Here is a 288,358-nt window from a genome sequence, read left to right as displayed (position 1 = left end):
CGATGTCTCAGTCCTCCTCTCTGCTGTCCACTGTTCCCTGCCTTCATGGGCTGGGGACTGAGTCTCCCTCTGCTAGTCCTTCAATGCCCCGTGATTGTATTATTTGGTCTTCACTGCGTCGCTCTGAATTCTTACTCATGCATTTACACTCTTATGCTATTTCCACAGGTCTGTCACCCAGGGTTCCTTCCTAAAGCTCAGACTTCCTTGCGAGCTTTCTGGAATTCTACTGCTTTAGAGCTCACTCTGGCAGACTCCCGTCACGGGAGGCTTTCTTACTGCAATGACTCACGGACAAGAAAGTCTGGCTCCCTGGAATCCTGGGTTCCCAAGAAGTAGAACAAATGCTGGAGCTGAGGAACTTGCAGCTCTCTTTCCTAAAGTGTTCTTGCAGCCCTACTTAAAAGGTTGTCTGGACAATGTCCACTTTAAGATTTAGTTTGGTAACAACCATGTGTGGTTTATATCTGAATACTCCAAGGGAAAACACGTTTTACATCAGTTAATTAATATCTTAGGCAAAAGTTGTTTTGGTTCACATCATCCTTAGCAATGACATTAATTCTCTTTTGAATGGGATATTTAATAAAGCTACTTCTGTAAAGCAAGTATGTTATCTTTTTAAATAAAACAAGAAAATAAAGCAGGTTATATAAACACCAGCTCAAGTACCGAGGATATGTTATAAGTTCCAAAGTGGTCTTTGCGGTTATGGGTTTGCTCTTTCATACAGATTACATGAGTAATGAAAATGTTTTCTACAGACCTGAATGTGGAAGAATAATTGACGTTCTCATTAGTGCTTGTCCAAGAAGTGCAAAGTGCTCACATGCAGTGCTGATTGGCAAATGTAGACTTTGGTTAGAGTTTCTGATTCAGACGTGCCGCACTGGCTCTCCAGAAACAGCTTGTGGAGAGCCTGCTAACCAGTTCCTTGAAAGCCTACAAAAGAATAATTGTTGTTCCTCTTTCTCGTGGTCTGTCAAATCTGATGGTGAAATTTCTTCATTGCTTCCTGAGAGATAGAACTGATTGAAAACCAGCATGGGAGGATATAGAAGCTAATTCATCCTGCATGTGTGTGTGTTTGCACTTGTGTACGTGCACGCGTGTGTGTGCACATGCATGCAGGCACGCACGTGTGTCTGCACATGTGGAGACTGTCACAGGCAGGGCCTTACCTCCACAGAGCATTCGGGGAACAGGAGAGAGAGCGGGGCGGCACGGCCTCAGCCCTGGTGCTGCCTCCCCAGCTCCTCTCTTGGCCTCTCGGGCTGCGGCACTGGCTACGTCTGTCGATTTTCTACTTTTTAATTCAGATGATTTCTTCCATTTTTGATTTTTGATTCCGGAAGCAGCTCAAGATCAGTCACACTCTTGGTTTTGTTTTGATCCCAGCCTGGGTTGGGTCCTGGAGACTCTGACTAGAGGAATTCCCAGAAACATTCTCGCAGGGGAGAAGACAAGGAATCCTGTTGGCCGTGCATGCTCCCACACAGAAGAGGAAATGACTGCAGAGGTCATTTAGCCCTGCGCTTTTGATACGGTGAAATTAATAAATACATTAAGGAGACATTGGAGCAGGACAGTGCCCTGGACAACACAGTCTTGATCCCAAGTATCACTTGGGCGTCCCAAGTGCCTCTCACAGTAGCAGTCACCGCAGCAGCATGAGGACTGCATTGGTCACCTATTGCTGCATAACAAATTACCCCAAGACTTAGCTGCTTACAAAAACAATAAACATTTATTATCTCACATAGTTCCAGAGGGCCAGAACTCAGGAGTGGCCGGCCTGTGTGGTTCTGGTTCGGGCTCTCTCAGGAGGTTGCTGAGGCTGTGCTCACATGGCGGCTTGGTTGGGGAGGGAAGAGCAGCTCAAAGGCAGCTCACTCAGGTCCCAGGCAGGTCCCTGCTGGCAGGAGGCCTCAGCACTCCGCCACATACGTGGGCTCCGCGTAGGGCTGCTTCAGTGTCCTCACGGTGTGGCAGCTTCCTCCAGAGCAAGCGCTCCAGGAGAGGACGAGGCAAGACCCACAGTGTTTTTATGACCCGGTCTCAGAAGTCATGCACCCTCATTTCTGCAGTGCCCTCTCGGGGTCACAGGTCAGCTCTATTCACCGTGGGGAGCCAGTATATGGGCATCTTAGTCCCTTTGGGCTGCTATAACAGAATATCATGGACTAGGTGGCTTATAACAATAGAAATTAATCTTTCACTGTTCTGGAAGCTGGGAATTCCAAGATCAAGTCTTCAGCAGACTCACTGTCTGCTAAGCACCTGTTTTCTCATAGACAACACCTTGTCACTGTGTCCTCATGTGGTGGAGGGGGTAGGTGAGCTCACCGAGGCCTCTTTAATAAGGGCACTAATCTCATTCATGAGGATTCCACCTCCATGACCTACGTACCCTCCAAAGGCCCCACCTCCTAATACCACCGTCCCGGGGGTGAGGATTTCAACTTATGAATTTGGGAGGGACACAAACATTTAGTCCATAGCAACAGACCCCAGCAGGAGCAGGTGAGCATGATGGCGGCATCTTGGAGACCGGCTGCCACGATACCATTTCCTGGGATGTGCTTTCTGCCTTGTCCTCATATCCAGCTCTTTATCTTCATTTACCATAGGCAGCTCTCACAATGACTCCGTCTGCTAGTTTTACCCCCATTTTACAGATGAAGTGTCTCAGAAGGTAATCAACCTGCCCAAATGGCTGAGGTAGGATTCCAACCCAGGTCCAACTGTCCCCAAAGCATGAGGCGTTCACCACTGCTACAGACTGAATTGTATGTTGTATTTGTATGCTGAGGCCCTACCCCCAATGTGGTGGTATTTGGAGATAGGGTCTTTGGGAGGTGATCAGGTTTAGAGGAGATCATGAGGACAGGGTCCTTCATGTTAGGATTCATGCCTTTATAGGAAGAGATACCAGAGAGCTTCCTTCCTCTCTCTCTCTCCCTGCCATGTGAGAAGGCGGCCGTCTGCAAGCCAGGAAGAGAGCGTCACTGGGAACTGAATCAGACAGCACCCTGACCTGGGACTTCCCAGCCTCCAAAACTGTGAGAGGATATTACTTAAGCTACCCAGTCTATGGTATTTTATTATAGCAGCCCAAGCTGACAAAGATAATCACTATGCTCTACTTTTAATTCTTACATTTATAAAGACAACACAAGATCTTTGTTACAGTGTAGCAACTGTACTTACATTATAGATTGAAGAACTGAAATCTAAATATAGATCAGATTTAATAAGAGAGAGCGTATGTGGTCTGGTGTCAATTTCAGGAATTAAATGTCCTCATTTTGGCCTTGTCTAGGTTTCCTTCTCTCTTTTCCTGGCTCTACAACCCAGTTATCTCTGTCTTCCCTGACCCACATCACACTGCATCAGATAAAGACTATTAGGCCACTACAGATAATTCTCAATCTTGGTCTACAGTTTCTCACAGTTTAGATAAAACTTCATCACATATATTTCTGTATGTCTTTAGTGATTTTTTGTATTAGTTACTGCACAGATCTGGGAAAACTGTGGAACTTTAGGAGCCCATCTTCCAATTCCCTAGAACTGTTTGTGATATGTCGTTTGTCTCTGAGCTTTGTTACTCCGAAAGGAGATCTGAAATCGTCTTTAATTACCTTTAAAAAGAGAAAGATAAAATAGGAGAATAAGAAAACCACCCCAAACCCCCTCCTTTATTGTGCAGCGACAGTCCTCTCGACTGACAGCCACAGGGAGTTTTGCTGTTCATGTCAGTCGCTTACGTTTGGGCTACATGGATCCAGCTTAGAGTTGGGATGCCGTTATGTAAAGAAATGATTTTTGTTCACATTCTTTAAAAGTCTGTATATCTTATTCAGTTTCAACATTATAATCGGGTTCCTTATGAAACCTCACATCATGAAACTCACATTGTAAAAATTATTTCATTTTTCAAAAAAATGGCCTTAGAAAAACTTGAATAATGTTAGTTTTCCTTCAAAGTTTTTCATAATATGTAGTCTGTTTTTCTAGCTATCAATTCCATTTGTTACAACCAACTACAAATTATACATTAGTTGACCAAAACTCTAAAACAGAAAACCACAAGCCCCAGCATCACGGGGACATCCAGAATAGCACATAAATCCAGACCTGAGCATGGACCACGACCCTAGAGGCTATGCCTGAAAGTGCTCACCCATCACCTTCTCCTCTTACCCACAGTGGTCTAATACTCCCTAATTAATGGATAAGTTGTTTCTAATTTACAACAGGGAAATGCATGTGCGCAAAATTGCTTATACATTTATGAAAATTACACAATTGGTGTATGGGCAACTCTTGGCACGTGTGGCTTATTCGTACATGATGTATTCAGGAACAAAGGAATTCCTAAGCACATGACGCTTACTTCATTGCGATTTAGAATCATTACAGCCGGGCGCGGTGGCTCACGCCTGTAATCCTAGCACTCTGGGAGGCCGAGGTGGGCGGATCGTTTGAGCTCAGGAGTTCGAGACCAGCCTGAGCAAGAGCGAGACCCCATCTCTACTAAAAAAAAAAAAATAGAAAGAAATTATATGGACAGCTAAAAATATATATAGAAAAAATTAGCCGGGCATGGTGGTGCATGCCTGTAATCCCAACTACTCGGGAGGCTGAGACAGGAGGATCCCTTGAGCCCAGGAGTTTGAGGTTGCTGTGAGCTAGGCTGACGCCACGGCACTCACTCTAGCCTGGGCAACAAAGTGAGACTCTGTCTCAAAAAAAAAAAAAAAAAAAAAAAAAAAAAATAGAATCATTACAAAACACATATCAGATGTGCCCCGTTCATTCTGTCGTGGTTCTAAACTCGTAGCCTGCATCAGAGTCTCCTAGGGAGTTTGTTCCAACGCAGATTACTGGGCCCTGGCCCCAGAGTTTCTGACTCAGTGGGTCTGAGATAGGGCCCGAGAATCTGCATTTTCAACAAGTCCCTGGTGGTGCTGGGGCAGCTGGGTCAGGGACCACACTTGGAGAACCACACGTGACTCTGTTTCTCGAGGGGAGGTATCACATCACAGCCCTGCCATCTCCGGCCCCTGACACAGTGCCCACACATCATTACCTCTCCATAACTATTAATAGCAACAACAGCAAGAACTAACTTTTATTTGGTACTTAGCCTGTGTTAAGAACTTTACAAGGGCTACCTCATCTAATCCATACAACTCTATCAGGTAGATACTAACTTATTTTCCCATTTTACAGAGGGAAAAACGGAGCCTTGGAGAGGTTAAGCAACTCGCCCAAAGCCTCATGGCCAGTTTGCAGTGGGGCAAGGAGAGATGTTTTGGGGGTTGAATTGAAAACATAAAAGAGATCCCTGGGCAATGTTCCTGTTTTGGTGACTGTTTTCCAGTTCTTATCAAATCTTTGCCAAGGATAAACTCAGGAATATTTTAAAAGAAGAAAACTCTACGTAGACTCAACAGAAAAGTTTTCAAATTGACATTGAGGGACAAAAAGTATTGACCAAACTTGCCTTTGCAAATAAATCCTATTTTTTCCCAGCAGACATTTTCCTATGACCCGGATGTGTAGGGTACCACCTTCATGGGGCATTTTTTAGAGCCTCTTCTAAAGAATCCCTTTGCTCCAACAGAGGTGAGTGTCTGTGATAACTTTGCATGGTGTCAGCCGCTGTCGCGAAAGGGCCCTGGAAAAGCCGCCTGTGACTCACTCAGCAACGCGGAGCCCCTTTTCAAGTTTTGCCTATAATCTGTTTCTTCTAATTTAGCAAAGAAGCTGCGCGTGTTTCTGCAGGGTGTCTTATTCTTATCTGCTGGCCTCACTGTAAACAGTTCTGCGGAGAGCTGAAGCGTCTGCCTACCACCAACTGGTAAAAAGCCGGGGACAACCGGAGCCCCTTGCAGGGCAGACAGAGCTAATTCTCTCCAGTCGGTCTGCGTGTGCTGGGAGAATGCTTGGAGGGAACGTGCTGAGGGTAAATGCCACGGTGTTTGGACAGAATTCCCATGAAGCTTTCCATTAGGGATCAAATGCTGACGCTGTCTTCAAATAGCTTGTAGTCTCTTAGCTACCCCACCCTCACCCCAACACAGCTAGGAGAAACAATTACCAAATGGCTGCTGTCCAGCTGATCTGTTTATTTCGGCTGTCTTTGGTGGGAAAATTGATCAGATCCCCCTGCTGTGACCGGGTCTGGCACTAAGGCAATTCTCCACCCCAGTCTCCCTCTGTTCCTCCCGCCTGCCCCAATAAAATCCGGGAATTCTGTTTCCTCCCCTTTAAAAAAAACCAGGATGCTACCACTACTGCTTAATTTCCTAGTTAATGGTTATGAAGAAATTGGAGTGTGACTACAAGGCAACTGCAGAATGTGAAAGACTCTGGCCTTTGCAAAGGAGACACCCTGGGAGGGTGGCCTAGGTTACCCTCTTTGCTCCTGCTGTTTTGCTTTGGAGAAGATTTATGACTTCAGTTGTCTTTCCCTTGCCTTTGTCCCTGACATGCACAGCAGCAGTAGCAGCCACAAGCCAAGTCAGTTAGGCTTCTCCACGTTTCCTGCATGACGAGCATGGTGTTTGGGGTCAGCTTGCCTGGATTCAAACTCTGGTTCTGCCCCTCGCTAGCCGTATGGCCTTGGGCAAATTACTATGCTGCTCTGTGCCTCAGTTTTCTCACCTGTAATATGGGGACAATAGTAGTACCCAGTTCCTGGGTTCCATGAGGAATAAATGTTCATACTTACAAAGCACGTAGAGAGATTTTGGCACAAAGTAAATAATCCATAAGTGCTTGTCGCTATTACAAGTGGGTCGGGGGAAGATAATGCAAGATGCCAAATGATGAAGGAGCAGTTGTCCTGTGTTGCTTGCTTTTTTTAATTAAAAAAAAAATTACAAAAGCAATAAATGTCCCTTGGGGAATAGACAGGAATGTTTAAAGCAGAAAATAAGTCATTTAAAGCTCCTCCACCCAGAGATAACCATTGTTGATTCCCTAACAAATTTCCTGTTTCAGGCTTTTGAGATAACCTGGGCAAACTCCGGCCCTGGGAAAGGAAGGCTCAGAGCCCCCGTGAGACGCTGGTGCCGCCTGCTGTGACCCTGGGTTGGGGTGGATGGGCCCGTGGCTCTGGGCAAACACGAAGTGACTAATACCAGCCTCCTTCAACCCTTGGCCACGCCCAGCCTCTTTGGGGCTGAGTCTCCTAAGCACCAAATAACATGTAATTTCACCAAAGAAAGCAGTTATCTGAGCTCACACAGAGAATGCAGCTGATGATTTTTGGGTTTTAGAGATTTGTTTAGAGTATTAAAATGTGTTTTGTTTGCTTTTGGTATTTTATCTACACGGCCTTAGAATCTCTCTCATTCCTCATCTATGAGATTGGGAGGGAAATGGCCACCCTTCTTTCTGTTAAGTTCCTGACTCCCAGGGAACAGGACACAGTCTAGGTCCACAGCTCCTGGGTGGTCTGAAATCACAGAAAGACAAGATGGACAGAAAACGCCAGCTGTGTCTTTCCAGGGCAGCCACAGAATAGCAGATCTTCTCCGAGGATGCTGGGTCCCCTGGTGGAACGCTGTGCTCTCTTCCAGATTTCGGTGACAATGGCAGTCCTAGAGGTGGTGTGTTCACAGGCCATCAGACTAGTCTAACTGGACCTGGGCACTCAACCTCGGCAAAAGCTCAATAATGCATCTGATGGAAGTTTTCAAGTTTCCTTTAGCTGTTTTGCATTGTACAGATCTTGTTTTGTCCACTGTAATGAACAAGAAGGGATAATTACTCCAACTTTTGTCTTTCTAAAAAATGTATAGCGTTTTTACATAATCAGTGCTTGGCCCATTTTGTTAGTTTCTTATATTCCACACAGACTGGTCCAAGTGTTTGCAGTGAGATCAGAAGTTACTAGAATATTGTCAGTTTTTTGTTCTGTTTTTCCATCACAGCCTGCCCACCTAGACTTGTGGGACCAAGTCTCGCATTTGGTAAAGGATCATGTGCTTGAAAAGAGACTGAGACGTCCTCGCAGGTAGAGGAGGGAAGAAGAGAACGGGAAACCTTGGAGTGTGGAACGACAGGGCAGGGGTCTCCCTGTACGGCTCCCCGCTTAGCCATTCGTCCCCTTTCTCCTCCCTCTGGACCCACGCCCTCTGCTCCCCACAACTCAAACTCGAGTGCAGAGGTGGTGATGGCGGCACTGGCCCCGGAATCCTTGTTCCCTGGCTCTGAGTATCTCTTCTGGATACTTTAGCAGAGGAGCCTGCAGGCCCCACATTGGGCATGTGCGTCCTCTAACAGTGGCAGAGAGAAGACCCCCGACTCAGAGTCAGGAAGCTTCCTCTCATTCCTAATGACAGTCACCTCCCTGCCTTGGGAGGAGACACTGGGATCGGACAGTCAGAGCCCCGTGTGTAGGGAGAGCAGAGGGCAGCCAGGCGTGAGAGGAAGCTCGCTGGCCTCTTCACAGAAGTGAGTGAGTGGTCAAGTGACGGGGGGGTGGCAGGAGTGTGTATGGCCAGTTTCTCCTTTTCCATGTCTCCTTCAGCAAAGACAAAGAATCCAAATGGTCCTAAAACTTCCTCCCACACTTTCTAAAACCAGGGAGACGTCTGGTTGGCTTGAGGAGTTAAGAGAGGGCGAAGTAGAGTTGTCAGTCCACCTAGTGTGAATTAATAAACAGGGAATTTCTTCCTCATGCTTAGCCAACAACATCGAGATTCAAGGGATGGAGGTTTTTCTTGCCTGGAAGCAGAGTTCATTTGGAGGTGAGGAACGAGGCCGAGGGCAGACATGCTTTGGGCAATGCCAGGGTTGAACAGAAGGCCAGAGGGCCTGCGGCACAAGCCTGCTGTAATTCCGCTCCCTCCTCTGTCCGCACACGCTGCAGGGCTGCCCCTCCGGGATGAGCTGCTTGGGGGCAGGAGCCATCGGGAGCCTTTGCCTCTGTGACCCATGGCCAAGTCTGGGGTGGGGATGCCTGAAGGTGGGGTGCAGCCTGGGGAATGTGGAGGAGTTTTGCACAGCATGAAATTAGTGAGACACGGAGGGACTCAAAGTCAGAGCTTGTCTCATTACCGCCACGCTCGAACCAGCGGCTGGCAGACTGCTCCTCAGTAAATGGCGAACTCCGAGACCAGTTTCACAGTCTGTAGAATGAAGTTTACAATACTGACCTCATCAAATCAGTGAGGATTTAATTAGAACATACCAGAGTTGAGGTAGAAATGCCAGTCAATCCTGGCAGAAAAGGGGGGTAACTGGAAGAATGTTTAATAAAGGAATTATTTACAAAGGTGTGGCCAGGGTGTGGGGACGGTGCTTACCCTGGGCTGGTGACAGCAGGGTTACCATCTCCTCGGAGGGGAGGGGAGCGGGGCATTGCCAGAACCCGCCTTGCCTTGCAGGTACCCTGGGATCTTTAGTCAAGGGACAAAGCCAGCCCAGAGTGACGCCAGGGGGGAGGGGTCAACAGCAGACATCACCCCGCCCTCCCTCCGTCCTTCCAGCTCCCTGCCTGGGCTCCACTGCTCCAATCCAGCCAGGAGCCAGAGGGCACCTGGGGCGGTCTGCACAGGGCAGCCTCTGGGACACAGTGCGGTGGAAAACAGTGAACTGTATGGTGAACCAAGGAGACAGAAGATAACGGGCACAGCAAGTACCCAAGAAATGAGATCAGTTGTGATAAGTGGCTTCAAGTTCAGTTGAGAGCCTTTCCAGCCCATGACTTGCAGGTTTCTTGAGAACAGGAATCTTTGTTTCCCACAAAGCATTAGCAAATCCCTGACAGACAGCATGTGCCAATCGGTGGTTGCTGGACGGTAATCAGGTTCTGAAAAGGGTATAAGATGTGACTTGGGAGCAAGCTTAACATTTGAATCTAATATAATGTTCAGAGATGATGGTGTTAGGAATTTAAATCATACATCAGGGAGATAAAATAGGAAAGGCACCAAGGCAACACGTCTGTTAGTGCTGTATCCATTTCTTACTTTTCCTCTCGAATTGAGTTTGCATGCAAGTACTTCTCACTCTCCCGTTGGCAAAATGGCAGTGTAATGGACTAACAGCATTTACAAATAAGTGACTGTAAATTGCTTTGTAATCCAAGGGCTAACCTGTGTGCCACACAACTGTCTCTTGGTGTGTGCAATTTTCTTTGAAGAGGACAGGGAAGCTTTTTGCTTGCAGGGGAAGGCCCTGGATGGACAGAACTTCTAATGTATCGTCATAAATCCCAGGTCCTAGGGCTTCAGTTGGAGGAATAAAGCGCCTTTCACAGGCAGCACTATAGTGGTCTGTTCCAGAACCAGGACCCTTGCCCTTAGAATTGGATTCCACAGTGGCTGATCAGACTTTTTCCCTGTGCTCCAAGGGGAGACCTACATGTGGGAGAAGAAAGGACATCGTGGCTGCCGTCCCCAGAAATGCTCCCCTGTGTCTGTCCCTTGGGAACTTGCCTAACCTGCCCTGTAAAGGTTTCAGAATGTTCTAATGCATTAACTTTAATTTATTCAAACTCCAGTGCATGATCAGATATCTCTTGCTTTGGTTGGCTGGTTGGAAAGAAGGGTAGTGCTGAAAGGTAGTTAGATGGTGAGGCAGCGTGATCAGGAAAGTCCATTGGAATGAGTCACGCTGCTCGGGGGTCAGGTACCTAACCGAGCCTGTCCTTCAGTGTCCCAAACTAAGGCTTCCAAAACCACGCTGCACCCGGGACCCAGGAATCTGCATTCTAAAGCTCCCCATTGATGTGGGCAAGGCTTGTTTTAGAAACAGGATTCCTAGGAACAAGGGAACCAAAAAATATATTTAAGGAGGATTTGAGCATAAAAATTTTCTACCTTATAAGAAGCTACCTACTTGCCATGAAAAATATGATCTCAAGTTTAACCACTTGCATTTAACTTATTTCTAGAATAATTGCATTGTGCTTACATTTGTTAACATGTAAGATTGTATTACCAATTGATCTTTAAAACCTGGAAAGAAAACAAATGAACTAAAAACTTTTTTTACTCTTTCTACCATCCCAAATCAAGTAATGGTTGGTTCTACTAGAGTCTTAGACCAACCAATCTAATCTGACTGCTGCAAACTCAGTGGCAAATGCATCACCCAGGAAAATGACCCTTCTCTTTTGTTGTGAGTCAGTGAGCACCTCTGATGTATGGGCTTCTAATGAGCATGTATTTTAAAGAGGTGGCGTCTGCAATGCAGGCTTTATATCCAAAGTCCCATGGGGCTCACTGAAAAGAGGAACTCTCTGGACTTTGGTGCCAAGGTCCAGTCTGCTTTCCGCAGCCCACGCTAAAATGCTGGGGGTCAGAGGAACAGCCAGTAATCAACGATTAGTGAGAAATCTGTCTGTGGCAGTGGGAGGGAACTGGAATCCCAGATCCGGCTTTAATGCTTACATTCCCGTGGTCGAGCGATGGGAGCCATCTATAGACCTGCAGATGTACAGCTCTGACGTTCGCTGGAGGCCTCGCCCTGCCTGATATTTGCCTGAAGTGACAGGCGATGGGAGCCGCCCCCGCCCTCTGGCCCGTGTGTGCAATAGGAGGAAGAGTTGGTGGCTTCTGATCCCTGGCCAAGATTTCTGCCTGTTTGTGCTTTAGGTACTTAGTATGTCCAAAGGCTGTGTGATGGACACATATTGATCATTCAGGACTTAGGCAAACACACTGTTTGGTGCAGGAGTCCCCAGCTGCAGACTTCTCCCAGGAATGAAGCCCAGCCCTGCGTGAGCCAGGCCTGCCCCAGTCCCTGTGTGGTAAGTGGCACTATGGCTATTGTCCTTGTATCCTGGACTGAAGACCTGCACAGGTCCTCTGGAGTGGGGTGGTGGATTAAAAACCTCAAGACTCTGGCCCCAAAGGTCAGGACCCTGGTGGACCCTGGAGTCCCAACCCGTGGTTGCCTGTGCTGCTTCCTGATGCAGAAGGTCACCTGGGACTCCCTCCAAATCCTCGGCGGTTTAGGGAAGTGCAAAGAGGTGGGCAGGTGGCCTGGAGGCTGCCCCACCCCACCCCTTCCTTCCGGATGTTTTCCTTCTACCCAGAGCTGGCAGGGAACCGGCAGGCTGACCTCACTCCCCTGCTTAGGGACTGTCCTTGCTGGAGGTGTGTTTGCACCGTGCTGGTGTGTGTCCAGCACCTTGTGTGAAGGGACTCATGCCAGGGAAACCACAAGTCCCCGAACCCAGGAGCTCACACTGGAAACCACTGGCTGACACCAGGGCTTCACATAAACAGGCTAATGGTGCCGTGACTCGGTGATTCTAGTTTGAGCCAACGTGGGTGCCTGCCTGTAACTGGGGAGAGGAGACTGCTGAGCAAATATGAATCAAACCACAGTCCAGCCGGCTGGAGAGAAAGCATGAATAAGAGAAGAGAAAAATAAGAAGAGGTCAGAGATAAAGGCAAAAACAGAGTTGATGAGAATCTTAGAAGTATGTGGGAGGAATACTCAGTGTTCTGATTTACTGATCACACTTCAACTCATTATTTAGTGTCGTGAGAACAAGGTGTTTATCAGGCAAGACCAGAAGTCCACAGGATTAATCATTCCATGTCCATGTTCCCTAAGCAGAGAAGTGAGTAGCTGATAGCACGGTAAAAGTTTAATTGGTTTTTTAGAACAAAACACAGACCACATGTGGAGAAGTAACCACTTATCCTGTGACTAAGAAAGCAGAAATCAACGGAATCTGTGCACATGCCATCGTCTGGACCTAAATAAATGCCTGTCCCAGTGTGGACTGCTTTTGGAAATCTTTGCTGTTTTCTCTATAGGCTTTACATATATGTAGTCTCAGGAGTTGGGAATCTCTGTAGGTGAAATTGCTTGGAAGTTGTCTAAGAGGCATCTACTGAAAAAAGAACAAAAAGAAAAGAAAAACAAAAAAATGTAAAAATAACAAAATAAAAAAGAAAAGGAACTGGTTAAAAGCAAGCTCCGGCGAGCCGTGGAGGAAGGAGAGGGGTTCTTTGCAGGGGCTCTCCTGCACCCCGGTTCACTTACGGCCCCCGTGTGAGCCCCTTCATTTTCAGAGCTGAAACCCACCCTAAAGAACCAGGGGTTTTTGGTGAGGAAATTCAGAAGATTTTCACATAAGCTTGAAAGTGATCCAGAAAAGGAACTGTGAAAATGCTCTGGACGAAGGCTGCATTATTACAGTCCACTTACTGGATGGCTGCTTTGAAGAGACCAATGTTTATTTGGGTTTTTAAGTTCTTGTGCATTTGTTTATAGTAAAAAAGAAGCAGAAGAAGAAGCGTTCCCATCCCACATGGGCGCATCTTGTCCGGGTCAATCGCCCTCTTCCCTGCAGTGCATTCTGCTTGGGCTTACGCAGAGCAGGGGCCCTCCTCACTCCACAGCCAGGACCAACCCACTTCTCAGGGAACCGACTCACGAAACCTTCTGCCCACATCTCCACTTACCTGACCAGGGCACTGGATCGCTTGTCTTGTTCACCTCAGTATCCCCAGGGTCTGGACATAGCTCAAAATCAAGACAGATGTGATAAACTTTACCTACTTCCAGAAGGTAAAGCTTGGATGCTGAAATATTGGAAATTGCATAATGTCCAAATGGCTTTTGAGAACAACAGGACCATGTATTTGAAGTGGGAAATAGAAAACCCAGATGAACACAGATTTCATATAGTTGTACAAATTACTAGATCATTGTTCTTTCACTTATCTGAGGAAATAGAAGTTTTGCTGAGGAACAGAGGCAACCATTGTGGAGCCTGGCTCTTTCCAGAAACTGCAACACTTTTGGGGTGGGGAACTCGGGAGAGAGAGGGTGAGGAAGTGACAGGGCAGGTGTGCTAGATGGCAACATAAAACAGGGAAGGCAGATGGGAGAGGTAGGCAACTGTGGCAGACACAGCCAACCCTGTATTCTCCCCCATTTCCTTCATAATGTTCAGATTTCCTTCAGGGCAGAAATGTGCCCAGCTTAAAACACCCAGCTTCCCTGACTCCCTTGCAGCTAGGGTTGGCTGCGTGCTGCAGTTCAGCCAATGAGATTCAAGTGGAGTCCCTGGGTGGGGCTTCCAGAAAAGCTGCTTAAAGGAGAGGGAGCTGACATGCACCACTTTGATTTTTGCCCTTTGCCCTTCTCCCTTCTCCCTGGACACAGAGAAGGTACGTAGTAGTGGAAACCATCTTGCCAACACAAGGATGAAAGCCACCTGCTAGGTGTTAACGGAAGAGAAATAGAAAGAGCCTGGAACCTGATGGCATTGTGGAACTGCTGTGTCAGCCTTGGGTGGCTTACCTCCAAATCTCCTGCTGTGGGAGAACAATCCACCTTACCTAGTTAAGCCGCACACTCAGTCTTCAGTTCCCCAGGGCTGCTGAATGCAACCTTGACATATGCTGCCCTCTGACAGAGCAGACTCTGGACAGAGAGCAAGAGTCCTGAGTTCCAGTCCTGACTCGGGTCCTTATTTATTACTGTGTGACCTGAGGCAAATCGCCCAGGACCCCAGACCTCAAATTAGGGGTAAAGAAATTATCTAAAATAACATCTCTTTGATCTAGCAATCCCATTACTGGGCATCTACCCAAAGGAAAAAAAAGACATTCTACAAAAAAGACATCTGCACTCGAATGTTTATAGCAGCACAATTGCAAAGATGTGGAAACAACCCAAGCGCCCATCAATACATGAGTGGATTAATAAAATATGTTATATGTATACCATGGAGTTCTACTCAGCCACAAAAAACAATAGTAATCTAGCACCTCCTATATTATCCTGGATGGAGCTGGAGCCCATTCTACTAAATGAAGTATCACAAGAATGGAAAAACAAGCCACGTGTACTCACCATCAAATTGGTATTAACTGATCAACACTTAAGTGCACGTATAGTGGTAACATTCACCAGGTGTCGGACAGGTGGGAGTGGGGAGGAGAGGATGGGTGTATACACAGCTAATGGGTGTAGTGCACATTGTCTGGGGGATGGACACGCTTGAAGCTTGACTCGGGTGGGGCAGAGACAATATATGTAACCTAAACATTGTAGCCCCGGAATATGCTGAAATAAAAAAATAAAATTAAAATTAAATAACATCTCACAGTCTGTGCTGAAGATTAGAAATTATTTGAGCTGGGCACGGTGACATGCGCCTGTAGTCCCAGCTTTGCAGGAGGCTGAGGCAGAAGATCCCTTGAGCCCAGGAATTTGAATCCAGCCTGAGCAATATAGCAAGACCCCACTTCTAAAAAAAAAAAAAAAAAAAAAAAAACAAACAAAAAAGATTATCTGAAAGCATTAACATTATTAACAAAGTACAGAAAAGGGTGAATTCAGTTAAGGCCAGGCTTAAGCAAAGACATTAAGACAATGTGGCATTTGGAATTTGAAGTATAGGAGAGGAAACCTCATACACAGCGTACATGGCTATCACAGTTGAGGCTAGGGAGGGAGCCCATGTCGGCAATGGCTTCCCACACGCTCTCAGTGGTCAGATGGTCCAGTGGCTGATGGAACCAAGAGACGCTGGTACCTAAAGACCCTATTGGACCAGACAATAGTGGGAGACCAACCCACTACCCCGAAACTTTCTCTCTGCCCAGCTGCTGCACAGGGTGAAGGGAAAGAGGAACTTGAAAAACTATTTGCCCCAATAAGATTGAGTTAACCTGGTAGAGACTGTTTAAACCCACAATAACTATGCTGCCTCCAGGTGGAAATAGCGGCTCCTGGGACATTTGAGATTAATTATAGAAAATAAAATTATATTTCTCTATGTTCTGCTGTGTATGTAAAGTTTAACACCTGTGCCCACAGCTACAGAAGGGTTAATGTCCGTGGGCACAGAGAAGACACACAGAGTCAGATCTGGAACCAGATACGCCTACTGAGCTGGCACAGGTGCTGGAGATACCCGAAGGTGAGGGAAGAAAAGCAGGTCATGCAGGTAAAAGACAATAGCCAGAGAGAGACAAGCAGCAGGTGGTAGGCAGGCCAAAAGGTGTACGAAGGTTGGTCCCACAACAGGTGGGTGGGTGGAGCACAACAGCGGCAGCCCCAGCGGAGAGCTCCAGAGATGTCAGCAGATGGTCGGGGCGGGAAGACTGGCCCCACCCACAGAACTAGGGCACAGGGGACAAGTGGCAGACAGTAGTGCCAGGGCCACATAGAGGCACAAGGCGAGAGAATGCAGAGTTATGGTCCAAAGGGGTTAAAGGATCAAGTCAGGGACACGGGTGCTAGAACTCATCTCTGGGATGTGGCCTCCAGAAGCAGTTGCAGCCCCGTGTGGAAGCAGACAGCGTATTAAATGTGTGTTTCACTAGTTTCCTGGCCTAGGAGAGGGCTGGTTCCACATACTTCCCGGGGGAGATGCGCTAGGTGGCATGGCTGGCGGGGGGGAGTGGGCAGAGAGAGGTATCAGATGGTCCAAACTGAGGAGTGAGGTAGAATGGTTCCTGGGTAGGACACTGCCAGGCAAAATAAGTCAAGAGAACTTCAAAAGCTGTGTCATTGGCTGTGGGTTCAGGCCCAGTGGATTTCCCTCCCCACTGTGAGACCTCATTGCCTTTAGGCAGGGAGTGAACAGTGACAGAAGCTATCAGCCCCCTTCCCAGTGAGTGGTTCTGCTGTGAGAGAATCCAGTGCGCTGGGCAGGGGCTGGACAAGCCCCAGGCTGACTCCTTGCTGCTATTTATCCCAGAGGCAGACTGGGCAGTTGGGAGGCACTTGCTACATCGAGGTTGAACCGACGCCTGGAGCGGCATGTCTCTCTTTGTCAGTGTAGGCCTGGATCAGCAAAGGGGCCCTGCGGGGAAAGGCTTTCAGGAGAGAGGAATGGAAAGGGGTTTTTTTTTTTGGTCGGGGGCAAGGGAACATCAGTACAGACCCTGGATATGCCATCTTGATAGACAGTGTGATTCTTACTAGTTAAAGGACCACTGACTTCTAAGAGAAACCGAAGAAGCACCAGTAAAAAGCACACACCTTCACACATCGTGTGCGTGAGTTTCAGAGGGACAGGAACACTCCGGAAGGATCTTTGCTAGACCGAGAGACAGCATTCTTCAGCGAGACAGTGAGTCCAAACTCGTCAGCCTCAGGTTCCCGCTGCAGATGTAACAAGAGGGGCCAGGAGAGTCGCTCAGATTTTCACCCAACATGGATGAGAAGTTAGATGGGACGTTGCATCTTGAGCTGGAAGCAGCCTTTGCAATCCGTAGGAAACCCTGGGTGCAGAGTCAGCCATAGGAGGCTGTGAGTCACAGCCTCCACCCTGGCACTTCGTCACTTGAAGATCTTGGCAGGTCATTTGACTGCTCTGGTTCTCAGTTTTCCTGTCCACAAAAAGGGGGCCTACTCTCTCCTTTTCTAGGTCCTTGTTCACTGAGATGACACAGAGGAAAGTACACTGTTGGTAAAATGTGATGGGCTGTTCAAAATGTAAATTAGGCCGGGCGTGGTGGCTCACGCCTGTAATCCTAGCACTCTGGGAGGCCGAGGTGGGTGGATCATTTGAGCTCAGGAGTTCGAGACCAGCCTGAGCAAGAGTGAGACCCCATCTCTACTAAAAATAGAAAGAAATTATATGGACAGCTAAAAATATATATAGAAAAAATTAGCCGGGCATGGTGGTGCATGCCTGTAGTCCCAGCTACTCGGGAGGCTGAGACAGGAGGATCCCTTGAGCTCAGGAGTTTGAGGTTGCTGTGAGCTAGGCTGACGCCACGGCACTCACTCTAGCCTGGGCAACAGAGTGAGACTCTGTCTCAAAAAAAAAAAAAAAATGTAAATTATACCCTCCAGGTCCCCTGCTAGCTGCTGGCCAGTAAGGACAAGACTTGGTCTTTCTGAGCAGGGAGAAAACTCCATGCTGCGTACTCGTAACCTGCTCTTCCAGCCGCTGGAAGTGCCAATGTTGCTCCCTGAGCCTATAAGACATGAAGGCTTTGCTCAGTGGTCTTGTGGCCTCAGCATAGCTTTACTCATTGCTATGGGCTGAATGTGTCCACCACCCCCCCCACGAGAACGTCACGAGTTGAAGTCCTAATCCCCGAACCTCGGGATGTGACCATAGTTGGAAAGAGTCATTGGAAATACAATTAGTTTAAGATGAAGTCGTTAGGGTAGACCCTAATCCAATATGACTGGTGTCCTTATAAAAAGGGGACTTTGGACACAGAGACATGCAGAGAGGGAAGATGATGGAAAGAGACACCGGGAAAGACGGCCCCCTACCAGCCAAGGAAACGGACGACGGGAACGGATTCTCCCTCACAGCCCTCAGAAGAACCAACCCTGCCAATGCCGTGATCTAGGACTTCCAGCCTCCAGAACTGTAAGAAAATAAATGTCTGTAGTTTAAGCCACACAGTTTGTGATGCTCTGTTGAGGCAGTCCTAACAAACTAACACACTCATCAACTGGAGGGGAAAAAAGCTACTTTTCCTTCTCGCCCATATTTATTTCCCTCTAATTTGCAATTGGGTAGAATGACAGTACAGCAATTTTAAATGTGTAGAGATACATATTTTAATGAAAATTTAAAGACTGTGTGTCCTATAAAATCATATTTGTTCAAGGCAAGATTGGAAATTACATAATGTGCTTTGCTTTCACACTTTAGGAGTATCTTTCGCTAGCGTTCATTTTTCCCGACGACGAACTTTTTGCTAATCGTTAGAGTTACTGCTGGGTGGAGGGAACTACACTGAAATGCTCGCGGGATTTACTGAGCGTGAATACGCGGATCCCGGAATCCTCTGGAGCGATCCCTTTGCCTGAACTCGGGCGGGCATGAGTCTCACAAAAGTTTGCGAATCTAGCTCGATGTGAAAGAAAACGGGGGTGGGGGATACTTCTTTTTAGATGAATCTTTTGATCTCAAAACAAAGCGTTCACTTTCCTGAGCCGAATTAAGAAGTTCTGGTTGCCTTGAAACGGCAGTCAGCCTGAGAAGTTGCTCAGAGAACATTAAGCTCCCTTGGGCTGGTGTGTGGGAGAGAAGTTTTTCTAAGCAGATTATTAACAGGAAATTATTCATCTGAGTTTCTGAATGGTCTTTCATTGCCAGGCCACAAAAATTCCTTAGTTTTAAACAAACAATAATGGACAGAAATAACTAGGAAACACTCAGAAAAATTTGCAGATAAGTTCTGATTCTAGACTGCCCAAAGCTAAGTTGATGGGCTCGGTTTTAGGGGTCCTGTGTCCACCAATGTGTGGACTCTCTGGGTCCACGGGGCTTGGACAGATAAATCCTGGCATGAGGCTGGCACATATAGGCCCACAGGAGAGATTGTTCAAGGGACGCTGAATGGATGAAAGGATTTGGACACAACAAATCTGGGTAGTGGATGGAAATTTGATTAAGTATGTTCATTATTTTTATGAGGAACGAAGTCATGGGGCTCAGAGACAGGTTTGGACGTCTGGTAATTGCTATGTCAACTTGGCAAAATCATTTCATCTCTTTGGGGTTTAGATCCTCATCCATAAGTTGACTTCTGCCTCCGCCAACATTGAAAAGGCTGATGCAAAGACCTTCCTAGGATCAAGGTGGGGAAAGGCCTCTGAACGGAAATGAACAGACGTGGGCTGCACCCTGGCTTTGCACACCGTGAGCTCAGGGGCCTGCCGTTAACACAAGCTGCTTCCCGCTTCTGAGCCTCAGTTCCTCTCCTGTAAAATTAGAAAAATAGAACTTGCTTTAGGGATTTCTACTAGGAATTTACTATATAACAGAGAAAGTATCTTTTATTATAAAGAGTTGTAGAATGTGGTATGTGTTATCATCTTCAATTACTGGGATAGGATTTTGGAAGACCTTTGTTTTGTATTCCTTTATGCGATGGTCAGTCAGGTGTGGCCACAAGAGGAGACACAGGAGAGGCTCAGGAGGACAGGGTTTGTCACACTCACAGCTCCTAGAGACAAGCACGCTGCTACGCAGGGGCGCGTGGGGAAGCGTCAGGGTGGAGCGGGCAGAGGACAGGAGAGAGGGGAAGGTTTAGGCCGGGACCTTTACTGAGGTTTCCTGGGAACGGCAAGGTAGGGCCAGGTGAACGGTTTAGGACTGGCTACTTTGAATAATTTTGGCAGGTCTGGGGCTATAGGGTGGGTGGTCCCTAGTTGCCTGGTACCTGCCCTGGGATGCCTAAGGCGGAGTAATATTGTCATCTGGGTGGAAAGGCCAGATAGGGGAGGTGTGGCCCCATTGGTTAGTTTGCATATCAAAGACGGGCTCCTGGCTGGGCCCTTTGCTATATCCAGGGAGAGGCAGTCTCTCCCCAGCCAAAAAGGATTTTTATGATGTCAAAACATCGCAACATACCCAAAAACTTAAAATATTTACAATACAGCCTCTTTAAATACATCTTAAGGATTATCAAGAAGTAACATTAAGTATTATCAAGAAGTACTAGGCTCTCGGTCTGTTTTATGTGCCCCATTGGGGTGAGGGCTCCAGGTCAAGGCAAGGCAGAGGGCTGGGTAACTAAACAGCTCGATTTTGCAAAGTCTGCCCCTGGGGACGGGTCTGACTACTGGTTGTTACTGTGCGTTCTTGAAATATCACTCTGTACCTTTTCAATCTGATCAGTTGCCCAGAGATTATTTTTAAAGTATTACTGAATAAATATTACCAAAATGTTTCTGAGGAGGCTTGTGCCAATTTTATACTTCCTCCGGCAAGGTTTTAGTTGTCAGTTTTCCTACCACTGGATCTCCACTATTGACAAGATGTTGAATTTTTGTTGCTTTAGTAAAAGAACTACTGCATCGGTGCTTTAATGTACATTTCTTTAATAATTAGCAAGGTTGAATATATTTGTCCTGTGGTGGTTTAATAATTGTAACTTTTTTGGTTGTAAAATACCTTTTTATATCATTTATCTATTGGGGTATTATTGGATTTTAGCATCTTATTTAATAACACACTTGTGTTACTTCTTAGGGCTGCTGTAACACAACATCACAAACTGGGTGGCTTAAAGCAACATAAGTTTATTCTGGCGCTGTTTTGGGGACTAGACGTCAGAAATCAAGGCAGAGCCAGGTTCTCAAGGCCAGGGGAGCCTCCTTCCCTGCCTCTTCCAGCTTTTGCTGGTTGCCGGAATCCGTGGTGTCCCTTGGCTTCCAGATGCTGTGTTCCAGGCTCTGCCTCTGTCCCCACGTGGCTTTCTCCCGGTGCCTCTGCACCCAAACCTCCCTCTTCCTATGAGGACACCCGCCAGAGTGGGTCCCCCCTACTCCAGCACGACCTCATCGTAACCTGACCACATCTGCGAAGACCCATTTCCAAATAAGGTCCCATCACAGGGGTCAGGACCCCAACCCACCTTTTCGGGGCCACCATTCAGCCCACAACAGGACTTAAAAAGAAAATATGAGCAGGAAGTTCTTCTGACAGAAAAGGAACAAAACACTGGCAGGTGAGTGATACGATCTCAGAGGGAAATCTGTGTAGGTTTATGACCCTCTGTTCTATAAGGCGACTGCAGAAAGCCATGTTCATGACATTTTAAACTATTTGGATTTTAAAAACGTATAAATTCGTTGTAAGGATTTCAGGAGACTAGTTATGAACTACTGGAGCTATAATTTCTGGCAGTCTGGCAAGGTAGAAACATCCTACATCAAGTCGGGTGCTCTGGGTTTTTTCCTGGTTCCGGCACTGCTTAGCTGCCTGATATAGAACGGGATTTTCTTAATTGTCATATCTGTTCTTGTTTCAAAATTTGTAACATGCAGAGTAAAGCAGCCACCTGTAAGACTCCTTTCGGTTCTGATAACCTACGACTGCAATGTCATAATAAGTTAACTCCATTTGCTCCGGTTTTCACCTGTATGTTTATAGGGGTAAACTGTTCTCCAATTTTGTGGTTAGTAAACACAAGCCTAGTAGTTTAGGTTAAAGTGAATTTATATTCAAACCATTATTATCCTTGAATACCACGGTGGATTCTGGGAAGGTCAGGAGCTCCGACACACTGAGATGCTCAGATAATCAATCCTCAGTTTGCTCTCCCTACAGGAAGAGAGGATATTTTCAAAATATAAAAGGCTCATTGATGTTGGAAGTGGAACTAGGGATTCAACTATAGAGTTTTCATCTTCAAAGCCCTTTCTTTATAAACAAGAAATTGGTGGGACCTGGGGTAAGAGATTCCGGAACCCGAAACAAAAGAGTCCGATGTAGAGAGAAACAGAGCTCCTTGGATCAAAAGCCAGCTTGTCCCTACTGAGGTCAAATGTCCTTGTTCAAAACTTTGGTTTTATGTGTACTTCTGCCTTGTGTATGTCCTTCCGAAACAAGCCTCTGGGGTTTATTAAATATGCAGGACTAAAATTGGGGTAGGTATTTTTTTTTGTGGAACTTTGCAGTTTTAAGTGAAAAAGCCAAGAATGATGGTATAATGAGGTGAGCCCACGGATTCTAGCTTAATTTTCTAACTTCATTAGTGATGAACACCACAATTCACATCTTTGAGGATTGTCTACCACATTTTTTAACATTAAAACCAATAAAGCTTACCTGTTTCCAATAACATTGAAGGAGAATGGTAAGAATCAATATTTTAAAAATTAATGTATTAAGTGCTCTGACGAATTCTAGCAAAGGTCACTGTTTGCTGTTGGGCGCTGGTGGTGCTTTCGAATCTTGTGCCTTTTCCTGCTTCCCTGTACCTTGTAGCCACACTTGACTTCTTGAACATGTTGCGAAATTTCACAAGTCTAGTCTGCCCTCCCTTCTGTGCCTGACAGACTCCTACCTGTTCCTCAAAGCCTTACTTGACTTCTCCAACTGAGCTAATCCTTCTCTCTGCCGTGTTCCAAAAACACTTCGCATGTTCCTTTATGGTCGAGCTTATCAGCATAGCATGATCACTAGGGCAGTCCCTGTTGGATGCGAATACTCCCTGAGGGATGGTCTGAGTCTAGTCTATCCTTGCAGCGCTAGTGCCTGGCATGCAGGAGGTATTTCATGGATGTTAAGTAAGTAAGAAACGGGGCAACCCGTAAAAGTTGTGCTTTTTATATGAATAGCTGTGAAGCCTCAGATGGTTGAGAAAAAGAGATCCAGAGATATCATTAAGTGAACATTGTTATTTTTTTCTAATTCACGCATCACTTCAAGGGCAATAATGTGCTGTTTCAGAGCGGACTAACCATCGGTTTGGGCAAGTCTGGTATTCTCCTTTTCTTCAGAACTGCCATTTAACCTGGGCCAGCAAATGGGGTGTTAGGTCTTCACGTAGCTATTTACCCACCTGGCTAGGGCATCTCAGATGAACTGGGTGGAATCGCCTCAGAAACAGTGTTTCCAAGAATGAGCTAAACAGGGCTTAGAAATACGACTGTGAATGTTCCGGCTTGTGTGGTTACAAAAAGTAGACCAGGCAGCGTCTTTTCCCTTTTGTCCACTTTTTACCAGAAATAGTCCAGCAAGCTTTTCCCTGGTGCGATTTATAGTCTTGGGTAGTGCTAATCATTTATAGGGAAAGCTTTTTCTTTTAGCTTTTATTTGAGAATAATTTTGGACTTAAAAAATGTTGTAAAAATAGAACAGAGGGTTACTGTATATCCTTCTCCCTGCTCCCCCAAGGTCAACGTCTGATGTACCCACAGTGCAATGACCGAAACCCAGGATATTAACAGTGACACAAATACCATTTTCTACAGCCTCTTTCAGAAGTTGTCAATTTCCCCACCAATGTCCTTTTTCTGGTTCAGGATCCAAACCAGGACTGCACATCCATTCAGTTGTCAAGCTGAACTGTTCTCTCCAAACTGTTGCAGTTCACCAGGTTTTCTTTGTCTTTCATGACCTTGACACCTTCGAAGAGTGCCGCCATTGACTCCCTCGATTCCAGGTGTCTGATGTTTCCTCGTGTTAGATTAAGGCTGTGTATTTGGGGCAGAAATACCACAGAGGAGATATTGCGCCCTTCTCAGTGCATGAGAAAATGTTTACCTTGACTTTTTGTGTGAGCGCGGGAACTTGCCCTTTAAGAAGTAATGGCTGCTGCTGTTGTTGTTGTTCTTCTTCTTGGCATTTTATATTCTTTTTATTTCTCGGAAGTTTGGTAGATCACTCAAAAGACTTAGTGTTTGGAATCAACGATTCATGGACAGAGGTACCCTTGGGAGAATGTTCCTTTCCCCGCCTCTGGGGAATCTGAGAAAGACTGGGCTGGTCGTCCTGGTCGTCACCCAGACGCCTTGCAGAAGCAGCTCTGTGTCCAGTCTCTGGCCTTCACTGCGTACAAAGCGCTTCCCAGGTTGGGTTTGCACAGACGCTCACCCTGAGATCATGGCTTTCGTCTGCTCCTATATCTGGGAGGTGAGCCCAGGAGCACCTGTGGGAGGGCAGGCAGGCGCAGGAAGGGAGGGACTACTGAGGCGTCTCACCTGCAGCCCCGCCTGTGGTCAGGTGAGGGCCCTGCCAGCACATTCCTCTTCTGCCACTGGCCCCTTCTGAACTAGACGATGCCTCCAGGCGGAGAGTGGAAAGTCTGGAAAGTCCTGAGTGTTTAAGGCAGCCGCACGTGCCTGGAGGTGAGGGAGGGGCACCGACATTGCCTTTCCTTTCCTCCCTTCTTATTTTTCTCCTCCAATTTTACCCAATATCAGAAGAAAAGAATCCTAAGTGGTAGATGGAGTGGGATTTCGAGGGGAGGGCATCAGAACAGAAATTTTGTTTTGGTACGAAATAAAAATCCTCAGATACCGGCAGCACTCTACTTCATATGCTTGTCTATATTTTGGATCAATTGATGATTAGTCCTATTTTTATTAATACAATGAGTGCCCCAAAGCAGAAAAGAAAAATGTGTTTTCCAAACTTAAAAAGTTGTTGTTCTCCAAGTTGTGGGCTTTCTTCCCAGGCTTTCCAACTGCGCTGTCAGCTATAAAGAGAGATGAGTGACCTGTGCTTGGGGACATCGTGATACCACCCACACCTAACTCGAAACACCCTACAAAGGGAAGCGGAGAACACCCAACCCTGGGGGGTTAACACTTTCCAGAAACTGGTGACTTGATGCCACATCTTGCAGTAACACTGTCCCACAGGTCTGAGATGGGCCCCAAAAACCAGGAGAAAAGGCTTACGTTGGGGGCCAGAAACATGCAGCTTTAACACTTTGCTCTCTGGCCAGGTGGCCTTAGGCAAGTTGTTCATCCAATTTCCTCATCTGTAAAATGGGGATAACGACACCTGCCTCATGTGGTTGTGAGCAAGATAACGTCACATCAGTGAGCAGCGCCCCTGCCAGGGTCAGCCAGGAAAGCCCTGAGCACATGGAGGGACGGGGTGGTTGGGGGGGAGGCAGCTTCCCACTGTGTCTCACACCTCATGATACCCATGGCCTCACGTGCTCTGTCCCAGTGGGTCCCCATAAAAGCCCGTGAGGTCTTTATTACAGTACCCCCGCATTGCAGAGTAGAAGCTCAGTTCGCAGAGGCTAAGCCCCTGCCTCTGGGCATGTAACTGTAAGTGGTCAAGCCAGGATTTGCACCCGGTCTGTCAGATGCTGTGACCCACTCTCCACATGCCTCCGTACACCACGAACGCCACACCAAAGTGAGAGGACAGGTACTCACCGCCCCCTGCCCCGTCCCCCCACATCAAGATGGACAAACAACGAGTGCTTTTTAGCTCTATAGCCCATGCCCAGAAGGCAAGAGGAAAGAAAGGGAACTAACATCACTCAGCACCTTCCATGTTCCAAGCAGCGTGCCAGGTGCTACCCAAAAAATCTTATTTAAGAGGAGTTGGAGCATAGCGGAACCTAGCTCTCCCAGCTCTGCCTTCTGGGGACCGCACCACACACAGTGAGCCCGCGCCGCCCGGGAGAGGCCTTGGTCAGGCACAGCCGAGCGGCTCTCAGGGTGTTCTTGGTCCCTGCAAGCTGCTGCCGTCATGCCCCTCACTCAGCCCCGTCCTGGCTGCGGTGCACCAGCGGCTGCAGCAGCCACCGAGAGACGGATCCCACCTCCCCAGGCTCTGGCCAGCGTGGCCTAGTTGGGGTTCCCTTGACTGCCATGAGAAGCCACAGAGGCTGGGGTGTAGGTTCCAGGGGGAGCAGGGGGTGTTCCTGCACCTGCCTGGCTGTCGACCCCCTTGCCTTCGTCTTCCGGGTCCTGCTCAGAGCTCTCCCCTTGGACTTGAGGTGCTGACTCCTCTCCGAGAAATCCTTCATTCCTTCCAAATTTGGATGAACGTTTTCGTAGACTTATGACCACATGGAGGATGAGGAAACAGAGGTCCTTCGGGTAGGAATGAGGTGGTAGGAAGAGGAGAGAAAAGGGGCATTGAGTGTATAGTTAGGATGGAAGGTTAGAGCATAGGTCAGGCACGGAGGCTCATGTCTGCAATCCTAGCAGTTTGGGAGGCCGACGCGGGAGGATCACTTGAGCCTGGGAGTTGGAGGTTGCAGTGAGCAGTAATGATGCCACTGCATTCCAGCATGGGAGACAGAGCAAGACCCTGTTTCCAAAAAAATAAAAGAAGAAGAAAGGTTAGAGCAATTAACCAAAGTGATCCCCATTTCTGAAGCAGGCAAGTCAAAAGAAACCTGTTCCAACACCTTTCTTCTCAAGTGTCTGGCGATACTGGCGTCACTGTATGATTTGGGCGTTGGGAATGTTAGGAAGAGAGAACACTTGATTAAAATGGGTAAATCCTACAGCTCTGGAAGAGTCTGGTTTTTTACGATGACCACAAAATACCAACTAACTGGATAAAGGTGATGATCTAACTTCTTTTCCTCTATTAAAGGTATTAATGAGGGCTGTTGCTAACAGCTGTGGCATTGTGAAAGGCTGGAGGATTCCAGCCAAACACGACTTTGCGGGGTCTTTGAACAAGGTTTAAAGTGTGTCCCTTCAGGGAAAAAGAAGTCTGTCCAAAGAAACTGTAGCATCCCTCCTACTGCATTCCTCTGCTGGTTCTCAGTTCCCTGGAGTTCACAGGGGACATAAATTGAGTCAGCTGCTAACAGATGTAACAAAAATAATCCCAGACCTCAGTGAGAAGAGTCAGAGGAGTGGAGTCTGGTACCTGAACAACAGCACTTGTGTAGCTAGATTGGACTGAGGAACAGAGCAGGGACTGGTGAGTTCTCCTCGTAATTCTCAGTTTACAGTTCGGGGAATGAGTATTAATAGCTGGGTGAGATCTGTCAGCCTCCGGCAGGAGCAGGCTGATGGAAGCGAAAGCCGGTGCGCCCTGTGTGCCGAAACGCCAACTCCAGGAGGGCAGCTGTAGTGACTTAATCCCTGCTTCCCACGGCTCTGACCAACACAGGAAGGCTGGGGAGGGGCAAGCACAATCCAGGTGGAGAGAACTGTGCATGGTCGAAAAATAGGGAACTGCTGAATGCCATGCTGGTGGTGCTGCTGGGAAGGCGTTAAGACCAGGAAGGGGAATAATCCTTGTGGATGGTGTTGGCCAGGACGTCACAGCTGGGGCCTGGGGGAGAGAAGGCTTCATATTGGTGCAGGGAAGGAAGAGGGTTCCAGATGGGAGGGAGAAAGTGGACAAGCCCTCCTGAACAAACTGCACATGTAAAATGCGAGGCCTAGTCTGTCTGCAGCTGAGCGTCCGGGGAGTGGGCTAATTCCACTGAACGGTTAGCATGAGGTGACTTTACGGAGTGCTTTGAAAGCTGGCCAGAGGAATGTGGACTTGGGAATCTTTGCTGATTACACAGAAGGGTGGCAGACAGGGAAACGGTATTTTAGGCAGCACCTATCCACATTCTATTAAGGACAGAGGGAGTCTCGGTCAACAGACTCTGGGTATCTTGATCCCATTGGCAAAGCCAGCTCTAATTCGAAGGTGACTGCTGGGGATTAAAGCTGGTTAAACCTGGGGACTCCAGCCCCGTTGGCAAGGCTGGCGTTCCCACTGTGGAGTGGAACGTCGGCACTCTGCAAGCCTGACACAATTAAGCATCTGCTTCCAACTCCCTCAATGTGACGCTCCCTGAGTGTCCTTGTGATTGTCAGTTGCTTCATGTAGGCAGGTCTACAAGCAGTCGGCTGGTTTTCATTTAAAGACAGGAACTGATAACTGAGATTGCTAAGGAGATGAACAAATGAGTAGTCTATAGTGTTATCTATACACTGTAATAATATAAGAAATAACATATAAACTGGTATAATTAACATAGAGGAGTGTAGGCTAAAAATAGCCTCTAAAATGTTTTTTAGATGATATTTAGGAAGTGCACAGAAATTTAAAAAATTTTTTTAAATTACCAATAATTTTCTTACTTGTCATAGGTATTTTTTGAATGTCATGATTATGTTATACATTTAATTAGTAGATACCTTCGTATCTAAAGCATTTCCCATTATGGTTGGCTATGTTCAGAGTACACACTGTGGAATACCCCATTCCCCAGATGGGCTGAGATTTGTTTAATCCCTCCTCTAATTTTGAACATCTGTGCAAGTCCCAGTTTTTAAAAGACTTTATTCAGACAAGAATTTTTTTTCTTAGAAAAACCACATGTTTCACATGGAAATAAAGGGGGAAGGAAACATTTGGGGGATTCTTGATATATATCAATAAATTCTTTTCCCAGTAGGCTTCAAGATGAATTTATTATTAATATTTGCCACAGTCTGTAACTCCAAGCACGCATTGGGTGAAAGACGATACCTGAGTTAAGATAATTTTTTTTTTTACCACTAAGAGTAGAATGTTTTTTCCACTTATAGCAAAAATTGTTTCAAGAAGACCACTCTGATTAATTGGCATGGTGGGGTGACGCATTTCTAGAAACTGAGGCAAAACATGATGCAGTGAGAGTAGACAGAAGACAGAACAATGACTCTAGTCAGTAACTTCATCTTGACAGCAGCGTTAGCCCTTTTTGTAATTGTGGTAAAATATACATAACATAAAAGTTACCATCTTAACCATTTTTAAGTATATAAGTACATTTACTTTGTTCTGCAACCAACACCATCATCCATCTCCAGATTTCGAACAGAAACTCTGCACCCATTAAATACCAGCTCCCGACTCCCTCCCCAGCCCCGCCTCCAGCCCCTGCAACCAACTTTCCACTTCTGTCTCTATGAGTTTGCCTGATCTGGGGACCTCACATCAGTGGAATCAAAAGTATTTGTCCTTTGGTGTCTGGCTTATTTCACTCAGCATAATGCCCTCAAGCTTCATCTATGTTGAAGCACATGTCAGAATTTCCTTCCTTTTTAAGGCTGAGTAATATTCCATTATATGTATGTACCACATTTTCTTTATCCATTCATCCATCAATAGACATATGGGTTGCTTCCATCTTTCGGCTTTTGAGTATCCAGATATCTAGTCAAGATCCTGCTTTCAATTCTTTTTGTATATACCCAGAAATGGAATTGCTGAATTATATGGTTTCCTACCTTTTTTGTTTTTGTTTTTTTGAGACAGAGTAACGAACAGGATGAGGCTACAATTAGCAAACACCACGCGGATCCGCAGCGTGGAAATGACACTGCGTGGTGACAATAGACAGGGACAGACAGGACACCGTCCCCTCTGTTCCTTGGCTTCTTCCCGCTCCCGTCTTGCCCACTCTCTTCTTCAGTCTCCAATAGTTTTACCATAACACCCAAGTCCTCATTCTCCCTCTCTGTTTGTGGATGGAGTTTACATTCCACCAAGGCCAGTCACCACCCCTGAATCACAAAGTCCTCCTCTCATGGGGCACGCAGGGCAGAGCCTTTCCTGCTAGCAACGCTCATGGAAACCGTGAATAGCACACACGCAGCTCCCCCCAAATTAACAGCAGCTCCTGTGTCCTCTCCCCCCGCCCCTCTCTGCCTTGCTCACACTCTCCCAGTCTCTCTGCACACACACTCATTGCTAGGACAGAATGCCCCTATTTATGTTTTTTGCCTGTACAATTTGTTTGGTCCCTTAAGCCTTGTGGATGTTGTCAACAGTTGTGGGCACAAGAAAAATATTGAGTCAATTGCTTGCAAAGATTCTCAACTCTCCAACCAAGCTTGCTCTCTTCATTTAGCCTTTGCTCAGTCATATCAGACACCGTAACGTATGATAACTTTGGTTATGTGCACACTAAGTGTTTGTGTTGGTGCCTCAAGTCAGTCTCCTGAAGGGAACCCGGAAGACAGTGTTACTGAGCAGAAAACTGATGTGAGTTAATGTTTCTGAGGTTGCCAAAGCAACTAGGCTGCACAGCACTGAGTTAGACCCCAGCCTGCTTTCTTTCAACTCTATGGGTATTTCTGACGTGATGCATACATTTTTTTTAAAACAAAAACAAAAACAAAAACCCTTGTGTTCCTGTAATCCTGGCACTTTGGGAAACTGAGACGGGAGGATCGATTGAGACCAGGCATTTGAGCTTACAGTGAGCTATGATGATGTCACTGCACTCCAGAATTGTAATTAATGATTTCACTTTTATTATTTATCTTCTAATAACTTTTTGCCTATTTCCATGTACATTTCTACTTATTCTTAAGTGAGCACTACACTTTTGTGTTTCTGGCAGTCTACTGAACATCTAATTTCCTTTGACTATTTTTTTCATACTTAGCCTTTGATTCTGTGTTTTTTGTTCTGCTTAACTCTAGAAGGCAATGCCGATCACTGAGGGCAGGGTCTGGAGCTGAACTGTTGGAGTTCAAATATCAACTATGCATAAGTCGCCAACCTTCCTGGAGAGGCCTCAGCTTCCTCATCTATAAAATGGGAACATTAGCAGTTCCTACCACATAGCGTTGTTTTGAGGATTCAGTGAGTAAAAACGTGTAAAATGCTTAGAATAGAACCTGGTATATATTAGGTATTTAGTAGACTTCAGAATGTTTGCTCTCTGTGTCATCCTTAACAGTACTAAGCATTATGTATGCTCAATTAATTCAAATGTGAATTGATATTGTACATGGCCCAGGACGAGGGCAGCAAAGGGGAGGGAGGGGTGTATTGCTGGAAAGACGCCATTCAGTTCTCGGGGAATGTACAATTTTATAAAGGTGGTGAGGGTTTTTAGAAGTAGCAAACACAGGCAAAGTGTGATACGTGCTGTCTTAGCCCATTCCAGCTGCTATAACAAAATACCTTAGACTGGGTAATTTTTAGACAACAGAAATTTATTTGCTCGCAGTTCTGGAGGGAACTGCTGGGAAGTACCAGCTCAAGGTGCCAGCAGATCTGGCATCTGGTGAAGGCCCTTTCGGCATAGATGGTGCCTGCGGTGTCCTCACATGGTGGAAGGGGCAAACAGGATCCCTGAAGCCCTTTTATAAGGGGCTAATCCCGTTCACGAGGGTGGGCACATTCAGACCCTGGTATACATGCCATCAGAAGGCACAGGCAAGGCGCCGAGGGACTCAGGTGAGTCCTGGTGAGGGACGCGGCCGCTCTCCTCTGTGCCTCCCCATGCCCACAGCTCCCTCTGATGTCACCCCTGTCACACTGTGTGCAGTGACCTCCTCCTCCTCTGCCTCCCGCAGACCGTGCACTCCACAAGGGAGGTCCTGGCCACTGACGTCCTGCCCAGTGTACGCTCTGTGCCAGTAACGGAATAAAACATGACGGTGCCCCAGCCGCCCAGGCTCCAGTCCCACAGCGTCCCACACCCTCCTCTGTGTGACCAGTGTCTCTGCTCACAGAGAGATGACGCCCAGGGCCTTTTCAAAATCATGCTGTGGATGATGTCTCTTTGTCACTCACCATTACCCTTTCTTCAAATACAAGCTGCCCATTCATCAGGCTCGAATTAGCCGGTCACTCTGACCAAGGTGCCGGAGCTGAAACGCTGAGTAATTCAAAGTCCCCGTCATGGAGGAATTTACACATCTTCAAACAGTCTTGTCTCTCTCTCCCTCCCTCCCTCTCTCTCTCTCTCTCTCACCAAATGTTCACGGCCCAAATGATGATTATGTCTTTTCTTTCTCACTTCTATGTTTTAAATTGAAACTGCTTTTTTCATCTCTGTGAACCCTTTATGTATACACAATACACAACGTAGTCGAATGTGATAAAGGCAAATGTGTGAAACAGAAGCAATTCTGTGCGTGTATGTGAAAAAAATTCTATATTACATCTGTGCTCATGTCTAATTATGATCTCTGAGTTGGGACTCAGGCTTCCTCTCCAGATGGTGTCCCTTCAATCGGATTTGATTTCATTTACACGCCCCATAAACATTAAATCAATATTACAACATTCCAGGGCATCGCAAACACGTTAGCTGCTTGGCAAAGGAGATGACGCTAGACTGGCCCGCGAGCCTTTGGGATTTCCAACAGGCCCTGTGGTCCTGGCACCTCTGCGTGGGAGCCTTGGGCTGCGTGGCCCAGGTGGCCAGACCCCACTGCATGCATTTCCTCCTTGCTGCCACCAACGCACTCTCCTCACGGTCCAGTTCACGGGCTTTCTTTGTGCAAGGGAACCCGTTCCCGTCAGGTAGACAAGGAATAAATAATAGAGCAGTGGTTCTGTTAATATCTGACAGAAAAGTGAGGAAGTCGACGATTTAGGGCTCATCATGAATAAAACACACTCTTTAGATGAAGAAATCAGCAAAGGCCGCCAAGGCCACTTTCAGCAGAAGACATGTGGTAGAGAGAATGATCCAGAGTAAATTGCAATGAAGAGTGTACACGTTTTATGTTAAAAAAAAAAAAATCACAAATACCCTCCACATGTTGTGTTGCAATTCTGGTTACCTTTGAATTGTGTAGGAACAGCATTTACTTTATGTGGATCCACCCAGGAGAACAGAGTCTAAAAGAAGACATCATTTTGAAATATTTGTAGAGCTTGATGGCCATTGAAAATGAGTAGGGTTGTAGAGAGGTGGCTCATGCCTGTAATCCTAGCACTCTGGGAGGCCGAGGTGGGAGGATAGAGTGAGCTGAGGAGTTCAAGACCAGCCTGAGCAAGAGGGAGACCCTGTCTCTACTAAAAATAGAAAAATTAGCCAGGCGTGGTGGTTGTGCACCTGTAGTCCCAGCTACTCAGGAGGCTGAGGCAGGAGGATCCCTTGAGCCCAGGAGTCTGAGGCTGCCGTGAGCTATGATGACGCCACTGCACTCCAGCCAGGATGACAGAGCGAGATCCTGTCTCAAAAAAAAAAAAAAAAAAAAAGGGAAGAAGAAGATTGGGAAGTGGCCTGGTGCGGTGTGATTAAGAGAGTATGGAGTTTGCAATTCATCCCTTGGGGTGCAAATCCCAGCCCAGTCACTTTTGTGTGGCCAGGCTAGCAAAATGATAATAAATTCCCACTATTAATCAAACAAGTATTATTTTATGAAGACATGTATGTATGTTCTCACCTGACATTCATGACAACTCTGGGTGGTGGGTACTATTGCTAGCCCTGTTTTCTGTGGCTGTGTGAGTCAGAGCCCCAGCTTTTCGATGGCTACTGGGTGAAGACTGACCCCAGGTCCCAGGGGCTGCCACAGTTCTGGCCGCATGGGCTTCTCCAGCAGTGACGATCTCTACCTCCAGTCTGCTAAGACGAGGCCTTACAGGACACAACATAATCACCGGAGTGGGAGTGACACTCTGTGGCCTTTGCTATACTCTGTAGTTATGTGCACATCACAGATTCCGTCTGCATTCAGGACGAAGGGAGGACATGAATGCAAGATGTAGGGAACGCCCAAGGCATTCTCTCTCAGGGAGTGCAGCCATCGTGAGGACGAGCCATTTCAGTTTTGTTACTTGTGAACATTATCAGTTTCATTCTGAAACATGTTCAGGGAGCAGTGTGCATATCTCAAACATGCAATGAATCCGAGAAGGTGCCAGAACCCCAGTGTTTCTAGATTTTCTGTCTAGAGACTACTCTAATTGAATTTGGTCAGGTGTATACTTGAACCACTGTTTTCTTAAACTCTCAAGAATATGGTTTTATTTTCATAGTTCATTTTCCTAGCACATCCATTTATTCATCCTCCCTTGCTACCCGGGTCCAGAGGTTTACCGGGAACATTCCTGAGTGAATGTTCTGATGTGTCACGTTACCGCACTATCACCTTCTCGCTGACCTGTTCATCCTTGTTCGCAGGCGACGTACGAGTGAACAGTGGATCGTCTTGTTCACGCTCATCTGCTCTCCTGCACTTCTGGAGTCAGTGGGGAAAAAAAGAATTAACTGGGGTTTTAAAATGGGAGAGTTTGGTCAGAGCTGAAATTTAAAACTGGTCACATGATTCACCTCAAAATATAGTCATGGAATATGGTGGTTATCAAGAGTTTGCTTAGGATTTTGGAGTTGAAAAGAATTATTGTTTTAACAAGAAACATAAAAATCGGGCAGAAAGAACGGGCAGCCTGCCTAGACTGCTAGAATCCTGATTTCGGGAACTTCTTTCTATTTTATAATTTTATATTTTATTTGTTACATTTTTACATTTTAACATTTTTACATTATTGCATTTTACTACAACAGAGGTGTGTTTGAGGTCTCAGGGCACCACCAAGTATGAAGTAGTTAACGCTACCGTGGGAAGTCAGGGAAGGCTTCCAAGAAGTGAACTTGCGTGAGTCTTGGCAAAACCCTGGAGTCCACAAGGTGGACACGGGCTGTATGTACGTACCCTCCGCAGCCATTTTTATTACACGCTCTTTCAGGCAAGGCTAAATTCTTTACATAGATTATCTCATGTAATCCCCACCACAACGCAGGGCAGCCATTACTGTTTCCATATCACAGATGAAGAGACTAAAGTTCCAAGCAACTTGTCCACAGCCACCCAGCTGATGAAAGGAGAAAGGAGGATTCTGTCCGAGGCCTGCCTGCCTCTGCTGCTGCCCCATCCCAGAGGACAGAGATCTGTCCTTGAAGAGCATTAGGGCCCACCATGTAATGACGACAGAGTCCAAGGGAGAAAACAAAAATTGATAGATAAGGATATCAATCATGAAAATTTAATAAAGAAGACAGGATTTTAGGAGTTACTTAATTAAGGCAAAGAGGAAGGCTGCTCGTGGAGAACTGCTCTGGAAGGCCCTCCTCTCCAGCGCTAGTCCACGTACACTATCGGATCCTAGATTCATTGTTTAAAGAGGGGCCAGGGAAGGGGGCAGCTTAGAGGGCTTTCAGAACCATGCTGGGATCAGTCAGTTGCAGAGACAGCTACTTTCCCCAAATCCCAATGGCTTTGTGCAACTTCTGGCCTGCAGATTAGAAAAACTGGGGACATTTTTTAAAAATTATGGTAAAATACACATAAGATTTACCATCTTAACTTTTTTTTTTGAGACAGAGTTCCCCAGGCTAGAGTCCCGTGGCATCAGCCTAGCTCACAGCAACCTCAAACTCCTGGGCTCAAGCGATCCTCCTGCCTCAGCCTCCCAGGTAGCTGGGACTACAGGTGTGTGCCACAATATCTAGCTAATTTCTCTATTTTTAGTAGAGACGGGGTCTCCCTCTTGCTCAGGCTGGTCTCGAACTCCTGAGCTCAAGTGCTCCTCCCGCCTCGGCCTCCCAGAGTGCTGGTATCACAGGCGTGAGCCACTGTGCCAGGCCACCATCTTAACCATGTTTAAGTGTTCATTTCAGTGGCATTAAGTCTAGTCATATTGTTGTGCAACTATCAGCACCATCTATCCACTGAACTCTTCATTTTGCAAAACTGAATTTCTGTACCCATTAAGCAGTAACTCCTCACTCCCCTACCCACAACCCCTGGTAACCACCATTCTACTTTCTGTCTCTATGGAGCTGATTACTCTAGGGATCTCATATAAGTGGAATCACATAGCATTTGTCCTTTTGTGACTGTCTTTCTTCACTTAGCATAATGTCCTCAAGGTTCACCCATGTTGAATATTCCATTGTAGGAACAAACCACATTTTATTTCTCCAATTCATCCCTTGATGGACGCTTAGGTTGCTCTCACCCTGTAGCTATTGTGAATAACGCTGCTGTGAACATGAGTGTGCAGATATCTGTTTGAGTCGCTGCTTTCAATTCTTTTGGGTGTATCCCCAGAACTGGTATCGCTGCATCATAAGGTAATTCCATTTTTAATTTCTTGAGGAATCACCATACCTGTTTCCTGCGGTGACTGTGGGTTCCCTGCCCATCCATATTCCCTCCAAACCCAGCTGTGACAGCGCCCCTGTTTCCGAGCTGCAGGGAGGCACTGCAGACGGTGCGCTGGACTCTGCACTCTCTGGTCCCACTGGGCTCAATGCCCCATTTCTGGGCAAAAGGCAGGGGAAAATGCTTTCCTCTCTCTGCCTCAATTAATTAGACCCTCCCCTCCCCCAGATAGATACTTATATGCTAAAATAATCTGATAAATGTCAAACATTATTCTATCATCCTAGGAAGCTTCCAATTAGAAGTCTGCTCTAATAAACTGTAGACTAAAAGATGGCAAACCCGTCTTATCCATTCTAATCAAAAGTGACAGCCACCATTTATTGAGCATTTGACCACATGCCAGGCACTGAGCTAGGACTTCACATACATTATCACACTCAATCTTTACCACAATATACTGCAGATAAGTAGCCAGTATAGTGAGGTTAAGTAATTTTCCGGAAACCACAGGGCTGGAGAGGCTGGAGAGTGGAAGAGGCTCTGGCTCTCCTGCTCTCTTGGGTCTTGTCTTATGCTCCAGGGGCAGTTGTGGGCCCCCTTTCTTCCCCTCCCACCTTCACAACCAAGTACAACACTGGGGACAGAGGGATGAAGATAAAAATGTCAGTGATAATACTGTCAGTTGGAGAATGTGTGCACAATTCCTGCTAATAATACCTGGGTCCCCCGGCCAAGTCTGGACCTTTAGTTACTCCTCAGGTGAAAGTCTTGTCTGTGGCGTCCAGACACTGACCCCAGATTGCTCCTTGCAGTAGTCCTGGTGGAAAGGTTAAAAAAGACAGGGAATCCTCTGTGCTGTTAATAAATTACTTTAATAAATTAGGTTCGTCCACCAAGGAATCCTGCCAGTGGATTTCTCCAACCTGTCAAGTAACTCTTTCTTCTTCTGCAGTAGAGAGTGGGGCACAAGCCAGAAAGGTTACTTTGTAGAAGAAGCTCCTCAAAGAAAAAGCTTAAAATGAGGAAAAAGGAGTTCCCTTTCCTCTTGTCCCTTCTGAGAAACTCCTGGTGAATGGGACTTTCAGCAGATGGAACACAACAATGCTTCTTTGGAACCCTGGGGAAACCCACAGCACTGTTTATTTCAGAGTGTTTAAAAAGCAGGAGCGTAAGATTAAATCCTGGCTCCACTGATTGCTAGCCCTTAGACCTGAGATAATTCTTTCTACTTCTCTGAACTTCGTTTTCCCCACCTATGAGAAAGATCACAGTCCTGCAAAGATTGTTCTGAGGCTTTAAGGAGATAGTGAATGTAAAGGATGTGGCATATGAAGTACTCAATAAATACTAAGGGAAAGACACATTCTAATTTCATAGATGTTATGTGGAAAAACAAACAAACAAACAAAAGCACCTCACACTTGTTAAATGGTGGTTGTTTCTATCCCCGGACACTGTCCTGCAGAAAGTGGCAGTATGGTTACAATGAATCTCAGGTGAAAGTTTTGAATTGGCTACTAGCGGTTTCAGCTGCCGGTCAGTGTTGAGTACCAGTCGATCATTATGCAGGGAAGAAAAAAGGTCAGAGACCCTTGGAGGGTCCCATTTGTGGGGAACAGCAGAATGCAGATGTCAGCTTTGTTTGCAAGGCTGTGAGTGATGGCGGGCAATGTGGGCAGAGAGAGCCGCTACAGGGGACTTAGGCTTTTAAACTTAGAAGTCACATTGTGGTTCCTGGTAGAATGATAGAAATGCAAGGATATTTAGGTATTTTTGGCCTTGATCTCTCATTTAACAAATTAGAAAAGTGAGGATTAGAGTCGGTAGGTGATTTACCCATATGACACATAGCTGAGGATGGAGCCGGTGTCAGAGTGCCTAGTCACTCCGTGTCAGATCAATGAATTTCCTCTCAACCCATCCTGCCTGCCTCTAACAAGTTTATAATCTGAACCCAGAAATATCTTTTATCCCAGGAGCTCAAGGTTTCCACTGAAAAATGTAGTTTTTAAAGGACAGGAACTAACAATTACCAAGCACTTGCATGTGCTAGGATGATACCAAAAACCTATATGGACTAAAGTTTTAATTCTCCAATGGATGCAGACTTAGGGTACCACTGTCATCTGCTCACTGAAGAGGAAGCAGAAACTCAGCAAGGTACAGGCTTGCCCAGGGTCACACAAGGTTTCAAGGAAGCAGGATGCCTTTAGGCCAAGTCTTTAGGATTCTACAGAAATCCATTTATCTGAGGGCCAGGCTTATTTTCCCAAGGACATGGTTTCAAGGACAGTGTTTTCTTCACTAGAAAAAGCATTGTATGTAAATATTAACAGTGGCTTTCAAGCAAGCAACAATATTCTTTTGAAACACAGATTTTTGTTAAAAAAAATCAAAATGTGCTCCTCAGATTTGTGCTAATTCTAAAGAGATAATAAAAACTCATTTTAGTCCTTGATATTCTTTTTTAAACAATACTAAAATAGATTTCATTGTAACATTTATGAGTGCTTCATGCAGATTTTGTTAAAGTTATATAAAGTAGAAATAAAATGGAATATTCAATGATATTAGCCTTTCATGCTGTTTCTAAAATTTTCCATGGTTGAGTTTTTATAATATTTTTTCTGTTCCAAAAATATATGCTCATTGTCAAAAATTTGGGAAATTTCAATAAAATTTAAAAGAAAATAAAATTTGCCCATATTTCTACCATCCGGAGGTAATTACGATTAATATTTTGGTGTGTATATTACAGACTTTATTTTTTAGAGCAGTTGTAGGTGTATAGAAAAACGAATGGAAAGAACACAGTGTTCTGATAACTCCCTCATGCCCCCTCCCTCCACACAGTTTTTCATATTATTTACCCCTTTTATTAGTGTCATCCATTTGTTACAACTAATGAGCCAATATTGATACATGGTGATAAACTGAAGTCCATAACTTAGGGGGTTCACTCTCTGTGTTGTACGTTCTATGGATTTTGACAAATGCATAATGACAGGTATCCACCATTATAGCATCATACAGAGTAGTTTTTTCAATATCTAAAAAGCGTATATAAAATTAATGTTGAATTTTCATTGTGTAATGTAATTTTATACATTCTTTAGTTTCAAAATAGTGGGCATTGTTCTTCTTTGGTTATAATACGTGCTTATAATAGTATGGTGGCATAGAATAATCACCAAAAGGAATCATCTAAAAAACTACCATTTTTTAAAGAATACATTTGTTTTAATAGTTCCATTAGTTGCATGTCAGGAAGCAACAGGAACACTGGGGCGCAGATCCCAGCGCAGAAGGGTTTGCTTCCCCTCCGTGGTTTTCACGTGAATTAATGATCACGCCTTGAGCTTCATCAGAAAGGTGACAGTCCTTTCAGTGGGGTCGTTGAAACAGTCCACAGAAAACTTGCCCTAGGCCCTGGGAAACGGGCAGGTTTAAAAATCGTCACCTTACGTTTTCCTTAGCTCCGCAGCGCAGCCTCAGGGCCTTGGCCTGGCGAACTCCCAGCCCCGGGGCGGGTGGGAGAGGAGTGCGCAGCTGGGGGCGGTTGCCCAGGCGATGCGGGGGCTCCTCCCGCCCCGGGCGGGGTGGGGGGAAGAGGCCGGTTTGCCAGAGGTGTAGCGGGGACCCCGGCGGAGGTCGGTGGTGCGGGGGCGTGGCTGGGGGGGTGGCTGGTGGGAATCGGGCTGGGGGTGGTGTAGCTGAGGGGAATAGGAACCCAATTGGGGGTTGTGGGGGCAGGGCCAGGGGCGAGGCGGATGGGGGTAACTTGGTGGGGCGGTGGGGGTGGGGGTGGGGGAGCGGCTGGGGGGATGGTAGGTGTGAGTTGGGCCGGGGGCGTGGCCTGGGGGGGGGAAGTGGGCACGGGGCGTGGCCTGGGTGGGGGTAGCCCACACGGGGCGTGGCCTGGGGTATAAGTGGGGGAACCGGGCCGGGGGCGTGGCCTGGCGGGGCCCGCGGCGGCGTGGGCGGGGAGCCTGTTCCCCGCTTTCTCCGGTGGCTGCCCGGGCTGCACCCAGCTCCGAGGCCGCGCTCCGGAGCCCGCGGAGCCCAGCTCCTCTGGGAGCGCGGAGAGCTCGGGGCGCCGCCGGCGGCGCAGCTGGCTCTGGGGCGCAGGGACGTCCTGGATGCCCTGACCTTGGAGGCTCCGCCGAGGGGAGCCGCGCGAGGTGAGGCTGCGCCGGGGGCGCGGGGCGCGGGCTGTGCCATACAAACCGGGGAAGAACTGAGTCCGATCGCCAGCTTCGTGGCTGTAGGACGTCCTGTTCCCAACTCCTCCTCCTCCTCCGGGTTCTTGGAACGCGCGGGGCCGCTCACCTGTTGGGTCTCCGTGTGAGCTCCCTGCCCCGCGGTGTTGCTGGCGCCTCCGGCAGCCTTGCCTCGGGAGAGGCGTGCCCGCGGGGTGCTTTCGGAACGCCGTTTCCAGCCGAGTCGTCCCGGGAGATTACACTGAAACTTTACCCCGCGCTCCCGACTGGCCGGGCCTGGCTCGTGTGGTTGCGCGGGGCGGGCGAACAAAGGTCGGGGAGCCCGGGGGCAGCCGGAGCCCCTGTAACGCTCGGCTGTGTCCCGCCGCGTGACGCCGCATCCGGAGGACCCAGACGGATGCGGTTGGAGAACTTGGCTTAGAAAGCAAGTTTCTCCCCTGGTCCAAGGTGCGTCTCATTCCAGCAGAAAGGTGTTGGGACCCGGCGTCTCCTGCCTGGAGGGAGTGAGTTGGCAGAGCTGGCTCCGTCCCATTTCTGTTCGGGAGGTGGGGAAGTCAGTATGCCAGCCCCGGGAAGAGAGAAGCCAGCGGTGCTGCTGGTGTCAGGGGGAGCTCAGGTGACCTGCGCTGGCGGGCCACCCATCTGACTGTGCAGAGTCACAGAGCTTGAGCAAATTGTCCCTCCCTCCATGTGCAAAAAACCAAAGCAAAGCAAGCAAACAAAATCTTCTTGGTCAGTTGCTTCCCAGCATTGGATAATGATGTTGATAAATAGGATAATAATTTGAATTTATTCAGCACTTGTTACCAAGGCTTCCCAAAGTCTTATATTATCCACCTCCCACAAGGTTTTCTGGGCACCTCACCTCATTTTCTGTTGCCTAGTGTTTTGCTCCCTATTAACCCCTCCAGATCGCCCAGTTCTTTGCTCTCCTTTATTCCACTTGTTAGCAGCAGAAATTTTCACCCCATTTCCCCCTCCCCCCACCTTTCCCAGCAAATTCTCCTTTTCTGTTTAAGCCCTTCTTCTCCGTCTTCCAAACTTCCTCACTGCATTGTTCTCCCGGTGCCTGTTAATTATGCACCCCTCAATGTGCTGCTAGCCCTTGTCCCCGGTGCCCCACCCCCATTCTTTAGAGTTTTATGTGGTGGTTTCCTATTATCCAATATTCTAATTTTCATCTACCTGCTTTGGCCCCAGACTTGCCATCTGCCTCCCCCCCAGGTCTGTGCCATCCTTCTTTATTTGTGCTCCTGTGCATGTGCAGGCTTCTTCCTTGTTCTCCGTGTTTTTCCCACAAGGTGCTTTCTCCCCTTGGCCCTACTTCTCCCTGACAGATGCTTTCCCCAGCCACAGCCTGTGGCCGCCTGCACAGCACACCTGGTCTCTTGGTGGTTTTTCATACTCCAACAGCATCTCTGGGTTCCTTGTCCTGTTTCCAGTCAGCCCTCCATTGCCTTGTAGACATCCCCAGCCCACCCTGGCAGAATGTCTGGGAGTGGGGAGGAGAGGAGGTGCTTGGCTGCATTTCTGCAGGAGTGCTCTGGATTCGGGACCTTTGCATCTGCCACTGCTTCTGCTTGTTTGTTTTCTTACTGAAGTAGTATGGAAGTAGCCCCTTATACATAGTTCTTGAAAATTGTTAACGTTGATAGCAGGTAGCATTTATCAAACTGAGTGTGTGCCATGCGCTGTTCCCAGGGCTTCATTTGCAGCACTACTCATTTAAAATCCTCCTCACATCCCTATAATGTAGGGCCTACTACTCTCCCCATTTGACAGATGAGAAAAGGGAGGCTCAGAGAAGGTAGTAACAGGTGGTTTTCTCACAGCTACGTCGAGGTGGAGGCCCTCTTCTCACCAGGTGGTGGAGTTTCCTTGGCTTGCTACCTCTTGAACTCAGACATGCCTGGAGTTCAGCTTTGGAAATGAGGTCATTATTTGACATGTTTTATTTAGTCTGCAATGTACACCAGTTGAGGGCACACACTCTATACCTGTAAGGTAGTGCATGGAGAAAACCTAATGCCTGATGCGCCTCAGAAAGCCCGAACAGTGCCGGGGGTGTCACCTCAGCCACGTGCTCAGCCTGCTGTCCCTCAGCCCCACGAAGCCCTGAAGAAAGTGGCATAAAAAGACCATTTCCCACTGTCTCCGCGTGTGCATGGACAGTTCCATTTCACTTTAGCTGGACAGAACTTTGGGGTCCCTGACAGCCATGTGGTTTTATGAGTCTTGTTAATATCCATTTCATTATGTAATCTTAAAACCTGGCTCAAACATTTCTTTGTTAGTCTTCGCCTTCCTAGGAGTTGGAGGCAGTTATTTCTACTTTTACAGCAGAAAAGTAGAAGTAGAACATACACTTTTTGATAGCTGGAAGGGACCTTACATCCCACAGATGAGGAAACTGGGACCCAGAGAAATAAAATCATGTATCCAAGGGAAAGCATCAGGACGGTAATGCTGGCCCTGGGACCCTGGTCTTTGGACCTCTGGTCCCAGACGCAATGCCTGGCCTCATAGTTTGGTGGGTTGATCTCTCTGCTTGCTGATGAAAGCAACCAAGCTTCTTCCCCCTTCCTTTCCCCTGAGCTAAGAGGCATATGAAGGATTCACTTAGAATGGAGCTCATCAGTGCTTTTCTTTTTTCCTTTTTGTTTGAAAGCTAAACATATTAAAAATGTTTGCTTATGAGGCATGTAATGACATAAATGGCATCATAACATCGCAGGAGCATAAATTCAAATGTTTTAGAAAGAACAGCTATTGTTTCCAAAACAGCAGGAAGGAACACCAAAGGTACATGGCTTTCTAGGGGGAAACCATATAATATATGGCAATTTGAAAATCAGTAACTGGAATGTTTAATTGTATTTTGCATGTGCAGAGAGGAATGCATTAGTACAAAGTGCTTATGTGATTTTCTTCATCTCTGCATGGCAAATAAAACAGGAGTGGAGGGGAGTGGGGAATAGTTGCTGTTTCTGTGTTGGCTCTGCTCTGCCCAGGCCCTTGCCTGGACTCCCACTGGGTCCTCCTGGCTGCTGCCTCTCCTCCCTTCCTGGTTAATCCCTTTCCTGGCCCCTCAGGGAGCCTGGAGCGTATTATTCACTCATGATGCTCAGCTCTTTCCATGTGGGCCCATCTTGAGAGAATTAAACCCTGGTTCCCCTGGTATGCAATGGCTTCACTTCTCTCTTACCTCTCTAGAAGGAGATGGGTGATCATGTCCCATCCTCAGGAGAAGGGAGGCAGCATTTGCATAAGTCGTTGTCTGTGCTCTGTGATGCAGATGAGGGTTGTTGGAACTGAATAGCAAATTAAGATTCACCGCTCTCTAAAGGAAAGGGAGGTTCAGGGAAGCCGTTGTGGCCAAAGCCCCATGGTAAGTGGCAAGACTGAGACTGGAACCCAGGACTGCCAGGCTCAGGCGGTCCATGTGCATCCTTTTACAGATCTGTCTTCTCTGTAGCTGGTAACTCCCTTGGACAGATCCTTTCACAAAGTAGATAGTTCCTGCTTGCTGAGCTGAAGGTAAAGCCAGAGAGGAGGGGCCAGGGGACCAGGGGACCAGAGGACGAGAGCCTGAGGGCTCAGAGGAGTTCCAGGTCCAGTCCTGGCTCTTCCTTCAGGGGTGTGTATGGTGCTCTCTGTGCCTGCAGGAGCCCCGGGGAGCTGCGGCAACACCGCACAATGCAAAGGGGATGGTGTATGTTTTCTTCTACGTAGATACGTGGTTGTGGCAATTGGCTGTGGTCAGGTTGTCAACTTTTGTTGACACAGGTCATGACCCATCTTGTGTCATCATGTGCTAATGTCCTCAACATAGGACCATTACCTCTAACCAAGACCTTAGAGGACCTGCTTCCCTGGTCAGAAATCACCTCTGTTCATTTCCTTAAAGCAGGACCACTCTGGCTCTGTGGAACACATGAGAGCTCATGCACTGTAATTTAAGGGACCGTGTGCCTCCTCACATGTGGACTGAGAACCTCGCCAGCATTCTCACCCTCCGGATCCAGCCACAAGATTGGGGAACTTTATGTGTCTAATCCAGGATAGGGGAAGGGCCAGACTGTCCCCCCTGCCCCCGTTAACACCATGGCAGAGTTTGTTTCTGAAGACTGGCAAGCTGTCCCTGGAGAAAAGTAGAACACAGGTCTGAAATGGCCAGACTGGAGAGTTCCCGTGGAGGGCGGCAACCTGAAAGATCTCAAGCCCTCAGGTGCCTTCCGTAGTCCCTGGCCACCAGGCCACCCTGCCCTCCTGCCCTCTCAGCCCCTCCCAGAGGCCCTACTTGAACTGCAGGAAAGGGGAAGTCTTTGCTCACCGTCTTGGGCAGGTGCAAGGGGAGGGTGAGGCCGGGCTTTTTTTTATTCTTACAGCAGCAGAGGCAGGAGGCCGGCGAAGGGATGTGTTCCTGGTATTGCAGGTCGGAACTTTGATCACAGTCTTTCAGAGAACATAGGAGCAGTGAGCAGTCTGTTGTACTTCAGTGTCAAAATTACAATTCAGGCTCATTAAACAAGTTTCTGAGGTCAGGCCCTAGTACACGGTCCCCATGGATGATAGAGACAGAGGCAGATAAGTGTGCTGTGAGTCCTAAACAGCTTACACATAGACTTTTAAACATATCTGATTTGTATGTTGGGACTTTCTACGGCTGAAAGAAAAATGGTTGTGCTTCAGAAATGTGCTCCATTTCTGCCTTTCCTGAGGGGTGGAGTGCTCTTATGTGATGTGTAAGCTGCTTGCTAATTCATCATGAGTCACCTATTTGGGGATTTATGTGGATTCATAGATACTGCTATCACAAGTGTAAGTGGTAATACCTTTGTGCTGGTTTGGAGGGACAAATGTATACCTAACACTTATTGTGCATCTTTTGTGTGCTAGATGCTGAAGATAGAATTATTAATCAGAAACAGCCCCTGTTTCCATGAAGAGGGTCACATTCTTGTGTAGAGGGAGCGGTGAATATGCAAAAGCAATGTAGTGAACAGTGCCATGGGTGTGGTGGTCGGTTTATGGAGAGGGTGCTGGGGAACACTTGAGAGTTCTGAGATCCAGAAGGGCTTCCTGGAGGAGGAGCTAAGTGAAGCCTGGGCTGAATCCTAATGGAGAAGTGAGCAGGCTGGCAGAGGGGCTGACAGAGGGAGGCATTCTGGCCTCTGGGGACAGCATAAGCAGAGGTGGGGAGATGGACTTCAGCTTGGTGACTCCAGGGCCCCTTGAACAGTTCCATGTTGCCCCACTCTTAAGCTTGTCAGTCGACTGATTCTTTGTGCCTAGAGCGTGTTTCTAACATTAGCAATATTTAGGGATTTGTTAGAAAAGCAAATTCTAGGGCTCTTCCCCAGACCTACTGAACTAGAAAAATCTGTGGTTGGGGCCCAGGAATGTGTATTTTAAGAAGCCTTGCATGTGATTCTCATGCACGCTCACTTTTGACAGCCACCGTTTCAGAGCATATGCTTTCCAGAGGTCTGAACAGCCACTCTCTGTGGCTGCCTCACCATAGTTCAGAGGACAGTCCCCGTGTCCTTACCTGGGTGGGTTGTGCGTGGTTCCCCTCAGGTAGACAGCCGTCCACATTTCTTGCACTTCTTCCCCCAGGATACATCCTAACGGTTTCTTTTGCCTACCTGCATTGCCTGAAATGATTCCTTAGTGTTTGGCAGTCGTTAGACAACCGGGTTCAGATCTCAGCTCTGCTACTTATAACTGTGTGGCCTTGGGAAGGTCTTAACCCCTCTGTGCCTCAGGTGCCACATGTGAAAAGTGTAGGTAGTCCCTGTGTTGGTCCGTTTCTGCTGCTATAGCAAAATACCTTAGACCGGGTAACTTATAAAGAACAGACGTTTATTTCTAAAGGCTGGGAAGTCCAAGATCAAGGTGCTCAGTGTCTGGTAAGGGCCTTCTTGCTGCTGCATCTTCATATGGTGGAAGGGGTCAAGAAAAGGCAAAAGGGATGAACACTGTGTCCCCAGATGGCGGAAGAGATGGAAGGGCCAGGCTGCTCTCCGAATCCTCTTTTATAAGGACATTAATCTCATTCACGAGGGTGGAGCCCTCATGCTTTAATCACGTCCCAGAACGCCTCACCTCCTAACACCATCACCTCGGGGTTTAAGTTCCAACATAAGAATTTTGGAGGAGCACGTACACTGGAACCATAGCGGTTCCCATCTCTCGGTGTTTCAGAAACTTTGCTGCTTGTTGGAATTACCTGAGAGTCTTTAAAAACATGGATGCCTACTCCCACCCCCCAAATACTGTGATTGGTTTTGGGTGTGACCTGTGCGATGAAATGTTTAAACGCTCCCCAGGTGCAATCAAGTTTGGGCACCACTGTCACAGACTGTGGCGAGGAAGAAATAGCTGATCCTTATAAAATGCTTGGAAGAGTGTGCCTGGCTGGCATGTAGGAAGTGCTCATACCCACCCGGCTGGTGAAGGAGGCAGCGATGGTTTTGTGATGGGAGGAGGCGGCAGTGGCCCCATTTCAGTTGTTGAGTGAGTGCTTGTTCGCTGTGGGACCCATGTCAGCCTGGAGGTCCCCTGGTGGTCCTTCGTTTTGGTCTGAGAGTTGGGAAGTAAAATAGCCCTATAGTAAAATAGGTCTGCACATCTAATTCTGTAAGCTTCCGCCAGGCGAGGATGCAGACCATGATGGAGGTCACAGAACACAGGCCCCACCAGGCCAGACTTCCAGCACTGGGCACTATTCCCCTCGTCTCTGTATGGTTAAAACTTGAATTCTTAGAATAACCAGATTCTAAAATCATGAAGTACCAATGCTTTACAGTGTGAATGGGAATGTTAATGTGACCCGGTTGCTCTGCCTTCTCCAATCAATCATTTGTACGTAAATGCCAGTTTTCGAACACACTCAATCCGTCTCTAGACTTAGTCTCTTTTTGGCAACTGATCTGTCTTCTAAAATCTAAATGTCATTATGTTATAAATTATGTATTTCTGAACATTATTTGAAAGAATGTATAATCTTTTTGCATATCTTATCCTGTCATAAATATTCATTTCACCTTCATTCATTGTTTTACTCATTCAACAAATGTTGATGAACACCTGCTTTGGACCACGCACTGAGCTAGCAATGTTATTGCTTTTCCTACCATGGGGAGACAACGTGTTTCTCTGTCAGCATGCACAAAGTATTTCTTTTGGTTTTGATTTATAATGGTAGCCTTCTCTATTTCTGTCTCTTTTAGTGACATAATTACTCAACTTTAATAATAGAACATCTGAAGGACATTTTTCATGTTGACTTCATGGGCCTTCTTTGAACCCTGCTGAGATTAATTAAATCAAACCCCATGCGACAATTATCCTAAAATATCCTGACAAGTTATTAAAACAGAGTTTACCCAGGACCGTAAGACCTTGAGTAAGTGACCCATAGCATAGTGCCCTTGCAGTGAAACCTGGGATCCAAGTTTAAGTTAAATTCTTTCAGTTTTTAGGTTCTTTTAGTCCTGGGAGTATGCGCAAATTAATTATATAAATGAGAAATATATGTGAACTCGTATCTCTAGTTTATGATTTGTTCTCTTGTGGAAAAGTTAGATTATGCTTTTGGTTTTGCTTTGCTGTTCAGGCTTGCAAGTAACTGACGCTTACCGTTAGGTTGGCCCTCCTGCATTTAAATGTGTGTTGGAAATGGAAATAATTGATTCACTATATTTGTTCTGCTGCTTAATTCCTAAGCAAAAATCTACCACTGGGGCCACCTTTGTATAGCCAGCACACAAGCAGCTCAGTATTATGGTAAAGACTGGCCTCCATTGTGTGGTCTCACCATTATCACTCGCCTTACGGGGACTGAATAGGGTTTAGAAATACAGGCCTTCAAAGGACTCGCCCTTGCTTAAATGTAGCATGGATCCTTCTGAAATAACATCCCTCAAACCCTCATTCAAACAAAAAAGAAGGAAGGGGATATATTAATATCTGCAGCTTCAGTTATATTCAAAAGGATTATATATTTAAATAAGAAAAAAATTGCATTTTAATTTTAAAAACTTGAGGTTAAGTAATTGATAATATACTAAAAACACACACACACACACACACACACACACACACCACAATATTCCTTAAAATGGCGTGTTTTAAGATCTCCCAGACCTGCTTTCTATGCTTTTTCTACCTTTGACTTTTCTAAAGCGAATCCGAAATCCCCAGAGGGGGCTGCTCAGCTCATCTTACTGAAGAGCCTGCTTATTTGGCCAAGTTCAGTTCAGTCCTGGCGTGAGGTGTCGTATGTGTCCCCAGGCCACTCTGGTTTCCTGCACTTCCTAGAAAAGGCTTGGGCTCTTCACTCTGTTGTGTCCCAGTTCCAGTTCTTGGCTGTGATCTTGCTGGGGGCTGGGGGGAGCGGTGCTCTGTTGCACCAGTGCGACGTGGAATGAGCTGCTGACCACGGAAGGTCCCGCATGGAGTCCAGTCTTAGACTCCTGGCCTCACTACGTGAATCAAACAGTGGGATTCTGAAAGAGGAAAGTGGCACCTTCTTCTGACCATTTATTTTTTCGTGACAAGTTGCGGCAGGATACGAGTGAGAAGACTGAGATAGAAACTTGGGGCTCGTGGACTCGATCTGTTTGGGTTATATCTGCAGTATTGCCGACTTCTGTTCTCACCAGCTGGCGTGGAGATAAACAGCTCTGCTAGATGTTGAGCCACCTGAAGGCAGATAGACACCTTCCCCAGACTCAGCCCTTGAGATGCTGTGGGACCCTGTAACGCCCCCTCCCCAAGGTCACCTTGGCTCCCAGAGCGTGAAGATGCAGTCTGGGCGGGGCTGGGGGGGTTGAGGGGAACAAGCTTGCTCCCAGTGTGAGTCTCAGCAGTAACCCAGGTGGTGCTCATCTCTTCCCTCCCCTTCTATTATCACCTTCTCTCATTAAAACTCTGCAGAGTGGGAGGAGAACTCTGAAGGTAACCTCCTCTAGACCTTTCTTCCTAGGCTAGAACCTTCTGCTTCCTGGAAGTGAGGCTCAGGAGAAGCGAGAAGGCACAGGTGGCTCAGTGGGGCCCTGCCCTCTTCTCCTGTCTGGCTGCTCTGCCTGCAGGTCACCTGTGCTTCTTAAGAACAAATGCTGGGTGGGCGCGGTGGCTCATGCCTGTAATCCTAGCACTCTGGGAGGCCGAGGTGGGAGGATCGCTCGAGGTCAGGAGTTCAAGACCAGCCTGAGCAAGAGTGAGACCCCCTCTACTAAAAATAGAAAGAAATGATTTGGACAGCTAAAAAAAAAATATATATATATATATAGAAAAAATTAGCCTCGCATGGTGGCACATGCCTGTAGTCCCAGCTACTCGGGAGGCTGAGGCAGGAGGATCGCTTGAACCCAGGAGTTTGAAGTTGCTGTGAGCTAGGCAGATGCCATGGCACTGTAGCCCGGGCAACAGAGTGAGACTCTGTCTCAAACAAACAAAAACAAAAAGAACAAATGCTCAGGGCTTAGAGAATGCTGTACACTTCTGTGGCATGAATGCCTCAGATACAGAGGTAATCTCATAGGAGGGAGCCAAGAACTCTTCTTGCTTTTTCTAACCCTATTTTAGTAAAATCTGACCGCTTCATGCCAAGTGCTCACCCTTGTGTTCTGACCCAGAAGGCTTCAGGTGCTACACAAAAGCAGGAATGGTTTGGCATTGCAGTCACATCTTCAGTTCGTCACATTTTAGGTCTTGAATGTGTACAGGTGTATAGGTCAAATCATATAATATTAATACTATAGCCACTGCCTAAATGTGTCTGATTTGGTAGCACAGTTTCTTAAATTTCCTAACTGGCACATCTGAAGGAAGTTTACCACATTGACTTCCTGGGGGCTATTTTTAAGCCTGCTGAGATTAATTAAATAAAACCCCATGCAACAATTCTTCTAAAGCATAGGGGCTTCTTAAATTTCAGTGCATGCTGGACCACTGAATCTGAGTCATCTACGTAGATGATTATGTTTTTTGTTGATGTCCTTCTACAGGAGTCCAATATCCTTTATACAGTTTTGTGGGTGGACACTGCTAGTCTCTAGTTTCACTTTCACCCTGGGGTGAGGAATCCTTCAAGGAAGAAGGAAGTGCCGTGAGCAGGACCAGCCCTGTTTTCTAGGCTTTCCTGGAGAGTCTTCCCCTCCACACAGTGCATCTCTGTTGTCCTCAGGTGGGAACTTTTGAAGAACACTTTGTATCAACTGGAACGCTTTCTTCTGAGATGCTGTGTATCTCTGCAGATCTGTCTGGGATGAAAAGATCATTGTGAAAGGAGCCTGCTTCCGCGGATGGGTTCCTGGGCTCTTGTTCCTCTGAACCAGGGCAGCCACCCCCTCTGGGTGTACTTCCAGGGCAACTGAAAGACCTGGGAAACGCTTTCATCGTTACTGAGAGAGGATTTAAAAAAATAAAAAACAACTCTTCAAAGCGTGTGTTTGTATTGTTGCTTCTCCCGAACAGAAGAGTGTTCTTTGATGTGATTGTGCAGAGAACTGGGTGGTCCAGTGACCAGCCGTACGTGCGTGGTTATCTCTTCCTTGGATAAGCTCATCACTGCACGGTTCAGAGACAGTGCGCGTGGAACACGTTTCTCGTGCAGTTTTAGTTAGAAAGGTAACTCCCCGCTTGGGATCCCACAGCTTTGGCCTCGGGAAGGTGAGGCATTCAGAAGCCACTCGCTGACTGCTCACTAGAGCTGGGCGGTTTTAGATTCCTGAGGAAATGGCTCTCAGTTCGAAGGCACTTGGAAGGCAGTGCCCATGGCTGCCTCATGTTTTCTATGCTGCCCTTTTTGCAAGCATTGAAGGAAGTTAGTGAAGTAGTGACCTTGATCTCAGAACGTGCAGGGCAGATCTGACAGCACCTGCTGCTTTCAAGGGGAGGGTGGAGTGAGATGCCGCCGCACGTGTCTCATGCATGGTTTTATAAGGACAGGAGCCTCACCCTGTTTCTCACAGGGCAATGCAGATGACAATGGGAACGCCACGAGGGCTGGATGAATGGTTTCAAAGGAAATGGGGTAGAGGCCAGGTAATTACAAATGGCCTCATGGGGAGGTGGCCCATGTGCTTGCTGATGGACCACTGGGTTGTCTATGCTGGAATTCAGACAGGCCTCCACATTTGTCCTTGGCTTTCCTACTGAACCTGTATATATCAGTGATTAGTTATGGATATTCAAGAAAAGGTCTCTGTAAAATAGTTTTGAACTTGTGGATTAAAGGCATACCCCAGTCCTGGTGATGGGTTTTGTGAAAGACAAACCTATGGTGCATAGATTGTTTTCATTAGCTGGATTAATGCTGGGAAAAGTCAACGTCTGACACAGAAAAGGCAAGAGTTGGCATAAGAAACGAGTAAGGATTTGAAAGTTAAGATGATATGTAATTGTATCAGCAAAGAGCTCAACATTCTTGCTTATTAATATTTTAAATTAAACTGTATTTTGAGACCATTCAGAGAGATTTTTTTGTTTCCCTCTATGATACCACCTCACAAGACTACAGTACAATGTTGCAGGCGGGATCTTGACATCGATACAGTCAAGAGGCAGAGTGTTTCCATCACCCCAAGGACCCCTCCTGTGTGTTCTCTTACGGCCACACCCACTTCTGTCTGCCCGCCCTTGCCTTTAGCCTGACAGCCACGAATTTATTCTCTATATAATTTTGTCCTTTCAAAAATGTTACAAAAGTAGAATGTTTGGGATTAGTTTTTCTCACTTAGCATCATTCTCTGAAGATACTAATACTCTTTCAGACATGTGGCTTACAAATATGTTTTCTGACTCTGTAGCTTGACTTTTCAGTCTCTTAATGGAGTCTTTGCAGGATGAGAGTTTTTAATTTCGATGAGATACAATTTATCAGTTTCTCCTTTTATGGATCATGCTTTTGGTGTGAAATCTAAGAACTCTGCTTAGCCCTGAATCCCGAAGATTTTTCTTCTGTGTTTTTTGGTAAGAGTTTTATGGTTTTACATTTTATAGTTAAATCCACGATCTATTAAAGTTAATTTTTGTAGAAGATATAAGATTTAGGTCCATATTCCTTCTTTTGTTTGGCCTGTGGATGTCTGATTGCTCCAGTACCATTTGTTGAAAAGGCTGTCCCTCTTGCATTTAATTGCTTTTGCTCCTTTATAAAAAATCAGATGATCTTGCATGTGCAGATGTGTTCCTGGGTTCTCTCTTCTGTTCCATCGATCTATATATCTGTACCTCAGCCAGTATCACAGTCTTGATTACTGTAGTTATCTAAATATTAAAATCGGGTAGACTGATTCCTCCTATTTTATTCTTCTTTTTCAAAATTGTTTTAGCTATTCTAGCTCCCTTTTCTTTCTTTATAAATGTTAGAATAATCTTCTATCTATAAAAGTCTTGCTGGGATCTGATAGGAGTCTGGGGAATAGTGACATCTTTACTGTGTTGAGTTTTCCAATCAATGAACACAGTTTTTCTCTTTATTTGATCTGTTTTTGATTTCTTTCTTCAGCACTGTGTAGTTTTCAGTATACAAATTCTGTACACATTTTGTTAGATGTACATCTAAGTAGTTCATTTGTTTGAGTGACTGGAAATACTGTTGTATTTTAAATTTTGGTGTCCACATGCTCATTGCTAGATACAATTGATTTAAAAAAAAGTTTAGCTTGTATCCTACAACCTTGTGGAGCTCACTCATTAGTTCTTGGGTTTTTTTTTTTTGTTTTTTTTTTTTTTTCTTTTGTAGATTCCTTGGGGTTTTCTACGTGGGCAATCATATCATCTGCAAATAGGGATGGTTTTAATTCTTCCTTTCTAATCTATATGCCTTTTCTTTTCTTGCCTTATTACACTGACTGTAGCATCCATCTTTCACCGTTAAATATAATGTTAGCTGTAGGGTTTTTTGTAGATGCTGCTCATCAAGTTGAGGAAGTTCCCTTCCATTCCTGTTTTTCTGTAAGTTCTTTCTTTTTAAGGAAGAATGGGTGTTGAATTTTATCAAATGCTTTTTTCTGTATCAATGAATATGGTTATATGATTTTTTTCCTTTAGCGTGTTAATATGGTGGATTACATTGATTGATTTTCAAGTACTGAACCAGTTGTAAATCCCTGGATTAAACCCAAATGGAATGAACCCGACTTGGTCATGTGTATAATTATTTTTATATGTTGCTGAATTCTCTTTAGTGAAGCATTTTTGTGAATATATTCATAAGTGATATCGGGCTGTAATTTTCTTTTTTTGGTACTGTTTTTATCAGGTTTTAGTATCAGGTTAATGCTAGCATCATAAAATGAATCAGGAAGTGTTTCCTCTGCTTCCATTTCCTGGAAAGATATTGTAGAATTGATGTTAATTCTCCTTAAACATTAGGTAGAATTTCTCAGTGCAACCACTTGGCCTGGAGATTTCCTTTTTAGGAGTTTTGAAATTACAAATTCAGTTTCCTTAATTGACTAGGGCTGTTAAAGTTACCTATTTCACCTTGTGTGAGTTGTGGTAGTTTGTGTTTTTTGCAGAAGAGGTCCATTTTGTCGAAGTTGTTAAATTGATGTGTTTAGAGTTGTTCATATTATTGTCTTGATGTCTGCAAGATCTGTAATGATATCCTGTTTCATTCCTGATACTGGTATACAATGTCTTCTATCTTTTTTTTCTTTGTTAGTTTTGCCAGAAGTTTGTCAATTTTACTGATCTATTTGAAGAACAATTCTTTGTTCAGTTGATTTTTCTGTAATGGTTTCTGTTTTCAATTTGTTTTACATCTATTCTTACCTTAATTATTCTTCCTATTGTTTGCTTTGGTTTTATTTTACTCTTTCTAGGTTCTTGAAGTGGAAGCTTAGATTATTGATTTGAGATGTTTCTTCTTATGTATACATTTTATGCTATACATTTCCCTCACAACAAGCAGTGCTTTAGCTATGTCCCACAAATTTTGATAATGTTGCATTTTCATTTTTATTCAGTTAAATGTATTTTTACAAATTTCTCTGTAGGTTTACTTTTTGGCCTGTAGATTATTTATTAAATAAACATGTGTTGTTTAGTTTCTAAGTATTTGGAGATTTTCTGTTACCTTTCTGTTACTGGTTTCTAGTTTAATTCCATTATGATTGGGGAACACATTGTATAAGATCTAGGTTCTTTTAAATTTGTTGAGGTTTGCATTATGTTCCAGGATATTGGTCTATCTTGATGTACGTCCCATGGGCACTTGAAAAGAATGCTGTTCGAGGATGGAGTGTTCTATAGCTGTCTCATCCTGTTGGTTAGTGGTGTTAATCCTGTAGTGGAGTGTTTTGTTGTAGTGATGTTTGTTTTTTGTTTCTTATTTTTTTTGGCAGGAAAAGGAAAGTAAAGATTGGACAGCATAGAATTTGAAGTCATACTGTCCAGCAAAAATAGCTTGGCTAAAAGTCTACATTACCAATTTAGGGAAATTTTGACAGTCAACTAGGAAGAGAGAAGAGTTAATATTCTTTTGATATTTAGGGACCAAAGAGGGCCATTTCATTGCACCGTAATTTTAGAATTAGGAAGTCTGAAGAAAGTCAAGCTTGATCTTGAAAAACAGAGGCCGACAGCTAAACTTGCCAACTAGGACTGGAGGAAAAGTATGTGTTTCAAGGTTGTCTAGTTTGCTTCTTCTTGAGCAATACTTATCAGTTAACCACCTTAAGGTTTACTAAGTACTTATTCAATCATTAGTTTAATTAGACCCAGAACAACGAAATGGAGTTTTTATATAAAAGCTAGCTTATTCATCTGTTCTATGATTTGTTGACTATTTCCTCTGTTCCAGACATAGTCCAATCCTTGAGGATGTGGAGAGATACAGATCTAAGTATCTTTTTTCTTCTCCCACAGAAGAGAAGCTTAGAAATCCCAGTGGCGTCCATAGAGAGTGATTACTAGGAAACATGAGTAAATTCAACTTTGAAGATTATTTTAGTTTCAGATGCTATAGCTTAAATTTGAAAAGTGGTATTAAAAATGCTTTGCAGAAAAACTACTCCATGTTTTATTATGTGCTTACATAGTCACTCTGAATTCAAAATTCAGTTCAAAATACAGCGGTTTTTTCACATGTCCTGTGTGCCAGGCACGGAAGTGGGTGCAGAGGCTCTGAGTTTGCTGGTTCTTAAATCTGATTGTTATGAAGACAGGGACAAAGTATACGTTTCTTAGGCTTTATATCCATTTTTGTTTTATTTCTTAAGAAATAGAAGCCTCCATGTAGTCTGGAAAAATTCATTTCCATCTGTCATTTCAGTAACACAACTTTATAAGGACTATCTATGGACACGTCATGTTGAACTTAAATGTTAATACAAACAGATCTGGTATCAGTTCTGAAGTGACCTCATGTGTTGTAAACACACCATTAGTTTAACCTGTTTTACCAGGTACGACTTCAGAAGGGCGGCGGAGACCTTGGTCTATTATGTTTCATGTAATACGTACAAGAAGTTATAAATATAAAGTACAGCTAAATAAATCTTAGTATTTGTTCTTTCTTTTCTCCATGACATCATCATTTCCCTTTTAATGTCTGCTTTTTGGATCACAAAAATATGTTATTTTCCCAGACAACCAGGTCTTTCGATTAATGGAGCCAGGTGAGTCCAAGGGCAGGTTACGCATCCCGGGTCCTGGCAGGAGTCCCAGAAGTGACCCGCAGTCGGTCTTCCTTCCCTCACCTTGGGGCTGTTTGATTTAATTTACTGTGTTTTCTATGTCAGTGGAGCCTGGTAATTCTCTAAGGAAGCTCCATATATCTAAATAAATAATAAAATGATTGGTTGACTTGTTGTTAATTGTTAATAGGTGACAAGCTCATGCTGTATTGTATCACTTTATTAACAAGCCTCCTCCTTTCTCCTTAGTATTAATATAAAAAGAGGTTGAAAATTGTATCGTCTATTCAGCATCTTTATTATTCCTTAATTAATCAAAATGAAGGTCTTCAGGGACAATGACACGCATGGAACTGTCATCTCCTATGATAACAATGCCTTCCTTTGGAATACCTCCTGAAGAACCTGCCTGAGGCTGTTTTACAATTAATTTTTTTTTAATAAGCAGAAGGAATATACTCTAAAATAATGATAAAAATATAGTATAGTAAATACATAAACCAGTAACATAGTTGTTTATTATTCTCAAGTATTATGTGCTGTACATAATTGTATGTGTTAGACTTTTATACACTGGCAGTCCAGTAGGTTTGTTGACACCAGCATCACTACAGACACAGGACAACGTGTTGTGCTACTGTGGTAGGGCAGCTATGACGTCACTGGATACCAGGAAGTTTTCAGCTACATTGTAATCTTATGGGACCACTGTAGTGTATGCGGTCTGTCATTGATCAAAATATCTTTATGTGGTGCATGGCTATATCTTTATCCTGGAAACTTCCTGAACTCATTTATTAGTCTAATAGTTTTTTAGTGTTATCTTTAGTACTTTTTCTGTATAAGATCATGTCACATGCAAGTAGAGATATTAAATATAATTTATTTCTTCCTTTCCAGTCTGGATGCCTGTTTTACTTTCTTGCTGAATTGTCCTGGTTGGAACTTCTGGAACTATGTTGCATGGAAATGATGCCAGCAGGCATCCTTGTTCTTGATCTTGGAAAACATCCAGTCTGTCACCATTAAGTATGAGGTCAGCTGTGACTTTTTGGTAACTGTTGTTTATTAGCTTGAGGAAGTCCCTTCTACTACTTGTCTTTGAGTGTTTTTATCACGAAGGGGAGTTTAATTTTTCAATATTTTTTGTGTCTATTGAGATGATCATTTTTTGGGGGGTCTCTTTATTGAGATGGGGTATTACCTTAAATGATTTTCGGATGTTAAACCAACCTTGCATTCCTTGGATAGATCCTACTTGGTCACTGTGAATAGTAATTTTACACGTTGCTGGGTTTGGTTTGCTGGTATTTTGTTGAGGATTTTAGTGTCTATATCCATAAGAAATCCTGATTTGTATTTTTCTACTCTTGTGATATCTTTTTCTGGTTTTGTTATCAGGGTTATGCCGACATTGTAATATGAGTTTGACAAGGTTCTCTCTTATTTTGTTTTTCGGAAGATTTTGTGAAGAAGTGGTATTTATTCTCCTTATTTGTTTTTAATTTCTGAAAGGACCAACACAACCATTTTTTATGCCATCATATCCTTCTTTCTCTTAGCCACTCAGAGTTTTCATCTTTCATGGGCATATGTTTGGATCTTACTTTTTCCATGAAGCTTTCTTTGATTATCCTGCCTCTGAAGCTGCTTTTATTCCTGAACTCCTGCAGTTAATGCATAAGGCCGAGTGGCGTACGTAATCATGCACTAGGTTGTCATACTTTCCGGGTTTCATGCTTGCTCCTTTTGTCTGCTCCACTGATCGTGAACCGCTTGAGGGCTGTGAGCGGGCTTTTGGCTTCCCTTGAGTGTCCTGAGGTACCCAGCACTTTGCAGTAAGGACCAGTAGAACATTTTATTCAATTATGTGGATTTAAAGACTCTGAAAAATCTTATTCACGATTTCCCAGTATGTATGAGTATCTCCAAATCAGGTAGACATTAAGAAATACCTTCATATGAATAAACATCTTTATGTGCTTTATGTATCTGTGTATATATAAATATTTACACAGTCATATAAATAATGACTATGCACATTATTTCAAACATAGGCCTAAGTATAGTTAAAAGAGAATTTGGGAGGCAGTATTCCTGGATTTCAGTCCTGGCTTTCTCATTTTGGGTTAAATACTGGACTCTGGGCCTTGCCTTCAGTTTGTTTTCTCATACATAGCATGGATTCATGTGAGAACTAGAATAAAATATATAAATTATTTAGCCGAATACTTCATGCTAGCAGACACTCAGTAAGTAAAGACTAAGAATTGATGACTTAAGCTCCTTTTAAATTATTAACCATATTCTAATACTTATGTTCTAACATTAAGTCTAGTATTACCCCTGTTCTAATAGTAATTTGAAATAATAGATGAATTGGTTCAAAGTCTTCAATTTTGTTTAATGGCCGATTAGCTGAAATTTAAAAATTCTCATTAAATTCTTTGACAAAGGAGTACTCTATTTTCCTTTTTAATTCTTTGGAATGCCTTCGAGCTGTTGTTAAAGACTGTCATTTTTCCTTGGCCATAATTATTATGAGTTCCTGAGGAAGTGCCTTAGAGCATGGGCTCCAGGGTGAGAGAGCCTGGACCGCCGTGCAGACCTCCCCCACATCCTCGTGTGTCACATGTGGATAAGTCTCTGCTTCCTGGGGTCCTTCTCAGAATTCAGAAAGACTCAGCAACAAGCACTCAGCACAGGGACTGGCATTCAGCGAGTGCTATATGTTAAGTAGTTGTGTTTTTTATATACTCTTCATCTTCAGCACCTCATACGGTGTCTGGCACACAAAAAATGTTTGAATGGAAGGTTTTGTTGACATTATTAAACTAATTGTGGAAAACCTCCATTCAGAGTTTATTTTTTTCTTTAGAAAGGATTCTTGCATTGGGAAGGTTGTCTGGCTAGGTGAGACTGAACACCTATTTCTGGATAGGCTGAGAGTCTTAGAGTCGGGAAAGATCCTTTTACACCAGCCTCAGTTTACAGATGGGATGATCGAGGCTGCAGTGCTAAGCGTTTGTGGTCATATAGTTATTCTTCCTTAAGGTATATCCCTTAATTTTTAAAAGTCTTCATTTCTGGTAATTTTGTTCTGCTAGGGTTAAATAATATTTAGCTGTGCAGATTTTATCAGTGTTAGAAAAACTCAGTATGTTGTTCCACTTCATTAATCAGGCCAAACAAAGCAAGTCCATTAAACCAAACCTGATGAAACCAAAGGCAGCTCCTGTAGGGAACACAGTGGCATTGCTCACAGTGGTGGATCGGTGCCCACGGGGGGTTATTGGCTCGCAGGGCACCGTTATTTTTATTGGCACATTTGGGGTGAGAATGTATGAAGCTTCTGAAGAAGGGCATCTCCTCACATGTGGTCCTTATTCACGTAACTTGCTAGGAAAGATGTAACGAAGCTTGCTACATGCCTGAATGCCCTCAGTGTGGTAAAGTCACACTTTGTGGGCTGGTTGTTATTATTTCCAACACGCTCTGAGTCTAAATTTTCTCATCTGATTTACTTCTGTATGCATGTTGAAGTGTTTTTGGCAAAGGGTTGAATTTTTCAAATATAAAATCACATAAATTGAATAGACATTTTTTTCAAATATAAGTCAAATATAACACACATAAGTTTCCTTCAGGATAGGCCTTAATTCTTTACTACTTGGAAAACTGCCGAGAAACCCAACCAAGACTGAATGGCAGAACCGGGAACGTTTGACAAGGGCATCATCGCACCTTTAACTTAGTACACAGAAAGGCATAGTGTCCCAGGGTTGACTCTCTTTCTATGTAGAAAGTTTTCAAAGAGGCACAAGTTGATGCTTTCATTGCTTTGTATCTCCGTCGTAACAGTGGCCTTCCCTGTCAGCACCCCTGGGGCTGAGCCAGGCAGAGAGGTGAGGCTGGAGATTTGGAGGCTTCTCCTCATCCTCATTTTGCTCTGTGTGATTTTTTAAAAAATAATTCCGGAAGCATCTTCTGACACAGTGGCACACGGTATTTCTCACATATTGTTTCATTTAATACACGTAACACGTTGAGCAGACGTTATACTCCGAAACTCAGAGAGATGAGGGAAGTCACCGTGAAAAGCCGACGTCCTTCCCAGGACTGCTGTGAGAAGAAACTTGGAATAAAGTGCAAAGTGAAGAGTTAAGAGACTTCTGCAGATTTTTTCTTTATTTGCGACATATGCTGACTGCTGTGTTTGAATGACTGATTTTGGATAAATAGGTTATCTGGTGTCAGTGCTTGCTGAGAATGACTTATTTTGAAAAATCAAGGTTAAAGTCATCTGGATGTTGAAACTCGATACAGAAAATTCTTGGGAAAAAGTTTTTAGTTTCGTCCTTAACCCAGGTAGCCCGTTTGCTTTTCTTTTGTACCCAGAACCACTGAGCTCAACAGAACCGTCAGTGTGGAGTGGACCCAGGGTGGGCTGAGCAGTCACCAGTCCAGAAACATGTGGTCACCAGCGTATGCCCTCACACGTCCGGACAGTGGGGGAGAAAGCGCACACGCACAGCCAACCAAATCGCAAAGACTGTCACTTTTTTTTGGTTGTTGTTGCCAGTCTTGGTTTTTCTAGAGTATATATTTAACTTGTTGATTTTTTTTTTCTCTCTGATGTGTAATTGTTGTTATAGATTAACTTAATGCCAGGCAACAGCATGAACTTACAAATCACAGTGGTGGGTTTTTGTATTCTGTGCAGGACAAAGTTCAAAGCTCTGATAATTTCATGGTCTGAGCTCTCCTGCCAAGTGACTGGACCTAAAATAAAACCATGCCTACTGTGGTGTGACCTCTGTAGTGGCATTTTCAAGACTTGAAAAGGTAAGATGGGTCCAGATTGTTTTTTTAAAATAAAATAGCTCTTTAGTTATCTTGATGAAAATCAGAGTTAGAGGAAAATCCATTATTTTATTATGCAGAGTTTGAGGTTAAGTGGCAGAGTCTACAGAAAATGACCACTTCTTTACTGTTCTAGAATCTGAGTAGAGATAGTGGTGGTTCCTTGGGAAATCGCCTCCGCCTTTGAGAGTGGGCACAGGGAGCCAGTGTTTTGAAAAGTACATGCACATAGCGTTGCATTTTGTTCTCCTGGGGATCTGCTCCGTGATTGTATTTATTGCCGGCCTGGGCACTTCCCCCCTTTAAGTAGTTCAATATAAGCCTTTCCTAATAATGAGGACTGAAGCACCATACTGTGACATGTGTTTGTGGAGCTGGGTAGATGCTAGTTTGCGTTACAAAAGACCGTACAATAAATGCTTTTGTTTATAATAGTGCCTGCCACACGTGATAGGCCCTCACTAAAGTTTTATTGCTTGTTTTATGAAGGATTTTTTTTCACAAGGGATTTTATTTATTAGCAAAGTACTGCCATGAGCTTGACTTTTAAGGGCCTATAATTTAGATTTTCCTGATTCAAGGCTATAATTTATTCTAAAGCTATCTGGAGATCCATTTAGTAAGAAATAAACCTTTGCAGAGAACTTAAGGGACTGAGATTTGAAAGGGCCAAATTAAGTCATGACTTTTATATCACCTCTGGAAATAATCACTCCTTTAATTTTAAATCCATTAATAGTCTTCTGTAATTTTTTGACATCGTGATTATTAAGTCTTTTATATGGTCTTACTCCAGAAACCTTAAGCAAACCATTAGTTTTAACATAACAGGCATGGTGTTTTAAATGTCATATGATGCATTTTATTAAATGTTTCTAATTACCTGGATTTAATTTAGAATACATACAAATAAATGCAGTTTTCATTCATGACCCCATGTTAGGTTTCTCCAGAGAAACAGAACCGATACTGTGTGTGTGTAAATAGAGAGGCAGAGATTTTAAAGGAGTTGGCTCACAAGATTGTGGGGGCTGGTAAGTACAAAATCAGCAGGGCAGGTCCGTAGGCTGGAGTTGGTGTTTTAGTTTTGAATCCTAAGGCAGTTTTGAAGCTGAATTCCCTTCTTCTCTGGGGACTTCAGTCTTTTCTTTTAAGGCCTTCGACTGATTGGGCGAGGCCCACACACATTATGGAGGGTCCATTGCTTTCCTCTAGTTTACGATTTAACTGTCAATCACGTCTAAAAAAGACCTTCACAGTGACACCTAGACTGGTGTTTGACCACACTGGCCACCATGGCCTAGCTACACCGACACACAAAATTAACCATCACAGCCTCCAAGGGAGGAACTGTGGGTGTTACAGTGTACATGAAGAGACAGACAAGTCATCTTTCCTTCACCTGCAAACATGATGTACATAATTACAAAGTAAAAGTGGGAAACTGGGAAGTTTGGGAGTAGGCGCAAGAAAATTTGATGCTACCCCAGTCATTGGGAATCACTGCTAGGACCAAGGTCAGAAGTTTATGGTACATCACGGACACGCACAGTCCCGTGTCATGTATTTGCTGGGGGGTGATAACAATCTTCGAGCAGAAGAGGGTATGCGAGAGGGAACAGCAGCAACGGCCCAGCAAAACTGGTGACAGAGTGTCCTAAATCCAAGAACTAAGTAAAAATAGAACAACAATGCTAAGTCAAGATTCCAGCTGAAATGATTTCGGGTCATCCTCAGGGTCTAAATCGTGCCACTGTGCTAGGCCCAGTAGCTGAAGAGAAGTTATTTACCTTTCAGAATTTCTCAGCCTTCAATTTCAGGAACCCAAAGAAAAAGCATAGCAATGATTAATTTTCTGCCTGGAAAATATGGGTTTTAGAGAGAAGCTCCCCACAGGGCAACTTATTTGAAATGAGCAACAAAACTGTAATGGATCAAATGAGAAAAAGTGAAGGAAGGAAGGGAAGGAAGACCAAGAGACAGGACTGGAAATAGCAGTGTGTTTGGTTTTTGTATATCGTCAGGAAATTGTAACTGGCTAATTTATCAAGAAGGTGGTTTGATTTCCGTAAAGGCACATTTAATAGGCTGTTTAGTTGAAAAGAGCCTCAGCGTAGGTCAGATATGTAGGTGTAGGTTTATGCAGACTGAGAAGAACCTACAAAGAGACTTTGATTAATCCTTGTCTTTGAGGAGGCTGTCCCAGCAAACACCAGGTGACATGTTCTGACACTCCAGCAGGAAACTACTTTTTTCAAAGCAGTATCACCTGTTTTTGGACCCTGTGCTGTGACTGCCTGTGCACTTCCAGGAATTTCAGAGCCCGTGAATTCTTTTGCCAGCCAGAGGAGAAACAGCCACAGCTAGGTCTGTTTTTCTGTTGTGGGATCATCCCCGGAGGTAGAAGCAGGTCCAGCTCTTGAGTGTCAGGCGGCCGCTCTTCCAGGTAGACCTGCCCATGCCCAGTTCTCGGCCGGCTTTGTTCACACGCAGTCATTGCCTTGCATCTCCCCACCCTTCTCTTCCTGGAAGTTTGGCAGGAACGTGGAAAACAGCTACTGACATACCTCGTTTTATCGCTCTTCACTTTATTGCGTTTTGGAGTATGGCATCTTTTACATATTGAAGGTCTGTGGCAACCCCGTGTGGAGCAAGTCTATTGGCGCCATTTTCCCAACAGTGTGTGCGTGTCTCTGTGTCACATTTTTGTAATTCCCACAATATTTCAGACTTCTTCCATATTATTATATCTGTTATGCATCAGTGATCTTTGATGTTACTATCGTAATAGATCTGGGCTGACACGAACCACACCCATGAAAGACAGTAAACTTCTCCAATAAATGTGTGTTCTGACTGCTCAACTGACCAGCTGTTCCCTGTCTCTTTCCCTCTCCTTGGGCCTCCCTAGTCCCTGAGACACAGCAATATTGAAATTAGGGCAATTAATAACCCTACAATGGCCTCTGAGTGTTCAGGTGAAAGGAAGAGTCACATGTCTCTACTTTAAATCAAAAGCTAGAAATGCTTAAGCTTAGTGAGGAAGACGTGTCAAAAGCAAAGACAGGCCAAAAGCTGGGCAAACACTTTACAGCAAATAGTTAGCTAAGTTGTGAGTGCAAGGGAAAAGTTCTTGAAGGAAATTAAAAGAACTACTCCAGTGAACACACAAATGATAAGAAAGTGAAACAGCCTTTTTGCTGATACGGAGAGAGTTTTAGTGGTCTGGATAGCAGCTCAGATCAGCCACGACATTCTCTTAAACCAAAGCCTAATCCAGAGCAAAGATTTAACTCTTTAATTCCATGAAGGCCAAGAGAAGCGAGGAAGCTGCTGAAGAAAAGTCTGAAGCTAGCAGAGGTTGGTTCATGAGGTTCATGGAAAGAAACCGTCTCCATAACATAAAGTGCAAGGTGAAGCATCAAGTGCTGATGGAGAAGCTGCAACAAGTTGTCCAGAAGATCTAGCTGAGAGAACTGATGAAGGTGGCTACACTGAACAACAGATTCTCAATGTAGATGAATAGCTTTTATTGGAAGAAGATGTCATCTAGACCTTTCATAGCTAGAGAGGAGAAGTCGATGTCTGGCTTCAAAGCTTCCAAGGACAGGCTGACTCTCTTGTTAGGGGCTAATGCTGCTGGTGATTTGAAGTTGAAGCCAGTGCTCCTTTACCATTCCAAAAATCCTGGGCCCTTAAGAATTATTCTGAATCTACTCTGCATGTGCTCTCTAAATGGAACAACAAAGCCTGGATGATAGCACATCTGTTTACTGCAAGGTTTACTGAATATTTTAAGCCTTCTCTTGAGACCCACTGCTCAGAAAAGGTTCCTTTCAAAATACTACTGCTTATTGACAATGTACCTAGTTACCCAAGAGCTCTGATGGAGATGTACGAGGAAATTAGTGTTGTATTTATGCGTGCTGACACACATCCATTCTGCAGCCCATGGATCAAGGAGTAATTTTGACTCTCAAGTCTTATTGGTTAAGAAATTTTGTAAGGCTGTAGCTGCTGTAGGTAGTGATTCCTCTGGATCTGGGCAAAGTAAATTGAAAACCTTTTGGAAAGGATTCACTGTTCTAGATGCCATTAAGAATATTTGTGATTCATGGTAGGAGGTCAAAATATCAACATTAATGGGAGTTTGGAGACATTGATTCCAGTCTTCATGGATGGCTTTGAGGGTTCAAGACTTCTGTGGAGAAAATAACTGCAGATGTGGTGGAAATAGCAAGGGAACTAGAATTAGAAGTGGAGCCTGAAGATGGGACTGAATAAATGGGACTCATGATAAAACTTGAATGGATGAGGAGTTCCTTGTTACTGATGATCAAAGAAAGCGTTTTCTTGAGATGGAATATACTCCTGGTGAAGATGCTGTGAACACTGTACTGTTGAAATAAAAACCAAGGATTTAGAAAATTATATAAATTTAATTGATAAAGCAACAGCAGTGTTTGAGAGGATGGGATGGATTCTAATTTTGAAAGAAGTTCTATGGGTAAAAGGCCATGAAACAGCAGAGAAATCTTTCATGAAAGGAAGAGTCAATCAGTGTGTCAAACTTCACTGTTATGTTTTTTTTAAGAAATTGCCGCAGCCACCTCACCTTGATCAGTCAGCAGCCACCAACACTGAGGTAGGACCCTCTACCAGCAAAAACACTACAATGTGCTCAAGGCTCAGATGACTGCTGGCATTTATTTTTAGCAATAAAACATGTTCAAATTAATGTATGTACATTGTTTTTTTGGACATAATGCTGTTGAACACGTGATAGACTACAGTACAGTGTAAACACACACTGGAAAACCAAAAATTTCATGTGACTGGCTGTATTGCAGTATTTGCTTTATTGCAGTGGTCTAGAACAAACCTGTTGTATCTCCGAGGCTTGCATGTGCCTCCTCTTCCTCACCATGCATTTTTTCCTAAAGCCTTTGCATTTGATGTACACCTCATTAGAGTTATGAAAGCACATTCTAAGTTAAACGATGATCTGGTAATTTCCAATTCAACAGCCTTTTCTTGTACTACTTCTTGATTCTCTAAAACCCTTAACATCGTTAATGTCTCCCTCCTTCTTGCAACTCTGCTTGGTGACTGTGACGCCTGCTACCACGCTTCTCCTTCTGTCCTTTCAGTCTTGTGCCAGCTCGTCTTCCTCCTCTTTCCCACTGAACAGAGGTGTCCTCCAGGACACTGTCCCAGCTCTCTCGTCCTTCTTGACTGCAGCCATCACCATGCCCAAACCCGTCCATCACCTCGTCCCCATGCAGTCCCGATGTCTCGTGGGCACCTGTGTCTCTTTTGAGTCAAGACCCACAGTCCTGGCTGTGAGTACGTGTTTAATGTGGTGGGTGCCTGAATGTCGATGGAAGCATCGATCCCCTGCTCTCACGAGGGCCGAGTCCCCTTGGACTGCTTGTCTGCCCCAAGGCTCCTGAGCACAGAGATGGGCTTATCCACGCCCACGGTGTGACTGGGGTCAGGCTGGTGGGGAGGCAAAGGGGACGTGATTGTGGAAGGGAGTGCCATTGAGGCAGACCTTGAAGGTCTTGAGAGGCTAACATGGCAGAAAAGGCCTTCTGCATGGACGGAACAGCCTAAAAAGAGGCCACGGCCATGAGGCACTTTCAGAGACTAGCAGGGGCCTGGGTTGACTGTAGCCTACAGCATCCAAACAGGAATAACGTGAGATGACACGATTTCCTTCTTACTCTTGCTGTTTTTGAATCACCAGGCACCGTGTCTTGCATGCTCTAAGTGCTCCCTGAAATTTTTGAGAATAGTCTAATGCCAGTGTGTGTGTGTATGGTGAGAGCCCCGAAGGCCGGGTGAGGAGACTGACTTTCAGTCCTTCCTGGAACGGGAGCCGTTGACAGTTGTTGAGCATGGTGTTGACTGTGATTGGGGCGACCTTCGGGAACCTTTACCTGGCATTTGGGCGCTGAATGGATTGAGAGAAGAAAGATGGAAAAACGAGAGCAGGTCTTGGGGGAGAAGTGACACAGCTCTGAGGTAGGGCGGTGGCAGAGCACATGGGTGGGCAGGAGTGACTGCAGAGATGGGGGTGTGGACGGGGAATGGGTCAGGACAGGGAGAGAGGGAAGGCGGCCAGTGCGCTGGGGACACCTGGAGAACTGAGGTGGGGTTGACAGAAGACGGTGTGCGGTGCTGTCTGTGCTGGGGGACGGCAGAGCCGATGACTTCAGCTGGTGCATCGGAGTGTGAGGGTGGGTCCCGGCGGGGATGCTCCCCAGCTGTTGTTAGGATGGATTCACCTGGGGCTGAGAGGAGGGGGTGACACAGTCACAGAGGCCACTCAGGTACGTCGAGTGGCTGGAGAAGCCGGTTGCGATTGGAACCTGGGGAGTGGGCAGAAGAACTGAGGAAATGGGTAAGGACGGAGAGGGAGCCACCAGGCAAGTAGGAAGCCTGGAGAGGAATCAGTGGTTACGGCCCCGGGGGCCTCAGGAACATCAGTGGGATTCTTTCTGGAAGGAGTCCATTTGATTTGGCACTTAGAGGTGCAGTGGCAAAAACAACAAGAGCATTTGGGAGAGCGTAGGGAAGCAGAGTGATTAGTGTGACCACGTAGCCATTCGCGCACCCGACAGTTTGTTGAGTTCTCTATGCATCAGGCGTGCTGGGCGAGAAAGCTGCAGCCGTGAACGGGATGGACGCGGGGAGTTTCTGCAGAGTGCACAGGGGGATTTCGATACCTTGCCATGAGTCTAGAAGGGAGGAAGTTCTGAGGACCATGGAAACACAGAAGAGAAGCAGAAATTCGAGATGAGTTTCCAGAGGGTACTTACCTTCTCAGCTGTACAAGCTGTCCAACTTCCCGTCTTTTCACCCCGGGGTCAGTAGCGGAGTCCTTGGTGGGTGCCTCCTTGATCTGTGCTGCCTGACAGTTAAATGGACTCCAGCAGCTTCCCTCAGGGACAGTGAGGGCCTCGTAGCACAGAGATTCTAGATCCCTGAGACTGCAGTGGTACGTGGAGTGGCTAAATCGCAAAATTATGATTGGAGTGCCAGTATGTAAAATTATTTAAATGTGCAATTAAAAGTGTCCCCAACTTTGCATCATTTCAAACATATGATTTAAAAAAGAAGAAAAGAAAGCACATTGAGATTTCTCTTTTGTTTAGAGCCTGTAAGAGTAGGACGGGAGCTGGAGAGCAGAATTCCCAGGCCCTTTGCGGGGTGCGTTGCGCATTGTTAGAAATGTTAGAAGCGCTGGCGGAGAGCACCGTCCAGGAGAGCACCGTCCAGCACTGTGAATCCGACACGCCAAGTCGCTGGGCAGGTGGGACGGGGGCTCGAAGTACTTACTGTGTTTGCTGCGTGTGAGTGCTGAGTCCACGCGTAGTAAGTCGTGAACCACGGAAATGGGTTACTAGTTCTTCATCCAGTCTCCCCTCAAGTGAATCTTTAAAAGATAGTTGTTTTACATCTTGATCTGTAACAGTTTTAGAACTTGGTTGAGCCCCCTGTCGGTCCTCACGCCATAGACAGACTGGGTCTACAACATTCAGGTGGGAGGACAAACATTTCCTCTTCTAACACTCACTGTTCATTCTAAGGCAGAATCATTTGTACACTATTCAAAATTCTGGCTGCTTAAAGGTATGTAGAATGGTGACCTCACTTGCAGGAATTTGATCAGTATTTCCATCTGTACCTATCCAAGGAGCTCACAATGGTTTTCTTACCTGAAGGACAGTTACAAAATGTTTGTTTATTGGAATGGGAGTCAAACAGTGCTCCTTGTAAGGGTGAATTAGGACTAAATTCATGGGAAGTGGACAATACAACTTTTAAAAACAGCTTTATTAAGATACAAAGATACAAAGACCAAGTTCACACATTTATAATTCAATAAATGGTTTTTAGGGTATATACAGAGAGAGAGAGTTGTGCAGCCATCACCACTAACTGATTCCAGAACATTTTGTTCATCCCAAAAGAGTCCTGGCACCTGTTAGCAGTCACACCCCATCTCCCCATTTCTCAGCCTCTGACAACCACTAATCTACCTCCTGTCTCTACGTATTTGCCTATTCTGGACATCTCATATAAATAGAATCATACAGTATGTAATCTTTTGTGCCTAGCTTCTTTTACTTAGAATAGTATTGCCAAGTTCCATCCGTGTTGTAGCATGTATCAATACTTCCTTTTTATGGCTGGATAATATTCAGTTATGTGGATATATTAACGTTTGTATGCATTGATTGATGGGTATTTGGTATGTTGCCACTTTTTGACTATTATGAGTAATGTTGCTATGAGCATTCATGTATAAGTTTTTATGTGGATGTAAGTTTTCGGTTCTCTTGAGTATATATATACACCTAGGAGTGGAATTGCTGGGTCATATGATAACTCTGTGTTTACTGTTTTGAGGAACTGCCAAATTATTTCCAGAGTGGCTGCACCATTTCACATCCCCACCAGCAATATCAGAGGGTGCTGATTTGTCCACGCCTTTGCCAACACTTGTTGTTTGGAACAATACAGTATCATATCAAACTCTTAATTATTCAGGGGTTGGTTATCTATAAGTGTGGGTTTTCTAGGATTTTTATTTCTCTTTCTCTGTCTCCCAAGTTACTGATTTGTTGGTTTTAATACCTAGTTTCACTTCCCTGGAGAGTGGAGAGTGAGAACATGGGAGAACATAAATTGGTTAATATAGGTACACATTAACACCTGTTAACAAGTTGATTAGAAAGGTTTGGAAAAGGCTGAATTTGTTAGCTAAAGTGATATTTGGATTAATGGCAACCTCTGTAGGACTGGGGTTGTATTCTTGGGTACTATAATCATTTGTAAATTTTGTGTTTCTATTTTTAAAAATATTAAAGGCTTAATTAAGCATGTTGCATATTAGCTAGGTGACCACTGTCTAGGGAAAACTGCAACTTAATCTTAGTGCCTTCATTTGCGTTGGAGTTTAATCCTTTGATGCCAACAAATTCAGCGAACAATTAACAGCAATTAACTTAGTGTGGAGTTTTCAAAGCATCCGAAAGGGTCTGGGATAATTTTTCTAAAAGCTTCCCATATTGCTCAGGTTTGAAGCAGAGTCCCGTAGTCAGTCTCCCGTGGTGTTGCCAGTGAAATCCTCACGGTGGCAGTGAATGAGGGCGAGCTCCAGAGGGTGCGAGGCTCAGCAGGAAGCCGTCTGTCATAAGCAGACACGACTTTGGAGTGTCACTCTTCAATCTTTTGAAATTCACATGGAATTTGTATTTTTTCATAATATTCACATAATTTTAATATCAAAGTCTTAAATTACATAACATCAAATAAGAATAGCTTCACCTTCCCCCAGCATACTAAGAAAACGTTCCAGTGTATGTAGAATAGATTTTTACTATCCTTTTCAGGTCATCCATTCATTTAATAAATGTTTATTGATCCCTGCACTAGGGATATAAAAAAATAAAGATGTCCATTCTCTTTAAGATGGTACGAGATACGCGAGGAAGCAGCACTGAGGTGTGATGGGGGAAATCAAGTACGAGGGAACATAAAATGAAAAAGACTTAGGGATTCTACGACAAAGATTTTTGGGCAGGGTGCTTAAATACTTGTAAATACATTGCTGAAGATGACAGTTTTACATCTGGAAGGTCGTGAGTTTATGTTCCAGTTTTTACACTTGGTATACGACTGTGGCCAAGATACTTACCTTTTCCAAGCATCGCTTTGCTTCCCCAGTGGATCATGCATGTTGGAAGTGTCTAGAACTAGATGAGTCTTGAGTAGTGGTGTAGTGTGGTTGAGAAGAAACCAGATCCTGTCATCCCAAAAGTGTGTTGAACTCAAACATCCTACTGTGTGGCCTTTAGGACTCAGTGACCCCCTGTGTACAGTGGAGATAATCGGAGTAGCATGTGGAACAGAGACAAGCATAATTAGATCATTTCTGGTTCTTTTTACATTTGTGGGCATTTGATACGGGATCTAGAGAATGAGGAGAGCAAAGAGAACATATTTAGGTGCTATAGAAGCTAAGTAGGTTCATGTAATATATTGCAATATAATAACAATAATATATAGAAAAGCAAAAGAGAAAAGAAAGATTTTCTGCTTTATGGAGTGGAAAAGTAGAGAGGAGGAGAAAAGAGGCTTTTGAAAGTCATCACTGTGGATTATGACACTTTTAGAAAGTTAAGTAAAGATTACAGTTTATTTTAAATAATTTTGGTTTCTTGGTGTATTTGTCTGCACAGGAATGGTCTTGTACGTGTCTGGCACTTAGCATCCAATGAGTGTGATTTATTTTTCTGGAGAAAATGGCAATTGGTAGAGGGTAGTGTATTTCAAGAGACAATGATAGGTATGATTTCTAAATTAGATTAGAATGTTAGATGGGCTAGGAAAGAAAAGAAACAATTTGAAGAGAAGAAAAGTAGGAGTTTGAAATGAGCAACTAGCTGCTGTGTGTGGGGTAGTGATCAAATATATTGGAAAAGCAGAACTTAGTTTTTCAGAAATCTTAATTTTGTGATAAAACCTTTGTTTGTTTTTATTATTTCCCAGTCTTTAGAAAAGACCCACATTTAAAGGAAGACATATGCCTTTAATTTACTCTCCAAGTCCTCCATAACCCCTAAACTACCTATAATATTCATGTGATGAAATAGTTAAGAGTGTAAAATAATAGTGACATAAAGACTTTGATCCAATATAGACTCAAAAGAAAGAAATTGTAAAGATGGAAAGAGTACACAGGGCAGTAGTGATCACGTATAGAATAAGTATATTAAAGTACAACTTTCAAAATGTTAAAACATGGCTCGCCTACAAATACATTGTGAACACGTGTCAGAGATTTATTTAGCTCATTAACGAGGGAAGCAGCAGGGTGTCGCAGCTGGCTCACAGGGCATCAAGGAGCAGAGATTTAGTCTGCCAGGAAAGGCATGTTGAAATGTTTGCTAAATTAGAGACAAAACTGGTTAATGTCCTAGGGGGCAGTAAAACTGTAACCTTTGCAGTTATCATTTCTGAAAGATAGACGTTATTTCCATCTCCACTGGACCAAAAAAAAAATCTACAGATTAACCTGTAACTTACATAATCAGTAGTAAATAGCAAGTCAAAATAAGGTACTTTCTCCCAGAGAATGAAATAATCCTTGGGCGGACCAGTCAGACCAGCTCTCATGTGACGTTAAAAGGACAGGTGACCATCGTTTGCCTTATTTCCATGTTCTGCCTAATTTTCAAAATATGTGTTAGGGTTAGGGTTAGAGGGGCCCTTAATCATCACCAGAACTACCAGGGTGCTTGGGACTCTCTGTTGTGTCCCCAGGTCTCTCAGTGGGCGTGGAGTCTCCCGGAGGCCGATTTTTCTCCTGGGCTGAAGTCCCATACACGTATATTTGGCTTCTTAAAAAGAGACCTGCTGTCCTTCCAACTCCTCACTTTCCCACCTTTACTCTCTTCTGCCTCATTTTGTTTCTAAACTCATTGGACTAAATGTCAGGTGGTCGTTGCCTTCCCCCCACTCCCATACAAACATGGATTCACAGGAAGTCACTTGGTAATAAAGCAGCAAGCCCATTTCAAATACAGATTGCTTTGCTGGACATTCCAGAAAGGAGGATAAAAATGTCTAGCAGTCTCTGAAACCCTTTGCCATTAAATCCTTCAGACATAGTTATCAAAATCCAGCTGGGTGCAGTGGCTCACACTTATAATCTCAGCACTTTGGGAGTCTGAGGTGGGAGGATCTCTTGAGGCTAGAAGTTTGAAACCAGCCTGGGCAACATAGTGAGACCCCTGTCTGTACAAAAAATAAAAAAATTAGCTGGGTGTGATGGTGGACACCTGTCATCCCAGCTACTCAGGAGGCTGAGGTGGGAGGATCGCTTGAGCCCAGGAGTTCCAGGTTGCAATGAGCTATGATGAGGCCACTGCACTCTAGCCTGGGTGACAGAGTGAGATTCTGTCTCAAAAAAAAAAAAAAAAAAAAAATCCGCAAGAGTCTCCCACAGAAGCATTGTTTAGTTTGGCTTGGGATTGCTATAGAGGTCTTACTGTTTTTCATTTTTGTGGCAGTTCACATCAGTTTTCCAAATAAGTGTTGACTGGAATTAAAAACTGGACGTAGGGTTAAGCAAGGAGGTGAGTTTTGTTTTACAGTCTCTTTTTCTTTGTCCTTGTTCTGCAAAGCCAAGGCAGTAGTGTGTGGGCCTGTCCCATGTGTTGCCCTTGGACGTGAAAACTAGTGAGATTTCTGTAGGTGACAGAGTTAGGTGAATACAGCAGGATGACAGATAATAACCCGAGCCAGCTTCCTAAAGGAGTGATGCAGGACCTTTTCTGCTGTTGACGTAAGGATTATATTTTTAGAATATATATTATATTCATATATTCTTGGTCATAAAATCTTAAAGTTGAAGGAATCCTCAAAGGTTTGGAATTCATATAGTCTCACTTGTTTATTTTTGCTTTTGTTGCCTGTGCTTCTGATGTCACATTCAAAAACTCATTGCTAACACCAATGGCCAGGAGCTTTTCCCCCTTCTTTTCTTCTAGGATTTTTATTTTTAATTTTTATTTATTTATTTTGAGACAGTCTCCCTCTGTCACCCAGGCTAGAGTGCCGTGGCATCAGCCTAGCTCACAGAAACCTCAGACTCCTGGCCTCAAGCAATCCTCCTGCCTCAGCCTCCCAAGTAGCTGGGACTACAGGCATGCGCCACCATGCCCAGTTATTTACTTTACCCTTCATTTTGTGGAGGATTTTTACATCTGTGTTCATCGGGGATATAGGCCTGCAGTTTTCTTCAGAGTCAGTACCTTTAGAACAGAACTCATTGTCTTCCCTCCCCTGCTGCCCCCCTCCAGGCCTCTGTAGCTCAATAACTGCATCTCTGTTGGACCCAGCCTGAAACCTGGAGTCACACCTGTCTCTTCCCTCCCTCTTTCTCTCTCTCCCCACGTGTTCAGTCGGTCGCCAAGCCATGTTGATCCTGTCTCCATCACTTCTCCCTGCCCCACGGCCACCACTCAAGTCCATGCCACCCTGTCTTGCCCTGGCAGCTCTGATGGCCTCCCTGCCAACTTCTCCTCGTCTGGCTGCCTCCGGCTCTGCACAGGTCGCCGGCTGCTGAAACCTCTGCTGCAGACTCCCAGGACCCTTAGAGCAAACCCCAAACCCTTAACACGGCTTACAAAGGCCTAGGCTCCCCCCACCACTCTCCAACCAGGGCCTCTGTCTCAGGCTCTTGCTACCCCCACCGTCCCCCATCTCTCGGACACTCTAATGTCATGTCTTTTCTGAAGGAGGCCGGTTCAGGTATCGTAACACCACTAGGACTTACTTAGTCATCTCTCTTCCCACTTGGCTGGAGTGCACTGATGGCTGCGATGGTGTCTGCTGCTCTCCACGCTCCGTGTGTGTCTGCCCTATTCCACCAGACAGGAAGGACCACGGAGACATCTGTTGAACCAGTGAATGAATGAACAAATGCTGTCCGGTAGGAGGTTCTTTTCTTGTTAAAGGTGAAGGAAACAAACCACAGGAACCTCATTTAAATGGAGGAAGTTCCTTTCTAATTTACCTTTGCTCAAATGATGACAGCCTTAGGTGACTTTGCCAGTGTTCTTATCTGCAGGGGCCCTGAAATGCTTATGTAACTGCCCCAGGGGCAACTGAGGCAGGGATTGTTGCCAAACCACCTGACTCTCTTGCATCAGGGCACTTGGTCTAGAAGGGACTACTGGGACTGAGAGAGTGGTTTGCCATATCGTGCGTTACAGTTCTGAAATTATAATTGGAAAAGAACCAGCAGATGTTGACAAGCTTTTTGTTTTGTTTTTTTTTTTTTTTTTTGGAGAGGGCGGTGAGGGAAGGGGTGAAGCCAGGGTTGATTTTTAAATGAAATTTGAATATAGTTAAATGGGTCACATTGAAGCACATGCCTGGATAGCCGCTTTGCGAGATACTGAAGAAATGAAAACCGGGCTTTGTTTGGTGGATGGGCGGTGAGCCTCACGGTCCTGCTGACTCGTAGGCAGGTGCTCTTGCTGCACCACTCCTGTCCCTGAGCCCTGGAGTTGCTGCCACTGGGAGACACAACAACAGACAACAGTCAAACAAAGCAAGCTCACGATGGGTTACAGGTGCCATGTGACCGGTGGTTTAGAGGAGCTGACTCCATTGCAGGTCTGACCTTAGGGGTGGTAGCAGGTCACAGCAGAGGAACTTTCGGGGAGTGTGCACCTTTGTGCTGGCCTGCTCGGGTTCGCCCCATCTCCGCAGCACTAAGGACAGATTCCTGGCTGAGGAGTTGAAGGGAGATGGGCACAAGGCAGAAGTGACCGCTTGTCTTCTGGAGCACTGTGGGCTGAGAGGGTGAGAGCAGCGCAGAGAGGAGGGTCAGAGGATGCCAGAGACACAGGCACCCGCCTTGGAATACCACGAAGGGTCTTGCTCGCCTGGAAGGAGGACGGTGCTCTTCCTCACGCATCCTGCTGCCGTTCAAGCTCCTAAGCCAGAGAAACCAGGCTCATCTTCTCAGAGAATTATGAGTGTTCATTTACTTCAGTCTGTTACTAATGAACAATTTTAATATAGCGATCCTATTACTATTTTAAATAGTTTATTTACACGATGAATTCAGTGGGATTGGGGATATACTATGAGGATCTTACAGAAAATGTCTTAAAGTCTGGAAAACAATTTATAAATTGACATTCAGAATACTGCTTGTTCAAAATTTTGAGATTTCTGATATTTATATTTCACAGTCAGGGTTGCAAAGAGGCCTAAAGGCATAGCTTATCCATATTCATGGGGAAAAGATAGAGCTAATTTAAAAATGAAATAATGGCATTTAATATCTATTTGGTTTCAGTGGAGTTCTTCAGTGGAGGATGTGAAAAGCAGTCACATCCTCCCACCTGTGCATTCAGGCATTCCTTTGCTGTCCCTTACCATGCCACCGCACAGGACTTCCATCTGGCCTTGACCTTTGAGCTGCAGATGACGGGGGGGGGGGGGGGGGGGGGGGGAGGAGGTGCTTCCATCTGTGAATCACAAAGCAGAGGAGCCACGGAGCAGCCACCTGTACACGTGGGTGCCTTCTCTGCACCGCAGGCTGCCCAGGTCCAGATGCACGTGTGGTAAACGTAAATGCGTTGCCTCTCCAACTGAGTGCCCCATTCTTTTTGATGGGGAAAGTTTGCTCTAGAATTTCATTTTCTGTTAAGTGACCTATACCTATCAGCTTTGTACTCTACCTAGAAGGGTGCCATGCCACGAGAATAATTAATATTTCAATAAGAATATTCTCTTTACAAGGCATTTTTGTCTCCTAACAGCACTGTCAACTACTCTCAAAGATATTTGAGGATCCCATTGAGAAAGCTGAGGTCACATATCTTTTGTGACTATCCCAGGTCACACAACAAAGCTAGTCAGAGGAAAGAACCCTAACCCTGGAATTCTGAGCTTCAGCCACTGCCCTTCGTCTTCACCTAAACCGCCTTCACCTGGGCCTTGGTCTGAAACTGAGAGGGGCGCTCCGGGGTCTTGCCGGTCATCACTGGGTTCTTTGCATCTGTGCTCCCAGCGGCAGATCTGTTCCCTCCCTAGTGGCCTGGGGACTCTCACCTCAGTGTGCTGTTGTCTGGTAGAGGACAACCCTGGTCTCAGCTCACACGCTCCACTCTCCTGTTCTGGGTTCAACATATTTAAGAGTTTGCAATTCCTTAAAGATTTTTTTTTTTTTTTTTTTTTTTGGCACCTAAACTAAGCTGGTTTTGAACTTCTCACAAAAGACAGAATATATACTTTCTTTCATTTCAGGCCCCACCAAGCGTCTGGCATATTTAAGTCGTTGTTAAGCTCCTTGTCAGAGGGGCCATGGCAGTGGGGTGTGATGGCAGAATCTTCCTGAATCCCCTGTGTTTGTCACGTTGCAGCGCAGCGTCCCCCGAGGACGGGCTGGTGCACAGAGCAGGCGCTGGCAGGCGGGGGTGTGGGTGGGGTCCTCTGCTCGGGGGCAGTAGCTGGTGGCCTCTGGCTTTGTTCCCTGGTGGCGTCATCCTGCGTTGCCATCTCACGCCTCCTCGAGGAGGGTGTGCGTGCCAGGAGGTGTGAAGGGCTCACAGGGGAACAATATCCAAATGTCAGTTTAATTAGAAAAAGACAGTTTAAATTAGGCAGTAGAAGGCATTTCAGCAACTGCTTTAACGTGTAAAACTAATTTGAGAATATGAGATGCTCAACTGAACAAAGCCGGGGAGAGGGCTTTTTCTGGGCTCAGTCCTGGGCGATGGCTGAATGGGCTGCTGGGACATCCCCTAAATTAAGACCTAATTGGCTCCTGGATGGAAACCGAGTTGAAAGTTGACTCGTTCCTCAGAGTGCACTGTTATAAATTGGGGCTCTGCCTGGAAACACACTTTATGCAAAAACAAAAAAAAACCTGAGCACCAAAATAAACGCAGGGAAAATACAACACAAATATATGCTCTTATACACAGTTATTAAGTATGTCTAATTAAACGCTGGGTATAAAAGCTGCGCTGTTCCTTTCAGGGGGCTTTCTGTGCTGATGGCACAGGGAGCGTCTCGGCTCACGAGCCCAGTGACGCATGGCTGCAGACTCTGGCCAGGCCGCTTCCAGCAAGCAGAGACATTGTTTTTGCTCCAGTGACCTTCAAAGTGCCTTCGAGATTAGGGCCATCCATCTGGAAACTTTCACTGCTCTGAATGGCAAACGAGGGGGAGGCTCGGTCTCCGTGGTGACATCAGTTTTGGCTTTGGTGCAGGCATTAGGTAGTCCTAACTGTGGAACTTTGGTGGTTACTGGGGAAGTGTCGTTTACCACGGGAAAGGTGGTGGACAGGGATGAGCTGTGAGGAGTCGGGACACACGGCCGTCTGCAGAGCTGCAGTGGGCAGCGGCTCTCCTGAAGCCTTCCAAGGTTGCCCCGAGAGAGGGGGAAGGGGGCTCAGAGGCTGTCACTTCGGGGGTTGGGGACAGGGGCAGGGAAGGGCAGTGTGGAGGATACCAAGACCTACCTGCCCTTGGGTCTCTGGCCATGCCTGCCTGACCCCCAACATGAGAGGCAGAAGGAAAATTTCCCTCTTTGGCCTCTGAGGCCCGCCTGGCAAATCCTCTTCTCTCCCATCCCGTCACCCCAGAGGACTGACAAAGGGAGCATGCATCCCCATCTGGAGAAACACCATTCTAACCCGCATAAGACAAGCCAAGACAATCCCATGCTTGTGTGAAATTGACACCTTTCCCAGAGATGCGATTATTCAATCTTCTCCACTAGGATTCTGCATACACTCTCAATTCACAAACATTTGACTTAAATGCAGCCAGAGCTACTGGCTCCTTGGAAGCATCTCCCCTTCCCACGCCCACGCCCCCGCCCGGCCCCCTCTCCCCACCTCCATGCACAGAGAGCCCCTGAGGACACCAGATCCGTGGGTGAGGGGCCTTCTCCCTTTGCTGGGATATATATATTGGGCTGGGAAGGAGAGGGAATGTGTCTAGTGTGAGGACTGGGGAGTAGGGAAGACAACTTCATCCTTGGAATTAGAACCTGTGGTTGAATCTTGGATGCAGTCCCCTATAGAAATGTTGTAAATTGTGGTTAAATTCAGTGACAGCTGTATTATAATTTGACAGACTGATCTAAAAATATAATATTGATTCCTATGGGGAAATAGATTGCTCTTGTAAGGAACCCTATAGAATATGACCTGTTTATAAATGTGGGGTACTGGACGTTCCAGCGTCTGGTCAGACTTCTGATTTCAGGGAGGTTCCAGGACTTCACAGGAAGACAAAGGGGAGGGTAAGGCTGCCCCTCAAGCACGTGAGAAAGCCTTGTCACCTTGTTATAAAGACAAAATATAATTTTATGGAAGAAACATTATTTTTCTGACAATCACAAGTATGTTAGGATCCTATTGGAACATTTTTTTTTTTTTTTTTTTTGGAGACAGGATCTCACTCTGTCTCTCAGGCTGGAGTGCAGTGGGTCATCGCAGCTCACTGCAGCCTGGATCTCCTGGGCTGGAGAGATCCTCCTGCCTCAGCCTCCTGAGTGGGTGGGACTATCGGCCACCACGCTCACCTAATTTTTCTATTTTTTGTAGAGACAAGGTCTCTCGATGTGGCCCGGGCTGGTCTTGAACTCGTAGCCCCAAGTGATCTTCCCACCCTGGCCTCCCAAAGTGCTGGGATTATAGAGGTGAGCCACTGTGCCCCGCCCTTCTTTGAACATTTCTTATTCAGCTTTTGCTGATTAACATGGAGACTTATGGATCAAAATATATCTTATTAATATCTACATTTGAACATTAATTTCAAAGACCATATTTTAAGTGTGTTATAAAACATTTATAAAATTCTTAGTTGTCATAATAACTCAGATATACATTTTTTGTTATCTGAGCATTTAAATCACTAAAATCACGAATCATTGGTAGATGAATTGATTACCTATTAAGATGAAATATCTGTATTGTTAGTTGAAAAGTGACCATTTGGCTATAATTATTAACAGGTCAGTATTTACTTTCCTATATTATTACATTTTTAAACTGAGTATCTAAAAAGTTGTTTATAAAGTTAGATACACTGTTGCAATAATAGGATAAAGTTGAACTTCCTGCTACAGGAAACTGTAATTGTTAACAATATTACAGTTTTTAAAATTGTCAGTACCATCAAACAATAAAGAGAACATTCTGTTTTATGGTTAAAAATGATAAATTGCAGTAGTTTCAAAGAACCACTGTGAAACGAATGGATGGCACTTTCATGGTTTTCAGCACTTTATTTATTATATTCCTTTTTCCTAATAGCATCAGTGGCCACAGTCACTGCTAAACATCCCACAGAGCACAGGGCAGCTCCCACAACAGAATCACCTGGCCCCAGACATGAGGGTGACAGACAGAGGTGTGTGGAGTGGTGTTGTCCCCACCCAGCCAGTCGGTCGCTAGGCAGACTGAATGCTGAGAATACGGGGAAAGAAGACGTGGTTTCTGCCTTCAGACAGCTTTTCAAAGGCATCCAAGAGGTGGGTGGGGAAGCCAGACAGGCAGCAGAGTGACAGAGCAGTGTGGTAGGCGCTGGAACCCAGCCACGCCCGCGCTCACGGAAAGAGCATCTGAATTGGAGAGCAAGGAATTTTTAGAGAAAAGTTAATTTGAACTAATAAAACGTAGTTAGGCAAAGCACCTATCAGTCAGGAAAAGAGAAGTATCTCTGGGTATTTCAGACAAAGAGAATCTACTCCTGGGGTTATTTTTATACAGCTGAGAAAGAGAAGAGAAGACAGTAGAGAAACTCAGACAAGCAGTAGCGGAGGCTCCTCCATCCCCCTGGGCTGGAGGGAGGAAGAGGAGAAAGAGGTGGTGTTACTTGAGCCAGTAACTGGTGCCACCTGGCAGGACTGGGGACCTAGGAGGAGGGAGGAGCCACCCAGCAGGGGCTGGAGCCAAAGGGGAGACACCGGAGACACTGAGACACCACAGCTGCTGGGAATGTTCCCCTCCAGCAGCCCACACGAGGTGGGGGGAGAGTACCCTGGTGTGTCCCTTCCTCCCAGCCCCGAATCGTCTCCACCACCTTCCCACTGGCCAAACCTGGCCAGAAGCCATTTGTCAGGGGAGCCTGGGAGTTGTGGTTCCCAAAGCACAGAGAGACAGCGTGGCTGGAGAGGGTCTCTGCAAGCAGGCAGGGACATCTCGAAAGGCACAGCAGTGTGGAAAAGGGTCACTGTAAATGATCCCGTGTGGCTGGAGGGAGAGGGGTTGGGGCAAGGCTGAGGAGATTCGACATCTCCAGGTCCAGAGGCAGCCAGGGCCCCTGGGTTGGGTGACACAGCTCCGTGTGCGGTTTGGGAAGGGCAGTGGCAACAGAGTGAAGGACGGGCTGGAGGGAGCTCGACCGGAAGGCAGGAGATGCGTCCAGAGGCCGAGGCATTCGTCCAGGTGGAGGCAGGCCGGGCTGGGAGGAGGCACTGGCTGCCCTCCCCGACACAGGGTGGGTGAGATGTGCGGGAGGATCACTTAGACGGGGTGACAGGCGAGATCTGCAGGGAGAGGAAGAGGGTGACCCCAGGAGGTGGCAGTGCTGGGGCTGGAAGCCCACTGTTCCTGGGACTCCCACCCCCTGTGCTTCTGTTCCTAGCAGCAGTAGGAAAGCACTCAGCCTCGCTGGGCCCCAGTGTCCCTTGGCCGAAGTGTCCAGTCTTCACAGTGAGGGGATGGATGCTCCCTAGGGCGATGTTCTCTGGTGCTGTGATTCAAGGATGCCCCCTTTCACTCCTCCGGCATTTCAGATTTCAATCTGTTTTCTTCTACCGTCACATTGTCTGTAATTCACACTACAAAAACCTTGCTCGTTTAATCTGGTACAGATTCCTAAATTTCAAATTCAAATTCTTATTTAAAAAATTACTGGTCAGAGTTGTTTTTAGAGAATTCTCACTACAACTAAAGGGAATTGTTCTAGTCTAAAGTTCATAGATCCCAGAATCCAGATGGTAGACAATGGATTTCACAATATTCCCATCTAAAATTCTTTCTTGTAGTTCTGTTCATAAATATCTCTGGCAGAGTTCCCACAGTTTGTAAGACTTGCTACAAAACCACTAATTGAATTGCGAGTCTTGGTTAGTTAATAGAGGTCAAAGTATTAGTGCTAAATAATGCAACTTGGTATGTTACTCAGAAATTCCAGGAAAAGCTTTTTTTCTGTGATTTTCAGTTTCATTCTTAGCAGCACACAACAATCACATTGTTCAGCTCATGAACAAAATAGTCACTAGTTTTTCAAAAAGCATGTTGCCCGAATTAGAAACTCAGGTTTTCTGCATGTGTTTTATGGTATCTGAATCCTGGGACTTATTTAAGTTTTAAGTAAATACTTAAGAGTTTTTAGTGTTATAAAAATTTAAACATCTTCACTCTAGAAAAATATAGTGGCATGTAATGACTTGTTATCTTGGTACAGATTAGACAAGGAAGATAACTGATAGCATTTCACATAGAAAAAAACTTGAATAATCTAAGTTTGTAAAGCGCACAGTTCTTGCCTTCAAAGAGTATGCAGTCTTGTTTGAAGCCAGCTGTATAAAACCGTCATTATTATTCTTTTTGGTAAAACAGTTTGGTGAGATACCTGAAGGCCTGTGGAAGCCCAGAGTAAGGGACCACACTCATTCAGGGGGTTCGGGAAGAAATTCCCAGAGAAAATGACACCTGCAGTCGGCCTTAGAGAATGGTCAGGTGTTCGACTACGGGTACGTAGGCTTTTCTAAACCCACTTTCACCTTGTCTCTGCTACTTCATTCGGTTGAGCCATCCTTCCACCTATACTGTTCTGCTTACTGTAGGGTGATCCGGTACCCCAGTTTGCTAAGAACTTTCCCTGTTTCAACCCTGACAGTCCCACATCCTGAGATACCCCTCATTTCCTGGGTCCGCCTGGACAGCCGATCACCCTAATTCCTGCCTCCCAGTCATACTCTAACTGTTCATGACTCTGCTCCTTTGCTTATGCTAGTTTCTCATCCTGGTGAGTAAAAATGGACAAAAAGAGTAACCTAAAAAATAAATAAATAGAAAATTAAAATAGAGGAAAAAAGGAACATAGAATGGACTATTCCCTTATCACTGCCTTGAATTCATTCTGGGGCCTGCGGAGATCCTGGCACCCAGTAAAGGCTCATGAATCGACTAGGTCTAGGTGGACAGATACGTAAATGCTGGTACCCCTTTCTCTGTAGACAGCCCTGAACCACAGACCACTGAAGTGACTTACTCAAGATCCACGTGACAGTACTAAGGTTAGCATTTAGGGCTACTCCCATGTCTTCCATAGAACATGCTCGAACTACCCACATTAAATCAGGTGTTTCCCTGCACCCCTTGAGTCCTTAACAAGGGGTCCTCCTTAGTTATAAAAGGTCTCATGGTGCCCTCTAGTTGTAGTGTCAGTAAGCTGTCCCTGTCACCTGAATTACAAGGCGGGGCATCCTGCCTTGTCTTCTGTGTCCAGGGCAAGTCACAATAAGAGCATCATTGGCACTCAGTATGCCATCAGTGAACTGCACTTGACTGTTGGATTAAACATCCCTTTCGTTTCAGGATTCTGAGATACGGAAACAACCAAATCCCCTACCTTCCAGAATAGGCAAGGGTAGACAGGTGATGCCAAATGTTGGACTCATTTTGGAACTGGTTAAAGGCTTCACGTCCAGTCTCAGTGTGGAGATGATCCAAGCCTCTGCTTCTGTGGCCCATTCAAATGCGATTCATGGCCCATCAGGCCCCTAATTTCTCCGCCGGAACGTTAAACTGCAGAGGTCCTGTGGCAGCCCATCGGTCTTCTCATTAGTGGAGCTGAGCTGGCTGATGGTCTAAGTCAGTGTAGCCTCCCTTGTCCCACATGGAATCAACCTTTTAGCCCTTTAAGTATGTCTGTCCCTGGGAATCCCTCCTCAATGGGCATGATGTCGGGGCACATAAAAAAGGAACCTTTCCGTCAAGAACATGGAGCATAGTGGCAGATGACACGTACTTACTTCTCTTTGCATGAGGTCAAGTTCTGCACTTGAGAAGGGTAAGCTAAATTGGAATCTAACCTCAGGGTCTTTTAACAACGTCGTCCTCCTTCTCCTCTTCTGCCTTTAATAACTGCCTTGAAGGTAATGGCCTTGACTGGCATCTAAGGACTGCTGGGATTTGATTTCAGTCAAGGTCATGAGGCCGTGGAGCTGGGGTCTGATGCCTGGGGTGCAGTCCCAGCTGTGCCTCTCTCTGTCCATTAGTTTAATGCAGTGGAGAAGAGCATGGGTTTTGCAGGGGACAGCTGCAGGACCCCAGGGAAATGACCTACCCTGCCCGAGCGTCCATCTGGTTGTCTGTAAAATGAAAATCATTCTGTTGAGCTGATAGGTTTGTATGAGTACTCAGTGGCATGATGTTTTTAAAGACCTTAGTGTGAGGCCTGACACATACATAGTAGGCACTTGGAAATTGGTAGTCTTTTATGGTTATCATAATCTCTCATTCATTCAATAACTGTTTATTGAGAACGGGAGGCTGTGACATTTAAGCTAGCACTTGAAGGCTGAGCACAACTTGGCCTGATGGGAAGAATTAAGAACAGCTTTTTCACTTTTCCAGAGAAGGGCATGGTGTGGGGTGGGGACAGGGGAAGGGCATGGACACAGGTGTATGGGGGGCGGTATGGACTCAGGTGGGTGTCAGGAAAGGGCAGGGACACAGGTGTATGGGGAAAGGGCAGGGACACAGGTGTATGGGGGAAGGGCAGGGACACAGGTGTATGGGGGAAGGGCAGGGACACAGGTGTATGGGGGAAGGGCATGGACACAGGTGTATGGGGGAAGGGAGGGACACAGGTGTATGGGGGGAAGGGCATGGACACAGGTGTATGGGGGAAGGGCAGGGACACAGGTGTATGGGGGAAGGGCAGGGACACAGGTGTATGGGGGGAAGGGCATGGACACAGGTGTATGGGGGAAGGGCATGGACACAGGTGTATGGGGGAAGGGCGTGGACACAGGTGTATGGGGGAAGGGCGTGGACACAGGTGTATGGGGGAAGGGCGTGGACACAGGTGTATGGGGGAAGGGCAGGGACACAGGTGTATGGGGGGAAGGGCATGGACACAGGTGTATGGGGGAAGGGCATGGACACAGGTGTATGGGGGAAGGGCGTGGACACAGGTGTATGGGGGAAGGGCGTGGACACAGGTATATGAGGGGAAGGGCGTGGACACAGGTGTATGGGGGAAGGGCATGGACACAGGTGTATGGGGGAAGGGCATGGACACAGGTGTATGGGGGAAGGGCATGGACACAGGTGTATGGGGGAAGGGCATGGACACAGGTGTATGGGGGAAGGGCATGGACACGGGTGTATGGGGGAAGGGCATGGACACGGGTGTATGAGGGGAAGGGCATGGACACGGGTGTATGGGGGAAGGGCATGGACACGGGTGTATGGGGGAAGGGCATGGACACGGGTGTATGGGGGAAGGGCATGGACACGGGTGTATGGGGGAAGGGCATGGACACGGGTGTATGGGGGAAGGGCATGGACACGGGTGTATGAGGGGAAGGGCATGGACACAGGTGTATGGGGGAAGGGCATGGACACAGGTGTATGGGGGAAGGGCATGGACACAGGTGTATGGGGGAAGGGCATAGACACAAGTGAATGGGGGGAAGGGCATGGACACAGGTATATGAGGGGAAGGGCATGGACACAGGTGTGTTTGGTTGTCAGGTCATGTGGGAGGAGGGAAGAAGGTGCAGTATTTGTTTAATTTAAATTCTGCAGCTGAATGGTGGCTCACACCTATAATCCTAGCACCCTGGAAGGCCAAGGTGGGAGGATCGCTTGAGGCCAGGAGTTCGAGAGGACCCCGAGCAAGGGTGAGGTCCCATCTCTATAAAAAAAATAGAAAAATTAATCCCAGCTACATGGGAGGCTGAGGCAGGAGGATCGCTTGAGCCCAGGAGTCTGAGGTTACAGTGAGCGATGATGATGCCACTGCACTCTACCTAGGGTGACAGAATGAGACTGTCTCAAAAAAAAAAAAAAAAAAAAAATTCTTCGTCCATCAGCATCATCCTCTTGTCTCTCCATTCCCTGGCCAGTTAGCGTCTACTGAAAAAGCCCTTCACTAATGCCATTTCCTTCACAAAGCTTGTCCTCAGGCTTCCCTGGCTTAGTCCCTCTCACCCTTGTGTCCCTGTCGCACTGTGTGGCTCTCCGTCAAGTTTTGTAGCCCTCTTTCAGCAGTGAGCAGCTGAGAGCATCTTGGTCCCCGTCACATCCCCTCACACTAGTGCTTGCGTGTGCCAAGCTCTCGGGTTACGTGGTAGCTGTGCTGGATTTAACACAGGCTGGCATTTTAATGAGACACTTTTTGAAAGAGTTGTGGAGTTTCCTTTTGGTATTTCATAATAAGTTTTTCTTTTTATTTCTAATGAAGGGAAGACACAGTCTTGAATAATGCCTTGATATTTTCATTCCCCCAATTTTGCAAGTTTTACTTAACAGGTTTCAATGAATTCAAGAGTTTACCATCATACTGAATGCAAAACCCATCACTGTCTTTTAGGGATATATATTTGCCTTCTTCCCTTCAGTTTATTATTAAATGAATTGAGGAAAAGAAGTAAAATTTTAATTTAAGTAGTTTTTATTTAATCAGCGCTGTCACGGGGCATGCCTTTTTTCCATTAGCAATTGTTAAACAAAATAATTAGCCTGTTTATGGAGGCTCCTGTGGGGGGCAAATGGCTAATGCCTGTGTGTTTTCTCTTGCAGGCAGTGGCCGCCGCGGAGGAGCCCGATGGGCACAGTGGGTGGCAAAGCCAGGCTGGCGGCCGCCCCGGAGATGAAGGTCTGGAGCCGGGGCCAGTGGACACCGCTGTGCGTGTGGCCGTGAACCACGCCGCCCTGTGGCCCCCGGCGCCCCGCCCCAGGAACATGACAACAGCGCAGAACGGCCACGGGCGAGGTGCCGCACCCATCTGCTCAGTGTCCGATGCCAAAGACCCCAAGATGGTGACGTCCCCCGCGTGGCAGAACGGAGGCTGTCGCAGCAGCGACGCGGACGCCCAGGAAGCCCGAGGGAGCCCCTCCAAGCTCGTGCGCCTCTTCTCGGTGAGTCGCAAGAGGACGAGCGCCCACCCCGAGAGGCCCCGCTCCGTGGTGCTGGTGGGAAACTCCTCGACTTGGAACGCCCTCGCCTCCTTCCGGAAAATGGGATCTTTTAAAAAATTGAAGTCCTCCGTCCTCCAGGGAATTCAGAACCGAGAGGCGTCAGATGCCTCAAAGGTGGAGGCTCCAGAACATGACCCCGGGAAACTCATCCGAAACGGCGCTGTCGTGGGCATCCGGGCAAGCAGGTGGCCCTCCTCGGGATCGGCCAGCGACGGCCCCAGGGCGGGGGACGCGGGCGCGTCCGACTGCTCGGACCCCGAGGACAGCGACGACGCCTTCCAGCGGAGCACGCACCGCTCGCGCAGCATCCGCAGAGCCTACGGCCTGGGCCGCATCAGCCTGCGGGACTCCGACGCGCCCCCGGCCCCGGCCCGGCCCCTGTCCGCGCTCGGCCCCGAGCCCGCCCTGTGCGAGGTGCTGGTGAGGGGCCCCGACGGCCACAGCGTCATCCACAGGAAGAGCAAGAGCACGGACAACCTGACCTTTCTGAAGAAGAGCTCCTTCAAGCGGAAGTCCACCTCCAACCTCGCGGACCTCAGGGGGGCGCAGGAAAAGCCGCCGCCCCGGAGGACCCTCAGCAGCTCCTCCGCCGACTCCGAGAAGCTCGGTGCGGCCGAGAGAAGGACGAAGCGTTGGAAGAGCCCGATAAGGGCCAAGGACTTCGACAGAGTCTTGAAACTTGTCAGCAATGTGACAGATGCCGCCTGGAAGAGGGAGAGCCCCAAGAGCGGAGCGCCGCCCCCCAGCGAGGCCACCCTGCGGCTGCGGCTGCATAGCAGGCTGCACGACGACTACTCGCGCCGCGTGTCCAGCAGCACCGAGTGGGACCCCCGGCGGGGCGCGTCGCCCGCGCCCAGTGCCACTGCCCCCTGCCCCGCCGCCCCTGGCTCTGGCCCGGCCACTCCTCAGGGTCCCCGCGTGGACGTCAACACGGCGGTGTTTCCTCTTGAAGCCAAAAGCTCCCGGGCGTCAGTAAGTGACGGTCTTTGTGCCAGCAGCTCCTCATCAAGCTCGCTCGCCCAGGATGTGTCGAGCAAAGACTCGGATGAGCCAAACGCTGGCAGCCGGTTTACATTTGACCTGGAGCAGCCTCCCACCCCTCTAAGGCCCACCACGCCCAAGCCCCAGAGCCCTAAGAGCCCAGGGGCAGGAAGTGCCAAGTGTCCCAACAACCACAGTGTACTGTCCCTCAGTTCAGTGGAGAGTGAAGAAAGGGCAGAGGATCCTGCTCAGAGAGAGCCAGAGCCTGCGTCCCCCCAGGGTTCCGTGCAAACCACATGCGCTGATGGGGGCAGCGGGGACCCTCAGCTGAGCCTGGGCCACCCGGCCAGTCCAGAGGAAAAGAAGGCGGAGGTAAGGGCCAAGGTAGGGTCTTCCCCAGGTGACCCTCTGGAGGGGCACTTGCGCAGTGAGGCTCTTATCTCTCCTGGACACGTCCATGCTGCACAGGTATTGCCCTTGGTCCTGAACCTGTCTAGGTCAACGGCCCTGTGCTGATCATGTTGCTGTCACAAATATTAGTGGGAATGGGAGTCCTCGAGTCATTGTTTACCAAGTTCAGAAGTAATCTCTATCTCTTTTGAAACAAATTGCTAATGTGTGAAACTTTACCACGCCATTCATTCAAAAGATATTGATTGAGCACCTGCTTCGTGCTAGATTCTGGGGGACAAAAAAGTTGACAAAGCCCTCTCTTCCACTCCATACAGCCATTAGGGGCTCTTGAGTTTTTCATTTTTGAAACGGTTTTTATTGCCCATATCGTTCTTCTTTATATTTTAAGCTATTTCTATATCCTTTCCAGCAGAGTACATAAAAATGAAATCCTTTGTGTTAAGAGATCATTAAATGTACTAAGTCTGTTTTATTTCCTAGGAATGAATTAGGATTATGCAGTTTGGTACCTGTCAACCTCTGAATGATGCTTGAGATTTTTATGATGGTTATTGTACTTATTTTTAGAGTAGCTCATAAGCATCTCATGAATTGAATCAGCTAATAACTGTCAAGGCTACAAGAGCAATGTTCTTTTCATATCCTGTCAAACATCCAGACAGCATTTTACTGTACAATTTTCACTTTATAAATGCATTCAGTCATTACCTTACATAGCTGAAAGATGGGGAAATGCATCTATGTGTATATATTGCAAATTATTCTTCGCATACATTTCCAGATTATTTTGCAGGTATAAATTGGTATTTGCCATAGAAAATAATCGCCCAGCACCAATCCTTGGAGAAGACCTCAACTTTTTCTTACAGCGTGCAGATGAATGATTGCACAGTAAGGTTTGCAAACTCAGGAGCCAGGACAGCCTCTAGACTGTCCATTTTTGACCTTTGCCATACAGAGAGATCTAGATGGTAGAACCTTTCTAGAAAAACCTAGAAAGTAGAACTATTGCAGAATACTTTCAGGGTGTCCGGATCAGCCTCAAGGGTCCCTGGTGCCGAGGGTCCCTGGGCAGCCAGAGAAGTGAGGCTGCCTTACTCTTTGTGACTTTAGGTTTGTGTGGAGAGCTCGGGCCAGTCTGTCTTTCAGAGGTCTTGAATATTGATGACCATTTACTCATTTGCATATTTTGAAAAAAGCCTGTGAAACAGTTGTAAGGGCACAGGACTAGTTGCCAGCCTTGGGAAGGAATTCCAATTTTGCCAGTTCTGGTTTGTATAATTGGCCAAAACCATCACTCATTCGTGAGTGAGATGAAGTATAACATTCCTTCCACTAAACACCCTGGCCTGCCCCACTGATAGTTTGTAACCCTCCTGCCCTAAAAAAAGATTTGTGTAAGTCCAGGGGGTTCTTTACGTTAAAGGTGGGATTTTATTTTCTGCTTAACAAAGTTAGTAAAAGAAACAAAATCATTAAAATATTTTATTCCTGAGTGCCTATTAAGTAAATATAAACAAGAGTTACTGTCTAACTTAATCAGCTACTTGCCAGAGTGATTTTGACCATTTTATGGTTTTGTATGTATATATGCTATTCTTAGTTATGTATAATTTAATTTCTACCCACAAAGGATCACCAAAGACAGAAAACAGAAGAAACAATTATATTGGAATTCAATTTATTAAAGGTGCACACGTTGATAATTCTACAAATTTGCCTTCAGATGTTTATCACTTTAAGTTGTGTTTATGTCCTCAAAATTCTTATATAGCATATCAAGCTTCCTCTTGTACTTTTAATGTATATGTGAAAAAGAGAAAATATAGTGATGGTTTTATGCAATTTGCATTTTATATATTGGCAACCGTCAATGTTACTTGCAGAGAAGTATAACGTGAAACGTCTTTTATTTTGATATTGAGAAACAGATTACAAATTAAAGGAAATAAACAAAATATCACTTTGCAAAATGCAAGAATTCAACCTTCATGAGTTAAAAGTTTTTGTCTATTTGTATTTTGCCTCTATATATTTATGTTAATATATACTTTAATATAGCCTCTTTATATGTATTTTATATATATGTTTTGCATTACAAAGTTAAATTTCCACCATTACTATATTTTAATATAGTGTATTATTTTTTATTTAGCTTGTTGACAGAATAGTTCAATTTATATGTTTAAAGCAAATTTAAGCTGTGTTTTATTGTTGAATGTAAAAGTGTTCAACTCAGTGTATATTATGGTGTTAAAGTAAATATAGTCTCAATAAGGAAGAATAATTTTTACTTGGAGTAATTTATAACATACAACCCTCAAAATGGCAAAATAATTTTTCAAAAATCATAAGCAGTTTAACAAGATTGTGTATCACTGTGAAAAAGAGCTGGGAAAATGTCACGCCGCTTTCATTTATAAAGCACGTTATACTCCTGCCACCTAGTGGTGAGCTTTGTTGTCAGAGCAGCGGTCTGTTGAGAAGTCCCTGGACGTGTCAGCTGGTTTAAAATGCGGTTTGGCATTTACTCGTTGACAGAACTACCTGTTCTCTTATAAAGGTATAAGCACAGGAGTCTGGAGTGTTAGTGCTTGTTTTCCTACCAGTGCACAGAGGAAAGGGACCTTCTCCTACTCGTGCAGTCTAGAATCAGCAGTTCATGAGCGTTGAAATATGCCGTAGACAAAGCTCATTTAAGTGAGGAGAACCAATTGTACCCCTTTCCAGGCAGCATTGGTAAGGTGCAGTCTGTTGGTAAAGGTTTCTAGTTTGGTTGGGACCTGCTCTGCCATTCAAAAGACACCAACCTTGGCAAACAGGCAAACTATTGAAGATCTCTTGGCCCTAGTGTTCTCAGGGGTAGCGTGTGGAGGGCGTGTAAGAACCAATGAGATTATGCATGTGAAACACTTAGCCCACTGTTTCAACAGTGGCTGCCACTGTGTGGTTGTCACTATCAGTTTAGATGATTTTTCCATCCTAGACTGATGTGGCTTTTTAAGACGGGGGGAGTTAATGTCATTTTTTTCCATAACTCTTTTGATACAATACTGTGTTAGAGTCTTACGGGCGACTGGGAAATTCTTCAGCAATTAGTTTGGCATCACATTAATTTTAAAAAACACACCAGAGTTAAGTTGTAATGTAACCTAACATTTATATATTCATTCAGTGGTGCACCAAACCAAATTTGTTGAGCACCTACCAGGTGTGAGTGACCAGGTGTGGCTCTATAGGGAATGTGGGCGATGCCAAGGAGGTTTTACACAAGCCCAGATGTATCTCAATCATGAGAGAACTATGCAGAATGGGTTAAATCCCACAACAGAGGTAAAAGCAAAATGGGGGTTTCAGAGAGTGGCAGTGTGCTCACCCATGTGCCAAATCAAGGAAGGCTTCATGAGGGTGACCAAATCTGCAATGGACATTTCCATGCAAGTCCGTAAGTGGAAATACACTTCCTTTCTCTTAGGTAGACACCCAGGAGTGGAATTGTTGGGTCATATGCCAATGCTACATTTAACTATTTGAGGAACTGCCAAACTGTTTTCCAACACGGCTATACCATTTTAGATTCCCACCAGCACTGTGTAAGGGTTCCCGTTTCTCCCCAGTTTCTTGCCACTACTTCGTATTGTCAGTATTCTAGATTCTAGCTTTTCCTGTGGGTGTAGAGTGATATTTCATTTTGGCTTTAATTAGCATTTCCCTGGTGACTGATGATGTCGAACATCTTTTTACCTGCTTATTAGCCACTCATGTATCTTATTTGGTGAAGTGCCTATTCATTCAAATCTTTTGCTCATAATTTTATGGCATTCTTTGTCATCTTATTATTGAGTAGTTAAGATTTCTTTATATATTCTGGGTGCAAGTTCTTTATCAGATATATGATGCATTCATTATTCAAGGTTCTCTAGAGAAGCAGAGCCAGTAGGATGTATATGAGATGCATTATAGGGATTAGCTGATGTGATGATGGAGGCTAAGTCCCAAGATACGCCGTCTGCAAGCTGGAGAACCAGGAAAGCCGGAGGTGTAGCTCAGTTTCAGTCTGAAGACCCGTGAACAGGGTTGGGGAGGTGAGTGCTGCTGTCAATCCTGGAGTCTGCAGGCCGAAGAACCAGGAGGTCCCATGTTCCAGGGCAGGGGAAGGTGGATGTCCCAGCTCAGAAAGAGGAGAGGATTCCTCTTCCTCAGCCTTTTGGTTCTCTTTGGCCCCTCCAAGGATTGCATGATGCTGCCCACATTAGATTCCAGTACTCATCTCTTCTGGAGACACCCTCACAAACACACCCAGAAATAATGCCTTACCAGCTATCTGGGGAGTCCTTAGCCCGGTCATGTTGACACATAAGATTAACCATCACATAGGAATCACAAATAGTTTCTCATAATCTGGTTTGTCTTTTTATTTTTTTAAATGATATTTCTTGAAGAGCAAAAGTCTCCAGCTTTGATGAACATCTAGTTACCAAGTTTTTGTGCTTTTGTGTTAGATCTAAGAAATCTTTGTCCATCCTAAGATCACAAAGATTTTCTCCTATGTTATCTTCTGGACCTTTTATAGTTTTAGCACTTATATTTATAGGTATGCTCCATTTTTGGTTGTTTTTGTGTGTGATGCGAAGGTTCCTTTTTCTGCATGTGGACATGCAACCTCCCACCTCCATTTATTGAGCTGTCCGTGGTTTTTACACTACAGGGAATGTAAGTTCCCGTATTCACTGGGTTCACATGCATTTTCTTGGACAAAGAGGTCCTAGAGTTTGAATCACAAAAATTATAATTAGAGTTGGAAAGATAATTTTTAAATAAGATATCATTTATGCTTTTAAAAAATATTTTTTTAATGAATTTAACAATTTTTAACAGGAATATTTGCCTTGTGATGACTGTCTGTTTTGTATTTCCTAAATAGCAGCTGGGGTGGACATTCAACAGATACTATCCTCTCATGGGCGGCTTGTTAGTGTGGGATGAAGAGAATTAACGTGCTTTCTATTAGTCATGTTTGTGCTAGCTTATGTTTGGTTTCTCCTAGGGTATTTTTAGTTTGTATTTGTTTGTTCTCTTTCTGCGCGAGAAAAATTCTTAAAGAGAAAAAGGGTCTTTTACAGAAGTACTAAATCATAGAAATTGAGATCATGAGTCTAAATGTGAAAGTAGCTTTATACTTTTAACAATGGAGTCATTTTCTAAGTCAGTTTCTCATAGAGAAGCCTCCACTTGCTCTGAAATGTTTATGCTTATTATTATCTAAAAAGATACATCTTTTCCTGTGGAAAGTTTCAAAGTATTTCTGAATGGGTGCTCAGTGTTTGACGGGCTATGTGGAACTTTATAAACTTGAAAAACCACTTCTAAGCTTATTTCTAAAAATCTAAAGAAAATAAACAGTTTTGAACTTTCCAGTGGTTCATTTCTAGAATAGTTTCTCTCCAGCGAAGTGTCATCAAGTAAGATTTTTCCATTAAAAACAAAGGGGGGGAGGGAATTGGAATCACACACCCATATACATAAGCAAGAGATCAACTGGCCAACTTTTATAGAAATTACCATAATGACCATTAATAACCAACTATAAGTGATACTGTATCACATTAATGCCATGCATATTAAGCTTTGTAAAGCTTATAAAATACTTAAATGAAGTGATGTGAACAAATACTACAGTATATTCGCCAAAGCTTTCTTATTTTCTCTTAATTACTGCCTTGTTTTAATTCATGCATAGGAGAGATGTAGTAAGACCTTGCTGGCATCCCTCAGTGGTCTCCAGGGGGAAATTTTAGCTTGATGACTAAGAATTTGATTCCAGTATATATGTGTTTTTCTCCTGTTCTATTTTTCTCTTCTTGAGCTTCTTCCCTATAATAATTAAGATCAAAGAGAGTCCCTGGAGGGGAATGACTTTCCAGTTGGCTTGGTGACACATGTTCGTTTTGATGTGTCTGCCGTGATAATTGGAAGGAATACCATGGTTTCTTTGGCAGAGTAGAGTGAGTGCAAATTGCCACAAGTCACTATATAAACTGAACATCACCCATTTCTTCTACATCTAACAATCTGAGGACAAAACCACCATTTGGAATGCTCTGTTCATTTAGAAAGCTCACAGTGAAGCTAAGGGGAGGACTTTTGGTACGGCAGTAGAGGGAGAGGCGGCTGGGTTGGAGAGGACAGAGCACTTACGGCTCTGCTTTCTGTCCTACACTGATCTAGTAACTTCCTAGAAGCCAGAATCCACATGGTTGCCAGCCGTCGGTCCCACCATCGGTCCCAGCAAAAGTGGTTGGGAAGCTCTATGGTGTCAGATACCATATGCAGTAGGGCTGCACAGTCCTAGTTTATTACTAACCGGCTGTATGTCTTTAAGAAAGATACTCAATCTACTTAAACCTCAATTTCTTTAAAAATGGAGATGATAGTATCTACCAGTATGAAATGAAACAATGCATGTAAGACACTTGCCACAGTGCATGGAACACAGTAAATTTAATAAATGTTAGCTTTTTTCATAATCGTAATCATTGTTATTAAAATTGCTTCCTTTGGTCAGATACTTCAGTGTAGACCAGGTAAACTTTGCAAATTATGCACTATTGAAGTTCTCAGGAGAATTTCTCTAAGTTTGGAATGAAGACCACCGGGGGTGTAAGCTTTAGCAGATTCCTGAGCCCTACCCAGACCCACTGAATTAGAGTCCCGGGCGTTAGACACAGCAACCTGGAGTGTTACCAAGCAGCCCGGGAGAATGATTTTTGCCACACTAAACTTTGAGACCCACTGTCCAGGCTGGGGCTCCTCCAGATATGAAGAATCCTGTACTTGAGTTAACCAGGACAGATGATATAGCAGAGAAATACTGTGATTGAGGCAAGAGAAGCATTCCTGGAATAAAGATGGCTTGTAATCTTTTTTAAAAATTGAACAATGTTATCAGTTAGATATACACGTCTATAGATAAAAATTGCCTTTGGCAAAAAATGAGATTACAGCTTTTCAAGCAAGAAATGGTGCAATAAAGAATTTGGTTTAAAATATGCCAAAGGCCAGGTGTGGTGACTCATGCCTGTAATCCCAGCACTTTGGGAGGCTCAGGTGGGAGGATTGCTTGATACCAGGAGTTCAAAACTTTTATTAACTTTTAATTAATAAAAGTTCTTCGTGAAACACTGTTGCATTTGATTCTCACAGCCACCCTGTGACATAGATTATTTTTGTTTTTGCTTTAACAGAGGAGTAAAACTGAGGCTTAGAAAAGTTAAAGGACTATCAGAGCTGGGCCTACAGCCAGGTCTCAAAATGGGGTAGGAAGGGGGCCTCGAAACGGCATCTGCCTTGGGATCTAGCATGCAAAGTCACATTCTCACCATTTACTAGTTTCCTGATCTCTGGTGGAATTACTTAATCTTTAGCAATAAAGTAGAATTAAAAGTATCTACTGTAGAGTTTTTAAATTAAACGAGATTCTCAACAACAACAACAACAAAAAACAACCCAGTTAAAAAATGAGCAAAGGACGGCAATAGACATTTCTCCAAAGAAGATCTGCAAATGGCAATAAGGTGCTGGTCATCACTAGTCATCAGGGAAATGCAAATCAAAACCAGAATGAGATACTACCTTGTGCCCATTAGAATGGCTACTATCCAGAAAACACAAAAGTGTTGACAAGGGTGTGGAGAAATTGGAACACTTGTGCATGGCCGGAGGGAGTATAAAGTGGTGCAGCCACTGTGGAAAATGATATGGTGGTTCCTCAAAAATTGAGCATGGAATTATATTACTGATCCACTAATATAATCTTCTGGGTATATAACCAAAAGAACTGAAATCAGAACTCAAACAGTTGTTTATGTACCATGTTCATAGGAGCATTATTCATAAGAGCTAAAAGGAGGAAACAATTGTCCACTGACAGATGAATGGATAGACAAAATATAGTGTGTATACACACTGTGTACACACAACGAATTTTATTATTTGGCCTTAAAAAGCATGCTCCAACATGGATGAAATTTGAGGGCATTATGCTAAGTGAAATGAGGCAGTCACAAAAGTCACAAATACTGTATGATTCCGCTCATATGAGGTACCTATCACCTTTATAGAAACAAACTATTATAGAATGGTGGTTTCTGGAAAGTGGGGAGAGGTGGAATGAATGAGAGTTAGTATTTAAGGAGTACAGAGATGCATGTAGGGAAGATAAAGAAGTTCTGGAGATGGTAGTGATGATTGTGTAGCAATGTGGATATGCCGAATGCCACTGAACCGCATACCTAAAAATAGTTAAAGTGATGAACTTTATCTTATGCATATTTTACTGCTCACAAAAAATGAGATGGTATAGGTTAAGGCCACGCTTCAAATGCTGGTATCATGGTTATCTGATAAAATTTCATTCCACATTCTCTTGTGACTCCATGTGTAGCAGTCTGTCCTTGGAGCTTGGGTCACTTCCTGCTGCAGTTATCCCTGCCCAAATCAGTTCTTCCTCTTGACTTTTTAGGTTGGATTTTTTTGGCTAGTTGGGATGGGCTAGGCAGCTCAACTAAGGTGCCTCAGTCCCTTTTCTGGCCATTTGTTTTGGTAGTTCACCTGATGGCACAGGAAAGCAAGCCACCTTGGTTGGACTCCAGGGCCAGATCTATGCCGTTTTTGTAGATCAGTGCCACAGGTGGGGACAGGTGGCTGGAGCCCTTAATGTAGTTTGTGACTAAGGCAAGGGACTATATCCCCATTCCGTAATGTATATTATAAATTTTTATATATTTTACTTACAGCAAAGATTTGTTGTGTATTTGGCTTTGTATGTTTACCCTTTTGTGGTAGAAATTGTTCATCTGTGATTCTTTCACTGCCAAGTTTTTAATTAAACCTATTCGAGCTATTTTGCAGTAGACACATTAGATTCTCATATGTCTTGGTGGAAATTAAAAGGAAGCCCTACTGGTGCTGTCTCCTGATCTTGCCTTGCCTTTGTGAAGGTCCCTATACATACAGACAGTCCCTGTGACTGAAGTGCCCTTGGTGCTCAGCACAGCGAAGGTGGATGTTTACTTCTCAGGTAGACACTGGAACCTTACAAGTTTTAAGCAGGGGTAATACAATCTATTTATAATCCAAGGCAAACTTCTTTGTTGGCAAGGATCCACTACCTTGATCCTCATATGTCTGGGATTAAATAGGACACCTTCAAAATGGGATTGGTTTTTTTTTTGTTTGTTTTTTGATTTTATTTTTTTATTTTTTTATTTTTTTTTTTATTTTTTTTGAGACAGAGTCTCACTCTGTTGCCCAGGCTAGAGTGAGTGCCATGGCGTCAGCCTAGCTCACAGCAACCTCAAACTCCTGGGCTCAAGCGATCCTCCTGTCTCAGCCTCCCGAGTAGCTGGGACTACAGGCATGCGCCACTATGCCCGGCTAATTTTTTCTATATATATTTTTAGCTGTCCATATAATTTCTTTCTATTTTTAGTAGAGATGGGGTCTCGCTCTTGCTCAGGCTGGTCTCGAACTCCTGAGCTCAAACGATCCGCCCACCTCGGCCTCCCAGAGTGCTAGGATTACAGGCGTGAGCCACCACGCCCGGCCTTGTTTGTTTTTTGAGACAGAGTCTTGTTCTGTCTTCCAGGCTAGACTGCAGTGGTGTCATCATAGCTCACTGCAACCTCAAAGTCCTGGGCTCAAGCGATTCTCCTGCCTCAGCCTCCTGAATAGCTGGGACTACAGGCGTACACCACTGCGCCTGGCTAATTTTTCTATATTTTGTAGAGACGGGGTCTTGCTCTTGCTCAGGCTGGTCTCAAGCTCCTGAGCTCAAGGGATCCTCCAGCCTTGGCCTCCCAAAGTGCTAGGATTACAGGCGTGAGCCACCGCCCCCGGCCAAGGGAGTTTTAAATTTTGTCTTCTTTGTACTCAGAAACATCAGAACAGGGCCCAAAATGACCCTCAAAATATCCTTGGAACTATAGGTCTAGAGTTGTGATGTAGGGGAGGCAGGAGAGGTTAGGGACACGGGACATGGCAGGGGGTGGCATGGAGTTTATCTCTACCACGTGGAGGTGAGCTCAGCCGCACTGATTTCTCTATGTAGTATTCTAAGTCTACGACAGTGATTAAATTTTTCCTAAATAGTGGTAAGTGCTTTTTATGTTCATGGAACTGGGATAACAGTATTAGGTGTTCTCTATGAACTTGAATGTGTTTGCATTTGTAACAAATGACCTCATCAGTCTGTAAAACAGGTGACAAGGCCACGGGCTCACCAGCTGTGGCTGAAGCACCTTTATCATCGGTTCTACACATGCAAGGACGACTGAAGCATCTAATGTTGCCACTCTGCTCCCTTTTACTTCCAGGGAGATAAGGAACATTAATTGTTCAAAAATGTTTAACAAATGTCTGAACTGTTTCCTGAACCCCAGGGACAAGGCCACAGCTTTCCAGATTACAGTAGTTTCTTATTTTTTTTTATTTTTTGGAGAATCTTTGAAAATTCCAGAACAGCTTTTGGTGAGTCACTCGTGTTTTATTTGCTATCAGAATTCCACCAACCACTGAAGATGCTTACAGTTTAAAACTTTACATCTTAGATGAAAGATGCAGCATGTTTTTAAGACTGCAACACAGTGTTAATATTACTATTTAGTTTTTGCCTAAGAGCTAAGGGAAGACTAACGCAGTAATACTGTGTATTTACTAACACAGTAAATGATGTTTCTACCCTCTTGTAACATGCCTGGTCTGTTTCTTGCTCAGGACCTGTCTAGACGCAGGCCAAGCCCAAATCTGTCCTGAGAAGAGATGGTTTAAGGGTGGTGTCTGTCCCTTTTCGGGATGGTCCCTAAACTAGTGGAAACCCTAAATGGTTAGTGGAATCCCTGAGGGGTGCAGTGGAGCCAGCCTGCACACGCACCTCTGTGAGGTGGGCGTTGCTCAGCGACATGCAGGGTGCTTTGCTATTTACTTATTTCAGAACTGCTCATAGGCCACCCCCTGCTCTCCTCCCACTTGGGCAATTTTGCTCCTGAGAAATTCCCTCCCCTCACATTGCTTGTTCCTCAGCTAGCCTAGGTGATATAGGAAGAGACACGGGAACCAGGGGAAAGAGTCGGGGGAGGGAGGCTCGGGACACCTGCTTGGAGGGCTGGCCCATTTCCCGGGCCCCTCCCTGGTGCTGCGCTAGTTCACCTGCACTGCCCCCCACAACACACACACACACACACACACACACACACACCATCAAGGGCTGCAGGAGCAACAGGCAACTTTGGAGACAGAAAGGTTGTTCCACCTACTTGTCATAAAAATTAAGGATGAGAAACCAAATGTGATTCAGTAAATGAAACAAAATTGACTCTATTTCAGTCCTGTATATGATCAGGTGAGGGGAAAGGGTCAAGGCCATACGGAGAGAAGGGAGGGAACAGAGGAAGGAGTGAAGGCAGGCATGTGGGCTGGGAGGAGGCCGTGTGGAAGGGTCAGACACGTGGGCACATCCATGTATGAGCACACACTGGCGAGTGGAAACCGCAGAGCAGCAGGAACCCCAAGTGCAGAGCTGGGTCAGTGATGGGCACAGGGAGGCTTTCGGGGAGCAGCATCAGGTGGTCTAGTATTTTTGGAAGTTGCTGCTGGGGTTTTTTGCCATAAACCATAAAACCATTTTGCACCTTTCTTACCTCCTGCTGCAAATAGAGGGGTCGTCATGTTTAGTGCCAGCTTTGCAAAGATGAAATTAAACGAAGTGCCTGAACTGTCTTGCATTGCTCTTATCTTTCAGTAAATCCATTGCCTTCTTATCTCTAAAATGGGTATAATCATGTCTTCTTATCAGAAAATATAATTTTAGGTATATGTTAAAGCGATGTGAAAATTTAAGATTTCTAAGTAAATGTAACACATTACCCCTTCGGTGTTAAAAATATCACAAGAATATGGTAATTTTTGTGGGATCTTATATGTTCCATATATTTACAACACATAATAAATGGGCCTTCCTGAATCAGAGACCAGAGACAGAAGAAAAAGGAAAAAAAAAAAATGGGCCATGCAGGGTCTTTTTAATTATGACACATTAATTTTCATTTAAGGGAAATTAGGTAATGGGATACAGTTCTAAATAGTGAAATGCTACTTTTTTGATTTTGTAAGATAGGAGGCCTAAACTTTCATTTCTCTGGAATTGGAGAACATGGCTGGTCCCACAGGCTACTCTTAAGTGATGTTATCTATCTAGCCTGGGAGTTTTAACCTGGGTTTATCCAAGGACATGGGTAGAAATCAGGAAATATGGATTTTATTTTTATTAGTCTCTAGCTAAAATGTAGCACTTCCTTCAATTATGAATGTAAGCATCAAACCAGAGCAGCTTTAACAATACCTGTAATATTATCTGATCACAGATCTTTTTTACATTATATAACAGGTTTTGATGATTTTTAAAAATTTTTTCTTGGAGACAAAGTCTTGCTTTGTTGCGCAGGCTGGCACAATCATAGCTCACTACAGCCTTGAACTCCTGGGCTCAAGCGATCTCCCATCTCAACCTCCCGAGTCTCTGGGATCACAGATGTGAGCCACTGAGCCCAGCGAGTATCTTGAAGTATCTCTTATACTCATCAGTACTTCAGAATGTGGCAGTTATTAGACCTAGCACTAGTCTTGCTAATTCACATGTGGCATACATTACTATATTACCTTCGTCAGCTTACCTCTACGATCCTCTCTTATGTTATTTTATGCATGTAAAAATAGGATTCTGAGAAGAGATCTGTAGATTTCATCAGATTGCCCAGGGCACACATTTACAGGACCCTCTGATAACTGTCATTCCCTCTCTCTTCCTTCTGAGCCATCCTATCTAAGGGAAGGAAAACCTACAGAATTCCATTTTCCTTCTGCAAAAGCATATGCCAAGGATGCAGGCTTGCAGAATGCAAAGCACAGAGGTTTGGAACCAGACAGACTGGGCTGTACAATGGGCCCTTCCCCTTTCTGGCTCCATTAATGTGAGCAAGTCATTTTATTTATTTTAGCCTCGATGTCTTAATCAGCAAAATGCGGCAAGTAGTACCTGCCTCCCAGGGTGGTTGTGAAGATTAAATAAGGCAATGTGTGTGCCTGGCATAGGTCTGGCGTGTCGTAGGCATTCAAAACCTGCAGCTTCATTACGGCCGTTGTTGCCGTCGTCTGCAGCCTGCTCACCTCAGTCTCTGCGACCACGGCAGTTGCCTGTGGCGTCCAGGACTGTGGCGTCCTAGGAGAAACCCGGGAAGGTAGCTTGTTGTTTTAGTTGCATCCTCAGAAAGCCTTTGGCTTGTTCAGAGTCCCTTTGCTGTATTGTTTTTCAAATATTCATAAAGCATCTTTAATTTCCTGGCCTGTAATATTTTCTTCTGAATTTCCTTGCTGTGTTAGTTTCCAAGAGTTGCCACAACAAATTGCCACAAACGAGGTGGCTTAAAACAACAGACGTTCATTCTCTCACAGTTCTGGAGGTGAGAGTTTGAAATCAAGGTGCCGCCAGGTCTGTAATCCTTCCAGGGCACTAAGGGAGGGTTTTTCTTTGCCCCTTCAGCGTGTGGTCATTGGGGGCAGTCTTGGAGTTCCCTGGCTTGGAGATGCACCACTCCGATCTCTGCCTCCTCTGGGACTTGTTTGTTTTCGTATTTGTCTGGGTCCAAATTTTCCCCTATTTGTAAGGACACTGGCCATTGGATTGAGACCCACTTAGTCCAGGGTGCCTCATTTTAACTTGATTACATCTACAAACATCCAGTCTCCAAATAAAATAAAAAGTCACATTCACAGGCATTGGGAGTTAGGACTTCAACATCTTTTTCAGAGACACAAGTCAACCCACAATGCTCTGCTGTTTGACCCTATATGCTTCATTTAGGTCAGGCTTCTTTCTGTTTGGATATATGTGAAATCAAGTTAATAATTTGCTTTCATTATATTTTCAAAAAGATGTTTTGAAGTGGCTGGGCACGGTGGCTCACGCCTGTAATCCTAGCACTCTGGGAGGCCGAGGCAGGAGGATTGTTTGAGCTCAGCAGTTCAAGACCAGCCTGAGCAAGAGTGAGACCCCATCTCTACTAAAAAATAGAAAAAAAAAAAAAATAGCTGGGCAACTAAAAATAGAAGAAAAAGTTGGCCGGGCGTGGTGGCATGTGCTTGTAATCCCAGCTACTCGGGAGGCTGAGGCAGGAGTATCACACTTGAGCCCAGGAGTTTGAGGTTGCTGTGAGCTAGGCTGACACCACGGCACTCTAGCCGGGGCAACAGAGTGAGACTCTGTCTCAAAAAAAAAAAAAAAAACCCAGTGTTTTGAAGTGTCTATCTGGAGGTAACAAAGTCTGTATTGGCTTTTTGTTTTCATAAAGTGAAAAAAAGAAACTTTGTGTAAGGAAATATGTAATACTAAGGAAAGCACTTAAAAATATACAGAGAAGCAAGAGTTAAAAGGGCGGGGACTCCACTGAAAAGTCTGTTTACAAAAGTTTACGATTTGGGTGTGAATTGGCTGTTCAAGCTGATAGAGCCGGGATTGATCCACTGGACTGGGCAGAGCTGTGGCGCGGCCACGTAGGCAGGACCCCAGAGAACATGGACGTGGTCAGCTGCCTGCTCCTTCAGTGTGTCTGTGGCCACCCGCTGCCCACGCCTGAGGTAGGTTCTCAGCTCCTTGGAGAAGGCTGGTTGTGGGCACGTGTGTGTCTGTGGATCCCGGTATAATCACAGTCGAGCTGTAGTCCTGGAGGGAACCTGCTAGCATTTCAGCAGTACATGAGCTTTCGTAAGGGTTTGGTTTTGGACTATCCATCAAAGTTCAGATTTGTTTGACAAGGAATTTCACGCTCTTCTGGCTAAGAATCAGTATTTGAATGTGAGCTTAAATCTGAGGGTTTCCCCCATCCTTCCTTTTATAGTTTTGCTGGGAGTAAAATGACAACATTTCAATTTTATGTATTATTCTAATACCTGATTTTTGCTATTCCTAGAACATTTGGTACCTTTCAGAGGGCATGTTTTCTCCTTTTGTATCTTCAGTGGAACTGTATAAATACTGAAAGCAATGGGTCTTTGTACGTGTTCCACCGTGCTGACACTGAGGCATGATGTGTTAAAGGAATAAACCTGTGCCCTGTGCCCTGCTGTATACAGGCCTGCTTTGAGCACACCTTCCCGTACCCAGCCTCAGACACCTCCCGGAGTATTCCCTTATTTTGGGCACCACTGAGAAAAAGCAGACTGCATGTTGTATAAGTGCAAAAATAAAACAAACCAAGATGCCCAAAAAAACCTCAAAAAACTGCACATACATTTGTGAGCAGTTACATTTCTTGCCTGTGATTTTGTTGCACTTCTGGTTTTCTAGCATGTTGTTTTTGAACCTTTTCATCCCAGGGTAATAACATAATTGGGTTTATTCTCACTGTGTACTGAAGTTGTGCCATTTGATTCAGTAACTTATTTAAAGTATTCAGAATAATCTTTTTCATATGTTATATAGAAAATAATATTAGCTTTTCCATGATTTTTCTCATATTTTCTGATGGTGATATTGGGAAGGAAAAACTTCTCTAGGCTCAGTTCTTGGGGACCTGTGAATTAAACTGACAAAAGACAGATGTTTATTCGTGTGTACGTGTGTGTGTGTGTGTGTGTGTGTGTCTGAGAGAAAGAGAAAGAGTTCACAGAAAAGTGTCACTCAAAGAGGCAGCTAGAATTGGAGGCTCAGGTACCATCTTAATAGGGGAAGAGGGAGAGGTAGGCAACTTACAGGGAAAAAAATGACTTTTAGGAAAGATAAATGGGCTTTTAGGAGAATGGATGAGAGATATGATCGCTTTACGACAATGTTTAGGTGTGGATGCTCCTTTCTTCCCTGGCGGAAGGAAGCAACTCCCAGGAGGGGATTTATGACGTCTGAGTTCCTTCGGGAGGCTCTGCTTTTAGGCAGATAACGGAGTTCAGAAAAGAAGCCTATTCTCAAATGCTTTTAGCTCAAAATCATTTTCATGCCACAGTGGCCTGTTCTGTACCCCCTCGGTGGCGATGTGGATTAATGACAGCACCCCAGGCGGTAGGAATCGCAGCGTCAGTGGAGGTTGCTAGCACAACCCTTTTTTGGAGCAGAGGTGATGATGTGCCATTTCGGGGGAAACTTCTGAAACAGAAATGACAAGGCCCACCTTTTTGTGTCTCTGTTGCCACTAATTGGCTGTGTAGCCCTGGACAAGTCATTCGCTTCTTTAGGTCTCAGTTTTCCTAACGTGAGGACTGAGGGGCTGGAGTGGAGGACCCCTGGGTCCCTTCCTGCCTCCTCGCTCTCATCAGTTCTTCACCGTACAAGGTCTTACTGAGCGTTCAGACACATCAGGCTGGAAGCCATGAGGCCTGTCACAGGTCTCAGGTCTCTGTTTCACTGGCCAGAGGTGTGTCTTCCTGGGCCACCACCACCCAGCATCTGCCCTTCCTCAGGCCCAGCCAGTCTGGGGGGCAGGCAGGGCTCCAGGGCTGCGTCACCAGCTCTGCAGGCGCCTCCAGGGACCCCGGCTGCAGCCCCGCTGTCAGAGTCTGCCTTCCCAGCTGTTCTGGTTGTCCTCCCTGTGCCCGTGGCCTGACGGCCCTTTTTGTTTTTATCTTTAAATAAGGAACAGGGATGGAAGCACTGCAGGTGCCCAGGCGTCCTCGCAGGTCGTGGCTGGTGGCTGCCGCCGGCTCCGCTCCCACGGGGCTCTGGCCAGACTTGGAGGGGTCTGCCGAGATAGCCCTATCTCAAGGCAGGCTTGAACCCTGGGGACTTTGGCACAGCTTTTCAAGAACGATAATTAAATCCACTGATAAGGGCTATCTTCCCATGTGGCATTTCATCCTTCCAAGGACCTGCTATTCCCCAGTGAAGAGTTGCAGAGTCAAATTGCAGAAGTCCGGTAACTTGCCTGAGGTTACACGGCCCAGACACTGTCCCCATCACGACACAAGAGTTTGCCCAATTCCAAACCTCATGTGTCTTTCTAGTACCTTGTGTTGCCTCTGAAAAAATTACTTGAAAAATTAGAAAGTGTTGCCTCATTTAAGATCATAGAGTCTTGAGCTGTGGGATTGTCCGGTTTAAACTCTGAGATCCGGAAAGGTTGGTGGTGACTTGTCCGAGCTCACACAGCCAGTGAGCAGCCTGATCTGGTTCCGTGACCCTAGGTCAGCGCTGTCCCCGTCAGACTGCGGCCCAGAGGCTGCGGCAGGAGCCAGGGGATCCCCAGTGCTGGGTGTTGGGTCCTGACAGCCAGGCACTTAGTCCTCTGAAAGCACCTTCTATTTTTGCACGGTGCACACTGTTGGGAGGAGGTACCTCAGGGCAGCAGTGGGTAGCATCGCCCATTCATTTCTCCACCTGGCTGGCCTTCGGGCCCCCAGGCTGCTGTTATGTATATTTTGGGGGACACCTACCCTAGTTACAAAGTGCATTTTATAAACTCACAATGGTGCTGATTTTCCTAATGTCTTTTATCATAGCTCATCATTGGATGCCAAACATTACTATTTAAATTATGATTTAATTCAGCCTAGAATGAAAGATGGATTTGGTTATTTTAATCCATGTTTTAGTTGTATTTTCACTGTCTATTACACAAATAACTGTTTTAAATAAACAAGAAAGCCCCAAGGCAGAGCTGGGGTTGGGGGTGGAATACATACAGCTAGTTCTTTTTTAACACCTTCTTGGGTATTTGAGCTCACCTAACCTGTTCGCGTTTGAAAAGGTTGTCACTGATGACCCCTGGAGGCGAGGCTCGTCCCAGGAGGAGGAAAGGACGGAGGCACAGAGAATCAGCAGGAGGAGATGGGGTTCTGGGCGGCGGCCTCGGCCCCGGCCACTCTCCGACTACGGCCAGCTGGCCAGCCGCAGCCTGTCTATTCCTGAAGACTCCGTTGCTGCGGACCCCCAGGAGGAGGACCGAGTGGACGGGGATCCCCAGGCGAGCGTGGCCGCTGGCGGCCCTGCAGACCAGAATGCCTCCGTGGGCTGCCCCAGAGGAGCAAGGAGAAGACGCCCCATTTCCGTGATAGGTGGCGTCAGCTTCTACGGGAACAACCAGACGGAGGAAATAGAGAATCTTCTGACCCAAGTAAGACCTGGTGTGCGTCTCCCACAGCCGGCACAGACCTCCAGCCTCCTGGCCTTTGTCCCCCTGCGAGCTAAACAGGATGCTGCCTTCCCTCCTCCTCTCTCCCTCAAGGATGACGTCATCCGCTCGCTGCTCGCTGCCTCTTCTTCCTGACTTTGTTGAAAACATGCATGAATTCAGACTAACCACCTGACATGGGGACGCCTCCTACTAATCTTTCTTTCTTTCCTGGATTCTCAATAATACGTGAAACTCACTCGTTTGCCATTTGTTTCTGAATAACTTGAGAGTTTAACCAGGGGAAGGTAGCAGTGCATATCTAGTGAGCTTCCTAAAAGAAGTAATTCTTAAAAAGAAAAGAAAGTGTGGTCCATTGTTAAAATGGAAAGAAGAAAATAAAGTTGTGTATTTTTTTAGGAGATAAGGAAGTAATTTTTTCTACCATTTTCTTTATCTTCAAGTTGCAACTTTGCAACTGGTTTGACACTAGATTAAACATTTACCATTGGTCCCTTAGTATATTTTAGTAATTCAGAAAGTATCAGGTACCCAGTGAACACTTTGAGGATATAAAACATTTAATTAAAGGCCCTTTCTTGGAGAAGCTTATAACATATTTGGCGAGGCTGATACCCTGATCGTGGTCAGATGTTCACAGAACAGTATGTGAGTGATGCACATCCCAATTTCATTTTTAAATTTGCTACCTGATGTCATAAATAACCTGTAAAATTCTCCTAAAAAGGGAATTCTATACAGTATTAGTGGTGGACTGTATGTTTATATTCTCCCTGTAAAGCCCAGTGCAGTGGTTTATAGGAGGCACTCAAAAACTCTTGTTTAATTGAATTGAATTGAATTGAATTCTTAAGGTAAAAACAAACTGAGTCAAAGAATGTCATGAAATCTTTGAGGACTTTCTTGTTTTAAGATGCTCCACTTGCTAGGAAATAATTCTGAACTGAAGCAAATTGTAATCTATTTTAACTCAAAACACAGTATAAAAAAGATCTAAAGTATTTAGAAATTATTTCACTTCAGAGCATCAAAAAGGAATGTAGTGAAATAATTTTCTGCACTGTAACCTAATTCAAGGAGTGGGGTGGGAAAATCCTAAGAGAACCTAAGGAAAGCTTGACCCAGCCAGGCCTCTGCTACATAGTTACAGGGATCGTTACTATGGAAAACCAGAAGGGCATTGTAGACAGTTCCAAAGAGACCTGGATGAATGCGTGAAAAACCAACTCTTTTTTTAAATAAAGCTCAACTGTCATGTTAGTTTAGTGAAGCAGGAATTGTCTTCAGGTCCACAAATCCTTATCCAGGGCCTGCGGGTGCCAAGCTCGGTAAGAGGGTCTGCAGGGTGGAGTAAAACCAGGCTGAGTAGCAGGCAAGGACTGAGTCTGTCACCCTGGCCGGGTCTTCAGCTCCTGGGCAGGCATCCTCCTAACCCTCTGCTGCTGCGTCTGTGTGAGAACTCTACCCCTTCCTGAATTTACCTTGCTCTTCTCAGACACCTCACTTTTACTTACCTATTGGCATGTGGCTGTCAAATGAGAGGAAGTTTGATGCCGTGAGGCCAGTGAGCTGATAACGATTGCTAAAAACTGTAGAATAGCGAATCGCCGCTGAGCCTCGGTGCAGCCTGCAGCTCTTGGCAGGATTTGGAGAAACCACCTCACATCTGTGAGTGGCTTCGAGGTGAGAGCGTTGTGCATGTGAGTCGCTTGCAGGAGCTGCCACTTCCTGGCACCTCTCACAGCTTTCTGCTTCCCTTCCGCAGCCAGCAGCCAGGCCACCCGTGCCCGCTCACCAGGTGCCACCCTACAAGGCCGTGTCTGCCCGGTTCCGGCCCTTCACCTTTTCCCAGAGCACCCCCATTGGGCTGGACCGCGTGGGACGCCGGCGGCAGATGAGAGCGTCCAACAGTGAGTCTGAGTCCCTCCCCTTTCAGAAACTGCTGGGGAACCGTCCGTTTGACTGTTTCCGGTTCACCCGAGGTGCCCAGGTGATTCTGGACCTTCGTGCCTCCCTCTGGGCCAGGGTGTTCCCTGAGAGGGAGGATGGCTCATGCCGGGCGGCGGGTGCACCGTCAGCTGCCCGGGGTGGCTGCTCTGCGCACCATCCAGGTGGCTCTCGGGTTGAGAAGTTTGCTCCTCTCTTGGCGTCTGCATACCTGAGTTCCAGCAGGTGGCAATCCCAATAAGAACTGAGTCCCAGGCTTGAAGTGTCAACGGGGTCTTGTGAGGGTTGTGTGGGAGGACCTGTTCCAGGCCTGTGTCCCAGCCTCTGGTCACCCCAGGCACTGTGTGGCTTGTGGATGCATCACCCTCAGCTGCCTTCATGTCCCCGTGGCGCTGTCTCCCTGCGTGTCTGTCTCGTGGCCAGATTTCCCTCTGTGTAAGGACACCCGTCTTACTGCGCTTGGGCCCACCCCAGTGACCTCATTTAACTTGATCATCTACAAAAATGATGTTTCCGATAAGGGCACACTTCAGGCACTGTGAGTTAGGGCTTCACCGTCATCTGAGGGGACATATTCAACCCAAAACATATACCATGTTTGTAACCTTGTGCAACATGTACACGTGTGGTCAAAGATTTTAACAGAATAGGCAGAAATAAAAATAGTGTTGTGGGAGTGGTGGGAGCGTAGGGGACTTTTCCAGCTCACCCACACACACAGACAGCCTGCTTGTGTTTTCTCTGACACTGGTTTTTGTTTTTGTTGTTTTTAAAACTCTTAAATTCAGGATTCTTTTGTTGAAAAACAGCAAAAACTAACCGGCTAGCTTAAGCAAAAAGGGAATGTATGGGAAGGGTGTCAGGGGCTCCCAGAATTGGCATGGCTGGGAACCCGGCTAGGAAATGTTTGGCAGTCAGGTTGCTCCTGGGAGCTGAGGAACCACAGGAAGGCGTGTAACGGAAGACTGGCCATAGTGCCACCTCTGGGTACAGGTGAGGCCACCCTGTCCTCTGTCGCTCACCCAAGAGTCAGAGTCCCAGGATGGAGGATTCAGCTCTCCGTGTCCCTCAGCTGGCGGCGCTGGATTAGGAAGAAGGACCAGGTGCCTCCAGGGACCCCCGGCCATTCACATTTGGAAGCAGCTGCCTGGGTGTCCGTCAGCTAAGGCTGAGTACAGGAGAGGGGAGGGAGGCCGTGCTCCCAGAGGAACTCCAGGTATTGTCAGAAACACGGACAGATTCTGGATGGGTCTCACCTTTGCTCCCTCATTTATGCATTCAGTAACTACCGAGTGCGTGCCGTGTACCAGGTGGCAGTGATGAATGGAACAAAGCCCCTTTAATCACTCACATTCTAGTGAGAAGATCATAAATTAACAAGTATTTAACAGGGCAGACAGTGCCCTGTTAAATACTTGTTCTGTCCGTGTTTATGACCTGAGGTGAACTTAAGCAACACACTCACCATAATGGGAGAGGCGCAGGGAGGGAAATGAGAAAATTTGGGATATAGCGGGGAATAAAGCATTGTAAAAAGTTTACATTCTGGCATTTGAACAGATTCTGTAAGTCTGTACATAGGATTCTCCATGGCACCAGTGGTTACTCTGGGGAAGATGACCGTGGGGAACGTGAGCAGGTGGGAGCAGGAGAGGGGGAAGGCCACCTCCCCGAGGAGGTGACGCAGGGGTGGAGAGTGGGAAGGTGCATGGGGGCAGCGAGGCAGAGCCTCGAGGGAGGAGAGGGCCCAGCGGAAGGAGCCTCAGATGCCCAAAGACAGGCAGGAACGCGATGTGTCTGAGGTCCCGAGGGGGCCAGCGTGCCTAGACTCAGGGAACAAGGGACGGAAGAGGATGCTGCATGCCCAGAGGTAGCACGTGGCTAGAAAGGGCACTGCAGGTCACGGGGAGGAGCTGGCTGGTTCTACACGTGGCGCAAAGCCATTGCCAGCTGGAGAGCAGTATGTGCTGATTTCTGCTTTCGAGAGGGACAGTGGTTTTGGGGGGGAAGGCGGAGGAAGAGAGGCTGATGTGAAGGCTGTCGCATGAGTCCAGTTGAGGAATATGGTGGTGGTGGCCACAGAAGCCATCCCTGTTTGTTTTGGGTGCTCGTTTTCCCAGCGGTTCCCATTAGAACCAGCCCCAGTTCCAGTTCAGTGGGGCCAGGGCTGTGAACTCCAGAGGAAGTCCATTTCCCTTGGGGGACTAATTTCAGCTTCAGCAGAGGGAAGAAAACGTTTTGCGAGTGTATCGTTAAGGGAGCCTAAGAAGCTACTTCTATCTTTACACTTGGTTTCTGGAGCCACGTCTTGGGCTGTGGGTGAGCCTCACCGCGTTAGTCACTGGTTCAGGGCCTGCGTCCCGCCAGGGCAGTACGGCAAGCTCGGGGCGTGTCTCCAAGCTGCCTCTGTAACTCCATTTTTATTAGGCCATTATCGAGTGTGATACAGTCACATGCCTCTCTCACCGTGGAGTGCCGTGGACATCAGTGTTGTGTAACACACCGCAACAGTGTAGCAGCCTTCAGGAGGATCCCGCAGAGGCCTGACAGTTAAGGAAAACAAATCCAAGTCCAGCATAAGTGGCTCTTCCAGTAAGGACAAATCGTCGCCCCTCTATTACGAAAGGCCCCACTGTAATCAGCTTTCCGCAAGCAGCTATCTGGTTCCTTGAACGAACCGTATCATTAGCTTTGTTGAGGGGAAGGCCCAGGCTTCCTGTGGTCTAGCCCAGGCTCAGCGTCCATTTCTGCCACCATGGCCTTTTTCTTTTTTCCTTCTTTTTATGAACCCACTGAGCAAGCATTGAGGTGACTAGGAACTAAGACTGACGTCTGCACAGTGGGACACGGTGCTCACACCTGTCTTAACAGCCTCTTTTGCAGTAAGGATTCTCATGGGACAGACATCTTCGCGTGCTCTGAGTATATTCCCACATATCCGATCCAATCCCCTTCCCCAAACCAATCCCCAACCCATTTCGCTCTTTTCACAACCCCCCAAGGGACTCTTAACCTGGAGTGCACACAGCTAAATCTCTCCTGAGGTCATCTCTCTTTGCCACTGGCGGGGGCGGGGGGGGGGGTGAGGTGGGTTCCTTGTCTTGGGGACACAGCTACCAGGTCAGTGGTGGAAGATCCCTTTGGAGGAGGCTGGGAAGAAGACATGCAGTCATAGGATACCCACCCACGGTCACTTGGCTTCCGCTTCAGCAAGAAGCACTGGGTCTGGGAGTTGAGTGAGGGCTTTGATCTCTCCACCATGGTTTCTCCACCACGGTGGCTCAAGTCAGGCTCTGCCCACCAGCCCTGGAGAGTTCCTGCTCCACAAATCAAGTAATACCTTAGTGTAATTCCCCATCAGTTTTGTTCCTGGGGACCCTGAGATCAGTTAAGCACAACCAGAGATCTCATGGGTCAGACTAGGCCAGTGACGGCGCTGGCCCTGCTGCCTGGTGCGATAACTACGCCCACTTGTCCGGTGACAGATGGTTCACCTCCACCGAGGTCCACGTCTTCAGTGCAGTGGAAGCATCTCTCACCAGCATCTCTGACCTAGAGAGGTTAGCAGTGCATTGGTTATAAAAGTCATTGCCACTTTCATCCTCTGAGAGATGTAGTCCGGGGGTAGAGAGACTACAGGGTAAACCATCTCTAGCATTTCTGTCTCTCAGTCCCGGAACTCCTTACTTTCTGTACGCTAAGGGTTTTAGGGTTACATTATTCAGGCCTGTTCCACGTGCCCTTCCTTTAGGCTGTATGGGCCAGTCAGAGATAAGGCAGGGACCTAAACAGGGCAAGAGGAAAGCACCAGCGCTAGGCCAGAGCACCGTGCAGTGGTGCAAAGTTCTGAGAACGGGGAGCTAGCATGGCACCCAGATTGATACCCACAAACCAGCTGTAACATGATCATTTTTACATAAGTGGGGGGATTTTCACATGAAACATACGGTGACATGAAGGAATTATTGTTAATCTTGTTAGCTGGGATGACTTTAGTACAATTATTTTTAAGTCTTTATTTGTTACAGATACAAACCGAAATACTTTCTGCATAAAATAATAACATGTGAAATTTATTTTAAAGTACTCCCAAAAAAGTTGGTGGGAAATAGTCGAAACAAAATTGGTAAAATATTGATAATTGTGGTTGCTTTCTCTGCTTTTGTGTTTGATTGCAATTTTCTATAATAAAAACTTTTTAATAATAATAAAATTATATTTCCTCCTCCCTGGTCAAGTGTTCTCAAAATCTGCAAATCCATTGGTTAATGGATACAAAAGTAACAGCTAGATAGGAGGGGTAAGTTCTAGTGTCCTGTAGTATTTTAGGGAAACTACAGTTAACAATAATTTATTGTTTCTTTTCAAATTAGCCAGAAGAGTGGATTTTGAATGTTCTCAACACAAAGAAATGATAAACGTTTGAGGTGATGGGTATGCTGATTACCCTGATTTGATCATTACACATTGTATACATATTTCAAAATATCACTCTTTACCCCAGAATTATGTACAATTATTATGTGTGAATTAAAAATAATGATAAAAGCAAAATAACCCTCCACATCAAGAAATACCCACAACTAAATTTTTCTCAAAATATAGAAAATTGAACATTAGCAATTTAATTTTTTTTTATTTTAAAGAAATGAAGACCTACTCCTTCTAGGTAAAGCAAGCTCCCCCTTCTCAGAACCTTGCACTACTGAACTGTGCTCTTTCCTAGCACTTGGTATTTTTCTCCTGCCCTGTTTAGTACCTGTCTTATCTCTGATGAGCCCGTGCAGTCCTTGGAGGAAGGTCTCATGGAACAGGCTGAGTAATGTTTATTGACTGCGTGGGTGTGGTGTGTGAGATAATAGAATCAGGATGATGAATCTCAGTAGTGCTCATATGTGCCTTTAACAAGCTCATAGAGGGAAGGCTGCCAGTCTATGAAAACTCTATTGCTTTTTGGTGATGATGTTTGTAGCTTCCTTTTACCTGGTTTTAGGAAGGGTACCTATGCTGTTAGAACTTTGTTCCAGAAAATTATCTTTGCTGCCTTTGCTTTTTTCTTTAATGAAGCTTTTCTGTTACATTTGAGATGACTCATTGCATCACGGCTTACCTGTGCTCCTAATTTTCCTGTACTTTGGATTCCAGCAATATTTCCTCCCCTTCCTAGTTTGTATATTTGGATCAGAAGTCAAATTTGATAGTTTTTCAAAATTCTTAGCTTCATGTCCATTTCCCTTCTCTTTCTGCTTACTCTATCCAGAGTTCAGATTAGTTTGTTTTGTGATAAGCCAAGTGACTTCCGTTCAGTGTCTCCTCCAAGGGGGAATACCCAGTTTCCTGAGCGGGGGCTCAGCGGGGGGGCTCTCTAGCAAAGCGCTAAAGCCAGCCCGTGTGCTGAAGTCAGTAGATTTTGTTGTACCACTTTCAAAGAAAGACATCTATCTGTTACACTTTTTTAAAGCCCTTTGGTTAACCGGTAAGCACTATATTAGAACATTTAATGATAATCCCAGGTAATAAAGGAGAGAAAGCAAGATTAGATACAGTAATAACTAGGCATAAGCACTAGAGAAAATGCCCTTTTAAGGGGATACAAACATCCACAGGGTGAGTGGATGGCTTTAAAAAATGGCCTTAAAAATTTTTTCTAACTTAAATGCTTGATTTGATATTTAAATTTGTTTACTTTTTTGTGTGATCATAGTCACTTTTTGCAAGCTAGGAAAGAGAATCAACGCAGTCTCGCCCTCTGGTGACGTGGGCTGAATCTCAATCCTCACCAGAAAGATGTAATAACATGAGTTGCTAATTAAGCAAGTCGTAGAACTAAATCGTAACCACCTATCCATACTTTTCATTAGGAAATGACCAAAAACCCAGTCCTTTCAAGGCATGATATAGATAAAGAGTGTCTTAATCTACAGAGGATGGCGTGAGCCAAATTGTATGCTGGATGACCTGTCTGTGAAGCACATCAGAGCTGGCCAGTGATGCTGAAATTTGGAAAACCTGCTCTGAGGTTCTAAAAATACCTTGTTTTGCTGGCAGTAAGAAAACAAGTACAAAGTATTACAGATGCCCTGAAATGGATCATTGCTTCTACCAGGGGTCTACCTCAAGAACACAATTAGCCTGGGGAATAAGATACTTAAATTTTCAAAATAAATTCCTTAGTAATAAGAAATCCAGCATACTGCCTTTTCCTTTTGCCACAAGAACAAATTAAGTACTATTTTAAAGAAATAGTTCATTTCTAAAAAGGGCGGTGGCAACACATTCTAGAACCACAGAGAAACTTCCTGCTTCCCCACACAGCTACTGTTGCTGTTCTTCCACTGAACATATCCATGTGGAAAACCTAATTAGGAGCTTTCTGCCAGGACCAGGAGATAGATAAACTAGAGCGTGCCCTAGTTAGCTAGTTGGAAGCCCAGTTACCGTCTTTTGGGATGGACCCATCTGTAAGGGTAAGCCATAGTTTCGATAAACATCTGCGAACTGCCCTTGGGCACTGGCTTTAGGCCAGTATCTTAAGCTTGGCTTAGTCCCTCTGTGACCTCCTGCCACCAAGTTGGGTGCTGGTCCTCACAGGTTAGCCCTGGGAGCTTTGGGCTACCACGCAGGGGTGCGTGGGGGTAAACCCTGGCTGAGCCGTTGAGAACCAGAAAGGCCTAAGCAGAAATTACTGAGCTCCGGAGGCTTCTAGGAGGTCGCTTCTCGTAGACAGATCCCTGAATCTTCCCGCCGCGGTCCCGGGTCCCAGAGTGAGTTGGGGCGAGGGGCGTTGGCCCACGTGGGTCTTCACCCATCGCCCCCACGATGACCCCAGCGCTCACTTGCTTTCTTCATCTGGTAAACCTTTACACAGATTTAAGGTTTGTTTGTGTAAAGAAGAAAAAAAAACATACCAAGACATTTCCCAGTGTGTTCAGGGCCCAGTAGCTTCCAAGGCCAGTTGGGAGTTTTCATTAAGGGGGCAACATTATTTCTGAATCTGCAGCTCCCATTTCTTCTGTTTGATTTCATGCTGAAATGTATACAACCCTCAGAAACAGAAATACTAATTTATGTATTTATTTACTTTTCCCTATTTAGGGACTAGTGTTGGTTGTAAAAGCACATCGATTCAACATTATTATGATACATTAATAAAGCTTCAAATTATTGGGAAATGCTATAGGATCTTCCATTAGGGCATAATCAAACGGCCTTACCTCAGGAAATGTCCAAGGTGCTCTGAAACCTTTCTGGGTTGGATTTTCGGTGTTCTCTTGGTTGCAAGGCTACTTCCTGGGTTTTATTCCACTTAATAAATGTATAATATATTAGGTCCCCATTATGAGTGCGGCACTACACTGGGGGCTGGGCCGTTGGGAGGAGGCAGAGTGTTCTTGCAGGGCTGCCAGGATGGTAGATGGGAAAAGCCACCACAACTGTATAAACAGAGGGTGACTGTCAGATCTGGGGTGTCCCAGGACTTCCTGGAGGAGATGACATCAAAGCTGAGACTCAGGGGATACAGGGTAGTTGGATTAAGTGTGTTGTTAGGGCGAGGGTATATTCCAGGCAGAGGGAAGAGCACGTGCACGGGTGTAGCAGAGAAAAGAGCACCTGGAGAATCTGAGAGTGGGGCGACCCAGCAGAAGCCACCCCCACAGACCCACACTGGTCAGGCCGGAGCTGTCCTCCGTGCCTCTGCGAGGCCAGCCGGCCGTGCCCGCGGCACGCCCCACACCTGCCTCCCTGGGCTGCTCTGTGCTGCTCTCACTGGTTGTGTCCTCACCGGGAGTCGAGGGCATGACCCCAAGCCTGTTTCGGCAGTTGTATTTATTATTGTGATTATGGAACTTATTTAGATATCACGTAAGCAAATGAAATGTGAATATGAGACGGAAAGGAGATTCGCATCTATGAAAATGAAATAAAAAACATTGGGGAGACTCAATAAAATCGAATTGTTCAAAAAAATTTCTGTCAAATTAGATGAGAATTGACAGCTTGGAAAAATGGAAGAATCGAGGAGTCTGCACTCGGATTGCTTTAGCAGTGTCTGTGGTTTTATTGCTAGACTTGAAAGAAGCCAGAACTGGAAATCACGGTTGACGCATTACGGGTGTAGATTGTGCAAGAGAGAATGCAGAATTCCAGTCGGATGATCGTACACAGAGAGCCCCGTCCCACAGCAGGACAGAGATGAATAGTTGCACCTTTATATGTTTTAAATTCAAATGTCCATGGCACGAACGTGTGGATCACTTTTTCTGCCTTAGGACTTTTAGGCAGCCCTATTGCTCCAGGCCGGAGGACCTGAGCTGTCGGGTGCTGTGGCTGCAGCAGGATGCAGGTGAGGGGGCGCTGAGAGGCAGGGCTCCACTAGACGTCTGGCTGCCTGAGAAGGAAGAAGAAGGCTGGGGAAACCAGGAGCCATGAACAGCTTTTAAGTGGAGTGAGACGGTCAGGTTTGCATTTAGACACATCACTGGCCGGGTTGTGGAGTAGAGACCTAAGGAGTCTGTTCCCTAATCAAGTGGCAACGGAGCCCCGACCTAGGAAAATGACACTAGTACTGAAGAAATGAACGACTTGGAGATCAAGCTAATTGTCTGGATGTTTGGGGCAAGGGAGGAGGAGTCCATGCTGACACCAGTGCCCGGGAGATAGGGAGCATGGGAGAGGAGCGCGTTGGTTGGGGAGCTGGTTCCAATCCAGGTGGAGTTGGAGCCGCCTGTGGGACAGCTCAGTGAAGAAATCACCACCCCGCCCTTGGTTGTAAGTCTCTGGCTCGAGGAGGGAGACCCACGCTAGGGGTGAAGACTTGGAAAGCATCAGCAAGATGGATGGCTCTTAAAGCTCTAGAAAGGAGTGTGGTCATGGGGTCGGCAGGCGGTGAACCCTGAGAAGAGGCTCTCAGGCAGTGCTCTGAGGATCAGCAGCTTTTGGGGACCAGTAAAGGAAAAGAAATTCACTGAAGATAGAAAAAGTAGCCAGACAGGTAAGTGGTGTCCCAGATGTCAGAGGGGGTCAGGGCTTTGAGGAGCAAGTGGTTGACACTGTCACATGAGACCACAGTGTTAAGAGTAAAAAGCCATTGGATTGAGTGGCAAGGAGGAGCGGGGTGACCTTAAGAAAAACAGCCTCGGTTCAGCAGTTCAGCGCCAGGGCAGAGCCAGAATGCAGTGGGAGGGTGTGGGGGGAGTTGTTTCAGGATTGAGGTATTTTATCTATTTTGCTTAATCTGTGTTGACGGATTTCTGATTTTATGGTTGAAAATATTCCACAGAAGCTAAGGACTGGTTGAAAATGATTCGTTAGGCTGCCATATTAAAAAATTGTTTTGGCTTTATGCTACCATTATCTGAAAGCTCATTAACATGTATGAGTCAGTGTTTATTCAGAAGAAATAGTTAAGGTTAAGGAGACATCAGAAAGTTTTATTTTTTGATTTAGAATTTATGTAATACCCCAGCATTTAGGAATGGGGAAATTTAATCATAATAAGTGCTTAAATAATTTCAAATTTGATTTTTTTTATCAGGTAAATCGAACAATAGGAAATTACTAGAGCATATTTATTTGAAAATTCTTGTAGTGAAGAAATTTATTAAAAGTCTTTCAATTTGCTTTTTGCTTGTTTAAAACAAAGAAAGTGGGGTTGTTTTTTTTTTCTTAGTTTTTTTTGGTGGTGGTTTTAAAAATTCCTACTTCTGATTTGTTAGAAATAACAAATTTATGCATTGATAGTTCGACTAAATACATCACGTTTCTGTTTTTACTTAAGATATTCAATAGAATAAAGCAGTAAGAATTCTTAGTAGACCTAATGACTCCCCAATAAAGGGGACTCATATGGTTATTCTGGCATTAGTCTGTTCTCATTATTGCTGTGAAAGTTAATTTTCTTAGTAGCAGCCTTTTGGATCAAAAAGTGAGATTGTAATCCCAGTCTTCTATTGACTAGCTCCGTGACCTAGGGCAAATCTCTTAACCTCAAAGTCTTAATGTCTTTATCTGTAATAGGAGAAATTATTATTAATATCAACTACCCCACAGATGTGGAGAAATGACCTAGTGCACCGCAAGCATGCAGCAAATATTGCTAATTAGCTACACGGGAGAAAGGCAATGATGAGCAGGGAGCTGTTTACGGCCGGAGTTCCAAGTTCACACATTTAACTGCTCTAACCAGCAGCTTAACCTTAGACACGTCACTTAATCTGACAAGTCAAGCCCTAGAGCACTAGGAGTCTATACAGAACAATATTCTGTTTCATTATTATCCAAATGTAGGTTAAATATATATATATATATATATATATATATATTCAGGTTATCAGGGGGAAAAAACTTAGCTGATTCTTTCCCATTGATTTTTCTGGGCTCAAAATTTATTCATTATCTAATGCTTTTTCAGAGTATTACCCAGAGACTCCACTAAATTTTTTGTTAAAGGGAAAGAAAAAAAGAAAAGCAATAGCAGGTGTTGAGGTGTGTGTGATGCCTTTGAAATGATTTTAAGCACATCATAAAACCTCTTTGTTTGATCTATTGTGTTTTGGATGACCTCTTTCTGCTTGTGCATTTTTTTCAAATCACTTTTCAAAAGTTTTCTTTTAATAAAGAATCAGGGAGAAAATCAGATCTTACTTGCTTAGCACCTGTTGAGAGCTACTCCGTAACTGAGCTCTTGGGGAAGCTGGTTGCATAGTTGGCCACCAAGGAGTGTGATTGTGAGGTGTGGATGCCACACGTCTTGCCTGCTTCCCTTCTCCTTTCTCATCCCACTTTATACTCATGCCAAGGAGTAGCAGGTGTTGATTATACAGTTACCCTTCATTCTCCAAGGAGGGTTGGTTTCAGGACCCCTGAGGATGCCACAATCCAGAGATGCTCACATCCCTGACATAACATGATGTGGTATTTGCATATAACCCACACACATCCTCCTGTGTACTTTAAATCACCTCTAGATTACTTATAACATGTAATACAATGTAAATGCTATGTAAATGGTTGTTGTACTATATTGTTTAGGAAATAATGACAAAAAAATTCTGTCCACATTCAGTACAGATGCAATTTTTTTTAATGTTTTTAATCTGCAGTTTGTTGAATTCACACATGGGTAGCCCATAGATATGGAGGGCTGACTGTATTTATTTATGAACAAGATGAATCATGTTGTTCACTTATCAGTAGGCAAGTACTTGTAATAAAAGTGTTTTCCTGACTGCTAAGACTGTACACAGTAAAATCCGTGTCTTCCAACCATGCTATGAGACAACATGGATTCCACAGAATCCGAGGAATTTAGAAATTGTAAAAGGCTTCCGTATGCAGGAACAGGGATTACAAATGTGGGCTTAAGTGCCTGAAGCCATATTGCCTGCAAGTCTCAGATTATACTAGCTCCAACAGCAGTTACCTTAGCTGATATTCCATGCCTTATCATTGCCTATCATCAAGACTTTTAAAAAGGAACATAGTGTTCTATTCCTTGTCTCAGAAAAACATAATAAAATCCTTAACATTTTTCCAGCAAACTCATCAAATTTTATTTCCTAGCAATTAAAACATTCTCAGTTCTAAATCTTGCATTTGTTCAGATCTTTCTAAACTACTAGAATTAAAAAGTAACAGTTCTTCAAAATATCATGTGTCTAATTACTAAGTTTCAGAAATTGGATTTTGAAAGGAGAAGAAAGGATACCAAAAGTCAGAGGAAGGAGAGCAAAAGATCTGAACATCTAGCAGTCACCAATACCACTACTCTACACATGCTACTGTGGCCTGATCTTACAGACGAGAAGTCAAGGCTTAGAAAGATTCTGTAGCTTTTCCTCTCTCAGCTAAGCAAGATTTAAGCAGTAGATGGTGGGGCTGGCATTCAAACCAGATCAAATAGACTTGCAAGTACAGATTGCTTCTGTTCCACTCACTGTCTCCCATGTGTTTTCTCCACCACCAACACAAAATTATCTCATTTATTTGCACAAAGGTTTATCTGTTTGGGGCGTTGAAGACCATGCCCTAATAGTTGCCTTTTACTATGACAAAGAAAAAAGTGAAATTCGTTCAATACCTATTGTGTTCTTGTTATGTTTCAAACATGCTCAGTCCTAAGAATCCAAAGACAACTAGATACAGAAAAGAGGTGAAATTTTTCCTAGGCCTTGAAGGATGAGAAATCCACTTTCAAGGTGCTTTCAGAGGACAGGAAAGCAATAGCATTCAAACGAAGATGGCACCTTTTGTTTTAAAAGGCAATTTTATATTTGTTTCTGCATTAATCAAAGTTCTAGGCAGTGCCTGGGTACAGATTGTCTTGTTTGGAGCCATTTTTGGAGAGGGTGGGGTATGGAGTAGGGGTCAAGGATGAGAGGGTTTATTTAAGCCCCCAGAGCAGATGTGCCACAGTTTTGTGTGTTCAGATCCACATTGCTCCAAGTTAAAAAGCAATCACTTTGAAGGCACACAAACAAGCGCTTTTTCTTCCTTACTGTCTTCAAGCACTCATGGGGCGGTTCTTGCATGGTGTGATCTTGTAACTCAGGCTCCGTTTCCTGTGTGCCGGGTGTGATTGTGTCCTCTGTTTCTGTGTGAAGAGTGTGTGGCAGCTGAGTGATGTTTCTGGCAGACCTGCGCTGAGCCTGCCTCTGCCATGCAAGAGCAGCCGGCGTGCTGAGACAGTGGCCACCGCCATGCCTCAGCACACGCTAGAAAATGTCGTGTCGTGTGTTATGTTCGATGTCTTTCAGATTTCTCTGGAAAATAGCATAACTGTGACCTGTAGATTAATAATAATGTTTGTCTTTAATCCATTTAGAATTAAGGGATCACTCTGGGCACTCAATTATTTATGCTAATGTACATTGGCATAAATGTCCAATGTTGTTATTCATTGGTCTGAATAACTGACAGCAAATGTAGCAAATTATTTCCTGTTAAGGAATCGCCCATCCAGCTTTAGAAACTGCAGCTCCCCCATCAGCTGTGGGAGATGGCACGTGATGAACATAGGTCCTGGTTATGTTACTCTTGGTTCTGAGTAGCCATTGCACATGTGGGAACTCGGGCCGTGGCCCAGTCCAGCCGGTGGCAGCCAGAGTTAGGGGCTCCTTGGTGCTTGGCTGGTGTGGTGCCCGTCTTTGACCCATTTTCTAAAACTTGGCATTAGTGCTTTGCCAAAGAATAGTATTACTCTATCTCCTGGGGCCTTTTCCTATCTAGCATCTGTCCTGCAGTTCTTAGTATTGGGACCATATCTAAACCTAGTGGGGACGTAAGGTTCCTGGATATTCCTGGGTTCTGGATATCTCTATACCCTGTAGGGAGGTTGCTGCTTTGAGGAAACAGCAGAGAAGCAGGTAATCTTTCTGCACATAATCAGAAGGTAGCCATTTAAAAAACTATATGCCATATTGTAGTTACCGTAAGAGGATATCAGAAAATTAGAGCTCAAAGGAACCTTAACAAGCACCTAGTCAATCTGAAGAAACAGTCCAGGAGAGTAGTGACCACTGTTTTGAGTTTGAGGTATTGCTAATAACTTACCTCTCCTATAGTTTTATGGCATTTCTTTCATATATATATATATATATATATATATGGGGTTTGAGGGCTGCTTTGCCAAAAATAACTTAAATTCCTCTATCTATAAAATAAAAATGATCCTAACATCCCATGTGTTTTCAGCATTTATTTTATTCTCTCTGGTTTCTGAGTGTTTGATGTTAATCTATAATTTGGATGTCTCCACTCTTGTGGGACTGATCCCTTTGCATAATTCTCTCAGTGTTGCCAGTAGTGTTTGCAGCTTTCCAGGCCCGCGATGCGGTGGTGGTAACTTACCCAAACAGCATAGATTAATTTGGGGGCGGTGGAGGGAGCAGGATTTTAAGACGTCTTTCAACTATGCATAAGGTTTTTGTTGTAGCTTTCTTATTGATCTGGTAAATGTAGGCTCTCATCACTAAAAACTTTTTAAAAAGCTAAAAGTCAGATCTCTTTGTTGTATCATACCCCTTTCTACATTAGTAGTAGCTTCTTCCAAAAATATCTTGGAAGGGTATTTGGGTCACATCCTTTGAGAAGATGCCCCGTTTCAATGCAGTTTTTGTTTATTTACCTTTTTTCCTTCTTTTTATCTTCATTTTGTTTTGAGTGCACAGTAAAGTAAGTTTACTTAGCGAGTGCCTCTGGTTTTAGATCCTGTAATCTCAAGGCTCTTAGTCTAGTGCCATGACCCCATCTAAGTCCTTGGGAAACAGAAACGCTCCTCCATGTGAGACACCAACGAAAAGTGAAAGTGAGCAAAGAGAGACCTGTAAGCCAGTTCTAAGGAAATGTGCCAATGAGAGCGTTTGCTTTTTGAAAACCAGCAATTTTAACAACAACAATAACAACAACAAAATTAGAAAATAAAAACTCTCTGAATTTTATTTGAGTCCTGCTGGAATTTAGGCATTGTTAGAATAGAAATTGTTTAGAATTAATTCTCATTTTTCACTGCTTTGTATCTCAGTGTTCCACATTTTACCTCTTCATTCTTATTAAAACCAGGCCTGCTCACTCCTTCCTGGTGGAACTAAACTCCATTAGTTTCTGATCGATGGAGAAAGCACATTGGCATTCAAGATTTTACCCCATAGCAGCACATCTCAAAATACATTGCACAGTTTCTTGAGTTGCCTAGAACAACACTTGGCAACCCTGAATGTGCATTTGGATGACCTGGGATCTTGTTAAAATGCAGATTTTGATTCCACAGATCTGGGGTGGGGCCTGAGACCTTCACTTCTAACCAGCTGCAGGTCATGCCAATGTGGCTGGTCCATGGATCCCACTCTGAGGAGCAGGGCCAAAGAACGCTCTCTTTGGCTTAGTAATATGTGTTATTGTAAAAAGAGAGTTTTGTGCCCAAATGAGATTGGGAAACACTATTTTAAACATGATTACACAGTTATCTATTTGGACTTCTTAGAGCCTGTGATTACTAGTGAACCCTGCGGATATCCAAGAGGTAGATACAGTATACAGTGGTTTTCAAACTTTTTTCGTGAAACACATTATGCAACTAGTATTCTATGAGATTTTCTTAGGAAACTTTACATGATAGGGTAGTCTGCTGTGAAAAAGTTCCAAGGAGTCTTTTGAGTCTTATAATTCCATAAAGGACCACCTTTATTGATACTAAATAATAGATATGCCCCTGTTGAATGAACTATCTGTTAAACGTCTTAAATATTTGACTCTTTTAAATGATCTTTTAAAAACGCTTGGAAAGATTTGAAGCTGATCTGGTTGTGTGAGTGTGTGTGTGTGTTTCACCCTTATTGTGGGTTATCGAAGCTATGGGTTCCCCAGAAGACTTTCCCCAGCTGCATTTAAGGGTGGGATGCAGCAAATCAGTAGCAACAGCCGCTCGCAATTGTAGGTAAGAAAAGCCTGCAGTACGGCATGCAGTCAACATGGGCTGATAGCTAATTACGCAGCTTTGCGTTCTGAGTTCGTGCTCTGATTTCTGTGGGAACTAGCATGTTATTAGGGGCCTCAGGGTTTTCGGGGCAACAGTAGCAGCACAACAGTTAACGTTTATTGACCCCTCATGAAGTGCCAGTGCTGTTCTAAACCCTTTGTGATACGTTTTTGAATAACCCTGTGGGGATTGTTGGTGGTCCAGCCGCCCCCACTCTGCAGATGAGGAAACTGAGCTGCCTGCAGACCTGGAAACGTCCCCGAACTTAGTCATGGGAGAGCAGATTTGGAACACAGACAGCCTGATTCCAAAGCCCATCACGGGAAAGCATGCATTTTGCTAATTGGCACTGTCACTTGTTTTACCCACATTTATTTAGAGGTGACCCCGAGGTCATTGGTTCTTCTTGTTCGTAAAGTTAAAAAGGTAGCGTCTTCCTGTTATGAGGAAATTCAGGGAAGCACATTACTTGCTAATAGTTGTTGTTTCACAATACGAAAGAAAGACTTGCTCACTGCAGTTAATTGGGAAATACAGAAAAGTATAGAGGAAATAATAGCCGATAATGTATTATCTAGAGAGAACTTCTTTTAAGAAAAACAATTTTCTTCATTATAGAGGATATATACTTTACATTATAAAAGATACACATATTCCTTTCACCTGGTAAACACATATTTACCTTTTAAACAAAATCCCTCTTTTAAAGTGATTTTTATAAATTTACAGCTAACTCAATATAATATCATAACTCAGATTTTTGTCATACCACAATGTGAAATCCTAACTCCATTTTTGAACTTAGTGACCCCTGTGCTTTTCTCTTGTGAAATAAATACCTTCTGAAAAGCTCTCTGAAAGTCTAACTCAGGTCTGGGGATCGCAGTTAAAAGCAGCAAACGCGTTTCCACTGCCTCCCGGGAAGGCTCTCGGCTGCACCCGATAGGCTTGTGAGTATGTTTGGGTTTGGTGTGTGTAGGTGTAGGTTTTGCCTTGGTTTAGAATTTCCTCCCCGACGGTCCCCACAATGTGGCTGGAGTCACTCGCCCTCAGTCACACCGAGCCAGGAGCCAGCTGTCAGCTTCTGGGCAGGCTCTGGCCGGGAATGCACACAGCGTCAAAGCAGTGAATAAGCGATTTCTGCAGTTCCCGTCGCTGCAAGCCTGTGCGATCTCATTGATGCTTTGAGGACCAGCTCCTCAGTCACACCCCAGTCCTGCTCTGAAGGTGGCTGTTTTCCAAACAAAAGGATGGTAGCTAGAGGGGAAATAGCAAGATTTTGGAGTCTGGAAAGCCTTCACATGGGTATGTGTACAGAGAACAGATTATTCTCTCCGGCAACATTGCTGATTCGACTCTTTCCTTTCAGAGTTGCATATCTCTCTCTCTCTCTCTCTCTCTCTCTCTGTCCTGCTGCTTGTCAGGTGTGAGCGTGCACGGGCAGCTCCCTCTTCCTAGGAAAAGGTCCTGAGGGTAGTTTTAGTTGTGGACATAGTCAGTCAAAGAAATTGTTTTTGTTTGTGGTACAAAAGTTTGTATGAAATGGAAAATAGTAAGAGTCAAGCATGGACCATCTTTCATGAGTGTTGGGCCTGGTTTTTGCTGCTGTTATTGTTACTGGTTTTTGCTTGTATTATATGAAATTCCTTTATTCAAAAGGTTCCTGTTGGAGCATTTAAAAATGCTCTTTGCTAATTTAGGATGCGTGAGGTTTTAAGGTTATGAATGGATTTTTCAAAAATGCTATTTCTTGCTTTCAAAAGTGATACTGCCCAGTATTCGCTGCTTACTATGTTGTGCCGTATCTCGCCCTTACTTCTTAATGTTTTTATGAGTATTGTCACCTGGCCTACTTCCTGCTTAAATGTGAAAGAAATGTCATATTCGCACATTAGGAAGTTATAAACTCTAATGCACATATTTTTAAAAGGAAGTAAGAGAAAAAAATACTTTGCAGACAGAATTTTCTCTGGCTGTTCTACATGGATACAATGGGATGCTTTAGAAACAGATCTTGTCTCTGTTTTTGCCTTAAATAGATGCCAGGAGCTGGGGCCGCAATGAATGGGAACTGTAGCTGGCAGCTCGAGGCAGCCTGGGCCTGTGAGCGGCGCAGTTTGTAGTTGGTGCTGCCTGCTTGTTTTGATTGGTCTCAGTGCGGGCTGAGAGAAAATAGGGATGTGGTTATGGCTTCTGTGTCTGGCGGAGTATCAAAAGGCGGCGCGTACTCCCTTCTGCTCGTCAAAATTTAGAAAAAGAAAAAAAAAAAGTCGCCCCATGATTTCTATATTGAGAACACAGCCCACACGAGGGGCAGGACGGGCACCAGGCGGGGTCGAGGGAGCGGGCATGTGGGTGCCCCTCCCTGCGGGCCAGGTGGCTGTGGCTGTGAGCAGGGCTGGCTGCAGCCAGTGCGTGGGGTGCAGGGGCGTGGGTGGCCCCCAGCATTCCTCCACTCTCCCCCACATGCACAGAGGCCCCGGGGAGGCCCATCCCAGCCCTGAGGGGATGCTCGCTCCACGCCGCCAAAGACACACAGCAGCCAGCATCTCCCCTCCCAGGCTCTGTCCTTTGGGGAACTCGGTGAGCCCTGCTCCTGAGCTCCAGCCTGGCTGTAAAGAGGAAGACACCTGTGCCCACTGCCAGCGCTGCCTGGGAAGGCCAGTTCTGTCCCAGTCTTTCATTTTCTTCTGAGAGGTACCCGACTCAGTGTGTTCCAGAGACAGTATTTAAAATACAGAATAAAGCTTGCCAGTGGTGGGCTCTCTTGCATTTGCGAGCTCTGAGAGGGCAGGGACAGGGGAGGGATGGGGCCCTCAGGGACAGCCTGGCAGCTCCCAGGAGGACACCTGGCAGGGAGCAGGCCTGGGGAGGGTGGACCGTGGGCTGCAGTCCTGTCCTGTCCTGTTGCTGTGAGCTGAGTGGGCCGGGCCCCAGGCAGGCTCGTAGCAGGATGGCTCTGCAGCCAGGCACACCTGTGTTTGAACCCAGCCCCACGACCTGGGAGCAGTTACTTAACCCTGAGCCACAGTTTCCTCCCTGATAAACAGACAGCAATAACCCAGGATGCTCGTGCGGCTCAAAAGAGAGGAGTCACGTCAGACGCTGAGCGCAGAGCTCCTTGGGTGGCTGTGGATCAGGGTTGTCCAGCCAGCCAGCGAGAGAACTGTCAGGGAACGGCCGAGTGGAGGAGAGGGCACCAGGTGTCAGCCAGGATGGACAGGGGGAGCAGCACCTGGCTGCGAAGAGGAGACAGATGCCACAAGACAAGCCAAAGGTAAAACCTGAGGGCTCGTCTGAATCCCAGGTCTGAACTGGAGGTGGAACGGAGGCTGAGCTCTGAGAGCAGGAGGGAGCAGACCCTCTGGCTTGGCTGGGGGGGATGGAACCCCATTGTTCCCCCAGAGGTGGGCACAGAGGGGAGGGGAGGGAGCCCTGTGGGGGTTGGCTGCGCAGGGTGCCTGGCCTGACCTTCCCACCCTTACAGGGTCCTGAATACCCATCTTACAGATGAGCACAGTCAGGCGACTTCTTTTTTTTTTCTTTTTCTTTCTTTTTTTTCTTTTGAGACAGGGTCTTGCTCTGTCACCTGGGGCTTCAGTGCAGTGACTTGTGTGCACAGCTCACTACACCCTCAAGCTCCTGGGTGGGAAAGTTGCTCCAGGTGGAGAGGTCAGCATGGATACAAGGATTTTGTCCTTTTCGTTGGAACAGGGAGCATTCAATGGTATGAAATCGCTAGCTCAGGGGTTTTCAGCCGATGCAATCAGAATCTATTGCCTTGCAACTTGTGGCTCACTGTGTGACCAGGCACCAAAAGGCCCACATCCGGGAACAATCCCCGCATGAGGCCGGTTTAAGGAAGCTTCACCTGAGGGTGCGGTGGTTAGCCAGGTGTCAGAATTACTTGGGGAGCGTTTGAAAATAGATTCTCAGCAAATATCCCACCCACCCACCTGGTTCAGTGGCCCAGGTTAGGGCAGGATCTTTATTTTTCTAAACATTCTCCATGTAACTGGATGCCGTGGGCCCTGGGTGTTTGGGAACCACTGCAGAGGGGTGGACCAGGTGTCCTGGAAGTAGTGTAGCATGTTTTGTGACCTGGCTTGTCCTCTCTGTGTGCATCTCCCCGGCTTGAGAGTCACCCTGGGGGACCGGGAATGTGCCCCACAGTTGAGCCCATAGAGCGGCAGCCTGTGAAAGCTGCCCCCAGCCGTGAACGCAAGCTGCCGGCCTGTTCCTGCCACTTCCGTTTCTTAAGATGAGAAGCCGGAGTGGCTTATCTCACCCTGAGGAAGTCTGCGTGGCCGGCAGGAGCGGCTCTGAAACACATGTTTTTAGCAGATTACTCTAAGTGCGGGAATTTCCCTGAAGTCAAGTGAGGGGAAGTCCCGGCAGGGAGGGCCGCAGCTGGGGACGGAGCAGCCCTGAGCAGTCAGTGCCTGTGATGGAAACAGCAACCATCTGCATGGCCTTCGTGTCCGCCTGGCTGTTGGTTCGCATCTCCCTTTTGTTTAACAAAACACTTCCACCTCCACCCTGTCCCCACAGCCTCACCGGGAAGGCAGGGCGTTTTCTCCGTTCCACATGAGAGAGGTGAGAAAGTGAAGGCGCAGAGAGGCGTGGCTGCCGAGAGGGTTGCAAGGACTGCAGCTGAGGTCTTGGCACTCCTGGCCCAGGGCTTCTGAGAGCCAGTCACTCTGATCAAAAGCCCCGAAGTGTGCAAAAGTAAGCCCCAGGGAAAAAGACCTGTTATTTTTCCCACGAAAAACCGCCCTCCAGGAGAGGGGCTGGGAGGAAGGTGCGATGAAACAGTTCTCCACTGTTGATGGTGTGTGATATTTCCTGTCGTAAAAATTCACCTTTAGAATCACTTGTCAGGTGTGGTCCTATCCCAGATGTAAAATCTAAGTTCAGACAGAAGAATGTTACTATCCTGAAGAGTATAGAAGCTGTTTATTACTGGCTTTTTTTTTTTTGTATGTCTTCTCTGAGTATATTTGTACCCGTCCTACCGACCAGTGTGGCAGATCCTCTGTGGCTGCCACGCTGCTCTCTGAGGTTGTCCCCAAAGCTGTTCTGGCCAGGACTGGGCAGTTCTCCCCAGCCGGCGGAGAACTGGTCGGTTCATCCAGGAAGAAGACAGAAATGGGGAGAGCAGACGACGGTCGTGTGGGGGAAAGGCCCGTGAGGATGGGTGCTGGGTGCCGCTGCGGGAAGGACAGGCCCTGCCACCTTGCCCGCCAGACCAGGACAGCGATTACAGGAGTGGTGATTGACCAAGAGCGTCATCAGTTCATTTGACTGCGTATCCGGAATGGATAGTACTCTGCGGGGAGATGTGTGCTCTCCGACTCTCCCCAGCCAGAGGGACGCGCCGGCCGGAGTGTGCAGCGCTGCTGACGCTGAAGGATGTGCTTCCTCCGCTCGACTGGAGCTTTAAGAAGAGCTGTGGAGAGAAAGCTCACGCCCGCTGCTCTCACGTTGGCCATCTGGGAGTCGGGGTTTTAAAACTGATTTCAATTTGCAGCCGTCTTTGCTCCATGTTTACAAGATTATTTCCCAAAATGGCTTTTCCACACCTATATTTTCAACAAAAGCAACGGTACAGTTGGTGAGGATGGAACGCTTGTGCACTGTTGTGGGAATGTGAAGTGATGCAACTGTTATGGAAAACAATATGGAGGACCCCCCTCCCAAAAAAAATAAAAAATAGAGCTATCAACCAGCAACCTCACTTCTGGGTATATATCCAAAAGAATTGAAAGCAGGGTCTTGAAAAGATAATAACAGCATTATTCACAATAGCCAGGAGGTGGAAGCAACCCCAATGTTCATTCACGAATGAACAGATAAACAGAATGTGGTGTATGTACACAATGGAATATTATACAGCTGTTAAAAAGAAGGAAATTCTGACACCTAGTGCATATGGGTGGACCTCAGAGACATTATGCAAAGTGAAGTAAGCCAGTCACGAAAGGACAAGTGCTGTATGATTCCATTCGTGTAAAGTAGCTAAAGTAGTCAAAACCATAGAAACAGAAAATAGAAAGGTGGTTGGGGAATTGGGGGAGGGAAGGGGGGAAATAAGTGTTTAGTAGCTGTAGGGTTTCAGTTTTGCAAGATGAAGGAGTTCTATCTGTTGTGCAACAGCGTGAACATCCTTAACACTACTGAGCTTTATACTTAAAAATGGTTAAGATGGCAAAATTTAATGTTATGTGGCTTTTTATCACATAGGAAGGAAGAAAGAAAAAAGAAAACAGAATAAAATTTACATTTTTATTATTATAATATATTCATTTCCCCTGATATTGCTGAAGTACATTTTGAGAATTTTTAGAGCGCTGCACCATGGAAAATTCCGCTAGAGAAGAAGTCATCATTATTAACGGTAACGTGTAGTTGAGGATTTTGCAGCTGATGGACGTTAGTGCGGCGGCAGCAGTGCAGGCCGGTGGGTCCGGCCATGGTGCAAAGGCCTGCCCGGCCCGGGGGTTTGGGCTTCCACACTCAGTGGGCACACGGAAGGTTTCTCATCTGAACTGGCCATTGCTGTTTCCCCATGATCAATTTGTAGTTTAATTGAAAAACACTTACCAGAAGTGTTTGGCACACGTCAGGCAATTTAAGTACAAGGGAGTGGGGGTAGCAAGTGCTCAGAGCCACCTGCTTGCGCAGTACTCAGTGAGTACTCGTCCATGGTGGTGCAGCGGTCGCTGCTCAAATCTTTCTTGTGATCCATCTCGCCCAGAACCGTTTTCTAAGTGTCTGTGACAGCAGCTCAGAGACCATCCGTGTTCCAAGTCCATGCCTCTCTCCAAAGGGTTTTATTCAGGCACCTTCTATAAAGATTTCACACTTTGTAGTAGATCCCCCTTTTCGTTAGACTTCTGTAAACTGTGGATTTGTGCATGATTATTACTGCCTTTCTTTTTCTTTACTGATTTTCACAGTAACAGCCGGATAAGATGGTAAAGAATTCTCCCTGGGAAAGCATTGTTCAGTGGCGCTTTGAGGAGAAGGTGTCATTTTCAGGGCTTTGCTCTGGGCAGGGCCCAGACGCCTTTATTTCACTGAGAGCTTCACTTTTTCTTGGCTCAACCATGGCTTAAACAGGATAAGGGAAAATGCCGTTGGTGCCGGGCAGTGCCAGATCGGTGCTTGCTGCACCTGAAGGTTCCTGCTGCGCGGGGCCCCTGACAGACCAAGGGTTGCATGTACTCCCCTCACCCGGGAGCGTTGGACTGTTTCAGCCGTTTAGCAGTGTAGTCACTGGGTCTCGTGGTCTGGGTGCAGCTCCGGGGTTGGGGAAGGCTTTCTGCCTCAGCGCTGTTTGCTTTGTAGTCTGAGACACTCATGCATGAAAAAATTGTTTTCTTCCTCAAGACTTCCTCCCCTCATCCCCCATACACACACACACCAGAGAAGTGCACTAGACGAGGTAGCCTCATGTTCTCCGCCTGCAGGGGCTCTGACCACAGCATAGGAAGCGGAAGTTACACTTAAAAAGAAACAATCACCATGTGTTGTACAGGCCTGAGTACACTCCTCAGACAGCACAAGGCCTCCCACCACACCCCCCGGCAAGACCCAGACACACAAGCACACACGTGCAGTGGGCTTGGGCTGCCCACAGCCCACCTGCCTGCAGCCCCACAGTGCAATCCCCTCTCCTGCGGGCCAGGTCCTTCCCTGCCCCTGGCAGGGCTGCCCCCTCTCCCTTGGGAAGCCAGTAAGAAAGCCAGGGGCCCAGGAGGCGGCGCCAAGGCTGTGGAGAGCTTTCGTCCACTTCTTGGCTTTGTGCTCAGGTCCAGGAACCTGTTCCTCCTGGCAGCCCCCGTCTCTGGGGCAGCTCACTCTCACTTTAACCTCTTAGACACAGGCCCTGCCCTTTCCTGGATGAGGCTGGGGAATGGGCACAGGAAGGGGGGTGTTGATGTGGGGAGAGGGCACCGGGCACCGTGCGGTCAGAGCCCAGAAACCCGACTCTGTCCACGCCAAGCGCTCTCGCTCGCCTTCATCACCATCAGCCCATCTGAGGTTCCCTGGCTGTCCCAACGCCCGGTGCACAGCCTGGGCGCTCACACAGCTGGGACACAGAAGTGCAGACCCACGACCGTGACTCAGCGTGGCAGGTGCCGTCCTAGAAGTAAGCGTGGACGGAGGGCCAAGGGCGCACCTGGCTCCCCCTGGGCTCACAGGAGGGTTCCGGAGGGGAGGTGACGGCAGCTGTGTTGTGGGGTTTCGCTGTGGAGAGGACACTGCAGGCAGCAGGGCGGCAGTGGAAAGTACGGGCCCATGGGCACACCTGGCTCGGTGGGTGCGGCTGAGAGGTGCTGCGTCCAGAGCTCGGGCACCTGGACAGGGCCAGCCGGGCGGGAGGCGGCCACCGCGCAGTCTGAGAGGAGGGGCTGGTGCCAGGCCGGGAAGGGGCCAGCGGCTACGTGTCCACACCTTTCCGCCCTCCCTCGCCTGCCTCGCCTGCTCTGGGCCGCTCTCTGGTTCGTTGCCTCGAACTCCTCACGGTCACGGGAAGAGCTAAGAACCCAGTGCATGAAATAGCACCGTGTGGCTTATCTCACTGCGTGGATAACCCCCATTGTTGCGAATATTTTTCAACAGCTTTCGTTTCTCTAGTGCAAGAATTCCAGGCTCTGTTTACAAAATCTAATGCTGTCCACAGCAGCGTGGCTGAGCTACGAGGGGGCGGAGGGGAGGCAGGAGGGCAGGCGCGGGGAGGCAGCCTGGGGCTGGCGTGGAAAATGCACGTCAGGTTGATAAGAATGTAAAGTATCTCCCCCCAGAAAGAGTTCTTGAGTTTAGACAGTGGACCCAGCCTCCAAGGGTGAAGTCTCTAGAAAAGTGGATTTGCAGAAAGCAGGGCAGTGGCGCGCCATCCTGGGCCATCGCCATCCTTCCTGCCACGCAGGCCCCTCCCTCTGGCTTCCCTTTTCTGTTCATTCTCCCGGGAACTTGGGATTTTGTGAAACATCGTTGACTGGGTCCCTGTGTTGCTCCAAGCATGGCTTTCAGTTCCTGATTTCTCCCCAGCCGGCCACTGTGGCTCCAGGCTCTGCCCAGCAGCCCTGCCTCCACGCCGTGGCGGCCCTTCCTTGGTCCAGCCCTCGTGGCACCTGGTGCCGAATTCTGATACTGAGAGTTCCAACTCTTTCATATATGGACAAATAGTAACGACGACTGCATGTTTTCACTTAGGATACGTGAGGACTTTTTCATTTTACTAATACTCTCGCCCTGCAGGTAAAAAACGGAAGCAGAATACTTAATTGTAGTTTTCACTATCTTTACCCCTCAGGCTTAGCAACACATTGCTTGGAAACATTGTTATCTGTATTCGTATTTTTTATATCCACTTTGGAGCACAGATTTCCAATTAAATCAGAAGTAATTTACTCGGTGTCTTAACTCCCACGATAACATGGTACAGGCAATACATTCCACTGCTCACTGACGAAACACTTAACTCCAGCTCAGCATGGACTGCTACCTTTGGATTAATATATCTGCACAAATTTTCTAACAATTTCTCATTCTGAGTAAGATAAAAATGCTTACTTTCTTTGGGGAATATGTTATCAAAGGTCGTTTATTTTGTTATGTGAAAAATTTTTGTTTAGCTGTGTCTTTTAAACCGTGACTGTTTTGTTTTGTTTATTTAGTTTCTGCAGATGGAGGTACTGAGTCCTCTGCCTTAGTTGATGACAACGGCAGCGAGGAGGACTTCAGCTATGAAGACCTCTGCCAGGCCAACCCGCGGTACCTGCAGCCGGGCGGGGAGCAGCTGGCCATCAACGAGGTACTGGGACTGCACAAGACCGTGGCGGATATTGGGTACCTGATCTTCAGGGTCCACAGTCACTTCAGACTGTGCTCGCTGATGATTTTTAATAATATGTTCTAAAACTTAGAACTCTGACTAGAACAACACTGTGGTTTTCTGGCATTGTCCAGGAAAATTTAAGTGGTTAAGCTTTCGGGATAACTGAGGCTCATCCCTTTCGGTAGTAAGAGCTGCAGTCCTCAGCCTTTGGGTAGTGCTTTCCAGTTTATGAAACGCCCTCCCTTTCATTATCCCATGTAATTCTCACAACTGTTCTGAGAGGTAAACGTTACACTTGCTATCCACATTTTAATAAATGCTTTAATAAATGAAGAGGTTAAATTACTTGCTAGCAAACGGCAGAGCTGGTATTAGCCACATATTTCTCACTCCAAATCTGGTGTTCTTTCTACCACACAATAGCTTCAGCCCTTGTTATAGAAATCTTTCTAGAAAACACCTCCAGCTTTTGGCATTCTTGAGCAGAGTGTGTGGCGCGTAACTTCTCTGTAAGTTGGCGTATCCACTGAGGTCACCACCTGTCACTGTAGGATGTGATACGGCATGTTCGTGGGAGCCAAGGACGTGTGCAGAAACACCTGCTCCTGCAGCCGATGAATGGATCGAGCTGTGCCAGCTGCCACACGTCCCAAGATCATGCTGCGATCTCTTTAATTGCAGTACACTATAAAGTTAGATAGAAACCCTACTTGAATTGTGAATAATATGTGGCTAATACACACTGGGTGACGATGTGAGGGGCTTCCAGTAACATCTGCATGACTTTAGAAGGCTTGGCTCTATAACACCTAGTTGGGCTGCTCAGAAACCATTTTTGGAGTGAATATTCCAGACAGTCAAGTTCATTAGATAACTGAACCACAGCTCACTGAGCTATGTATACATTTTTGAAAAGTGGATTTGGGGTTTCCTTTAAGAGCAGGTAAGAGATGCTCGCCTGATTTTGTTTTCCCAGCATGTTTCCTCAGTTCATTTTGTGTAACCAAACGGCCCACCGGTGTGTCCCAGTGAGACCTCGAAGATGTCAGTGCCACCTTCACACGGTGGCTCACTTGCTGCCCTGCCCACATACTGTCTGCGCTAAGCACACCCCCGTCTCCGTTTCAGCTGATTGGCGACGGCAGCGTGGTCTGCGCAGAAGCCCTGTGGGACCATGTGACCATGGACGACCAGGAGCTGGGCTTCAAGGCCGGTGATGTCATCCAGGTTCTAGAAGCCTCCAACAAGGACTGGTGGTGGGGCCGGAATGAGGACAAGGAAGCCTGGTTCCCCGCGAGCTTTGTCAGAGTAAGTGTGTGGCTCTTTGTGCTGTTCGAAAGCACCTGTGGGGGAGCAGCAGAACCGTTTCAGGCCAGATCCCGTTCTTTATACAGATTCGCTTCCTCGTATTTGTGTGTGATCCGACTAAGAAATTAGGCTGGGTCGTAGTAAAAATTGTAACAAAGGCAAACAAGGTGTTTGGCGTGGCTGCTGTGGTCCTCGGGCCCACGGGCACGGCCGAGGCTCTGCTAAGCCCCTAGAGACACAGGCTGGGGCCAGGCTGCCTTGTAACTAGTCACAGAGAAGTGGCACCCCGGGAGGTCTCCTGCCTTGGTTCTGGCGCAGCCTCCCCCCGCCCCTATTTACCTGTCGTCTGTGTGTGGACCGCAGCTGCGCGTGAACCAGGAAGAGCTGTCGGAGAACTCCAGCAGCACCCACGGCGAGGAGCCGGGCGAGGATGCCGGCCACAGCCACCACAGACACTCTGAGAACAAGCACCAGATGAGGACGAACGTCATCCAGGAGATCATGAACACCGAGCGGGTGTACATCAAACACCTCAAGGACATCTGCGAGGTAAGGCGCCAGGCCCCGGGCCTCCTGCGGTAGCGCAGGGCTCCGTGATGTGCTGGTGGGTTTCCTTCCTGCGCCTCCGTCTGGGTCGGACCCTGGCAGGTGCGCACTTTTCCACACTCCTCGTTGCTCTCGCCTCCATCCTGGCCGTTCCCCCTGCACAGACTCGTCAGGCACCTGCGTCCGCACTGCTAGGCGTAGGTGGCTGTGGCTGTCCTACCTGGTGGTGCGGCAGTCCTCTCCTACGGGCACTTTGCAACTGTCTTTCAGGACTTAACTCCTGAGGTTATTGAAAGTGAGTGATTTTCATAGGAGGCCACACCCTCACTTGACTTTCCAAAGAATCAAGGTTTGTCACTGTCTACAGCCCCACTGCGGCCGGCCACTGACTCACAGGCGAGATTCTGAGTCAGTTGGACACAGACGGGTGGGAATTGCTTTTATCTGGTGATACCCAGGGTTCTGTAATGTCATGATATTCTACTTGGCAGTAAGTTGTATAGTCTTGCCCTGATTTCAGAGAACTGACCATTAGTAGATGTGTATCTGAAAGGGTTTTTTCCTCCTATGGCATTTTTTGTTTTTTACGGATTTTGTATGAGTGCCGCACTAAACTGTTGTTTGCCCAGCCCGATCATTCCAGCTCCCCTGGCTGTGGGTGCTGATGCCGGCACTGTTGATCCAACTGTGACTGTTCAGCACTGAAGACAAGCTGAAGTCAGAGAACTGCCCGTCCTGTAATCGGATTAGCCAGCCACATAGACATGCCAGTGTTTTTAGCTTGTTCGTGCCAACTGTCTTATTCCATGTAAATGTATGGTGGAAGAAGTGTCCTTAAAGTGGCATTTTAAGAAAATTAGGGTAATTGCTAATAATTGTTGAGCATTGACTGTATTCCATGCCTTTACCTGGATTAACTCAGTTAATACAGCATTCTCACTAGGCAGGTCCTATAAGCAGTTCTATTACAGATGAGGAAACTGAGGCATAGAGAAATGAACTGGTGGAGTCGAGATTTAAACCCAAGCTGTCTGCCCCAGAGCCTGTACTCTGAACTATTACATACAGTATGTAGTTTTTCTGTTGAAATTCATATCAAATAGTCTGGTATGTGTTTTACCTTGTGGTCAGTTTAGTCTATTTAATGACATCATGCTCTTTGGGAGGTCACTATTATGTATATGGATGGCCTTTTCTTCCCATCCCACTGCCTCCTACCCAAGCCATAGCATATAAATGTGGTATTGTACCTAGAGAATTAATTAGTGCTCTTCATTAGTGCAGGCTTCTGATACAGATCTATAGACTTACGCTGTCCATAGAAAGTGGGTGGTGGTAGAACCCTTGGGTAAGACGTCCTTGGCTTTCTGCCATGGCCGACAGTGAGCAGAGCTGCAGTAGCTATTCAGCAAGTGATGACACTGCATTTGACAAGTCTGCTCAGCTGTGAAATGGAATTAGGGATGGGAGAATGATTATCTTAAGAGTTTGGGAAAAGTGTGACAATACCAATTTTTGAGCTCTGATATTTAAAATTTGTTTCTGGAAACATCATATGATTTCTTGGATTATATTAATAAATCCAATCATGTGAACCTTTTTGCTTTCCTTTTGTTTTTTAAATATCTATGGCAAATGATAGTCACAGAAATATCTCATCGGGACCCACAGAGGTTAAAATAATTTTCACTAATTCTAATCCACTCCAAGATCATGGCTTTAGGCCCCCAAAACTATATTATTCAAATAAATATTAATAATTTCATTGAGTTTCCAAACAAAAAAGCTTGCTTTTGTATTTTGCAGGGCTATATTCGACAATGCCGCAAGCACACGGGAATGTTCACTGTTGCACAACTAGCCACTATTTTTGGAAACATTGAAGATATTTACAAATTCCAAAGAAAGTTCCTGAAAGACCTTGAGAAACAGTACAATAAAGAGGAACCTCACTTAAGTGAAATAGGATCCTGCTTTCTTCAACATGTACGTCACTGTTACTTCTCTCCTGATAACATCTGGTTAAGTAGTAATCTTGTTTCCTTTTTTTAATTTAAAATGAAAAAAAAAAAATTTTAACATACCCATGCCATAAAAAAGTAATTTTGAAACAAGTCTTTTTTGTTTTATTTTTTTTGTTTGTTTGCTAGATTAATTTTCTATCAATGGAGATGCCCCTTGTGAAATTAAGTTGATTGGTTTATGTGGTCAATCTGTACCCAGACATCCCAAGTCTGTCTTTTCAGAATCCTTTTATGTAGTCTGGAATGAGGAGGTTGCATTTGGAGTAATTTCTAATAATATCTAGAGTCTCTTATATTTCAAGCACTTTTTGGGGAGTTTTCTTATATTGACTCTTGTAGGGTAGGTATGGTTATTTTCCCCGTTTTATAGATGAGGAAACTAAGGCTCAAGGTCACACCCTGGTAAGTAGCAGATGTGAATTCAGACCTAGGCGTGTGCTCTAGTGACGGCTGAGCATTCCCATGATGATGACATGAGTTTACCATTTTTTAACTGATGATTGACTATTACTGTTTAATACTAAGAGATTTCAGAGGAAGATTTTATTTCCGGCACAAATAGAGAACAATAAAAGTAATAATAACAATGACAGCAACACCACCTCCTTCACTTCCTGGGTGCGGGCCCGGTAGCGTCCTAGAGCTGGTCCTCTGGGTGGATGGATTTTAGTAGTTGAGGATAATGTTTTGGTGGCGCAGGTGAGAAGATGGGCCCGGTAGGTCGCCTGGGCGTATTTGGGACCTTGTAACAGGCCTGCCTTTGTGGCCAGCGTGGCAGGTTCCTGCAGAGGAACAGTAAGAGAGAAGGAAGCTGTGGAGCAGGCCAGGTCAGGCTGGGGGCAGGATGGTGAGTCCCTCCATGAGAGACCCTCCAGGAGAGGTTGTTGCTGCCACAGGGGGTGGGGCTGGGGTGGGGTGAGGTGGCCTGGCATGGGGAGGTAGAAAAAGAGAGATTGTTGAAATGGGTGTTTTTAAGGAAACCCCGACAAGACTGATTGTAAGCAACAGAGAAAAAGCAGCAAACAAAACTACATGTAGGGTTTTGAGTCTCAAAGAATTAACACGTGGATTAGGAAATTCTGTTTCCTAGGGAAACCAGAGTTTGGTTTTAGGTGTGTTGAGTCTGAGCACACGGAAGCCCCAGCCCTGGAGCAGGGCACGGGCAGGAAGGACGGCCGCCCTGGAGCAGGTGGACACTGCGAGAGCTGTGCCGTGGGGACTGTGCCTGAAAGTAGAGGAAGGGCAGGGAGCCCAAGACAGGGAGGACAGGGAGGGAGGACGGGGACAATGCCGCTCCGGGGCCCAGAAGCAGGGGAGGTGGTGCCGTGGAGGGTGGCAGCGGCCTCAGAACTAGGAGGTGGGGAGACGGGGGTCAGCAGAGGCCTTTCCGTCTGAGGTGAGAGGGTGACAGGGTGACATGTATGGCAGCCAGACCCAGAGCATTGAGGAGGAGGCGCATGGTGAGGAGAAGGAGAAGGTGTCCAGTGGCACCTCCTGGTCGAGGAGTCTGTTAAGACAACCACACGACGAGGCAGGAGGGAGTCGGGCGTTAGAGCAGCACCCCCCTTTCTCTGCTGCTAGAGGTCAGATCACAGCTGGGGGCTGGAATGGGACAGTGTGCAGAGTCCCAGAGCAGCCTCCCCCCAACCCTCGGAGAGCCGTGGGAATGCCCCTTCCTACCTAGGAGACCAGGGCAGAGCAGCTTGGGGATCCGCCCTCCTTCCCCCTCCTTCCCAGGAGTGTCCCTTAGAGGGGACCAGGGTGTTGCCTGTCCCTGTCACAGTGGAGCCACCCCAGAAGCTGATGCAGCTGTGCCTTCCCCTCCGCAGCAAGAGGGCTTCGCCATCTACTCTGAGTACTGCAACAACCACCCAGGCGCCTGCCTGGAGCTCGCCCAGCTCATGAAGCAGGGCAAGTACCGGCACTTCTTCGAAGCCTGCCGCCTGCTGCAGCAGATGATCGACATCGCCATCGACGGGTTCCTGCTCACGCCGGTGCAGAAGATCTGCAAGTACCCGCTGCAGCTGGCCGAGCTTCTCAAGTACACCACGCAGGAGCACAGGTGAGGGCAGCGACAGGGGCCTTCAGCCTGCAGGTAGCGCCTCCCGGGACAGCAGTGACAGGCGGGCTCCGGTGTCAGCCTTACCCCTTTCAGTCAGCTCTACGGGAGAAGTCTTTGGATCATTTAGAATGCGTTAGCTATTGAAATGAGATCATTGAAGAGCCTCCAGAACAGCCATTCCTAGAGATGTGAAAACAGAAGGCTAATTCTTAAGCCATGTCATGAGCACGTGAACTTACGTGTGTTGTATAAATACTGCTTTGTAGCCACGCAATAGTTAAGAAACAGACCTTTTTAGAAGAAAGGGGCCATGCAAATACAGCTTCAGAAAGACATTCCTCCTCTCCCGTCCTGTACTGCTCAGGGTGATTCGCAGCAACTCTCAGAGCAGTGTTATTTATGGCTGAAAAGTTATTTACTTTCTAGAAGGGGTGAGGATGCACAAAAGTTTGATCCGTAGGTGGGTAGAGGCTGGAGTAGCTTGTATAGGGTCAGCTTAGCAGACGCCCATGCCAAGATGCTGAGGCTCTGAGCCCTGCCTGGCTGCCGCGGCGCTATCTGCGGTCCCTGCTCCCCTCTGCCCTTGCGGGAAGCCCAAGGCCATTTTCCACAACTACCCGAACTGAACGCTCTGTGTCCCGTTCAGCTCTGTGCCTAGCCAAGCCCTTCTAGCTACCCACAACACTTCTGTGCTTTGAATCGCAGCTTCTCCTGAACAACAACAACAAAACACACTCTCTTTATTGAGTCTGCCTTGATTATTTCTATATTCTTCTCAGGCCCTTGTTCCCTAGCCAAAGGGTCTCTTCTGGGGGAGCCAAAAAGTTATCCCTTGCTTACCTCAATGGCAAACCGACATTTTCCCATGTGCACAGAAGCCCTGCTGTGATTACACCTAAGATATGTCCCCCCGTTCAGTATTGGAGTGGGCACGCCCATTTTCTGTGACATGGGAAAATGGCACCACAGCGTGACCCAGCTGTTTGGTGCCTTGAGGTGGCAGGGCTTGGTTAACTGATCAAGTTCTCACCTGGCCAGCTGGGACAGGACAGTTATAGGGCAACTTCCTGTGTGCTGGACTCTGAGCCGGACGCGCAGTGGTGCAAGGTTCCAGGCTAGAGCTTGTTGTTCCAGGGAGAATCGAGCCAAACAGGGTCCATGTCACAGGCACAAGGGTTTCCCTGCACCTGCAGCCCCTGAGAGGCTCCTCTTGCAGGGTCCTGGGGAGAAGAGGGAGAGGGAAAGGATTGTACCTAGAGGAAATTTCTGTGGCAAACCCATAGTTTTGGGTTTTAACAACTAAATGTCTTCCTGTAGGGAATGGAGAATGGATCATTCTTTTGTCCTCCGAGCCTCTAAACTCCTGTAGAGGGATAGGGCTTAAAAAGGGAACCTTATTACAATTAGATTAGAAGATAAAGCTATAAGAGGTCTTTGAACAATGGCCACCAGATATGGGTATTGGTTTAAAGAATTAGGACGAACAGAATAAGAGAAAAGAGTTCATCAAAATAGATATAAGAGAGCTGTATCTAGTTCTTTCTCTTTCTGACAGAAAAGTTTAGTGGAAAAAATTAGGGAAGTCAAGAGAGCCACAAATTCGAAGAAATTTTTTTTTTAGTTGTAAATATTTTTATAAATTTTTGAAGAAATTTTAAAGAAAGAATGAAAAAGCATCATGGTAAGGAGCCAGAAAAAATAAATAAGAGAATTAAAAGCAAAATCTTGGAAGACTTGGACGGGCAGCTTAGTGTGTTCCAAGGTGGAGACACTGTGGCCAGAAGTCCACATGTCACTCTGCAACAGTTGGTTTTTCTCTTTTAAGGGCATTTTTCACTATAAGCATTTGTAAATTAGTTGAAAGGAAATGACAAAAAAGAAAAAAAAAAAAATACTTCCTTAAGTAAAACAAAGCAAAAAAAATCTATAAACCGTTACATTCTGCCTCTTTTCTGGAATTGTCCAGAAAACCTTATTTTGCACCCTTTCTTCATTGCTGGAGGCCTCTTTGGGGGTTTTTGCCCATTCTTTCGGCAGCCCCCTGTGGCATTTTTGTTCCTGCTTTCTGCTCTGCCTCTGAGTGTGAGCAGGCCTGTCTGAGACAGCAGGGCCTGCTTGGTGGAGCAATGCCCAGGGACTTCCTGGAGCTGAGTTGAATTGTGTTTGGTAAATAGACAATAGAATCTGCTTTCAAGGCTCTTTTCCCCCTGCCATGCAGGCTTCTAATGCATTCCAGCCGAGGTGCACTGGCTCTGTCTGTCCTGTAAATCACCACAGGGAAATAGAAAGTGCAGCTCATTAGCTGGAGGGTTGGTTTAAACATCCCCAAATTATTAACACTGAGCACGACCTGAACGTAAAACTTCCAGAATCCCGGGCATGCTCTGCTCTAGCCTGCGTGTTTCAGTTTCCCAGTCCCCACATTTTTAGCAGGCTTGGGGGCGGGTGCCTGCTGGAGAGACCGTTTTAGTGTGATGTGACTGAGTGTGCTCAAGGCACCAGGAATGCAGATGTGTTGGGGAGGCAAATGCTGTGTTAGCATTTCCATAACTCCCCTGTCCTCTCCCAAACAGCATGAAAGATGAGACTGGGAGCAAATAATTACCCTTGAAAATGGTTAGTGATTTTTAAAGTACTTCATATAGCAAAACTGGTTTTGTCAGAATCAAAGCAGTGATACACTAATTCTCTCTGTGTTAATGAAAATAATCCATTATCACTGTGACTAAAACTTATTTCTTGTGGCATTTACTTTCATTCATTGTGATTTCTGGGAAATGAATGAAAACATTCTTATTCCAAAGAATTCTGAATTGCTTTGGGTCAGCTCCCTCAACCTATGCAGACTGTAGTCTATTCATGGGGGAATAAGAAAAGGGAAACAAAGGCTGTTATTTAAATGCCACGTTGCCTAGACTGTTGGGATAGGAAGAAGGGATTGAGTGCATCATGTTGTCAGTCCTCGTCTGCAAGGTCCGTGTTATAAGATTAACATTAACTTCCCGTTTTGCAGTGATTACAACAATATAAAGGCAGCATACGAGGCCATGAAGAACGTGGCTTGCTTGATCAATGAGCGCAAGCGCAAGCTGGAGAGCATAGACAAGATAGCGCGCTGGCAGGTGTCCATCGTGGGCTGGGAGGTAAGTGGGAAACGCCCCCACCTGGTGCAAGTGCTCGCTCCCTCCCGCACCTTCGATTGGGGTTAACGTACTTTGAAATCCTGTGATTCATACTTGGCTTTAATGGTATGTATGCTATTAATAGTGTGTTTTGAGGAATATTGCTGAATTTAACACACGACTACTTTATAGCCCCCCCTCTATGAAGGACTAAAATCAGAAGCGTGTCTGCAATTGATTTTTCACTTAGCCCGTCTGTCCAATAGAGAGTAAGAGCCACGGGACAGCTGGAGGACACTTCGAATGCAGCCACAAGGCACAGTGGTAGTAGCATGGGGGACTCTGGGGTCACCGCCTGCATTTGAAACCTGTTCAATCTGGGCAACATATAAGTGTTTCAGCCTATAAATTGAGAAGGAAAATATTACTCACCTTATGGGCTACTGTGAGCATTATAGAAGACAGTACAAATACAAAGCTTGACACAGCCCATAATAATGGTCCAACAAATACTTTCTCTCTGTGTATGTATTAATATATACACACACATATTTATTTATAAAAACAATGACAATAGCTAGCACCTGTATTGTGTTTACCATTTATATATACCAACGCATTTAATCCTCTCAACAATCCTATGAAGTAGCCACTGTTACTACCTCCATTTAACAGATGGGAAAACTGAAGCACAGAAAGGTTAAGTAGCTTGCCCGAGGCCACACAGCTAAAAAGTGGTGGAGCTGGATTCAAACCCAGGTGGGCCTGGTTTCAAAGTCCATGCTGGCGACCCCTTGGCTCTACCCCTGTTACTAAGAACAACAAGCTGATGCCATTCCAATTGTTTTTAGACCAAGTCGGATTATCCTGCATCCATTAATTGAGCAGAACTCATTCTCCCAGAGGAATCAGAAAATCTGGAGTGAGAAGTGAGGTTTTTAACTGAAGTCGGTGATAGCAGTGAAAGTTGGTGGGAAATACTAATATTACAAGGGCCTTATAGACGTCTGGAGCTTGGACGGGACCTCAGAGAACACATGTCCAAGTCTCTTACTTCGTGAGGGAGGAATCTAGGGCATGCATTGCTCTGAGCAAGTAAACAGAAGAACTATTTTGGAGTCAAGCTCTTTTGCCTCCAGAAAACATTGTGAGTGACTGGGATTAAAGGAGAATAAACTCTTATAAAACAAAGCCAGCGTCATACCAAATACCTTAAAGTCACACTGGATTTGTGTTTTTCCTTTTGATCTTGGATTCTGACATTTAGGGGGTAGTTCGTCAGAAGTTTACTATTTCTTGTTGACAATTTGTCAACCGGCCTTTCGTTTTCAAGACCCTAAACTAGCTGTTATTCCAGGGAGCTGCTCTATACCTGGCACAAAACAAGTCTTTAGTACTGTGTTCCCATACACTAGGCCTCCTCATTGCTCACTTGTTCTCGGGGTCAGTCTGGGTCCGCTGCCATTTCAGATCGTAGCTGAATGGCATTAATTCAGCGTGCTTCAGGTAAGGAAGACACTAAAGATAACATAGGGGTACTGTAACATTTTCTCATTGAGTACAAAAAAAAGAAAAGAAAGAAATTTCATGCCCAAGGAGACCAATAAACCCAGGTTTCAATGGCCTTGGAGGCCCTGCCCACCTGTGAATGGGGCAGGTGGTGGGCAGCCTCAGGTAACCAGAAAGTCTGAGAAAGCTGTGTCAGGGCCTCTCCCATGTTCCTGACACCTGAGGAAATCAGAATTGGAAGATCCTAAGGTGTATTTTTTATCCTTCCAGGGGCTAGATATCTTAGACCGAAGCTCAGAATTGATTCATTCTGGGGAACTGACCAAAATCACTAAGCAAGGCAAGAGCCAGCAGCGGACGTTTTTCCTGTTTGACCACCAGCTGGTGTCCTGCAAGAAGGACCTGCTGCGCAGGGACATGCTCTACTACAAGGGTCGGATGGACATGGACGAGATGGAGCTCGTGGACTTGGAGGATGGGCGGGACAAGGACTGGAACCTCAGCGTGAAAAACGCCTTCAAACTCGTCAGTAAGAGCTCGGACGAGGTTCACCTGTTTTGTGCCAAAAAACAAGAAGACAAGGCCAGGTGGCTGCAGGCCTGTGCGGACGAAAGGAGGCGGGTGCAGGAGGACCGGGAGATGGGTGAGCAACCTCGGCCCCCGGCCCCCCGGCCTCTGCTTTCTGGCCTCATTCTCTGCCCCCATGTGCCTGCTCTGTCCCAGCCCTCTCCATGAGAGACCAATCCCGCCTTGGGCAAGGGATAAAAGATTTGCAAATCCTGAATACTTGTAACCTGGCTTAACCGAGACAGGCCGTGGCAGTGTAGTTACTGCAGCACCATTTATTCCACACTGACCTTGTGTCAGACACTGCAGCGCATTCACAGAGATTGTCTCATCGACTCCCTGTGAAGTGGTTACTATTATTATGCCTACTTTACAGGTAAGAAAATCGAGGCTTACAGAACTGGCCCACTCTTGAGACATGGCCAAGTAGCATTTAAAACTAGCTCAGTTGTCCCGAGACTGAACCACACTGTGGTCACTCTCGCTCAGGCCCTCGGAAGTAGCAGGTGATTCTAGAGGCTTCCCCCAGCTGTGCCTTTGCAAAGCACTTAAATTGAGCTTGCTGCCACAGTCGATTCACACCCAAGGGCTCCGCCTGCTGTTTCCCCGTCTCTCGCACTTAAAAAACTAGGGACCCCGCGTCGTAGCTTGCAGTTAAGGCTCCTTCATGCTCAGGATTACGCTTTGCTCTTTGGTCTGTCTGCCCAGTGTCTGCTGGCCTGGAGGTGCTGCGTGGCCCCAGGGGACAGAAGCTGCTGCACCTGGCGTTCAGGATGGCTGCACCACAGCCTCCAAGCCCCAGTCCCGGGGCCTCCCGAGCTCCCTAGAGTTTCCAGCACAGACTGTTGAATGGAGTCTGCCCGAGTGAGCCCAGACCTCAGGTCACGTGGGCCAGGGTGGAGGCACAGACGTGCCCCGACCCTCAACCCTTACCCACGGCCGTGAGCAAAGCCAGGCTGAAGACCGGGAGGTGCCTATCGGTCCTCCCCAGCCCCAGCTCTAGGCTTGGCTATGATTGTGGTCTCACCTACAGCAGGTTTTGTGGGGTCCTCTGCTAGAGTCCAAAGGGATTTACAAGTGGTTCAGGCCAACTGCCATCAGTAGCAGGAATCTCCTCAGAAACACTCTCAACAGGCGGACGTAAGCCTGTACCCGGACCACTCTACGATACGGAGCCCCCCACCTCACAGGCAGCGCCTGCTACCGAGTGTCAGGGTGTCCTGTGAACTAAGGACATCTGAGGCCCAGCAACTGCTGTGTATTATTGGTGTGATTCCGGGGCCCATTGAAATAAGGCTAATCACTCTGTCATGCCCAGAATTCTGCAGGTAGTTACAGATTAAAATGCAGAATCACAGCCTCCTAACTTTCCACATTAGGTAGCGTGGTCTAGTGCAGCCCCTGAAGTCATCTGTAAGTCGGAATGTTTGGATTTGCCCTGAAACAGCACTGCCTGTTTACAGGGGCATCCTAAACCCTTTCCACTCTGCCCTCCATGGAAGAGAAGGGAGGGCCCTGCTGTGCAGTGCTCAGAAGACGCGACTGTCTGGGCGAGTGTGGGGTAAAGTAGGACACAAGCCCTTGCCTGGAGTGTCATGCCAGTCTCGGTGCCCGATACATCGAGTGTGGGTGGGTACTGGAAAGAGTGCCGTAAACCAGGCCGGGCCTGGGGGCCTCCGAGGCCGGAGACGCCAAGGGCAGCCATGGAGCCCAAACCAGACATCAGGACCAGTCAGGGACAGATGGCAGGGCCTGGACTGGCTCCACCTAGGTAGAGCGAGTGCCTACCTGCAGGAGGAGGGCTGCCCACGGCAGAAGGCAGGATCCAGCATCCACCTCCGCCTGTCTTGGCTCTGCCTTGTCTGTCCCCATGTCACGACGGCGAGGCCAAGGTTGGTCCCATCTCCGGTTTTCCAGCTCTGGTGGCTTCATGCAGTTCTCCCACTGCACACAGCGTCGCTGCTCTGCAGAGCTTTATGCAGAAGGGCGTTCAGGGTGCAGGCTGTGCACAGCTGGGGTGCAAAATCCCGATCCCGTTACTCAGGTAGTGCCTTTGTCAGGGTAGAGCCACTAACTCCCAAAGCACCCGCAGCACGCGGGCAGGCAGGCCTGGCACCCTCTGCTTTGTCCTCTCCTCCCAGGACCTCAACCTTAGCCTTATCACTGGGATGACCCCGTCTGAACATTTGCCCAGGAGGGTCTGACTTTACACAGTCTGTGTGCGTCATTATTAACAGCACCCATTTCACTCCAGCCTGTGTCTGAGTCTGGAGGATAGGTCTGTGGCCACCCCAGCGATGATCTTGCAACCGCCCTGTCCAACCTTCAGCCTGCCCTGGTTCTGGGAGGATCGAGGTTCTTTGGCTCAGGTTACGGTGAAGACCTCCGTGCCGACATGGGTTGTGGTGCAAGTTGTACTCCAACGTGTGTTCACTGGCTCTGAACATGTAATTTCTTTCTAAACCCAGGAATGGAAATTTCAGAAAATCAGAAGAAACTCGCCATGTTAAATGCTCAAAAGGCAGGACAAGGAAAGTCAAAAGGTAAGGTTTGGAGAAGGCTTTGTCTCCTTAACGTGTATGAGTATTCTAATAAAAGTGAGGGGAAGTTGTTAGCCTATGGCCAGCTCTGAGCAAAGGAGAGAAGTGCAATTTAAAACTCAAAAGGACAGATCTGAAATAGGGGACAGTTGAAAGATAGCCTGTGTCTGGTTTTACATGTATGTCAGTGTTTGCTCCCGTTGGAACGTGAGCACAGGAAAGGTCTTTAGAGGCGGTACCAGAGGGTTGCAGACCTCCTGGCCCACGCATGGCCTCTCTGCTCCCCACCCCTGAGGGACGATGGTGTTAGACCCACCAGGCCACATGGCACCAGTCTAAGGCAGACAAGGACATTTGCATTTTGGGGGCATGAGAGGAGGAAATCACCAACCCAACCTGCTTGTCAGCTATAGGCCGGCTACATTCTAGTTTAGGTAAAAAAAAGATTTAAGAAAGTTCAGTACATCAGGCAATGATGACAGAAAAAGAAGACACAGGAGCTTATTTAAAGCAGTAATTCATTACCCTCTGTGCACATTAGAATTACTGGGCAGATACTCAAAAACACTGATGCCCAGGCCACGTACCCAGGGGTCCTAATGCACGAAGATTTTTCCACAATGCAAATGACACAAATGATCTTAGAGGAATTCAATGATAAGGATTTTTATTCCAAAAATAATGTATTGTATTCTTAAAAACTTTATTCGGGTCAACTTTCTATTTTAAAAGGGATTTACGCTATGAAATTTATCCCATTCAATATTTTCGTAACTGAAAATGCCAAAACAAGGACCAGTTAATCCCAGGACTATGACAGGCCATCAACAAATGGTCCAAGAAGAACCCATCACCAAAATGCCACTTAGCATCCCCTGCTCTCCCCACGCAGATGCAGATTTCCCCCCACTAAGTTATAAATATCTTCAAGGCAGAAAAACCCATTTTTTTTATTTTTTTTGTATCTTTACTGTTAATGGCAGATGACTAGTAAATATCAGTTTGCTGGAACTTATTAGTTTCTGTCCATATCTTCTAGGAGTCCCTCGCCCACAGCTAGGCACTGAAGAATGGAATGAACACTGATGTTGATGGGTGGCCACCAGGTCGGGCACTGTATGGGTTATCTTATGTCCTCCTTCCCATTGCCTGGAAGATGAGGAAAGCCCTATGGCAAGTCAGGGGCAGGGCTGGTTTCTGAACCAAGTCCTGCTTCCAGAACCCACCCTCTTCCATCACGTCATGCTGACTCACACAGTTACCTTTTGATCTAATAGCTGATTTTAATAATCCCTTTAAATGACCTGTGCACAGATTTAAAATGCCTGCTCTAGGCCAGGTACAGTGGCTCACACCTGTAATCCCAGCACTTTGGGAGGCCGAGCCAGGAGGATCACTAGAGCCCAGGAGTTGGAGGCTGCAGTGAGCTATGTTTGCACCACTGCACTCCCGCCTGGGTGGCAGAACGAGACTCTGTCTCAAGAAAAATAAATAAATAAAATGCCTCCTCTAATGAAACGGTTTTCATGAGAGCAATCAGGTATTGGGGCACTGTTCTGAGTACCTCCATTAACTCATTTAATTCTCATAGCAGCCCAATAGGTATTGTGATCCCCACTTTAGAGATCAGGGAACTGAGGCACAGAGAAATCAAATGATTCCCCCAATAATCACAGCTAATAAGTGGCAGAGAAGGATCCGGGCCGAGGCAATACAAGCCCCAGGCTTTCGTGTAGAGCATTTCACTGTTTCTCATCCTGTCGGTGGGGTTCTAATTCTGCCACTTACCGCCGTGTGGCCACAGGGGAGCCCCATGACCTCTCAGTTTCCTTCCCTGTCAGTTTAGCGTAACGGTCCCCTCCTTGGAAGCTTTCGGGAGGGTTCAATGAGATCACCTATGTCAAGCTCCACATGCAGCATCCAAACATAATAAATATTTCTCGTGTAGCTACTAGAAGTTCTGTTGGTTAATGTGAATTAAGAATTAGCTAAGAATTTTGAGTCTTAGCACTTTTTTTTTTCTTTTCAGTTAACAAGTGACCTCAGTCCCTGTTCCATCTTTCTCCCCTTCGATGTAGGCTACAGTGGCTGCCCCACGGCCCCGCCGCACCAGGGTTTGCACCCCCTCCACCAGCGCCACGTCACCGTGCCCACCAGCGTCCCCCAGCAGCAGGTCTTCGCCCTGGCGGAACCCAAGAGGAAGCCTTCGCTCTTCTGGCACACCTTCAATAAGCTCACCCCTTTCCGGAAGTGAAAGCAGGAGGACCGTGTTCCAACTGAGGCAGTTGTAAAGGGGAGAACCGTTTTTGTTTCTTCTGTGCTTAAATCCAAGGAAAGTTTCTTGGACCCAGTGCTGAAAACTTCTTTTTGGGGATCAATGAAAGAGAGAAGGACTTGGACTCACCTTCAGCCTTCAGAGACCCAGCTGCCTTCACAGAAAGGTGGAGAAGGTCATGACGCACAGCTTCATCCTGCACGAGAACCCCCTCGCCCCGTGACCTGCTCTGAGGTGGCCGAGACTTGGGACCCAGTACCACGCTCCCAAGGGAACGCTGAGACAGGGGCCCCGGCGAGCCTCAGCCATCAGTGATGGGCAAGCTTCCGCCACGGTTCCCGCACAGGGTGTCACGAGGTTTTCAGTTCCTAAGGAAGGACTAAATTAGAGGATCCCTTTTGCATTTGAAGGGAGTCGTGGAGACGAGGTGGGTCCCATGCTGTCTCTTGCTAGCACGTGGCTGCGCACACCTAGAAGCTGAGCTTTTACTCCTTTCCATAGTATCAGGGAACCCACCGCGGCTGTGAGATGGCCGTGGTGTTTCCTGGTGTCTTCTGAGTCCACACAGTTGCCAAATCGTAGTACAGGCTTCGTCTTGCAAGATTCTTTTTCCTACAAGCAAAGGGGAGAAAACAATGTTGCACCCGTCACATGGCAGCGTGGCCTGCAGTGCAGAGTGACTTAAGCATCCTCAGGATACCGCTGCCTTCAAGACAAGGAGGGAGAAGTCCTCCTGCATGCCGGGTTTGTCCTTAGGCAGGTCCTCTCCTGCCTTGAGTAACTCCACAAGCAGAAATCGTATCTTGCCCACACGCCATAACCCAAGAAAGCCCTGCCATTCAAACAACTGTTTGAGATATAAAAGCCCATTTACTCTAATTTTTATGAGAAAGGAAGTATGAAAATGCGCTGTTGGAAGGCATTCTCAGAGAGCATCCCTGCACTGCTCCTGACATCCTCACCAAATTGTAACAAAATTACAAAGACACATACATTCCAGGGAGAAAACATGAGGGGGGTGGAGCAATCCTGCTTCCTGGGGATCTGCAACTGCCCTTGTCACATAAACCCAGAACAAAAGCGCATAACCATGCCACCATGAGAATGTTGGCAGATTTCCGAAGACTAATTCTTTCCAAAGACCTTAACAAAATATCAAGGCTTAGAGATAGCCGTTTTAACGAAGGCCACACGGGCTGATAGCTGCGGATAATAATCTCCTTTTTGTGTTTATGTTGTGCATTTTGATGAAAATAACTTTTAGCTATGTCTGGGGAAGACAGGCTCTGCAAGGGAGATGCCATTTTAACCTACTCAGTGCCCTGGATGGAAGATATTGTGTTGTACGGTTTGTGGATTTGATTTCTGTTTCAAAAGCTCGTTTTCATATGCTACTCCTGCAAAGTTCTTTTTTCTAGTAGACCCATGCTTGAGAATAAACAAATCTGTGATGTCAAAGACCGAGGTGTAATCTCCAGTCTCCAGGTGTGTGTTCCTCCATTCTCCCCGGCCTTCCCCCACATCCAGAGCTATTTCTTGAGGGGGTGACATCACACATCAAGAAAACATACCCCTGGCCCTCTCTGGTGGGCCCTTAGAACATTCCGTGGCTGTTCACGACCCTGCTCCGCACCTTGGCATGCCTGCCTGTAGGCAGCAGTGCTGAAGCATGGCGATGCCCTGCGGCCGGTAGCCCCGGGGTTGCCTCTGTGGACGGTCACACTGCGTGTCCTGAGACAGCAGTTGCTCTGTGAGGGGCACTCTTGGGAGGTGCTATGGCGTGTCCCTGGGTATGTGTGCGTTTACTTCTTGAATAGACATTTCAACTTTAGTTGTATTTATATAACTGACCTTTTTACTAACAAAATACAATGATATATTTTGGAAACTCTACTTAATGTGCTTTTCCTGGACACCTCAGCAATAACTGTGGGGGTCCCTGTGCTACATAGAGTTGTTTGTATGTACAGCAATTTTGAACAATTTTCTTACGTAATATAAGAATTGCTTTAAGGAAGTAAAGAGAATCTTTTGCTTATGTTACATTTTCAGTGAGGATTTAATTAAAGAGTCACTGTTAGGGCTTCCATTTCCTAATACTCATGGACAATGAAGAAATGCTTTAAATTTTGTGACCAGTCCTAATTTATTTCCCAGCTGAGCCCTAACTTCCGGTTCCCACCTACCTCCATGGACTTCCTCACATAGAATCACGAATACCAGGACGTGTTTTTGTTAAGTCAGGTTCACTTCAAGTCCCAGGGTTTGTCCCTGTCGGTTTTATATAGTGTGAGAATCACTCGATCAAATATCTGACCAAGTAGATCCTACTTGGGTTTTCAGGTGGTTTTGAAAACTGCTCATGTATTTTTTAAAGGGTAGGACATCCTTTGACTTCTTGAAAATGTGTATGTCTAGCTTGGGTTTTATTACCAAATACCTAAGTTCTTCAAAGAATGGAAGGCTCAATGTTTGGCTTGAATTCTCATTTTTGGCTTGCCAAACTTCCTTCTTGATTATAGTCACATGTTCCACTTGGAAAGAAGAAAGAAACAACAAAAAGCCTTCTAAGTGGATTGTGTGTGAATTTCATTGGGAATCTCCCTCCCTCCTGTCTTTATTTTTAACCTTACATTACATAATATGGGTAGGCCAAAAAAAGAGGTGACATAACATTTTGGCAAATTTCACCTATTCTTTTGTTTCAGAATTTGTCAATTTTGTTGAAAGACAGTTGAAATGGCCTTGGGTCAAAAGCAACCTTCTCAATTTTGATCACATCTACAACGTGTGACAGCCCTGCAGTACATTATAACCAATCATAAAGTAGAATATTTGCAAATTCCTGGAGTAATGTCATTCTTTGTCTTTGGCCTGCAAACAAGGGTGGCAGCAATTTGTCAGAGCTTTCCTGGGACACCATCTGCATAGTTTGCTTTCATTAGATCTGATTTTTGTTTCCCACTGGTAGATCTGATTTTGTAGTTGAAAACATTTCACTACCATCTAATGCTATTTCTAGATATTGTCGTGCCTTTTTATACTTAATCCAGATGAAGACTAACACCATGCCTGTTTAGGAAATCCCTGCATCCTACATTGCTGTTATCTAGACAAAAAGCAGAGGTACATTTAATTCAAAATTTGGTTTACAATATAAATCTTTTGTAAAAGCCAGGTGATCCAGAAATCTCTGCCTACCTAAATTCCTGATATTCCTCAATACAAATCAACGTAGTTTCCTAGCCAGAACAGAACAGCCTGATTATGTGGAGTTAGGGGATGTATTTCTGTACTATTCTTTCATCAAGGAGGAGAGAAACGGGACAGGGTCCTGTTCTTTCAGTGGCTCACAGGCCAGGGACACTGGACACAAACTTCTAGGTTAAACTGCTAGCAGACCAGTTTTCCCTATAATAAGTTTAACCTACAAATTGTTCTCTCTGTTAAAATTTCCCTTGGCTAACGGCTGTTGTTTCCAGAATGCAATTAAAGTGGAGTTCAAAAGGCTTTGAAAAAAATAAGTGGAAACTAGCTGATACTGAAGGAAAAAAAGCAGAAACTTCACTATTTGGTGTAAGTTCACCCAGCTGCAGCATACTTTTCATTGTTGCCTTTAGTCATCTCATAGGCATTGACGTTTTGTGCTTAGAAAATACTTTGAACTGATTCTGTAATTTAATAATTGGTCATTTTTGTAAATATTAACATCCATCTTGTATGACTTGCTTACCTACTTTGCAAGGCTTTTGGCAACCTTTTAACTCATCAACATCAAGGTGATGTTTTCTGTATAAGTCAAGCGACGGCTTCCGAACTGATGAATTAGCTGTTGACAGCTGAAGTATGGTGTACAAGATTGCTTTAACTTGATATGTATTTTTGTTGAATGAAGTTTTTTGTAAAAAAAAAAAATATTTACAATGTTATTTGAATGATTTCTTGTAAATGCTGTGAATCTATATTTGTTGTTTTGTATCTGGTTATTAAAATTAATTTGCCAAACTGGTTCTCGCAATGCCTTTGAGTAGCAAAATAAGATAGATTTCAAAGAAAGAAGTAGCGAGTGAGTGCCAGGAGAGTTTCTGGGGTTTGCAGATGCTCTCCTGCCCTGACATTGTAGCCTGCTTTGCAGCAGCAATTCATCCATCAGGAGCTCCCTCAAACCACCAGGGAGGTCTGGGAGAAAGAAGGCTCTGAGGGGAACCTAGAAGGCTGCTTGGCTTGAAAGACGTCACTAGACTAGATGTGGGAGTAAGATTGATACAAGTGACACTAGAAGTGAGCCCTACTTGGTGGCTGCAGCTTCTGCAAGGAGTGACAGAGAGCAGGTGAACAGGACAGGTGTTCTGTTTGTGCCCTTGGAGGCCACAGCTGCGGACAGGCCGCCTCCCACGGGAGGTGTGCTAGTGGGCCTGGACTCACCCTGGCGGGGTGGGGTGGGTAAGAATTTCCTTCTCTAATTAACAGCTCAGAAAAGCTAAGTCAATAGCCCATTGTTTGCTGTGACTAATCAGAAAAGGGTTCCTATAAAGCTTGCCAAGCTGCTACTCCCCACTTTTTGTTTACTCCTAACATCCACCCACTTCCCACAGCAATCTGCTGCCCCTCCTGGTGCTGGACCGAGCTGGGCCGTTGGCTCCCGTGGAGCAGAGGCTGAGAGCCCCGAAACCCAAAGGATGCCTCAAAATGGCACCACGTACAGGAAGGAGTGGAAATAGAGTGTGCAGTGGCATTTTCTTACGGAAGAGTTGTGAGGAAGAGGACCCATGGACATCAGCCACTCACTCTGTGCCCTGAAGAGACTGAGTCAAAATGTGCGAATCGTCCAAAGGAGACACACACGTGATGGTGTGATGAAGTGTGGTAACTTCAGAGAATTGAGTCCTTTCCTCCCGTGAGGATCCAGGCCAGGGGTCCCAACTCCTACGTTGGCTTCACACAGGACCCCAGGCCCCAGCAGGATCCTGGGGGCGGATGGTCCCACCGGGTTTGGGGGTGTCGCAAAGCCAGGCCGCCAGGCGAGTCTCCGTGTGGCTGGAATGGGCGTGGGCACAGGCCAGCAGAGCTGCGGCCACCGTGCCTGTCTGGGAGCTCGCCCCGGAGGCAGGGGGCACCTTAGGGACGCGGCCCAGCTGGGAGCACAAGGTGGGAGAGCAGCAGCGGCTGCCGGAAGGATGCCGGGATCAGGGCAGGTCCCCACCGGCGGCAGGTCAGCGACACTGGCTGCGAGCTTGGTGGTGGGACGTGAGGGACAGGACTGCCACAAACAGACTCAGAAACGAGTGGCATGGAGGGGTGGGGACCGGGAACGGGGCTCCCAGCTGGGGTTGGCGGCTGCCCTTTGGAGGGTAGCTGAAGGTAGTGCGGAGCTCAGGAGCGAGGTCAGGGCTGGGCACGGGTTGCGGGGTCGAACCCGCGGAGCCAGAGGCGGGAGTCGGGGGTCAGGGCGGCCCAGACCGTGGAACACGCAGGGGAAGGGGGTGGGGAGATGCCTGGGACGGAGGGGGTCAGAGATGAGGGGGCATGGGTGGGAGGGGCGGCCACTGCCGCCCAGAGCCCACCTGCTACGCAGGGACTAGACAGGTCTGTGGGTTTGGGACCCGAGGCCGAGCGGGTAGTGGGATGGCCACAAGAAACCAGATCTCGGCTCAATTTATGCCATCTGTTTGAATCCCCCCACCACCCTGGGTCCTCAGCATTGTTTTGGCTGCTGTACTGATGAGGAAATTGAGGCAGAGTGAGAGTAAGTAGGGGTCGGGGGTCGGCTCTGCCCAGGGGGGCTCCGTTCCCCCTGCATCCTCTACCGCCCAACTCGGGTCTCCTCTGCACCTGGGGGAAAGCCTTGGGTATATTTACCCTCTTGAAGCTATTTTTAAGTTTTAGATAAATGTTAATAGACACTTAGGAGGAAAAGTCAAGAACCACGGTTACAGGGTGTTGAACAAATGGTTGCACCATGTTCTTCTCAGTGACAGGTGGGGGGTGTGCGAAAAGGGAAGGGGCCCTAAATCATTATGTACACAAATGCCTAGAATCAAAAGGAATTACGTACACAGAAGTTTGAAAATCTGATTCAGTGACAGCAGTTCCAAGGTTCCAGGATCCAGATAAGACCCGGCCACTGTCACTGTCCAGTTTTGTCCTATCAGCCCTAATTGCCCCAAAGTCAGCTGAGAAACTGCCAGGGAAAGGCACAAAATCACTGTGAGAAAGAAACCTGCTGTGGGCCCTCCTTCCTCCAGACTCCACTTGAGAGAACACCTTGAGTTCTCTCATTTGGTTAAAAAGGAGCTAAGTTTTCTAAATTAAGTGGCGCTGGTAGAAGATGCTACCTGACTCAATTTTGCTGTAATTCTTGAAGCTCTTCCAAGACATCGTGGGCCTTCCTCTGTTCCCTCCCCTTCCTGCTATTTTGCAGATATATCCACCAGAGAATTGTATGGCAGGAAGGCGTGATTTTATTTAGTTTGCCCTTGATTCCTGGTTTGCACAGCACCTGGGTACAGCCTGCAGCCCTGAGGTTCAGGTAAGTGCATTGGGAAAGGATTTCTTTACATTCAAGGTGAGGCATGTGGGTCCTAAAACAGTTCTTGTATTATTAGTGTTGGATAATCCTGGTTAACTGCTTGCAAAATAGTCAGATATCTATAGAGTTTGGGGTTGGGGTAAGACAGTTCCCAAATTCACACTTGAGGAAGAGGCTAAACAAGAGATAAATGCAGATTTTTCAATTCTTCTGCCAAAACTCTGCAAACTGGCTGGGAGGAGGAATAAAAACCATAGAATAAATAACAAGAACAGCAGACCATTTTAGAGAGTTTTCTAGAGAAGTTTATGGATTATTTTGCACAGATTGCAATGTGTACATTTTTATATTTATAGCTATGCTAATTTACACAGCATAGTACAAAAACCCTCAATATATACTGAAGAAGAAATACATAAAGTGTACAATATCTACAGCATGTGGAAGAAAATATATTCAATGAAGACAGCTTAGAGATATTTGGATTCTTGGACTGTCAAACGTAGGAGGGTGGTAATTCATCCTTTGCATTTTATGCACAAGGAACCCAAGGCTCGGTGATTTGGAGACCCTGGTTTCTGGCAGGTCTACATTAAATCCTAGTATTTGGGGAAGTAAGATTCCTGAAGAGTGGTAACCCTTAACCTTGGCTGCGACTTAGGGACATGATGTCCTTGGAGAAAATTAATCAGGAGGGCACTGGGTGACCCTTTATCAAGAGATTCAGTAGTAAAGGAGAAATACAGGTAAAGCGTAGGAGAGAGACCCAGAAATAAGAAGCTAACTAACTAAGAACCTATTTTATTTCGGACAAAACACTAACTCCAAAGTCATTTGCAGTCTGTGTCCCTTTGCCCCTCCCAAGTCAGTGTGTCAGACTTGAGATCCCGACATTCTGCAGAATGTTTGCATCTGTTCTCTGTGCATTCACAGTGATTGTCTTGATCTATCTAAGGCAGTGACTACTGTCAGTTTTTAAATACGTTACCTGGAGGTTTGGATGCCCAGTGAGTCCTCAGCAGCTCTGCCCCCTGGGCTGAACACAGATGCCCGCAAGCCTTCCTCACTTCTGATGTACAGCCTCAGCTTGGGCAATGGGTGCCTTGCATTAGTCAGGATGTGAGCCTAGCTGTGTGTCACAGACACCCCCCCACCCCAAAATAGTGGCTTAAGCAAGTTAGAAGTATATTTCTCTCCCATGTTTTCATGTCAAAGCTGGGCTGGGAGGGAAGGTTTGGTCTGTGGAGTCATCCAAGACCAGGATTTTTCTGTCCCCAACTGTTGCCCTCCTTCAAGGAGTCCAAGCCAGACCCTACCTTGTGCACACCAGACACAGGAAGAGGGAAAGAGCCTAGGAAGGCCACACCCTTTCCCTTTAAGGTCTGGTCCACAATTGCACACATCACTTTTGCTCATTCCCACAGCCCATAATCTATTTTCATAGTTATATCAAGGCTGCAAGGGAGGCTGGGAGGTATAGTCTATTGTAGGCAGCTAGGTGCCCAGCTGAAATTTCTATTACCACGGAAGAAGGTGAGAAGGGGTGTTGCAGATAACTAGCGATCTTCACCAAAAGCATTCACAAGGGTCAAATTTGATACCCAGCCACCTCCCCAAGTGATGAGCCACACGCAGTTGGGACCAGGATAATATTCCTTGCATTCATTCACTCATTCAACAAACATTTGACTTGAGGTACCGAAAACAAGAAAATGGAAAGATGCAGTCACTGTCTTCAGAAAGCTCTGGCCCAGGTTGGTACCTACTAAGTGATCACCAGTCTTGGCATGGTGTGGAGAACACGTGGGCTTGGGGTGGCAGGTGAGCAAAGAGGGAGGGAGGGAGGGAAGGTGGGAAGCAGAAGGGGGTCCCGGCTCTAGTCCCTTCCAGAGAAAAGACCAGACAGAGGACTTAAAAGTTGAGGGGCTAACTGTGGTTGAACTAATACAACTGAGAGTCCAACTCATAGCTCTGTGAGAGGCACAAATATTATTTTTTATTTTTCAAAATAACATTAATATAATTTCTAGTATAGTCCTAGTGCAAACCTTCAGTGTTCTACAATGAAGTGTAAGCCTTCCAGATTTTCTTATTAGAAAGTGCCACAACTTTGGAAGTGCCACTACTTATTTGGAAACAAAGTGTGCTCGGATAGTCAGAAGGGTTTCCATGCTCTCTGAGCAAGCTAGACAGACTCTGCGCCTGCATGGAGCTTGCAGGACTAGTGAAAGAATCACAGAAGGATACATGTTTGCTTTCACGCTTGCTCTTCCCTAGCTGGAGAACAAAATGGAATTTGTCCTCACTTGACACCTTTATGATCTTGGGATCTTTTTATTGCTGGAATAATTGTTGTACTGCACATTTTGAAAAGTTGGAAAGGAAAATTACAGAACCCTCAACAAAGGTTGGTTGGTGGCATTTAGGTTTGATGGCTACCAGCCTCTTCTGAGTTAAACAAAGGGGGCTGGTGGAATTTGTTTCTAAGAAATCTCAATTTCCTTCAATGGAGTGAGTTTGTAACTTCAAAGGGAAACATCTGTACTTCCTTTTCCAAAAATACTCTATTTGCGTTAGACTGCACCCTGTGAGACTTCCACCAGATGGTGATATAGCCCTTTGGATGACAGAGAATCGCGCTGGTTTTAAAAGGTGTATCTCTAGAAATATTTGTATAGCACTGTAAAAAGGCATTTTTTTAAAAAAGGAAAAACTCCCATAACCCCACCATTCTACAGTAACCATATTCATTTGCATATATTCAGCTCTAGTTTTTGTCAATATGCAGATATACATAGGTACATTCATAATATGCATGACATTTTGGTCTATTTTTTAAAAATTCAACACAACATATATCTTTTATGCATTTCTATATGACCTTCATAATTATTTTAGTAGTTACATACTGTTCTACTAACCCAACCTCTCTCCTGATGTTACACATTATGTAGTGTGCACTTTTTCACTATTATAGATAATGCTGCAGTTAATGTCTTTGGCACACAAATTTTGGATTCTTAAGGAGGATGTTAGGGATGGGTCAAGGACATAGATGTCTTTTGTTCTTTAACTTTCCAAAGGGCTGTCAGATTACACTGCCATCGGCGTTATGTGAGGGTCTGGATGCTGCCCAGTTACACCAACCCATGTTTTTATGTTCCGATTTGTTTCTTAAGCCCTAAGATATCTACCATGATATATTCATTCCATTCGACTACATTTGGTCAACCTGCTTTTCCAGGTTAAATATTGAGTACCAGCAATACAATAATGAGGAAAATAAAGCCAGGTGGGGACCTAGAGTTTTAATCCTACAATTATATCAACAAACGTAAAACCCCCGCATGACAGGTGCCATGGATGAGAGGACACGGTGCTACGTACCTCTTAATGAGACGTGGGTCCTGCAACCCAAGTTTCATATTCCTATTCCTTCGAGGTCTTGCATATGCTATTCCCTCGGTCTGGAACCTGCCCAAGCGCTGTCTCAGCCCCTGAGGTTAGAACACAAATTTGTAAGTGCAGTTGGAGGGCAGTGTTTATAGAGGGAAGGGCTTGAAAATGCACTTCTCCCACACTGGGGGTGTGTGTGTGTACACGTGTGTGTACATGTGTGTGCGCCCTTCTCCCCAGTGCCTTCCATAAAAACAAGACCTTAAGGAATACGTCTAAACATAGTAGGGCTGCTTGGAATCCTTCACTATTTTTTAAAATTTTAATTTTTTAATGTTGTTAAAATATATATAACATAAAATTTACCAGTTTAACCGTTTTAAGTGTACAGCTCAGTGGCAGTGAATGCATTCATGTTGTGCGGCCATCGGCACTGTCCGTCTCCAGGCCTTTCCATCTTCCCAACGGGAAACTCAGTACACAGTAAACAACTCCCACGTCCACCTCTCCCCAGTGGCTGGCAGCCACCATCCTACTTTTTCTGTGAATTCGACTACTTTAGAAACCTCGTATAAATGAAACATACAGCTCTGTCATTTTGTGACTGGCTTATTTCACTTAGCATAATGTCCTTAAGGTCCATTCATGTTGTGGTATGTGTCAGAATTTCCTTCTTTTTTAAGGCTGAATAATATTCCATTGTGTAGCTATTGCACATGCTATTTATCCATTCATCCACTAGTGGACACTTGGGTTGCTGTTGTGAATAATGCTGCTGCGAACACGGAGCTCTGTTCAAGTCCCCACTTTCACTTCCTCTGGGTATGTGCCTAGGAGTGGAATTGCTAGATCAGATGGTAATTCTGTGTTTGCTTTACTATTTATAATGTGCTTCCCTGCACATCGTGATCAGAGTTGGTCTGTACAATAGTCCTGGAAGATAAGTAAGCATTTTCCTCTTCTAGGTGAAATGGTAAATGGAAGAGTATCCTGACCTTAAACTTGGCTTTCTTATTGATTGTTCACCATTAAGAGTGGCTTGATCACATGTGTTACCTTCCAAGGATAATGGGCTTCTGATGTAACCAGCTCGGTCTGCTACCAGGTTGCCCCGTCCCCCGGCCCTGACCATTCTGTCCAGTCTGACCAGGTGCGGGTCTGTGGCAGGGGACAGCCCATCCACTGCCCACTGCAAGGATCAGAGGCTGCATCCATGGCACCAGCAACAAAGTCTTCTCCTTTCAGTTTCTGTTTCCCTCTTTCAGTTGAGAGTCTGTCATCTGAACCATGAGGATCTGCTGGCTTCTGCTTGCCATTGGCATCTGCACTGGGAACATAAACACACAGGACACATGCAGGCAAGGGCACCCTGGCGTCCCTGGGAATCCTGGTCACAATGGTCTGCCTGGAAGAGATGGACGAGATGGAGTAAAGGGTGACAAAGGGGATGCAGGTACTCACCACCTGGCTGCGTCAGCTGCCCTGCCCCCATTCCCTTCCTTCCTTTTATCTCGTTCATGCATTCATTCATCATCTGTGGAGTCTTCCCCCCGTCCACTCACACCTCTTCCACCCAGTCACCCGGCCGCCCAGCAAACACTCCCCAAGGGCCTGCCCCATGCCAGGGTCTGTGCCGGGTGCCTGGGCAGAGCACAGGGGAGAACCGACACGAGGAGGGCTAGATGTCGGGATGACCCACTTGGAGGCCCTACAGTACCCAGGGCCCACTGGGAGACCATCCCTTATGATGCCGGAGTCAATCTGCCTGCGTCAGTCGTCTCTCGGGACCTACAAGTTGGCCCAGCCTGCTCCTGTCACCCCACAGCTGGGTCAGTGAGGCTGAAGTATGGGGGTCTCTGCTGCTCTGGGAGAGGCCAGAGTCTGAGGTGACATGTGGCCTAGTGAGTTCTATACCATGGCCAGTGCCACCTCCCACCTGCTGACATGCACCCCGAGAAGTTGGAGCTCAGGGCCGCCTGTACCAAGCGCAAGGACTTGCGTGTGGTCAGTGGAACCTCACTCCCCTGAAGTCCCAGGGATCTCCCCTGCCAACTTGATCAGTGGCATTTACCACCACTCTCAGCTGCTAGAGAGATCCTTCCAGAACCTCCCTTCCATCCCTGACAGTGAGTGTCTCGAAACCATAGTCAGCTGTGTTGTCGTAGGAGGCCAGCAGACCTTGCACTCTCCCCAAGAGTGCTGGGAAAGCAACAGAATGAGAAACCCACCAGCGACCCCCGGCGCCCGGCCCACTTCCCCAGGCCTCGGCACAGAAGAGATGATGTCAGACGATGTCATTTCTGTTCTTGCCCATTTTCTTCTTTTCCACCCAGGAGAACCAGGACATCCCGGCAGCCCAGGGAAGGATGGAGTGAGTGGAGACAAAGGAGAACGAGGTCAGAAGTTACCGTGCTCTAATTTGGAGCTACCCAGGATTTAACAATAATTACTAAGTGCTTCCTACGGGCAAGTCCGTTACGAGGTGCTGAGCATGTTCCAGCGATAAAGACAGTGCAGTTCTTGCCCTCCAGAAGCAGGGATCAGTGCAAGGATTGGCAAACTCTTTCTGTAAAGAGCTGATAGTAAATATTCTTGGCTTTTTGGGCCACGTGGTCTCTGTCACTGCTGCCCGACTCTGCCACTGTAATGAAAAACAGCGGGAGATGCTGCCCAGATGAGTGTGGCTGTGTTCCAGTGAGGCTGTGTGCGACTGCTGAAATTTGAAATTTGAATTTCCACGACACACGGAAACGTACATGTGACCCTTTAAACATGTAAACCATTCTGCTTGCGGGTTATACAGAAGTAGGCGGGAGGCTGGCCCTGGCCCGTGGGCCATGGTTTGTGAGCCCTGCATTGGTGCGTGAGCACTGAGGAGTGAGACTGAACTGTCACTCGGTGCGTCTGGAGACAGTGCATGGAGGAGGTGGCCCCCGAGGGGAAGGGAGGACTCCCACCACTGACAGGGAGGGAGATAGCGCGGCAAGCACGTGTAGCCCGTTGTGCCGCTCATGTGTTGTGCTTTTTATGTACTGACTTAACCGCAACAGCTCTCTACTCCAGCTGGTAGGAGTATCCCGATTCTCTAGATGAGGGAGCGGGGGCATGGGAGGCTCACGGGCTTGCCTGGCATCCAGTGCCCGGAAGTGGTGGAGACAGGACAGAGTCTGGCATTTACCCCCAGAATCCGCACCTGCAACCCCTGCTCTCCAGTCCTCGTGGGAGGATCGGGAGCGGCGAGCGCTTGTGTAGGATGACAAGCTGCGCGATGTAACTGGCAGGTGGACAGGCTGGCTGGGCTGGGCAGCAGAGAGCAAGGAGTGCCGCTCTCCACTCTCGCTCTTGATCTTGTGTTCACTCCAGTAGGAGGTCTGTAGGGGGCATCACACAACCAGGGCTGAGTATCTATTAACCTGCCTTCTGCAGTTCCCGCTGCCCTGCAGAGAGCGCTTTCTCTCAGCACCGGCATGACTGAGGAACCAACATGTGGACTTAGGTGGTAAAGAGTTGTAATTTCTCATGTGAGCCTTGATTCGGATTTAGTAGACAGGAGTCAACTAAATTGGGGTGTGTGTATGTGTGTAATTTGAGAGTAAATGAATCCCAACCCCTGAGCATACACTGAACCTGTGAGCTACTTTGTGTTTCATTTGTATGTGCAGTAATAGAAAAACCAAAGTTGTTCACAAGGGAATGTTTCACAAACTATCTCTTTATTCGCTCTTTCTCTAATAGGAGCAGATGGAAATGTTGAAGCAAAAGGCATCAAAGGGGATCAAGGCTCCAGAGGGCCCCCAGGAAAACACGGGCCAAAGGGCTTGGTTGGTCCCATGGGAGAGAAGGGCCTCCAAGGAGAGACAGGCCTTCCAGGGCAGAAGGGGGACAAAGGGGAGGTGGGCCCCCCGGGCCAAGAGGGCCAAAGGGGCAACACCGGGCCTTTGGGCCCAATCGGTTTACCTGGCCCCGTGGGCCCCATTGGAAAGCCCGGTCCCAAGGGAGAAGCTGGACCCGTGGGGCCCCAGGGCGAGCCGGGAGTCCGGGGAATACGAGGCTGGAAAGGGGATCGAGGAGAAAAAGGGAAAATTGGTGAGACTCCAGTCTTGCCCAAAAGCGCTTTCACGGTGGGGCTCACAGTGCTGAGCAAGTTCCCGTCTTCAGATGTACCCATCAAGTTCGACAAGATCCTCTATAATGAATTCAACCATTACGACATCGCGACAGGGAAATTCACGTGCCACGTCGCCGGGGTGTATTACTTCACCTACCACATCACTGTCTTCTCCAGGAATGTCCAGGTATCTTTGGTCAAAAATGGGGCAAAAATACTGCACACCACGGACGGTTATATGAGCTCGGAAGACCAGGCCTCTGGTGGCATCGTCCTGCAGCTGAAGCTCGGGGATGAGGTGTGGATGCAGGTGACAGGAGGAGAGAGGTTCAATGGCTTGTTTGCCGATGAGGACGATGACACAACCTTCACAGGCTTCCTTCTGTTCAGCAGCTAATGATGGAGAAGCGTTTATGAATCTGCCACACCATCCGGCAGAATGGGCTTGTTGAGGACGTTACTAGAGGATTTTACTGTACTAATTCCTCCAATTATTGCAATAATCATAAAAAGGTAAAAATAGGAAAGTTATTCCTGAAACTGATTCTATGTAACTTACCATCTTTTCAAGAGTGCATTTTAAAATAGTTGCATTGTTTATTATACTTTATTTCATATTTCTCATCATTCCCATTATCTGAAGAATCCTTTGCATGGATGTTTCCTGGGGGAAGAGCATTTTGATATCATTTTAATGCCCTAAGGGGCCATTTATTGCTCACCTGTGTTTCTGAGGACATTAGGTAGAAAGAAAAGGAAAATGTTTATTCCATTCCATGGCTAAAAAGAGGTCTAAGCTGGTGACTCTGTAACACTCTTGAAAGCTGTAAACACTGTTCATTTTCTAATTTAGGTTTTAATCGCCATTCTATCCAACAAATAGCTGTTGGTAACTATTTGCCATACTTGAATCTGTATTCCTTTTCTAGGTTTTCCATAACAAAGATTGTAAACTAAGTGGCTTTAAATACCAGAAATTTACTCTCTCACAGTTCTGGAGGCTGGAAGTTTGAGATTAACGTGTCAGCAGGGCTGTGCTCCCTCCGAAGCTTCTAAAGGAGGATCTGTCCTTGCTGCTTCCAGCTTCTGCCAGCCCCCGGCACTCCTTGGCTGGTGGCAGCGTCACCCTAATCTCTGCTTCCATCTTCACACGGCGTCTCCCTTCTGTATCTGCCAGTGTCCACATTCCCTCTTCTTACAAGGACACCAGTCATATCCGATTAGGGCCAACCCTAATCTGGTATGACCTGTTTTAATCTACAAATATCCTATTTTCAAATAAGGTCACATTCATAGGTACCAAGGGTTAGGACTTCAATGTATCTTTTTGGGAGACACAATTCAACCCATGACTGTCTGCCCTCTGGCCTCCCAAAGTTGATTTCCTTCCCATGTGCAAAATACATTTACCCCATCCCAATAGTCCCAACCATCTTAACAATTTCAGCATTGAGTCCAAGTCCCAAATCTCATCTATCCTCCACTCAAAGTCCCAAGTCCCATCGTCTAAATCATTTAAATCAGCTATAGCTGAGACCTAGTGTGTGATTCATCCCATGGCAAAATCTCTCTCCATCTGTGAATCTGTGAAACCAGACAAGTTATCTTCTCCCAAAACACAGTGGTGGGCCAGGCCTAGGACAGATAGTCCCATCTTAAGAGGGAGAAATAGGAAGGGAAAGAGAGATCACAGGTTCCAAGCAAGCCTGAAACCCAGCAGGGAAAATTCCATTAGATTTCTTTTACTATTTACCTTCTAAAACTTTTAAATGAGTTATGCAAGAGAAAAAAAAAGTTACTGGACAGAGACTCCAAACGGATTTATAGTTAGAAGTACAGGATGGGGATGGATTTACTGAGAGCGCAGGTTAGAGGGGAAACTTTTCCGTCAGGCCTACTATAGTGGACAGTTCTTATTCAGACAGGTGCCGTTCTATGTCCCCTTTTTCTGGGAAAAGCATCCTAATGTCCACTCCCAGGCCAAGCCTTTCAGATGGGGTAGACTCTGCACTCTGGGGCGGGCATGGGATGCACGCCTGGCTAATCAGAATAGCACCTTCTTCTGGCCATGGTGACTTTTTGTAGACGGCGCTGGATCCAATCAGAACCAATGAGATGCAGTCTGTTGAAAAAAAAAGCATGCTCATTTTCCCCAAAGTCAGAACTGGGAGGATGAAGGCCTGAAGCTGCTGGCAGCCATCTAATCCACAGAGCCTCAGAGTAGAGCCGAACAGAGCTGGAGTAACCCAGCCCCAGGGCGAGGTTTAGGCCCCCAAATCCAGCTGTACCTCAAGGCAGAGCTCTCCTGGGACTGTCTTGTCCTGAGAGCCACACATTCTCTTTGTTGTCTTCAACCAGTTCGATACAGGTAGCTGTTGTTGTCACTACTGCTTTCATCTGAAAGAATCTTTCCTGGCCCATGGTCCAAGGATAGGGGCAGTGATTACAGTGGAAAAAGCCCAAGACTAAGGACTGAAGTATATGGGTTGTTGTTCCAGCCAAGACAAAGGAATCGGATCGGGTGAGTTATTGAGCTTTTCTGTGCCCCAATCTCCTGTTGTGCAATAGCGGTTGACCTAAGTAATTTTGTACAGTCCCAAGCCTCCTCTAAAATCTGGCAAGTAATTACATATGTTTAAGTTAACTTGATACACTTTTCTACGCTAAGAATTTAAACCATATGTATTCATAAAATTTGCCTAAGCAAATAAAGACTACTGGTGTCCTTCGAGTTTGAAAGAGTCATTCTTGCCATGATATTCTCGTTCCTCATACCTCACTATGAAGGCTAGCCCGCCAAACCAAAGCATGGCTACTGGGTGATGGTTCCGATGGATTCTTTTTCTGGCCTGCCTGGTACCAAATGGTGACAGTTAATTATTCACATTTATATTGATTGTCACTCACCTCGTGGTGCTTGTGTTAGTCTCTAATCCCTGGGGTGACACTTGAGGGTGACTAACGGAGAAGCACAAGGACCCAGGCTCAGTGCATGTTTAAGATAGAGCATTTTCTAAGCCACACATGGGACATGTTGCCTGGCAGAATGTGCCACCTGAAATGGAATTGTTCCCAAAGCCATAGGATTTATAGTCATTCTATCCATACTGCAACCAAGTCAACATGGACCTATTCCTCAAGAAAGTGGGATTTTTCTGAATTATCACTATAAGCAGGCAACGGTGATGTAGATGTAATATTTAAAAATGACTTGGTGGTTATGGAAAATGTTGCAAATCTACAGAAATAGAAATAATGTCTGTTTGTAAGCATTTTATTGGCCTTCCTTAGTTTATATTTCCCATGGAACAGAGCCAGGATGGGGTAAAGCAAGTGAGGCCCACGGGGTGCAAAATTCACGGAGGCGTCGCTCTCAGGCCTGACCCTGCCCGGCCCCCACAGAGAAGGAGCACCTCCTGAAACGCTGCACCCCGCTTCTCACCTGCAGCTACAGAGTGACTCACCATTCTCGTTATTGAGCCAGAGTGTCCTTCCTCCTTGGCCTTTCTGAATTGTAATAACCCAGGTTGTTTTTCCCCAGTGCAAAGTCTGATTTTGTTATGGCCCCAAAGGGGAATAACTGTGCTAACTCCCTTCTATTAGGAACAATACTTTATAGGCTGAGACAGGCATAAGGAAAAAAAACACAATTTATGGCTAGGACAAAAGAAACAAGTTTTTATAAAACTCTTTTTGCAGGGTGGATATAGAAGATGAGATGTAAAACACATTTTAAAGGACTTTAAAAGATAAAGTTGACCGCGGAGGGTGTTTAATCTGCCATTTGGGGTTATTTTTCATTGGCTGTCTGTGAAATTAGATGCAGTTTTGAGCAGTCTCATTATGTCAGGCTCTCAGAGACACAAGATACCCTGTACACCGGAGCACCAGTCGGCATCCTGATGACTGAGGGAGGTTTTATGCTTAAATGTTTGCAATATAAATGGCTAGTGTATAAAATCTGTTCTGAGCTAAAGAAAGCCTCTCGGAGTTGAAACTCCTTTTTAAAAAAGATGATAAAATAAGCATTTTTGTCAAATATATTGATGGATTTTTCTTTCCTGCATAACCCACTTGCCTGCTAGCTATACAGGCACTAGGTCTGCAATGACATGGGTCCCCTGAGACCCAACCAGTGACATTAATCAACATCCTGTTAGGAACTTGGGGGTTTTAAATAACTTTAAATCTTAGATTAAAAAAAGTAGAAAATGAAATCACAAGTTACCACTCAAACACAATATAGAATTTATGGCTAAGTTTTAAAGAATTCTATGGGTACACTATGGTACTTATCTTAACTATGTTACAATTGTTATTTATCATCATCATCATTATCAGTTGGGCTTTTCCCCCTACCAGGCTAAAGTTAAAAGAAACCCTACATTTTTAAGTTCCTTATATTTTTAGTTGACATGTAATAATCGTACATAATGTATGAGATGTGGAGTGATATTTTGATGGATGCGTACAACATGTAATGATCAAATCAGGGTAATTAGCATATCCATCTCAAACATTTATCATTCCTATGCATTGGCAACATTTCAAGTCCTCTCTTTTAGCTATTTTGAAATATGTAATACATTGTTGTTAACTATGGTCACCTTACTATGCTATTGAACATTAGAATTTAGTCTTTCTATTTAACTGTAATTTTGCACCCATTAACCAACCTCTCCCTATCCTCGTCTCCTCCTACCCTCTCCACCCTCTCCAATTCTACTCTCTACTGCTATGAGCTCATTTTTTTATTTTTAGCTCTGACATATGAGTAAGAACATGTAGTATTCATCTGTCTGTGCTTGGCTTCTTTCACTTAACGTAATGTCCACGAGGCTCATCCATGTTGCTCTGAATGAAAGGATCTCCCTCTTTTTTATGGCTCAATAGTATTCCATTATATAGCTACATCACATTTTCTGATCCCTTCATCTGTTGATGGACACTGAGGTTGACTCCCTATATTGGTATTGTGAATAGTGCTGCAGTAAACATGGGGTGTGGTGCAAGGATCTCTTTGATATCCTCATTTCTTATCTTTTTGATAAATACCCAGGAGTGGGAGTGCTGGCTGCTATGGTAGTTTCATTTTTAGTTGTTTTTTTTTTTTTTTTTTTTTCAAACTCCATTTAAAACTGGAATTTTAGAGAAGCTTCAGACTGCTCAAACCCTACGGGCAATGTTAAAAACGAGCAGAGCTTTACCCTAGGACTAAACATTCAGGGTGAGATAAAGCTCTGAAGGAACTTCAAATAAAGCACGTTAAAAAAAAAAAAATGTAGTGGTTTGCCATGAAATAAAACGGTTTACTTGTGTTCTTGTTCCTTTGCAAAAGTCACACCTCTGGGACCCGAGGCAAAAGAATCATCCTTTCATTAGTTCACGGAAGACCACCGCCCTCCATACCCCCCACATTCAGACACTGGTTTATAGGAACCATGGGGTGTCTGGTTCCCAAGTAAAGAAAGCTGAGGCAGAGACGTGGCATTTAGAGCGCGCAGAGGTTGCAGTAGCAAGATCTCCTCTTGCCTACTGTCCTACGAGGTCTTCCTGCCTTCCACCAGCCCACCGGCTTCCCTTGCACAGAAGGGTCGATTGTCAAGGGGCCCGTCCCAGGTGGAGTCCCCACTCAGCAGCTCCACCCCACCAAGGCCAGAGCAGAGAGGCAGTTCTCCGGGGCAGCCCTCAGCTTGGGCAGGCAAAAGCTGAGAGTTGCTCCAGCAACCCCACGTCCCTTTCCTATAACCGCAGTGCCTTTTCCATCCATTGGCCCTCCTGCCTACCCAGGGAAGCCTCTCAAAATAAAAACATCTTACTGTTAACAAAACCCCTTCTTTCCATCCCTCATCCCTACGCACTCTTGTACAAGCTCCTCTCTGCACACGAGGACACTGAAGTTTAGCAAGGTTCCGGCTACGATCCTGGACAGGAACCTGGACCCCGACTGTTGGGGGAGGCGAAGGCTGTCCGGAGAGCCCCCGCGCCCCCATGGCACTGTCCCACACGCCTCCGTTCTTAAGCCCAAACTCAGTTTCCTAACGCCTTTCCTCCCTCCTCCCCCCAAATCTTTTTATTTCTGTATTGTTGATTGAAATTTATATTGTAGATTATAATAATTTTAGAAATCAAAAGGGATGAAGATTCACAGATAGTTAATTCACTCAGTTGCACACAACCGTAACACGGATTCACAGTCATTAAATTAAATAAACATATATTTAATTTAACCCATCTTTTCGAATGCAGACACATTGATAGGACAGACTGGCTCGACTGCGCGTCAGCGGTCCCGGATCCTGCCCCAGGCTCTGTCCCTAAGTCACGTTGGAGCAAGCACTGAAGCTCACTGCTCTTGCAGGAACTGGAACTTGTTAAGGAGGCTTTGCCCGCCCGGTCGAGCCACGTGGGAGAGGAAGGGCAAGCCCTAGCCGTTCCTTACTCCGGGTACACGGGGGCGCTAAACCTCCATGGGTGCCGAGAAGGCGGCAAGGCGACGCTCTTGCCCCCGGGACGTCGACGTGCTCACGTCCTGAAGGCCGCGCGCCCCGACCCGGAAGCGCTGGCGTCACGTGGAGCGGCGAGGGCCGCTGCCTTGGAAACGCAAAGCGCGCACGCTCCCAGCTGGGGCTGCGGCGCGGAGGCAGGGGTCTACTGGCTGGGAAAGGGGCTTCCTCCAGGACACTATGCTGTGTGCCCGCAGCCTGGCCGGCCTGGGAGCCGGAGTAGCGGCTCTGCGACCGGGGCGGGTGGGCCGGGGCATCCTCGGAGCCGGGATCCGGGCCCGGAGGGTCAGCACCAGCTGGTCCCCGGTGGGCGCCGCGTTCAATGTCAAGCCTCAGGGCCGCAGCTTGGACCTGTTCAGCGAGCGCCGGGTGAGCGGCGCGGGAGAGGGGCTGTCCTTGCTCCCCGGAGCTAAGCAGGCCCCCTTCTCCGCGCAGCCAGCGGCGACGCGGGCTAGGTTGTCTGGGACTGGCAGGAGCCGGACAGCGAACCCACCTTATATGGTGGGGTATCGTTTGCACTCTTGTCCTTGCCGGTCACCTCATTCAGGGGCTGGGTTTAAAGGGGTCTGGACAGGCGGCGTTTGGTGGTCTCCTCCCCAAAGTGTGTGGTCCAGGACCTGCTTCTGATGAACCCCTAGCTCCACGTGAATTTAAAATAGTTCGTGGTGGCGGTGAATTCGGCCTGCAGGGTCCCGCCCTCCCCGTACACTCAGTCCCACCCCCTCTAAAGTTCACTTTTGCTCCAACGCTACGCTTTCCATAAGAGGCCTAGCCTTGTGTGTTCACGTTGGCTATCAAGGTGTCTTTTTGCAAGGACACACTTGCCTTCAGTAGTATAATAGTAATTTCATTGATGCCCGAAATTCCGTCACTCATTAATTTATTTCATAGCGTTGGGCTTTCTTGTTTTCTTTTAAAACTCAGAACTGTTGAGTCTGATTTCCTATAGTGCAATGGAGTTGATCGCTTTGATTTCTTACCCCAAGAAGTCGCTAGACTGAATTCTTTGGTTCTTATTTATTTCTGTATCCACCCTGCTTGGCATGGTGTCTGGCATTTAGTAGGCACTCAATAATTATTGAATGAATGAATGAAAGATGAAAAGAAGGCAAACTTGGAAAGGACTTACCTGATGCCTGTTCTACTTTGCATTTGTAAATTTTGTTCATTTTAGGTTAAGGGTTACTTTTATTTTTGCCTTTTAAAATTTCTTCGTTGTACCACTACCTTTCTTATAAAGAAGAGTCTAGGTTATGGTTGCAGTGAGCTTAAGGGTGTGTTTCTTTATTTTGTCACTGTCATTAGCTTTGTCTATTTAAAAAAAATTTTGTGTGAAATTTGTTGCACCAGCTGCCCTAAGAGCCTACTCTTAATGTTGGTGTAACATAGTTGGCGTTTTGAGAAGGAGAACTACCTGTAGGTAGTTGGGTTGATAAAATATAACTAATTTTAGCTTTATTACTCTTTCATTTGTGCATTATGATTTTAGGCACTGATAACAGATTTTCAAATTTGTGAATTGGTTTTTGCCTAAAAGAAAAAAGTTTATGTAGCCTTTTTAGCATTATCTTGAGAATCTGAGAGTTAGAATTCCTAAGAGCAGGATTAGGAGTTTGTACTGGGAAGTAGAAATTAAAGCAGCATAAAGATTAAATTTATTTTTGGTCCTGATTCTGCTCTGCTCCCAACTGTCTTTCAATTTATTTTCTTCAACTTGTGATGTATTTTGAAGAGAGGTTAACAGCTTAACTTCACGTATTCCTTCTTGTAGAAATAGTAGGCCTTATAAGGCCTGAAGTTTTACCTGTTGGGGTTTCCAAAAATGTATATGTAAAACACCTACAAAGTTAATTTATAACAGTTAGCATCTGCTCCATTCGTTTCCTAGGTTGAGTTAGACATTCTGTTGGTTAGCTGGTTAAAGCAACGAAGGACAGGAAGGGCTCCTGCCTCTAGGAGTTCACCTTCTCAGGAGAGACTTTCAAACAGAGAAATCATTTAAAATTTAATAATAAAGAAGTATGGAAAAGTGTGGGCTTTAGAGATATACAGGACAGGTTCAAATTCTGACTTTCCTGCTATTAATTCCTGACCTCAGACATGTTTTTTTCTAACTTCTTAAAGCATGTTTCCTTATCCATAAAAGGAGAATTATATACACACATTTCGTGGCATGCAGTAGATGCATATTAAATGTTTGTTTTTTTCCTGCCTTCCTGAGTACTCTAACAAGTATATTTGAACTGGTACAAGAGGATGGTCATTCCCATTAGATTAGTGATTTTTATTTTTGTCAAGATATTGAAATGTCTTTGGAGATATAAAATTCGCTGCCAGTTTCAGCCTAATGACTTGGTTTAATATGTTCACCAAATTTTTCCAACATGTCTATGTACTTGATAATCGACTCATCCACCCTATTTTATAGTTATAGAATAATTGGTACTATGTCCTGAGATCTTACTCTATGTCAGACAGTCTCCGTAGTACTTGACATATACTTTCTAACTTATAACCTCTATCGATGCTGTGAGGTATGTATTATCATTTCATTGTATCTGCTAAAAAAATTGAGGCCTAGGAGGAGAAATAAGTTGGCTGGCTTATTACTACAAGCTAGTAATAATAATTATAGCTAACATCTTTTAAATGCTTTCTATGTGGCAGGGACTGGTTTTTTTTAAACATGTATTATCTCTGTTAATCCAGCCACTGTGAGTTAGATTCTGCAGTAGTGACAGAGCTGGATTTTGAACCCTTACCATTCAATTTATGTTTTTTAGAAAATAATTAGAAATTGAAGAAAAATTATGTTCTTAAAGCATTTTTAGTCTAATTTATGGGGAGTAATATGGGGAGTGGGAAAGTGGTATCTGTGGTGACAGATATAATTAAATGATACAACAATGAAAACCAAGATTTTCTTTATGAAAAAAGTATTTTTAGTTAATACAAAAGAAGTTATAAATTGGACATTTTTTTGGTTTTAAGGGTCTTTTTGGAGTTCCTGAGCTCAGTGCCCCAGAAGGATTTCATATTGCACAAGAAAAAGCCTTGAAAAAGACAGAAGTGCTTGTGGAGCGCGCATGTTCTACCCCGCCGGGGCCCCAGACTGTATGCATTTTTGATGAGCTCTCAGATTCCTTGTGCAAAGTGGCCGATTTGGTAAGAAGCTTTGTTTAAGACTTGAAGCTACCTCTCTTTGAAGCTATTAAAATTTAAGTGACGTTTATCCTTTGTTATTTAAGATTAATGTGAGACTATAAGGTTAAAAATGTCTGAACCTATTTGAGATCTGTTTGGTATCATTTGTTATGATAAAGTATGTCATTAAGAACAGGAAACATGTACAGGAAAGGTGACATTTAGAACTTGTACTTTAATATGTATATTTAATGAAATACACGTGTAATATGTAATAAAAAGAGGATTAGTAATACAGCAAAGATTCTTTGTTTGACAAAGGTTCTTCATTTATGAAAGCTTCTACCAAAATTCTAATAGAACATTTCATGCGTACATTTACAACAAAATTCTTCTCTTTCATAAGAGGAGTGAAACCAGTTTTTATAAATCTTTTCAGAAGTTTTGACATCAAACTGATTGTATTAAAGATTTTGAAAAAAAACATTTAAAGTTGAAATAGAAGTATACCTGGATCTCTTCACCAAGAAGCCCATTGCATAATTTTCTGTCAGCCCAAAAGAGCCAACTCTTGATTGCTCCTAACAATGAAGGCAATTAGTGGTGCACATAATCCAAAATAGTGATCATTCATGATCCTGTCTGTGTGGTATTGAACTGTATTTTTCCTCACATTCATTCAGTGTTGAGCACCTGCTATATGCCAGACGCTATCTAAGCACTGAGACTATAGTCATGGATGAAACAGACCCAATCTCTGACTTCATGGAGTTTCTATTCTGGTGTTAACTTTCTTTTTAGATCTTATTAGGCCATGGGCCCTGGTAAAAGGTTTCCCTGGATGAGCTGAGGTAACCTCAGCATATGTCTATTTTCAGATGAGGGAAGAAAGGCCCTGGGCTGGGGCCCAGCCAGGGTGGGGGGGTGGGTTGCGCGGGGAGTGACGTGCCGGATGTCACATAGCCAGTGTGTGGTGCAGCTGGGCTTGAGGTCTAGGCAGTGTGGCTGTCGAGTGCCAGTTCTTACCATTCCAGGGCTGGCTGCTTGGGTCAGACAAACCTTTACCTGGAGAAGTTGGAAAGTTAGTTAGCCTCCCCATCTTTTAAAATAAGTATTTATGTATTTTCAAAATTATCATACAGTAAAATTGACTTCTTTTGGGGGGCAGTACAGTTTTATGAATTTGTATAACCACTACCACAATCAGGATACAGAGCTGTTCCATCACCTCAAAAAAGCTCCCTTTCTAGTCACACCACCCCTCCCCTCTCACCTCTGACAACACTAATCAGTTCTCCATCCCTATATAATAGTTTTGTGTTTTCTAGAATGTCATTGAAATGGAGTCCTATATCCCTTTTGAGACTGACTTCTTTCACCCAGCATAACACCTCTCTATTTTTGTTCCTTGTGCTTTTGCAGAACATTTCCTTGAGTTGAGCAGTAACACCTTACAGATGGTCACCATAAGCTTCCCAGTTTTAAGGAAACTGATAAGGTGTCTTATTTTAAAGGGTTTTCCCCAAAAGTGAAGTTGCAGGCTCTGGGTGGTCAGTTCTGTTTCACTGAGCCTGTGTTTTATCCTTCCAGTAAGTACAGAGGAGCTGTTTTTTTGGGTGATGGAGGAGCTATGGCCATGCACTGCCAAAAAAGAGATCTCGCACCTTCTCTCCGTGATTATGTCACTGAAATCTGAAAAGGAAAATGTATGTCAATATTGTCACTTGGGAATAATCAAGTACAGTCAGCCTTCCATAGCCAGGGTTCTGCACCAACCTCAGATCAAAAATATTTGGGGGAAAAAACCACATCTGTGCTGAATGTGCACAGACTTTTCTTGTCATTAGTCCCTAAACAATACAACAACTATTTATTTAACATTTACATTGTATTAGGTATTATAAATAATCAGAGATGATTTAAAGTATGCCAGAGGATACTCGTAGGTTATATGCAAATACTGTACCATTTTATGTCAGGGACTTGAGCATCCTCGAGTTTTATAGCCCCAGGGAGGTCCTGGGACCAGTGCCCCACAGGTACAGAGGGATGGCTGTATTGGCTTTGGCAGTCACAAGTCCCAGAATTCACTGTGTGTTTGTTGTCTTAGTCTCTGTCTTAATTAAACAGTGTTCTAGGATTTTTTCCCCCACATTTTTGCTTTTGCTCTTCATTAAAAGAGTTTAACTTCTCTGCCCTGTATCTTGTCCTAACTTTAAAGTTTTTTATATTTATGATGTATAGTAGTATCTTATTTTAAAAACTTAAAAAAAACTGTAATGTGATTTATATATGTAACTGTCTGGGTAAAGAAATTCAAAGATCCTTCTTCCTTTTTGAATTTTTAAGATATTACCTGCAAGTAAGATCAGTACCATTATAAGGCAGTAGTTTTATAAACTCTAAACTATTTCTCACCAAATAGTCATTCTGTTTTGCTTTCTTTTCCTTTTTTAAATATAGTTGTTATGTAACAGAACTGTTTTCATCATCACTATTACAAGTCAGTGTTTAAAATGCATGCTAGTGTTTTGAATTTCCACGTTGAACATAAGTTCTACAACATGTAGATTTACATAGATCATTTTTCAGGATATTTAGTACTAATGTCATATTATTGTTACCTATTGTTACACATGTATCAAACTATGGATTTAAATGTTTTTGTATTAAAAATTATTTGATAATAAAATTAGGAAATTTTATATTGTGGTGATTTTATTTCATATTACAGTCATACATGTCTTCTTGAAGAATAAAGAAAATAAACAGTGTTTCATAGTTCCCCTGGATTTTTCTTTTGCAATGTACTGCAGTTAACATGTAAACTAAAAATCTAATTTTATATGATTTCATCTTTTTTTTTTGAGACAGAGTCTTGCTCTGTTGCCCAGGCTAGAGTGCCGTGGCGTCAGCCTAGCTCACAGCAACCTCAAACTCCTGTGCTCAAGCAATCCTCCTGCCTCAGCCTCCTGAATAGCTGGGACTACAGGCATGTGCCACCATGCTCGGCTAATTTTTTTCTACATATATTTTTAGTTGTCCAGACAATTTCTTTCTATTTTTTAGTAGAGACAGGGTCTCGCTCTTGCTCAGGCTGGTCTCGAACTCCTGACCTCGAGCGATCCTCCCACCTCGGCCTCCCAGAGTGCTAGGATTAGAAGTGTGAGCCACCGCGCCCAGCCTGATTTCATCTTTTAAAAAAAATAATTCTCAGTTTAATCGTGATGGCGGTGGTAGTTGTGTACGATATTAGGTAGGGACTGTGAATTCATATTTTATTAAAAAGGCTATAAAGAGAATGTGCCTTTGTTTTCTGCACAAAGACTAGAAGGTAGTTAAGTCAGTTTTGAAACTCTACTGTGTGTCAATTTAAAAAAATAGCCTCTAAGAGTTGTCCAGAGCCAGGTTAAATTAGCATGTGAGAACCATATCGCAAAGAATTTTAGTTAGACAGATTTAGAATATTTGAAACCAGTGTCTGTTATTTTGAACTGAATATGCTTGGTGTTTATATTTGAAAGAGAAAAACTTTTCTGAAATAAAGTTAGTAAAAGTATTTTCTTTGGAATGAGACAAACTTGGTTTTAAGGAGTAACAGAATCAATAAATGGTCAGAAAGACGCTTCTTTGCCTTTCTCGTTTAGGGAAAATTCAGTAATGGAAATGCATAGGTCAAGCCAAATGGCACATTTTAAAACACAGGTTTTCATTTTCGCCCTCAGATCCTGGAAGAAAGCTTTCCATCAAACTCCCTTTTGGTTTTGTCTTTCCCCTTTATTAGGCTGATTTTGTGAAAATTGCTCATCCTGAGCCAGCATTCAGAGAGGCGGCGGAAGAAGCTTGTAGAAGTATTGGCACCATGGTAGAGAAGTATGTGCTGTTCCCTCCGTTCCAGTGTTGCGTGACATGATTTCACGGACTTGTGCCGTGGCAGTTTTGTCCACAGTGCTCCCAGCAGGGTGGGAGGTGGTGTGTGAGCAGAGGGCGGGCTTGGGGGCAGGCCATGAGCACTGGGGCTTGGGGGTAGATATTTATTGTTCTCTTAGTCCTTTCCTTGTCTGTAAATGGGGTAATCAAGTTAATGCCGCCTCTTAGGGTCGCTGTGCGGATTAAATGAGGCAAATGCAAAGGGATCATACGATGTCAGGCACCTAGCAAACATCCAGTGTCCCTGTTATCCTCATTGTTGTTTACCTTAAGGGAGGGTTTTTTCATGTGTTAGTAGCAAGTTGGAGTAGGTAGATTATCGCTTGATTAAATCGCTATTGCACTGACGGCTGTGGGCCGTGGGGCGAGAAGCCAGAATGGTGCATGCACAGTGCCCTTGCAGTCCCTGTCGAGTTGGGATTAGGGGAGTCTGGGGAGACCATAAAACCCTGTGGGAGGGCCAAGGCAGGCTGCTGGCTGAGGCTATGACGGAGTGAGGTATTTTAAAGTGATTCTGAGGTAAATGTAAATGTTTTTAAGCCGTTTACGAGAGCGCCATAATGCTTGTTGAAATAACTTAACGGTGGGCAGTGCTATGTTCCAGAGCACTTAGGTGCATGGCACCATGCCAGGCAGAACAGAGAGCTGGGGAGAGCCCAGGCTTGCCTGGCGGGAATTTACTGTGGGCAAGACTATTTCAGACACTGGAAGTTGGAGGAGGTGGAGGGTGCCGGCTTCTCTAGTTAGATGTGGCTTCCTGGAAGATGCGCAGGATCTTCCAGCTGCTGCTTTTCCCTGGGTTGAGCAGCATTTGCTCACTTTGGCACAATCTGTGTGACTTTTCCTATAGCCATTGAAAATCAGCTTGAGGAAAGGGATAGAACTCTTCACAGTGCAGACACTTGGCAGGCTGAAGGTGCTGGACCTGGGGACCCCTTGGGAGACAGAGCGAGTCAGAGCAGCTGTGCGCTGAGCACTGTGCCCTGCCAAGTTTAGGTGCAGGTCTAGTGGGTGAGCACTCTTAACTGTGTGGGAAGATGGCAGGGAACCGCAGTTGGTAGTGATGTGGTGTCGGGAGCGCCTGTGATCTTCACTCACCATGGAAGGAGCGTTTCAATCCACTGAAAGTCAGGTCCTAAACCAGCATGCATAGCCTCTCCTAAGCTCCGCTCTGTTTCCTCTAAGGACTGTGGCACATGTTTTCCTTTCGTGTAACTGAATTGTACCTTAACTAACTTGTTCAGCTGATGTTTGAAAAGTCAGGATGAATTTAGGTACATATGGAAAATTGATTTATTTTCCAGTAGTAGTGGAAAAAAGCCTAAAATTAGGTGCAGTTGTTGAGGATTAATGTCAAATGTAAACTAAAGTATGGACTTTATCTCAGAGTCTTCCAACGTAAAACACAGTGGGAGATGTGCTCACGTTTCTCGAGCGGGAGCGCTGCCGTCCTGCTGCGAGGTGAGGCTCTGTGGGCGAGCGGGTCAGGAGGAGGTGGGCACCATGCTCACTTTCTCCCTGACTCCTGGGATCCATGCCTGGGAGCCTGGCCCTTGGTGAGTGTGTTTTGTTTGCTGGTGACTACCTCAGTTCCCTTGGTGTTCTAGAAGGCCCCCGAGAGCAGTGGCAACAGAAACTCTTCGATTTATATAAAACTTCAGCGTTTTGATTGTGAACTGGGGAACTGGACCATCCTTGAGTTCCTGAGTAGGAGGAACTGGTGGATACTTCTCACAACCTTGTCCCTCCCTCAGGGTCCACCAGACCAGGGATGGATTGTATCTAAACCCAGCTCACTGTTTGGCTCTGAGTTCCAGGGCTTTTTGGCATCTTTTGAGGAGGGACTGGGTTCCTTGCCAGGGGTCCTGGGGGTCTGGCTGAGGCCAGTGCCCAGCTGTGGGCCCTGTGCTCCCCAGCTTTGGCTAAGGGCAGGCCAGCACCACCGTCTGCCAGTTGCTGTGGCTCATTTAATCCTCACGGCAACCTAACGTCTGAATCACTTGCCCAGGGTCCTAGGGCAGTAGCAGGGCCAGTCTCACATCCTGGGCGTGTGGCTCCAAAGCTGTGTCCTGGGCTCTCCCTGATGGTGTGAGCCAGCCACTCTCAGCCACATGAGCACAGCTAGCCTGCACACTGGGGTGCTCCGTTCAGGACTGGAAAATCTTTCTGTTTGTTCATCCTCCCCCCCATCCTTACTCCTTTCCTTTTATTAAGAAAAACACACAAATGACCATTGGCATACTGATAAAGGGAACTAGCTCTCAGTTAGATCACTAGTGACCGCATTCCTCCCCTCCCCTCTTCCCTGTCTGCTCTTCCTGCCCCAGCTGTTGACTGTGGGTTTAAATTTATCTGTTCACCTTCCAGAATAGTTAGTACCTCAACACTTTTTCTAACAGGCTGCCTGTCCCTGTACTGAAAAGTTTAGTTTCTAAGAATGGTTATGCTATTCCTGGTCCAGATGCAGAACTAAAAAAAAACCACTCTAACTTCTGGCCTCTGGGAATGTGTATGCTACGATTGATACCATTCTTTTGATGTAAAGTTAAAATTACGGTATTAGGAAAAAATTTAATTTTTTTATTTGTAATTTTTCTAGGTTGAACACAAATGTGGAATTATATCAAAGTTTGCAAAAATTACTAGCTGATAAAAAACTTGTGGATTCCCTTGATCCAGAAACCAGGTACTCACTCATTTCTTTGCACTGGTTATGACTGTGACTCTAGAGGTGAGGCTGGGAGACTCCCCCCAGGGCCTCTGCACTTGCAGGCCCCCGTCTGGAATGTTCTTCCACAGGGATCTACACAACCCCTGCACTCTCTCTAGGCGTCCACTGAAATGGTGTCTCCTCCGAGGCCTTTCCATCAGGTCGCACTCCGTCCTCTTACCCTGATTTATTCTTCACGGCCCTAATAGCTTCCAGCATTGTGTTATCTATTTGTTAACTTGTTTATCACCTCTGCACCTCACTAGACTGCAGGCTCCTTGAGGACAGGGGCTTGGTCTGTTAGGTTCACCGCTGCATCCTCAGCACCTCCAGCGTTCGTGGCGTGTGATACGCGCTTCACTGAGGAATGAGCTCCTCCAAGCAGTTGATAATTGCACTTAGCTGTGTGCTCAGAGTTCCATAATTGATGCCATCAGAAGACATAGGCAAATTGCTTGGATTTACTGGGCGGATGTCAAGATCCTTGTAATGATTTGCTTTGGTTCAGTAGATCTGTGGTCCCCAACCCCTGGGCCGCAGCCCGGTGCCGGTCTGTGGCCTTGCTAGGAACCGGGCCAAGCATCACTGCTTGAGCTCCGCACCACACACCCCTCTACCCACTCCTGGTCCGTGGTCCGTGGAAAAACTGTCTTCATGAAACCGGTCTCTGATACCAAAAAGGCTGGGGACTGCTGCATTAGATTACATTTATTAATCTAAATTGAAAGGGCCTAATTTTTAAGTCAATACATAAGAATATTTGATTTGGATGTCGGATATCTCATTCCTTTGCTAAATTTATTTATTTATAAAATAAATGTAGTAGGGTTTGTCATTAAGTTGCCTATAAAATATTCATGTCATCACATAGAGATTAATTTGTTTTTCTTACTCATTTGTACCTGTTTATCTGTTTTTTGTTTGTGGGACACGTCCTTTGACAACTTGACTCTCCCCCCTCCTGCTTCCTTCTCCTTTTCTGTCTCCATATGGGGCTTGTGACCCCACGGGCAGCCCTGTTCTACAGGTTCCAGTTAGCCAAATCTTGCTACTTACTAATACGTGCATACCGTGCCATTGAAGTAGCATAATGAGGCTTAGTTTTTGAGGGGTTGTTTTCACCTGACTGGCAGGTATGCAGGTACCTTGTCTTGTTTCATTGCCTTGACCCTGATGCTCAGGAGACTAGCAAGGCTAGCTGTGTCATCAGAGTAGTTACTTTCATTGTAAGTTCAGGCTTGGGCATTATATTGCCTTCATTAGCAAAGCAAGTAAAAGTTGAATACTTTATTAATTGTGCCAGATTCATACTTAGCTGGTACTGACAACAACAAAAAATGTTGAAAATAAGGTTATTCATAAGCTGACTACTAAAGGTTGACATTTCCACGTTTACATGTAAAAATTATAAAGGACTAACAGATTATTTTAGATACAAAGAACTTGTAGGATACATATCACATTTCTAGATATTACTAAAAAGGCCAATAGGAACTTTTAAGCAATGAGATGATAAATACATCGGGGAAAATAAACTCAGTAGAATAGCAGTAGTCTATAAAGGAAAAGCAACTTGGAAGAAAAGAATTTGAAATAATAATTATTGAAATGTGGCAGTTGTACATCATCAAGATTGTTGGCTAGCACCCCGAAAGAACTATATTTTAGAACCTTATATATGGTAAAGTATAAGACAGTGGCTAAAACAAGGAATTGTAAGCTTAATAAAGTATCTTTTCTGATAAGTTAATGTATAGAAGTAATGGTTTAAATTGAGTTACTCATCTTATTCTTAGGCGCAATCCTTGAAATACTAGTTCCATGAGATGTTCAGAAGTTTTCTCAGAAGGGTCCCATTGGTCAATAGGTTTGGAAAAATGATATATCAATGTATTTCTCCCCTTGGAGAATTTTAGTAGTTTAGGGTCTCTGAGAAGCCTAGCCATAAAAAAAAAAACCCTGCTTAACTTGGGGTTTTCCAAAACCATTACGAGCTTTCATGCATGCAAAGAGTATAACAAACACACACTCCAGAAAATATAATGGAGGGGAAATCCCAGTCACAAGAACAACAAAAGCTGTAATACACATTGGAATAAACTCAGGAAGGCAATGAGTGCAGAACCTAATGCACACACACACACCTAGGAAGCACGAAAGGTGACAGAAATGGAGAAACACTGTATTCTTAGAGAAAGAAGAAGAAAGATCGGTAGTGTTCTCTGCCAGTCTGTAGGTTTAATGCTATCTAATCCATATCTAAAGAAGATTTTTTTTTGTTACTACTTAAAATGAAGTCATAGAGAATAAATATGCCAGAAAAATCTGATAAAGAAAGTAATAAAAATGACTTAGAGAGTAAACATATTGTAAAAATACTGCATTTAAATAACATTATACTTATGCCAGAATAGTTAATTAGATCAATGAAAGAATAGGACAGTTTCAGACACTGACACAGATATATGTATTTAGTTTGTGATAGAAGTGTCATTTCATATCTGTAGAGAAGGACTTGGTTTTCAGTAAATTATGTTAGCCCAATGGAGAATCATTTTGGAAAAAAAAAGGTTGATTAAAGATTTAAATTTTAAGAAATCATAGAAGTATTGATAATCTTGGATGTGGAAGGTCTTTCTTGGCATGATACCAAAGTCATACCACAAAAGAAAAGATTGATCAATTTAATCATATAAAAATTATAAACTTTGGTATGCCAAAACCCTTCCACATTAAAAGTCAGGATACACAAATACAACAAATATTACTTATATGACAAAGGGTTAATATATTTGCTATGTTAAAAGACCTTACAAATTACTAAAAAAAAAAAAAAAAAAAAAAAACAAGAATGCAAACCCCCTTGTAGAAAAATGGACAAAGGACTATTTTTGTGAAACTCTCATTTCAGAAAATAAGGAATAGGAACAGATGGTCATTAAACTTATACCGGTGTGTCTTGGGTACAGCACTTGTAATAAGTGTGAAGGGGCTGGAGTTGCAGTCCTAGAATTACCCTGCCTGAGTGGGATATTGGCTTCATAGCTCTTTAAGCCTTAGTGTTCTACTTTGTTAAAGGGGAATGGAAAAGTATTTCATAAGATTACTATGAGGTTTAGATGAAATAATTCATGTAAGCCACTTTGCTCGGTACCTGGCCCGTCATAGTCACTTACTAAATGGGACCTGCCACCATTAAAGAAAGGTAGAATAAGGCAAAGAGCCCATCAGTTGATAAAGTTGAAACAGAATAAGAATAGTTTGGGATAATGGATCCTCTCTAGTTAAGTGTTAAACTTATTCTTTAAGATTTATTCTTTAAGATGGACAATTTGGTAATATATAGCAATGTGCATAGTTTTTGATCATTTTAACTTCTTGGAATTTATCTTAAGGAAACAGGATAAAGAGATATATGTAACAAAGATTTTTTTTAAGTCATATCATGGTTTATAGGAATGGGAAAAATGAAAACATTTGTGGTCCATAGGCAGAACATAATACCAACATGAAAGTCAAGTTTTTGAAGAATAAAGATACGGAGAAATGTTCAATGTTTGTTATATAATTTTACAAGAAAAAGCAAGATACAAAAGTTTATATAGTTAGATCCCAATTATTCTACATAAGTAATATAAATTGAAAATAGATTTGAAGGAATATTTTTTTTTTTTTTTTTTTTTGAGACAGAGTCTCACTCTGTTGCCCAGGCTAGAGTGAGTGCTGTGGCGTCAGCCTAGCTCACAGCAACCTCAAACTCCTGAGCTCAAGCGATCCTCCTGTCTCAGCCTCCCGAGTAGCTGGGACTACAGGCATGCGCCACCATGCCCGGCTAATTTTTTTCTATATATATTTTTAGCTGTCCATATAATTTCTTTCTATTTTTAGTAGAGGTGGGGTCTCGCTCTTGCTCAGGCTGGTCTTGAACTCCTGAGCTCAAACGATCCGCCCACCTCGGCCTCCCAGAGTGCTAGGATTACAGGCGTGAGCCACCGCGCCTGGCCTGAAGGAATATTAATACAAGAATTTTAATAGTGGTTTTCTTTGGTGGGATTAGTAGTTTTAATTTTTTCATACTTTTCTATAATAGAGTTATTTTACACAATAAACCTATATTGTATAATGCAATAAACTTATATGATAAATTCTCAGCCCAATTTATCAACCTCTGCTTTTTTTTCTCTTATTAAAACAAATCAAAGATACCTTTTTTGAAAAGGAAGTATTATATTTTTTAGGATGACTATTCAGGGAGAGAGACCAATATGAGGTGGAGATGATGGGGACAGCTTCGGGCTTCAGTGAAACATTTTATATTGTTTAATAAGGAAGATAAATGACTAAATTGTTAACATGGTCTACTGAATTTTCAGAATTTTAGAAGAAATATAATTCTGTTCATTCAAGGTGTATTTGACACAATAATAAGGAAGGTAAATATATTCATTTTGAAAAGTCAAGGAAAGCCAAAAGTGTAGATTAAATATTTGGTTAACTTACCTCCAGAAAAAAAGGTAGTTTTTTAAAAAAATATTGTTGACAAAAAAATGTGTTACACTTGAAATTGGTTCTAAGCATGAAGCATGATTAAAAAGAAAGCAAACAATTCTCATTAGCCAAGATATTCAGCTTCCGGCACAGCATCAAAGAATTTAATATACTAAATAGCTGCTACTAGTTGGAAGAAAAACTGAAAATCTCATGCAGAGAGCCTTTGAAAAATTGTCCAAGTATAAAAACTGTTTTATGTTTTTAATTATTGGGATTTGGATGGAGTTGAAATAAATAAGTAATTATTATAGTGGCTTTCACAGGTTTGTACTCTCTGAATAAAGAATAAGCTCTTACATGAAAAGCTAACCATAATTGTCAGTTAGATGTTTCACCTGACTTCTAGGGTAGTAAGTGCCTTGTTTAAAACAAACAAACAAATTGTATATGTGTGTGTGTTGAAACAACTTTTGGCAGTAAGGTTCAAAGGGGCTGATTTATTTAAAAACAAAATTGATTTTTGTTATATGTTATAACCTGGGGCTCATTTCATTTATAGGCGAGTGGCTGAACTGTTTATGTTTGATTTTGAAATCAGTGGAATCCATCTAGACAAAGAAAAGGTAAATCTTCTTTTGGCTCTTCCTATTTAACTGACATTTAGTTGGTATCTTTGTTGCTACAGCCCTTGTATATACTGCTTGAATATTATAAAAATGCTCAGGTCTTTTATCTGTCATGAAATTCTTCTTTAGGTTGTGTTTGAATGCAGTACTCTCCGAAAACTACTCTATCAGCCGGTGATAATTCAGATTAAGAAAGACAAGACAGTTTTGGTGTTTTCGATGTCATGGAATAAGGTTGAGATGGGCCATCTCAGGAAAGACTGAATAGGAAAGCTGATGTCACTGAAGATGGGAAGTACAGGCACTATCATTAAGTAGTGCTTACACTACTTTACATGAGTGTATTTATTATATTAGACATGTCTTTGACAGAGCCATACACTTTTGTTCTTAAAGTAGCGAGCAAGGTTTATGCTGGGATGGATGGCCTTTACCTCGGTCAGGCCCCTCGTTTTACAGATGTGGAAACCAGGACAGATGATTTTTTCAGGTTCCTGTCATTCTAAAGCTGGCCACTGTTCTTACTAGCACGCAGCATCCTACAACACCAAGTATCAAGCCTCAGAGTTGGACGAATGGAGGTTGTGGGGGGACTTGACACCACTGAAAGTCCAGCCTGCCCCATGGCATCTCCCCGACCCACCTGCAGGCTAGACTGTTACGGTTATGCTGTTTTGTTTTAAAGATAAATGTTTTTCCTAATAAATATAGTATAATTAAGCCACTTAACCTGTGAACAGAAATTAGTTTATCACAACATCTTGGAAAGTAGAAGGCAAGGTCTTGGGGATATGTATCACATACAATGGATATTATCATTTTGACAGGTGCTGGGTTTGGGGAATGCAGGAGCCACTCACCTGTGGCTTTCATGGCTCAGCACATGATTCCTGGTCTGACCCTGAGCCGGGATGCGCCTTCCCGGCAGCCCGTGAGGCTGATGGGCTCTACTGTAAATTCACATTGCCTAAAGTGACCGATTTGCCCCTCTCCAAACCAGTTAGTTCTTCATTAATACCTCTCTGTAAAATAAAATTCTGGAGTCAGGTTGTATTTTTTCCCTTCCCAGTATTCTCATATCTTAATTAGTGACCAGGTCCTTGGATTGTTCCTTTAGACCTGTATCTATCTGCATCCCGAAAACGAATCACCTTGATCCTTACCACAAAATACCTGGACCATCCTAAAGGCCTTTGTTTTCCTAACACTCACCATAATTCCGTCAACTGAGCATTTACTATTTTAAAGCATATGTTTTTCATCAAGTCTTCACAGCACCTTTGAGGTTGGTACTACTGTGATTCCTGTTTCATAGGGGAAGAAACTGAGGCACCTAGAGATTGTGGGAGGTAATTTTATAAGTCAGACAGACTCCAGAGCCTGCGCTGCCAGCCCTGCCCATCGGCTTTCTGCTGGTCAGTCTTACCAACGACTAAACATTGGATTCGTTTTCTCAGCATTGATTGATTTGTTATTCTCTTGCCCAGTCACTTCAGTGACTTCCCATTGTCCAGTGAAATTATAGATAACTTCAAGAGTTCACACATCTCTCCCAGCTCCCGTGCAGCTCATCACACCGGTGCCCTCCCCGTGCCTGGTGCCCTGTCTTCCTCCTGTGCTGCTCAGCAGCTCTGCCTGGCTGAAATCCCAGGAACCCTTCACCTTTGGGCCACATTGTCTGGGAAGCTTTTTTCAGTCCCCCAGGTGGAATTTTGCATTCATCTGAACTCACATTTTACTTATTTCACTTATACAGCATTTATCTTTAACTGCCTTTTATCAGTGATGCTGTCATTGCATTGCTTATCTAAATTATATACTTATCAGGGACCAAGAGCATGGATCATGGTTTTTAATGCATATCAGTTTTTGACTCAGTGTAATATGGAATGAATGTATGTTGAATCATAGTAATGCTAGCTAACAATCAAGTTTGGTATCTTCAGAAGGAAGGTTGCTAATAGAGAATATATTAATGGTTTTATTGTTTTATATAATCCTCATGAAAGCTACTTTCAAAACTTTGCTGACAAATAGTGTATGTTCAGTTTTACCAGCATAAACATTGCTGCTTTTATCTAACACGTGTTCTTACAGTATAGCTGCTCTTTCCCAGCAAGTACCTCGCCAAGGAACCATCAACATTAAAGATGCAACTAAAGTAGTCCTGCTGAATTCCTCTCTCTTGTAACTTCCATGGCTGTTCTCAAAGGTGCTCCACTAGGACAGGATATAAGGAAGACATGTTACTTTTTTAAAAAGACATCATAAAATAAATCCACTAATGTAATCTACAAATCATAAAGCCTATATTCTTTCCAGTTTATTTCTTATTTAAATTTTTACTTTAAGGTCTCAAATGAATATAATTTAAAAGGTTAAAGTTAATAGAAGTGTATTTTTTAAGCAATCATTTAATAAATAACAATTGCATTGAATTTTTAGAGAGTTCAGAGTACTGCACATTTAATTGTTATCTCAGAGTGATGAAATGATATGCCTAGCAAATCACTGAAGTCAGGAAGTGAACTCAGTTTTTATTTTTCCAGGGATTTTTACCAAGTGAGAAAGTCTTCCAAATAATTAATTCTTATCACGTTTTAACTTTTTCTTCATAGCAAAAGCTTTGGGGAAAATTTTGGAACTATAATGTTATTTCCAGATCTCGGTCGTCCTTTGTGTTATTTCACTAGTTACCATTAGGGGGTGATGAGTGGCCACATCAGAAACAAGACGGGCAGGGAGAATCTGGACTATGAAGATGTTGGAGTCTCTGAAAACTTATTTTTCCCATGAAATTGGAATTTTCTATATCTTTCTAGATATTTAGAATCTGTTAATAGCTATCAAACCTCCCTCCCCAGAGCAATATTTGTAATATACTTTCACCTGAAGCTCCCCAGGAGCCCTGTCCAGAAACCTGTCAAGTGTTTTAGTAACGAATAACTGAAAATTCATCGCTCGTCCTCCAGCAGACCTGACTAATTATGTGGACGATAGTTTATATTTCATCTTAAAACATCTGTGGCAACCCCTCTGATAACACCCATTGTTCTCAGGAGAGTGTGTGTTGTAAAGGTGTGACTGAAGAGTCAGCCTGCACAGCTGCGCCAGCAGTGTTCACGCCCTCATCACTGAAGGCTGAGGGCCTGGTGGCAGCGAGGTCCTCATGCCACATGCCAGGGACACAGAGTAGATGGCAGGGCCCTGCCCTCTGGGGCTCCAGCCTGCTTCTCACTGCTCTCTGCCATTGTTCAGCAGCATCTCAAGCACATGCAAAATCAGAACTTTTACAACACACTTCCTCCTTTCTGGGCATTCACTCTACTTTTGTGAAGAATTGTATTGATGACTTTCCTTTCCCTCTGTCCTTTAGTCTGTCTTTCAATGCTGAGTATTTTTTCTAATTGGCCCTTCAAATACTTATTTATTTTTTTTAGTCTAAACATACTTTTTAAGCATCATATTGAATAGATCTAACTATCCTACTGTTCTCTGACTCACTTAACAAAGGGATTTGTGGGGAGACAGAGGAGGATGCTGTATTTTTAACATTGTTAATTTCAAAGATTAGTTATACAACCTACACATAAAATAGAACTCTAGAAGTTACATAAATTTCAAAGCATGGAAATAGAAGTTATGTAAATCTTAAAGGTTGGAAACATTAGAAAACCACAAGGATCATCTTTTTTGTCAGGATATTAAATATCTATCAAGAATAGAATTATTATTTACAATGTATTACACATTTATAACACGTAATATATTCAGTATATTCATTTTATTTAGTATATTTAATGTATTAGGAAATTATATAATTCAACAATATGTATATTGATTTGTCACCTTTATAGGTTATCTGTTAAATTAATTGTGAAATATTAATTTGAAATGCCTTTAAATAACTTCTGTTCCCCCCACATATAGCGTAAAAGAGCAGTGGACCTTAATGTTAAAATCTTGGATTTGAGTAGTACATTTCTTATGGGAGCCAACTTTCCCAACAAGGTTGTGAAGCATCTCTTACCAGAACACATTCACCACAACTTTATATCTGATGGCAATCACATAGTCATTGATGGTCTCCATGCAGAAGCATCAGACGACTTGGTATGTGTATTTCATTCTCGTTATTGTTTAGGTGTCATTTGTGTGCTACTGTTTTGACCCAAAATTTAGAGATAATAATACTCTTAAAAACCTTGTAAGTGTTAACAATTTAACTTGTGGGATCATCAATTCCATAAATACTTTGAATAACGAAAATGGTTTAACTACTGTGCCTCATAAAGAACTCCTTATTTTTAAAGTATAACAGCAATGGTTGACATTCTAGACTACTGAGACTTTTTAGTGCATAAAGTCTTTACTTCACCTGGTTAAAGGTGCTTTATGACAAAGAGATACATGCATTGGGTAGAAGTTTGTCCCACCATACCCTAGAACAGTACTCCAAAGCTCCAGTCAAGTATGCTGTTGTATCCCCTGCTATTTTATGACTCCAAAAGCTTTATTCATCTTATGTAAACTGTTACTTTATTTTGAAAGCAGTGATCATCTGTAGATAAAGTGGTGAGTGTTAGCCTGTGTTATTGTTGCATAAGACTTTGTGTTATGGTATTTATCTACTTCACTATTTACTTTTTAAATATAGGTGCGAGAAGCTGCTTATAAAATTTTTCTTTATCCCAACGCTGGTCAATTGAAATGTTTAGAAGAATTGCTCAGCAATAGAGATCTTCTGGCAAAGTTAGTAGGGTATTCTACATTTTCCCATAGGGCTCTCCAGGGAACAATAGCTAAAAATCCAGGTAAGCCTGTTTCTCCAACTTTTAAGGGCAAAATAGGGGTTTTATGAAACAACTTATGATTTTAAGCCATCTGTAAATGAGTGTTCTTTTTTTAATACAGAGTGGCATTTATTGTGATTTTCCACATATTTTAATAGGACTGGTTTTTAAGGAGAGCTAATGATTTGGCATATATTTCATGTGCATGTTGAAAGTAAATCATAACCTAAACTTTCATTTGATGCTAGTTTAGATTATTTTCATTTTAACTCAACGAGTTTCTGTGATCAGTCTAATGAAATTAATTAAATTAGGGTGAGAGGATATGAAATATCAAGGTTAAATGTAGGCTATCCAAAATACGTTGTCCTATAAGCCTTCTTTTCAGAGGCAAGAGTACTGCTTGGGAAGGTCCGTGCTAGGTGTGGGGCGTGAGGGAGAAGTGTATTTCCTTGGGTTTGTGATAAACTTGTCTCCTGCTATGTTGAGTTCCTTATGATTGAATACTGTCTAAGAGAAAATGTTATACAATAAACATGTAAATGTATATAGTAAGTTTTTTCAAAAGTTTCATTAAATTCCAGTTGTTGGCCAGGCACGGTGGCTCACATCCGTAATCCTAGCACTTTGGGAGGCTGAGGTGGGAGGATCACCCAGGAGTTGGAGACCAGCCTGGCAATAGCGAGACCCAGTCTCTACAAAAAAATTTAAAAATTAGCTTGGCATGGTGGTGCATGCCTGTAGCCCCAGCTACTCAGGAGACTGAGGCAGGAGGATTGCTTAAGCCCAGGAGCTGGAGGCTGCAGTGAGCTATGACAATGCCACTGTACTCTAGCCTTGACAACAGGGCACAACCTGTCTCTTAAAAAGAAAAAAAATCCAATTGTAATTTAGGCAGTGAGTCGTGAGTCAGGAGTAGGGTGATTGCGCTGGTGGAGCTGTGTAGATTCAAGATCAGCTGGGTCAGTAGTCCCAGCTACTCAGAAGGCAGAGGCAGGAGGATCGCTTGAGCCCAGGAGTTTGAGTCTAGCCTAGGCAACATAGCGAGACTCTGTCTACAAAAAATTTCTTAAAAAAGGTCACAGAGATCGAAGTTATAAGACTTAGTCATGGGATGAGAGGAGAAGGAGACAGTGTGACAGATGCCGTTGGTTTCTGGTGTGCATCTTGACCCTGGAAATGAACTCTGTTTGGGTGAAGATCACATCCTTAATTCTATCCTGTCTTTATGCCTTCCGTATTCATGTTTGTGTTCAACTTCTCCAAAATTCTCTTAAATCCCCCCAATTTTATTTCTCACTCTTTCATAAACAGCCGTTTCCCTTGACCTATCAAGGCTCTCTGTTAAGCCACAGGTACGTCACACTCTTTCCAGCCTGGGTGCCGTTGCTCGTGTCGTTCCCATGTGGGGAACAGCTTCCTCCTCCCAATCTGTCTATTAAAATCTTACCCAGTTTTCCAGGACTCAGCTCAAAACCCACCTCTTTCATGAAGCCTTTTAAACTTTTTTCTTTCCTTGGACTCCCTTGTCCCCAAACCCTTAAAGCACTTACAATTTGTTTCTTGTAATTTAGCTCCTAAATAGACATTATATGTATGTTATGTATTATATATGTATTTTTTATTATATGTTTTTCTGTAGTCCCTGTTGTTACCAGTTTGATTACAATAGTACTGTATTTTAATTTTTATATTATAATATAAAATAATAATATTAGAACATTATTCAGTGCTTACTCTGTCAGTATCTCATTTAATTCCTCTGAAGCCTTGTAAAGTAGCTATTTGTAGCCATGTCACAGATAAGGAATCTAAGATTATACGGCTGAAAAGTGGCAGGACCAAAATGTAAACACAGTCTAAATCTACAGTTTTCCATAGGCTGCGTGAGACCAAATATTCTGTCTTTTATATCATCTGCATCCTCTATTTTCATTCATTGATTCAACAAATATTTACTGAGTGCTACTGTACGTCAGATATTATTCTAGGCCCTGGAAACAAATCAATATATAAAGCAGATGGAAATTTCTGTCCTTACGTAGCTTACGTTCTTATGAGGGAAGACAGTTAAGAGCCAGGTAGGTAGAAGTACATGGTATGTTGTTAGTTAACCCAAGCTGTGGAGAAAATTGAGTAGGGGTGGAGACTAGGCGTGAGTGTGTGGGGGGTGGTGCAGTTTTAGACAGTCAGGGAGGGCACGCTGAGAACCTGGCACGTGGGCATGCTGTTGTCAGAGGTGCAGGAGTGAGGCTGTGGCTCTCAGGCAGAAAGTTCCAGATAAAGGCACCAGCAAGCGCTAAAGTGTTGAGGCAGAAAAGTGCCTGCCATGTTTGAGGAAAAGCAAAAAGGGCAGAGTGGCCCAGTGGAGCGAGTGAGGGGAGAGTGGTGACAACTGGGAACAGACTGCTGAGGGTGGCCTTAGGTAGGGCCTTGACTCGAGCACGATGGGAAGTCACTGGGGGTTTGGGCAGAGTAGTGCGGTGATCCAGCTTCGACGCTCATGGTTAGCTGTGTGCTGCTGCCGGCGAGAATAGACGGCGGCAGGGCAAGGGGAGAGGAGAGACCACTGAGAGGCTGCTGTGCAGTAACCACGGTGAGAAACAATAGCATCTTGACCAGATGGCGGCGGTGAAGGTGGTAAGGTGTGCTCAGATTCTGTGTGTGTGGTATTTTAAAAAGAGAGTCAAAGTTTTTGACCTAAGCAACTAGAAAGAGAGAGCTCCTGTTAGCTAAGATAGAGAAGACCAGGAGCTTGGTTTTGTTCCAGCGAAGTTGGAGATGCCAGTTGAAGTTCAAGTGGCAACGTCGAGTAGGCAGTTAGATGTATGAGTATGGCGTTGAGACAGTTCTGAGCTGGAGGTATAGATCTGAATCTTTGTTTAAAGTCATGAGACTCTCCAAGATCACCAGGGGAGGGCACTTAAAGAACGGAAGTCCAAGAACTGAGCTCTGGGGCCCTCCAAGTTTACGAGGTCAGGTGTATGAGGAGGACCAGGGAAGCCCACCGAGAAGGAATGGTCAGTGGAAGACGGGGAAAGTGAACGGAGTGGGTGGTCCTGGAAGACACACAAAAGAAACATCTCAGGGCGAAGGGAGTGATCGGCCGACTCACGTGCTGCTGCAGGTCGGAGGGGAAGAGGCCTGGCTTGCCCACCAGCTCAGGGAGTGTGGATCGGAGCTCACCAGATCAGAAGCAGCTACTACAGGTGCCATTCGTGGGAAATGACCCTTTTTCACTAAGCACTTGGTGCAGTGATATTTTGCAGTGCAGCTGTTGTACACGTAGTCACATAGGATATGCCCTGTGTCTCTGAAGGATTTAAAATTTAGTTGAGGAGCCAGGTATATACATATAAAGATAAGTAATAATACAGGCTGGCCCATTTTCAGTGCCAGATGAGTAGTGTAGACAAAACAATGCCCCAGGATTCTAGGAGTTTGGGAAGTCTGTCAGATGCCTGCGTGGCTGTGGAAGGTTTCGTGAGGAGTGAAAGCTGAGGGGCACAGTGAGGGAGTGGTGGGCGCCGGCGGGGAGCAGAAAGGCTCAGGAAGCGGGTAAATGAGGTGAAGGTGGGCACTGGTGTGATCCGCCAGTCAGAAAGTAGCTGTGCAGTGAAGCATGGAGTTATTTTCAGGGGGTTTCAACTTCAGTCTTTTCAATATGACAGTTTTCCAGGTAGATAAATTGAGGCAGAGTCTTCACATACAAGATGACTAGAGAAATCAAATGGGTGAATGTTAGTAAAACGTGGTTATGGTTATTAAGAAATAAAAAGCATACACAGAGATTCATGTGAAAACAGTTTTGGATGGCAGCTGGTATGATATCCTGAAATGAAATTTCATTTTTGACTAAATAACAGTTTTTTTCTGAAATTCCTAATGTTGTTTAATCTGGTACATGAGGCAGTGTTTTCAGAGTTAGCACATAGAAGACTCGTTAAGTATTGACAGTGGAAGAAACCTGGTGGTCTGGTTGAGGTTAACCTCTGTTCTTGCCTTTGCCTTTATTCCACTCAGAAAGGAGATAACTTAAACTCAAAAGAGGGCAAGAAACTTAAACCCCTGTGAAAGATCATCTGGAAAATGTAAAAACAATGTTTGAGGAAAACTAAAATACATATGAAAGCTCTATACACACAAGTCAGTGGCAAAAAGTGCTAAATTAAAAAATATACATGAAACATTTCCTATCATGGGAAAGAATGGTAATTCTACATTGCCTTTATGGGTTTGTAAATTATAATGTCTACGGCTGAAGTATTTTAATACATACTTTAAAAAAATTCTATCAGAACTTAAATTTTTAATGTTCTGATTTTGTTCTATTTTCTTTTGGTATTGATCCTGAGTAGATTATTCTACTGTCATATATAAAAATAGAAATGGTTACTCAGAAAAACATTGATTTTTAAATTTAAGTTTCAAGAAGTTATGCTTCTAAACTGTAATGATTTTTATGAACAAGTCAGAGTCTATCTCTTTAAAACTTAGAAAATATCAGACATATCTAAGAAACTTATTTTTTTCATCTCTGCATATTAATAAATAGAAACACATCGAAATTTTGGGTTTTTTCTCTAGCCTCCTATTAACTCTTTTAATTTTGGGATGTTATTTAAGGCTTTGGATTATACTATGTCAATTTAATTTGTTTTTCTAAGAGATCATTGTCATCTAGAAATATTTATTATATGCTTGGTATATGTTAGCAACCCTGCTTCCCTTTGAAAATCATCATTTTAATGGAGATGTAGTGTATAGATTATGATTATTACATTATAATTTTAACAGGTGTGTTCATTGTATTTCACATAATTGAAGATATTTTCTTTTGAATTTCATTTTTAGAGACTGTCATGCAGTTCCTTGAGAAACTATCTGAAAAACTTTCTGAAAGGTTAGTTTTTATTCTATTATTTAGTTTTTAAAGTTGTGTTATTTAGTTTTTTAAGGAAGACTTATTAAGAATTAGGAAGTGACCTATTAAGAATATGAGTGTTAGAATGCTGGGTCGTATCTGTGGACTCTTCAGCAGGTGCTCCTCACTATGAATGAGTTGCACTTTGAAAGAACAGAGTTGTCTTCCTCAGTTGCCAATCTTAAAAACTTAGGCAGTCCCCCCTCATCAACCCATGGTCTTTAGGACCATGTTATTCATATGTAATTTAAAAATTCTGACAAAACCTTTTTGAAACTTTTTATTTGGACTTGTACTATTAATTTTATAACAAGTTCATAAAGTAGTATTTCTCTTCTTTTGGCCTAAATACAGGAGGCTTACGGATATGGTGGATTAATACATGTTTTTGATTTCATGTATTTTAAGAATGCTCTGTCTCAGTGTTTATAATTTCAAGCTGAAGTGTTTTCCTCTCTTCAGTGGGTCCCTCTGTTATACCCCTGCCTTCCCTGCCCTTCCCTGCCCTTCCCCTGCCCAGTCCCTTCGATTGCACACTTGCCATTCACTGGCCCTCTTCTGGGGCTTAGGTGGGGGATGCAAAACTCCAGAAAGAGGCATGTAGTGGTTTGTAAAAGAGGGTAATGTTTTCCTCTTTTCTTTCTTATAATGCTGTCTGAAATTTTGTTTGCCTTTTTTGTCTATACCATCACATTCATTTTAGCTGAAATTTCTGTTTTGGATTATAAATTCATGTCTTAGAACCCATTCCTCTCTATTTTGGATTATGTTTATAAATTCTAAAATTTTCTTTTAATAATCCTAGTGAATCACTGTCTCTTTGATATAAGCAAAAGGGAGAGTTAATTATGTAATAGAAAATTTATTCTGCTTTGCTTTGTTGCTTAAGTGTTAGTTTTCTTTCTCTACTTGTGTGTAGCTATAGATCATATTTTGAGCAATAAATATCTCCATAATTTTACAGTTATATATAGGAGTTAATTCTAACAGACATGTTATATTCTACAAACATTAGGTATATATGTAATTATTGTTCAGCTAGAGTTTGTCTATAGGGGAAAAATTATGACTAACAATCTTAAATATAATGTGTATTAATATTCTTTTGCAGAAATAATTTGTTTAGTCTCTTACCTTTTTAAGGTATAACAAAGATAGTGATTTAAAGATTGCTAATTAATGCTTTGCATGTTTCTGTAACATTGCTAGTTTTTCCTCATTTTAGTACTTTTGAGACATGTCCACCATGATGCTTTTTAAGGTACAAATTACAGTAATATACTGATTTATATATTGTTTCTTTTAACACTTATGTAAAATTTGGATTAATATTGATTTATATTTGTACTAATTGCATGTACTTTTATCATGAATGTTGGAACGTAACATAAGCAGGTTAGTTCTTTCATAATGTAATTATTAAGATTTGTCCCAGTAGGTAAAGATAAACCTGTCTTACAGAACTAGAAAAGATTTTGAGATGATACAAGGGATGAAAATGAAGTTAAATCCTCAAAAATCTGTAAGTAACCATGTTGGAATATTTTTGTTATAATATAAACAGTCTGTTAACTGAAAGCATTATCTTTTGATTCTGGAACTTTCTTTTGATATGCTAGAGATCTACATAGTCTTGTTTGTGATCCTTGGTTTTGGTGAACAAAGGTATTGAAATATTTGACCTATATGTCTGAGTCTGATGTTGCCTGGAAATACAGCATTTTTGTTGATTATTTGACATACCGTGTGTGTGTGTGTGTGTGTGTGTGTGTGTGTATTATAAATGTACGCTAACACTGTATTCATGTAAAGGCTGCTTCGTTCTGTGAAAAGTTGGGTTCTCAGTTTGAAGCAGCCTTTAATGCTCAGTGAAGGCTTGATCTGGCAGGTGGTGATTTTAACCATCAGTGTTAATGTTGCAGTTTACTCACTCATTTGTTCACTAATTTATGGCTCAATGAAATAGATCATTTGACTGACAAAGTATACCCCATTTTAAAAATACTTAGGTATTGTTTTCAATCATAAGGTCATATGATTATATGTTCTTACTTACGTGATCTTATAGACTGAGTGTTATGGCCAGAATGCTGCCCACATGATTGGGGTGCCCTGGAAAGTGATGAGATTCCATATATTAGGACTCTTTCCCTTTTGGTTCAAGGGCACTACAGAATTGCTGGGCTTGTCTACACTGTTCTTTTGTAGTTGCTATTGTTGATAATTTTTAATTTGGTCATGGCTGCCAGAGCCATAGTTATAGGGAAGATTTAGGGAAATGGGCCTCACAGATTTAGACACGATTTACCAGCTTCCCAGATAGAACCACTAAGAAATAGATTATTCCTATCAAACTCAGAGATTTATAGAGTAGCATGTCAATCTGTTAATTTATGGAAGGGCTGTATCTAGCAAAGTAACTAGTATTAGTCATCTGTACATCTTGGCTTGGTAGGTAGGTCCACTTAGGAAACTAGATATTACATCAGTAGATCAGAATTTAGTTTGGTGAATATAGAAACAAAATAAAAAACAAAATTTATGTCACCAAAAGCTTTCAGTGAAAGCTAATATGTCTTGAAACTATCCTCCGTAGATATTTTTGTACAGCTTATCAATACAGGTTATTTAGCAGATATTTGTGAAGTACCCAGGCTTCTCATGAAGTCCCTGTGTTGGTGAATGGTACCACCATTCACTGTGCTGCCCTGGCTGGAACCTGCACTTATTCTAGGCCAGTGGTTCTCCACATGTGATCCCTGGACCAGAAGCAGTAGCTTCACCTGGGAACTTGTTAGAAATACAAATTTCAGACCCATGGAATCAAAAACTCTTGGGTGAGTCCCCACAATCTGTGTTTCCACAGGCCCTCCCCGGGATTCACACTCCCTTACCCCATAATTGGGCATTAGATCCTGCAGATTCTCCCTGTGCCCGTTGCTGTAGCCCAATGGCTGGAATCATTGTTGACTTTTCACCCAGATTGTGTGTAATTGTGGTTGCCTAACTTGTTTTCTAGCCTTTTGTTCTTACGCCCCTGAAAACCATCCTGGGTTTGAACTGTTTAGCAGGGTGCCTAGCCCAGAGTTAGGCACAGAGTTGGCACTCAACACTTATTTGGACTGTGAATGAATGCATTGCAACCAGGGGGATTTTTCTAAAAAGCAGATCTGATCTTGTCACTTTCTTGTTTAAAATTCTTCAGTAGCTCCCAGTAATGCTCTAAGTTCCCTTCCCATTGCTTCACTTCTCCCACTGAGCCCTCCTGATCTGGCTTCCACCTGCTTCTCTAGCCTTGTCTTTTGCTGCCCCTCCAAGCCCAGTTAGTGTTCTTTGGTCTCTCCTAATACCTGTGGGATGCTTGTGTCCTCTGTTCACTTACTTTTGCTTTATTTCCCTGCTTTGCTTTCTTTTACTCTGTAATTCTAACTGATATTGATGTGCCAGCCACAGGCAGCTTCCAGTCATTCACAAATACCATACACAGGGTGCCTTCCCCCTTTCTCATCCGGATTAACTGCTCCTGTCCTAAAATTCAACTCAGGCGTTGCTGCCTCCAGAACATTTGCTGACCTTGCATTGTGATTTAAATACCCTTCTCATGGGCTATGTTTTACATGGCACAACGTAGACATGACATACTGTCCTCTGATTGTCTAGTCACTTGTCTTTTCTGCTGCCTAGACCAGCAGCTCCTTGATAATAGGGACCATGTGTTATTTGTTTTTGTATCATTAGAGCCTGTACTCTGGCATCCAGCGATGGTACATAATCGTCTGTTAGAGGAAGTGTGTGCCAGGAACTGAACATGGGGGCGGGGGGCGGCTAGACTTTTAGGGACACATGCCTGCTCTTAAAGTGCTCATGAGGAAAAAGAAAATAAGCCTACAAGTATCTTGTCACACATCCCGTGGTAGAAGTGTTATCATGGAATATGGGAAAGAACACCTTGTTATTTGAGGAGATACTTAAAGGCTGAGGGTAATGAGGAGAGCGGCCAGCATTGATCGAGCTCTTGCTCAATGCCAGGTGTTCTGCTTAGCAGTTTAAGTGCATTCAGCAATCCTATTTGGGAGGTGCTGTTGATTGATTCAACAAATATTTACTGAGAGACTCCCATGTACCAGGCTCTGCTCAGGGTGCCAGGATATGATGACGAACAGTGCAGACAAAGTCCCTGTCTTCATGCAGTTTACAGTCTGGTATGGACTGAAAACCTGAACCCAGACAGTCTAGCTGCACTGCCTGGTCTCTTCACCTGGACCCCTGTGGGAGGGATGATTCATTCAGGTATTCAGGCTTTCCCTTCTTTTAGTGTTCTGTACCAGTCTTCAAAAACAACCATTATGACATATTTTCTTTGCCAAGATTAGCGTTAATTCTTCCTTAGTTACATTTTAAATTGTTGCTTTCATTTTTGAGATCTCCCCTAAGCTTCTTGCTTAGATTTAGAAGGAAGCTTAATCTTACCTTTAGCGCCCTAATCTTACCTGCCGTATGTTTTATGGATAATACATTGGTTACATTTGGGGAAAAATTTTATCATGGCCAATTTAATCCATTAATGTTGACTTTGGTGAGTTTATATTTTAGAATGACATTTGTTTACCTTTCCCCTAAATTCTGGGTTAGGTCTTACTTACACCTCTCTATCCATTGATTATAGGGAAGTCAAAATAAGGAGCCAGCTATTTCCTTTCCAAGCTATAAATTTTTAGGTATTTTATGAAATTTTTCTGATTTACATTGACAATAGCTGGTTTACATTCTATAAGCTGGCTGATTTATAATAACTAGTTTATATTTCATAAGCTGGCAAAGTTACTGATAAAAATTATGTAACAGTCAATAGCTTTCGTAATGATGAATTATTCCGTTGTAGGAAGTAATGCCTTGGGATCCTCCCTACTACAGTGGTGTGATTCGTGCAGAGAGGTAAGTTTTTCATGAAATACCCATATATGAGAAGGAAGAGGAAAACTAATGTTTATCGAGCACTTGGCACTTTAATTATGCAACTACTGCCCTCCACTCAGTTGCCTACATTATAAAGCTGTTTCCTCCCCAAACTCGTCCCCTCTGCTGGCATAGTCTGCACCTGCCCAGGTATTCTTCAAATGCGTGTATCATTTCCTGTTTAACACCCTTAACTATCTCCTCACGGTGTCTAGACTCTGGTTCTTCTCCAGCCCTCCCCATGTGTAGCTTTCTGGCTCTCTTACTAGACTGTGAGCATTTGGGGGCTGCGACGTTGCTAGAATCCTTGTTGTGTCCCGTTACTGGCCCAGGGTAGATGCTCAGCAACTGTTTGTTGACCTGATGAAGGAATAAAGTAGTACCTGGCCAGTGCTACATGGTTTTCTTATGTGTTCTCATTCTTATTTGAACATATTGTTAACACACCTTATTGGCACATCTGGAAGGATATAAATGAAGTAAAGATTTAGGTAACTGAAGTTGATTGAAGTACTCCTCTGGCTTCTGTGTTCTCCTATGTTTGTTATATTGTGGAAATATCTTTTTCACCCTAAATATAAACTATTTCTGTCATTTTTATATTTATTTGTGAACCCAAGAAATATAGAGGTCTGTTCAAAGTGAACACATTTTAAAATGTTTATGGCCTAAGCAACTTTATTTGCCCAATAGTAAATTTTTTAAAAATTTCAGAATTCTACCCTTTAACAACTTGTTAACATTTTTCTCTTATAGTTAATCTTTGAGATATGCAGTTTAATTAAGAGTGTTAAGACTGATTTAAGTAATAAAATAAAATATGTGGGGTTTTTTTCCTCATTAAAGCATGTTGGCATGTATCATGGTAATATGTATATTTATTTGATTGGTATTAAGCTTTAAAATATTTTTGTTATTTTGTATTATTGAAGCATCAAGTAAAGGGTAGTAGGTACCTCTCTAAAATCAGACTTTATTAGTTTATTTTAATTATTTCTTTTAGCATTTGTCTTAAAAGCAGAAAACAATGACTTTATATGTCCTTTTCTGCACTGGCAGGATATGTTGCCCTAAGATCAGTTAGTGTGATAAAGAGCTTACTCACTTAATTTTCATTTATTTTTTTCCCTTTGGCCTCCATCTGACACTATCCCCCAAACCAATTTCAGTTACAAAGCATAATTGTCTCCTAACCGATAGGTAATATTTAGTTGGCTACTCTTTTTTATTTATGTATCCCAAATTCAACATCAGTCATCATTTTTATGAAAACACATAAACTATTATTCAAAATCCATAATTTGGTTATGATAAACAGTGAGTGCTTAGACTATATTATACCTTAACGTAAGATAGAGTTTCACAAATGTGTTTTATGGTTGCAAAACTTTAGACCCTGCTCTTGACAGTTGTACAAAAAATGTAATTTCTCTTTTAAAATTCTTTCAAAGAAGATTTGGCTTGTATGTTTGGCCTGTAAAGATGTAGCATAAAGTAATACTAAAATTTGTTTATTAATACTTTCCATATTTATGTAAAGTATTTGATTTGATCTTTGACAGTGGAAAATAATATAAAATGAATGTATTTGTTTCTGATTTTTGCTACTGTGATTTTTGTGTGGTACTCCTTCCATATCATGTTCCTCACACCGAATTATTAATGCCTTAGTCTTAAATTTAAGTGATATTTTTGTCATTTAACTGTGTTCTGTAACTATAGCCCAAATGGTGGTTCTATGAAAATTTACATATGAATATTTGAAGATTTGGAAACATACAATGAACAGGAATTTAAAGCATATGCTTTCATTAGGGATACGGGATCCCTGAGAAGTTTGATATGATCTTAAACAGAAGCTATTGAATAAAGGCTACTGACTCCCTTTCCCTCATGTCTACTGAAAGTATAATATTGGAAAGTCGTTCTGTTGCTGTCTGACTTTGGAGTCAGTACTTAGAGATCCTTGGGCCCCCAGGTAGGTTGGGATTTTTTACTCCTCCACTATCCACAGAGATGAGGATCTCCTGGTCCATGTCCTCTGCTGGAAAGAATGGAAACACCTGAGGCAGTAGGGCAGTGTGGCCAGGGCAAGTCCTGGCTCCATCACTTAGTGAGCTACACGATCTTTGGGAAGTTACTTACCCTCTGTAAGCCTCTTACTAATATTATCTATAAAGTGGGAGTTATAATGGTCCCTGCTTCATAGATCAGGGTTAAGTGAGACAATATATTAATAGTAACATAACATTATTTTATGGAATTGGCCATTGGTGGACATCCTTCTAGGATATGGTCCACTCTAAGAGATGCTTTTTAGGTGCTCTCTAAAATCTTTTGAGGGAGGGGTCAGTTATCCCTTAAAAACACTCATCTGAAATGTATGAATGTGTCAAATGAGTTGTAAAATGCTCCTCTGAGCAGTCTGTGATGATAGATGAAGAATCCTGAAACAGGGATGTCCATCTTGCTGGGCCTCCCCAGCATCTCTGCGTCCAGGGTGGAGGAACCCTGCATGTGGCCGGCAGGACAGGTCGCTGCTGTTGTTCACTTGCTTCTTCAAGGTCAAGGGGTCACTACTGCCCTTAAAATAAAATTGGAGCTATCATTCAAGACCTTGTGGGGTCTGATTACAACCCATTTTTCTTTTATGAGAAACAAACACATACATACCCATGTTTGTTCTGACTTTTCTCCCATTGCTGCTGTTCCTCCAGAATTTGCCTCAGCCACCCCTCTTCCTGTCTCAGAGACTGAACCTGTGCTTGGCGAGCGGTAGGGTTCCATTGCCCCCCTTGTCTGTCTTACACACTGACATCTTGTCAAGGGTCCACGAAGCCTCCAGTCTGTGCTAGCCTCGTTCAGCTCTTGGCCCCACCATACTCACAGCCTGTGTGCTACACGGTTGACCTGCTAATTACGTGTTCTTGTGGACACGCCACTGTCTCGTATGTTGAATGTGTCTTGTCAACCGTATTTTAAAGATCTGTAGAACACACACTCTAGGCACTCAGTAAATACATATTGGTTGATAGCCATTATTCAAGCCTGTATCTAAACCAGTAATTGCAAATCGGTATTAAAAGGAATCCAGTGAAGAGTTCTTTTGGAAAGAGACTCTCATATTTTTTTGCATGACGTTTTTTATCCAGCAGATTTGTTGAATGGAGTGTGACCCTCTGGAGGTCTTCCCAATGCTCACTTTTTGACAGAGCCTTCCACCTGCTCAATGATTCTTTGGAATCAACAGCTATACTGGGAATAAAGTATAACCTGCCTGATAGTCACATGGGGCTTTAGCTTATTTTAATTAAAGTTTCAATACTAATTTATTTATTTGGCTATTAACTCAGTAAAGAACCAGGAAGAGGGATACAGAAATACCGTAGAAGAGATTATAAGAATTGGGGGTTTTAAACATCTACTTTAAGTAGCTTAACAGGCAAATAATCAAGTTTTGGTTTGAGGTTTCAATAATCTTGATTGGCAAGAGTGGGCTGAGAAGCACAGGTGATGGACGAGAAACGAAAGGGAAAAATATCATAGTTTGGATTTAAGGATAGAAGAGTGAAACCAACGTGAAGATTTCTAAATCATTGTTAAATTCATCACCTTTCAAGTAAAGACTTAAATGTGTGCTTTGACACTAAATGAAAAGTAAAAGGGGCTTTCCTTGATTTGAGCTTTTCTCAAAGCTAACCCTAGGGACTTTTTTTTTTTTTTTTTGCTTTCATGTTAAATACTTCAGATTTATTTCAAGTTTCTTAAATATCTGCCTAAAGAAAAGAAAGAACTTGTTTAGAAGTAGGAGAAAAAATTAACATGTTTTAAAAGTGCCAGAGGTTGATCTGGGAAGATACTGTAGTGAGATAAATGACTGTCGGTAAATCTTCAAGAGCAGCTCATCTTTTTCTTTTTCAGGTTTTAGTGTAAGATTCCTCATGGAGGAGTAAAGTTCTTTCAAATATGAAAAGTATATGTGAAATTATTTGAAATTAAATTTTTTATTTTTGAATAGGCAATACATTCATGTGGCTCAAAAAAATCACAGCAATGTAAAAAGTATTCACTGGTCTCATCCCTACCTCTGCCCCCAGAGGTCACCATTTTAAAGTTTGTTAATGCATCCTTCCAGTGTTTGGGTTTTGTCTAGGTCTTTTACTGTAGAGCAGTTCCCCACACCTTGTGCCCTTCCTGCCCCCTTTTTTCATGTTATCAACAATTGTCGAAGAGACCAGGCTATTTGTCCCACAGAATTTCCAACCTTCTGGATGGTGTGGTCTCACTGGTTCCTCTCTTCCTATCTTTCCTGCAAGCTGGATGTCAAGGCTAACGCCTCGATGTTAAACATTTCCCATTTTTGTCATGGACACCATAGATGTTAGTATATACTTTGTGTCACATCAGAAGACATGAAGTTTCACTTGCCCCACCATGGGTGGTACCAACATAGACCCCTGATAGACAGATGGATGTCAACATGATCTCTGCAGTCTGTGGTTAGGATTTACTCTCTCAACTAGAAAGTGATTCATGTGGTGTTCCTGGCAACATGAAAACATCTAGTTTCCCATTAGTCATTCACCTAATGGCAGAAACACCCATTGATAGTTCTTGTCTGAATAAATATTAATAATTCTTTGTTTTTCATTACTAATTTTCAAAATGAGGATTTGTTTTAATAGTTTTCTGAAGTGAATGGGTGACAAATGAGTATTTTTCGGCTTTCTCTTTTTAAAGTTTATAAACTTATGGAATTCCATTGATTCAATGTGTTTCAAACAGTCACTTTTGGGTGGATGCCAAATTTGTCATAAGTTGGCCAATTACACTGAAAATTTTTAATGCCTTGATTTTTAACTCAGTCTTTTAGGAGCTTGTTCAGTGAGACTCAAAATACCTGTGTTTATTAGTCCCAGTTGATTCTGAGAACCAGTTGCAGCATCTCTGCAGGGCAGAAGGGGGTGGCGATTTATGCAGTTCTGAGTCAGGAGTTTCCGTGACCCAGAGAGAGGACTGAGAATGGGTCTGTTACTGGTTCAACAATTCGAAGAGGGCTGGAAAAGCTCCTGGCCAATTGTTCCTTCTCACCAGGTTTTCCTTCCTCCCTGTCCCAGGACACACATGAACACTGGCTGACAACATTTCAACATCTCCCATGCCGTTCTCCCTAAAGCGAGTTGCAGCACATTTGCATTATTTTTGGTTATTCTGTCTATTCTATATCAGATATGGCTATTTGATTATACATATTGATAATTAATATTTAATAAATCAATTTCTCATAAAGAGTTGCAGCCTGTGGGTGGCCATTCTGGGCAGGCTGGAAAGCAGAGCCCTGGATGGAAGCCAGAAACACGTGCTTCCTTACTGATAGAATTTAAGAAACTGAAGTAGAGACTGTTGCAAATATAGGTCTCAGTGCTGTAATAAGATTTGGCTCTAGCCTCCATGGTGAGATTTCTACCACCTAGTGCCACACTGGTGTGATATTATCAACTTCTCTCCCTAAAATCAGGCCTACTGGTTCACTTTCCTGCTTCGCTAGGATGATGATGGAATTGCACTCCCTTTGTTTAGTTTTGATTTCTTTTAACCACAATTTCCAGTGGCCTGTAGAGCTAATCTCCACCACTAAGGAAAATTATTCTCTGATTACCAGGAAGTTTGGCTACAGCAGTTTTCTTACCTCAAACTTCAGAATTCAAGATAGGACCAAATTGGCAGTGGTCGGTTCTTTATAAAATGGAGGAGGAAAAAGGCCTTTATTTTCAGTACTATATAATTACTTGAAAGGCAAACAGGTTTTCAGTATCATCCTGTTCTTTTATTGCTGCCTTACCTTTGTTTAAGCAGAGAAAACAGTAGCTCTCCCTGTGGCTTTCAAGACTAAACATTTCAAAATGTCATCCAACTATAACATTCGAATCACTTAGACAATCATTCCTGATGCCAAAAACATTCTGTTTCATTTTCTTTTGATAAAGTTAAAAATAGTTCCCCTGACAATGTTGCCACATACTCTGCTCTTTCCAAGTGTGCACTTTCCCTAGCCCACACATGTCCTCCGGCAGGCCCTCCCTTCTTCTGTAATGAGCCTCCGTGAGCATTTGCCATTTGGTGCTAATGTTCTCTCTCACACTCGCTTTCGCTTACTGAATAGAATAAAGTAAGACTGAAGCCTGTGTTTACCTGCAGTTTCACCCTGGATTCATTGCTGCACTTAATTGTGTTTCATATTTTCATGAAGTTTGATGCCAAGATTTTTAGAAATAACATCCAAGTTCTTTCTTTACTTTAATTCCAGGTGCATCAGAGGTTGAAATATATGTCTGACTCATAGTGCTTCATAAATACAGTGGTACATTGATTTTTCAAAAATTCAAATTACAGTGATGAATTCTTCAGTTGAACATCTCTCTGTGCTTATTCCAATCATAATTAGTGTTCCTAATGAAGATTTTGATATATTGCTAAATTCTCTTGTTCTCAATAAAAAAGACATAATTATATTTATGCTGTTTTACCATGTTGATAACGATATGTTCTGGTTCTTCCAAAACTGAAAGTTTGTAAACCCATATGTAGCATATTTTTAACCAGAATAGCAGAGCATTTCATTCAGTGACTGTGGAGGATAACAGTTTTCTTCCTGTTTTTCTTCAGAAGAATCAAAGGAATCTAGACATACCTTCTTTGTTTCTGGATACAAAAAAAAAAAAAAGATAGTAAAACTCTGGTAAAACTCTAAAATTAGAGTCTGGAGTGGTGACAGGAATGGCACTGAAACCAAATCCTCAAAGTACGCTTACATTTTACTCTCTGTTAGGCTGTGGCTCTGATGTGCTGTGAGGTTATATGTGTCACCAGTAGTACTTTTCCACTGTCTTGGGTCTGGATGATAGAAGAAAAGGATCTCATGTGTAGCATCTACACAAATAAGGAAGCTGTGGACGCAGATGCTGCGCCCAGGTGTTTGCAGGCACATCCTGACCTTGTAATGCTCTGCTGAGCCTGGCGTGGACGGCCACTGGCGTAGCGTCCTGTGGGGTGCTGAGTGATAGTGAGGCCTGTGACCACTGACCTTCTGTGTCCTTTCACACTGTGTGGAAGATGGGAGCTGAGGGCATAGCGAGCAGGGGCCTCTTGACTGGCAGGTCATACGGGACTGTTCCTTGGGGCTCCTCAGACCTGGTTTGGTTGAAGCTGCTGGCAATACCTTCTGGCTTTTTGAATCTCTTCCACCCTCTCAGGACCTTCTCCCATTCTGGCTCTGGAGGGAATTCACCTTCATTTGGTAAGAGGCACTGAGGGCGCGGAGGACATGCCCGTGTATGCAGTCTCTTTCGCTCCGTGGTGCTACCTCCACTGCACAGGTGAAGTCATCACGTCCTCCTTCACTCTCCCACTGTGCAGCGCCTGCTCATTCATTCGTTCAGCGCTGTCTATTGAGTGCCCGCGGTGTGCCCACCGGTCCAGCTCGGGCCACACAGTCTGGTCCCTTCTCCGTTTCCTTCACTGTGAGCTCCTTAGAGACAAAACACTCTCCATCCCTTTCCTCCAACACCCAGCAGCCTCGTGGACAACACGTCTGAATGAATGACCCAGCGCGTGAGGGCACTGGACCACTAACGTCTCTTTCAACACGAGGATTCTGTTTCAGTGAAAACTCTGCGGAAATTAATTTGTAAATTTGTGGATTTCTACAGCTGAAATCTCATTTGTTGTGCAATTTATGTTCATTCACTTAATCTAATCATTTAGTAATACTTATAAGTTTGTATATATATATATATATATAAATTTGTATATATTTTGTGAATCCCAGAAAATGGCAATACAATGAGCCCCTCCAATTATTCTAGAGCCATTATTTTTGTCTGTGGTTATAAATTTTGGCCTGACTTAATGACTCAAAAATGAATATTCCGATCACATATTTTGGATTTGTTTTGGTTTATGTTGGAATATATAGGACATTAAAAAAGTTATTTTGGGGTGAAGAATAATTAACCTTACCAGTTACGTTGCCCTTAATTTAAGACAAATAACTATAAAACAGATAACTTAAGATCTGATTGTTTATGTTCCAGACTTTTTTTTTCATAAATGAATTTTTTACTGGATTAGAACTTTAAATTCACTTAGCATGCATCAGGATTTTTATTTGCTTAATATTTATGTGCTGCAAGTCACAACTTTTTAGGATATTACCCATCTCATAAGGTAGGGTTTACCATTATAACTGGTACTGGTCACACTTTGCAAACAAGTGTGTATGAAGCAGTGTGTACGTGTGGGTAACTGAGACAGACTGCGTGACTGGGTCAGTGAAAGATTAAACAACCTGAACGGGACAAAGATGAGGGAACGCTCTGTCTGCCTTAATTACTGCATTTCTGCTAACACTGGTAATAATTAGATGTCATCCTTCTGAACAAACTGAGTCTGAAAATCCCTCAAGTGAGGGAAATACACCTTTATGTTTGAATCCTTCTTTTTTTTTTTAGCTACTGTGATCCTAAATATTAAATGAAAAGTTAACTGAATTTACCTTCAGAAATAGAAATACACAAAACTGCTGTTGAGCCTCTCTTCCTTCCCTTAGGTATAATATTGAGCCCAGTTTATATAGCCCGTTCTTCTCCCTCGGAGCATGCATGGAAGGCCTGAATATTTTGTTTAACAAACTGTTGGGGATTTCGTTATATGCAGAGCAGCCTGCAAAAGGAGAGGTGTGGTGCGAAGATGTCCGAAAACTGGTGAGCCGCCCGCTTAGCCTGAGGCAGCGTGCTTAATCCTTTCGGTTTGGAGTTGAGTCTGCAGCAGTTTCATCTTTAAGTTAGCTTTGCCTTGGTTGAGTGTGTCTTGTCTAATTTCTGTTTCATAAAAAAAAAAAAAAAATCCAAATTGCCACTTTTGATTTAGGCCACTATATAAAGGATCTAAACATATGAATAGGAGAGTTAGTTCTCTAAAATGAAATTTTTTTAGGAAGCTGATAGAAGGTTGAATCTTTGACTTCTTTGATAATAACTTCAAGCCTAGCGTTCATCCTTCTTCCATTAGGGCCCACTTTACTTGAGGTTTGAATATTTTAAATTTTTCCTTATAAGATTAGAGGCTTTCTGGAGCCATTGTTTATCACCAAGGCTTTATTTGTTGTGTTGTTTCATTTTTGCTTACATCCTTACCACACTCTGATTTTTTTCACTATATTTCAAGAAATATAAACTATCTCATTGTCTCTTGGCCATGTTTTGTGAGCACAGAGTAGGTGTGTGGTGGGATTGAAAGGAGAGCCGTGGGGGAGGCATTTTATCACTGCATTTACTTACCGCAGTGTCTATTTGAATATTATGAACTTGCACACAATGACAGAGATTGATATAACACGCAGAGATACGATAAAAAGGAAAACTGGCAAGAGGACACTGAAAGGACAAAATGCAGGTGATGAAGAGGTTTTACCCGGTCTACAGAATGTGAGCTTCATCGGGGCAGCAGTGCTGTCTGCCAGTTGTGTTCCCTGCTGTATCCCAGATGCCTGGCACTGAGTAGGTGCTCAATAGGTGTTTACTGAATGAATAAATACATACTTGCAGGGAATTTTAAAGCACAAATTGGGATTCTCTGGGATACAGTCATCAAGTTCTTAAAAGACAAAGAAGGCAAGATGGAAACTAGTGGTCGAGTCTCTACTTGAAGCTGTGTATCTTGTTAGCCTGTTTTGGAGAGGGAATAAATGATGATATCACTGATTTTCAACTGAAGCTGGGAGCTGCATTTGAAAACAAGTTTTCAAATTTAAGGGTTAAAATTTACATGGGCATATGTCATGGTGTTCTAAGATTTGAAGGAAAAATAATTTTGCTGCTAAAATTGTCCAGCGAGCACTTCGTCCCAACTCTTGCGGGTGGTTGGTTGACATATTACACAGGATCGGCAGTCGGGACAAAAGGCCCTCACGGGGAGGACTTCCTCTCCTGGACACACAGTTCCCAAATCAAAGTCATTCGAGAGGTGGAACAGAAGAGGATGGGGCTGGGGGCAAAAAGAATCTATCTCGAGATACTGTGGGTTGCAGAAAGTAATTAAAATGTCTATATGTGTGGCTGTGGATGTTTAATATACAGATTCTTACATTAGGGATGCTTTTTCACTTTTAAAGTGTCTAATGGCCTCATTTACCACTAAATTTAAAATTTTTTTCTAGGCTGTCGTTCATGAATCTGAAGGATTGTTGGGGTACATTTACTGTGATTTTTTTCAACGAGCTGACAAACCACATCAGGTGATCCTTTCTTTATGCACTGGCTTTCTAGACGTGACCAGCAGTTCATTTGTATTAATGTGAACTTTATGTCATTTTGTGAACTTTATATCATTTTTATAGTTCTACAGTATTTAAAAGTTATTAATGATAGTTACTACACATATAAATTTGAAATTAAGATAGAATTTAAAAATAAAAAAGGTTATGGAAATAATTATCACAATCTGTGTTTTTCACTTTTATCTGGGTCATGGTGTTAGTGATGGCAATGATGATAGCTGACATTTTATGAACCCTTATTGGTGCCAGTCGGTGCACTGGGTCCTTCATACACATCAGTCTTCTAATGTTCATCTCAGCCTTTTGACCAGGTTCTAACGTTATGAGGAAACTGAGGCCAGAGAAGAGGTTAAGTTACTTGCCCGGAGTCACACAGCTAGAAGTGCTAGGATTTGAAGGCAAACATTCTGAGTAGAGCCCCAGCTCTTAACGCCTTTCCATACTTGACAGTGAACCTAGGTTAAAATTGCAGAAGATAACGTCCGTACGGAACCCTCACCAGCCACCAGTTAGCTGCTCATGTGGAAGACGTGAGGCTCCTGCCTTTCCTTTAGCTGCATGTCAGGTTTGCCAGTCAGGCAGCTTCTGCTGTTTTGTGCAGCTCGGTGGGAAATAGCAAGAGTTCAGGTTATAAGTTATAACAGCAATAATGGTACCTTATATTTGAATAGTGATTCACAAATTCCAAAGCATTTTAACAGATGCGAGCTTATGAAATCTGGACAGCCACTAGGGATTTGACAAGGTAGCAATCTAGAGATGAGGCTCATGGAGGCAAATCATTTTCCAGGATGATTTGTAGGTGTCGAAGGTGGGACCAGCGTTCAGGACATCAGACTCTGAGTCTGTGTTCTTCCTCTTTGCCTGAACGGGTGGCAGAGACTCTGCTTTAGTGATCAGGAGCCCTGGTTCCTCGTAGTCAACCTGGGCTAAGGTCCAAGATGCAGCAATTCTAGCTCGGTGCCCTTGGGCATGTTACTTAACATTTCTAAGACTCAGTTTCAGTTTTCTGAAAAGTGAGGTACATCTGCCTCATAGGGTTGTTATGAAGAATAAATGAAACGATGCATGTGGATTTCAGTGTAGTGCCTGTTCCAGAGTAAGTTACTCCAGAGTCTTTGTTCATGACAATTTAGAACCCATCACTTCCAAGTGATAAAGACAAGAGACATGGAAAGTACCTCTTTGTTCATTATCTGACATATAGTAGGGACTCAGAAATTTGTGTCCCTTTCCTAAGTATCTGATATCTGTCCCCTCACCTTACTTGTGAATGTCTTGAGGGCATGGATCTTTAATGACTTTGTTTCCAGCATCTGACACATCAGTTCAGTGTATGGTTTTGGGATGAATTAATGAATCAATGTAAGATCAGTGTATTATTGGCATTTTAAAAAATTAAAATTTTAGCAGAATAATTACTGTCAAGAAAAAGTATCTAAACAGAATGAGAATAGGATTAAGTTAAAGTATAATTTTGTATTCATTATATTACGATTTTATATTCATTAAGACTGTTTTGTTCTTTATGTTTTCTGATTCTCGAAGGATTGCCATTTTACAATCCGGGGAGGCAGATTAAAGGAGGACGGAGACTACCAGCTCCCAGTCGTGGTTCTGATGCTCAATCTGCCCCGTTCCTCCAGGGGCTCACCGACTCTGTTAACTCCTGGAATGATGGAGAATCTTTTCCATGAAATGGGACACGCTATGCATTCTATGCTGGGACGTACCCGCTACCAACACATCACCGGTGAGCTATGAAGAGGCTTCTATTCAATACAATCCTTTAAAAACATGTATTTTCTTTTAAATTGGGAAACGGGCTTTTTATTTGGAAAATCTGATCATTTAATAATGTCCCATGGTCCTTTATCTCAGATGGCCTCATCTTGTCCTTCTCATTGTTGTGCAACATGATCTCCTTATGCTTTTTTCTGGCCCATTAACAGCTTTCACCAAGGAATAGGTCTCAGTTGTCTATTTTGGGAGTTTGTGCCTTTTTATATTTTATAGTGTTTTGTATGGAATTTAAGTTTGTGACTCCGTGTGTGTGTGAGTGAATAAATATGTATTTAATATTTTCTTAGTACCTAGCACAAAGTTAGTGGGGGAAAAAGTGAAATGAATATTGCCTCTGTTTATCTAAAATCAGTTAAAACACAAAATAAAGTATATTTTAAAAGTATGATGAAATACTTTTTATTTTTCTTATACTTTCTCTTATATAAAATTATAGTTCTGCTTTATAGATTTTTATGCTGTTATGTGGCCATATTTGATGATATTACAGACTTTCCTTTTAGTTGTCTTATCTCTAGGTCTTAAGCTCACTATCTTATATGGCCAGCATTAGAGCACCTGGGAAATTTTTGGCATCTAGTATTTATTAACTAAGTTGACACACACAGTATTTTGGACAAGGAGAAGATATTTGAAAAGACTGTATGTAGGTGGGCTGAACGGAATCATAAAATGCTACCAAAAAGTTCTTACAGGATTTGTTGCTTTAAATAATTTTGAGTTTAAAATATTGCTTTGCTTCACTGAGGATTGACTTTGTTACAAAAAGCAATAAGTGAATAACATAAAGTACTTTTAAAACAAAGGAAGTATGAAAGCATTAGGTAATGGAATTCAGTGAATTAAATACAAATGCTATATTAATTTAAAAAATGTTTTAATTGGTGTTTCATGTATAGCTAGCATAGATGAAGACAGGTTTGTTTGTAGAGGGTGTGAGCCATTGCTTTATAAGGTGTTTTAGCAGCTGTGCAAATATTTTGTTTTACTTTTGTTATAAAGGAAAATATATAGGATTATAATAAACTTTTCTGCAAATATGTACAATAATTTTATAGAAGTGAAATATTGATTTAATGAATTAAAGCTTATCATAGTTCATCAGAAGTGCAAATAAAAGTTTTAAAAGAGTACATAAAAAGTAAGATAAATATGTTGATTTGATTCATGCCAACTTTTTTCCTTCTTTTTTTTCCTCGTTTTAGGGACCAGGTGCCCCACTGATTTTGCAGAGGTTCCTTCTATTCTGATGGAGTACTTTGCAAATGATTATCGAGTAGTTAACCAATTTGCCAGACATTATCAGACTGGGCAGGTAGGAACACTAATATTGTCATAGTGTCCTTTGGATTGTGATAGTTGGCTTTAGTGACTTGCTGGATAATGTTGAACTCTTCCTGCTTTTTCAGAACTCTCATCCTCTCTCAGTACAGACTCCCTTTTTTTTTTTTAAGAGGCACGTCTCGCTCTATCACCCAGGCTGGGGTACAGTGACACGATTGTAGCTCACAGCAACCTCCAACTCCTGGGCTCAAGCAGTCTTCCTGCCTCAGCCACATGAGTAGCTGGGACTGTAGGCACACGTTACCATGCCTGGCTAATGTTAAATTTTTTTTGTAGAGACAGGATCTCGCTCTGTTGCCCAGGCTGGTCTCAAACTCCTGGTCTCAAGTGATCCTGCTGCCTTGGCCTCCCAAAGTACATTTTCCTTTTATCATGTTTTTTCCCTCAATTCCTTATCTTTTCTTTTTCCAGACTATGGTATCGTAGTCCTAGCATATAGTCATGTACTGAAAAATAGCTTCCTTTTATCATATGCCCAGTAATCTACCATTGAGTCCTCATATCCGTCCCATGAAGAAAAACACTTTCTCCCTATTTTCCAGATGAAGAAACAAGCTCTATGGCAGAACAGGCATTCAAGTCTGCCTCACTTCAGAAAAGCCTTTTCTTCTGAGTACTTACTCTCTTGGTCTGAATTTTTATGTTGTTTCATAAAATTGAACTACAATGCCGTATTTTGCCAGTATACTTCACACACATATGATGCTTAGACCGAAAATTCCTTCATTTTGAGGTTTATATTTCTTTTTCTTTTTTAAAATGCTGTTTTTCACTTTTTGTTGGAATTTTCCTGGTAGAATTATGATACAATAAATTGTTCTAGAAAAGGTCTTATTTCTGTGGTTAAGAGCTTTGGGTTCTTGTGTTAGACTGAGTTGGTGCTTCCTTTTCCACTTTGGATGGTTTCCCCATTTTTGTAGTATCAATTATAAAAACAACTACCTTATATAGGTTGTTGTATGAATGAGTAAGTTATATTTTGGGGGAAACACTTTTCTATTATCTAATATACTTCTGTTCTTCCTACTGTTTTTCTTGTTTTTATTTTCTTTTTTTGGCTATACCAGTAGGTATGAGATGCTATCTTAGTTTCTACATGAAAATTGTTCACTAATAGAGTAAAAACTGAGTGGAGTGAAGAGACAGAATTCAATTGATTATTAACCAGTAGTTCTTAATTATTTATCACATACTAAAAACCATACTGGACACCAAATGAAGGAGTAACATCGGTCTTGTCAAATAAAACCGAAATCTGGACTTAGCATGGAAAGAATACGTGAAAAGACTGTTGCAATGAGAGTCAGGACTATTACGATAAAAGTATGGAGACCACTGCAACAGGGAGAGCTCTGTCCAGGGCTTAGATACATGCACTGTAATTGTACAGGTTTTTAAATTAAAATAAGAGGTACCTTACAATAAGTTAGCTGCAAGTTACCAACATCGTGGCATTTCCTGTCTACATGTGCATTGCAAAGTATATTCTCTCCCTTCTCTTGGAACTGTGGCTATGTGGGTCTGTGTTACATGCAGTGGGGTTTCCCCCTCAGAGTGCACCTCCCTGGTGCTAGTTTAAATTGTATTAATCTTTGAATCCCTGGCACCGAGAATCTTGCTGAGCACAAAAAAAGCACTAAAAAATTAAATGAAGGAGTGACTAGAAGTAGAAAAAAAAGGACTGAAACCACCTTTATTTTTGATTCTTTTTCTGATTATGTCTCCACATGCATCATATGATTGGTCATTTCTTTTCTTTGGACTTGATTTGATCTAACTACTATTGTCAGCTGTGAAGTAAAGGATGAGTTTCTGGATAGCTGATCTAAGTGAGTCTTCATCATAATCTATTTCAGTTATTAAGATGGCAGAACTGAAATATCTGTGATCCAATCAACTGCCCATCCATTATCCTGCAAAGAATTGCTCTGGGAATTAGGTGGAGTTGGCCAATGACACAGACGCTCATACCATCAGATAATAACATGACCCATCCATGGCTACATATTTTGGGGATTGGGGCTGATCAGGAATTGAGCGATTGCTCCCTACGTGAGGCGCGTTGGAGCAGAGCCACGTGCACAGTGCGAGGGCTTTAGGGAGGGCCCCCAACTCTACCTGGGCCTCCAAAGAGGAAGTGCAGGAGGAAGGAGGACTCAGGAAAATATGCAGAAGGGGCTTCCCCAGGCAGCTCTCAGCAGCCCTTATCTGTTCCACTAAAAAATATTTAATGAGGACATACTAGGGACAGAGGTCCTTCAGTCAGAAAACATTTACTGAGTTTTTATCATGTACCAGTTACTGTACTCAGCATGTGAGAAACAACCAAGAATAAGTCAGACAACATCTCTAGCGCCCACAGCCTTTAATCCAAAGGGAAACTGAGGCAGAGCCAAAGACTTAGGCATTCTGGCCAGAAGGAAAAGCCTGTGAAAGGCATGGAGCAGTCCTCTAGGTGGCAGTGGGTGCAGCTAGGGCAGGGGGGATGGGGAAGGCAGGAAAAGACAGTGGAATGTAGGTTGGGGCAGGTGGTGGAGGGCTGCAGAGCACAAGCAGGAGCTTGGACTGAATCCTGATGTAGATGGAAAGTCATTAAAGACTTTTAGGCAAGCAAGTGACATAATCAAATTTTAGTTTTGGGAAAATAACCCTGGTGTCAGGGAGGAAGGCGGATTGGAGTGGGGTGAGAGTAAAGTCTGAGAGAAGCGGTACTCATGCCAGTAAGCTGGTGAGGCTTCCTGGAGAGAGGGCAGTAGCACCAGCCTCTCTTGTTGGAGGGCATTTTGCACCAGCTGCCCAGGAATTGCCCTGGCCTCCTGCCCAGCTCATCTGGCCCCTGGAGACGTGCCTGCCCGTCCCGTCTCTAGAAGGTGTTCCCAGCCTCTGCACTCCTCTTGCCCCGCACACCCTTTTGTCCCAGCTCCTCTCCCAGCACCACCTCCTGTTGCTGGAGTGATTTTTCTTGGCATTGTTTGCACTGGGCTTTGCTGTCACTTAATCTTCGGAGTCTTGTCTGCTCCTCCTGGCCACTGGCTCTCACCCAACTCTGCCTCACCCGTTTTCTCGTCAGCCCTTGGTAATCAGCTTCCCTGGGTTCCACCTTTGGCTGTGCTCGGCCCCTGGTGAAGCCTAGGTCAAGGCTGTAGACGTGTCCTCAGCCCATGGGGTGGTGGGAGGGGCAGGATGCCAGAGCCACAAGAGACTGACCTGGGAGGACTCGTGGCCAGTTAGATGTGAGGGACGAAGGTGAGGACAAGTCAAAGCTGGGAGTCCCATGGTCAGAGAATTCTGGTAGCAGGTCAAGTTTGAGAGGGAGGATGCAGAGTTCTTGTTTGGAGTGTACTGATGAGCCTCGGCGTTGTCCAGGAGGCCCCTGGTCTGCAAGTCTGAAATTGTGGAGTCAGACACTGCAGATATGTGGGGATAAATGGCAAAGAGATGGTGGTTGAGAGGTACAGAGATTAGAAATTGCCTGTGAGAGAAAAGCAAGACGTGTCTAAAGAAACCAGCATCGTTAGGAAAGGAGTGGTCTGGGGAGCTAATGAACACAAGATATGAGGGGAGCACACGCAGGTGAGGATGACTGCAAAGGAGGACCACGAGCCTTTCAGAGTAATACTTTTGTTTTTTAAAGTTAAATCTTCGGCTAAAATTCACCACAAACACTAACGTCAATTTTTTAAAAATTACCATCTGCTTCTAGAACAAATACAATAGCAAAGAAGGACTAGAGCCACTGCTTGGGGGGTGAAGTAATGTTCAAAAACAGTGGAGATCTTCCCATCGCCTGTGTTCTTACTAAATTCTTCAGTAAGAAGAACCATTTTTGAACTAGATGCAAGAAAACCAGAGTAAGCCCCCAATATACTCCAAAGTAGATGAGATAGGAAGAAAGCAGTAAGCCGCTTTGAATTAATTCAAGTTTCAGACTCAGAAGACGTGTCCACTGCCCTTAGGGGACTTGCAGACACAGTCTCTAAAGAATTTGAAATAATTTTGTGATTCCATGAAGGATGGAAAGCGTGCCCGAAGGCAAGAGACGTGTAAATGCTTTCAGCTCCGCAAGGGCTTGCCTCTTCTTGTCACTAATTAAAACACTAAATGGTTTGTTTTTTTGTTTTTCCTTTTTAATTTTAAGGGCAGTCCTCCCCTTAAGGATAAGGAGTTAATTCCCTAAAACCCAAGTCTTTGTAAGTAAATGATATTTAAGCCCATAAGGAAAAATAACAGGGTTACATCTTTATGCTTAATTTCCTATCCTGCTGCATTTCAGGAAAGGATTTCTGTTTTAAACATCATGAGATGTATTCCAGAGAGCTCTTAGATACAGGGTAATCTGTCAGTGATTTATTAACATCTACAGGCATTTTATCTGAACTAGAGCTTGGCGTGGCCAATGAATTCCGCGTGGTGGAGGAATTAGAAGTATGCTTATCAGATTCGCAGGTGCCCCGCAGCTGTCCGAGATAACATGCCAGAGGTACTCGTCTGAGATCAAAACTGTCTTGACAAGCTGCAGCATCAAAGCTGAAGCAGAATTTATGGTAAATTAATCTTAAAATCAATAGCATAAGTATAGGAGGAGTACAGACTAGACTTGGTAGCAGTTCAGGTTTTGAGACACAATAAACTTAACAAGGATTAACAATTTGATGGCGTTTCCCCACAAATCTCATGCAGTCCTAGTGGAGCTGCGGCGTCTGAGCACCTGAAGGTTTTTGCCTCTCCTCTCAGCGCTTACCGGTTCCAACCTTCAGCCTTACCTCTTCCCAGTTGCTCCAAGTTAGCCCAGAATTATCTGTGAGCGGCCTCGTGCTTCTGGAAGCATGATCCTGGTCCTTTCCAAACCTTTCAAAAGAGTACCTTTTTTGGTTGTTGTTGTTATATTTTGATCATTCTGAAACCGGGATCCCTTGTTAGCTACCTATTTATACCTAATGGCTGTATTAGTCTGTTTTCTGTTGCTTATAACAGAATACTTGAAACTCGGTACTTTATAAAGAAAAGGAATTTATTTCTTATAGTTATGGAGCCTGAGAAGTCCGAGGTTGAGGGGCTGCGTCTGGTGAGGCCTTCTTGTTGGTGGAGACTCTGCAGAGTCCCGGGGTGGCGCAGGGCATCACATGGTGAGGGCTGAGTGTGTTCACATGCTCCAGTCTCTCTTCTTCTTATAAAGACACCAGTCCCACACCTGTGGTAACCCATTAATCCATTAACCGTGAGTGGATTAATCCATTATAAAGGCAGAGCCCTCAGGACCCAGTCACCTCTTAGTCCCCACCTCTCAATACTGCCACATTGGGGATTAATTTTTAATATGAGTTTTGGGGGGGACAAACATTTAAACTATAGCAATGGTATGGTGTGTCCCCTCCCCAAATCTGTTATAAAATCAAAGATGCTCTACAATTATTGGGTTCTTGGTTTTAAGGAAATAAGATAGTCTTAGCCCCTATACTAGCATTGAAAATGCTAAGCACCTCCGTTATGCAGTCTAAAAGCCTGACCCCTGACTCCTGCTGTGGTTGGAGTATGGTTTGCCCTCAGCAAACCTCAATGTGGTGGTGTTGGTAGGAGGGGCCTTTAAGAGATGATTAGGTAGTTAAGATGCAGTAATGTCTTTCTGTCTTGAGACTGGGTTAGTTCTCGTGGGAATGGATTAGTTCCCTCAAGAGCAGGTTGTTATAAAGCAAGGTTGCCTCTTGTGAATTACCCTTTTTGCACAAGCTCTGTTCTCCTTTTGTTTCTCCACCATGTTTTGACAAAGCACAAGGCCCTCTCCAGAAGCCGCCAGATGCACTGCCCAGTCATGAACTTCCTAGGTAGGACCCAGAGCTAAATAAACCTCTTTTCTTTACAAATTACCCAGTCTCGGGTATTGTTGCAACAACACCAAGTAGACTAAGGTAACCCCGTCCCTAAACGCCCGTGGGGAAGGGGAAGCTGGGCTGTCTCTGGGTCAAGTTGGAGGTTGTGGTGAGCTATGATGATGCCACTGCACTATAGCCTGGGCAACAGTGAGACCCTGTCTCCAAAAAAAAAAAAAAGAAAGAAAAGAAAAAAAGAAATAGTCCTTTGTTAGGCATGTGTCTTATCTCAGTTTATGGCTTGTCTTTGCACTTTTCCTTCTGGTATCTTTTGCTGGACTTAATTTGTTCATTTTATGGTTGAATTTAGCAATCTTTTCTTTATAGTTAATGCTTTTTATATCTTAAGAAACTTCTTTTTCTTTAGAAGTCATAAGGATATGTGTCTGTTTTCTTCTAAAATTTCAATGTTTTCCTTTATCTTTAGGTTTTTAATTAAGTTGGAAATTCTTTTTATGTTTAGCGTAAGTTGGGAATCAAATTTACTTTCTTCCTTATGGAAGGAATTGTCCCTGCACCATTTATGGAATAATGTATCCTTTCCTCAGTGATATGTCAGAGACCAAGTAGCCATGTATGTGCAACAGTCTCTGGGATTTCTCTTTCATTCCATTGTTGAAGCTTTCTGTCTTGATACCAATGCTCTGCTGTGTTCTTTACTACCATAGCTTTGTAATTAATAAGCCTTGGTACCTGGAGGGACAAGTTTTCCTCCATTTGTTCTTCAAAAATTTGTCTACTCCTGGACCTTTGTGTTCTGTCATATACATTTTAGATAAAGTTATCTATTTTCTTGAAAAGCCCTGATAAGAGTTTGGTTAGAATTACATTTATAGATCAGTTTGGGGAGAACTGATATCTATGAATATTGTCTCTTTGAATCTACCAATATGGCATATCTCTCCATTTATTAGGCCTTTTTTAAAGCCTTGGAATAAAGTTTTCAAGTTTTCTTCTGAAGGGCCTTGTTCAACTTTTTGGGGGCTTAGTCCTACATGCCCTACCTTTTTGATACTCTAAGTAGTATGTTTTTTAAAATCACATTTTCTAATTGTTTCTCGTGTTTAAAAATGCAATTTAGCCTTTATTGTATATTGATCTCATTTTCGGCAACCTTCCTAAACTTTCTTATTAATTTGAATAACTTATCTATAGAATTTAAAAAGTTTTTAACCAGATAGGAACTCCTGCTGAAAATAATGACAGCTTTATTCTTTCTTTCCAATCCATGTGTCTTTTGCCTCTTTTCCTCGTCCTCCTCCACTTACTGGAGCCCCCTGTGCAGTCTTGTGCAGATGCTGTGTATGGGTGGTACTTGTCTTGATCCTGGTTTTTAAAGGAAATATTTCTAATGTTTTACCATAAAGATGTTTAATACAGGTTTGGTGGAGATGTCAGGAAAAGGAAATTCTTTCCTATTTCCAGTTTGCTGAGGGTTTTTTTAATCATTAACGGATATTGTATTTTATCAGATTTTTTCCTGTATCTTTTGAGGTATTGGATTGTTTGTTTCCTTTAATCTGTTAATGTAGTGAAAATTAATGTGAAACATTAGACCACCTTTGCATTCCAGGATTAAATGACCTTGGTCCCAAATTATTGTTACTTCTTAATATAGAGCTGGTTTCAGTTTGCTAATCTTTTGTATATCGATGATTTTTGCACTTATGTTTATGACAGAGGGATTGGCTTATAATTTTTTCTTTGCCCTATTCTGTGTTAGTGTTCATATTAAGTATATACCATTTCATAAAATGAGTTAAGAGTTTCTTCTTTTTCTATTCTCTGCAAGTGTTTTTTTTATAACATTGTAATCATCTGTTCCTTAAAACTTTGTCACAATTCATCTACAGCGGTCCCCAACCTTTTTGGCACCAGGGACTGGTTTCACGGAAGATAATTTTCCACTGACCTTGTGGGGGTGGCAGCGGGGTGGGGGTGGAGCTCAGGCATTGAGGCACTGCCAGTCTCCCTGGGGTTGGGGACCGCAGATCTATAAAACCATTTAGGGTCTGTTATTTTCTCTGTTTGAAGATGTTTTAAATGAACGATTCTTTAATAGTCATAGGAGTCTTTGGGCCTTCTTTTTGTCTTAAATAAGCTTTGCTAAGTTGTAATTTTCTAGAAATTTATCCATTTAATCCATGTTCTTAAGTTTATTGGCATAAAGTTATTTATAGTATTCTTTTATCCTTCAAATCCTGCTAAATCTATAATTATGTCCTTTTTCATTCCTAATACTGTTTTCTCATTTTTTCTCTATTAATCTTGGCAGAAGTTTGTCTGCCTTATTAGTATAGTTGTCTCTCAGTATCCGAGGGGGATTGGTTCCTGCACGCCCCCCGCCCCCCACTGTGGATACCAAAATACACGGCTGCTCAAGTCCCTGATGTAAAATGGCATACTATTTGCACATCATCCCATATACTTTAAATCATCTCTAGATTACTTATAATACCTAATACAATGTAAATGCTATGTAAGTGACTGTTCTTTCTACTGTATTGTTTAGGGAATAATGATAAAGAAAAAGTCTGTACATGTTCAGTACAGATGTAATTTTTTAGAAAGTATTTTCAATTTGTGGGTGCTTGAATTCATGGATGCAGAACTCATAGATATGGAGGACTGAATGTATTTTCAAAGAGCTAATGCTACCTTTGTTTATCCTCTCTGTCATTTGTTTTAGTTGATTAGTTTCTGCTTTTATTATTACTCTCCCCTTCTCTGCCCTTATTTTTTCCCCCTGGTTTCTTAAGGTGGACACTTGGCTGATTAACCTTCAGTCATATTTAACATGTGCAGTTAAATTTTAATACTATAAATATTAAATTACATGATGCAATGCTTTAGCTATGTTTTATGATTTTAATACAAAATATTTTTAAGGTTGCTAATTTCCATTGTAATTTCTTCCTTGACTAAGGACTTGTTTAGAACCATAGTTTGGAATTTTAAACCTTTGCAGGGAGTTACTTATCTTTTTGTTCTTGATATCTAATTAATTGGTCTATCTGGTATTGATCCTTTACAGTTTGTTAATATTTATTTTATGACCTCTTGTGTTGTCAGTGTTTTTCAAATGTTCCATCTGTACTTGAGTAGACTGTCTATTTTCTAATCGTTGGGTCTGGAGTTTCATACTAGTCTGACAGCCTTTTAATTGTATTGTTTAGATCTTTAACATAACTAATTTTTTTGACCTAGAAAAAATTGAGAGGTATAAGTCGTCTACTAGGATGATGGATATATCATTTCTCCCTTAGTTTTATCCATTTTTGCTTTCATATTTTGGTAATATTTTATTAGTTGCATAAAAGCCTACAGTTATTATATCTTCCTAATGAACTATTCCTTTCTTCCTCATTTGTTATCCTCTCAATCTTCATATGCTTCCTCTTTTAAATTTTTTTTTCTGGTAATTTTGCAACCCCACCTACATTATTAATCACCAAATATAGGCAATTGATTTTTGAGAGAACCTGACATTTTTTGTGTAGTTTGTCCATTAGCTGCTACACCAAAATGTTTGCTGCTCTAGTTATCTTTCTCACCAATTATTTATAAAACAGTAAATAATAGAAATTAGGGCTTATTACTTTATATATTTTCTTCTTATTTAATCCTGTCTAGTGATCTGTGAAGTAGATACATAGTGGATAGATAGGTCCACATTGTATAGACACTGAGACTTAGGATAAATATTTTGCCAAAGATCACACAATAGTAATGGGGGGATCAGTAGATCTATTAGTTTCACATCAGAACTTCTTAAAGTTCTGTCAGGGTTGATCAAATCAGTGTTATGACATTGTATTTCCTGTTGCAGTTTTTTCTAGATAATTCCTTAATATATTAGGAAATGGCCTATACTTCTGACAATATATCTCACGAAATTACAGATCCATATCCATTTTTTGTATTATTTTTAGAACAGTAAAGTTCTAGTGCAAAAGTAGCTTTAGAACTGTTCAGTTCTGCGTCATTGTAAGATTTAGTTTGTTGCCTTAGTTTGTGAAAGTCAGCCCAAGGCTAAAATTGCTTAAGTTCTATTTCCAAGGAGACATATAGACTTGTAATAAATCTCTTGTCATTCTGTTTCAGGAGATGTGAATAAAGATAGAAGGTAAACATTACAGTACAATTAAAATTAGATTAGCTTTGGCAGGTGTACGTTGTTTTTGAACTTTTCTTATTTTCAGCTTTAATGCTTTTCAGTTATGTCTAGACAAGAGTATTGAACAGGGAGATAGAGACGGATCTGACCCCACCACCATGAGCAGATGACCTTAGACTAGTCAATGAATTTTTCTAAGATTTTTCTGCTCCTTTATAAAAAAATTAAATATTTGGAAGTTAAAAATTAATTATGCCCCCATCCCTACCTGAAAAATTTTAGTCAATTTAATAATGTATGCAAACTGTAGAACATGATATTATTGGAATTTTTTTTTTTTTTTTTTTAAGAGACAGAGTCTCATTTTTTTCACCCAGGTGGGAGTGTAGTGGTGCAATTAATCACAGCTTACTGCAGCCTCCAACTGCTGGGCTTAAGCAATCCTCCTGCTCCAGCCTTCTGAGTAGCTGGGACTATAGGCACACACCACCATGCCCAGCTAACTTTTTAATTTTTTGTAGAGATAGGTTCTCACTTTGTTGCCCAGGCTGGTCTTGAACTCCTGGGCTCGAGCAACCCTCCCACCTTAGCCTTCGGAAATGCTGGGATTACAGGTGTGAGCCACTGCACCCAGCTGGAATATTTTTAGAAAAAATGGAAGTTAAATCTCTATCACACATTAAGATGTTTAATGTTGGCCGGGCGCGGTGGCTCACGCCTGTAATCCTAGCACTCTGGGAGGCCGAGGCGGGTGGATTGTTTGAACTCAGGAGTTCAAGACCAGCCTGAGCAAGAGCGAGATCCCGTCTCTACTAAAAATAGAAAGAAATTATCTGGCCAACTAAAATATATATAGAAAAAAATTAGCCGGGCATGGTGGCGCATGCCGGTAGTCCCAGCTACTCGGGAGGCTGAGGCAGTAGGATCGCTTAAGCCCAGGAGTTTGAGGTTGCTGTGAGCTAGGCTGACGCCACGGCACTCACTCTAGCCAGGGCAACAAAGCGACACTCTGTCTCGAAAAAAAAGAAAAAAAAAAAAAAAAAAAAAAGATGTTTAATGTTGAGCCCTGTAAAACTCAAAGCCATATGGCCTCTGTTTCTTTGAGCCATTGGTGGGTCTGTGATAACATATAAGCATTTCTAAAGGTTCTTTTATCTCAGATCGTCTTATTTAGTCTGTTAGAAAACACCACTCAAAATCAAGTAAGTGAAAAGCAATATTTCCCATGGATTTAGGCCTGACATTTCGTCTCTTTAGGCCTAGACAATATTTCATTATATTGATTATGTGCCATCTGTATTACTGGTTATATCAAAACAGGTTAGTTGAGACATGCCGCGATCTGGTTGTTTTTCCATCATAGGCACGTGCGGAGATTTAGTGCCGTGACACACAGCTTGGGGCGGGCATGATCAGCTGGGAAATCAGAGCTGCTGAGTCTTGGCCTGGGCAGCTCGGTGCTTGGCTTTATCCTCTGAAGTATTTTCTTGTTTTGGATGACCACGTCCCAACAAGTTTTCTGTCATTAGACTCTGCATGTTCCCAGAGGACAGCAAGGGTAGGAGTTCTTTGCTTCAAGAGGAATTGAATCATTACCATCATAAGGATTTGTACAACAGAATATCTTAACTTTTAATATTTATGTAGCTTCTACCATAATATTAATACATTTTCCCAATAGTCATAAATAAGACAAGATAGTTTATCACAGGGACTTGGCTCTGTAGGAATTTGGTGCTGAACTTTTAACATAACATTATTTAAGTTGTACTAGTAAGATTGTGAAATGAGAGAAAATTTCTGGCAAGTTTATGAGGTTACATGCTTACAAGTTAAGCTCATGGCAAAATATTCAGAGAATTTAAGTGATACCAAGTTTGCTAAAGCATTTGCATTTTTTGACATTATTTCTAAAATCTTCCCAAAATGTTATGCTGTCTTGGTATAATAGAACAGCTATTATTATTTTAATGTTCGCATTCCCATGTATGGTCAATAAACACTGCACCTTTTGCTTCTCCCAAGAATACAGTCAACAACTTCCTCCCTTTGGTTAGGCAGCATAGCATAGGCTGTGGACAGTGTTTGGCTCATATGAAGCACTCAGTAAGTTAGTTGTTAATAGGGTGACAATATGATCTATTGTCCCAGCCAAAATACTTTTAAGCAGGAAGGAGGTGCTGTTACTAACCATACCAAGACAGCAGTCCTAACCTAAGACTGCCCACCTGCATGTGTGTTCACCCAAACTATGACAACATTTGGAAGGTCAGATGTGCTGGATGCAGGGACCTGAATTTCTTCCATTTAGTTAATATGTGTCACAAGTTGACTGGCTAATTTTTACCTCATTGCATCTTCACACTAATTTTGTTGCACAGGTATTCTTATCCTCATTTTACAAATGAGAAAACAGGATACCATGAGACTTCCTTGAAGTCACAAAGCAACAAAGCAATGAGTAGTAATAGAAAACAGAAGACACCCTGACCTCAGACCCACTCCTCTGTCTTCACACAGTGCTACCTCCTTATGGAGAGTTTTTCTGCTTGTAAAATTAGAAAGACTTAATTTTGCTTATGTTGCTCATTGTGATGATTATGTTTTTCTACGTCAGGGCATCCCAAACTTTACCATGCATAAAATCACCTGAGCGACTAGTTAAGATTCTGATCTAGTGGCTGTGAGGTGGGTCCAAGATTTTGTATTTCCCAGAAGCTCCCTGGTGATGCTTGTGCTGCTGGTCTCTACTTGCTTTGGGCTTTGTGTAGTTGGGTAATTATCATTCTTGACAATTCATATTTAGACACAAAAATTGTAATTTTGAGCAAGAAACCAGACTTTACCTTCTTGACATAAGAAGGAGGTCATTTTTATAGTCTTTCATTTTCCCTTTTTGGCCATATTGTGTTCTGGCATTTAAAAAAAAAATAATAAACGAGCCCTAGGAGTTAGCTCTGTACTCTGTACTCTGCCTAATTAATACTCCCTGGCCATAAGGAAAAGCAGGTAATGTGCTCTCTTTTGTGTGCTCCATCCACTTGCATCAGTTAGAAATGGCCGCTCTGAGGAAGGCGGCGGAGACCTGGCCGGGGCAGAGGGCGTGGCGGGAGGCCCTGCAGCAGTTAGCAGAACATCTGGGGCGCCGCGCTGGCCTGGGAGAGGCCGTGCCCAGGGGGAACAGAGAAGAGCCGTTCTAAAGAAAGTGGGTACAAATAGGGGACTGGAGAGAAGCTTAAAGATCAGCGAGAATGGTACAGCTGTATTTATGCCTTTATTTCTCTAAGAAGTGTTTTTAGAGGAATTTTTTCTTTTATTAGTGAAAGTTTACCAAATCATTTCCCAACCAGTGCCCTATGGATTAAATCACCTGATCATGAAAGATGTACAGAGTAGGGAGGCAGGCATGTAGCAGTTAAATGGGCTTCTATATGCTAGAAGGGAGGACTATTCATAACTTAATGTGCTGATTTGAGCTGGGAACCCCCAGGAAAGGTGTTTACCTACGTGAATCTCCCGGGCAGAAGTGACCTGCTTGACTGCTGTAATCTTGTACCATGAGGCAGGGCCTGTCTCCCGCAACACAGGCACAGGGGGCCAGCAGCAGCCAGCGAAGGCCAAGTTTCCCGCTTAACTGCATTCGGTAGGTGCAAAATTACGAGTGTATGACGAGGTTCTCATACTTAATTTAGCTACTTAACCCAGCTTTTAACGACACATCTTAAACCTCTTCAGGAAAAGATATACAATACACTGTTGGTGGAACATTTTGAAAAGTAGGAAAAGTTTTTTTTTTTTTTCTGTTTTTTTTTTTTTAAATAAGAAGTGGAAAATTCACTCTGTATCTCAGACAAAATATATACCACATAGAGATTTGTGGTTCTCTATCTAAAACTGGGATTGGATGTTTTAGAATTTAGAATTTCCTAGATTTTTAGAAAATTAAAATGATTTATATATTGTCAAAAGACAAAATTATAAAAAATTTGTAATAGTAGATTTATAGATCTAATTGGCTTTTATCTGCAATTCATGAATAGGGGCTGCCTCCATTCTACAAAATAGAATGAGGACTCCCATGGGCAACGGCAGAACAGTAGGTTTCATGGTGGGGAAAAGGAAACAGAACAATAGAAAAAAGAAGCTGATTGGTCTAATGTCAGCTTCTAATGTCAGATTACTCCTGCTTGCTTTTCTATAAGGGTTAAAGCAGAGGGGACTTCCATATTACACTGACTCAGGTGGACCGGAATCTCTTATTTTGAGGAGAAACTGTTCTGTTTCAGAATCTACCTATTTCTCTAAAGCTTCAGTTTGATTATGTGGCATTTAGCATGAGTGACTCCATTTTGGTTTGGTTTTATCTGTGCAGGAGCTCAGTCCAAAGAAATGGCTTCCCATAATTTTTGTTTAACAATATACTGTAGATTTTGAATTTTAAAAAAGCAAACAAACCTAGTGGGTTCTGGCAGAGTATCCTATAGTCAATTGCATTCATATTTCTGTACATTCACAAAGTGGGATAAATGTTTTTAAAAGACAAATGCTTTGCAACCTCACATTTGTCCAGGTCAGGTTTTGCCATTTAATATGCTTTTCAGTCAAATTTATGAAAAGCTTGCAGTCTTCAGACCTGTCTGGATCATGGAATTCCAGATAAGGGATCTAGAACTGAAAGCAATTAGAATAAGGCACATCATTGAGTTTTCCTCTCCGCCGTTAAATTTAGTTTGGCCTAAAGCTGCCTCCTTGCATATTTTAAGTTAGGCCCAAAGATTTGTCCATACATAGTGAACTGTAACCTGAGTGGATGTGTAAACAGACCGTAACCTACCCTCGTACCAAATCAGAGTTTCAGCCAGTCGCAGGCGGCCAACTGTTCAAACTGTGTTCAAATGAGACAAACACTGAGCTGTAACCAGTCCAGCTGTTTCTGTACCTCACTTCCCTGTTCTTTACGTCACTTTCCTTTTTCTATCCATCAATATTACCCGACCATGCGGCAGCCTAGGAGTCACTCGGTACCTATTCTGGTTTGAGGGGGCGCTGACCAATTCATGAATCATTCTTTGCTCAGTTAAACTCTGTTAAATTTAATTTGTTTAAAGTTTTTCTTTTAATACTTCTTAGCCCCCTGGAAAACCCAGAGCTAAATTTATGGCCCAGCTGTGAAAATTGTATGGAATTACAGGACACATGTTTTTCTGTGCCTGACCTCATTTTATTTTCCTGCTTTCATTTTTTCTTATCTCTGACTTCCTCATCTTTTAACTATATGCTAATTGCATATTAAATACATAATTATATTCCCTGAGTTTTTTTTATTACCACTACTGATCCTTTTTGGAGGGGAACTTGGAGTATCAGTAAAACAAATTTTGCATGGGGGTACTTTGGCCATCAAGCGGCAGCACACCTTAATTGCAGGATTGAATTTTGAAGGATAAAGAAATTGAAAATGAATCAATAAGCCTAAAGTTGCACAACTGCAACATGCATCACAAACTCTTCACCTCCTTGTGATACAGGTGTCAGAACTGTCATCCTTTTTAGGGCAGAGGATGATGTTTTGTCCTCTCTGACTCAGGGCTGGCCGCATCCCCATGGAACCTCCTGGCAACTCTTCCACCTGTTCTGACTGAGCCAGTCCTTTCCCCTGTCACCTGTACTTCCCTTCCTGCCCTTACAGGAGCCCACCCAAAGCCCCTGTTTTCTCTTCTTTTTTCTGCATCTTTAGTTTTTGTCCCCTCTGTGAGTCTTTCCCATGAGCAGTTTTTCCCTAAACCTGCTTAAGCATTTCCCAGCTCCTCAGTCTACTGCCAGAAGCAGGTGAGGGCTGTCCATGCTCATGTCTGCCTGTCACCTCCCGCTCAGCTCCACCCTGCTCAGGCCTTGCTCTTACACCAGCTCTTACTTGGGGGCCTCCCGACTGGGCTTTTTCGTAATCCACTCCTGCCTTCCTCCTCTCTCGTATCTTCACTGTGGCCAAAGGAATCCTTCTAGAACACAAATCTGACTGTGCGACGTCCTTGCTTAAAGCTGCCCAGTGGCTCACTGCAGAGGTGGCCTGGGGGTGGAGCGAGGACCGGGGCTTGGCTGGAAGGTGCCTCCTCCTTCCCTGCCCTCCGCTCCTTCCCTGCCCTCCGCTCCTTCCCTCTGCCCCAGCAGCCCTGGTCTTTCTGCCCTTTGCACGTGCAGTGTCCTCTGCACGAAATGCTCCTTCTCCCTCCCACCCTCGCTCTCTTGTCCAGTCAACGCCTGCTCATTGTGCAAATCTCACTTCTGCAGTATTTCCCCAGTGGAGCCTTTCAGGCTCACGGCTCTCGGGCCACCCTACACGCCTTTCCTTGCCAGCGCTCAGCACAGTTAGAATGCCAGCTGGGAAGCTCTTGGGGGCAGGCATCCTGTCTGTTCGCCACCGGTGTCCCTCATGCCTGACGCACGGTGCTCACTCGTGGTAGTCTTATGTTTGTTAGTTAAACAAGAAAATGTCATCCTTCCATATATACTTTACTTGTGAAAGTAAAACTGTTAAAACTAGCATGAATCCTGTCAACATAAGATAAAACATACAGCAAGGCTTAAAGAAACCTGAACGTTTTGACACACGCTATTGGCAGATAGGACGTAACTGAATCTTGACTTTCAAAAATCCTGTTTGAGGAAATTTTTCCTTCCGACAAGATGGGTGCCCCTAACGTCAGAAAGCCTCAGGCCTTTGACCTGTCCCAGTCCATGTCTTAACTCTTTAAAATCGTTTCTTCTGCCTGGTTTGCAGTTTTGTTCTGTTTGGGTGTTTTGTTTGTTTTAAATGGCCAAATGGAAAGAGAAGAGGAGAGCTGCGGGTTTGCTGTCTGAGCAGTCATCAAGTCCCACCCTCGTCCTTCTGCGGAGCGTCTGCCCTGCCGGGCCAGGCGCCATTCTGGGCGCTGGGGGTGTCCGTGGTGGTGGCGCAGTCCCTCTCCAGCAGACAGCGTGTTCTTCTTCACAGGTGGTTAGTTTATGTCACTGTACCACTGAGTAACCCACCACTGGTCTTTATGTAATGCGTTTCTCTTTAGAGAGGCTTTCAGCTTAATTAGATGGTAAGCAGAGTTGTATAAAGTGGTAGCTTTCTTCAATAAACATCAGTATTAATGATTTTAAAGCAGAGTAAACTTGAGCAAAGTACTTTCAACTACACTATTAGTTTATTTTTAAGAGGATCTGTATATTATAGGATTAGGTCTAATTAGTCTCACGGAGAAAGCCTTAAATTATATAGGGACATCAAACTGAGTGTCCAAGCTCTGCCATTCTTTCAGGTTGGAAAATGAAAGAATCTGCAATTCGTTATCATGCCTACTCTTTAGGATGTGAATTCAGTTTTAATACTGCCTGGCACCATGAATTATAATTTATTTTTTGACATTTTAATCTTTTAGTCCTGTCATCAGTTACGTGCACTTACAAATCGAGAGCACTTGAACAGACAGTCACTGGTAACTAAGGAACAGAAAAATTATTCCCGTTAAGGTTTTAAATAGATTTTTAAAGATCAGTGCCAATATCTTAGTTGTATATAATCCTGTAATTTCCTGTACAAACCCTTATTTGACTGTTAGTGCTTTTTGACATTAAATGAATTGTCTTCATTCGTGTTCTTGTCAACTAAAATATTGAAAAGTTATTTTAAAACTATAATGAAATTCTATTGTTCTTTTTTCCCTTTGATGTTATTTTTAAATTTTCTGACTCATAAGTATACATAGTACAATGGCTTATTAATATATACTCACATACATATTCTTTTGTTTTATCAAGCCACTGCCAAAAAATATGGTGTCTCGTCTTTGTGAATCTAAAAAGGTTTGTGCTGCAGCTGATATGCAGCTTCAGGTATGTATGTATTAATACTTTTGTTGTGAAGTTTTCCAGAGTCATTATCCCAAATAAATATATAACTTGAAATTCTTGCCAATGATACCTATTTATTATAATAACTATGCTGCTAAAACATCTTTCATCTGAGTTCAAAGAACTTGACCAAAATTGACTCATTCAACCTTCACACTGCCTTTATGAAGTAGATGTTAAATACAATTATTTTCCATTTTTAGTTGGGAAAATCAAAGCTTAGAAAAGTTACATGACTTCTAAATCACACATTGCAGCAGCCAAGTTAGGGCTCAAACCCAATTACACATATATTTATTCATGTTGTGTCTTTTAAAAAAAAAATTGTGTTTTTAGATGGGACGTTTAAATCGTAATTGCCGTTAGTTTTGGATAATATTCAAAACCAATTTCCGAGGTTTCCAGATGAAGCCTAGAAACATTTTGTGAACCATCTGGCTGCCAGGTCTGCATGATACCAGATGTTTAGATATTTGTAATTACTGAGATTGTTTATGGAATTCTTACTCTTCGTCAGATCTTGAGAGTTATATAAACATAGCCTAAACACTCATCTTTCATCTTAGGCAATATTCACTTTATAATGATCCAGTTACCTATTTAAGAGTGTAACCACTATTTAATTGCTTTATGGTTTTGTAAAATTCAGTCCCTAGAAAGTAATGAATGAGCTCTGTTTTTGTTGTACCTTAAATATATATTTCAGTGAAGAAAATCCATTATGTAGACAAAACCATAAATTTACATTTGATTTACATTATTCAGTGTCTATTCATATCAACATAATTTAAAAAAGGACTTCTGAATTTTTTAATATTAACATTACTTGGCAAAGTCTTTTGATTTGCTGGTATCTTTAGTAGAAGGCCTGCCTTTTAAAAGTCTGTGTTATAGCTTTCTTCTTGAACAGTTTTTCCAATGATTTTCTTTTAAAATGAAAAACCAGCCTTTCCCTCCTCGCCCTCTAAAAAGAATAACCCCCAGAGAAAGAGAGAGAGACAGAGAAAGAAATTCCTGACAGAAGGCTGCCTGTGCCCACCTTTCATATTATATTTGTGCAGGGGAGACAAATAGGATAGAAAGGAAGTGAATTGATTCAGCATTCTAAGGGGGGGGGAGGTATAAGCAGTTTTTTAAAAATTGTGAATTTTAATTTTTATTATTTGTTTTCAAAATAGGATCCTTACTTTGGAGGTGGGCTCTAAGGTTCTTGGTCCCAGGAATGCATGACTCCCTGGGTAGGAAAATAGGCTTGTGGCTTTAGAATTGTTTAGTTTATCAGTGAATAAGCATGAAATAAATGCATATTTAATTTATTTTGCTCCATTTTAATAATTCAGAAGAAGTCATTCTATGTTTATATCTTTTGTAAAAGGCATAATTGAAGAAATGAAACTCCTGAATTCTGATTTGTTTACACACTGGGGCAAAAACCCTACCGCAGTTGAGGTTAGAATTTAAGAGTTTCAATTCCCAATAATTTACTCTGTTAGAATATAGACAGGACATGAATGAATAATTTTGGCTTCTCGGTTATCTTTGTGTATTGTTACTCATTATAGAATAGAGAATTGAAAGAGCTATATTTAGCTATATGTTTAGATTACCAGTTAGAGGAAAGCAATATTTATATCTAGAGGATGTCTGTATTTTTCTAGGGAAGCTTTAAACTTAACTTTATAATTTAGAACCATAATTCTATATCTAGGTGAAGCCAGAAGCTAGAGGTCATTTAAATTTTTGCTTTTATCCAAACTAATCCTCACTTCTTTCAAGCCAACAGCTGCACATTCTCTATAAATTCCATTTCTGGATCAGAAGGATACGTATCAGAAGCATCGCTGCATGTCAGAATTTTTTCTTTAAAATGAAGCATTTTCTACTTTCTTGCATCAGGTGAACTCTACACATGTGAAGTCAAATGTTCGAGTCAATATTCAAAACAACATCGGAGTCAAATGTTGCAGTGAAACCGTGCTTTATCTTTAGATTTTCTATGCAAAATTTAGTTTTCAGTGCTTCATAAACAGATTTCATATTCAAATTTTCCTTAATGTTTCTCCTCCTACTGTGTTTCAATGGTCTATATCCTCTATTCAGAGGTACATGATGCTTCTCCCCTGGTCACCTAGTTGAGCCAGAATTGCCCCAATACAGCATATGTTTCCTTTGCGCTTCCTGACACCAGGTGTTGGGGTCTAGCTCCAAACTCGGAACAGCTGCATCAGAATTCTTTCTAACGTCTGTACTCGCCAGATGCTGGATTGCTAATCCTCACCCTCACCCAACCTATTTAAATTTTCTTTCACCTTTTATCACGAAAGTAGGATTCTGACCATTTCATTTCTCTCATTTAAGATATATCAGGATTCCAGGAAGAAAGCAAACAGGACTTGTTAGATCCAGGGCATCACAAGTTGTAACTCTTTATTTTTTCATATTTCTAACTACATTATATTGGCAAAATTCCACAAAGTTAATTTGCTCCATTGTATGTAAAGAATACTTTATGGATACGGTTCAAAATTCTTTAATATGCTTAATCATGAAAAGGTTGAGAGCATTGCTTTTAATCTTTAACATGATCTTAAATGTGGTATGAAATACCTCTCAAACCATCTAAGTTTATTTTTGTGAATGTTTTCAACCATGATTTATAACCATTATTCTGGTGCACTTAAAGCGCCTTTGGTCTACCACATCTGAGCTGTGAGGATGGGCTACCAAAACTAAATGGATGTTTTCCTCCATCTAGGTCTTTTATGCCACTCTGGATCAAATCTACCATGGGAAGCATCCCCTGAGGAGGTCAACCACTGACATTCTCAAGGAAACACAGGAGAAGTTTTATGGCTTACCCTATGTTCCAAATACCGTGAGTCTAGCACTTTGATTCTGTTGTGTGCGGTGGAACGGTTCTGCGGGTGTTTCTGTAGGTTGTGATCACCTTCCCCTTGGAGGACAGAAATCCCCACGTTTATGTTGAAGCCTCCCATGGGGCAAATGCTAGAAACTGCCTGGCTCATTTAACGTCTCCAACCACCTACTTACATGTCCTTATTTCCTTCTTCTCACAGTGTTTTTCTAGATTCCTAGGAAAGGGGGGATTAAAAAGGCCATTGGAGTTAGTCTGTGTTCTCCTTTTCAGTTATTTTTCTATAATGTGATAAATAGTGGTATAAAATGAATGTGATTATCAATCCTGAATCATTTTCATTGCAAAGAGAATTAACATTTATTGAGTGCCTCATATTGTGCCAGGGATTGTAGTAGATTCTTTACATATCTTACCTCATTTAGTACACCATCAGCATAGAGAGCAGGAGTATTGTTACCATTTATTGAGTTCTAGGTGCCAGACTCTAATTGCTTTGCAAAAAGATCTGTCATTTAGCTCTCAAAAAAACCTTATAAATTAGGTAATAGCCCTATATCTGGGGCTTATATTGAGGCTCATACACATTATGTGTCTTATCTAAGATCATTTAGGTAGTTAAGTGATTGTGTTGGGATTCAAATCCAACCTCCAGCTTTTTTCATTACTCCAAGGTTCTTTCTTCACAACTCATAATTTAAAATTCACCATTTTGATGGTATAAAATTTGTTTAAAGCTAAAATGAAAGAGTTATTTTAGGAAAGCAGTTACTGGGACTGAAGGATGTATTGATATTTGCCCATTTTTCTTGTTCAGAACAAACACTAACAGAATGAAACGAGGGCGTCTTTCTTGTGAATGGTGTTCACTCCACATTTAGGTTTTGCCTCTGTGTCCAGCAACAAACCGTCATATCACAGTGGCACAGTGTTTACATTGGTTAAAAGTGACATATCAGTTATCCCAGTTTACCTGAGGTAGGGGAGAGGCGGGTTTGTATAATCTTTATACATCAGATGCCTGAACATCTCTCTAGTAGGCGTGTGCTGCAGGCTTCCTGGGGACGTGGGCATCCCATGTGCTGCCGTGCGCTGGAGGGCGTCGGCTCAGAAAGGCTGCTGCTCCTGGAGGCCGGTTTCCACTAAGACTTATTTCTATTAAGTCTAATTATCTAGTAATAGAAATGATATGTATGTTTCACATTAAATGTAATTTTCTATCTGTGGCATACCCTGTTGTTAGGACATAAAAAAACAGCTGAAAATTGTGCTAAATTTAGTCAGACACACCAAAGAGCAAACATGCTTGTATTTGTTATTTAGCATAAAGGAAACTATTTCCACATCCCAATTTATATATTTATACATTAATTCACTTTTATTACTTATATTGTTATAGATAATTATAAATTATGTTTAATAATTGATATATTTATGATGCATATTTTATATGTTAGATTTTTATTAATTACGTGCTGCACACATTTTAGGTGATAGGATATAGCAGTGAATAAAACAGACCCAAATCCTTGCCCTCACAGAGTCTGTGTTGGAAATGGCTTGTTTTCAGATGTGTATTAATCATTAACTGATTAATCATTATGTCTGGCTGTTCTGCCAAGCATCTCATTATTAAGCAAAATATTTCTTGAGCCCATCAAGTTGCTTTGCATTGTGAGCACATGGACTGAACACAAAGCTGAGCAGACAGAGATGTTCCGGAGCATATTGCAGCTGGCACAGAGGATATGTTGGGAGCCCAGGTTTTAATTGCCAGGGGGAGACTTCTTCCCTGAAACATCCATGAGAAAAAGAGGTGCCTTCCATGTTTTCACTGGGCTCCTGCGTTTTCCTCACCCTTGCTGCTGTGGTGACCTGCACCTATTTGTTTTGCATCAGCAAGTGGTCCTAGAGCCATCCCCGCATAGGCAGGGAAACAAGGTGGCTGGGCAGAATAGAAGAGTGGTTTAGAGGCTCCCGTCAGCCTCAGACAGACCTGGGCATTTGGTGCTTGCTAGATTGGGAAGTGGTGATAAAAGAGGAATGGGGATGACACCCACTGTCTTAATAAAACAGGCCATCTGTGGGGATAGGGATGGCATTCACTGCAATGTGGCATACAGGAGGAGTGTGTGCTGGATGGGGCGAGGGGTACAAGGATGATGAGTTTTGTTTGTCGTGCCTATAGAATATCCAAGTGGAGATGAACAGCGTTGTGTCAATGGGTCTGAAGCCTCGAAAACAGCAAGGTGGGAGCTCTGTAGATCTGGGAGTCCTTAGTCCAGAGAGAGTACTGTAAGCTGTGGCAATGAACAGCATGGAGCAGGGAGGGGGCTGGGCAAGATGAGGGCCCGTCTAGGAGATGACCCTGAGGGTGGACAGGAGCATCTATCAAAGGGCACAAACTAGGTCAGCCAGTGTGGTTGATATGATTTTCTCATTCGAACGACGTTTTTTTCAAGTACTAGCGAGAACCAACAATGTAAGCATTATTTTCTTTTCTGTTTCTACTACTATTACAATCACAACGGTATAATGCTCTACTCTATTCTATTATTTTAGTGTTACATTGGCTGTATGGTGGCTTGAAATGTCATTTATAGAGCATTTGTTTTGGATGTGTGTTCTGAGTTCCCAAATAACAGACTAATAAATGAACTCTTAGCATATAACTTATGTGTAATTTGAGGGCTTTCCAGGTTGAAATTGCTTGATTTTTAGAGCAGATTCTTAAGCTGACGTTGCTGTTGCCATGATTATATGTGCAGGAAAGTAACCACTGATTTGCCAGCTGGGAGATGGAGGGCAACCAGTGGTAAACCCAGTTGTTTGCACAGTGTGCTCATCCCAGATCAACTTTCAAACAGAAACCATGTGGAAAGATGGGAATAGGAAGATGAAATGAATCCAATGGAAGAGTGCAGAGAGATTTTCAGAGTAATGTTATATTTACTTTGCTATATGGAGTTTTGTTTTATATTTTAATAGTTCCCAAAAGAAGAAAAATAAAAACACCCACCATGAGAAAATGGCCTTCCTATACACAATTTGGGTGTTAAGGCTGTGATTTATTACTACTGGAGTTTATTTTCTTTCCTACTCACTTGATAGTCAATTTTTAAGACTGTCTTTGTTAAAAAAAACGTAAGTGGGAGTATCTAAAGAGAGACTGCATGAAAATAGCAGACATCTGAGCATTCAAGCATGTTAAAATTGCTTTTATATTTTTAATTTTAAATGTATATCTTAAAGCTTTTCAAGGGCAACTTCACAATTTTAGTTCAATTGTTAATGCAAAAATGCGTCACTGCTTATTGACCTCACGTAGCATCAGGTATAAAACGATTTTATTTTAAAAGCTTTAATTTTAGAATAACTTAAGACATGAAGATAAGAAATAATTACCTATTAAATGATTTCTGTCATCTAGATTAAAATGGCAGTCAGATTTTTTCCAATTAGGTATGTTTAAAGTCAGGCTGGTGAGAGAAACTGTGATCATGTGGGGAGTCTCTCTGTAGACATCTTAGGGCGGCTGGGACCTTCGCTGTTCTTATCTCACACGTGCTCGGCTGTTGGTGTAAAGTAATGGCATAGGAGTCTCTTATTTTAATGTGTAAAACAAATACTGTCTATTAAACAATAGGACTGGAGCCCCAGAGTGGTTAAAAGTTCAATTCTCTGTCTCTCTCCAGATAGTATTCAACTTAAATTATTTGGTAAAAAATGCTTATTCCTCCTATTTAATTTTTCTCCCTGGGGAAGAAGTTATGTTTCCTCCTATTCTTGTGCCCCAGCTCTCCTGCAAATGGAAAGTCTCTTCTGTGAGGTGAAGGTACTTCCCCGGTTGAGCTAGCTTTGAGTACTTGATGTTGCTAAGCAAACCTTAGATTAAAGAAAGCAATATTTATTTTTGTTTTTATCTTAAATACAAAGACCATATGGTGCATATCTAGAAACACCTAAGTGGTTAATTGCATGTTAAATTCCTTTCCTCTTTGGCTGCATAAACAACTGAGAAAATATTTACCTTCTCTGTCATGCTAGGTTTATTTATGACTTTGTAACTAAAACACAGAAGTGCTATAAATTGAAACTTTAATCTCATGATTGACTCATTTTCTAAAAATTTATATGGTTTCAGTTTGTGGGACAGCTGCAACTCTAGATTTCACTGATTTAAAACATGAGGAAATTATGACTACCCGGGTTGTTTTTATAATATAGTCCTTTGAGCCAAATCACCAGCTTTCATTTTTGAATAATGCCGTACTTTTTTGTTGTTGTTGCCTGCAATTCGACATAGGCCCAATACAATAAATTAAAAGTCCAGGATATTAGAAGTTTTTCTTTACCAGGTAAACTGTTGTGTCTTAAGTGACACACATGTGTCTTTTAGATTTAGGCTATTTACCTTTCAGGGAGCTTTTCCCCGGTGAGTCTCCAAGGTACATAACATGCTCATCCACAAGGAATGTGAGCAGGACACAGGGACCTCTCGATTATTCCATTATTCGTGGAGGATTATTCATGGAGCGTGGGCTACCCAGAGGGCTCATTATAATGCCTTGTCACCAACAGGGACTCCAAGGGCAACATTAGCAATATAGGGAAGGTTCCAGTTGAGTGTTACTAATTTTAAATTCTAATTATATTTTGAGTAAGTAATATATGCACATGCTTAAAAGTTCATAAGGTGTCAGAGGGCTTACAGTGTAAAATCTCGCTCCTACTCTGGTTTCCCAGCCCTCAGTCCCTTTCCCTGGAGGCAGCCTGTGTTACTGTTTCTCGCACACTGATTTGAAGATAGCATTACCTCTGTCAAACATAAAGACACAAAATTTGCAGTTCTCAGTAACTTCCTTTTCTTGTTGTTCTTCCTGCCTTTTCTCCCAGATAGGCCAACTCTAGACTGGAATTACAGTCCTTCCCCTAAGTGTCATCGAATCTGCTTTACCTCTCTAAATCCACACAGTGTTAGCAAGACCTTTCCTGGATACAAATTTGACCATGACACCCCTCCCCTTAAAACCCTTCCATGGCTTCCGTTGCTCTTAAGCTAAAGGACGAAGCCCTTTGCCCACCCACGGGTTCCTGCGTGGTCTGGTCACTCCAGCTTCCTCCTGCTGGACACACCCTGTGTTCTTGGTGCTTGTTCCCTCTGCCGGGAGCACTCTCTTTCCTGCTCACTTTGCCTCAGCTCCAACTGTCACTTCTGCAGACCTGGCCAATCTCTTATGCAATCTCAAAGCACTAGGCTCCTTCCCTTCATACGGGTCATCCCAGTTTATAATTTCCTGCTGTCATTTGATTAATATCTATCTTCCCAACTGGGTGAAATTCACAGAAGAGCAAGGCCCATTTTTCCAGGGCCCTGAACAGATATTTACCATGGCAGGTACCCAATAAATATTCATTGAAGATTTTTTTTTTTTATCTTTTTGAAGCATAACGTACACAAAGAACACAAATTCTAGGATACAGTTCCATGAATTTTTAGAAATATATTTACCTGTGTAGCCACCACCCAGATCAGGATATACAGCATTTCTAGTAGCCGAGAACATCCTTGTCACCTCCTGTCAGTCAATGTACCTTCCCTACAAAGGCAACCGCTAGTTTTGCCTGTTTTGAGCTTCCCATAAATGCGTCATACAGATATATGCTTTGGTGTCTTGCTGCTTTTATACAGCATGTCAGTGAGAGTCATTCATTTTCATTGCTTTCTAGTATTCTACTCCTAGTATGCCACAGCTTACCTATTGCACTGTTGTTGGACATCTCAGATATTTCCAGTTTGGGGTTATTATGAATAAAGTTCCTGTGCATATTCTTGTATATGTCTTTTAGTGGACATAAACATTAATTTTGTTGCATGAAACAGAGTGTATTTCTGTTTAGTTTTAGTGTAGCTATTGTCAAACAGTGTTTCAAAGTGGTTGCCATGAGTAACATTCCAGTTGGCAGTGTTTGGGAGTGCGATTTGCTTCAAGTCTTCTCCAGTAGTTGTTATTGTCAATCCTTTTAATTTCATCCCTGAGCACAGAGCATCATCTCATTGTGGTTTTAATTTGCATCTTTTTCATAACTAGTGATGCTGGACATTTCTCCACATGTTTACAGGGCACTGGAATGTCTCTTTTGTGTAATGATTTTTGCTGCAATCTGGGTGAAATAGGAAGCTGTTGGAGGGTTTCCAGCAAAGGACTGACAGATGGAATGTGAGGTACAAGAGAGATGAGTTGAGAGTTTTGCAGGGGTTTCGGCCTGTGCAGCCCAAAGGATGGCGTTGCCATTCAGATGGACAAGACTGTGGAAAATGTAGGTCCTTAAGGGAGATCAGGAGATAAGTTTTGGACACACTAAGTTTGAGACATCTGTTAGACAAACAAGAGAAAATGTCATGTAGGCAGTTGGATGTATAAAAGTTCAAAGGAGCCGTCTGTGATACCAAGAAGTTATTCACACACACAGAGTGTAAAAAAGCCAAGGAACTGGGTGAGATCACCCCCAAGAGTGAGTATAAATGGAAAAGGTCTGTTGAAAAGATGAGCCTTGGGGCACGCCAGCATTTAGAGGGCTAAACAAAGAGGAGGAAACAAAAAAGGCAAATGAGAGGGAAAAAACAGTGAGGTAGGAGGTAAAAAGAGAAGGTGGTAGGTATCCTAGAAAACAAGTGAATTAAGTGTTTCAAGGAGGAGTGAGTGATTGTATCAAAGCTACCTTTAGATCAGGTGAGCTGAGAATTAGCCGTTGGATTTAGCAAGGGAAGGTCGTTGGTGACCTGGATAAGAACGGTTTCAGTGGAGCGCTTGGTGGGACAGGCTGAATGGGAGGGTTTCAAGAGAACCTGGAGGGAGAAGAATTGGGGACAGTGAGTGTAGGCAACTCCGGTGTGTTGCCTACAACACAAGAGCAAGAGGGAAATTGGGCATGGAAGAGGTTCAGGTGAGGTAAAGTGAGGGTTTGGTTGTCTTGATTTTGCTTGATTGACTGATTTCATTTTGATTTTTAATGAGAGGAATAACAACATGTGGAGGCAAAACGGGAAGGATCTACTAAGACTGGAAAGCCGGTGATGCAGGAGAGAGAGGGGAAAATTGCTGGAGTAGGTGAGATGGGATCTTTTGTGCCGGGAGAGGTGTTAGCCCAGCTGCAGCCACACCATCTCTGCAGTGCGTGAGCAGAGACGCAGGCGGCAGGGAGATGCAGCTGTGAAGTGCCCTTCGCCCGGCTTTGCTTGGTGAAGTAAGAAGCAGCATCACCAGCTGAGACTGCACATGGGATGGTGGTCGTGGCGTTTGCGGAGCGAGGAGCAGGTGCGCAGTGGTCGTGTGGGAGGCGGGAGAGGCAGTAGAGCAGAGGCGTGGCAGCGCTAAGGGCTCCCGAGAGGTTAGTGCAGCTAATATGGAACGAGCCGGCATTGACCAGGGCCATGGCTTTGCCAGGTGAGTACAGTGATGCAACAGGAGGCTGTGGACCTGAGGGTTATGCCAAGAGTTACAGTGACCCACTGTGAGATTTAACCAGCCAGAGAGGACAGTGAGCATGCAGGGGATGTTTAAGTGACCTAGTTCATGGTATTTTGTTATAGCAGCTCAAGTTGACTTTGGCATGCAGTTTAAACTTTGTTCACTTTTGTTCATCATTTTTCAAGGACCTTTACCACTGTGTGTCAGGCACAGTGTGTGGGTACTTTGCACACTGTGGACAGTGTGCTTGACATTCATCCACATGCCGAGCTTGGCCTTCCCTTCACCCCCAGTGTGATTTCCCAGGCTTACATTTCCTCTGCTTGCTCTGAAATCGGCCCCAGAACCCTATTTTCCTAGCCCCTACTCCTGTTCAAGGTTCCATACCCATTTTTCAGTATTCTAGAAGGACTATAGATAACCCTTTGGATGCATAGCTCTTTGTGCACTTTACTTCAGCCTTAAAATAAATTCCTAACAGTGGACTGCTAGGCTAACAGGTAATACACATTGCAAAGTTATGCGACAGATTAGGTGGTTTTCCCTTGAGAAATCAGCAGCGAGGGTTCCCTTGACAGCACTCATTGCTGATTTATTTTAATTTTTGACATTCTGATACACCACAAATACTGTAACTTTGCTTGCAATTCTTTTATTACTAGTAAAATCAGTTTCTTTCCGTTTCTTGTTAGTATCTATATGGGGGAGAGTGAAGTGTCTATTTTTTCATTTTCCCATGTTTATGTTGATCTTCCTTTTCCTGTTTTTTTTTTTTTTTTTTTTTTTTGCTTGAGACAGAGTCTTACTCTGTCACCCTGGGTAGAGTGCTGTGGCGTCAGCCTAGTTCACAGCAACCTCAAACTCCTGGGTGCAAGGGATCCTCCTGCCTCAGCCTCCCGAGTAGCTGGGACTACAGGACCATGCCCGGCTAATTTTTCTATTTTGAGTAGAGACGGGATCTCACTCTTGATCAGGCTGGTCTCGAACTCCTGAGCTCAAGCAATCCTCCCACCTGGGCCTCTCAGAGTGCTGGGATTATAGCCAGCTTCTATTGATTTTTTATAGGAATGTTAACCATTTATCCTTCTTGTTATAAATATTTGCCCCATTTTGTTATTTATCTTTCAACTTCTTTTATGATTTTAACATTAAAGAGGTTTTATTTTTGTTGGTTTGCTTGTATGTTGTTGTTTGTTGTAGTTAAATCTATCAGACTTTTCTTTCAGTTTCCTGTCATGCCTTAAAAGAACTTCTTAACTCAAGATTATTTAAATTTTTGCCTATATTTTCTTCTAATACTCTTATGATTTTATTTTTCACATTTGAATCTTTGATTATTTAAATTTATTTTGGTGTAAGGTATGAGATTTGGAACCAGCTTTAGTTTTTCTAGTTGGTTCTTGAATAACCCGTATTTTCCCCACTGATTTGAAAAGATGTTCTTTGTCAGATGCCAAGTTTTCATATACAACAAGATTGTTTCCGAGCTCTCCATTTCAGGCTGGATAATCGTTTGTGGTTTTTTATTGCTTGTTGGTTGACTTTTAATCCAGATGCCTTTGCTCCGTTATTCCATTCACCTGCCTGTTCCTATCTGGCATGTATTTATAACGGTCTTCTTAGAAGTCCTTCATACATCTTGTTAAATGAATTTGTTTTACAATTTTTTGCTGTTATGATGGGATATTTATTCCCCCTCCCCCATTTTTCTAGCTGATACATAAGGAACTTAGTTGTTTTAGCTTGTTGACTTTGTGGCTGCCTGTCCTAATGAACATATACTGTTTTTGATACTTACTTGCCAGATTTTGGGGGTTTCTAGATACACATCTCTCACAACATTTATAAATAATATTTTTGCTGCCCCTTTCCAATATTTATACATTTCCGTTTGTCATGGACTGATTCAATGAATTTCAAAAATAATGCTAAATAATAATTGAGAAGATGAACGTCCTTATTTGGTTTATGGTTTTAATGGAATGGTTCTGGTTTGACCTACGACTTGAAAGGGAGCTAATACGTGTGCATGCTTGAGAGAAGAGAACATCCCAGGATGAACAGTGGCGTATTCGAGTTACAAAGACAGGAGGGAGAAAGTTACATGTGGAAACAGGTTGTATGAAGCTGAAGCTCTGCGTAGAGGAGTAACAGTGTGAGTGAGGGCGCTCCTCTGAGGAGGGTGAGGCTGATGAACATGACGGATAGTACAGGAGTAATGTGGAGGGTGGGGCTCTGGAATCAGGTGAGCTACGTTGAGTCTTAGATGGTGATATCTACGTCATAGGGTTATTGTGAGGATCCACTGAAGTAAAGGATGTCAAAAGCATTTAGCCCAGTGCCTGGCACCTGGTAAACACTAAACAAATGTCATGTATTATTATTATTGTCAGTATAATCCAGTGATGTAGAGCTTGAAAGGGAATTTAAATGGTAAAATGGTGTGTGTGAAAAATAAAATCATCAGTTGTATGTAGGATGGGTCAAAGCAGGAAAAGCAAATTAATAGACTGAAATAGATGGGAATCTGTGTGTTCAGCATTCTTCTATCAGGACAGCCATCTGCCAGACCCCCAGAGGCCCCGTGATAATGCGCAGCTAGTGTTTTGAGTCTATTATGGCAATCCGTGCCCTTGTGGTTATTGATGTGTTAGAATAGTTTATCTTTGTGTGTTTTACACATCTTGATTTATAATGTATATATTTAATAATTATAAAAGAAAGCAGTTATTTGCTTTCTTTAATATACATTATCTTCAGATTCCTAACTTAGTGATGATGCAATCATTCTTTTCACATGTGTATGTTTTTTTGTGTCTTGGGGAAGCTTTGAAATACTTGCTGATTTATGGAGAGTGAAAAGTGAACCAAACTTTCTCAGAACATTTAGAAAAATTCAGACACTTAAAAGCTAAAATCAAACAGTATTAGAAATGATTTATACAATTGTAACCATAACTTTTTTCCACTTAAGCCAAAGAACAGTCTAAACAACACTTTCACACTGCTAAGTCCTTTAAATGGAAGCAATAGATGTCTATAAATCAAATGATGGTTTACATTTATTTCAAAACCACTTTTTCTAACTCATTTGCCCTCTTAAAACTTAGTGTATCCTCTAAAAAGTTGAAACAGTCCTGTACTGAATTTAAATTAATGTGAATAAAGAAATACATGAAAAGATTTTAGAGACCAATATGCTACCACAAATTAGTTTAGAGAAGCATAGCATTTATTGAAAGAAAGTACGGTAAAACTAGACGCTGTTGAGCTGGCTCATTTGAAATAAGAGAATTCAGCTCTAAGCTGGTTGGTCTCAGTGGTGAGTAGTAAGTGGATCACTGTCGTGGAGTAAGTCTCACGCAAGCCTGTTGGCACTGGTTCTAGGAATCCACAAAACACTTTAATCTGAATGATTGTTAATAACTTCTTGTCTGGAATAGTTTAATATTCATAAGTTGCAAAAATAGTTCTTGTGTACCCTTCACCCAGCTTCCCCAATGGTCATATCCTACGTGATGTAGTGCACTGTCAAACCCTGGAAATTAACCTGGGGACAGTACTGTTAAGCCAGTGTTCTGAATTACTTTCACATGATTACTTCTGAAATCTGCTGTTTTTATTATCTAGGATAGTACATCTCAGAATGGTTAGCTAAAACTGGTTTATAGGTTTAACCTACAAGCTATAATTCCTTTGTGCTGTTTAGAGGATAACCAGACTTAATGTGCACCATGAAGACAGAAACAATAGAAATGAGATCAGTAGACTTGTACATAATTGAGAGCGTGCGTTCCGATGCTACAGTGTTAGAAAAACACAAGTATGTTAAAGTGCTAAATGGAGAGAGCCACGGGCACCGTTTCTTTTCTCATGGTCCACTTGCCCGGTGGGTAAAAATCAGGATATGCTATGAGATCACCCGTCTTAAGTTTTCACCTGCTGTTATACCCTCCAGTTCTCTCTCACTTTAGTAGCCTTGATTTTTTAATCCCTGTCCTTGAACTGTTAACTCATTGGCTTGTAAGCATTTTGACAAAAGCCACAGTAAGAAATGCATTTTACGTTATGATGTATTGTACATCTAGGTGTGTGTGCGTGTGCATGTGTTGGTGTAAAACTGAAAAGCACCACAGACCAGAAGTTACCCTAACTATGCGCAGTACACGCCAATATTTTCTATTCTATTGCTTTATTTTTTTAATCCTGCTCAAAACCTACTCTATTGATTTTATAAACCACTAGCAGATAATGGTGTACAGTTTGAAAATGTGTTAACTTATCTTGCCCTGGGATTTTGCTTATTCTACCTTCTTTCCCAAGTCAATTATAAAAGCTTTTTCAGAAAGGAATGTTTTAGAACTAAATTATTTAGAACAGTAAAACCACAGCTTCTGTTTAATCCCACCATACCATTTCTCCTTGGGGTGTGTTAATTTATTTGAAAGACATTGTCTTTCAGGATGGATGGGTGTATACATGTGTAAGATAATGTGGAAAAGATACAAAACAGTGCTGTGAAATCTCAGTTATCTATAGGGAAGTGTTGAATTTTGCCTCATGGAGCCAGAAGTGACCTCTGATCTGGGCTTAGTCACTTCTGATTCAGATTCTAGCCGAGTTTAAGGCCACGGTGGGGAGGAGGGAGTAAGGAACGAGAGAGGTGTGATAGGAGGTGATCAGGGAATGTATTAGTCTAGGGTTCTTGACGATAGAGAACTTGGTCCAGGAGGAGGGGTTGAAATTCTGGCTGGACCCAAGTAATAACGAGTCCTTTATGTCTGCTTAGAGGCTTACACACAGTCCTGGAGAGAATGGGGAGAACTTAAAGCCTTGAAGTTTATAAGCAGAGGAGTGACGTGAGTAGATGTAAGGTGTAGGGAAAAGTTAAGGTTTCAGTATGGAGAATGGGTTGGAGGATGAAGAGATTGAAGACAGAAAGGAATCAATCCAAGTGATAGATGAAAACAAATATAAAAATGTAATGAACCTTATATACTCATAATCATCAGGTTTTTTGGTAAAAATGATCTATTTGATCATTTTGATATTTTATTCTCTTTTATCTCAGCAATGCATTTACAAAAAAATTTTTTAAATGTGTTTTTCCCAGCATCTTAGTTGTTTGATTCAGGAGGATTACTGGAAATATCAAATCCATCATGCTGTGGAAACAGAAGTTTCTTCATCCAATTTCTTTGTTCTTTTAATTATGCTTTTGCTTTGTGTGCCTTGATTTTCTCCTCCTCTTTTTCCCACTGTTGTTTTTTTGTTTTGGCAATTATAGTTTTATTTACAGGAGCTGCTGCTTCTTCCTTTTCCACAGCATCTTGATCTTGTTTAATGAATGTAACTTTTTTTGGTCACAAAAAAAATATATGTGCACATAGATCTTGCCCTAAAGGTCTCTCAATCTAAGGAAGAGATGATGAGGTCTGAATCTGGGCATTGATGGCAGGCATGTATGTAAGGGGAAACTACAAGGAATGTATTGAGATAAAATTGTCAGGATTTGAGGATTGATTGACAGTAACTGAGGATACGGAATCAGAGTCAGTGCCGATCCTCAGCCTGATGCAAAGCACCTAGGAAGAGCCTGCGGCTGACTTTGTACGCAGTGGTGAGAGATTAAAAGCCATTCCCGGCCGGGCGCGGTGGCTCACGCCTGTAATCCTAGCACTCTGGGAGGCCGAGGCGGGTGGATTGCTCAAGGTCAGGAGTTCGAGACCAGCCTGAGCGAGACCCCGTCTCTACTAAAAATAGAAAGACATTATATGGACACCTAAAAATCTATATAGAAAAAATTAGCCGGGCATAGTGGCGCATGCCTGTAGTCCCAGCTACTCGGGAGGCTGAGGCAGTAGGATCGCTTAAGCCCAGGAGTTTGAGGTTGCTGTGAGCTAAGCTGACGCCACGGCACTCACTCTAGCCTGGGCAACAAAGTGAGACTCTGTCTCAACAACAAAAAAAAAAAAAAAAAGCCATTCCCTAAGACAGGAACAGGACGACGTTTGCCATTGCCACCGCTATTCAGTATTCTACTGGAGGTTTTAGCCAGAGAATTAGACAAGAAAATAAAAAGTATTCATATTGGAAAGGAAGAAATAAAATCATCGCTATATGCAGGTGACATGATCTTATATATACAAAATCCTAAGGAATACGCACACACACACAAAAAACTATTCGAGCTAACAGATGGGTTCAGCAGGGTCTCAGGATGTAAGATCAATATACAAAAATCAATTGTATTTCTATGCTGCAGCATTGCTATCCTCAACCCCCAGGCTGCAGACTGGTACCAGTCCATGGCCTGTTAGGAACTGGGCTGCACAGCAGGAGGTGAGCGGCAGGCAAGTGAGCAAAGCTTCATCTGTATTTACAGCCGCTCCCCATCACTCTCATCACCGTATAAGCTCCGCCTTTGTCAGATCAGTGGAGGCATTAGATACTCATAGAAGCACAAACCCTACTGTAAACTGCTTATGGTAGGGATCTAGGCTGCACGCTCCTTATGAGAACCTAGTGCTTGATAATCTGAGGTGGAGCTGAGGCAGTGATGCTAGCGCTAGGAGTGGCTGCAAATACAGACTGTCATTTGTAGAGAGGTTTGACTGCACAATAAATGTATTATATTCGAATCATCCCAAAACTACCATCACCCCCTTCCCAGTCTGTGGAAAAATTGTCTTCCATGAAACTGGTCCCTGGTGCCAAAAAGGTTGGGGACTGCTGCCATAGCAATAAACAATCCAAAAATCAAATTAAGAAGACAGTTCTATTTATAATAACATCTGACAGAGTAAAGTGCTTAGGAATAAATTTAACAAAAGAAGACAGAGTAAAATGCTTAGGAATAAATTTAACAAAAGAAGTTCAAGACTTGTGTGATGAAAACTAGAAAATATGAATGAAAGAAATTAAAGAAGACCTGAATAAATGGAAAGATGTTTTGTGTTCATGGATTGTAAGACTTATTGTTAAGATGGCAATACTTTCCAAATTGACCTACAGATTCAACACAATCTCTGTCAAAATTTCAGCTGTCTTTTTTGCAGAAACTGAAAATCTGATCATAAAATTTCCTGTGGAAATATAGAGGAACCAGAATATCCAAAACAATCTTGGAAAAGAACAAAGTTGGACAGCTCACGCTTCCCAATTGTAACGCTTACCACAAAGCTACAGTACTCAAGACTGTGGTATAAGGATAAACATTACAGGTCAATGAAATACAATTGAGATTTCGGAAATAAACCTATACATTTACAGTCAATTGGTTTTTGACAAGGGTGCTCAATCAAAAGAAAAGAGTCAATGTTGACATAACGTGTTGGAGCAGGGAAGGGCCGTGGAGGGTCACACTTGCCGGCCTGCATTGCTTCTGACCAAGGGGGAGCCTGAATTGCCGCAGAAGTCAGCGACCAGCTTGCCTTACAAGGGTGTTGTGGTTGGTGTTATGTGGGATAAGATTTAACCTACTAACCTCTAGATCTAGAAGGAAATATAAGGACATCAGTTCATTTCACCTTTGAACAAGCCTTACTCAGTGCTGACCCTTTCAAAGGTTATACCTTGAACGTTTGAATTTAGGAGATTTGAGAAGAAAGCCAGCTATTCTAACATAGCTCCTATATATAACATTATATCTGTACTATTATTATGACATTGTAAAATAATGCTAGTTGATACTATTTTTATGCCAATAGTTATAATAATACTTTGGTGCTGTGTTGTTTACAGTGAATACTAATTTTAACTAATGGTGTTGATTATTATATTTTTATCTAATACTTTTTAAAGATTCCAATAGCGTGTCCTATTTGGCATTACCCAAGTTTTGCATATGTTTTAACCACCACTATAGCAGTTTCTTTCTTGTAAAAAATTGCTTAACATTGTTGCATCAGGAATTTTGGAAATTCTTCAGACGAGACAATCAGGGAGGATTGATGACATGTTGATAGAAAGCAGCAACCCTAATAAATTCAGTGGATCAGTCATGTTCTTTATTTCTGTCAGTTATTCTGCACAAAATACAGGTAGTAACACGACCTGCAGACGACATACTCTCACAAGCCCTGGGCTAGCCTTCAGAATGTGCAGTTACTTCATAAACTTCTGGAATGCCTTCACGGTATTACATAGGGTGCGGGGAGACGGTTATTAATGTATTCCTGGAGGTGAAGGCGTTTTTACTGTCTTTATTAACTCAGATTCATCTTACCAGGAGCATAACCTTAGTAAGACATACCTCCTAATTGCACCTGTCTAGCTTTTGTACCTCTTAGGCAAGGTAAAGTAAAGCTAAAAGAATGAGCCTTTTAATGTGATCTGGGGGGATCTTCCACCATGAGAATTAGAAAACAAGCTTGGAAAGCCGCAGTTATTCAAACCAAGGAAGTGGAGTGAATATCATTTAGAGTTATGAGCTGAGGGTTAATAGGAAATAGCCGGTGAGATCCCGATTTGGCTGTGCACACACCAGACCTCACAGGTCTCACATCTCCCAGTGGTTACGCAAAAGTCTGCCCAGCAGCCACGCAGCCTTCAGTATGCCGTGTGCACCGTGGCCTGTCCCGTGAGGAGTTAATGGAGGTTAATAAGTTATTTTAATTCTGTCTTGTCACTTCAGAAATTCAGATGTGTGTGTAGTTAGCAAATTAGTTATATGTTACCTGTTTGTTGACATCTTTATAATTTTAGAGATTATTAAAACTTAATTATAGAAAGAGAATTTGAACTTACAGATGTAAATTGTGTCTAAATTACAGTGATTTGTCTAATTTTCTCATTCCTTTTATCTGTTTTTGTGAATATTTATGGAAGATACCATGTTAGTCACAAGATACAAAGAAGCGGCCGGATCCTCTCTGCTTGCAGAAAGATGATGTTAGTAGCTGACAAGCCAAGCCATCCCTGACTGGCAGCACAGTGCAGACTTTTTACTTCGTTTATCGCCTTTAACCCACACAACAGCCCTACGGGAGGGTCTGACCACAGTCACATTTTCAGATGGGGCAATCCACCTTTAAATCTTGAGATGTTAAAGATGACAGAGGGGAAGCAATGTTAAGGAGTTTTGATTAGAAAGGGCAAAAGTGAGCATTCTTGGTTCCAGTTCTGTGCTTGTTGCTTTTCATTTATTTTTCTCATTTAATTGCATTATATTAATATACCTTTCCATGTTTTGTCTAATAAATCTATTTCCATTTGGGTCAGTTATATCCTTGCTCTGCTAATGGATATGCTTTGATAGACACAATCTTCTATTTCCTGGCTTTGGTTTTTGTTTTGCAAAGTTTTTTTATATCCATATATAAGTTAATTGACAGTTGAGGTTGGCATACTAAAGAGACACACTCCTAGTTAGTATTGTGTGCATCATTAACAGTGTGCCTGCCCTGTTACTCTTAGTTGCCCAAAGAGAATTGGTCAGATTGTTAGGAATGAATTTTTTCTTGTAAGACTGGGCCCAGTCTCCTTAAAGGAGGCTGTAATTACTACCCTTAAGCATCAAAATGTTTTCTAGTTGTCATCAGAATGTTTTAAAATTCTCGTAAGATGGTTCTTTTGTAAATTATTCAATTTGTATGGTAAGGTGGAGAAGGATTTATGCCTGATACATATTTTTACATACTGGAGAGCAGTTTCAACATTTTAAACTGTAATACTTATTATCACTTATGTAAGGGCTTTCTTTACAGCTGTAAAAATAACTGTGTGGTATGTTTTGGTATGTGTTTTAGTAGATACAGTAGAAACTAATTTAAAAGTTACAGTTGTCAGCTATACCCAGGTGAATGAGACTTGGGAATGTTGCGGGTGTCAGTCATGGAAAGGGAGATGGGTGGGTACAAAGCTGCTTTCCTCCTGCCAACCAGGCAGAGATGAGCAGGTAGGGCCGGCGGGCTGGTGACTTCTCAGCATATGGCCTTTTGAGTTCAAGGCGGCGTTTCTAGTCTTCACCCTTTCAAAGCTAGCAGGAAGGGGAACGAGGACGAGGAGGGCCAGCAGCCTCCTTTTGAAGGGCCTGGTCCTCCACCTCCGCTCGTGGCCCTTGGCAGGAATCTGGCTGCACAGCTGTGTGGGCCTCGGGAAGTGCAGCCTCTGCCAGAGCCGCCCAGAGCCCTACTCAAACGTAGCGGGAAAATGGTGCGATTCTGCTTCTAAAAGGAAGAAGGGGAGAGCGAAGGAGGGGATACTTAGCAATCTCTGCCAATTGCCTTGGCCAATTTACTCTTTTCGAGTCTATTTGTAAAATATAACCTGTTAAAATATTTATTAAAGATTATAAAATATTTAAAAAGATATTTCCCTCCAAAGATTTTTCACAAAGACACAGGGTATATCTTTAATAAATATAGATATACATTCCATATTTTCAGGGGGTTATTTCTCTTAATAGTATTTTTTTAACATACCTCTCATTTTAAAAAGTAGGTGATGGTATTAGTTTTCTATTGCTGTGTGATAGAAAATTCCAGGGTGTTGGCAGAATTCATTTCCTTGTGGTTGTAGGACTGAGGATGGACTTCCTGCTGGCTGGCTGCAGGCTGCCCACAGGTACTAGAACCTCTCTCCCCAGGTCCTAGAGGCTACCCCTAGCTCCCTGCCAGTGGGTTTCCAATGTGGCCACTTCCTCCAGCTACCAAGGAGGGTTTCTAGAGTGAGTCTGCTAGCAAGACAGAGACATTATGTATAACATCACATAATCACAGAGTGACATCCCAACACCATTGCCATATTCTGTTGGTTAGAAGCAAGGAACAGATTCTGTCTGTACTCAAGGGAGAGGGTTTCTCAAAGGCCCACCGCCGGGAAGACAAATTGTGGACACACCTGAGAGCATGTCCACCACAATAACTGAGTTCCATTTAACAACACTTTATATTCCAAGGAGAGAATTCTTGTTTGTTTGGCACTGCTGTTTCATGGGTTTGGGTAAAATATCAGTAGGGACTTCTTATCAGTTAGAAGTATCTAGTCTACATTAAGTCATGGAACACTTATCCATATATACACGGTAAGAGAGAAAGAGTATGAACATCTCCTTCTGCTCTCCATCGTGGTTAAATACTTAAACACTTCCGGCTGCCAGCGATTTTGTATCGTAAGAGATACTCCGCAGACCAACAGTATTGTACACAGAAAATGTGAGCAGTCAGAATGGTCTGTCTACAAAGACTAGCTCAGGACTTTACTTATTCCTGTCTTGCCGTCTATTAGTTATCCTAATTACTGCAGGTACAGATGTGAGCGATAGGCCTTTATGAGCTTGTACAGTATCATTAGCCCATGGTTTGTTTAGAGCCTCTGAGGCTTGAAGGAGCTAGAATCATACTGCAGGAAGCCCTACTAGAGTCTGTACATAAGCCAGCCCTGGAGATCTGGTGCCAGAATTAGCCTCAGAACTCTTACATCATCTATCAAATAATGTAGTCAAAGAACTATTTTTTAAAAAACTATTAATAGCCTAAGATCCAAACTTGTTTTTAGCACTATAGTGTTGTCTTGCTTGTAATAGATATTACTCCCAGGCTCCCCATCTCAGAAGTCCAGTCTGTCTGTCGGTAATGTTGAGTGCCATTGTGAAAGGATCCGGTAGCGTCCATCTGTCCATCCATCTATTCAGCAGACAGATACTGAGTTCCTGTTGTGCTCCAGGTACTGTGCTGAGTCTAGACCTGAACACAACATGGGGACCGTGCCCTTAAGGAAGTTTCAGTTCAGTGTGACACACACCAAGAGTGCAATGCAGCTTATGGTGGCCCCCCCTTATTCACAGGGGCTACATGTCAAGACCCTCAGTGGATGCCTGAAAGCATGGATGGTACCTAACCCTATGTATGCTATGTTTTGTCCTATACATGCATACCTATGATAAATTTAAATTTATAAATTAGGCTCAGTAAGAGATTAACAATAAAACTAATAATAAAATAGAAACATTTTAACAATGTATTGTCATAAAAGTTATGTGAATGTGGCCCCTCTCTCTAAATATGTAATTGTAGTGTCTTCACCTATTTCTGGACTGAAGTTGACCATGTATAGCTGAAACTACAGATAGCTAAACCACAGATGAGATGGGACTGCTACACAGTGCCCCTTGGTGTCCACAGGGTTGGTTCCAGGACCCATCTTCCCTGCCTTGGATACCAAAATCTGCGTATACTCAAGTCCCCAAGTTGGCCTTGTGAACCTGCGGGTACAAAAAGTTGGCCCTCTGTATATGTGGGTTTCACATCCCTAGAATATTATATTTTCCATCCTTCTTTGCGCATGCGAAACCTGGCTGGCTGTCTTTATTGAAAAAAATTCACCTATAAGTTGACCCACCCATGTTGTTCAAGGGTCAACTGTATCATGTTCCAGTGATAAGATTGTTTTAAAATAAATTTTAGCTAAATGCATTTATATACATGTAGCAGGGAATGAAGCTGTGTTGTGCTATGTAAGAGTATAATTAAGAGAAAAGGGTAGTTCTATCATTTTCAACATTTAGTGCATAATGAGTGCTTGCCTTGCGCTAGTCCCTGTTCTAGGTTTGAAACTGAAAATAGTAAGTAAATGGCTGCGTTGCTACTTTTCCATTCCTGGCCCCGGGAAATCATGGAGTTAGAAAAGGTCAATAGGCAAATAAGAGTCCCGGAAGGGCCTCCCGCTCTCTGGGTTCTGAAGCAAGTGACAGTATCCACAGGGTCTGGACCTGCCACTCACAGGCTCCATGTATCGTCTTTCACGTGGGATCACCGCGATTATCTCACTCAAGAAAAGCTTAAATAGCCGTGCCTTGGGATAGTACTAGGATTTGGAAATCCACGTCTCTAGCCATAATAAAAAGGGAAACTACAAAGGGGCTTGAGTCACTTGTTTTTGAAATCAGATCCGCACATTAAACATCGAAGGGAAAGCAGAAACTTTTATCCATCTGACAGTTATCCCTTAGGAAGAGGAAGACTTTGATTTAAAAGGAAGAGGATATCATAATTCCAGAGCTTAAAGTGAAATGCTATCTTTCATTTTTCCAGATGAATGAGTAAAATGGTAACAAGGACTTGATATTAGATTGAATTAGCAGGAATTGAGCAATTGTGTTCAAACAGCAGTGGAATTGTAGGTCTTAGTTGGCCATAAACTTACAAACCTCTGATGAAAGGTGTCAGGTGGGGATAATTTATTTAGCATGTCTTGAGGTAGGAAAGGATGTAATGCCGAACCCAAACCTGTAATTAAAGAGCAAGACACAATGAGGTGTGCGTGTGCCAGAAGCCCTGTATCCAGGTAGGGATGTTGGGAGAAGGCAGAGCCGCGCAGTCCAGAAGTGGTGCATTGCACAGACCCTGATGTCTCTTTCTACAGTTCTGAAAGGTCTTATTTATTACTCTGTTTATGTGGGAACTCAGTTACAAGTTGATGAAACTAGGGAACTTAGAAATGTCTTAGCTCAGATCAAATGCCACTTTTGAAGTGGGCCTGCTTTCAAGATAAAACAAAGCTGTATTCAGCTCGAATCTAAACAGCATTAAATTCTGCTCTATACCGCAAAGGCTGCCGAACTAGTTCTGGCAGATCACCCGTGAAGAAAAAGTTTCAGAGACAAAGCCTCTTAACTGTATGCTACTAATTCTGGGGCTTCCAGCCTAAGAGATGCGTGTATCATCAACAGCACAGCAGCCAGCGTGGTGGTGGGGCAGCAGATTACAACAGCAGCCATGTGTTGTTATAGAAGGTATCGTCACATCCAGATTGCTCGCCGTGAGAAAGATTACCAATGGTCCATGTGTTCTAATCAACATTTAGTAGATTAAGATTCCAGCATGACACAAAAGCTGGCACAGATCCTTTTTTAAAATAAGACAGAGGATATGAACTATGTATGCATTGTAAATGAATTCCAAAAGACCCAGCCCTTTGACTAAAAATGTAGTTATTTAAAGTTTGTTATACTGAAATTGGACCCATAGATGGTTCTAGGCAATTTGCTTTTGTTTTAAATACCACTCACATCCAGAAAGGGTGAAGAGTCTGTGTCTACCTTTCTCTGCCCTCCAGTGTCCCCAAGGAGCCGTTGGCAAGAGACTGTGGGCTGTATTTCCAGTGCTCTGCTCCTCTAGCAAGAGCACAGCCTCGACTGAGCCCCAGGTGTGGAGCCTCAGTAGGGGGACTCCGCACCTGGAGTAGGGGGCATTTGTGAGACAGAATACAGGTCTGGTTACTGCAACAGAGACCCCAAATGACCGCTGTACCAGCACACCCACCCAGTGCCAGTGGCAGCTACCCTGAGTCAGAGACCCCTGCCGGTGGGTCGTGGTGTCCTCACAGATGGGCTGATGTGGCGCACGCCAAGGAGGAAGGGGCACAGCTCTTTCCTTCAGTGTGCAGCTCACAAGGCAATGCCTGCTTCCACTCGCATCTTTTTGCAGGAAGGGGAGAGTGGATATTGAGGGTAACTGTGCATCTCTGCCGAGATGGCCCCATGTCCTAAGTTGATGGGCGTGGACTGCACACCTTCCTCTGGCGGCTTCCTCGCCCAGCCCAGGAAGTTATTTTCCTTAGAGAATTGGACACAACCAGAAAGTAACTAGCACTGTGACTTCATCTTTAAAGTCGCTGTACAGTGGATGTAGAGCTCAGAGTATGTTCTGAAACTTGCCACATCACTGTGATGAAGGAACCAGATTTTTTTGTTTTTCTTTATTTTTATTTTTATTTTTATTTTTTTTGAGACAGAGTCTCACTTTGTTGCCCGGGCTAGAGTGAGTGCCGTGGTGTCAGCCTAGCTCACAGCAACCTCAAATTCCTGGGCTTAAGCGATCCTTCTGCCTCAGCCTCCCGAGTAGCTGGGACTACAAGCATGCGCCGCCATGCCCGGCGAATTTTTTTCTATATATATTTTAGTTGTCCATATAATTTCTTTCTATTTTTAGTAGAGACGGGGTCTCGCTCTTGCTTAGGCTGGTCTCGAACTCCTGACCTTGAGCGATCCACCCGCCTCGGCCTCCCAGAGTGCTAGGATTATAGGCGTGAGCCACCGCGCCCGGCCCAGATTTTTTTAAATGTTTGTTTCTTGATATGTTAACCAGAATTTGCTTATCTAGTTTACAGAGTTGTAGGAAGGATTATACTTTATATTTTATTTTCCAAGGAGTTAAAAGATTTGTTAGAGAATGATTATTATGGTAAAAAACAAAAACAAACAAACAAAAAACAAACTTAACTTTCTATTTTTTTTTTTCAAAAAAAATTTAATGTCAGGTAAAGCATATATTAATTAGAAGGAAGTAGATGATTGCATGTCAGATTTGTTTGTTTCAAAAAAGTAAATTTTTAAAGTTACAAGTATGTCCTCTGAGGACAGTTTTCATAATTGCAGCTTCAATGGAGCAGTCAGGATAATATTACAGAGAACAGCCAGCCTAAGCTCCTGCGCGTGCACGTAACCCCCCTCTTGCCTGACCATCAGCTCTTAGCTACAGAGAAAGGTCAGTTCTTGTAGGAAAGGAAGTTTCCGGCGGAACGGTATTCTCCCATGCAAACCCATGTGGCCTTTCTTGTAATAACTGCATCATTGTCCTCAAAAAGAATGGATGGTCTCTCTCAGTGCCAGACTCAAACTTGCCTCTCCAGATGCCAGCGCCCAGGCCGATGCGAAAGTCCAGCCCTGCCCCATCACTGGCACTCTCGCTGCTGGCTCTGGGCTGTCTCTCTATGTCACTGTCACAGAAACACATCCCAGAGGGATGAATTTGCACAAAACGATTAAATGTCAACTTCTGACTTTTTATGATTAGAAAATAAGCTGAGCAAGCTTAGAGAAGGAGGGAGCCCGGACCATCCCGTCGTCCTTCTACCGAGGGGCCAAAGCTGCTGGTGATTAACTTTGGCTCTTAGCATTTGTTTCTTCTTTTAAAAAAATGTAATTATGTACATTATTTTTATTATGTAATTATGATTTTTCAATTATAGTCCATTTTTTCCTGCTCTGTGCCTTTTCGCTTTGTCATAAAATGTCATTATGGTAAAAACATGGTACGTTTTCAGTGTTAGAAAATCTAGCGCCTGTGAAAAGCAGCTCATGCAGCAAGTAGTCATGTAAAGTAAAACTTTCTGAACTAACCAAATTATTAAAAATAAGTAAACTTAGGACTTTATTATACTCAGTATAAGTAATTAAACTCATTTAATGAAGAGGATTAGCCATATATTTGAAGCAACACACACACACACACAAACACACACACACACATTTTCTTTGTGCATATATTAGTCTGCTAGAGCTGCCATAGCAAAATACGTCAGACTGGGTGGCATGAGCAACACACCCTTGACTATCTCCCAGTTCTGGAGGCTGGAAGTCCAAGCAGAGGCCTCTCTCCTTGGCTTGCAGAATCTGTCTTCTCACTGTGTCTTCACGTGGCCTTTCCTCTGTGCATGTGCCCCTGGTGTCTCTGTGTGTCCAAATTCCCTTTTCTTCTACGGACATCAGCCAGATTGGATGAGGGCCCAGCCTAATGGGCTCATTTTAACTCAATCACCTATTTGAAGCCCCCATCTCCAAATACAGCCACATTCTGAGGTACTGGCTTAGGGTTTCAACATGTGGATTTTGGAGAGGCACAATTTGGCCCATAACAGTATATGAAATGTAACGATATTAATGCTAGGAGTGATGTGACCCTCTAGGGTGAAATGAAAATATTTGCAGGTTTCCTTTGTGCCTCCATTGTGTTCTCATACCTAACATTCACAAAATGCAGAGGCGAAAGAGTTTCCCGTGCTGTGCTTCTGTCTTGGCAGGCCTGGCAGCTGCGATTCAGCCACCTTGTGGGCTACGGTGCCAAATACTACTCTTACCTGATGTCCAGGGCAGTGGCTTCCATGGTTTGGAAGGAATGCTTTCTACAGGACCCGTTTAACAGGTAAGAAGCAGAGGAAGTTTATAAAACGTGCGCTCCTTTAGCCTCAGTAACCCCCCACCCTGCTACAGCCGAAGTCAGGCTCGGAAAGCAGCAGCCCTGAGAGCAGAGCGGGGCCTGGCGGGAAGAGGCAGTCTCCTCACACAGCCCAGGCCGCTCTGCGCCTCCCCGCACGGGCCTGCGCCTGCCTCCTGCGGCTGACCGTGGCCCCGAACGTCCACCTTCCCCTCCAGCACCGTGGTACTGTGGCGGTGATCACATGGTGCCCTCTGGAATGCCCGCGGGGACCCTCGTGCGAGGGCTCTTGCTTCTGTACAAAGCGGTCCATGCCTCTCCTGTGGGTTTTCTTTGTTTTTCCAGCCATTCTTGTTGTATGTCCCTACTGCTCTCTGCTTCCTGTTATTTTTGACAGGCTGCCTTACTTTACACAAGCATCTGAAGTTTCCCTCGTGTGGACACCTTCCTTCCTCTTTATTGCCCAACAAAGGACTCACTACTGTTTCTCATTTTGGACCAGCACTGTTGGAAACTTTGTTGGCGTTAACACTTAGTCTGTTTCTGGAAAGTTACCTCTCTGCCGGACTTTTGGAGCACTTTTTCCCCTAGTGAGGCGTCGCGGTGGAAACGAGTGGCAGTGTGGAGAGTAGGTGCTCCCCCGACTGCCCTGGCACAGCTCCCCTTCACTGTGGCCACTCGCTGCAGATTGGGTACTGAGGTGGCTGCAGACCCCTCCCTCCGTTGTTTCCTCCTGCCTCGCCTCTTATGGGCCTTCCCAAGCAGCCTGGCTCCACGTTTCCATCATCAGGATAATCCGTGGTTAAGACAACAGTGTTTCCAGCTTTTTCTGTAGAAAGCTAGCTAAAATGTTTGTGTGGTGGCTCCCTGGTCCTCTTCCAGGCGCATATTTCATCAGATTGGCCAGTGACTATGGTGAGCCTTTAATGATTCTAAGAGGAAAGCTGGGCTAGGTAAATTTCAGTTATGGATGCAGGATGCCCTCGCCCTTCCCCAGAGTGGAGGCAAGACATGGAACTGGAGGAGTGGGAGGGTGGCCCAGAATAGGTGGTACAGTCTCCCTGCTCTCTTGGTAAAGCCATGTAGTAGTTAGACTTCCACTGGGTAGAAAGATGCAGGGATCTCATGTTGGGTGGAGAGTTGCAGGGAACTCATGTTGGGTGGAGAGGTGCAGGGATCTCTTGTTGGGTGGAGAGGTGCAGGGATCTCTTGTTGGGTGGAGAGGTGCAGGGATCTCTTGTTGGGTGGAGAGGTGCAGGGATCTCTTGTTGGGTGGAGAGGTGCAGGGATCTCTTGTTGGGTGGAGAGGTGCAGGGATCTCTTGTTGGGTGGAGAGGTGCAGGGATCTCTTGTTGGGTGGAGAGGTGCAGGGAACTCATGTTGGGTGGAGAGGTACAGGGATCTCTTGTTGGGTGGAGAGTGCAGGGATCTCTTGTTGGGTGGAGAGGTGCAGGGGATCTTCTGTTGCTCCCTGATTTGGCCTCCCGATCCTCCTAACAGGAATCCCTCTAACAATAGGAATCACACGGATGTCAAGTTTTGGTCTTATGATTCCTTAGAAGGTGTTTTCTTTGAAAGCAAATTATAGTTATGATCTGGTATAATAATTGTTTATAGCATTTCATCTCCTCACCACACAAATACACCTCCAAATTCCTCTTATGGAATTCGGTTTGATGACTGTTATCTTCACCACCTTCACATGGTTTAGAATACATGGCATCTTAGACTTTCGGAGTGCTCAAGAGTGTTCATGTGGCATTCACAGCAACCTCGTCAGAACAGGTACCTTTTATGAGAGGAAACTGAGGCTCAGAGAAAATAAGTATTAATAATTTGTTCAAGGCTTCACAATTAACAAACTGGCTAAGACTGTAGTCTAAGTCTCCCAGCTCCTAGTTTCTTTTCCCTCCCTCCTCCTCCATACGCCCTCAGCTTTTCATATAATTTGACATAGATTTGGATTTTCTCAGCAGTTATAATAACATTCAGTTTCAAATTCTTTTGAACTTGAATTTGATGATGTGATAGAGTTTTTAAATGTTTTATGGCTTGGTACCCACATGTTATTTTGTCTTCCACCCTTTGCAGGCTGTAGACATTTGGTCTGCTTTTCAGATTGTATTATTTTCAAAGGATCTGCAGCCAAACTTGACTACAGTAAATCAGGTTTAGGGATCACAACTCTTTATTGGAGATTTCTATAAAATAGGCAAAATATCATCTTGTTTGAAGGAGCTATACTTTACTAGAAAGCTAGTATACTGTTAAATACACGTATTTCCAAATATTTATATCTTGTGTGTGTGTGTGTGTGTGCTTTCTTGCCTAGACACGTAGTTGCCATACTTTATGGACACATATAAGTAAGCTAGTAAATATGCTTACTGGACTAGAGAATTTCTAACTTCTATCAAAAGATCTTTTTGATCCTACTTATAAAAAATAGCTGGGCCAGAACCTACATCAGGAAGCCAGGCAGCACAGGGCTGAGGTAAGCCCGGAGCTGGAGGCCTGCAAGGAGGGGCTGATTTGGAGGAAGAGGTGCCACATCCCATGTGGAGGGGACCCTCTCAGCCACCCCTGCCCTGAGAAGGCTCCACTTCTGTCCAAGTTTCCTGCCTGGCCTTAGCGCTGGCTTCAGAATGGGACCCAGGTTAGTGCGTGATGTCAGGATGGTTTCGATGCTATAATGCTCTCAAGAAGCCTGATTAGAGACGATGTTCACAAAATTACCCGTACATAAAGATGCTCCAGAGCTAGTGGAATGAAAACCATATCAAAATTTACTCAGCTTATCATAATGTGTAAGTCATTTGTGTTAAAGGAATTGCATTTTCCATAAAATACAGAAGAGTAGCCCTGAAGAGCTTATTTCCAGGTGCCATTAATTTGGATAATTTATATCTATAAAAAAATCTTCAAATCCTGCCTTTACCTGTTATCATAGGCAGTGTTGCTTATAGAACTCAGTGTCACATAGGAACACTGAGGGTCGAGGGTGGAGATGAGCTGTTCCCTCCTCTGCCTTCGCCACCAGCACGCTGAGGAGAGCTTTCTGGTTCCTCAGCTCCCCTGAGCCAAGGTCTTCTGCTGTAATTAGCCTTCTCCTGCCAGCTCTCTTTCCTTCACTCTTATTTTAGAGCGTTATTTTTCTCTCTTTGTTAGGTGCCTCCTCAAATTCTTTTTTGAAAGTAAAGAATGACATAAATAATTTCAAACTTCACTTAAAAATAATCCTAAAAAATTACGGAGAATAAGATATAATATTTGGCCGGGCGAGGTGGCTCACGCCTGTAATCCTAGCACTCTGGGAGGCCGAGGTGGGCGGATCATTTGAGCTCAGGAGTTCGAGACCAGCCTGAGCAAGAGCGAGACCCCATCTCTACTAAAAATAGAAAGAAATTATATGGACAGCTAAAAATATATATAGAAAAAATTAGCCGGGCATGGTGGTGCATGCCTGTAGTCCCAGCTACTCGGGAGGCTGAGACAGGAGGATCACTTGAGCTCAGGAGTTTGAGGTTGCTGTGAGCTAGGCTGACGCCACGGCACTCACTCTAGCCTGGGCAACAGAGTGAGACTCTGTCTCAAAAAAAAAAAAAAGATATAATATTTTACTTAGTCTATAATACATAAACTAAATAATCCTTTCTGCGAAGAGAGGTCACTTTCTAACAAAACAGAACACTGAAAATAGTTATTCTTTTACAGTGACTATATCACACCTGGTTTAATTTCTTAATATTTTAGAGTAACTTAAAAAGCAGAATTAGATTTTTAGAAGCAAGAAAATGGTGGCAGCTTTTATGAAGATGACATCAGCGTGGCTTCCTTTGAGAGACTCGGGGCGAGAGTGAATGGAAGCCAGGCAGGCTGTGTGCGCAGGAGTCTAACAGAGTTCTCTCTTCCCCAGGGCCGCCGGGGAGCGCTATCGCAGGGAGATGCTGGCCCACGGTGGGGGCAAGGAGCCCATGCTCATGGTTGAAGGTAAAACAAAACCAGGATTGGTAACTTTTCTATGATCTTGCTTTTTTTTTTTTTTTTTTTTTTTAAGGTTTTATGAGTTATATATTTTGGTATCAACAGTTTGAGTTATGTTTTTGCACCATCTATAATGAAAGCTGTTTCATATTTTCTCCGTGTGTTTTTTTCCTTTAAAGAAATGCTTTAGCTATGCATTTTGTTCTGAGCATCTATTTCACTGTGTCCCAAATAACAAATTAATTTTTAGTCACTGTGGTGTATTCAGGTACCAGGATAAAATTTCAGGTTTTAATTTTGAAATGTTAGTAACTCCCTAACAGAAAATTGTTAAATTTGTAGATTATAAATTTGTAAATTTGTTATAAACTCTCAGAAAACTTGCCTTTAGGTTTTGAAAGATCACAATGTATTTTTTAGACTAAAAACTCATTTATTTCTTATTCCTTTATTTCTTCTTCTGAAAGCTTAGCTACACATTTTCTATTGATAGAAATTCCAAGGCACCAAGACTAGATTTTTTACCTGCTGAAAAAATTAGAACCTAATTAAATCTTCTTTTTGAGATATCACAGTGCTTGTTTTCCTATGTAATTTTTTAGTAATTTTTTTTGAGTATTTTTACTGTTAATTTAATTGTAAATGGAAGTGACCATCATGATTTTTCATAAAATGTTCTCACAAATACTTCTAGGAAGATGTGACTATTATTGGATACTGTCTGTATATTGACAATAATATTTTCAGTGGAGCCTGAAAAATTGCATTTAGGAAATAGCTCTCCATATTAGGGAAGTATTGTTTTCCTTGCAGTAATTGATTGGACCCAGATAGAAATGGGTCTGAATTAAATGCTTCCTTGCCTAAAACTATTGAATGTAATGCCTATAGCCCACTTTAGCATAATTTCAGATCTTTGCCTTCAGCCATTCATTTATTCAACAGATATTTGTTGAGTGCTAATTATGTGCTAGGCAGGATTGTGTCAGAGGTAAAGTAGTGAAAGATGTGTGGACAACAGTCCCACTCTTTCGGAGCTTGCATTCATCCGATCAGCTTTTCCAGGGGTGTGTTCATCCAGGCGTTATCTACGCAAAGCTGTGGCAGGTTTATAAAACAAATCAGCCAGCCCAGGGATCCTGTGGTTTTACGTGGCCATTAGTGGATCATGCCTCAGCGTCGTCTCCTGGGATACAGAGTGTGTGCTGATGCCACCCCAGCGTTCTGGTTGATCCTTACTGGCCCTTATTGCACTTTGCCACATCCGGGAACTGCTTTAAGTAATTTTCATGTATTGGTTAATTTAATCTTCTTAGTAACCCTGTGAGATAGGAGTTATCATGATCCCCATTTTGTAGGTGAGGACACAGGTCCAGCTCCTGTCCTTGTCATCAGGTAGTGAGTAGAAGGGGCAGGATTCGAACCTGGGACTTCTGCAGCAGACACCAAGCTCTTCAGCAGTGCAGACTGTGAATCAGCACATCTAGTTAAGAGTCTGTGATGGATCCTGGCAAAAGTGAAATTAATTGGCACATCATAGGAGGCAACTGGAGGTTTAAATGGCGTACTTTTAGCTGGTAGTTTGTAGTGCTGAGCAGCCAGCCGTGAGCTGAGACGGGAGAGGTGCTCCCCAACTGCTTTCTCGTGTGGGCGCTTTCCGTTAGGTAGAGGCTCCTGGTAGCTGATCCTTTTTGAGACCAGGCTTTAAATGCTGTCTGCATATAAATATTAGCCTACATATGATTTCATCAAAAGAAAAAAATGTAAAACCTTTCCAATGTTTATCTTTTGGCTGGTGTATTTTTCTGTTCTACTTCTGAGAATGTTGCAACAACCTCTCTAAAAATTCTGTTCTTTATCCAAAACATTTTTGTGTTAAGAAACTTAATATTTTCTGCACTAAAATTCACACACTCATGAGAGAAAAACACTCACGGTTCAAACCAGAGATAAAAGTATTTAGATTCCAGTTAATACCAACAATAGAACTATTCTGCTTTTAAGTTGTAATACTTTTCTTAATGCTCTTCTGTCAGATCTCATTAATTCACATGATATGTTGTACATCAAATTTGAAAGGGGGCTGTGCAGGTTATGCCTGCTGTCGCTTTACAGGGTTGGATTTGTAACACAAGACCAGTAGTGGCTTCTCATTTTCTTGTAGGCAGCCAGCCTGCACCCCAAAACAGCATGTCTTAGATGATGCCTCATGGCCTTAGCTGGGGTATCGATGTGAGTGATGGGTGAAATTATTGAGATTTGCGATATAAAAGCATACATGATCTAGTTGCTGTTATTCTTCTGGGAAAATGTAACTTTTTATGGGTGCTTTATATATTTTATTTAACTACTTACTGGGTAAATGTAGCAATTAATTAAGTAGCAAAAGACAAAGAGATAGAGTACCTACCTTCAAATTACCTCCCTCCCTGACCAAATCACAACTTTATTTACCTCCTTAGACTAGTTTCAGACGAACTCCAGGCCATTTCGAAGGGTCAGCAAGTCTTTGTATTGTACTCACGCTCTTTGAATGATACACATTCAGAGACGTCAAACAGAAAATGCTTGTGATCTTTGACTAATGAATACTACCCAGATGAACTTTTAGATTGCTTCTCTTCTTCAGAATGAGTCATCCCTTGGGAACCTGGCTCTGCCCATCAGCTCTGAGTCCCTGGGCAGTTTCTAGCCCCCACCGACAGATGAGCCTCGTTTGTGGCCACAAGCCCGTCCAGAGGAAGTCCTGGAGAACACACAGTTCCTCCACTTGCTTTCATCCCTGTTGTTTGCTCTGCATTCATCAGTTAAGGCTGCTGCTAGGCAACCATGTATCTCGGCTCTCTGACTCTTGGCTGCAAGGTGTTTACTCAGCAGGTTTTCTTTACTTAACTCTACACAGAGAGATCCGCACAGGAAGCATCCAAGCTGCCGCAGCAGGGGCTTTTCTTAAAGAGTCTATGTTTTTTTCTTGTCAACACTCAAAATGCCATTTGAAGATAACATAATAGTAGTTAAAACAGTATTTCCTTCCTCAGAGAAGAAAAGCAGTCACGTGGTAAAATAGAAATGGATTTGCAGTTACAGGCTTTGCTGCTTACTATCTGTAAATTACTTGAGAAAGTCGCCTCATGTCCCTAGAGGAGGTAAAATGTGATCTGACTTCAAAACACTTCTTTCTAATCAGTTCCTCCGTTTTTCAGTTCATCTCTGAAGGGGGCGGTGCGCACTTTCGAGCACAGCAGTCGGAAGGGCATTAGGGACCAGCAATACGGCCTTATCTGTGTTTAAATACATTCATAGCTTATATAACCGAGTATATTATAAGAACAGTATTCAGTCCCCCAATCTCCCACTCAGTACAATGGTGCAATACCTGACTGAAACCAACTTTCTTAATTGCCAAGAAGTCTGGAGGGAGGTTTAACTCTGTATTTGGTTGTCAATGTTAAGATTTTCTGCTGTTCATTCCATACCCCACAATGGTTTCGGCTTATGTGAAGTATCACATTTCTGAGTAATAAGAGAACTTAGAGTTTTTGCTTAAAATAAACCATAATGATATGGCATTTTCCTTCATTTTACCATTTTATAAAATATATGCTAGAATTTTTTTTGAATGTGCTTAATCCAAAATTCAGTTTCCATTGCAATCATTTCAGAAAATGTGTAGTTTTCTAAAAAGATAAACATTCTGTGAGGTTTGTAAGTAGCAAGGAAATAATATTGTGCTCCCACTAGGAAGGAGAATTGTTTCTTACTACAACAAATAGAAGATCGGAGTTGTATGAGTATTAGGGATAGAAACTATATTATTTCAGCAATTTGTAAATAGCAGATAAATTACTCGTGCAGGTTTATATCTTTCTCTGTAAACTATTTTGTCTTCGTTTGGTCTTGGGGGTTTTTCTTGTTTGTTTTTTTGAGACAGGATCTCACTCTTTCACCCAGGCTGGAGTGCAGTTGGGATCACAGCTCACTGCAGCCTGGAACTGCTGGGCTCAAGTGATCCTCCTGCCTCAGCCTCGAGTAGCTGGGACTACAGGTGTGCACCACCACACCTGGCTAATGTTTTTGTTTTTTGTAGAGACGGGGTCTTACTATGTTGCCCTGGCCTCAAACGATCCTCCTGCTTCAGCCTCCCAAAGTGCTGGAATTACAGGCATGAGCCACCACACTCACCTTTGTGTGTTTTATTTCACCTAAAATTCTTCAATAAATGGCCCTTGTTGAGTTCTTAGATTCAGATTTTACTTATCTTTCAATAACCAGGAAAAAAAAACTAATACGTTGAAAAATTGTCACATGCCAGGTGCTTTCTGCTGTGCTACTTCATTTTACCCTGTTAGATAGGTCATATTGTACTCATTTTCTTAAATAATGAAACTCAGTCAAGGTTCATACTCGTTCCGTGCTGCACATCTTTCTCGGGTGATCCTTAAATTCTGACTTGAAACTGACCTGGCCTTTAGCAGGTGGGAGATGTAAGCCAGGGAGCCTCGGGCCCTGATGGTTCCTGTATGATCTCTAAGTCTTTTTTTTTTTTTTTGTTAATGTCACAACCTACTGTCTGACAGCCACTGGTCAACGATAAAGTCTTCCTTAATCTGTTTTCCTACGAGCTCCTTTAGACTTTTTGGCAAAGCTATCCACTTAGTTTGTAACCGTTTTTAGCCATGGCGACCCTGATGCAAGATCCTCCCCACCACCGAGCAAGCGTGACGCCCAGTTAGGTTTCGAGTTTCTGCCTCCGGTCACAGCGTTCCTGTGCTCTGGCCCTTCAACCCTTCCACAAAGAATTTTGTAGGGGAAGGGAAAGGTTAAAGCCCAAGGTCTTAGCATTCCAGGAGATTCTTTGTAAATATCAAACAACCTTATTTCTATGCTCTTTTCCAGACAGAAACTCTTAGCTTTATTTTTATGTCTCTCTGGCTCAAAGCAATCTGCAAGTAGGGATACAAAATAATAACTTGATGGAGTTTTTCAAAAGGACCAAACATCAGATATGATGAAAAGAAATAGTAGATAAATGAGTCAATTCTCAGCATATTGAAACTCTTTTTACTTTGTTTTTCCATGTTGCCAGACTGACTCACAGAACCAGAGTCTGGAAGCCCACAGGGCCTTACCTTAAGCTGATTAAAATCATAATACTGTACATTTCTGCAGAACTTTATAATCTCCAACACGCATTCACTTTTGCCATAATTATCTTGTATCATCTCGTCTAGCTTATTAAATATTATTGTCATTCAAGAAGCAAACCAGAGAATTATGGTTTATATTCCAAAGGGTCACTCCTATACCCCAAGAAGATGAATACAAATAATATATAAAGATATCTACTCTTTTCTTTGAAAACTTTCTTGGTTCCAGTAACATTGGGCATACCCAGGCCCAGAGGTTGGGTTTACACCATTCTCCAGGATAAAAGGAATCAGGGCTCCTTGGAGGAATAGCTGATTCTAGGGCTGGAGCAAGGCAAATACAAGAGGAGCCAGAGCATCTTATAGTGCCAGAAAGTTTGTGCCCAGAAATATACACAGTGATGGGCGTGTACGTCACAGGGAGTCAGGAGCCCACTAAAAGCTTTCAGTGGCCAAAGTTGGGACAGTTTGAACTATCAAATGAATAACTTGCTTTTGGAATATAATACAAAGGATGAGATATGTATCCATGAGTCCATGCTAATGTAAATGATTAAGTAAATACATGAATGGAGTAGAATAGAATAAACAAATCTCTCATGGAGAAGAATTTCAAATAATGTACATAGATGCTCCCCCCTCAAGCAAGTGGCGCATAGCTCCCCACCCCTCCAGCGTGGGCTGTGCAGAGTGGAGCGACTTCCTTCCACAGGGCACAGTATGGAAAGGGGAACGGAGGAGTCACTTACAGGGGAGAAACCTGACAAACGCTCCCTCCGCCGGGAGATCGGGGTCAACCTCAGCAGTGATAAGTCACGTGGGTAGTACGTACCCTTGATACGATGCGATGAGAAGGGCCCTTCACCTCTGTGGTCTTCCTCCCCGAAACCCCTTCACCTCTGTGGTCTTCCTCCCCGAAACCCCTTCACCTCTGTGGTCTTCCTCCCCGAAACCCATAGCTCCGTCTCATGATGAGGAAAACACAGACAGACCAAAGCGAGGACATTCTACAAAACACCCGATCGGTGTTCCTCAACACTGTCAAGCTCATCGGAAACAAGGAAAGTCTGAGAAACTATCCCAGCCTAGAGGCCTCAGGAGACATGACAGCTACGTGTAGCGTGGTCTCCTGGATGAGATACTGGAACAGAAAAAGTACATTAGGTAAAGACGAAGGCAGTCCGAGTAAAGTATATCTTTAGTGACTATTCTATCAATATTGGTTCATTACTTGCAACAATTGTGCCACAGCAATGTAAGATACTAATAATGGAACTGGCTGAGTGTGGCAAATACGGGAACTCTCTGTGCTATCACAGCGTTTCAGTACATATACAACTATCCTAAAATTAAAAGTTTACTTAACAACAAAAAACCTCCTTGGGAAGATTTTCGGTAATGACTCGGCCCACCCCGTGACTCTGTTGCCGCGTTTCCTGCTCCCTGGCAGCCAGGGGCGGGGTGCAGGGGCACCGGGCACAGAACGAGGCATCAGGTCGCAGCTCACTGTAAATGCTGTGAAAACTCGTTAGCATTTATCCTGAGGACCAGAGAAGCCATTTGACGGTATTCTTCAGGCAAGTAGTGACAAGATCAAATTGATGTTTTACATTATCCGCGGGCTGTGGGGACAGATGGATTAGGAGGGGGCAGGGGTAAGGTTTGATCCGAGAAGGCCCCTTGCTGATGGCAGTAACCTGGTGAAAGGTGAGGGTGGCCGGGACCACAAGAGCGGGCAGTCGGATGAAAAGAAGTTGACTGAGTAAAGAAAGATTTATGACTCGAAATCGACGACTCTTGGGATTGATTTGGCGCAGGAATGAGTGAGCAGGGTGTCAAGCATGATCCCAGTCTCCCCTCGCCATAGCTGCTGGGAGATGGTCATGTGGTTGTGGCAGCAGCTGTATGAGAAAGAACAGGACAGGAATTGAGACGCATGAGTAAGGCCCGCTGCCTGACACGATGCAGCCACCGTGGAGAAATCAGCCCAGGAAGCTCTCGGGCCAAGGGCTTCAATTCCTGAGTGACTGCAGCGACCCTGCAGAGAACGGGCTATTGGAAGCCCCTCTGCCCACATGGTTCTGAGGGTGGGAAACTCGCCTCTTCACAAAGAAGCTCATTTCAATTTTAGACACTCTAATTGACAGAATGACACATTTATGCAAATTGACCCAAAATATTTTGTCCACTTTGAAAGTTTAATGTCTTGTTGACGGCATCTTAGGTAACAAGTGTTGATGCTTTTATTGTTTTTTAATAACCTGATTACTAATCTAATAGCCCAAATGTGCTGAGCGTGGGGCTTTACTGCTGGTGTTTTTGCACGGTACAAACATGATGGCAATCAAGGAGCAATAAGCCCTGTCTGTCAGCAGAAATGCAGCTGACATTTAAAGTAAGAAAGCTAAATAAACAGTCATTGTTCAACACCAGCTTGACTGATTTTCCCTATTGTCAAGCATATACAAAGTTACTTAAACAGAAAAGGCATTTTACATTGTTTTATAGCACTGGAAATTAGTGGTAGTTATTACTTTCAGTTTTAAAACATGCAGTTAACATTTAATCATGCAATGTGAGTAATCCCTAAATATTGGCGCCGGGTGGCACAGCTGGCTTGCCCAGCACTGTATGCGAGCAGTAAGTGCACGCTGCCTTTGCACGCTTACTCCTGAGTCTGTTTTTTAGAATGTCTCTTTGCTTTTCATTTTTTCAGTCAAGTGAGATTTTCAAGGGAGAGATAAGCATTAACACATGACAGATTCTGCCTGACTTAGCCAGCACCTGTGCCCCCTGGGCATGGAGGCTCCACACAAATAAATTCCAGAATGTCTCAAAGGACTTGGGCCTTGGCTTGGGCCAAGTGCCCACCCCAGGGAGTATTTTACATTCGTGAGTGACTTAGGAGGAAATCCCCTCATGCAGATGTATTAAATGTTAAAAGATAAGATGATTTAAAACTACCAGCATGCCAAGCAAAACTATGCTGTTGGAAGTATTAATAAATCCTTCTGATGAATTCTGATGGGTTGCTCAGAAGTTTAGGAATATAGAGTCTCCTCATTTCCCCTGTAGTGAGAGCGGCCTCCCCTGTCACTCTGCCCCCTTGATCTGCTTTGCTCTCTGTTCATAGCACATGTTTACTTCCTGACATAATTTCAACATTTCATTTGTTGGTTCATGGTCTCTGCCCCTCAATAAAGTCTAAGCTCTTCGAGGGGACGGAAACTGACTGCCGTGTTCACAGCTGTATCCACAGTCCTGGTTGCAGAGCTGGGCACACAGGCATTCAATCAATATTTGTTACCTGAGTGAGCGCATGGATGTCAAATGCAAGATCAAATGTTTCTTGTGCCATAAAAAAAGTTGTGATTATCAGAATGGGAACAGGTTTTCATTTGCCTGGTTCTGGAAATGTTTTTATTACATAAATATTTCTACAAAGTTCTTTAATGTAAAAGAAAATCTCTGTGCATAGCAAAGGTGCTCTGTACACCCTTGTTTAGTGTGGCCTTTCCCCTTCCTGCCATCCCACTCTTCCTCCTCCTGTCATCAAGCCTGCTCCAATGTCTGCATGTCGGCGCTGCCTCTGACCTGCCCCTGCCACCTGGTCAGCCTCCTCCCCACCACACCCACTCAGCAGCCTTTGCCTCAAGTTGTCCTTGAAGCCTTTGGCCTCTAACACCTTCTTTTGATGTCTCATCCTCCACCCAGGGACCGTGTGTGTGTGTGTGTGTGTGTGTGTGTGTGTGTGTGTTGGCCTCAGGAAGTACTTGCTTTTAGCCCCATCACCACCATAGCCGAAGGCTGAAACAGCTGTCCAGATACTCTTCTCTTAAAATGTATTGCTTCCAGGTCCTTAGGTTAGTGGCCAGTGAGTACTCTGAGAGAATGAAAATAGTCTTGTGTTAATTGTCAATGATAGTAATTCATTTAAGCTTAGCATACATTTACTGAGTACTGACTGCTAACCAGGCATTTAGGGAACACAAAAATAAATAAGAATAATATTACATATGGGCCAGGTACAGTGGCTCACGCCTATATTCCTACCACTCTGGGAGGCTGAGGCAGGAGGATCACTTGAGGTCAGGAGTTCAAGACCAGCCTGAGCAAAAGCAAGACCCTATCTCTACCAAAAATAGAAAAAATTAGCCAGGTGCGGTGTTGCACACTTGTCCCCACTAGTGAGGAGGGTGAGGCAGGAGGATCTCTTGGGCCCAGGAGTTTGAGGTTGCATTGAACTATGATGATGCCACTGCACTCTACCCAGGGCCACAGAGTATACTACTTGCTGTGTACATTTGATGGGTCTCTTTTGCATTTGTGTAGCCATTTGAGATAATGTGTCCAGAGTGTGACTTTATTTGAGGTCTGGGAGCTTTTATTTTTCCCCAAGTCAATATCTTATGGTAGACTCATTCCAAAGAATATATAACTATTCCATTTTCAACATATGCTACCTTCTAAAAGGAATGCAGATAATATTCTTTCAGTGCTTTGATTACTTAATGGAAACATCATAAAATGTTCTTCAAAGATGGTCATTACAGATGGCGTTTGAACATGTGGTTACAAATGTGTGCTGTCGGCAGTGGGCTAAAAACAGGTCAGAAAAGCAGATGTGATTTCCCCCAAGCTCTGGGTCTAGATTCTTAGTTTTCCTGCTTGACACCTGAAGCACTGAGCTGCAAGGGCTGAGGAAATGAGGGGTCCTGGGTACCTAGGCAGGGCTGATGTTGGAGATACACTGACGGATTCACATTTAAAAGATACACTAATAAGAGGGTGAACAATAGTAATAACCATAGAGATATGCAGGAGATTTTAGTTGAAGAATTGAAATTGACATTTGCTAGCCAGCTCTCGTTTGAAATGTTGCCAGAGTACATAGGGACAGGAACATTTCTCTTGGTTTAACTGGATCATTTCCTGAAAGATCATTTACAAGATATCTTCTGTTTATTTGAATCTATTCAACTATCTCTAAAAGAAACTTTTTTCTTTTGACTATTAAGTAACTATTAATAACAAAATTAGATTAATGAATTATCATACCTAAGCCTGATTTTCTTTTATATTTAATAGTTCATCTTTACATTAAAGTTTTTTATAGAATAATCCCTGTTTAATCTCAGAGTTTGCACGCTGCAAATATTTGAACAGCATTATCGAGTTCTTTTTCTAACCCATCACATAAGTTAGAGTGTGTCAGGTAGGACATTACAGTACTAAATGTGTGTTTGGTTTGATTAAGCTATAGAGTCAGGAGAAAGGCCAGCCTCCACTTATATTTTCCCTTCGAGCAGTTTAAACAAAACTGAGCTTTAAAAAAATGCTTAAAATCCTAAGTCGTACATTCAAAATAATTGGAAATTCAGCACTAGACTTATTTTTGTCTTCCTTTTCATGTACATGCATTTCACGTTAGGATAGGGATTTTATTAAAATGCCCAGTAGCCTTGTATACTGATTTTCCAAAGGCAAGTAATACTTATACTGTAACTCTCTCCTGTCCATTCAACTCTAGAAATACAAAAGTAGCAGAAATTAGTTTTACCAGTTAATATCCAGTATAGAGTTACACTAGTAGCAATAACAACAATAATGAGACAATAACAGTAACTACAGCTAAAAGCATTTGTTGAGAGTTTTCAATGTGCCAAGTGCTATGCACATTGCATGTATAATCTCATTTAATTCTCTAAGTGGGGGCGGGGGTAAGTTACCACATGCCTGAGGTCACACAGGAACAAGTGGTGGGACTGGGATTCAGATGTAGGCACTCTGACTCACCCCGTGTGAGCTGGTAATTCCTCAAACTTCTTTTTCAGGTTATACCAGGAAGATTTTGCTTTGGAAATACGTACATGCATATTCATTCCACTGTACTTTTCCCCTTGCTCTTTTACAATTTTTGGCAACTGAATTGCCTTGTCAGGAATACCGCTGATACTCAAGGAAGATATTGTTGAGTTCTCAGGGTAAGATGCCATGAGGACAAATCTGAAAGGTGGCATATGCTGACTAGAATTGGTAAAGTATCCATTGCCTCACATACCGTAAGATGATTTTATAGCAAAACAAGATTTGTTGAATGTGAATGCATGAACGCATGAATGCAGAGCAAATTTTGGAACTTTAAAATACATTCATTGGCAGAAACCTTCCTTTCTTCCACAGCGTAACAGGAATAAACGAGGAAGGCATGTCCTGGAATCAGAGTTAGAATTTAGTGGCTCTAGGATTACGACATAGTTTCAATAATAGAGGTAAATGGCAGCCCGGAATAATAGCCAAGTAAATAGAATCCCTAATCTTTGGCTTGTTCAGATATTTACCCAGCGTAGCCTCTGAAATAGCTGAGAGCTTTTTGGAAGAAAGAGCTAGAAGAGAGCACCTGCATTCTCAAGGCCAAGGCCTCCCTTTTGTAAATGCACTGATTTTTTAAGAGGGTGTGTGCATGTTTAATGTGTGGGTGTGTTTGTTTAAGGAAGACATTGAGCTTCAAAAGGCAAAATGTTTTGTACCCCATAAATGTAATTGTAAATGGGATTATAAATCTGACAATGAAATTAAAATAAACTAGTGCGTAAATAGAGCAAATATGTGGGGCTGTCCTTGCTGGAAACTTCTGTCTAGCACAAGTTCACAGGCTCCACTTCAGTCCCTTCAGTAATTCCACAGAGATATAGCCTCATAGGTGAACGCGACAGATACTAACCCAGCCTAGGCAGCAATAGAGTCTTTTCCAGTTCAAAGGAACAGAGGAATTTCGCTGTCTGACCCATAGTCTGATTTTACCAAGAACCGATTGTAGATAGTGGGAATCCACCTTTAGAAAAGGGTGTGGGTAACCACAGCCTTGTAGCAGAGAAGCACTTCAAAGGGGAGAAGGTGAGTGCTACAATTGCCCTAGGCTTGGGAGAGACAGATCTGGAATGAGGATTCTGATCTCATAAAATTCACTCAAGATTCTTCAAACTGCCAGGCCAGCCTTTGTAGCTGTGACTCTGAATCAGTCTAAGCTGAGTTTGGCACATATAATTATTTCAGCAGCAAATATAGCCATGAACTATTACTATGGATTCTAGAATTGGTGGTGGTTCTGGGAATACTCCGAGCGCCTGCTCACTCGCTCCCATGTGCAGCCACATCCAAGTGCTTGTTGTGTTTGTTTAGCGACCGAGGACAGAGTAGCACGGACAGCGGCACACCTGGGCAAAGCAGAGGCTCTGTCGTAGTACTTTTCATCTCTTCTTTTTTAAAATTGTGGTAAATACCATATGTACCGTACAGTTTGCCATTTTGCGTATTTGTAAGTTGCAGTTCCGAGGCATTCGCAGTGTCTCGCACCCACAGTGCTGTGCAGCCGTCACCACTGCCCAACTTCCCAGCTTCTCCGTCATCCCAGTGACAACCCTTCTGTCACAGCTCCTAGCAGGTAGAAAAATGGATTGATTTTAGTTACATCTTTTTGTTCCCTTTGTAGATAAACAGTTATCTAATAAAAAAAAGCAGATGGCAAAAGAAGAAAAAAGTAAACTGAGCAGTGATTCATGAGCTGGATAATTAGCTTTTAGCTCATGATTGTGAGTTTTATGATAGTGTCCTGAATACTTAACCATAGACCGATGTTTTGAAATTCAACCTGTGCAGAAATAATAGGCAACCTCAGCCTTCAACTCTTGAACTGGGAAGTAGGTTTTTATAAACCTCTGGGTCTGATTGTTATTATTGCCAGTTACTGAGCATTTCTGTGTGCTAAATGCTCTATCGTATTTAATCCTTGTAACAATCTAGCAAAGTAGATGACCTTATGCCAATTTTGTGGACTTCAAACATTATGCTAAACTCTAACATTTTACGTTTACTCAGATTGGCTCTAGCAGAAACCAGGCTTAGGAAGTTACGTGACTGGTCTGAGGTCCCTTAACCAGTTAGTTAACCCAGGGTAATCACTTACCAAACCCTTATGCTAACTAACAATCAGGATGTATTGCTTTCTTTAGAGCCGCCTAAAGTTTATTTAGAAAAGGAAGAATTTATTTTTTCTCTCTGTTACTTCTTAGCACCCCTTCAAAGGAAAACTTTATATTCTCAGAAGAGGAGAAGTAGACTTAAATTGTAAGTTATATTAATAGAACTTATTGTAGGACTAGGTAATGGTCGTGCCCCTGAGGCTGTTCAGTGAGCCGCAGGAGGGTCACTCTGCCGGCTTTCACAGCGGGGGCTGTTGTCCCAGTAGGGCATCCCCCAGGACATTCCCTTTTAAGAGCCTGAGGCTCTTCTTGGTTGACCAGACTGTCTTCTAAGTAAATGATACCATTGACCTTCAATATAAACCTGGATGATGGCACTTAATTCATTTAAACCAAGTCCAATGCTGTGGCTGAAATGCAAGGATACGATCAGCTTTTGGCTTTGATGAGCGGTTTGTCCCAGCCATCTCGGCCTCTAGATGCCGGTCACTCCTGGTTCAGGGCTGCATTCACCTGGCCCCCAGGTGCAGAACACCCAGGCCTCCTGTCTCCTAGCAGCCTTGGACACCCGGTCCATGAACTTCTCTTGCACCTTTGAAACCCACAAGCAAGGGTGTTTCCTTTCCCGACTCCACAAGGAAAGAGAGCCAGTTTCAGGAGGACCCACAGACTATGAGAACAGTCCTCTGCCCCTTCCCATCCCCCTCACACCTCCTGCCACACCCCGATCAGTCTCCGTGGCAGTGAGTCACTCTTCTCCCCCTTTTGGCCAGGAATAGCCCCTGCTTCCCCCTGAACTTGAGGAGGAGAAATCTGGCATTAAAGCTTGCTTGTGTATCACCTGGACTTCATGAATCAGAGGACAGACAGGAGTCATTTAAATGAAAAAAAGAAAACCCGCTTCTAATGAAAACCCTGGGTCCAAAGCTGGTCCTTGATCAAACAAAAACATCAATGTTCCCTAGACATCATTAAATCTCTTTTAGTAACTTGTGAACTGATTTTTTTTTTTATCAACTGAGAATTCTCTTAAAAGAAATAGAACCAACTCTGGCTTACCAAAGCAGAAAAGGAATTTTCTTGAAACAATATGGAGAAGGCCACAGAGTCAGAGGGAGAAGTCAGAGCACGGCCTGGGAAGAGCAGCTCGGGGGTCCAGGCAGAGGGAACCGGTGTGTTCTTCAGGGTGCTGGTGCCAGGATGGGTCGGTTCCAGTCGTCTACAGACCTTTTTTCACTCGCTCAAGACTCCAGTTCCCAGCAGACACTCTGTCTCCCCCGCTGGGCGAGGTGACAGCCAATAGGACGCGCTGATGGGTAGTTCATCAGGCTGGATTTGCTGGCCCACTGCAGGACGCCTCCACTTGGGAACTGTTGACACTTGGGGACCAGATAAGTTTCTGTTGTGGGGGCCTAGCCTGTGCTCGGTGGGACGGTTCTAGAGGCGTAGCACTAGTAGCACCTCTTCAGGGTAAAAATGAAAAATATCTTCAGATCTTACCAGATGTCTCCTGAGTGACAAAAATCACCTTTATTTGAGGACCGCTGCTCTAAAGCGAAACCTTTCCTCTACCCAGAAGGGAAATGGGTGCTGGGTGGTGGAAACAAGCAACAGCCATCAGGCCTCTTCTCTGTGGCCCTGTCTGGCCTGTCCTTGTTCCCGACTGTCACCCAGCCTGCAGTCTGTGTGCTGGCCAGCTCCACGCAGCTCTGCCTCTCAGACTCGCTCTCTGCCCCTCACATGCCCCTTCTCAGGCCGTACCCATCGTGCCCCCGCACCCTGGCTGTGCCTCATACACACCTTTGTTTTACATGACCAGTTATGTATTTTCATGGTTTTCTCCCCAACTGATGAACTTCCTGAGAACAGAAATTGTGTCTCACTCATACCTGTGCGTCTGCTGTCTCCAGCACACGGTGCTGGGCACGCGAGTACTTAGTAAACTTTGCTTTTAATAAATGCTGCGCATACTTTCAGTGTGAAGTGGAATGAGGCGTGGTCATGCCCCTGCTTGCTGTTGCGTTCAGGGAGCGTGGTGTTCGGGCAGAGGCGCTCCTGTCAGAACCCTAAAGGCAAGGCCCAGGTCTGTGGGAAGTCGAGACCTAAGCAGTCCCGTCCGCCTTTCTGCTAAGAGTCACCCTACGAAGACTCTGCTCTAGCAGAATTCACGACCTCCCCACAGACTGCCGGTGCCCAGGCTGGCTTCTGGTGTCTTCCCTGCACAGGCAGCTGCTCCTGGCGCCCTCTGAGCTCCTGCTGGACTGAGGTTTGATTATTGTTCTCAGCTCAGAAAGTCAGGGTTGCTCCATGGAAGAAGCTGCTTAGATGACGTTTCTGAGCTTTCCTCATAAAAGAGCCAATAATCAATTAACACAAAGCACTGTATTCTAGGGCGTTTCTAGTAATGAAAATATATCCTGCTTTTTCATTTTTTAAATAAAAATACTGCTCTAACCTCCAAAGGCTGCCTTCCCTCTGGGAGTCTTCATGAGCAAGCCCAGAGCCACAGCCCCGTGCAGCCCCGCGCCTGTACCCCGGCCCTTTCTGGCCGCCTCCCTCTCCCCACAGATCAGCAGGTTCCCAGGTAACGCCAGTGATACTCGTCTACACTTTTAGACCCAACAGATCATAATTTTTATAAGCTAGAGTCCCAATAATTTTTATATATAATATTTTCCTAATAAAAAGTGATTTATTTTATTTTTATTTATTTATTTATTTTTTTTTTTTTTTTGCCTGCCTTAAATTCACATTAGGCACTCAGGCACAGGTAGAGAGGATGGATGAACGAGTGAATGAATGGAAAACCCTTACAAAGTTTCCACTAATGGTCACCTCATTCATCCTTTGTCTGTCTTTAAAGTTTGATCAGGCCCAGCCATAGTTTTATTTTATGGCACTCTTGGTTGGTGTCAAGCAGTATATGAAATAGACTCAGAGAGGAGGTGAAACCATTCTACTTCTCTTCCAAGGCTTAAAATAATTCTAACGTTTTTTAATTGCCCTGGTAATCCCCTGCATTCATGAAATTAAATGACACACAAACCATTTCACCGCGGGCACTTAGCAGAGGGAGCCAGAGTACGATTCCGCCTTCGCGAGGCTGGCTCGGAGGCGTATCCGGCTGGCACCTAGCTGCTCTCAGTCATGTTTTCAAATAATTGCGTTAGTCGTACATCCAAAGAGACATTCGGGGGTAAAGAGTTTAGGCCATGAGTATGTTGATTTTTAAATGAAGGTCTGGTAAGATTTTATACTTATTATATATTACAAGATAATAGGGCGTGAACTTGCAGCTTTGTATACATATCGAACTCATCCTGGAGCTGACAGAAATTCTTGCTGGTGGAAGCATAGAAATACGCACAGTTAGGAGCTTGCAAGGGATTCCCACTGATGCTTGGAGGCTACCCAGAAAACATCCTTAAGCACAAAACTCTGGGGCACTTTTTCTTCCAGTATCACACCAAGACATGAACTCCAGCAGCAGCCGAGCATTGTGAGCACCGTGTCCTGAGAGGAAGAGGCTCTCGGTCGTGACATAAGTGCCTGGTCACACTAGTGTCCCATCAGAGCTGGGCAGAGTCACTGTTGGCAGTATCATACTACTGCCCTGCCAGCCAAAGCCAGCGTTCTCTGTCCTCTCCTTTCAGTTTGATAGTCACATAGTGTGACTGCTCGTGTTGTACTCTGTAGGTCAGAAATGGAATCACCCAAGAAACCAGACCCTTTGGCCCCGTCTCCAAGGCAGTAAGGGCACCACTAGTAAGTTGAGTACACATGGTCATGGCATCAGGAAGCAGTGAGACCTTTTCTTCAAGATTCCTCCACACATTTAGGTTTTGTCACATGAAGGACGCTGATATTTAAAAATGGTCCTTTATAGAATATATATTACTTGGACAGAATTTCAGGGCATGTGGCAATATGTCATGGTGCTTTCAGATCACGGCCTCTGGAACCAGACCGTCAAAGTCCAAAATAACAAAAACAAACAGTATCAAAAAACAACTCTAAGAGTTTCGTGACCTCTCTTCGCCTCTGTTTTCTTATTTGTAAAGCTAGGTCCCTTCCAGGTGTGCTTTGAGGAGCTGATGGGCCAGTACTCCCGGCACGGTGCCTGGCTCATGGTCCGTGCGCCATGGCGGCTGTCATCGTGCTGTGCGTGGTGTGGACGGCAGTCTCCCCATGAGCCCTACCTAGACCAGCGGTCTGCCTGAGGGCCACATCCTCCTGCACCGTGTCTCTGTCCTCACTTTATTTCCAGCTTGATGCCAACAGTCGCTAAGGAGAATAGCACACCGTGCAATTTGGAAACCCTTACCGCTTCCAGAGTCAGTCTTGGAATCTTTTTGATATCATAATTTATTTTAGTCAGGCTTGGAATAATTACCCTCGTACTTCAGGGTTATGAAACATGCTAGTCTGAGCAGAGCAGTCAGAATGAAAATGTTCTGGCTTGTACCATCTTTTATTAGCCCATTTGCCTCTCAGGTAAAATGAGGAGAGGCATAAATTAAATCAGCATTCTTTAACTACTTATTATATATAATCTGTCCCTCTCAGCAGGGCAAGTAGGTGAAACTCCACTGCCTGCTTTCCTTTTGTGGACGAATATGTGCAGTGCCTGGTCACACTAGTGTCCTATCAGGGTTGGGCAAAGCCACTGTTGGCAGTATCATTAATAGTTGCAAACTTATGGCCTATTTGTTTGAGTCCTTTTGGCAAGATCCCTCCATTTGCCCCGAATGTGGGTGATTTCCACAGTGAAATGTGTTTGTCAGCTCCACCCACTTTTGGAGTTAACAGCTCCAATCTGGTTCCCAGAGGCACCTAAGAAAGTGCAAATCTAATCATCACCCCTTTAAAATTGAGACTTGAAGGCCAAGGGGGACATCTTTGTCCGTTTAAGGAAAAAAAAAAAAAGCTTTCCTGGAAATTTTTGACTATACCAATATATAAAAGCCAACTTCAAGTCTTGTTATTTGTGGAACATTGAGTTTTCTTTTAATTCTCTGTGTAGGGCTTAGGTCGTGTCAACACTCGCAAAGCATTTCAATCTAATTGGAGCGAGGACGCCATAACGACGTGCCCAGAGTATTCTTGACCAGGAGCTGTTCTTTATTCCTCATTTCCTCCTTTTTGAACCTGCATTTTTAGCAATCACATTGCGTACAAAATCACCAAACCATTTAGCTGTAACCATATTTTATATTTTTCTCTTGTTGCCACAGTCGCCATTCTCTGAGGTGGCACGGATCGTTTAAGGTGGGAAACTGGAGAAGGACAGGTACTAGTTAGGCCTGTCTGCCCGGAAGGAGAGAGCAAGGTCATGCTTATGTTGGCAGTTTGCTGAGCTGAAGTGAACCACTTCAAAGGAACAGGATGGCCACACTTACCTGAAGAGGTTGGCTCTGAATAAATGGTTTTACCTTCCGACAGCTCCAGTCATTTAATTACAAACGACCAGTCATGTAATTATAGAAATGTTTTAAATAGTAAAAGGAAGAAAATTGTGTGATAGGTTAGCACATTTCATTGAAAGCCATGTTTAAATACTTTCCCTACAAATGTTCTTTGTATCAAGAAACTGGCACATAGGAAATGCATGAAACCTGATTTATAATGAGATTGAGTCTACTTAAGTCATAACCTTCTTCCAGAAGGTGCAGTATAAGCTGTGCTGCTCTAACGATGAGAGACTCAACATTTCTATCATTAGTTACACAGCTGGACCAGAAGTGAGTTCTGCATTCTTCCATAGGGATTATTTTACTGTGAAAAAGAAAATTGTGTTTTGAACTTCAGTTGAACAAATAAGAGCATAGAAGTGAAATTCTCTTCCAGTAACTGGCCTTTATTTTTCAGATATTTCCTAAGATGGAGCTATTAGCATTTGAACTTGAAAGAAGATGAAAATATTTTGGTCTGCAGTTGAAAATATTACAATATTTTACTGTTCTCAGCTGTACCAGGTCTAGTTAGTGGCTTTCAAGTATGCATTTGGACCTGCTGTGTTCATGTCCACCATATAGACAAGTACTCGGTTTGTTTCCCAAATCGTATGCTTTGCCCAGTGGGGAAAACCAGATCCATGTCTCTAGTCCTAGACCTGTCCCTGCGCTCTGTGTTCTTACTGCCATTGGAAGCCTGGCCATCTGCACGTGGAGCGTCCCCCCGGGGTCCGGCTCCCTGCTCTGCTGGTCACTGTGGTTCAGAGCCTCAGGGCCATATAGTACTGTTCCTCTCCCAGAGTCCCCTCTAGCCTTCCCCTGCCCCACCAGACACTGTGGTCAGCACACATTGTGCATTTTCCCACTTCTGTGCCTTTCTTATGGCGTCCCTTCTGCCTTAAAGGCTCTAATTTCGTCCTAAATCCTCCCCATCTTTTAAATTTCTGCACAGATCCCTTCTCCACAAAACCTTCTGAATCTCTCCGTTGGAATTTGTTGTTTTCTTTTCTCCAGCTGACTGCACTTTGTATTCTATTAACATCCACTGTTTATCTCTTTCCAATTTTTTAATGTTAAAAATTTTCCACCATTCAGAAAAGTTGAATGAATAGCATGGTAAACACTAATACACTTGCCATTTTGATTCTATAATTAACATTTTACTGTATTTACATCTGTCCCTCTATCTGCCCATCAATCTGTCATATATTTTTATGTGTTTCAAAGTTAGTAGCAGACATCAGTACATCTACCCCTACATAGTTCTCAATGTATAGCATTAACTAGAGTTCAATCTTTGTTTACTTCTTTTTAGGTAAAATTCTTACACTGTATCTTAAATGTACTGTTTGATAAGTTTTATTGCATGTACACTGTTTTAGAACTCAAATCACTATCCAGATGGGGAACACACCGTCACACCAGAGAGCTCCCTCATGCCGCTTCTCCGTTGATTTCAATATCCACTCCCACAAGCAACCGTGGTTCTGATTTTTTTTTTTTTTTTACCATAGATTAGTTTGGCCCATTTTTGAACTTCATATAAATGAAATCAAATGGTGTGTTCTCCTTCATGCAAGGATTCCTTCTCTCAGTGTAATGTTTTTGAGATTCATCCATGCTGCATGTCTGAGTAGTTTATTTCTTTTTGTTGCTGAGTAATATTCCATTATATGAACATATCACACCCATATCCTATTAATGAAAACTCGTGTTGTTTCCAGTATGGGGTTGTACAGGTCCTTTCTTGGTTGACATGTGCTTTCATTTCTCTTGGGTAAATACCTAGGAGTGAAGTTGCTGGGTTACATATAGGGCAGGTTTATGTTTAGTTTTATAGAAATTGCTAGACTGTTTTCTAAAGTGGTTTATCATTTTAACCTTCACCACAGATGTATGACAATATAGGTTGCCCACAGCCTTGTCAACATGTGGTGGTGTTAACCTTTTTAATTTTAGCTGTCCTGGTGGGTGTATTGCAGTATCTCATTGTGGGTTCTCATTTCCCTGATGACTAATGATGTTGAGTATTTTCTCAGTGCCTATTAGTTGTGTTATTTATTTGGATATCTTCTTCTGTGAAAGGTCTGACCTTGTGAAGGTCAAATTTTTTGTCCATTGGTAATTTTTAAAAATCTTTGTATGACGACGGGTTGAAGGAGTTCTTTATATATTCCAAATGCCAGTCCAGTGTGAGATGTATGTTTTGTGAGTATTTTTCCCACTCTGTCATTGCCTATTCATTACCTTAATGGTTTCTTTTAAAGAGTGGGCATTTTTAATTTTGATGAAATGTAACATACTATTTTTTTCTTTTATGGTTATTGTTTTCTATGTCCTAAGAAGGTTTGCCTACTTCAAAGTCACAAAGATATTCTGTGTGGACTTTTTTTTAGACACTTAATTTTAGCTTTTACAATTAGGTCTGTAACCATCTCAAATTAATTTTTATATACGGTATGAGGTAGGGGTCAAGGTTACTTCCCCCCCACCGCATATGGATACCCACTTTTGCACACCTTCAGGAGTGTGTTCTTCTCACCCTTGTATTGTAACTTAGCCTGCCCATCTCTGTGAGCCCACGAGCTGACCTGACCCTTTACACACAGCAAATGTTCAATATGTGTTCACTGAATTACATTAAATAATGATTCAGAGACCTATAGAGGATTCTGGCAGTTTTTTAATGTCTTAATGTTGAAAGTAGTTTTATAGGATCCATCCCCCACAAATTAAATGTCAGCGTATAGAGTCTGTTCAATCCTTGAGTTAGCATTTTCTGCCAAGAATAAGGTTGATCGCTTGAATCTTTGTCCTTGGTTTCTTTGGAGTGAAGAAGGGTGAAACATTCGGCTTTTTATTGAATTCTTTTTTTTTTTTTTTTTTTTGAGACAGAGTCTTGCTCTGTTGCCCTGGCTAGAATGCAGTGGTATCATCATAGCTCACTGCAACCTCAAACTCCTGGGTTCAAGCGATCTTCCTGCCTCAGCCTCCTGAGTAGCTGGAACTACAGACACGTGCCACTGTGCCCTGCTAATTTTTCTATTTTTAGTAGAGACAGGGTCTCACTCTTGCTAAGGCTGGTCTCAAACTCCTGAGCTCAAGCAATCCTCCCGCCTCAGCCTCCCAGAGTGCTAGGATTACAGGTGTGAGCCACCGCGCCCGGCCTGAATTCTTAATATATGCTAGATATGGTGCCTCATTGTTTTCTAGTACATCTTCTTGTTTTATCTTTGTAGCAACCTTGTATGTTAGGTGAGGAAATTTGAGTACCAGAAATTTTAAGTGATTTCTGCATTATGCCATTAGTAAGTGGCAAAGGTAGGAGTTCTCTAGGACAGAGAAATCTGGAGGAAAGCCAATAACTTGATTCTGATACAAGATTTCTGTAAAATAATTAACACTTGGTTGACTGTGAAGTGGGTAAAATTTGATAATAAAACTTGATAAGTAATTAAATTCATTAAATTCCAAATCATCCTCGTCAAAGATAGCTAAAAAATTTAGTCTTCTAATATCACTCCAAGTGTATAGTCATATATGCAAAAGTAAAAACCCTTGGGAAGTATATTTGGGCCTAAATCTCTAAACTAAGTTGTGAGTAGACAGCGAAAGTGCATTAAAATTATAAATAGCTTCAGGGCCTTCACTCTCCCCATGGCTTTATGAAATGTCCTTATGATCAGGTCGTGGAGCCAAACTGTTATTTCACAAAGCCAGAACATTCCCTTAGTGTAAAGACTTGAATTTGTGTCTTTGTCCCTCCTTACTGTCTCCTGGTGGACGTGGTCGCTGACTTCTCCTTTGTCTGCAGGAATGCTGCAGAAGTGTCCTTCTGTTGATGACTTTGTAAGCGCCCTTGTCTCTGACCTGGATCTGGACTTCGAAACTTTCCTGATGGATTCTGAATAATGGAAACATCCTGAATCTTTTGAATCAAGGTCATGTAGATACTAACTTTGTTATAAATGCTACAGCTGTGAAAACTGGTTTCTCATTTCAGTGTTCACTTCTGTAATGACTTCTGAAAAACTTTAAACTGTTGGAACTTAGAATAAATAATTTGTTTTAATTATGCTGACTTTTCACCTGTTTGGCAAATTTTTGAACATATGGAAATCTCAGCAAGCCAGTAAAAACTACACTTCCACATGGAGATGTTAAACGTAGGGTCTGGGTGTTTCCTTGTTTAACCACTCCCTGGTTGAACTTTGCCCCCTTTCCATTGATCATTGGCACAGTTTGCAGCAATCTTCAGAAAGATTCCACATATAGTCCTTTTAAGAATGATTATCATTTCTTAAGACCACTATACTAGGCTTTGAAAATACACTTCGGTCAGTTACAGCAACCAAGAAACCAAGTGTGATTTCCAAAGTTCTTGTCATTGTCTGAGTGTTTAGGCACTGCACAGATGGACTTGGGACAGAGAGGACTTGAACTGATACTTTTCTGGCTTGAAAGCAGAATTAATAAGTGTAGATACAATTAATGAGTGAAACGCCCAGGTCAAACAACTGGTCAGTAAGGAAGCCGGGATTCAGACTACGTCTGTTTTTATCCAGAACCCAACTGCTTTATGCTATTGCATGTTGTGCTGTAATTTGCTAGTATTGGGGGAAAAATTATTTAATGGGTTTTTCCCACCATTAAAGTCAAGAACTTAATTACAGATTTCCATTTTAAAAAGGCATTTGCTAACAGCCTCTTCCTGCTTTGCACTATAAATGACCAATGATGAAATAAAAAGGAAAGATTCAAAACCCCCAGAACGAGGATACGCATTCCAGCTACTCACAGAATCCAGAGGAATTTCTGCGAGCTCAGAAACAGATGAGACCAGATGGAGAAACATCACTGGTGAGCTGCCTGTGCTGGGTCCACCTGGATGCGAGGGAGACTGACCAGTCATCCTTGCCCACCTCCTGCTCACACTTAGACATCCAAATCTATACCCACCAGAAAGCAGAGTGGCGGGCACATCACCGAGGTGGGGCTTTTCATTTTACAGAGTGCTGTGGGTTTTGTTTTGTTTTAAGAGATGGGGTCTCCCTCTGTCACCCGGGCTGGAGCACGGTGGTGTGAGCATAGCTCACTGCAGCTTCCGGCTCCCGGGCTCCCATCTCGCCTCAGCCTCCTGAGTAGCTGGGACTACAGGCACGCGCCCCCACGCCTCTTCCTGCTTTGCCCTGTTTGAGTTTCTTTATACAGGAGCACTTGGAAACTGCAACTCACAGAAAACCCTTGGGTCGGGAGTCAGGCAAGCCTGGCAGTGGCGTCTCCTTCGTACCCAAAGCAGAGTCGAGGAGGGGAGCGCACGGCCGCGGGAAGGGCCCCAGTGCCAGTGCCCAGAGGAATCCAGCTGCTTCTGTGCCCTGCCCTATTTATGCACGGTATCCGAGCTAAGGCAGGCGCAGATCTTATCCTGACCAACTGGCGCTACACGATGCCAACTCCGTGCTGGAGAATTTAACGTCAACCTACCAGTTCCAGGTGAATCAGAAAAGGCGCTTTAATCAGCCTAGGTGTACCGCTAGTGACATACCCTTGCATCTTTGTCCATCCCTTTTCAGTTGAGGATGAGTAAGCAAAAAAAGAAATCTATATGGAGCCTCTGTACATTCTTCAGAAAAAGAGAAGGGAAATACCACCTGGAAGATGCTGGAAAATCATAACTTTGAAAATTATTTTTAAAAGGAACTAAAGCACCTTGTAGAAAACATGGTATTTATGAAGCTGAAAGCCATAAGGAAAGAACAAGCAGAAATAAAAAGACAATAGGGTAAGTTAAAAAGGCAAATGGGTAGAATAAGAAAAAAATACAGGGAAATGAAAACCACAGTACAGTGATTTAAAACATTCTCCGAAGCAGAAAAGAATGAAATTGTCAAGGACAAACTCAAGAAACATCTCTCAGAATGCAGGTGAGCGGGTCTGATGCGAGCTGACAGCAGGAGAGCGGAGTGGAGCCCCACACCCTCTGGGTCGTGGAGTTCCTGCGGCTGGGGGGGCCAGGGCAGCTGGAGCAAAAGCAATAGCCGGAAACAAATCCTTTATGCTCTGGTATTCCCGGTGCCCAGGCCAGCGGCTAGCACTTAGTAGGGGTAGTGGTGAATAAATGCCACGCAACGAATTTAAGAAAACATTTTTGAGCTGAAAAGAACAAAATGAGTGTACAATTTAAAAGGGAAACTTTGAAGGTGGCACAACAATGTGCCTGTCCCTCGTGCCACTGAACTCTGCACTTTAAAATGGTTCAGCTTTATGATAAATTTTATACTATATATATTTTACTACCATTTTTTAAAAAGCAAACAAAAGAAAGAGAATTCTGAATTCCAGACCAAGAAAACAGTGAAAGAGACTTTCACCTAGATACATTCTACTTTTTTTGAGAGTTTAAGTATAAATATAATTAAAATTACAAGCCAGCATATCCCAAATTGGGCTTTGCAGAACACTTCTCAGGAACTGTTACTTAGTGTTCCATGAACTCACAAGAGTCCTGTTATTAAATACATTTAGGAAATGCCACAGAAGCTTTGAAGGTTCACTGTGCACATCAGCAACCCTATAATCGCGGAAGAGAGTTGGCATCGCACACAGGAGCCAATATTTCCCAGACGTGTTTGATTATGGGACCCACCCCATTTTTGGAGTACCTATTGACATTTTTCGGAACACTAGGAAATAACTGCTAAAAGCATGCAACTAGAAATAACAGGCTTACCTACAAAGGAACAAAAATTACAGTGCTCCCAGAATGCAATTGTTCAGCACCATTAAAAGCCAAAGAACCATGGAAAAAGTTTTGAGAGGTAAAGGCTGAGGTGCAAAATTCTCAGGTAGATGAGGGCTCAGGAAACATCAGAGCTTTGTACCTTCTGTTAAAAATTGCCAAAAGAATAATTTCGACCAAGAGTCAAAACAAAGGAAACCTCTGAGGAACTTCAAAGAATGTGGAGGGGTCATTGACTCTTCACAGTAGCAGCTGGATAAGTCATAATAGCAAATAATTTCATTATGAATGTTTTCCCTCGTGATGGGAATAAACCCATAGGCACACAGCAGTCCCTCTGGGAAAAATTCTCTCCTGGAGTTAGAGTTTCCCATCAGCTTCTAAAAATTGAATGTAAAGTACTTATGAATATATAAACCCTAAAAATAATCTAGTGAAAGAACTAGAGGATAATGAATAAAAAGTTAACGTGGTTGTCGTTAGGTGTTGGGATTTTGGCCTTGTGTTCTTCTCCTGTCTTCTTTCTTCCATTTCCAATTTTTCAAAAGGACGCCATGTGTTAATTTCAATAATTTAAAATTTACATAATGTTTAATAATCATAACAGAGTCAAATTTGAAGCATTTTTCGAGTTCTGAAGAAAGGCTTGGATGATGTAAGCAAATTCCGAAAATGTCTTTGAGTCATTCAGGGAACAGTGTACAGTCAAAACCGTTATTAACACCCAAGATGTAGCCCAATTTAGTAAAAGCGATGGAGAAAAAATATTAATAACAATGGTGCTTGACATTTACTTGGTATTTTTTCCCCGTTGCACTTAAACTGCCCATCACATACCTGTCAGTAAGGCAGGGAGCATGTCTTGCTCATCGCAGCCTCCTTTCTGCCATCTCAATTGCCAGGTATGTGTTGGAGAAGTCAGTACAGGCTCCAGTGTAGTC

General features: G+C 43.7%; 3 protein-coding genes across 9 annotated transcripts; all 3 read left to right on the top strand.

Annotated features, from left to right (window-relative positions):
- Positions 1-56,937: 56,937 nt before the first annotated feature.
- Positions 56,938-152,410, top strand: SPATA13 (spermatogenesis associated 13). 7 transcript variants are annotated; one of them, XM_069467756.1, is made up of 13 exons: positions 56,938-56,963; positions 86,167-87,918; positions 105,747-106,112; positions 107,896-108,040; positions 133,239-133,375; positions 134,528-134,707; positions 135,071-135,256; positions 137,060-137,239; positions 139,107-139,339; positions 142,353-142,482; positions 144,241-144,613; positions 147,006-147,080; positions 149,156-152,410. In XM_069467756.1, exons 2-13 carry the CDS (start codon positions 86,329-86,331, stop codon positions 149,329-149,331), a joined length of 3,771 nt encoding a protein of 1,256 aa, XP_069323857.1. In that variant the 5' UTR covers positions 56,938-56,963; positions 86,167-86,328; the 3' UTR covers positions 149,332-152,410. The 7 variants fall into 7 exon arrangements, with proteins under 7 accessions (XP_069323857.1, XP_069323856.1, XP_069323855.1 ...); XM_069467755.1 differs by lacking the exon at positions 56,938-56,963 and adding an exon at positions 60,726-60,772; XM_069467754.1 differs by lacking the exon at positions 56,938-56,963 and adding an exon at positions 85,177-85,265.
- An 8,154-nt stretch (positions 152,411-160,564) lies between these two features.
- Positions 160,565-163,782, top strand: LOC138382799 (complement C1q and tumor necrosis factor-related protein 9A). The gene is made up of 3 exons (XM_069467421.1): positions 160,565-160,730; positions 161,611-161,673; positions 163,013-163,782. The coding sequence occupies exons 1-3, from the start codon at positions 160,565-160,567 to the stop codon at positions 163,780-163,782; spliced, it is 999 nt and encodes a 332-aa protein (XP_069323522.1).
- A 6,187-nt stretch (positions 163,783-169,969) lies between these two features.
- Positions 169,970-284,753, top strand: MIPEP (mitochondrial intermediate peptidase). The gene is made up of 19 exons (XM_069467420.1): positions 169,970-170,260; positions 172,883-173,056; positions 176,820-176,908; positions 179,565-179,651; positions 184,726-184,789; positions 188,723-188,905; positions 189,450-189,606; positions 194,440-194,488; positions 195,971-196,031; positions 199,392-199,444; positions 208,074-208,227; positions 209,682-209,759; positions 211,350-211,554; positions 212,810-212,919; positions 230,736-230,810; positions 233,584-233,703; positions 257,979-258,100; positions 262,029-262,102; positions 284,493-284,753. The coding sequence occupies exons 1-19, from the start codon at positions 170,072-170,074 to the stop codon at positions 284,588-284,590; spliced, it is 2,142 nt and encodes a 713-aa protein (XP_069323521.1). The 5' UTR covers positions 169,970-170,071; the 3' UTR covers positions 284,591-284,753.
- Positions 284,754-288,358: the final 3,605 nt, after the last annotated feature.

This window comes from Eulemur rufifrons, chromosome 4, assembly GCF_041146395.1.
Source record: "Eulemur rufifrons isolate Redbay chromosome 4, OSU_ERuf_1, whole genome shotgun sequence".
NCBI lineage: Eukaryota > Metazoa > Chordata > Mammalia > Primates > Lemuridae > Eulemur > Eulemur rufifrons.
This window is presented reverse-complemented; position numbering and strand designations above follow the sequence as displayed.

Coding starts and splice junctions, on each gene's coding strand:
- SPATA13 (XM_069467752.1), top strand. CDS start 86,329: ATGACAACAGCGCAGAACGGCCACGGGCGAGGTGCCGCACCCATCTGC. Junction 134,708..135,070: donor TCCCCGCGAGCTTTGTCAGA/GTAAGTGTGTGG, acceptor TGTGGACCGCAG/CTGCGCGTGAACCAGGAAGA. Junction 147,081..149,155: donor AGGACAAGGAAAGTCAAAAG/GTAAGGTTTGGA, acceptor CCTTCGATGTAG/GCTACAGTGGCTGCCCCACG.
- MIPEP (XM_069467420.1), top strand. CDS start 170,072: ATGCTGTGTGCCCGCAGCCTGGCCGGCCTGGGAGCCGGAGTAGCGGCT. Junction 170,261..172,882: donor ACCTGTTCAGCGAGCGCCGG/GTGAGCGGCGCG, acceptor TTTGGTTTTAAG/GGTCTTTTTGGAGTTCCTGA. Junction 176,909..179,564: donor ATTGGCACCATGGTAGAGAA/GTATGTGCTGTT, acceptor TAATTTTTCTAG/GTTGAACACAAATGTGGAAT.
- LOC138382799 (XM_069467421.1), top strand. CDS start 160,565: ATGAGGATCTGCTGGCTTCTGCTTGCCATTGGCATCTGCACTGGGAAC. Junction 160,731..161,610: donor GGGTGACAAAGGGGATGCAG/GTACTCACCACC, acceptor TTTTCCACCCAG/GAGAACCAGGACATCCCGGC. Junction 161,674..163,012: donor TGGAGACAAAGGAGAACGAG/GTCAGAAGTTAC, acceptor TTTCTCTAATAG/GAGCAGATGGAAATGTTGAA.